The sequence below is a fragment of the Bos indicus genome, chromosome 12, assembly GCF_029378745.1.
Source record: "Bos indicus isolate NIAB-ARS_2022 breed Sahiwal x Tharparkar chromosome 12, NIAB-ARS_B.indTharparkar_mat_pri_1.0, whole genome shotgun sequence".
Classification (NCBI taxonomy): Eukaryota; Metazoa; Chordata; class Mammalia; order Artiodactyla; family Bovidae; genus Bos; species Bos indicus.
The window spans coordinates 75,328,355-75,616,712 of NC_091771.1; the positions used below are offsets into that span (position 1 = coordinate 75,328,355).

At 41.4% G+C, this 288,358-nt stretch overlaps 2 protein-coding genes and 2 long non-coding RNA genes across 5 annotated transcripts in view; 1 reads left to right on the plus strand and 3 right to left on the minus strand.

The window, feature by feature from the left end:
• The first annotated feature begins 25,404 nt into the window (after positions 1-25,404).
• LOC109567083 (ATP-binding cassette sub-family C member 4-like) lies at positions 25,405-232,349 on the plus strand. Of its 2 annotated transcripts, XM_070800397.1 has the most exons (31): positions 25,406-26,072; positions 36,089-36,199; positions 36,734-36,854; positions 49,064-49,288; positions 52,937-53,026; positions 55,344-55,507; positions 56,641-56,766; positions 58,103-58,352; positions 60,262-60,363; positions 70,408-70,497; positions 73,721-73,912; positions 87,766-87,860; positions 88,083-88,169; positions 96,958-97,054; positions 103,603-103,800; positions 105,117-105,257; positions 106,270-106,307; positions 106,976-107,070; positions 111,739-111,885; positions 116,749-116,828; positions 142,315-142,465; positions 154,484-154,603; positions 155,752-155,862; positions 156,767-156,867; positions 157,756-157,947; positions 178,035-178,190; positions 195,649-195,738; positions 200,433-200,605; positions 201,041-201,146; positions 217,000-217,134; positions 230,543-232,349. In XM_070800397.1, the coding sequence occupies exons 1-31, from the start codon at positions 25,999-26,001 to the stop codon at positions 230,561-230,563; spliced, it is 3,879 nt and encodes a 1,292-aa protein (XP_070656498.1). In that variant the 5' UTR covers positions 25,406-25,998; the 3' UTR covers positions 230,564-232,349. The 2 variants fall into 2 exon arrangements, with proteins under 2 accessions (XP_070656499.1, XP_070656498.1); XM_070800398.1 differs by lacking the exon at positions 73,721-73,912 and having other exon boundaries at positions 25,405-26,072.
• LOC139186235 (uncharacterized) lies at positions 113,901-119,661 on the minus strand. Its single transcript, XR_011569796.1, has 3 exons — positions 119,519-119,661; positions 114,579-114,726; positions 113,901-114,138 (listed from the first exon to the last, which is right to left on the minus strand). It is a non-coding gene; the product is annotated as an uncharacterized lncRNA (long non-coding RNA).
• LOC139186234 (uncharacterized) lies at positions 120,250-132,940 on the minus strand. The gene is made up of 3 exons (XR_011569795.1): positions 132,350-132,940; positions 130,843-132,010; positions 120,250-121,742 (listed from the first exon to the last, which is right to left on the minus strand). It is a non-coding gene; the product is annotated as an uncharacterized lncRNA (long non-coding RNA).
• A 54,524-nt stretch (positions 232,350-286,873) lies between the features above and the next one.
• The window catches only part of LOC109567086 (ATP-binding cassette sub-family C member 4-like), a 149,472-nt gene continuing 147,987 nt past the window's right edge, over positions 286,874-288,358 (minus strand). The window contains exon 21 of the mRNA XM_070799972.1: positions 286,874-286,924. Coding sequence (XP_070656073.1) covers positions 286,874-286,924 — 51 coding nt within the window. The remainder of the gene's footprint in view (positions 286,925-288,358) is intronic.

The following is a 288,358-nucleotide window of genomic DNA, read 5'->3' on the forward strand; positions in this document are numbered from 1 at the left end:
TAAGTCAATTTCCACCCTCTCACTAGCCTCTCCCCCTTTTCCCTGCTCACTGCTGCCTTCTAATCATTTAGGAGACCTCAGCTTGGAGGTGACTCCATCACAGACTCCCTCCCTGACCACCGAGCTATCAGCAGCCTGAGATGAGAGGCCACGTGGGGAGAGAAACCAGGCCACCCCAGGACCTCTGGCCATCCCAGCTCAGCCCACAGTGGAAGTGAGGCCCATCTGGACACTCAGTGCCAGCGGGGCCCCCGGTTGTGTGCAGGCCTGTGAGTGAGCCCAGGAGACCAGCAATAGCCTTGCCTCATCAGCCCTCACAGCTGTACTGAGTAATGAATAAGGGATCACAGCTTTAGGCTACTGATGTCTCAGGTGGTTGATGTAGTGACAGACAGCAGATTCATTCTCCCTGGTGTTCCTGACTATGCAGTAAGGAGAACTCCCTGCTACTGTGGGGAATACCCCCCTCACCTCCTGCTCTGTCCCCTTCCAAGGACTGCTGATACTGTGTGGAATTCTCCCTTTACCTCCTGCTCTGTTGTGTTCACTGGACTGTTCTCAGGACCTGAGTTTCTGAGTCACAGTCCACTTGACAGGATGACACTCTCTCCGCAGTAGATCAGTGAGTGGAAGTGGGGAGACTGTTCCCCTTTCCCATGTCACAATCCTGTCCCATCAGCCTCCCTGGAACTGCAAGTCCTGCACTGGGCAGGAATTGTCTCAGTTAACTCAACAACCAGAATACATTTAAAATATCTACTTCAGTAAGCAGGGAAATAGCTTAAGTTTTTCCAATAGTCTTTCCCCATATTCTAAAGGGAAAATCACTTAAAGAACTGAGCCTTTAGGCTTCCCTTGTGGCTCAGATGGTAGAGAATCTGCCTGCTATGTGGGAGACCCAGGTTTGACCCCTGAGTTGGGGAAGCTCCCCTGGAAAAGGAAATGGCAACCCACTCCAGTATTCTTGTCTGGAAAATCCCACAGACAGAGGAGCTTGGCAGGCTACAGTACGCGGGGTCACAAAGTTGGACAGGACTGAACAACTACACGTTCTTTCTTTTGGGGAAAATCCCCAGGGCAACACCATCCCTCTTGAACCTTTTTTTTTTTAATTGAGGGCCCCTTTCTGCTCTCTTCACATGAATCTGTACCTGCCTCCTGAAGGAGATACATCCTCATAGGAAAATCTCGTCCTTATGAAGGTCTCATCACTTGAGTCAGGCTCCATTCCCTGGCTAGTCACCAAATCTCGAGTTTAAATCCTCAGATTAGCATGACAGGGTATTTCCTGGGGCTCAGGTCAGGAAGAGTGGGGAAGTCTGAAGGAGAAAACTGTCTGAGGCTCTTGGCTTCTGGGTCTAGTGTGAGCCTGGGTCTCCCAGACAACGGATTTCCCTCAAGAATCCCACTCTGAGAGGTTCCCGCATTTCTGATTCTTTATGTCTTTAACCTGATAGGACTGGAAGGTCTATAAGTATCACCTGGCTTCTATCAGGAGGGGAGGCACGTTTCCAAGAGTAAACATCACTTTTAAAGGGAATGATGCAGACTACATGGGTATTAAGTAATAGTTTTCTAAACTAGTCTGCTGCTTCTCCTTTATCTAGGTTTCTTGGAGAATTACATTCTGTTATTGGGCAGAAGAGGGTTGGATTTCTTCCTAGTCTGTTACCCACCCTCCCACGTCAGACCCCAAGAAGTGTCCTTTGCCAGGTTTGGCTTGTTCCAATAGAACTTGCTCTGGAGCACATGCTCTCCCCTAAAAGCCCTCCACGGGGCTGCTGCTTGTGGCTCATGTGAGCGGAGAGGGTTGCGGTTCTCACTGGGTGGGCTCAGCTGTGTAGCTGTGCGCCCAGATCACAGGGCCAGGTGCATCATTTCTGTACACGGCCCCCTGGCCGCCATCTTCAATTACAGCACCCTAAGCAGCATCTTTCCACATGGCCCTCGGAGCTGAGGTGTCAGCGCAGCCATTTCTTCCCAGGAACCTGGTCTAAGTGGCTGGGAATGTGAGGCCTCTGCAGGAGGTGACCTGTGAGCAAGTGAAAGTCAACTCAGCACAAAGGGAAAGAAAAAAGGTTAAATTTTTATTTTGTGACCCAGATTCTACTTTTTGTTGTTTAGTTGCTCAGTCGTGTCCAACTCTTTTGTGAGCCCATAAACTGTAGCCTACCATGCTCCTCTGTCCTTGGGATTTCCTGGGCAAGAATACTGGAGTGGTTTGTCATTTCCTTCTTCAGTGTATCTTCCTGAACAGGGATCAAACCCGTATATCCTGTGTCTCCTGCATTGGTAGGCAGGTACTTTACCACTGAGCCACCTGGGAAGACCCAGAGTCTACTTTTACACCAGGGAATTGATGGGCTTTTCTAGTGACTGCTTTATCAGCGCCCACTCTCCTGGAATATTAAGGGCACTGCCTCACCTTTAATGACGGCTTCCTTTGTTTCCTGTGGTGATCACCCTGATGAAAAGAAAGAAATCAATGTGTTTCCTAAACCTGAAGAAAGGTAGTCATATAATCAATTTTGTTTGTTTTGTAGCTTTCTTACCCATAACGTAACTCCCTCTTGGCAGGGGCTTGATGTTGCTCCTGAAATGAGTGGAAGTCCTTGGTGTCCATCAGTTGAGGAAGACAACTGAGTATTGTTTAAATAGGGAAGGGAAGGGCCTAGGCATCAGGGTGCAAAAGAACCAGGTCTGAGCTCCTGAGAAAAGGGCTAAGATAGCCCCTTCACTATGGAAACAGTGTATCTATGCTCACAGCCTTGTCTAACTCAATGAAACTATCAGCCATGCAGTGTAGGGACACCCAAGACAGATGGGTCATGCTGGAGAGTTCTGACAAAATATGGTCCACTGGAGAAGGGAATGGCAAACCACTTCAGTATTCTTGCCTTGAATACATGAGCCCCATTTACAGTATGAAAAGGCAAAAATATAAGACACTGAAAGTTGAACTCCCCAGGTCCGTAGGTGCCCAATATGCTACTGGAGATCAGTGGAGAAATAACACCAGAAAGAATGAAGGGATGGAGCCAAAGCAAAAACAACACCCAGTTGTGGATGTGACTGGTGATGGAAGCAAAGTCTGATGCTGTAAAGAGCAATATTACATAGGATCCTGGAATGTTAAGTCTGTGAATCAAGGCAAAATGGAAGTGGTCAAACAGGAGATGGCAAGAATGAACGTCAGCATGTTAGGAATGAGCAAACTAATATGGACTGCAATGGGTGAATTTAACTCAGATGACCATTATATCTACTACTGTGAGCAAGAATCCCTTAGAAGAAATGGAGTAGCCATCACAGTCAACAAAAGAGTCAGAGATGAAGTGCTTGGATGCAATCTCAAAAACAACAGAGTGATCTCTGTTCATTTCCAAGGCAAACCATTCAATATCACTGTAATCCAAGCTTATGCCCTGGCCAGTAATGCTGAAGAAGCTGAAGTTGAACAGTTCTAGGAAAACCTGCAAGACTTTCTAGAACTAACACCAAAAAAAAGATGTCATTTTCATTTTAGGGTACAGAAATGCAAAAGTAGGAAGTCAAGAAACACCTGGAGTTACAGGCAAATTTGGCCTTGGAATACAGAATGAAGCAGGGCAAATGCTAATAGAGTTTTGCCAAGGAAACACACTGGCCATAGCAAACACCCTCTTCCAATAAAACAGGAGAAGACTGTACACATGGACATCACCAGATGGTCAGCATCAAAATCAGATTGATTATATTCTTTGCAACCAAAGATGGAGAAGCATTATACAGTGAGCAAAAACAAGACCGGGAGCTGACTGTGGCTTAGATCATGGATTCCTTATTTGAAAATTCAGTCTTAAATTGAAGAAAGTAGGGAAAACCAGTAGACCTTTGAGGTATGACCTAAATCATATCCCTTATGATTATTCGGTGGAAGTGAGAAATAGATTTAAGGGACTAGATCTGATAGAGTGCTGGATGAACTATGGATGGAGGTTCGTGAAATTGTACAGGAGACAGGGTTCAAGACCATCGCCAAGAAAAAGAAGTGCAAAAATGTAAAATGGCTGTCTGAGGAGGCTGTACAAATATCTGTGAAATGAAGAGAAGTGAAAAGCAAAGGTGAAAAGGATTTTCATTTGAATGCAGAGTCCCAAAGAATAGCAAAGAGAGATAAGAAAGCTTTGTTAGTAATCAATGCAAAGAAATACAGGAAAACAGTAAAATGGGAAAGACTAGAGATCTTTTCAAGAAAATTAGAAATACCAAGGGAACATTTCATACAAAGATGGGTACCATAAAGGACAGGAATGGAAGGACCTAACAGAAGCAGAGGACATTAAGAAGAGGTGGCAAGAATACACAGAGGAACTGTACAAAAAAGCTCTTCACAACCCAGATAATCACGATGGATGTGATCACTCACCTAGCGCCAGACATCCTGGAATGTGAAGTCAAGTGGGCCTTAGGAAACATCACTATGAACAAAGCTAGTGGAGGTGATGGAATTCCAGTTGAGCTATTTCAAATCCTAAAAGATGATGCTGTGAAAATGCTGCACTCAACATGCCAGCAAATTTAGAAAACTCAGCAGTGGCCACAGGATTGGAAAAGGTCAGTTTTCATTCCAATCCCAAAGAAAGGCAATGCCAAAGAATGCTCAAACCACTGCACAACTGCAATCATCTCATACACTGGTAAATTAATGCTCAAACTTCTCCAATCCAGGCTTCAGCAGTACGTGAACTGTGAACTTCCAGATGTTCAAGCTGGTTTTAGAAAAGGCAGAGGAACCAGAGATCAAATTGCCAACATCTGCTGGATCATCAAAAAGGCAAGAAAGTTCCAGAAAAACATCTATTTCTGCTTTATTGACTATGCCGAAGCCTTTGACTCTGTGGATCACAGTAAACAGTGGGAAACTCGGAAAGAGATGGGAATACCAGACCACCTGACCTGCCTCTTGAGAAACCTGTATGCAGGTCAGGAAGCAACAGTTAGAACTGGACATGGACCAACAGACTGGTTCCACATAGGAAAAGGAGTATGTCAAGGCTGTATATTGTCACCCTGCTTATTTAACTCATATGCAGAGTGCATCATTAGAAATGCTGGGCTGGAAGAAGCACAAGCTGGAATTAAGCTTTCCGGGAGAAAGATCAATAACCTCAGATATGCAGATGACACCACCATATGGCAGAAAGTGAAGAAGAATTAAAGAGCCTCTTGATAAAGTGAAAGAAGAGAGTGAAAAAGTTGGCTTAAAACTCAACATTCAGAAAACTAAGATCATGGCATCCAGTCCCATCACTTCAAGGCAAATAGATGGGGAAACAGTGTCAGACTTTATTTTTGGGGGCTTCAAAATCACTGCAGATGGTGACTGTAGCCCTGAAATTAAAAGACGCCTACTCCTTGGGAAAAAATTTATGACCAACCTAGACAGCATATTAAAAATTGGAGACATTACTTTGTCCACAAAGGTCCATCTAGTCAAGGCTATGATTTTTCCAGTAGTCATGTATGGATGTGAGAAGTGGACTATAATGCCAAAGAACTGACACTTTTGAACTATGATGTTGAAGAAGACTCTAGAGAGTCCCTTGGATTGCAAGGAGATCAAACCAATCCATCCTAAAGGAAATTAGTCCTGAATATGCATTGAAAGGACTTATGTTGAAGCTGAAACTCCAACAATTGTCCACCTGATGCGAAGAGATGACTCAATTGAAAATACCGTGATGCTGGGAAAGATTGAAGGCAGGAGGAGAAGGGGTCAACAGAGGATGAGATGGTTGTATGGCATTACTGACTCCATGGACATGAGTTTGAGTAAACTCCGGGGTTTGGTGATGGACAAGGAGGTCTGGCGTTTAACAGTCCATCTTTTAACAAAGATTCAGACATGACTGAGCAACTGAACTGAATGCTTTTGAGATAGGAAGAAGGGGGCACAGTTGTTAAGAGAATGAGGAGGGGGCACAGGTCAGTTCAGTTCAGTCTCTCAGTCTTGTCCTACTCTTTGCAACCCCATGAATCACAGCACGCCAGGCCTCCCTGTCCATCATCATCTCCTGTAGTTCACTCAAACTCATGTCCACCGTGTAGGTGATGCCATCCAGCCATCTTATCCTCTGTTGTCTCCTTTTCCTCATGCCCCAAATCCTTCCCAGCATCAGAGTCTTTTCTAATGAGTCAACTCTTCGCATGAGGTGGCCAAAGTACTGGAGTTTCAGCTTTAGCATCATTCCTTCCAAATAACACCTAGGGCTGATCTCCTTTAGAATGGACTGATTGGATCTCCTTGCAGTCCAAGGGACTCTCAAGAGTCTTCTCCAACACCACAGTTCAAAAGCATCAATTCTTTGGCGCTCAGCTTTCTTCACAGTCCAACTCTCACATCCATACATGACCACTGGAAAAATCATAGCCTTGACTAGACGAACCTTTATTGGCAAAGTAATGTCTCTGCTTTTGAATATGCTATCTAGGTTGGTCATAACTTTCCTTCCAAGGAGTAAGTGTCTTTTAATTTCATGGCTGCAATCACCATCAGTGATTTTGGAGCCCCGCAAAATAAAGTCTGACACTGTTTCCACTGTTTCCCCATCTATTTCCCATGAAATGATGGGACCAGATGCCATGATCTTCGTTTTCTGAATGTTGAGCTTTAAGCCAACTTTTTCACTCTCCTCTTTCACTTTCATCAAGAGGCTTTGTAGTTTCTCTTCACTTTCTGCCATAAGGGTGGTGTCATCTGCATATCTGAGCTGATTGATATTTCTTCTGGCAATCTTGATTCCAGCTTGTGCTTCTTCCAGCCCAGTGTTTCTCATGATGTACTCTGCATAGAAGTTAAATAAGCAGGGTGACAATATACAGCCTTGACGTACTCCTTTTCCTATTTGGAACCAGTCTATTGGTCCATGTCCAGTTCTAACTGTTGCTTCCTGACCTGCATACAGGTTTCTCAAGAGGCAGGTCAGGTGGTCTGGTATTCCCATCTCTTTCTGAGTTTCCCACAGTTTATTGTGATCCACAGAGTCAAAGGCTTTGGCATAGTCAATAAAGCAGAAATAGATGCTTTTCTGGAACTCTCTCTTGCTTTTTTGATGATCCAGCAGATGTTGGCAATTTGATTTCTGGTTCCTCTGCCTTTTCTAAAACCAGCTTGAACATCTGGAAGTTCATGGTTCATGTATTGCTGAAGCCTGGATTGGAGAATTTTGAGCATTAATTTACCAGTGTATGAGATGATTGCAGTTGTGCAGTGGTTTGAGTATTCTTTGGCATTGCCTTTCTTTGGGATTGGAATGAAAACTGACCTTTTCCAGTCCTGTGGCCACTGCTGAGTTTTCTAAATTTGCTGGCATGTTGAGTGCAGCATTTTCACAGCATCATCTTTTAGGATTTGAAATAGCTCAACTGGAATTCCATCACCTCCACTAGCTTTGTTCATAGTGATGCTTCCTAAGGCCCACTTGACTTCACATTCCAGGATGTCTGGCTCTAGGTGAGTGATCACACCATCGTGATTATCTGGGTTGTGAAGAGCTTTTTTGTACAGTTCCTCTGTGTATTCTTGCCACCTCTTCTTAATATCTTCTGCTTCTGTTAGGTCCATACCATTTCTGTCCTTTATTGTACCCATCTTTGTATGAAATGTTCCCTTGGTATTTCTAATTTTCTTGAAAAGATCTCTAATCTTTCCCATTCTATTGTTTTCCTCTATTTCCTTGCATCGATGGCTGAGGGAGGCTTTCTTATCTCTCCTTGCTATTCTTTGCAATTCGGCATTCAAATGGGTATATCTTTCCTTTTCTCCTTTGTTTTTCACTTCTCTTCATTTCACAGCTATTTGTAAGGCCTCCTGAGACAGCCATTTTTGTCTTTTTTTAAAAACTATATTTGGAGGCTAATTACTCTACAATATTGGAGTGTTTTTCTGGGTGATGGTCTTGATCCCTGTCTCCTGTACAATATCATGAACCTCTGTTCTTAGGTCAGGCATCCTGCCTATCAGGTCTAGTCCCTTAAATCTATTTCTCACTTCCACTGTATAATCATAAGGGATTTGATCTAGGTCATACCTGAATGATCTAGTGGTTTTCCCCACTTTCTTCAATTTACGTCTGAATTGGGCAGTAAGGTGTTCATGATCTGAGCCACAGTCTGCTCCTGGGCCTGTTTTTGCCGAGTGTATAGAACTCAATTTGAAGGAAGGATGTAGCTGGTTCTCATCCACTCCCCAGTTGGAAGACACATATTTCATCTCCCTCTATGGCATTCTCTCACTCTGGCTGTAGACTCCATAAGCCTGTTGTCTCCCTCTTTCTGAATTTTTCAGACTCCAAGTGGGAAATTGGGGTTTTTTACTTCACTCATAACACAGGTTTATGGCATGGGAGTCTCCTCTACAAAGCTGATAATGCTGCTGGCTTCTAGCAGGAGGTAAGGCATGAGCCATACTTGAAGGGGTTTCTATCATATCCTGTGTCCCCTCTACTTTGGGTTGGTCATCACTGGGGACAGGCCTCTCCAGCTTTCTGCCTCTCATTCCCAGACCTTTACTCGCCTCTGACTTAGGTTTTGATCTCTCTTCTGTGGAGGAAGTCTTGGTTGGCTGTTTTCTTGCCAACCGTGCTCTTTATAACCAGCTAAGGTTATACCTTAGCTATAACCTCAAGAATTCCATGTTCATTCCTTTTACACAAGCATTCACACCGCAGCAAGGGACAGTCAATTTAATACTCTGGTAAAATAGTTTGCTGTAATAGTTTCTACTTATTGATTTTCTCTTCTGTGCTATGAACTGCAGTAAGCACTTTCACATCAACAATAACTCCATGAAATTGATATTACTTTTCAGTACGCAATTTACAGATGAGAAATTTCATTTAGAGAATATAATTATCAACTGGAGTTTGGAAGAGTGCCCCTTTTAGGAGGTGGCCTCTCTTATTTGTCTGATAAATCTGCTGGGAACCTAAGAGTTTCCAGTTTTTGGAGGAATCAGGTAGAAAGAAAAGACATGTTTTAATTATACTTACAAAGGTCTAATTTTCCAAATTGTTTTTTGTTGTTGTTGTTTTTTAAATAAATTTATTTATTTTAATTAGAGGTTAATTACTTTACAATATTGTATTGGTTTTGCCATACATCAACATGAATCTGCCACAGGTATATACGTGTTCCCTATCCTTAACCCCCCTCCCTCATCCCTCCCCGTACCATCCCTCTGGGTTGTCTCAGTGCACAAGCCCCAAGCAACCAGTACCATGCATTGAACTTGGACTGGCAATTCATTTCATATATGATATTATACATGTTTCAATGCCTTTCTCCCAAATCACCCCACCCTCTCCCTCCCCCACAGAGTCCAAAAGACTGTTCTATACATCTGTGTCTCTTTTGCTGTCTCGCATACAGGGTTATCGTTACCATCTTTCTAAATTCCATTTATATGTGTTAGTATACTGTATTGGTGTTTTTCTGTCTGGCTTACTTCACTCAGTATAATAGGCTCCAGTTTCATCCACCTCATTAGAACTGATTCAAATGTATTCTTTTTAATGGCTGAGTAATACTCCATTGTGTATATGTACCACAGCTTTCTTATCCATTCATCTGCTGATGGACATCTAGGTTGCTTCCATGTCCTGGCTATTATAAACTGTGCTGTGATGAACATTGGGGTACACATGTCTCTTTCAATTCTGGTTTCCTTGGTGTGTATGCCCAGAAGTGGGATTTCTGGGTCATAAGGCAGTTCTATTTCCAGTTTTTTAAGGAATCTCCACACTGTTCTCCATAGTGGCTGTACTAGTTTGCATTCCCACCAACAGTGTAAGAGGGTTCCCTTTAAGTCATCATTATCTTGAAAGGAAGGGTTTCCTTATATCTGGAAAATGCTAGCTAAAACCAGTAATATTTTAGACAAAAGTCATAAAAATCATAAACATATTCACAAGTTCACTCAGCAACTAGTCCTTTTTGTTAACACTTTTATGAATCCATCAGACTTTCTGTTAGAATCACATAATTCCTTACAAAGTTTAGCAGCAAGGTCTGAAATTTATCAGAAACCTGTATTTGTCAAAAGTCCTTCCTATGAATCTTCCTGAAGATGAAGCACTTTGTAATACTGAGTACAAAAATAAGAATCTGTAAATGATAGAAGATCTTTCCATAATTGTGCATGCTATACAAGTTAATAAACTGTATTTCTCTTGTTCATCTGTCTTATATCGTTTGAATCTCTAAGGCCCCAGCCAGAGAGCCTAGAAGAGTAAAAGAAATTTTCCTCTCCCCTACACCGTAAAATATACATAATGTAAAATGAACCATTTCCACCATTTTTTTAAGTGTACTGCTCTATGGCGTTAGTTATATTCACATTGTTGTGAATCCATCTCTAGAACGTCTACATCTTCCCTTTAGATTTTATTAGGTTTGTCATAGCTTTCCTTCCAAAGAGCAAGTGTCTCTTAACATCATGACTGCAGTCACTGTCTGCAGGGATTTTGGAACCCAAGAAAATAAAATCACACTGCTTCTACTTTTTCCCCATCTATTTGCCATGAAATGATGGGACCAGACACCACGATCTTAGCTTTTTGATTGTTGAGCATTAAGCCAGAGTTTTCACTCTTGTCTTTCACCCTCATCAAGAGCCTCTTTAGTTACTCTTTGCTTTGTGCATCTACAGTGGTATCATCATCAGTTCAGTTCAGTTGCTCAGTCGTGTGTGACTCTTTGTGACCCCATGGACTGCAGCACACTAGGCTTCAACTGCATATCTGAAATTATTGATATTTCTCCTGGCAATCTTGATTCCAGTTTGTGCTTTATCTAGTCTGGCACCTTGCATGATGCTCTGCATATGAGTTAAATAAGCAGGGTGACATTATACAGCCTTGTCATACTCCTTTCCCAATTTTTGTTTGTCTGAAGAAGTATTCATTTTTCCTTTACTTTTGAAAATCATTTCACAAACTATAGAATTCTAAATTGGTGGTTTTTTTGTTTTCTCTCAACATTTAAAACTTTTTCACTCTACTCTCTCCTTGTTTTGAATGGTTTCTGAGTAGAATTGGATACAATTCTTATCTTTATTCCTTTATAGACAAAATGTTTTTCTTTAATTTGAAAATAATAAGCATAGTTGTAGGGTTTTTTCTTCTTTTCTGTTACACTGCTGTTTATTTCTAGCATCTCTTCTTTGTTCCTTCTTAGAATCTACATCTTTCTGATTCTATTGCCCATCTATTTTTGCATGCTGTATACTTTATCCTTTAGAGCCCTTGGTATATTAATCATGTTATTGTCATTGTTGTTTAGTCACTCAGTCATGTTCAACTCATTTGTGACCCCATGGACTGTAGCCCACCAGGCTTCTCTGTCTATAGGATTTCCCAGGGAAGAATACTAGAGTGGATTGCCAATTTCTTCTCCAGGGGATCTTCCTGACCAAGGGATTGAACCCAGGTCTCCTGCATTGGCAGGCAGATTCTTTACCACTGAGTCACTGGGGAAGCCAGAGTTGCTTTTATTTTTTTATTTTTAATTTTAATTGGAGGCTAATTACTCTACAATATTGTAGTTGTTTTGACATACATTGACATGAATCAGCCATGGGTGTACATGTGTTCCCCATCCTGAACTCCCCTCCTAACTCCCTCCCCATCCCATCCCTCTGGGTCATCCCAGTGCATCAGCCCTGAGCATCCTATCTCATGCATTGAACCTGGACTGGCGATCTATTTCACATATGATAATATACATGTTTCAGTGCTATTCTCTCAAATCATCCCACCCTCGCCTTCTCCCACTGAGTCCAAAAGACTGTTCTATACATCTGTGTCTCTTTTGCTATCTCGCTTTTAGGGTTATCATTACCATCTTTCTAAATTCCATATATATACGTTAGTATGCTGTATTGGTGTTTTTCTTTCTGGCTTACTTCTGGTCTGATGTTTCCAACATCCCTGCTATGTCTGGTTCCGATGATGCTTTGTCTCTTCAAAAAAAATTTTTTTTTCTTTTGCCTTTGCTGTGCCTTGTAACTTTTTCTTGAAATGTAGACATGATGTCCTGGATTAAAGGCACTGCTATAAGTGGGTTTTAGTAATGAGGAGGTGAGGTGTGAGGGCAGGCAGATCCCATGATTATGTCTCAGCTCCTCAGTGAGCCTCTTCCTCTGGACTGTAAACCTCACAAGTGTTTCTCATTTTTCTCTCCCCCACCCCTCCTCTTATATGGACAGAATAACTCAAGCCAGCTGGAACTGGGTATTCCCTTCCCCAGGTCAGTTGTCTCAGTTAATACTCTAGAGGATTAGACTCTAGTACTAGTTTTCCCCTGGGAAAGGCCTTCTTCAGAAGACTGAGTGTTCTGATTATTTCAAATTGGCTCCTCCCCATCCCCCACTCCCAGCAGGAAGGCTGAGGGGACTTTCCCTGGTATTTCCTGTAGGATCCCAGTGAAACTCCTGGAGGTAAGGTTCACAGTATTTTGAGTCCCTTCATTAGCAGGTCCCCCTGGGGTTTTTACTCTCAGATTGTTCACACGGAGCCTCCAGCAGTTTTTCAGTTATGGCTCTGGTTTCCTCTCCAAGCGCAGGCTCCCATGGTGGTTTCACCCTGAGAAGCCTCAACTTCCTCTTTTCACCTGTGGGCCTCCCCAGTCTTGGGGGTGGCAGTTTGCCTCCTCTGACAGATGCAAAAGGAAGTCTCCCTTTCCTTTTTTAATCTACACTCACCTAAGTTATCTTATCCAATACCAAGGACTGTTTTTCATTTTTTTACATTTTTGGTTTTTTTAGTTTTTTTTATTTTTGCTCCCAGGTTTATAGAAGACTGACTCCTTGGTTTTCATGTTTTGGCTGTTTCTCATCTGAGTAGCCTTCTTGACTACCCAATTAAAATCAGGGCTTGTCAGCCATCTCCACCTAGTCTCACTTCTTGTTCTTCATCAGTTCAGATTAGTCACTCAGTCGTGTCCGACTCTTTGTGACCCCATGAATCGCAGCACACCAGGCTTCCCTGTCCATCACCAACTTCCGGAGTTTACCCAAACTCATGTCCATTGAGTCGGTGATGCCATTCAACCATCTCATCCTCTGTTGTCTCCTTCTCCCCCTGCCCTCAATCTTTCCCAGCATCAGGGTTTTTTCCAATGAGTCAGCACTTCTGATACTATCTTGTTCATTCATTAACTTGTTTACTGTCTATCTCCTATGAATTCAATGTAAACACTGTGAGAAGATAAACCTTACATGTTTTGTAAGCCATTGATTCTTAGTTCTTTGAAGGGTATGTGATGTGTGATAGATGTTCAAAAGCACTTATTTAAAAATAATTCCTAATTTATTTAATCATGTTGCTGTTGCTAAACTTGGAAGTTAGGGTGTTTCTAAATTCTATTATAACTTAATAATAATCATTGCTCTGAGAAACATTTGTATATAAATAAAGTTGTGCATAAACAATTTTCTCTAAGTGACTTTTTTGCCTTCATCATCTTGTAGGTAAACATCCTATTGGGTAAAAGAAGGTGAACAATTTAAGGCTTTTAATAAATATTGTCAAATTATTAACTGAAAAGGCTATTCTAATTTATAGTTTACCAATAGTAGATTACAGTGCCTATCACACTTTTAATTAGCGTGGGATGGGCTGGATAAAGCACAAGCTAGAATCAAGATTGCCGGGAGAAATAGAGTAATGTCAGATATGCAGATGATCTTATGACAGAAAGTGAAGAAGAACTAAAGAGCCTCTTGATGAAAGTGAAAGAGGAGAGTGAAAAAGTTGGCTTAAAGCTCAACATTCAGAAAACTAAGATCATGGCATCCAGTTCCATCACTTCATGGAAAATAGATGGGGAAACTGGAAACAGTGGCTGACTTTATTTTGCTATGCTAAGTCACTTCAGTCGTGTCTGACTCTGTGCGACCCCATAGACGGCAGCCCACCAGGCTCCCCCGTCCCTGGGATTCTCCAGGCAAGAACACTGGAGTGGGTTGCCATTTCCTTCTCCAATGCATGAAAGTGAAAGTGAAATTGAAGTCGCTCAGTCGTGTCCAACTCTCAGTGGCCCCATGGACTGCAGCCTAGCAGGCTCCTCCATCCATGGGATTTTCCAGGCAAGAGTCCTGGAGTGGGGTGTCATTGCCTTCTTTATTTTGGGGGGCTCCAAAATCACTTCAGATGGTGACTACAGCCTTGAAATTAAAAGACACTTACTCCTTGAAAGGAAAGTTATGACCAAACTAGACAGTATATTAAAAATCAGAGACATTACTTTGCCAACAAATGTCCATCTACTAAAGGCTATGGTTTTTCCAGTAGTCATGTATGGATGTGAGAGTTGGACTATAAAGAAAGCTGAGCACTGAAGAACTGATGCTTTTGAACTGTGATATTTGAAAAGACTCTTGAATTCCCTTGTACCTCAAGGAGATCCAACCAGTCCATCCTAAAGGAGATCAGTCCTGAGTGTTCATTGGAAGGATTGATGTTGAAGCTGAAGCTCCAACACTTTGGCCACCTGATGTGAAGAACTGACTCATTTGAAAATACCCTGATCCTGGGAAAGATTGCAGGTGGGAGAAGGGGACAACAGAGGATGAGATGGTTGGATGGCATCAGCAACTCAGTGGACATGAGTTTGGGTAAACTCTGGGAGTTGGCGAGGGACAGGGAGGCTTGGCATGTTGCAGTCCATGGTGTCGCAAAGAGTTGGACACGACTGAGCAACTGAACTGAACTAATTCTGTTTTTTTTTTAAAATTTTATTTTATTTTTAAACTTTACATAATTGTATTAGTTAGTTCTGTTTTTTAAAAAGTATTGCTAATTTAATAGGTGAGAATGAATATATTTGTATGTTTATATTATCTTATTGCAGATGGTGATTGCAGCCATGAAATTAAAAGACGCTTACTCCTTGGAAGGAAAGTTATGACCAACTTAGACAGCATATTATAAAGCAGAGACATTACACTGCCAACAAAGGTCCATCTAGTCAAGACTATGGTTTTTCCAGTGGTCATGTATGGATGTGAGAGTTGGACGGTAAAGAAAGCTGAGTGCCGAAGAATTGATGCTTTTGAACTTTCGTATTGGAGAAGACTCTTGAGAGTCCCTTGGACTGCAAGGAGATCCAACCAGTCCATCCTAAAGGAGATCAGTCCTGGGTCTTCATTGGAAGGACTGATGTTGAAGCTGAAACTCCAATACTTTGGCTACCTCACGTGAAGAGTTGACTCATTAGAAAAGACCCTAATGCTGGGAAGGATTGGGGGTGGGATGAGAAGGGGATGACAGAGGATGAGATGGCTGGATGGCATCACTGACTTGATGGACATGGGTTTGGATAGACTCCGGGAGTTGGTGATAGGACAGGGAGGCCTGGCATGCTGCGATTCATGGGGTCTCAAAGAGTTGGACACGACTGAGCTACTGAACTGATTATCTTATTATTTGTATTACTTTGCTGTAATTTTCTTTTTACTTACTCTTTTTCTAGATTGTGAGCCTAATGAAAACAGGGATTTCATCTTTTTAGGTATATTCTTTTCTGCTGCTGCTACTGCTGCTAAGTTGCGTCAGTCGTGTCCGACTCTGTGCGACCCCATAGATGGCAGTCCACCAGGCTCCCCTGTCCCTGGGATTCTCCAGGCAAGAACACTGGAGTGGGTTGCCATCTCCTCCTCCAATGCATGAAAGTGAAAAGTGAAAGTGAAGTCGCTCAGTCGTATCCGACTCTTAGCGACCCCATGGACTGCAGCCTACCAGGCTCCTCCACCCATGGGATTTTCCAGGCAAGAGTACTGGAGTGGGGTGCCATTGCCTTCTCCAAGGACACCTTTATCAACTCTTAGCAGTTTCTGGACACTTATCTAAATAATGAACTAGTTTTCCAAAAGGCTGGAATCAAAATAACTGAAAATCCCATTTTTATTATGATATCTTAATGTGGTTTAGTCAGTCAGTCGTTCTCTTTTGTGACCCCATGGACTGTAGCCTGTCAGGCCTCTCGGCCCATGGGATTTCCCAGGCAAGAATACTGGAGTGAGTTGCTGTTTCCTTCTCCAGGGGATTTTCCCGACCCAGGTATCAAACCTGAGTCTACTGCTTGGCAAGCAGATTCTTTACCACTGAGCCCCCAGAGAAGTCATTGGCCCACATTGAGCAGTTTTGCTTCAGTTTTTACACCAGGGCTCTATATGATAGTGTAACGATGCAGATATGACTGAGGGCCAGTGGGAAGTAACACAGGTAACACATTACTAATAACAAAGTTCTGAAATGTGTGTGTGGCTTCTTTTCATGAATTAGATCACATTCAAGATTTGAATACTAACATGATACTTATTTACTTTCTTAAGTGGGAGAGAAATTTGTGGTGTTAAATTCTGTCCATTTGTTATAGCAGTGCTGTCCACAGAAATATATAGTGAGCCACATCTATAAATTTAAATTTGCAATAACCATGTGAAAAAGTTAAAAGGGACAAGTGAAAGTAATATTAGTAAGACCTTTTTGAAACTATGTGTCAAAAATACATCAGCATGTAATAAACAGGAAAAAATCATTGAGACAAAAAAGAGTTTTATGCTATCTTTGAAATCTGTGGTGTATTGTACAGTTAAAGCACACCTCAATTTGGACCAGATGCATTTAAAGTCCTCAAAATCATTATGTGAATAGTGTTACTGTATTTGACAACCCAGGGTTTATAATATTAATAAGGATTTTCATGGGTTCAATGGAGTGAATGTAGTTTTCATAATTGGAAGCATGTTCCTCATAGGTGTCATAGTTTGGGTTCCCCCAGTAGCAGACTGTGAGGCAAACATTTGCATGAAAGTGGTTTATTTGAGAAGTGATCCTAGGAAAACACATGTATGGAGTGGATAAGTGAGACAATAAAGGGAAGGAAACCAATAAAGTGTGTGTTATCAAGAAAGTTACTGCTTTTGCAACTGGGTTCCTTCCCTCAGAGTTATCCTGGGAGACAGAATTATTCCAGCTGACAGGCAAGGGCACTGGGGCATTTATCTACCCACTCCCCATCCATCACTGGTTAAGGGCTGAATCCAAGGTTTTTTACTTGCTTTGCATATGGCCCCAGTGTGGTTCCATAGCTAGAAAGAGGCCCTAAGTGGAGAATTGCAGATAAGCAGTGAGCTCCTTGGTCCTGGAGAAGAATCAGAGGACACGAGCTAGAAAGTAACAGCTTCTGCTCCAGCAGGTCACACCATCCAAGGAGGGATCCTGTTAGCCTCAAGAGCCCTAAGGACTTGATGTCACTGAGACTCTGCTTTATACCAATCCTCCTGTTCACTTATGTATCCCTAGTTCCTGGAATAGTAGGTGTTCAATAAATAGTTGTTGACTGTATGGCTTTCCCTGAGTACCTGCTTCACTCTTTCAGGCTCTCCATGTAAATAAATGGGGCACATGGTTACCAATCATGTGTCATGTCCTTAAAACTCCCTCATCAGAAAGGAAAGAGAGGTGTTCTCTTTCTAGCTCCAGCAAAAAAGAAAACAGAAATTACCCCCCGCTCAACATTCTCAAGGAAGAAATCCAGTTGGTCTGGTTAGCCATGAGGTTATCTGTGGGCCAAGGCCTTTGCATATTGACATGGCATATTATGATTGGCTAGATTTCAGTTGGGTGCCCAGCCCTGAGTTTACAGAGGTAGATATATTTATAGAAGGAGGAGTGATAGAGAGATTGTCACCATATTCAGAGCTATGGATACCCACAGGATTATGTTTAAATTGTGAATCCCATTTGTCCTGTATGTCTTGATAGAAAAATGCTTGAGGACCAACCAGCCCTGTCCCACCCGAGCCATTTTAGTTCTGTTGTTAAACCTGCTGCAGATTTAACACAGCTTTGACCATATGTCAGAGATCCTATAGACCAGTGGTCTCCAACCTTTTTGGCACTAGGGACCAGTTTCATGAAAGACAGTTTTTCCATGGACCAGGGAGGGTGGGATGGTTTTGAGATGATTCAAGCTCATTACATTTACTGTGTACTTACTTCTTTTATTATTATGTTGTGACTATATAATGAAATAATTATACAACTCACCATACTGCAGAATCAGTGGGAGCCCTGAGCTTGTTTTTCTGCAACTAGATAGTCTCATTTTGGGGTGATGGGAGAGACTGACACCTGAAGTGTGCTGTTTATGTCCAATCTACTCTGCAATCACATTTTGGTTGCTGTCACTGCAGAAAACCCTGCTTCCCAAAGAATATGGAAGCAGACTTTTCAGTGCTTTGTGGCAATCTCAGGATATTCTGTCTTTAATCTAGAACATATAGAGATTTGAAATTGTCTCAAACATACTTTTTAGATCATCATCATTTACAATCTCAAGAAGGTGATCCTCTCTTACAACAGATAAAGTCGATTCACCTGGCTTATTTGCAAATGGATCACAGATCCATTCCTTTCCAGTTCAAGACTGTTTCGTGGTTGGGAAGTAATGCTCAAACTCTTTCGAAAGCTGAAATAGGTGATCACACACCAGCCAGGATGAAGAAGGCCCTGGCTCAGTCTCTTTCAAAATCTCTGTTAATATTTGAAACATGTCAAAACCCCAGTGTTCACTTGTTACCTCCATAATTCCAGTTTGGCATTCAATGCAGCCACTTTATCTGCTGACTTAAACACAGTTGTCCTTCTCCCCCAAAGTGATAGATAGATTGAGTTCATTCAGCAGGTTGAGTATGTCACACAGGTAAGCAAGGTTTGCAATCCCTTCTGTGTCACTGAAAGGTGCTGCCAGAAATATCTGGAGCATCTCTTGTACGTCAAAAACTCTGGCCAGTGATCTACCTTTGAAAGTCTTCTCACTTTTTTGTGCATAAGAAATGTGTGTGCTTTGCATCCATCTCCTCACAGAACTGTATGAGCAGATGGGAGCTAAGGGCATGCACTGTGATGTAGTTGATCATTTAGTCACACCCTGCAAACATTGTTAAGTTCAGGTGACACTTTTCAGCTAGCCAGCATTTCTCTATGGATAACAGTGTATATTGACTCACATTTAAAAGCGATCTCTTTGAGTCAACTAGTGAAACAAGAAAGCCATCCAGTCATGGCAACCACTGTGTGCACAGACCAACACAAAATGACCAATTCAGTTTTCCTGATATGTAATTTCAAAGACTTAAATAGTTCTGTAGTTGTGGTATTGGTTGGCAACAAAAGTGCCCACAACGTATCCTCATGCACATCCTCCTGAAAATATAGCTCATAGAAGCAAGCATTGTTGTCTTTTTGTCAACATCAGTAGACTTGTTCAGTTGGATTGCATACCACGGTGACTCATTAATCTTTCCTACAATTGTATCTCAATATCCTCTGCTGTTTCACCAATTCATCTAGCTATGCTGCTACTGTTAAGTCGCTTCAGTCGTGTCTGACTCTGTGCGACCCCGTAGATGGCAGCCCACCAGGCTCTGCTGTCCCTGGGATTCTCCAGGCAAGAACACTGGAGTGGGTTGCCATTTCCTCCTCCAATGCATGAAAGTGAAAAGTGAAAGTGAAGTCACTCAGTCATGACCGACTCTTAGCGACCCCATGGACTGCAGCCCACCAGGCTCCTCCGTCCATGGGATTTTCCAGGCAAGAGTACTGGAGTGGGGTGCCATTGCCTTCTCCGTCATCTAGCTATGGTACTAGCCAAAAGAGGGAACGGTGCTACCTTTTGAACTTCAGCCTCTCCTAAAAGTTCATGAAAGTTGTCCTTAGCAACAGGCAGGATTGACTCTTCAGTAAGAGTGAAGGACTTTTTAACTTTAGCAATGATGTTCACCACTAAGAATGATGCTCTCAGTGCAGACACATTTGATGAAGTTGTGACCATCACTAATTGCTTCTGTTCTTTGTGTTCACATATTTCCTTTTGAAAAACTCCAAAGGCTTGTCTTTCAATGCAGGGTGCTTGTTTTCCATGTGAAAACAGTTGTGACGGTTTGGTGGCTTCATTGCATAACTGGTTGCAAATATATGTGTTGCACTTAACCTGTAATTGAAGTAGAACTCTTGATATTTTATCTTAATTGAAGTTTTCTTTTGTTGGCAGTCTTAGACTCTTCTGCTGTCTCATCATTGGGTCTCTCCCCCTTATCAAAGAAGCTCTGACTCTGTTTTTTACTCATTTTGGCTAAAGTTAGCTTGTGGGCTTACCTAAACTGTGACAGAGACAAGTATGCAGTGCAGGAAAGAGGCACTGATGGAAGTAATGGGCAGGCCTTGTGCACAGTAAAATTAGTGTCAGATTCTGCCTTAAAGCCTATCACGAGATGCAGCTGTGCAATTGAAGTACCAACTCATGTGCTACTGTACGGCCTGCGAACAGATGCAGCTTGTCACTTGCCACTCATTGAAAGGGTCTTGATATGAGTCTGCAAGCAACTGGCTTATTACAGACCCTCTGCTGTCAACCTCTCTGCTAATGATAATCGTACTTGCAGATGCTCCCCAGTGCTAGCGTCATCACTTCAGCTCCACCTCAGATCATAATGTATTAGATTCTCACAAGGAGTGCTCAACCTAGATCCCTCACGTGAGCAGTTCACAGTAGGGTTCATGCTTCTATGAGAATCTAATGCTGCTGCTAATCTGACAAGAGGTAGAGATCAGATGGCAATGTGAGTGATGACAAGTGGCTCTAAATACCCATTAAGCTTCTCTTCCTCGCCCATTGCTCACCTCTTGCTCTGTGGCCAGGGGTTGGGAACTCCTGCTGTAGACCATATAATAATTTATAGTTTGCACAGATACAGATTTCCCCTATGATCCCTTAGATTTATTTGGAAATGAATCATCAAGTCCAACAAGATTTAATTTCTCCTTAGATGTTGTATTGTCAATGGCTGGCTTCATTAACTCAGCATAATATATTCAATGTTCATCCATGTTGTGGCATACATACATGTATCTATCTTTACAAATAATATCCTATTGCATGTAATACCAGATTTTATTTATCCATTCATTAGGTGGTGTACACTTGCTTCCTCCCATCCCTAACACCCCTAATTATTACCTTTTCATGAATAATGGTGTTATACCATTAGTAACGAAGTTTTCATGTGGGCATATGTTTTCATTTATCCTGGATAGATAACTATGAGCAGAATTTCTGGGTTATGTGGTAACTTTGTGGTTGTACCATTTTACATTCCCACCAGCAATATATGAGAATTCCAGTTTCTGTACATCCTTTCCATCACTTGTTATTGTTCTTTTAGTTGTAGTATTGAACAATTTCAGATCAGTAAACAAGTGCAGATAGAGGTCTTATGACATCTCCCCCATGTTTGTAAGCTCTGTGTCTGGCCTAGTGGTCCTGTGCCTGAAAGGCATTCATTGAACATTGTTGCACTGAAAATAAATTCATCAGTGCCATCTCTTCAGATTCCATATATATGTGTCAGTATACAATATTTATATTCCTCTTTCTGACTTACTTCACTCTGCATAATAGGCTCTAGTTTCGTCCACCTCATTAGAACATATTCAAATCTGTTCTTTTTCATGGCTGAGTATTGGAGAAGGAAATGGCAACCCACTCCAGTGTTCTTGCCTGGAGAATCCCAGGGATGGGGGAGCCTGGTGGGCTGTCATCTCTGGGGTCGCACAGAGTTGGACACGACTGAAGCACCTTAGCAGCAGCAGCAGCACTAGTCCATTGTATATATGTGTGCCGCAGCTTCTCTATCCATTTATATGTCGATGGACATCCAGGTTGCCTGCATGTTCTCGCTATTGTAAACAGTGCTGCAATGAACATTTGGGTAAGTGTGTCTTTTTCAGTTTTTATTTCCTCCGGGTATATGCCTAGGGGTGTGATTGCTGGGTCATATGGTGGTTTTATGCCTAGCTTTTTAAAGAGTCTCCATACTGTCTTCCATAGTGACTGTATCAGTTTACATTACAAGAATGTTCCCCTCTCTCCATACCCTCTCCAGCATCCATTGTTTCTAGGCTTTTTGATGATGGGCACTCTGGTGTGAGGTGGTAACTTCTTGTAGTTTTGATTTGCATTTGTCCAATAATGAGTGATGTTGAGCATCTTTTCGTGTGCCTGTTACCCATCTGTATGTCTTCTTTGGAGAAATGTCTCGTCAGGTCCCTTTCCCACTTTTTGATTAGGTTGTTTGCTTTTCTGGTATTGAGTTGTATGAGCTGCTTGTATATTTTAGAAATGAATTCTTTATCAGTTGTTTCCTTTGCTATTATTTTCTCCCATTCTGAGGGTTGTCTTTTCACTTTGTTTGTAGTTTCCTTTGCTGTGCAAAAGCTTTTAAGTTTAATTAGGCAGTGCTTGTTTACTTTTGTTTTTATTTCCATTATTCTAGGAGGTGGGTAGGAGATCTTGCTTTGATTTATGTCATCGAGTGCTCTGCCTATGTTCTCCTCTAAGAGTTTAATAGTTTCTGGTCTTACATTTAGGTCTTTAATCCACTTTGAGTTTATCTTTGTGTATGGTTTGAGGTAGTGTTCTAATTTCATTCTTTTGCATGTAGCTGTCCAGTTTTTCCAGCACCACTTACTGAAGTGGCTGTCTTTGCCCCATTGTATATTCTTGCTCCCTTTGTCAAAAATTAGGTACCCATAGGTGGGTGGGTTCATCTCTGGGTTCTCTATCTTGTTCCATTGTTCTATATTTCTGTTTTTGTGCCAGTACCGTACTGTCTTGATTACTGTAGCTTTGCAGTTTAGTCTGAAGTCAGGAAGGTTGATTCCTCCAGCTCCATTCTTCTTTCTGAAGACTGTTTTGGATATTCAGGGTCTCTTATGTCTCCATATGAATTGCGAATTTTTTTGTTCTAGTTCTGTGAAAAGTGCCATTGGTAATTTGATCGGGATTGCATTGAATCTGTTGATTGCACTTAGTAGTATAGTCATTTCAAAACAAACAGAGTTTTATTTGTATTTGTTTTAGCTTTTACAAAATACTCTCACAAATTCTGAGGCTGACAGTAACCCTGTTGGAAGCAGGATGAGTGAAGCATCTAGAGCTCTGGTCCCTTGGCTCCAGAGCCAGTCCTCTGAACAGTGTAACATTGGATTTGAACATTTCTTCTAAATATCATAGTGGTGTATGTTCAGAAAATAATGCTAAGAAGTTTCAAAAAATCTTAATTAAAAAAAAAAATACAGCAGAAGCTGTAGGGACTGAGTGTATTTGACAGTTTGAAGACACTAATTATGGTCTTGAGACAGTTGTGGGGACCAGAGAGAACAGTCTGGGGAAGTGTGACAAGAGAAGTCAGTAGACTTCCAACTTCAGCAAGCAATTTATTCTTCTTTGAAGTAGAGGTAGTAGCTGAACATTTATAGGGATGGAGAAATGTAGAGAATTTCCAAGAGAACTGGAAATCAAGTGAGGAGTGATTATTTAGGTTGTTTGATTGCATTATCTGAGAAAGAGTTAACACCAGAAAGATGGGTAATTGGAAGTTGACAATGTTCAGCTTTGTCTTCCTTTTTTCAATAGAAAACTTCAAATATGCATGAGATATCAAAAAAAAAATAGTATAATAAACCAACAGCATGCCCATCAATACAAAATTATCAACAGTTTGCCATTCTTATATGTTTGAGTTATAAAAAACATTTGAATACATTAAGGGTTTCTTTAAAATTAATTTCTCCTTCAGCTTTATTGAGGTCTAATTGATGATCAAAAATTGTATTTATTTAGATGTACAACTTGATGACTTGACATACATATACATTGTGAAATGCTCATCATACCAAGCCAATCAATATATCTATCACTTCACATCTTAATCATTTAATTTTTTCTCTCTTGTATGTTGAGAACTCCCAAACTCTACTCTCTCAGCAAATGAAAAGGACACAGTACTGTACTGTCAACTGTAACCAAATTGCTGCACACTAGTTCTGCAGGACATATTCATCTTGCATAACTGAAGCTAAAAGTCATTATTAATAACACCATTTTAGCCAAGGTACATGGGAAATTATCAAAGAATATTGAGGTGATCTTATTATAAGCACCACAAACTTTGATCTTTCTTCATTTAGAATGAAAGGGAAGAGAAGCTGCTGAGCTGGTAAGATGACCACACAAATAACTTATCACTTATGAGTGGGAGCCCAAGATTTTATTTCAGCCCTACAGCATTGATTCATTCAGATAGCATATTCCAGACACTTTTCACACACTGACCATCCAACAGTGAGACAGTCATGCTGGACTTGGACTTGAATCCAAATCAAAATTCATCATTTACTGATTCAAAGATCTTGGAGAATGCTGTCCTTGAGCCTCATCTTTCTCATCTGTAAAACAGAGATAATACCTTCTTAAACAGGGCATTGTGGGAGTTAAAAGTGAATTAAGTTTCCCACAAATGCACATAACCTGTATTCTATAACATATTGCCACTATTACTCCACTAGGCAGGCCTGAGCTCATGATGAAAGAAATCATAAGGCAATCTTTCTGTCCCAAATTCCTCTTCAAAGAAGGCAGCAAAAAGCTCACAGAGGTCCCCCCACAATGTAACGTGTAAGATGCAAGACACCTCACATGTTGTGGCAATCTCCAATGAATTCATGTTTCGAAATCATTTGAAGTCTTCTAATCTTTTGTTACATTTGTTTAAGTCTTATAGCTCTACAAACATAATCTGTGCTAAACCCTTTTGTTGGCCATCGTCAAATGTTTGGTGCCTGGTTTGTATTGGCCAAACCAAGCCCTTGTGCCCAATGTACACTGAGGTGATATGAACTGAAATGTTGGTGTTCTGAGCAGAGAAAGGTTTATTGCAAGGGCCAAGCAAGGAGTAAGGATGCTCATGCTCAGAAGGCTGGAACTCCCCAGTGGATTTCAGGGGAGGTTTTTTAAAGGCAGTCTAGGGGAGAGAGTGGAGAGTACTTGATTTAGCTCATGCACTATTCTCTGCTTGATGTTGAGGAGCACGGTAATGCAACAGGGGTTATCATCATAAATCCTTAGGTTCAAGTTTATCATGGTCATCATGCAGTTAACTTCTTCCACCTGGTGGACTTTTTAGCATCTGCAAAACAACTCGGGAATGTGTACCAAACATATTATCTGTAGCCTTCTGGGAGGAACTAAAGATTCTGTGACTGCAGTATGGCTAATCTATTGATAAAGTTTTTTATTTTATTTTATTTTTTTTTATTACTTGTTCACATTTTTCCAGTCATTAATTCTTGAGCCAGCCTTTTGTGATTCAGATGAGGCCTGGGAGACTGAAGATTTTCTACAAACAAGAGACAGGCAGAGGGCATGGGGTTGGGGTAGGATCTATCCCAGGAAGGCCCCACTAGGTTCTGCTTCATTACAGTTGGAGAACTTCCCACAGGGCCCTTGTTTGGTTTTGATGAGGGCAGAGGGCCCAGAGAGGAGGCTTCTATCTCCTTCTGCTAGCTTTCTCCAGGTTTCCTCTGCAGCCCATGGGGAGCCTCTGAGCAGCAGAGATGGGCAGGGCCTGAGCCTCTCGTCTCCACCTTCTGGGTGAGTGCCTGGGCTCAGAGCAGGAACTTCCGCAGATTTTGCAGCCAGTTGCGTTCCTGGGAGCTGGGCTGGTTGTGCCCCGCAGTCAGCCTGCTGCCTTTATCAAAGAGCTGATAACTTTGCCTCCTACCTGCGTGAGGCTTCTGGAAGCATCTACCTGGCTGTCTCTTGGTCCTGCAGTCCCACACGTGGCACACTGTCTCTATCCTATGCCTGTGGCAACACCTGCACAGAAAGGGTGCCTCAGAGGTGGAGCCTGGAGGCTGCTCAGTCTTGGGAGGCGGACCTGGTGCACAAAGGGTGCTCCACTCTCAGAAGCAGTATGTTCTCAGGCTCCGGCCCAGTGGACCTGTGAGGCGGCCAGTCTCCAGCATCCCCGCCGGCGCCTCCAGGAGCAGCAGGAGCCCCACCGCCGCCTGAGCAGGGAGACCCTGGTCTGTGACCACCTTGGCTGGCAAGATGCTGCCTGTGTCCGCGGAGGTGAAGACCAGCCCGGTGCAGAAGGCGAACTTCTGCTCGCGCCTGTTTGTCTGGTGAGTGCCCTGTCTGAGCTGTGACATTCCACTGCGGGGCAAGCCTGACACTGTCGGCTTCTGTTGGGGACCAAGGGACAAGGCGAGGGAGCATGCCTGGGTGCCTGGGGCCGGTGGGGTTGGGACGTTGGGAGGGGTAGGGTTGGGAGGGGTACCAAGGAACCTGGTGTCAGGGGAACTGAGTCTCCCTGCCTTGCTGCTCTCCGCCTAGCCAGCCCTGGAGCCTGAGAGCTGATGCAGCAGGAGCAGAAGGCAAGGAGGTTGCTCAGGGGGAGCCACTGCCCAGCAGGAGAAGGGACTGGGCTCCCTACCTCCACCTTATTCAGTGGCCTCAGAACCATTCAGGAATTCGCTGTCAGTTCTGAAATAAGCTGCAACTCCCCCCGCCCCCCCACCCCCAAGCAAGCAGCTTGTGAACAATTTTCTTTATCTATTTAGTGCCCTGCATCTTTGCCATCTTCCAATAACGTCCCCACCTTTTCCCATGTTCCTTACACTCCCTCTTTCCCCCTGTCTATGACCATGTATTTCTTTCTGTCCCTCCTTTACTCCCTGTGTGGTCCTGTATGTCCTAGTACCTAGTTTTGGCCAATTTCATGTGTGTACAAAACACTATTGTTTTGTATGAAATGAATAGGGACTTTATTCTGGAACATGTGTTGCTTTTGCCTGGGGCACACGGCCAGGAGTAGAGTATGTATTTGACCACAGCCCCTGGCCCTATTGTGAATATCTCCACTTCTACCTTTGAGAACCAAACCCTGGGGATGGGGTCCCTGAAACCTGTGGCATCTTATCCAGATCTCTGTCCTTCAGAGAAGCAGTGCACAGTCTTGATGCAGGTGGTCCTGCCCAGGAGTCCTTTGGTCCTGAAACCACTGACAGGTCCATGAGCTGGGAGGAAACACAGAGATGAAAAGCACTGCAGAGAGTTAAAGCTCTTAATTGAAGTCTTCATCTAACAGCTGGGACTACAGATATGTAGGCCTGAACCTTTGGATTTTAATCCCACTTGGGTGATTATTAGGTCTTAAAGATAACCCATTTATCTTTTCCACAAATTCTGATACTTCTTTTATTGGACAGCCTAGGGGATCCCCAGGGGGATGGCAGCTCCTATGTTTGTTTTGATGGTGGTGTATTCATTGCATGTAGCTACATCCCTTGGCTATTTGATCACCCTTTAGGAAAGAAGGACCTAGAAGAAGGAATATGTGTGTGGTTACCATAAATAATAGCAAAGTAGACAAATGTCTCTTTAACGTCAAGTAAGGCAAGAAACTCTCAAAGCACATTCTGTTTGTTGACTTTGAAAATGTATGTGCATAGAAATGGAAGGTGAAGACTTCCAGTTTCATTGGCACCCATTTCCAGTTTTCCTGCTGGGGAGGAAGGAGCTATTACCTCTTATTTCATGCTTGAAGACTCTGAAGCATAGAGGTTGAGTAAGTTGCTTACCATCACACAGCTTGTAAGTGGTGGAGTGGGATCTCAAACCAGGAAGTCTGGTTCTGGGGTCTATGTTTCCTGTGTATGTAACTGTTGTGCTTGTCATGGAATTGGTTGCCTGGAATTGTGCCAGGGGCCTAGCCCAGGATGAGACCCCTTATCATGATGGGGAGGTTCTTTCTCCCTCAGATTCCCACAACCAATAAGTAAACTGATGGTGTGACTGGTAGAGCACAAGCTTTGCTCAGTGACCAAAGAATGGAAAAGCGGAGACTTAGTTTGCAAGTCAACCTCTCAGTCCAACTAGGTATATAGGAGGCTTGAAGTAAAAAGAAGGGAATCAGGTTAAGAGAGGGAGGAATATTCATGGCTTACCCAAAAATGCAGTGTGATTTGGACCTGAAATTAAGGTAGCACTCCTTTTTAGTCCTTGTATGAGCTCTTTGCTTTGTTGTTATAGCCATTGTCAACTTTAGTGGTCCTGGTTGGTGTGTAATTTATCATGCTTATATATTATACTGGATGCATAATGAGGCTCTGTGTCTACTAGATGTTCGAGCTTCTGCCATTTGGGTCCTACCTAGTTCTAATCAGTTCTTATTTTTTTCTTTCCTTTTGTGATTGAGCCTGAAACTCAGATAAGAGCAGTTGGTTTCCATTCGAGGGAGGGACAGGGATATATTTCTGGGTTATCAGCCTTTCCTTTTTACTGCTCCTTATTACTGAAGGACTCTGAAGGGGCAAAGGTTCATCTTCTGATCTTGCTACCTGCTAAGCATAGGCATTGTCACATACTGAGTTCAGTTCAGTTCATTTCAGTTGTTCAATGTGTCTGACTCTTTGCGATCCCATGTACTGCAGCACACCAGGTTTCCTTGTCCGTTGTGAACTCCTGGAGCTTGCTCAAACTCATGTCCATTGAGATGGTGATGCCGTTCAAATATCTCATCCTCTGTCGTCCCCTTGTCCTCCCGCCTTAAATCTTTCCCAGCATCAGGGTCTTATCCAATGACTCAGTTCTTTGCATCAGGTGGCCAAAGAATTTGTCCTTCCAATGAAAATTCAGGAAAGATTTTGTTTAGGATTGACTGGATGGATCTCCTTGCACTCCACGAGTCTTCTCCAAAATACAGTTCAAAAGCATCAATTCTTCGGTGCTCAGTTTTCTTTATAGTCCAAACCTCACATCCATTCATGACTACTGGAAAAGCCACAGCTTTGACTATACAGATGTTTGTCAGCAGAGTAATGTCTCTGCTTTTTAATATGCTGTCTAGGATGGCCATAACTTTTCTTCCAAGGATCAAGCGTCTTTTAATTCATGGCTGCAGTCACCATCTGCAGTCATTTTGGAGCCTCCAAAATAAAGTCTGTCACTGTTTCCATGTTTCCCCATCTATTTGCCATGAAAAGGAGTATGTCAAAGCTGTATATTGTCACCCTGCTTATTTAACTTATATGCAGAGTACATCATGAGAAACGCTGGACTGGAAGAAACACAAGCTGGAATCAAGATTGCCAGGAGAAATATCAATAACCTCAGATATGCAGATGACACCACCCTTATAGCAGAAAGTGAAGAGGAACTAAAAAGCCTCTTGATGAAAGTGAAAGTGGAGAGTGAAAAAGTTGGCTTAAAGCTCAACATTCAGAAAACGAAGATGATGGCATCCAGTCCCATCACTTCATGGGAAATAGATGGGGAAACAGTGGAAAGAGTGTCAGACTTTATTTTTTGGGGCTCCAAAATCACTGCAGATGGTGACTGCAGCCATGAAATTAAAAGACGCTTACTCCTTGGAAGGAAAGTTATGTCCAACCTAGATAGCATATTCAAAAGCAGAGACATCATTTTGCCAACAAAGGTCCGTCTAGTCAAGGCTATGCATAGTTTTTCCTGTGGTCATGTATGGATGTGAGAGTTGGACTGTAAAGAAGGCTGAGCACTGAAGAACTGATGTGTTTAAACCGTGGTGTTGGAGAAGACTCTTGAGAGTTCCTCGGCCTGCAAGGAGATCCAACCAGTCCATTCTGAAGGAGATCAGCCCTGGGATTTCTTTGGAAGGAATGATGCTAAAGCTGAAACTCCAGTACTTTGGCCACTTCATGTGAAGAGTTGACTCATTGGAAAATACTCTGATGCTGGGAGGGATTGGGGGCAGGAGGAGAAGGGGACGACAGAGGATGAGATGGCTGGATGGCATCACTGACTCGATGGACGTGAGTCTGAGTGAACTCAGGGAGTTGGTGATGGACAGGGAGGCCTGGCGTGCTGCGATTCATGGGGTCGCAAAGAGTCGAACATGACTGAGCAACTGAACTGAACTGAACTGAACTGTTGGGACCAGATGCGTGATCTTCATCTTTTGAATGTTAAGTTTTATGCCAGCTTTTTTCACTCTCCTCTTTCACCATCATTGAGAGGCTCTTTAGCTCTTCTTTTCTTTCTGCCATCAGTTCAGTCAGTCAGTTCAGTTGCTCAGTCATGTCCAACTCTTTGCGACACCATGAACCGCAGCACACCAGGCTGCCCTGTCCATCACCAACTCCCGGAGTTTATCCCAAACTCATGTCCATTGAGTTGGTAATGCCATCTAACCATTTCATCCTCTGTCATCCCCTTCTCCTCCTGCCTTTAATCTTTACCAACATCAGGGTCTTTTCAGATAAGTCAGCTCTTTGTATCAGGTGACCAAAATATTGGAGTTTCAGCTTCAACATCAGTCCTTCCAATGAACACCCAGGACTGATTTCCTTTAGGATGGACCTGTTGGATCTTCTTACAGTCCAAGGGACTCTCAAGAGTCTTCTCCAACACCACAGTTCAAAAACACCAATTCTTCTGCACTCAGCTTTCTTTATAGTCCAGCTACCACATCCATACATAACTACTGGAAAAACCATAGCCTTGACTAGATCAACCTTTGTTGACAAAGTAATGTCTCTGCTTTTTAATATGCTGTCTAGGTTGGTCATAACTTTGCGGCAGCAATTACGATCTGAAGTGATTTTGGAGCCAAAAAAAGTAAAGTCAGCCACTGTTTCCACTGTTTCCCCATCTATTTGTCATGAAGTGATGGGACCAGATGCCATGATCTTCGTTTTCTGAATGTTGAGCTTTAAGCCAACTCTTTCACTCTCCTCTTTCACTTTAATCAAGACACTTTTTAGTTCTTCTTCACCTTCTGCCACAAGGGTGGTGTCATCTGCATATCTGAGGTTATTGAAATTTCTCCTGGCAATCTTGATTCTGGTTTGTGCTTCATCCAGCCCAGGCTTTCTAATGATGTACTCTGCATATAAGTTAAATAAGCAGGATGACAACATACAGCCTTGACATACTCCTTTTCCTATTTGGAACCAGTCTGTTCCATGTCCAGTTCTAACTGTTGCTTCCTGAACTGCATACAGGTTTCTCAAGAGGCAGGTTAGGTGATCTGGTAGTCCCATCTCTTGAAGAATTTTCCACAATTTATTGTGATTCACACAGTCAAAGGCTTTGGCATAGTCAATAAAGCAGAAATAGATGTTTTTTTCTGGAATTCTACAAACTTGCCATACTCCTCTCTCCAATCTCTTTTTCCGTGTCCAGTTTTAACTGTTGCTTCCTGACCTGCATACAGATTTCTCAGGAGGCAGGTCAAGTTGTCTGGTATTCCTGTCTCTTGAGGAATTTTTGCACAGTTTGTTGTGATCCACACAGTCAAAGACTTAGCAATAGTCAATAAATCAGAAGTAGATGTTTTTTGTAATTCTCTGGCTTTTTCTGTGATCCAACAGATGTTGGTAATTTGATTCTGGTTCCTCTGCCTTTTCTAAATCCAGCTTTAACATCTGGAAGTTCATGGTTCACGTACTATTAGATAATTTTGAGTATTACTTTGCTAGCGTGTGAGATGAATGCAATTGTGTGGTACTTTGAACATTCTTTGGAATTGCCTCTCTTTGGGATTGATGAAAACTGAACTTTTCCAGTCCTGTGGCCACTGCTCAGTTTTCCAAATTTGCTGGCATATTGAATGTAGCAATTTAAAAGCATCACCTTTTAGGATTTGAAATACCTCAGCTAGAATTCCATCAACTCCACTACCTTTGTTCGTAGTGATGCTTCCCAAGGGCTTACTTGCCTTCATGTTCCAGGATGTCTGGCTGTTGTCCAGTGATTATGCCACCATTGTTATCTGTGTCATGAAGACCTTTTTTGTATAGTTCTTCTGTGTATTCTTGCCACCTCTTCTTAGTATCTTCTGCTTCTGTTACATTCATAACATTTCTGTCCTTTATTGTGTCCATCTTTGCATGAAATTTTCCCTTGGTTTCACTAATTTTCTTGAAGAGATCTCTAGTCTTTCCCATTCTAGTATTTTCCTCATTTCTTTGCCTTGATCACTAGGAAGGCTTTCGTATCTCTCCTTGCTATTCTTTGCAAGTCTGCATTCAGATGGGTATATCTTTGCTTTTCTCCTTTGCCTTTCTCTTATCTTCTTTTCTCAGCTATTTGTAAGCCCTCCTCAGACAACCATTTTGCCTTTTTGCATTTCTTTTTCTTGGGGATGGTCTTGATCACTGCCTCCTGTACAATGTCACTTATCTCTGTCCATAGACCTTCAGGCACTCTGCTATCAGATATAATCCCTTGAATCTATTGTCACTTCCACTCTATAATCATAAGGTATTTGATTTAGGTCATATCTGAATGGTCTAGTGCCTTTCCTTACTTTTTTCAATTTAAGACTGAATTTTTCACTAAGGAGTTCATGATCTGAACAGTTAGCTCCTGGTCTTGTTTTTGCTGACTGTATAGAGTGTCTCCATCTTCAGCTGCAAAGAATATAATCAATCTGATTTTGGTATTGACCATCTGATGATGTTCATGTGTAGTCTTTTCTTGTTTTGTTGGAAGAGGGTGTTTGCTATGACCAGTACATTCTCTTGGCAAAAATTTGTTTGCCTTTGCCCTGCTTCATTTTGTATTCCAAGGTCAAATTTGCCTGTTATTCCAGGTATCTCTTGACTTCCTACTTTTGCATTTCAGTCCCCATGATGAAAAGGATATCTTTTTTGGGGTGTTAGTTCTAGAAGGTCTTGTAGGTCTTCATAGAACCATTCAACTTGAGCTTCTTTGGCATTACTGGTTGGGGCATAGACTTGGATTACCATGATATTGAATAGTTTGCCTTGTAAACGAACAGAGAGCATTTTGTCATTTTTGAGATTGCACCCAAGTACTGCATTTTGGACTCTTTTGCTGACTATGATGGCTACTCCATTTCTTCTAAGGGATTCTTGCCCACAGTGGTAGATATAATGGTCATCTGAGTTAAATTCACCCATTTCACCCCATTTTAGTTCACTGATTCCTAAAATATCAATGTTGACTCTTGGCATCGCCTGCTTGACCACTTCCAATTTACCTTGATTCACGGACGTAACATTCCATGTTCCTATGCAATATTGTTCTTACAGCATCGAACTTTATTTTCATCACCAGTCACATCCACAACTGGGTGTTGTTTTTGCTTTGGGTTAGAGGAGCGGATTTCTCCTGATTCCACCAAAATGAATCTGATTGTCACCAGGCTAGAGTCCCAATTGCTCATAGCCTTGGGTAAAGACCATCTGCCACTTGGTTGTCTCAGTTCTCTAAGAGATAAAACTAATGAGACAATTGAAGAATCATGGGCCGAAGAGCCAGAAAAGGAGAATAAATGTAAGGGGTTCTAAGAATGGCCTTAGAAGCCCAGGGAAGCTGGGGAACCTTCTTTTGTTCCTGTCACAAATTTGTTCAGCCAGGCCCTTTCTGTTTTGAGTATTTGGCCAAGTGACCTTCTCTCTATTAAAGAAGAATTTTTATTGGAGTATAGTTGATTTACAGTGTTGTGTTAGTTTTAGGAGTACAGCAAAGTAAATCAATAGACATATATCCACTATGTTTAAAAGGTTCTTTTCTTTAAAAAAAGATAAAAGCTATTACAGAGTATTAAGTAGAGTTCCCTCTGCTACACAGTAGGTTCTTATCAGTTATGTCTTTTATATATAGTTCCCTGGTGACTCAGACTGTAAAGAATCCGCCTGCAGTGCAGGAGACCAGGCTTAGATCCCTGGGTTGGGAAGATCCAGTGAGGAGAGCATGGCAACCCACTCAGGTATTCTTGCCTGGAGAATTCCCATGGGCAGAGAAGCCTGGCGGGCTGCAGTTCATGGGGTTGCAAAGAGTTGGATACGTATGTAGTAGTTTATGTATGTCAATCCGAGTCTCTCAATTTGTCCCTTCCTCCCTCCCTCGCTGGTAACCATAAGTTCATTTTCTACATCTGTAACTCTGTTTCTCTTTGGTAGATAAGTTCATTTATACTGCTTTTTAAGATTCCGTGTATAAGTGATACCGTATGATATTTGTCTTTGTCTGCAAGCAGTTTTCTCTGGCAATTGGGATGTGCTCTTTTCTATCTAACCACAAGTGTTAACATAAAAACAGCAGGAAATGGTTGGGGCACAAATTCCCCCTTGATCAGCCAGCAGGTAGTCGAGCTTTGCAGTGATCAATTGTCATGTGGGCCAGAGGCTCTAGTGAAGATTTTGTCATTCTAAGGTTAGAACTGGGTTCTCTACTTACCTAGGCCAGTCTCTGACTTTTTTAATTTCTTTTTTTTATACTTAGGGTATTATAAATTCTTTCTCATGCTAGGCTCACCAGGGATCCTACAAGAGTGACAACTGCTATTACCAGTCCAGCTCCCCTCCTGACTAGATGAATGGCCCCCTTTGATTCACAGGTTGTGCAAGTGTAATTAAAATCTGAATGTAACCTTGATCTGGGTGTGAACCACATATAGCCCAGTGTCCCCTGGTAGTTTTCTTGGAGATGGTTGATGGCCCAACATGGGTGGCCCTTGCTACAAGGTCCTCAAGGAACAAACATCCCTCAGGGGCACACACACGGTCTTTGAATTTTATTGAGTCTTGTTTAGGCTTATGGTGGTGCCCTTCCATCCAGGGTACTTGCGCATGGCCAGGCCCCTCCATGTTTGGTATGATCCTGTCCCCAGAGCCCTTAAGCATGGTAATTATCTAGAGTCGGCCATGCCTGTAGGTGGAGGGCTCATAGTAAATGGTTGGTTGGACCCCCAGAAAACAGGGATTTGACTAACACATATGTCTTTGAAGGGGTGTGGTGGCAGTGGGGGCAACCTTGATGTCCCTGGGCAGAAACCTGGGCATGGTGGAATTAAACCGTAGTTTGGTGATATTGTCAGCTAAAGTTCCCTGAAAGTCTGGTGAGCAATATTTATTCCCCAACTGAGGCTGATGGTGACAGATCCAACAATCAGTAAAATTCCAGCCCTTTTGGATGTTTGAATGTTACTTTTAAAAATAAATGAATTTTCCCGAGAGTGATGCCGAGGAGGACCATAAGAAGAATCAATCGCATTTTAGTTGGGAAGCTATTACTTATCTTGAGGTTGTCTTCAGAAGGTTGGGTTCAGAAAGAGGCTCACATGAGTGTTCTGGCTGAGGGGAGTCTGACAGGACTGTAAGTAGTTCCGGGTCCAGAGCCTGTTAGACTCAGGGTGTTGTGTCCATAAGATAACTCCCTGTAAAAACTTCTCTGTGTTGACAACTGATCTAAGGAGACCTTGAGACCTCAAGTTTGCAACTTCTTTGAATATTACTGGTGCTAAGACACTTCAGTCATGTCCGACTGTGACCCCATGGACTGGAGCCCACCATGCTCCCCTGTCCATGGGATTTTCTAGGTTTGAACACTGAAGTGGGTCGCCATTTCCTTCTCCAGGGAATCTTCCCAACCTGGGGATCGAACCAGCATCTCTTACATCTCCTGCTTTAGCAGACGGATTCTTTACCACTAGTGCATGTAGGGGAGAAGGCAATGGCAACCCACTCCAGTACTCTTGCCTGGAAAAGCCCATGGATGGAGGGGCCTGGTGGGCTGCAGTCCATGAGGTCGCTAGGAGTCGGACATGACTGAGCGACTTCACTTTCACTTTTCACTTTCATGCATTGGAGAAGGAAATGGCAACCCACTCCAGTGTTCTTGCCTGGAGAATCCCAGGGATGGGGGAGCCTGGTGGGCTGCCTTCTATGGGGTCGCACAGAGTCGGACACGACTGAAGCGACTTAGCAGCAGCAGCAGCAGTGCATGTAGGTATCCTTCAATCTGATACATTTCAGAAGATTTAAGTCCTCAGTAATACAGGAACATATCTGCAGCCTTACCCACAATGGCCATTCGGCTCTATTCTGCATGCCTGACCCACTGTTACTTTATTTGATTTCTAAACATTTTTTTTTTCTTAATAATTAAAGCAGATGTACAATGTATGTTCAGTAGGCCACAAAGAGGCTGCTTTAATTATGTAATATATAAGCCAGCATGACTTTCCTATACCTAGAATGTATGTGTGTTTGTAAGCATATATCTAATTTTCCCCATATCTTTATATATTTAAAATGTAGACTTTTTTTTAACAATGTCCATGAATGTAGGTTTCTAATTAGAGATGTGTAATTTGGATATATGTCACTCTCCTTTTAATTTTTAACAGGTGGCTAAACCCCTTGTTTAAAATTGGTCACAAACGGAAATTAGAACCAGATGACATGTACTCGGTGCTTCCAGAAGATCGCTCCCAGCACCTCGGAGAAGAGCTGCAAGGGTGAGCACAGACATCAGGGAGAAGGGGAGAAAGAGTGAGAATTTCCACGTGGGGCTAAAGGTTTGAGGGAGGCTTTGCCTTCCTCTGGGTTCTTCTGAGACTCCTCTCCTGACATTGCACGCTCAGCCACTCAGTTGACCCTGGGCTTAGCCCACTTTGGAGGCCCGAGTTCCCTGTGCATCTGTGGGCATGGAGGGAGCCCACAGCCACGGCCCTGGAGGCCGAGCTCTATCCCCGTAGGTGGTGTCCCTGGAGGAGGGAGTCTGCCCACCTGAGCTGCTTGTGACCTGTGAATCCAGCAAATCTTGGCAGGAACTTGTTTCCAGAATCTGGAACTTTTGCCTCAAGGCCTGTTTCTCTGGTGCTTCAGAGTCTGCACTGCTTATCTTTTAGGAGCCCTGTGAGCAGTTAGCCAGCATCTATGGGGCAGCCATAGAGTGCCTTGTAGTGAAGGCTTATCTTCCCCTCTGTCCCTCTCCCATTTTCCCTTTGGTGGACACGCTGTTCTTTACTGTGCTTTGTTTTGTATCACAGGTACTGGGATCAAGAACTGAAGAGAGCCCAGAAGGATGCACAGGAGCCTTCCTTAATGAAAGCAGTCATAAAGTGTTACTGGAAATCCTATTTAATTTGGGGAATGTTTACATTTCTGGAGGTAAAAGATTTTCATACTGTGCACTGCTTTTTGGTGTATGTGTCTCTGTACTGAGGTGGAAGGGACCAGTGGGGAGACCCAGTGGTCTAAGGTCTGAGGATAAACACTCATGGAAATATGATAGAGCTCAGAGGTTGTATTCATCTCTAGAATGGCGAGAACTGGACTCCAGGGGTTACTGTTCTTTTAACTGGTTAAAGAGTGTTGTGGAAGGATGGCCTTGAAATAAAAGACATTTTATATTATGGTAGAAAGTTCCTGGTGTTCAGTATAAAGGCTGACTGATCTTTGACCAAAAGAAGATTCCAACAGCCTCAGGCAATATGTGCCCTGTGATTTAGAGGAAGGTAATTTGGACCTGAGCCCAGAATAAAGTACCTTTTATGGCACTTTGTTATAGTTTAACAAGGTAAAGATTATTACCTTGACCAGGTCACATCTGATAAATGCTTTTCTAAGAAGATATCATCGCCTTTCCTCTTCCAGGGGAACAGAACCCAGCATCTGGACAATAGCTGCCCAGAACTTCTAAGAGCACACCTTTCCCCAGGCTGCCCCCTTCCCCGTGGGCTGGAACTGTGAGCAAAGCCCCCGTGGGGAGGAGCTCCAGCTTCACCGTGAATTCTGTGCACCCTCCACGCTGCTTTCTTTCCCTGGTTGTGGGAGCAGATTCCTGGTTGAAGGGGGATCCTGGTATCCTGGCATTGGCAGAGGGTATAGGAGGGAATGTGCAGGGCAAACCAGAGGCAGAAAGCTGTGAGGTCAGTGACCCCTGTGACCCTGAAGATCCTGGGTCAAGATCCCCCAGAGGACAATCCACCTGGGGACACAGTGCCGTCAGCCGCCCTGTTCTGGCTGAGCCTGCTGGGGGTCTGCTGCAGACCCCCCTGGGGGGCTCGTGCTCTCCGTGGTCCCTTAGCTCTGCCTTAGGGACACGGGCGGCGTGTGAGTGTGTGAGAGCAGGACGGGTGGAAGATGCAGGTGCTGTGAAAGGGATGGAGGAGGTGGAGAAGGTGTGAGCTGTCCTCAGTCCATTGTGTTGGGGGTGTGGTGGGTGGGCCAGGTGGTTTACAGGTGGGAGGCGTGGCTCTTGTTTAAAGGCTGCGCTGGACTGAAGGGCACTGTGGGCAGTGGGCAGCTGGGCAGGTGAAGTCCACCCCACACAACTGGAGAGACAGAAAACCTGTCAGCTTCCAGGTGACTGGATGGCCCTGGGGGATGGAGTTCTCACTGATTTCAGAAGAGGATTGGCCATTGTGCCAGAGGGTGGGACAGGTATGTGGGGCAGGGTGCCGCCTTTGAGAGGGCACTGACCACCTAGCTACTGCAGTGCCCTGTGAAGGACAGGAGTGGGAGAGGGAGCAGGAGCCCGTCGGGCTGCCCCAGCCCTTCTTTGTCCCGTGTGCAGCTGTCCCAGTCATGGAATTTCCGCATAGTCACAGTAAGTCTGTTTGAAATACACAGGTGGCAAGCTGGTGTGGCCTGTTTGTGCAGGATTTCCTGACCTCAGACAGCAGAGCTCTCATGAATTCTTATCAGGAAACCCTGGGGCCTCAGTGTCTGCCTGTGGCTCATGCCAGGTGCCTGGTTGGATGAGTGGCCTCAGGGTTTAATGCTGGATCATATCCTGGAGCAGGTTTCTTTCTGCTGTCGCTGGTTCTCTAGTTTCTCTTTGGTACAAGATGCAAAAGAGTCTTAAAGTCAGGTGGGTTCAAAGCAGAGCCCATGTGGCTGGGTTTGAACTGAGCTACTGGTTTTTCTTGCTGTTCTGGGCTGTTAGCCCCTTGAGTGGGGTCACTAAGCCTTGGATGGATCCCATTCTAATATGAGTTCTGGGTCTTGGCTGTGGCAGCTCATGGGAGAAACAGACATAGAGAGAGAGGCCACAGGATCTGGGGTTCTTCCTGAGATGGAATCCTCCCCACTGTGGTGCTGGGAGTGTTGATTTCAAAGTTGTCCAGCCCCATTAATACTTCCTGCTGGGGTCCAGGAAGGCCAGGCCTGGGGCTGCATAACGTGCAACTGGTAGAGCCCTGGGCCCTTTCAGGAGGTTGGTCTCTGGGTGGTCATGGCGGAGAAGTGGGGAGTTTAAATTTAGGGGCTCATCTGTGTGGCAGTACTGCTAGTACTAGTAGCAGTGCTAGTTAGTTAAATAATTGATTTTATGAAGCAATTTCCCGTGTTGTGATCAATCTATACTGCTTGTTATTCTTTATATTTTAGATGGTGGAAGATCTAAACTCAGCCCAGGATTTTCTAAAACACAAACATGTTTCCTTTTTGATCTCCGGCCCTCTTTTAATCCCTCAGGTGCACAGAATGCCCTGTGGATCATCCATGATCCCAAGAAGTGCGGTCTTTCCACCCACAGCATGAGCAGGGCCTCCCAGGTACTCCTGGCAGCCCCAGTGGGAGAAAGCAGGGTGATGCCAGTCCAGAGTGAGGCTTTTAGGGTTTTAGGATTTTGAGATATGAAAATCTCTGTCTTATGAGAAGGGCTTCCCTTGTGGCTCAGCTGGTAAGGAATCTGCCTGAAATGAGGGAGACCTGGGTTTGATCCCGGGGTTGGGAACATCCCCTGGACAAGGGAAAGGCTACCCACTCCAGTTTTCTGGCCTGGAGAATTCCATGGGCTGTCCTTTGAGAACTGAGGAGTATCTCTTCCTCTCAGAGAAACAAGTACCAGGCTGTGGAGCACTTGCTGGTCACCCCTAATTAGAACAGAACAGCCGGAGAGCTCCCAGCACCCCTGGCCCCTGTGTGCACCTCCACGGGTACTGTGGGTGGAGAGGACAGGTCCCCACCTGCCCGGGGCCCTCAGTGTGGAGAGGAGGAGCCTGAAGCCTCTGCCTGGGCCTGAGTCACAGAGACCACCTCCCCAGGTCATCAGTGCTTCTCTCTGAAAGGTGAGGTCTCCATTGCTGCTGTGTAAGTGGGGTGACCTCAGAGAGCCAGAGTGGGTTCACCCAGTCCCTTCCCCTGAGAGGGGAGGTGTTGCCGGGAATTGTGTCCTTTTCCCAGGACTCTTAGAAGTGGCTCAGCCTTGTCTGGTCACTTGGCCTTTGTTTGAAGCCACTTTTGCTGATGGTCTCTGGTCCAGGTGGAGGCTGTGGGAAGCATGTGTGTGTGTAAATGTTCACTTTGGAGCTCAGCTAATGGGCAGGAAGTAAACAGAATCCTCTGCATCCCACAGTGGCCTTTGTGCCTCAACTCACGGCTGGTTCCCCAAGAGCTGAGTGATCTTTGCATTTATTTCCCAGTCCTTTCTTCCATGTGTCCCTCACTTTGCTCAACCCAGGAGTCTGGGGAGTGTCTGTTGGTGGCAAAGACACTGTGGGCTGACAGCAACCACTGAGGACCACACAGCAAGGGAGAGAAGGAGGGGGCCTTGAGCCAAGCAGAAAGAGACCTGCCGAGCAGACCTGCTGTGTGCGCCCTGCTGGTTCCTAAGAGCATAACATTAGCCATTAGCCATTCAGTTCAGTTCAGTTGAGTCGCTCAGTCGTGTCCAATTCTTTGCGACCCCATGAATCGCAGCATGCCAGGCCTCCCCGTCCATCACCAACTCCCAGAATTTTAGGTGTTAGTAATATCCACAGTGATGACCTTGAGTTATAAATTAGGGTTTTATATCCACCTTCTTTTCTTTTTCTAAGCATATGTAAATTTTTAATGTAAAATTAAAAGAATTTTTTAAAATTGAAGTATGATTGGCTTATAATGTTATATTAGTTTCTGGTATACATCATTAGTGATTTAATATTTTATACAGTACATGATAAGTGTAGTTACCAACTGTCATCATGCAAAAGTATTCCAATATTATTGAATATATTTCCTATGTTATATAATTCCATGATTTACTTATTTTTAAAAGTTTATATATTTATTTTTTGTCCCCAGTCCCCTTTTACTTATTTTATAATTTGGAGTTTGTACCTCTTAAGTTCCCTCACCTATTTCACTTGTTTCCTCCACCCCCTTCAATCCATTTTCTTTATGTAGTCAGGGAAGTAGGAGACTCTTTTTGAAAGATTGCATTCATAATGGTTAAAAATTGCAGCAATCTGGGTAGAAGTGAAACTTTATAGTCTAGAAAATTTGGTTTTACACATGACTTTTCTCAAGAGTTCTTGTTCCACTGTGGTCTCCTGTGAGGAACAATGAGTTTTCCAAGCCTTTGTGAATCCAGCCTCTGCCATTAAGAATAAATCTCTTACCAGGACTTCTAATAATAAAAGTGATGAGAAACCCTTGTTTTTATGGTGGTTTCAGAGCACTCTGAGCTGTTGTAACTCATTTAGTTGTCCCAGGAGTCCTCTGAGGGAGGCAAGGCAGGTATTTTCACAGATAAAGACCTGGGGGCCGAAGAGGGCACACGGTGGGCTTGGGGTCCTGTGACTGGCAGGTGGCCGACCTGGTCTCTGAGGCACTGTGCTCTGACTGCTAGACCCATGTTCTCTGTGTTCTGTCCTTTCCTCCCACAGCCTCCACTGAGGCTCAGAGCCAAGAGGAGCTGCTTTTCTAGAAACAGCTCTGGCCCCTCTGTCACCTGATTTCTATAGTGTTTTTTTTTTTTTCCTTTTTAATTTCCTGTAGATTTTTAAGAACATTTCAAAAATACAAAAATAGAATAGAATGAAAGGGTAACACAACGTGTCACTCCAGAATAGGGCATTCTGGCAGAAAAATTGTTGTGAGTTGGTTGTGTTTTTCAGAAATAGACACAGGAGAAACTCTGAAGACAGAGTAGAAGTTATTCTTCTGAGGGACATTTACACAGATAAAGGAAATCTCCATTTGTAAAGGTGTCTCCCTCTCTGTACCAGAAAAAGAAGGATGGCTCTAAATCACAGCAGAATCCTGTTGAAGGACAGTCTTCAAGAAGGATGAAATCTGCATAACACAGCCAACCCTGCTGTAGTTTAAGCTGCTTCTCCTGCTAACCTCTCATTGGTGCTCCATCACCTTTTCTTTTGTCTTTAGGGGGAGATGGCATTTAAAGTGGTGGCTTGGGCTATCTCAGGGAGTTACTCAGTTCTTCTTGATATTTCGCATGTATATCAGAAATATACATGTTAATAAACTTCTGTTTGATTTTCTCTTGATATTCTGTCATTTATTACAGGGATCCTCAGCTAAGAACTCAGAAGGATAAAGGGAAATAAGCCCCTATGTCACCCTAAGTCAGCTTCAATAATTGCCATAATGAGCAGTCTTGATTCATCTAAAACTCACCCTCACTTCCCAAGATTCTTTTAAAGAAGTTCCAAGACATCAAATCATTTTTACCCATAAATATTTTAGTATGTATCTTTAAAAGATGTGGAATCTCCCCCCACTAAACATATTTACATTAAACATTATTTTTATAGACTTCCCTTGTGTCTCAGACAGTAAAGCATCTGCCTACAATGTGTGAGGCCCAGGTTCAATCCCTGGGTTGGGAAGATTTCCTGGAGAAGAAAATAGCAACTCACTCCGGTATTCTTGCCTGGAAAATCCCATGGTTGGAGGAAGATGGTAGGCTACAGTCCATGGGGTCACAAAGAGTTGGACATGACTGAGCGCCTTCACTTTCACTTTATTGTTTTATGCATAAATATTAACTTTAATATCATTAGTATCTAGCCAGTGCTCACAGTTGTCTTTTTTCCCCTCTTCTGTTGGAAGCAGTATTAAATAAGGTACACTTGGCTGACACAGGTTATTCAGATTGCCTTTCTGTTCCCCTCCACCCCAAACCTCTAGGTTGTTTGACCTGTAGAGATTCCCACAGTCTGGATTTGGCTGATCGCATCTCCCACTGTCTCAATTAACTTGTTCCCCTGGCACCTTAGGTAGGTGTTTAGGTCTAGAAGTTCAATATAGCTCATTTGGATTTTCTTCACCCCTTTCGTCTATGTAGGAGGTAGGCTTGTATATCCCCCTTATAAGGTATATAACATCTTTTGTGTGTGTGTGTGTGTGTGTGTGTGTGTGTGTGATGTTGGAGCTATTCATGATCCTTGCTCAAGGTCCATTAATTTATTAAGGGTTGCAAAGTGGGGATGCTCTAAGCTCTTTAGTTAACATTGAACTATAGTGTTTATAGGGAGAGTAGGGAGAATAATTTTTTCCGTTTTTAAAACCTGTTTTCAAAATGGGGAATTGGTTCTCCTCTAGTGAGGAGAGGGACTAGTGAGTTTTCATGGTTGGTTGTTTGGTTTGGTTTTGTGAATGTCAGTTTGAGCTCATGGATTTAAGCATTTCTGATCTACTTCAGTCCATTTTATTTGTTATGCTTATGTCAATCTTGGGCCATCTTTGGGCAGTGGGAGTATATTCAGGTTGGGTCCTAAGTCTTTTGCACACACTCTAGAAGTCTTGGCTATTTTTTTTTTTTTTTTAATGTCTTTTTTTGCTTGTTTTGGTTTTTTTGTTTTTGGTGTGACAGGATGTTTCTAGTTCATTTTGTACAGCATTTGCTCAGCCCTGGAATCATCCATTTCTCCAAGCAGCCCTGTCTTCTTTTAGTGTGAAATGGTATTTAAAGACTATAATCTGGATGTTAGAGGGGATATTGCTCTTGCTTATTGTTTTTTGGCTTTTTTTCATTAGACCAAGTTAGAATACATTTTTAAGGTAAACAAATATGTTTATATGGGTGTTTCCAATCCAAATCAGATACAGGACACTAGTTTTTTACTTAATCTTATTTTGCTTACATCTGTATCTCTTTTCTCCCATCATCTATTCTCTTTGTCCCATGTCTAAGCCCAATTCTCAATGATATCAACATAATTATTTATTTGTTTTACCTTATAATGTGACTTCTGAAAACATAAAATTTATCTTTTTGCAGTTATTCTGTCTTCACATGGGTGTATCATGCAGAGAATGTGTTTTCAAATTGTTTTGTTTAAAACCACTTTTGATAGTTCTTTTTTGTATGGCTCTTTGAACCAACAGGATGGGTAGATATATAGGTAGTTTTATTTAAATTTACTCTGAAATTTTAGGAATTGCTTTTCAAAAAATTAGTTCTTTTATAATTATAATTCTGTATAATGCTTTCATGATTCCAAAATCAAGACAAGGCTACTTTTAAAGAAGGCTGATATCCTTGTTAGCTGTATTCTAATTCTCCTTCTCCTTTTAGAGATAACTTTCCAGGCTAATTTTGACTCATCTGTTTATTAATGTTTTTTAAATATGGTTTTATCTGAAATTTTAGTTTTCCTACCATGCAGAATGAAAATTTTCAATTTCAATGCTGTAATCTCTGGACTTGGGTTTATAAAGATTTTTCTGGAAGCATGAAATGTGTCATGGGACTCTGGTTAAAACTCTTTGTGATCATTGTAACTCCTTCATAGCAGGTCTGTAGCCATTCCAGGCTCAGATGCAAAGACAATGCAAGAGTGGAGGTTAGCAGATGCCTACATGGGGTTAGTTTCTGCATCCAGACTCTTCCAGGGAGAGGAATCTTCAGGCTCCACCCTAATCAGTTGAACCTAAACCAGTTTCTGGAGGCTGGACCTCGGGCATCAGAGTGCCCTTATCCCCACCCAGGTGATTCTAAGGTGCAGTCAGGATGAAGACCACTGTGTAAAAGAGGAGTGAAGGTTAGGATATCTAGAATGCTGGTGGGTATGATTTCGCAGATTCACTGCTTTTTCTCCTCATCTTTGGATTTTTCTCAACTCTACTTTAGAACTCCCGCAGTTCTTCTTTTTTTTTTAACTTTACAATATTGTATTGATTTTGCCATACATCAACATGTATCTGCCACAGGTGTACATGTGTTCCCCATCCTGAACCCTCCTCCTACCTGCCTTCCCATACCATCCATCTGGGTCATCCCAGTGCAGCAGCCCCAAGCTTCCTGTATCCTGCATCGAACCTGGACTGGCGATTCGTTTCTTATATGATATTATACATGTTTTAATGCCATTCTCCCAAATCATCCCCCCATCCCTCTCCCACAGAGTCCAAAAGACTGTTCTATACCTCTGTGTCTCTTTTGCTGTCTCACATACAGGGTTGTCATTACCATCTTTCTAAATTCCATATATATGCGTTAATATACTGTATTGGTGTTTTTCTTTCTGGCTTACTTCACTCTGTATAATAGGCTCCAGTTTTATCCACCTCATTAGAACTCCCCCAGTTCTAAAGATTAACTGCCTGTTCAATTTTTCCCTACAAGCTCACTCTTTTCTGCTTATATGTTTCACTCAAGTGTTTTTCTTTGTCAGCTTGTTTCTATTTTTGTGTGTTTATTTCCATGAATGAGATGTGAGGAAATTGGGTGAGAAATGTTTCAAGTACCTTAACTTGGAGGAGGAATTCTATCCACTGCAGAAGTTCTAGTTTCTAACTGAACCCTGCAAGAAGTTATTCTAAGAAGCAAAAGGTGGGACCCAATATCAGGTGCTTTCAGGAGGCTGAATACCAAGGACTCTGTCAAGAAATGGCTACCACCAGTTTCCCTCGCAGTCCGGTGGTTAAGACTCCATGTACCCAATGCAGATATGAGGGTTTTTGATCCCTGGACTGGGAACTAAGATTCTGCATACCACAGGGTGTGGCCAAAATAAAAAGTCTGCCTCAGAGACTCAGACTGTCAGATAATCCTGAATAATGGATGTTGCGGTATTAAATTCAGCTCTTTTAAAGATCCTTTATGATTTCAGAGCTGTGAAGAATTCTTGTGAAAGAATAAGAACTATATTCTCAATTGGTTTGTGGAAAGAATATACATGTGGTATAGATTGATGTCAGAGAGGAAAGGTTTAAGGGACAGTGTTTGACCTTGTTCCTGCTTATCAAGAAAGTTTTAATTCGGTTAGCTTCATGACTGATAATGAATATTTTCTCAGTTGTTTTATTTCTTATTAGTTGATGGTGAGAATCGGGAATGTACAGATGAGAGAATTCCTTGGTGGTGTCTGCCCACACCAGTGTACATGTGGTGGGGGCAGCTCCCGGGAATGGCTGCCACCAGTGTCTGTGTCCCCAGGGTGAGCCACAGCCACTCCTTGCCTCTCTGAGAGACTCTCCAAGGCAAGCAGAGTCTTCTGAAATTCAGTCTACCCTTGGGATTCACACCACTGTTTCATTTGGAGTTAATATTTGGACTAGAGCATTGAGCATATGCAGGAGTTAATCTGGTAGCTGGACAAACTTTTGCCTGGTTTGCCTCAGACAGTTTTACCAAATGTCAGAAATGGAAACACTCACAGATTACAAATGCTGCTGCCAGCTGTCCGGCTCTCCATCTCTAACCTTTCTTTGTGTGTGGAGGGGATGGATTTACTCAGTCTACCTTTCATGGCCTCAGTCACGTCTGCTCTGTGTGTTCCGGAAGCTTTGAAGAATCATATTTAATATGTGTCTTCTTACTCTCTATATGTACTTGGGGTTTTGTTTTCATTATTTTGTGCTATTCATTATTTTACTTTCTATTTTTTCTTTTTGAGAGAAATTACTGGAAAATTGTTTTTTACTTGCTGCTATTTTCCATATGGAGCATAATATCAATTTTCTGTTTTCCATAGTTGCAACTTATGCCAGAATGGAAATTCCTTGTATGTTATACTTTTCATCACTTCTCTGAATTGCCGTGACAGCTCCTTGCTGGAGGCAAAGTTGTGTGTGTGTGCTCAGTCACTCAGTTGTGTCTGACTCTTTGTGACCCCAGGGAATGTAACCCGCCAGGTTTCTCTGTCCATAGGGTTATCCTGGCAAGAATCCTGGAGTGGGTTGCCATTTCCTCCTCCAGAGGATCTTCTCAACTCAGGTATTCAAACTGCATTTCCTGTGACTCCTGTATTGAGATGGATTCCTTACCATTGAGCCACTGGAGAAAGTCCCAAAATAATAAATGACTCTCCCCCCAAATTGCATCAGTAACAGTTCATGTTTGAAGTCCTTTGCTATCTTTTTGAAAGATAAGAAATTTTCTATCCCAATTAAATAATAATCATTATCAAGAATAAAAAGAATTCATAGATGAGTGGAAGATATGAGCCATGAAGTGGCATTATACCTTAATGAGGCTATTTCTCCAACTGTTTTTTGGTTTTGTTTTGTTAATATTGATTTATTTGGCTGTGCCAGGTCTTAGTTTCTGCATGTGGGATCTACTTCCCTCACCAGGGGTCGAACCAAGTTTCCCTACATTGGGAGTGTAGAGTCTTAGCTAAAGAACCACCAAGGAAGTCCATTAATTAGGTTATTAAATATTGTTTCTCAGTGAAAAACTCCAGATGTGCTTAGGCAGTAATGACCTGCCTTTATTTACACTCCTGTTTGCTGGATTTATTGAATTTATCCATATTATCTTAGGTGAGTGCTATTACTCTTATTTCTCCTATAATTACAAGGATGTTGGGCTCAAATGGAGAGCTGAGTAACAGGCAACAGTGTTTCCCAAATAGAATCATAAGTTTCAGGAAAGTTTTGGATGGCAGATATTACTGCTGGGCTTCTGGTGGTTTGTGGCTCCAGCACTGGACTGCCCTTGGCAGCACCTGGGCTGGGACTGCCTGTGTGTACAGTTTGATGTTCTTGCTTCTCTGGGTGAGCCTGCACATTTCCATCTCAGGAAACTGTAAACAGTGTGTTTGACAATCCACTGTGTGAAGAACTCTTCCAAGAGCTCTCTGTGCCTCTTGGGATGGATGACAGGACATTGTGGAAATGTATCAGTTATATTTTACTCAGGTCTGATCATCTTACTTACACTTCTTCAACTAAATAGTGTTCCCTTTATCCTCTATCGTGGATGAAAATCTCCATGAGTTCATGGAGGGAGAGGCAGTTGGTGCAGCCTGTTAACATGTGTGTGTGTGCATGTGTCCATTTGTGTAGAACAAGACAGGAATGTTAAGGTTTAATGAGACCCCCATATGAGGGATGGGGACATCTTTTGATAAATATCCTGATCAAGCACTGGTTGGCTGAGCAGAAAATGCTTGTTTTTTTTTTTTTTTTTTTGGTGTTTGGTGTTATGGATTCTCCTTCCCTCCTCTTGTGTGTGGGTTCCTTAGCTTCAGACAGACAGAAGAGAGCTATCAAAGCATACTGGTCAGGTAAGCAAAGCTTACCCTGTCTGTGTTAGTAAGGCGGGATTGCCAAAAAAGGAAAAGTCCTGTTCCTGAAAGACTTCCAAACTTTTGACATTTTGTCTTTTGAGAAGTCTGTGGAGGAAATGATATTGCGGCCCAAGGCGTTTAGTTTTGGTAACTTGGATTGTTGAGTGATTTTCCTTGAAGGTGAAGAAGGGGGCCTTCAGGGGTGACTAGAGAGAGGAAGTAGGTTGTGAGGTGGAGTGGCTGTTTGGCAGGGTGGGTAGGTGTTGCCGTTCCTTTGCCTTTTTCTTTGGGAAAGAAACTTACTTTCCCTAAGTCTTACTCAGGGTGGAAGCCTCAGTGCACTCTGAGTCAATCGGTGTAGGCCTTGGGAAAGAGAGGATTGGTAACATTTCTTCCAAACCACCAACTTCAGTGGATGGTGGATCAAGAACTATGGAGACATGATTTTTTAGCTTGGCCTCCACCATGTTTAATTTTTTACTCCAAGGAACATTCCAACTTCTAGAGGGTAGAGGTGTAGTGAGGCAGTGCTCTCGGGAGCTGAGAGCCTGCAGAGCTGCCAAACCTGGTTTCTTTGTGGTATTCCAGCCAAAGCTGGTTTCCATTCCCTGGATCTACGTGTGGAGTTTGGGGTAGAAAAGGGTGGATGTGTTTGTGCCAGTGTCTCGCTTCATAAGGATTCATGAATAAGGTGATGAAAGCGTGTCTCCCATATGTGAACCACATTGACTTTCTATTGGGCTGGGACATTGAGAGTATGGGGGACAGGGGCAGGCTGCCAGCAGGCTTGTTCCTGTGGAAGCAGATTTCTTCCTCTTCTTCTGCCACCTTTTTCTTTATTCATCTTAAGGCTCAGTTGGTATTGAGCCTGTTCGTGATATTTGTTGAGCATCCATGGGGTGCTAAGCACAATGTACTAAGGCTTTACTATGTTTGAATGGAAAATTTTGCCTTAAGGTTAAACTGTTGCCTGCTTGTCTTATAGGAGATAATAAATCTGCATACTTTTAAATTAGTCACGAATGTAGCATTTTGTCAAAATGTATTTTAAATATGCTAATGATAAAAGTAAATCTTATGTAAAGAAAAACTGACATTTCTAATTAAGACTTTTTTCTTTTCTTTTAGGAAGGCACCAGAGTAGTTCAACCCATATTTTTGGGGAAAATGATTAGCTATGTTGAAAAGTACCATCTTTCCGATTCTGCCACTTTGCACGAAGCCTACGGCTATGCGGCAGGGCTGAGCGCCTGTGTGCTCGTGTGGGCCGTTCTGCACCACTTGTGCTTCTACCACATGCAGCGTGTGGGGATGAGGGTGAGAGTAGCCGTGTGCCACATGATCTACCGCAAGGTGAGTGTCGCTCGGTACCACGGTGTGTTCCTGTCTTGAGGGATCAGGAACATTTGGGGAAAGTTCTCTGTAAATTACAAATTTTGTATCTGGGATTGTTTACACCTTCCTAGAGAAGTTTGCTTTTGCATCAAGCCAAGTTTGTTGTTGTTGAAGCAAACTTTACCAATAAATAATGAAAAGTTTTCTTTTGAGATCGTGTGGGCTGTCCTTGACAACTTTTAGCCATAGGCTGTCACATAATAACCACTAAATTTGTACTGTAAAATATTAAATTAATATTCAAGAATAAGTATGAAAAGTATCAAGTTGATTTTCAATGTCTTCATGCCCAAATCCCACAGTGCTGTTTACGGAAATTTTTTGTTGTTGTTCATTAATACCTTCAGGTACATCAAATTTGTATTTAAAAGTGAGCTTCAGAGATTGTATCTATAAAACTATATCTAAGAGCAGAGAATGTATTTGATAAAGGGACTGATTCTAATTTTAAAAGACCCATCTAATTATATTCAATATAATTATGTTTGCTAGGGAAAAATATAAAGAGAATTCATGCTACATATAGACTCACTCCTTATATTTTATAGATAATTTTTGTTAATTGTATGAAAGAAGATAGGATATTTGAGATGAAACTTGAAATTTTACATTGTTTTATGAATTCTAGAGATAATTTGTTGCTCTTCATTTAAATTATTTTAATACAATATTTCCTTTTATTTTTAGTATGCATTGTAGCAGTTTTAATAAGAACTGATTTAATGTGTTTAGTGATTTTGTATTGAGGAATGCCATGAAATTATTCCATAGTTTACCCTTGTCTAAACTAGTATAAAAAGAGTGAGGCTTTCAGGTATCTTTACAAAGGTATTGCCACAGATATATCAGTGTCAAGAGCTGAAGGGCTCTGTATAAACTTGATCCTGGATATGTCTTTGCCTTAGACTGTTTTAAAAAAAATCCTTATTTAACTGTATTGTATCCTTGAAATTTTCAAAGAGAGTAGATCTTAAATGTTCTCACCACACATGTTAAATAGGATAACTATATTAGGTAGTAGATACTTTAAGTGGTTTTACTACAGTAACCATTTCCCAGTGTGTATTTATACCAAAGTATCATGTTGTAACCTTAAACATATGCAGTTTTTATTAATAAATAAACTCCTCATTGAAAGACAAAACCAAGCAGCTTAAATTGAAAATATTGCTTCTTTACCTGGCTGCTGCTTATCTAGAGCTTCTGCTTCTTCAGAATACTTTTTTCAGCAGGAAGTGAGATGTCTTCTCATTTTTCCTTGAGCAGAGTCTTGTACTTTTCAGGATTGTGTGAAACTGGGGACCTGGCATCTCACTGTCTTGTCTGACAACAGCATCTGAGCTACTTTCCTTCTGGGTGATGTGGAAATTGCAACTGTGCCTGCAAACTGCAGTCAGAGGTCTTCACTGTCATTTATCATCATCTTTGTTAATCTGTTGCGTCTTTAACCATTTAGGAGATGGATACTCAGATTTCCCCACAAATTGGCTAAATGTTTGTCTTTCCAGATCATACTTAACTCTCATAATGGTTGTGAAATTTTACCTGAACCGTGTTGTGAAAGCTTAAGTTAGGGGTAAGGTGGTGGTTTACTCAAAGCTCACTCTGCTTCACAGGTGAGCTATTGTCTACCTGTGTTTCTTCCTCTTCCCACCACACTTTGGAATCTTGCCTTTGGGAAATGTGATCTGACCTGGCACATTGGCTTATGTGAATGTAAATATCTCCCAAGAAGTTCATTTACTGCCTTGATTTTACCTAAATGTTGGCCCTATATGAAGTCAGGACTTATGGGGATTATAACATAGACATAACTTGAAATTCCAGAAACCTGGAAAAGACAAATTTCCTCACACATAGTCTTGCATCTAGAGTCCTGCTGGGGTGCAGAAACAAGACACTTCTTTTCAGGTTACAGGTGGGCTGATTCTTTAGGGCACAGCTGCTGCTGCCGAGCAGCTCTGACAGGCCCCTCTGAACTTCCATGGTTCATGCTCAGGCCCCACCTCCTGATCCCTGATCCTGGGGAGGAATCAGATTGGGCATTAGAAATGGAGTGGCTGCTAAGCCCATAGCCATAGTTTGTTCTGACCATGGATTCCCGGCTGGGGCAGGTCTCCAGGCGGTCTCTAAGGCTGCACATATTCCACGCCTAAAATGGCCCATTCAGCATTTCGTACTCTTTGCAGCTGAATTTTGAATGATTGTGAAGGAGGTATTGTATATAAAAATGACTTGCCATTTCCACAGCTTTGGTAAAATTACCTTTGGCTTTTGATCATTGTGGTGGTGGTGGTGGTAAAATACACCCAGTGTAAAGTTGACCATTTTCACTCCTTTTAAGTACAGCATTTAGTGACATTAGGTACACTCACATTGTTGTGTAGCCATTACCATTATTCATCTCTGGAACTTTTTCTTTTTCCCAAACTGAACCTCTGCATCCATTAAACACTAACTCCCCAACCCCTCTCCCCGCACCCAGCACCATTCTACTTCTTATCTCTGTGAATTTGAGTACTTCAGTACTTCATGTAAGTGGAATCATACAGCGTTTGTCATTTTATGTGAGGCTTAAGTTCTGTAGCACGATGTCTTCAAGGTTCATCCATATTGTGGCAGGTGTTAGAATTTAATTCCTTTTTAAGGCTCAATAATCTTCCACTGTAGGCCTATGCAACATGCTGTGTGTTTGCTCATCTGTCAGTTGTTTCCACCTTTTAGCTATTGTGAACATTGCTGCTGTGAATATGAGTGTACAAATTGTCTGTTCAAGGTTGTGTTTTTAGTTTTCTTGAGTGTATCCTTAGTAGTGTAATTGCTGTATTGTATGCTAATGTCATGTTTAATTTTTGAGGAACTTCCGTATTCTCTTCCATTGTGGTTATATCATTTTACCTTCTCACTTGATCATTGTTTTCTTCTTTACTTGAGGAGTAAAGAAAAAGTTTCTTATGAAGTATGACATTTTGTTTGGATCAGTGGCTCTAGTTGGTGGTCTGTTGAAGCAGCTCCTGGTATCTTTTCAGCTTCCTCAGATCTCTAGGGCATTTTTCTTACTACATAAAGGGATTGAGCAACACAGGTTGTGTATTTTGTAAAATCAGCAGACTGGCATCAAGACCACAGTTTCCTCACAGGAACGGTGTTTTGAACATCATACTTGCTCATTTGAGAATGAGGAAACTAAGCCCAAAGTGTTTAAATATTGTTACCCACAGAATGAATGATTGAATCCTAGTCTCTGAATTTCTTTCCTAAGGCAACCTCTCCAGTCTCATCCAATTTGGCTAAAAATTACTTAGTTGACTCCTAAGTCTAAACCTACACCCTTTAACCTTTAGACAGGTGCAAGTTCACTGAAACAGGGGGTGGATTTTGCTTTTACCTCCTGCTCCTCCCTTTGCTGTCCTTGTGGTTGGGGCTGCCACCACACTGAGGAGTTAGAAGCTGAAGAAGGGTCCCCAGAGCCCTGCTGTCAGGGGTCATCCTGCTCCTGCTGACACCACTCAAGACCTCTGGAACACATGCTCCATTGTGTTATGTTCTAAGATGACTTGGTATCACCTTAGGAATCCGGATCTCTGTCTCCCTCTCTCATTTCAGGCCCTTCGCCTGAGTAGCCCAGCCATGGGGAAGACCACCACAGGCCAGATAGTCAACCTGCTGTCCAATGATGTGAACAGGTTTGACCAGGTGAGCTGCCCCTGAGGGATCCTCTTCCGTTTCCTGTTTTTCTCACTGGGTTCAGCTTATTGGGATGCCAGGTGCCAGGGTTTGGTGTCAGCCAGGGTTCTGTTGAGGATGTAAGACAAAGGTTCTATTTATCCAACTTTGACTTCTCTGTGTGCAAATTCAATGTAATTATATGTATTGTTTCATAAGTGAGAGTTTTGTTTTTCTAATAACAAATGGCAGCAGTGTTCTTGCCCAGCTTGGTTAGTGTCCTAAAGGGTCCTCCTGGAGGGGCCCTTCTTGGCACGTGGTGTAGGTGTTGCTGAACTGTCTTCCTCCTCCTCTAGGTGATGAAGGCCTGGTAGTCAGGGATTGTTTTTTCCCCTGTACCCTGTTCAGTGCCTGCTGCATAGGGAGCCTTCAAGTGGGTGGTCCCCAGACACAACCTCCTCTCTGCTATCCCCACACACTCTTTTTCCATTGACCTTAAGCATAGATCACATGACCCAGAACATCATAGCTGTTGGTCAGATCTGTGTTGTAGTAGACACTTCTCTTTCCAGTATGCATTCATAAAACATGAAGTAAGGCCTCTACTCACTTTCAGGGATGAATAAAGCTTAGTTTCTGCCCTGTAGAAGCCACAATCTATCATGGAGGTGAATACACAAGTAATTACTGGAGAGAGCAGTAGGTACCATAATACAGGCTTTCCTGGGATGCTGGGGAGCCCAGGGGAGATGGGAGCTAAACTCTGGGATGAGAGCATTTGGAGAAGCCCTGAGCTCATCTGTGTTGTGGTCAAAATCCACATCTTCCTTCATTGCTGCTGGTCTGATTCTCCTGGGACATCCCTGAAGTCAGCCCTGTGCTGCCCTGAAACAGTGTCATCTGAGGTGGACACTTGGATTTCTGCTTTAGCAGGTTTAAAACCCAGTGAGGTCATTTCTATTTAGGTTTCTGTTTTTTCCTTCAGAGCATATTGTCTCTATACTCTGTCCTTAATGGCTTTTATATCATCCCAAAGAGAGGCTATACTAAAGAATGTTCAAACTACTGCACAATTGCACTCATCTCACACGCTAGTAAAGTAATGCTCAAAATTCTTCAAGCCAGGCTTCAGCAATACATGAACTGTGAAATTCCAGATGTTCAAGCTGGTTTTAGAAAAGGCATAGGACCAGAGATCAAATTGCCAACATCTGCTGGATCATCGAAAAAGCAAGAGAGTTCCAGAAAAACATCTATTTCTACTCTATTGATCTATGCCTAAGCCTTTGACTGTGTAGATCACAATAAACTGTGGAAAATTCTGAAAGAGATGCGAATACCAGACCACATGACATGCCTATTGAGAAACCTGTATGCAGGTCAGGAAGCATCAGTTAGAACTGGACATGGAACAACAGACTGGTTCCAAATAGGAAAAGGAGTACATCAAGGCTGTATATTGTCACTCTGCTTATTTAACTTATATTACATCGTGAGGAACGCTGGTCTGGAAGAAGCACAAGCTGGAATCAAGATTGCCGGGAGAAATATTAATAACCTCAGATATGCAGATGACCCCACCCTTATGGCATAAAGTGAAGAAGAAATAAAGAGCCTCTTGATGAAAGTGAAAGAGGAGAGTGAAAAAGTTGGCTTAAAGCTCAACATTCAGAAAACTAAGATCATGGTATCCAGTCCCATCACTTCATGGCAAATACAGTGGCTGATTTTATTTTTCTGGGATCCAAAATCACTGCAGATGGTGATTGGAGCTATAAAATTAAAAGACACTCCTTGGAAGGAAAGTTATGACCAACCTAGACAGCAGATTAAAAAGCAGGGACATTACTTTGTCAACAAAGGTCTGTCTAGTCAAGGCTATGGTTTTTCCAGTGGTCATGTATGGATGTGAGAGTTGGACTATAAAGAAAGCTGAGTGCCAAAGAATTGATGCTTTTGAACTGTGGTGTTAGAGAAGACTCCTGAGAGTCCCTTGGACTGCAAGGAGGTCCAACCAGTCCATCCTAAAGGAGATCAGTCCTGGGTGTTCATTGGAAGGACTGATGTTGAAGCTGAAACTCCAATACTTTGGCAACCTGATGTGAAGAGCTTACTCATTTGAAAAGACCCTGATGCTGGGAAAGATTGAAGGCAGGAGGAGAAGGGGATGACAGAGGATGAGATGGTTGGATGGCTCACCGACTTAATGGACATGAGTTTGGGTAAACCCCGAGAGTTAGTAATTTACAGGGAGGCCTGGTGTGGTGTGGTTCATGGGGTCACAAATAGTCAGACAGGACTGAGCAACTGAACCGAACTGAAGAAGGCTTTGTTTTTCTCTTTTAAGGTAACGATGTTCTTGCACTATCTGTGGGTGGGGCCACTGCAGGCTGTCGCAGTGACCGCCCTGCTCTGGATGGAAATAGGAATATCATGTCTTGCCGGGATGGCGGTTCTCATTATTACTCTGCTTTTGCAAAGCTGCTTTGGGAAGTTGTTTTCATCACTCCGGTAAGAGAAACACTTCTTTTAAAAATTGATATTACGTAATTGGTAACATCCACAGTCTGCTTGATGCTTTTGTTCAAAAACAAGACAAATGCCTTCCCTAGTCACTTCTTTGTGTGAGTTGTAGACCCTACAGGCTTAGCCAGTGGAAGCTCCAGCCTTAAACTGAAGGTTGATCCTGAAACAGGAACAGGGAAGGCATTCACTGGGTCCTCTTGGCACTGTGTCTGAAAAAATAGAGTGTCCTTCAGCAGAATTTACCCATGTCCAAGTTATTTAAATATTGTTAAATAGTAATAATCTTGTAGCCCCATTTCTCACTGCATATATTTTTGTTATGCTTGTGTTGGAGCCTTTCAGGTATTTATTCATGTTTCCATTAAGTTATAAGCACCCCAAGGGCCAGGCTGATCTCCATTGTGTCTTTATGAAGCCCCACAGTCACAGCAGCACATGTGACAGAAAAGTGGCTGGTGGTGAAGAGCCTTCTGCTGCTGAGTTAGACCTGAAGCAGGTCCCAGAGGGTTGGAGGTGGGTGGTTGTCAGGTGATGGAGATGTTGTGCTATTTGAAGGTCACTGAGTTCTTGTGTGTGTTGTGTGTGTGTAGTTCTGTGCTTGGTGTCTTTATTTGGAATTTCCTTTCCTGTCTTTGCTGGAGAGATAGATACTTCCTATCCTTCAAGGCCCTGTTCAAGTGCTACCAGGTCTCTGAAGCTCTTTTTGTTCTCCTTTCTTGGTGGAATTAACAGTCCCATCTTTTCTGCTCCCCAGAACTTCTCTCCTATTTTATTACAGCACAGACTCTGTCTTCCTGGGTGTCTTTCTGTCTCCCTACCTGACCGTGATCTCTTTGAGCAGATGGTTTGTATCTGACACATTTCGGGTCTTTCTTAGCCGATCCTGCACATTCTTAAGTTACTTCTTAAAATGGACTGAATGGTTGATTTCCTAGTTGAAGCCTTTTTCTCCATTTGTATTTTGAGTAGGACCTGCCTGTGTTCTAAGTGCAAAAGGGCTATAGCGAATAATTTTATTCCTAGCCCCGCCCCCATGCCCACTCCTGCTGCTGCTGCTGCTGCTGCTGAGTAAAGTTGGGATGTGGTCACTGAGGATCATCTCACATCTGTCCCCTCAGGAGTAAGACTGCTGCTCTCACAGACGAGAGGATAAGGACCATGAGTGAAGTCATAACTGGCATCAGAACAATAAAAATGAATGCTTGGGAAAAGTCATTTATAGACCTTATTACCAGACTGAGAAGGTAAGTTTATATATATAGATGTCACTCCATATTTTCATGCTTTATTTCCTATTCTATTGGATATTTTAGATGTCTTGCCAAAGAAGTGCTTAAGTTCATCTTCACATTAAGGTGAACTTAAATGCTAACTATTCACTGCATCGCCTACATGTTGCAGGAGGGTTAAGAATAGTGGAGATATCATTTAACCTGTTCTTTCATTTGCCATCTTTTCAAAGGAAAAATATAAATATGCTTCTTACTTATATAGAAATGAAATTCTAAGAAGTTCTTAATACCTCAAATCCCAATAAGCAATGCTTCTAACATAGTATTTGAGACAATGACATTCAAACTAAAATTGTAATTTATGGTGATGGCTAATAACCAGGAAGATTATGGAGACTTGGTATACTTGTATTGAGCCAAACTGTGTGAACCACTATTTTTCATTGTTGCTGTGCTTAGTTGCTCAGTTGGATCTGACTCCTTGTGACTCCATGGACTGTAGCTCGCCAGGCTTCTCTGGCCATGGGACTTCCCAGGCAGGAATACTGGAGTGGGTTGCCATTTCTTCCTCCAGAGGATCTTACAGACCCAGGGATTGAACCCGTGTCTCCTGCATTGGAGGTGGATTCTTTACCACCATGAAAGCTCATGAATCACTATTCATTTCAAATGGAGCTATGAAAATACTGTCCCTTTTGTTCTGCTTCATGTTTTTAAACTGTTTCTCCATCTTTCATTTAAATATCTGGTGAGCATTTCTCTGACCCCACCTTGTCACCTCTCACTTTTCACCTTTGCGGAGCCCATCTTCCTTCTACTCTGGCCTCCAAGCCTGACTCCAGCTCATCTTCAGGGTCCATGTGTGTGTGACTTGCCCTGACTCCACTGCTCCGAGTTACATATCCAAGCTCTGGGCTCCCTTGGGGGCTGTGATGACTGTCTCTGTCTGTTGTCTCCCAATTTTGTGGTTGCTAATTCTCTTTGCCCACAAGTTCATGAGCGCCTGGAGGGGAAAGGACATGTCTTTCTGTGAGGAGCCTGGCACCGACTTGTGATTATGAATGTTTGTTGAATGAATGATCAAACCCAGTATGATTGACCTGAAATGTTTGCAAGTGTGACATTAAGCCTCCTTTTACTTGAAAGAGTGAAGTGGTGATGCAGTGTGTGATCCTGGTGTTGGGCAGACCCCTGAGTGTGCACTATGCTAATGTCTCCATGATGTGACGGATGGTTTATCTCAATCTGTGTCCATTCCCTAGAAAGGGGCCACTTATACAGGGCACTGAATTCATGTCTTGTATGCTGATGCTTCTTATAAAACCTTTGTCCTACTTTCTTTTTACAGTAAGGAAATTTCCAAGATTCTGAAAAGTTCCTACCTTAGGGGCATGAATTTGGCATCATTTTTCACTGTGAGCAAAATCATGATTTTTGTCACCTTCATCACCAATGAGCTCCTTGACAACCGGATCACAGCCAGCCAAGTGTTTGTGGTGGTGACGCTATTCGAGGCTTTGCGGTTCTCGAGCACCCTCTTCTTCCCCATGGCCGTCAAGAAGGTGTCAGACGCCATCATCAGCCTCCGAAGGATAAAGGTTTGGTGACAAATACTTTTTTTTCAGTTGTAGGTGGATTTTTTGTAAAATGCCTCCTTTTGTTTGGTATCACTATATCCAGTTAAGTGATATTTAACTCTCTCAGTGCCAAAGCTGGCAATCTTTCCAGAATATTAATAGGTACTCCCTTTTCTTATTAGGTAGAGTGCATTACAGATATCATAAGACTGGTTCTCATGTAGGGGCAGTAGTATATATAAGTAGCAGTAGCATAGGGCTCTAGTGTAGTGATGTCTGCAGAGTGACTAAAGTGTCTAAAAGCAGGAGAAGCAAACAGAGTGCATCTCCTGTGCTGACTCCAGTGGCCAGGCAGTGACTGTGCACAGTCCCTGGGCCGGGAGGGAAGGAACTTGCTGAGAAGTCCTTGTTCCCTGAGGAGGAAGAGTGGCCTCAGATTCACTTAATTCTCTGTGTTCAAAATGAGTTCTTTCCTCCACAGATGTTTTGCTTGTTGGTGTCTGAGCCTGCCTTTTGTATCTGTCTTTTCATCCCTGGCCCCTTTTTATTTACTGCTTAATCCATTCTCTCTAGCTGCCTTCTTCTTTTTAAATTTGTAATTCCCACCACTATGTGAACTAAGAACTTCCAGATATACAAGCTGGATTTAGGAAAGGCAGAGGAACCAGAGATCAAAATGCCAGCACCCGCTGGATCGTAGAAAAAGCAAGAGAATTCCAGAAAAAAAAAACATCTACTTTTGCTTCACTGACTACACTAAAGCTTTTGACTGTGTGGGTCACAACAAACTGTGGAAAACTATCAAAGAGATGGGAATATCAAACCACTTTACCTGCCTCCTGAGAAACCTGTATGCAGGTCAAGAAGCAACTGTTAGAACTGGACATGGAACAATGGACTAGTTCCAAATTGAGAAAGGAGTATGTCAAGGCTGTATATTGTCACCCTGCTTATTTAACTTATATGCAAAGTACATCATGTGAAATGCTGGGCAAAGGAGAATGAAAAAGCTGGCTTAAGACTCAACATTCAAAATACTAAGATCATGGCCTCTCGTCCCATTGCTTCATGGCAATAAATAGGGAAACCATGGAAACAGTGGCAGACTTAATTTTCTCAGGCTGCAAAATCACTGTAGACAGTGACTACAACCATGAAATTAAAAAATGCTTACTCCTTGGGAGAAAGGCTATGACAAACCTAGACAGCATATTAAAAAGTAGAGACATTGCTTTATCGACAAAGGTCTATATAGTCAAAGCTATGGTTTTTCCACTCATTGTGTATGGATGTGAGAGTTGGACCATAAAGAAGGCTGAGCATGGAAGAAATGATGCTTTGAAATTGTAGTGATGGAGAAGACTCTTGAGAGTCCCTTGGGCTGCAAAGAGTTCAAACCAGCTATTCCTAAAGGAAATCAACCATGAGTATTCACTGGAAGGACTGGTGCTGAAGGGCCAATACTTTCTTTGGTCACCTGATGCCAAGAGCAGACTCATTGGAAAAGACCCTGATACTGAGAAAGATTGAAGGCAGGAGGAGAAGGGGACAACAGAGGATGAGATGGTTAGATAGTGTCCCTGACTCAATCAACATGAATTTGAGCAAACTCTTGGAGATAGTGACGGACGGGGAGCCTGGAGTGCTATATAGTCCATGGGATTGCAAAGAGTCAGACAAAACTTAGTGACTGAACAGAAACAAATACACTATATTATATGATTATATTGATATATACCATGAGATGTAATAATAGTATATATTTTTCCATATATTATTTAATAAGTTCTGATGTGAACTAATACTTTAAGTACAGTTAGCAAAACAGTATTTAGACTGTTCAAAGTTTGCAAATTCCAGGAAAGTGACTGTTTTTGTTTGTGCTTTCTTCCTGCAGTTTAACAATCTGCTTTTTTTCTCTTTTCTGTAGAATTTTTTATCACTTGATGAAATACCACAGCTCAACACTCAGCTGCCATCAGATGGTGAAATGATTGTGGACATGCAAGATTTCACTGCTTTTTGGGATGAGGTAACATATCTTTCTTTCCAAGATCCTGACTGCTAACAGACAAGTGTGATATAGATTTATTGGAGAATTTTTAGATTGTACCATGGTGTAAAATGTGACTTGCTCATTAACTAAAAGTATGTTGAATTTTTTTTCAAAATTGGCACTAAGGTTTGTATCTAATAGAGATTAAGTATAAAATCAACCTAAAATGTTTGACATGTTGCTCTCGCTGTCATTTTCAAGAGAACTTTCAAAGTATTAGCACATTTTGAACTTAAAGTCCATATATTTGTAATGTTAGAATTTATGGAATTGGACAGACAAAATGGGGCAGTGTGGAATGGGTTAACTAACAAACACACAACTGGTTGTTAAAGATTTTGGGGAATCAATGTACATTTTTGCCTTGATTATCAGGCCACTGTATTATACATAGAGTGAGGCCATGATCTGGATGTTTGCTGTGGGGTGGGGTGGGGGCTCCTGCATCCTGAGCTTCTGGATACTTTGGTGGCAGCCGGGGCAGGAGGAGACAGCAGGTGGGCATAATGAGCACCAGTGATTCCCAGTTAAAGGACTGCACTGTATGACAAGCTGACAGGGAGAACTGGTGATTCCCAACACTTGGTTTATTTGTTATGTTCAGGCAAACAGAAAAAAAACCCAGAAAAACAGGGTCTGGTCTCAAGAAGTTGTCAGCATCACACACCCATTGTGGCCCCTTTACCAACTGAAATGCTCCCCCTGCCCCCTGGTTCCCTGGTCCTCTGTGCACACCCTCCTCTATCAGTATGAATTAGTCAGTAAAACAGAACACCACAGTGGGAGAGGGAATTCCATTCAAAGAGTTAGTTACGGAGATGATAAAAGGGAGAAAAAAACAGAAAGGGCAAAATGGTTGTGTGTGAGACAACCCAGGGGTTATCAAAGGCATGAAGCTGTTCCTACTCCCAGGGCTGGAGGATCTCTGGGAGGAGGTGCCTCCACCAAGAGGGTCCACCCTCCAGAGCAGAGCCCAGGAGTCCAGCAGCTGTCAGAGTCAGGACCACAGAGCACGTGTCAACTCTGTAGACTCGTCCTGTCTTTCATGCCTGTGACTCTGTGGTGCCACCTACATCGTGTTCACCTGCTTCTGACTTAGCACCTGCTGTCCCCATCGACAGCCAATGGTTTGTTCCCAGATACATGAAACCACATCCTTGTACCTTCTGTACATGGAAACTCATACAGGGTACTTGACCTTCCCTGATGGTTTCTCCTGCCTTAATATAGTAGGTTTGCCTCCTGTTTGGTGTTTCTTGGCATAATGCTCTTGAAACATTTATAGAAAGCACCACTAAAATTCCATTATAAAGTCCACTCTATGTGAATGCTACCACATTCTTTGTATGAAACTTGTTAGCAGATTTCTTTAGTTCCCAGTAAACACGTAGATTTATTTTAAATCAGTTGGGTATATGATACAGATTGTTTCTGCAGTTTTTAATGAACTGAAATAAAAGTATATAGAACAGTATCTGCCTGTGCAACAAATGGCTGTAAGGTAGAATAAGGGATTTTAGTTGTACTACAGCCTATGTGAATAAATCAGATGAAAAATCTGAAAAGGTTTCTATATACCTTCTAGAGTAAAAAAAATCCAAATTGTTAATAACTCAATCAATGATTTTAATAAAAAATAATAATAACTCAAGATACTAAACTGCTAAAGGAAGAGGAGAAAAGGTTGTGAGTTCTGCGGTAAGGCTCTTCTTGTAAAATCTAACTAATTGCATATTATGATTCTGTTAGAGCAGTATTCAGAATTCCAGAGATGAGAGCCTTCATCAGCTACATTTTCACAAAAATAGCTACCATGTTAACATTAATGTGTGGCAAGGTTTCCTTGGAGAAGGAAATGGCAGCCCATCCAGGATTCTTGCCTGGAGAATCCCATGGACAGAAGAGCCTGGCAGGCTACAGCCCATAGGGTCACAGAGTCGGACATGCCTGAAGTGACTTAGCAAAGCAACACAAAGGTATTCCTATCTAGGTAAATGATAATTATGCTATTGCAGCTAATTTGTACCACTTTGGGGGAATGAAATTTCTAAATATTTTCAACTGAATCTTATCTTTTATGCTACTGCTAAGTCACTTCAGTCATGTCCAACTCTGTGCGACCCCATAGATGGCAGCTCACCAGGCACCCCCGTCCCTGGGATTGCACTCACTAAAAACTAACAGCCATGGTACCATAATAAAATTTTTTGTGAGGTACCTAGACTGTTACTACTGAGACACAAAAATGTGAGGTAAGCCTACCTTTTCCCAGAAATCTTTGAAGCCAGAGATATTAAACAATTAAGGCACTTGAAAACATTAGGGATATGCATAAACTTTCAAATAAAACAAACTATAGCTGTACTAGCAAGCAATGACGAAATAGTAAATCTTCATCTTATGAATGTTTAATTATCTAAATGTAAGGAATTCTGGCTTAAGAAATGGTCAAAAGCAACTTGTCATTTCTTACGGTAAAATATTGAAAACCAAGCGCTAAATTCAGCCACTATAGGATAAAGAAACTAAAACAAAAAGCCTTAAGGACCTGGAGACTTAGTGAGAAAAAGCTCATTTTAAACTGATTGAAGCCTCTGAACTAATCCTGTGTGTCAAAGGCAGGGAAGAAGGATCTCTCTAAACTTGTAAAAACTAGTGATTCATAAGGAAACTAAAGAAATGAGAGCATGCATGCTTATCAGACCACAGAAATAAAAACTGAGAAAGGATACAGAAGAAAGAAAAAGTGTGATCTGTTTACTCAGGGCAATCATCATTTAAAATCTACAGTAATTTGATCAACTAAAATTTTTCTCTGAAATTATACTGCTCCCATTTCCTGTGTCAAAACTTAAAATGACTCTCTCATTAAAGATTTAGTAAATGATTCTAAAACAGCTTCCTTCTTGCCTCATAGAGGTTCAGTTCAGTTCAGTTCAGTCGCTCAGTCATGTCCGATTCTCTGCTACCCCATGAATCGCAGGTGCCAGGCCTCCCTGTCCATCACCAACTCCTGGAGTTCACTCAGACTCACGTCCATCGAGTCAGTGATGCCATACAGCCATCTCATCCTCTGTCATCCCCTTCTCCTCCTGCCCCTAATCCCTCCCAGCATCAGAGTCTTTTCCAATGAGTCAACTCTTCGCATGAGGTGGCCAAAGTACTGGTTTCAGCTTCAACATCAGTCCTTCCAATGAACACCCATGGACTGATCTCATTTAGGATGGACTGGTTGGGTCTCCTTGCAGTCCAAGTCACTCTCAAGAGTCCTCTCCAACACCACAGTTCAAAAGCATCTATTCTTTGTTGCTCAGATTTCTTCACAGTCCAACTCTTACATCCATACATGAACAATGGAAAAACCATAGCCTTGACTAGACGAACCTTTGTTGGCAAAGTAATGTCTCTGCTTTTGAATATGCTATCTAGGTTGGTCATAACTTTCCTTCCAAGAGGTAAGCGTCTTTTAATTTCATGGCTGCAATCACCATCTGCAATGATTTTGGACCCCCCAAAAATAAAGTCTGATGCTGTTTCCACTGTTTCCCCATTCATTTTCCATGAAGTGATGGGCCCAGATGCCATGATCTTAGTTTTCTGAATGTTGAGTTTTAAGCCAACTTTTTCACTCTCCTTTTTCACTTTCATCAAGAGGCTCTTTAGTTCCTCTTTACTTTCTGCCATAAGGGTGGTGTCATCTGCATATCTGAGGATATTGATATTTCTCCCGGCAATCTTGATTCCAGCTTGTGCTTCTTCCAGCCCAGCGTTTCTCGTGATGTACTGCATATAAGCTAAATAAGCAGGGTGACAATATACAGCCTTGACGTACTCCTTTTCCTATTTGGAACCAGTCTGTTGTTCCATGTCCAGTTCTAACTTGCTTCCTGACCTGCATACAGGTTTCTCAAAAGACAGGTCAGGTGGTCTGGTATTCCCATCTCTTTCAGAATTCTTCACAGTTTATAGTGAACCACACAGAAAAGGCTTTGGCATAGTCAATAAAGCAGAAATAGATGTTTTTCTGGAACCCTCTTGTTTTTTCTTTGATCCAGAGGATGTTGGAAATTTGGTCTCTGGTTCCTCTGCCTTTTCTAAAACCAGCTTGAACATTTGGAAGTTTATGGTTCATGTATTGCTGAAGCCTGGCTTGGAGATTTTTGAGCATTACTTTACTAGCGTGTGAGATGAATGCAATTGTGTGGTACTTTGAGCATTCTTTGGCATTGCCTTTCTTAGGAATTGGAATGAAAACTGACCTTTTCCAGTCCTGTGGCCATAGCTGAGTTTTCCAAATTTGCTGGCATATTGAGTGCACCACTTTCACAGCATCACCTTTTAGGATTTTAAATAGCTCAACTCGAATTCCACCACTTCTGCTAGCTTTCTTTGTAGTGATGCTTCCTAAGGCCAACTTAACTTCACATTCCAGGATGTCTAGGTCTAGGTGAGTGTGAGTGATCACACCATAATGATTATCTGTGTTGTGAAGATCTTTTTTGTACAGTTCTTCTGTGTATTCTTGCCACCTCTTCTTAATATCTTCTGCTTCTGTTAGGTCCATGCCATTTCTGTCCTTTATTGAGCCCATCTTTGCATGGAATGTTCCCTTGGTATCTCTAATTTTCTTCAAGAGATCTCTAGTGTTTCCCATTGTACTGTTTTCCTCTATTTCTTTGCATTGATTGCTGAGGAAGTCTTTCTTACCTCTCCTTGCTGTTCTTTGTAACACTGCATTCAAATGGGTATATCTGTCCTTTTCTCCTTTGCTTTTGACTTCTCTCCTTTTCACAGCTATTTTTATGGCCTTTTCAGACAGCCATTTTGCTTTTTTTTTTTGCATTTCTTTTCCGTGGGGATGGTCTTGATCCCTGTCTCCTGTACAGTGTCACTAACCTCTGTCCATAGTTCATCACGCACTCTGTCTATCAGATGTAATGACAAAGCACTTGGTATTCTTCCTTTGAGAACCCCATGAAGAGTATGAATAGGCAAAAATAGGACACTGAAAGATGAACTCCCCAGGTCGATAAGTGCCCAATATGCTACTGGAGATCAGTGGAGAAATAACTCCAGATAGAATGAAGGGATGGAACAAAAGCAAACAAACAAAAAACACACAGTTGTGGATGTGACTGGTGATAGAAGCAAGGTCAGATATTGTAAAGAGTAACGTTACATAGGAACCTGGAATGTTAGGTCCATGCTGCTGCTGCTGCTAAGTTGCTTCAGTCATGTCTGACTCTGTGTGACCCCAGAGATGGCAGCCCACCAGGCTCCCCTGTCCCTGGGATTCTCCAGGCAAGAACACTGGAATGGGTTGCCATTTCCTTCTCCAATGCATGAAAGTGAAAAGTGAAAGTGAAGTTGCTCAGTCGTGTCCGACTCCTAGCGACCCCATGGACTGCAGCCTACCAGGCTCCTCCGTCCATGGGATTTTCCAGGCAAGAGAACTGGAGTGGGATGCCATTGCCTTCTCCAGTTAGGTCCATGAATCAAGGCAAATTGGAAGTGGTCAACAGGAGGTATCAAGAGTGAACACTGACATTCTAGGAATCAGCAAACTAAGATGGACTGGAATAGGTGAATTTAACTCAGATGACATCCTGGAATGTGAAGTTAAGTGGAACTTAGGAAGCATCACATGAACAAAGCTAGTGGAAGTGATGGAATTCCAGTTGAGCTATTTCAAATCCTAAAAGGTGATGCTGTGAAAGTGCAGCACTCAATATGCCAGCAAATTTGGAAAACTCAGCTGTGGCCACAGGACTGGAGAAGGTCAGTTTTCATTCACAATCTCAAAGAAAGGCAATGCCAAAGAACACTCAAACTACTGCACAATTGCAGTCATCTCACACGCTAGTAAAGTAATGCTCAAAATTCTCCAAGCCAGGCTTCAGCAATACATGAACTGTGAACTTCCATTGTTCAAGCTGGTTTTAGAAAAGGTAGAGGAACCAGAGATTAAATTGCCAACATCCTCTGGATCAAAGAAAAAGCAAGAGAGTTTCAGAAAAACATCGATTTCTGCTTTATTGACTATGTTAAGGTGTTTGACTGTGTGGATCACAACAAACTGTGGAAAATTCTGAAAGAGATGGGAATACCAGACCACCTGACTTGTCTCTTGAGAAACCTGTATGCAGGTCAGGAAACAACAGTTAGAACTGGACATGGAACAACAGACTGGTTCCAAATAGGAAAAGGAGTACGTCAAGGCTGTATATTGTCATCCTGCTTATTTAACTTATATTCAGAGTACATTATGAGAAACGCTGGGCTGGAGGAAGCACAAGCTGGAATCAAGATTGCCGGGAGAAATATCGATATCCTCAGATATGCAGATGACATCACCCTTATGGCAGAAAGTGAAGAACTAAAGAGCCTCTTGATGAAAATGAAAGAGGAGAGTGAAAAAGTTGGCTTAAAGCTCAACATTCAGAAAACTAAGATCTGGTCCCATCACTTTATGGGAAATGGATGGGGAAACAGTGGAAAAAGTGTCAGACTATTTATTTGGGCTCCAAAATCACTGCAGATGGTGATTGTAGCCATGAAATTAAAAGATGCTTACTCCTTGCAAGGAACGTTATGACCAACCTAGACAGTATATTAAAAAGCAGAGACATTACTTTGCCAACAAAGGTTCGTCTAGTCAAGGCTATGGTTTTTCCAGTAGTCATGTATGGATGTTAGGGTTGGAGTATAAAGAAATCTGACCGCAGAAGAATTGATGCTTTTGAACTGTGGTGTTGAAGACTCTTGAGAGTCCCTTGGCCTGCAAGGAGATCCAACCAGTGTATCCTAAAGGAGATCATTCCTGAGTGTTCATTGGAAGGACTGATGTTGAAGCTGAAACTCCAATACTTTGGCTACCTGATGCGAAGAGCTGACTCATTTGAAATGACCCTGATGCTGGGAAAGATTGAGGGCAGGAGGAGAAGAGGATGACAGAGGATGAGATGGCTGGATGGCATCACCAACTCGATGGACATGGGTTTGGGTAAACTCCGGAAGTTGGTGATGGACAGGGAGGGTTGGCGTGCTGCTGTTCATGGGGTCGCAAAGACCTGGACATGACTGAGCGACTGAACTGAACTGAGCTGATTAGAAAGAAAGTCATGCATGCAGGATAAGGACATTTCCTCTAAAGAAACCGGTTGCATCAAAGGCAGGCTTTGTCACAGGATGTGAGGTCATAGATAGAGTGGTGTTAGTTGTAGCTGAGAGTAGCTGTAGTGGGAGCTGAAGTGGGGAAAGCAGCACTGTGGTTTTCATGGTGGTTGCTATGGTGTGTCAGCTGTGTTCACCACCTGGCAGTCACTAACGCTGAATTATCTGAACAGTAGCTTTTGCCTTTCATTCAATTCAAAAGTGGGTAGTATTAGCAGCCTTAGCATCTAAATAGGAGACACAGCTGTTGTCGTTTACCTAGATTTCTGGTGCTGGAGAGGTGACCCTGAGGAGCCACGGCATTGGGGCTCTCATGGTGGTGGTCAGTAAAGCTGGGTGTGTAGTTACATTCAGGGCCACGGTGGTGCCCTGAGCCGTGGTCATTACACAGAGTATGGCCAGGCAGCCTGTGCCCAGAGCAGCAGGTGGGAGAGCCTGGACATTGCGTCCTCTATGCAGGTGTTCAAGTGGAACTGGGGCGCCCAATGCTATGTCTGTCCTTTTGTCCCCTACACACCCCCCCACATTGTGTACAGGTGTCCAATGAGTTTCTTTTGTACCAAACTATGCAGCATTTTCAAATGAACTATTTTGTTCTTTCAAGAGCTGAATATCATGTTCTCAGACTTCTTGCCCTTAGTACAGAACACCCTGTTCTGTTGTCCTGCCCTTGCCTATGAAAGGACTGTGCCCCTTGCTGGCGTCATTAGTAATTAAGGGCTGTCATAGGTCATGGGTGAGAGAGCCCTTGAAAGGGGGAGAAGAACAGACATTGGGAGTTTTGGAGAGAAGCTGAGTCTGAATGAAGCCCCTGCTGGGTTGGGAGGCAGGAGATAGACGTGAGCTCTGTAACCTTCTCACTATACAGCCAGGTGGACAGGTGGGGAAGGTCTCAGCTTTAATATAAATGGCCCCAAGGACTTCGCTAGTGGTCCAGTGGTTAAGAATCCACCTTCCAATGCAGTAGACTCGGGTTCCACCCCTGGTTGAGGAACTAAGATCTCATAACGCTCTGGAGCAACTAAGCCCACACACTGCAACAAAGACCCAGTGCAGCCAAAATAAGAAAAAAAGCAAAATAAAGGTTCTGTGGGGGCCTCCAGATCTCATGGGACAGGGGTTTGGAACTTTATCTGCACGGAGTCGGGGCTCAGCTGATGGTGTTTTGTTGAGTCAGTGTCCCCTGAGCCTGGATAACCAGTGGGGGAGGGGACCCAGTGCCTCTGAGCTGTCGAGTGCTGCCCCCTTCTGGTCATCCTAGAGCAGTGCTGGATACTGAAGCCTGAACAGGGAGGGAACTCAGGGTCTGGCCCTGACAGACTGAGGGCTGCGATGGGAAGCTGATGTTTGTAGGTAGTTCACTATTTTGTAGTCATAACTGAGTGAAAAGTAGTAAAATAGGAATCCTAAGTTTCAGGCAGGAAGAAAGAAGTGGAGAAATTTAAAAATTTTAAATTAAAAATTTAATTAATTATTAAAAATTAAAAAAATATTTCTCATGTATTAAAATCTAGCTTTTTATTGATTTTTAATTCCTAAAATCTGGACCAAGTTTTTTGGTGATGAAAAATCATTGTCAAATTTTTTTAGTATGTGAACATTTTTTAATCAGTTCAGTTCTTTCTAGAAAAAAAATTCAATTTGAAGATTATCCAGACTTTTACTTAATCATATGTAACCATTGTATGTGTGTGTGTGTGTGTGTGTTTCTTAAACATAGCCGTTACTGAGAATTCTCTTAACATTTAGATATGTAAAGATGTACAGACACCTTAAGTCTTTCAGGAATATGACCTGTGATTGGCATGATGGTACTTTTCCTTATCTGTCATATTGGACTATGCACTATCTTGTGTACATCCATGTTTTTTGTTTTCCTTGTACTAGAAGCACTTTATTGCTTCTATTTAGCCAGAACAGGTAATGCATATATCACATATAAAATTGAGGCTTTATCACTCTGACCCATGATGTCATAATTAATTTCTTTATTCTTCATTATTTTGTTGTTGGTGTTACATTAGAGCTCTTGTTAAATTAGAACTCTGACCATTACTTATAGGAGTTAATTTAGCATGAGTGACTTCATATAAAGTGCCCTTTTGCTTGCTGAGCATTACTGAGGTTTATTGTATATCAAATGAAAATGGAGAGATTAGTGATTTCAAATTATTTATTAAAAGACCAGGCATGCTAGGTACTTATGCTGCCACCTTGTGAAGATTAATGAGATAGACAGGTAAAACCAAAGCTTATGATGAAAACTTATAAATAATTAAAAACCTCCCTCTGAATATTCTAAGTACATTATATTAATAAGTTCGTGTGCATCATGCAGTTTGCATTTCAGGCAGGCACCTTGTCATCTCTACTACTTAAATTCTGTAGGTGTCTAAAGCTGTGTCTGTATGGAAATCTGATGAAATAAGGTATCTTCCTAAAGGCAAATTATAGCTGCTTCAAACACCCAAAGAGATAGGATTGGATGAAAAGGCCTTCAGGACACTGTATCTTAAAATAGGAAGGATAAAAATTGTGGGCTATATTAGCATGAAAGTGAAAGTTACTCAGTCATGTCTGACTCTTTGTGACCCCCTGGACTATACAGTCCATGAAATTCTCCAGGCCAGAATACTGGAGTGGGTAGCTATTCCCTTCTCCAGGGAATCTTCCAAACCCAGGTCTCCTACATTGCAGGCAGATTCTTTACCAGCTGAGCCACAGGGGAAGTCACCAGGGAAGATATATTAGCATATCAATGACTATTGTATTATTTTCAACTACTTTCTGAAGTAATTTGTGTTACTTTGTTGAAATTAGTGTGTTTTTATAAACTTTAATTTGCAGGAATCAGAATTACCAACCCTAAAAGGCCTTTCGTTTACTGTCAGACCGGGTGAACTGTTGACTGTGGTTGGACCTGTGGGAGCAGGAAAGGTAAGTTGTGATGCCTTTCGTCAGTTTGACGCAATGCTGCAGCTCCTGTTAAATTCTCAGAGTGGAGCCCAGAGCTGAGTGTGACAGGGTTTGAATTGGGTGTGTCTAGAACAGTGTTTCTCTAGGTGTGTTCCATAGAATGTTAGTTTTCAAGAAGGTTTCATGGCCAAATAAGTCTGGATAAACACACACTGTGTTTTCCTTCTTGATGTTTCATGTTGCACAGTTGGGAACTGCTTGTGGGGAGTTTGGCCGTTTCAGTGAAGGAAATTATTGATGTGATAGCTGTTCAGGATAGATGGAGACAGTGGGGACTTCTTCTTGTCACAATGGCCCCTCCAGGAAGTCTGGAGGTGGTGAAGGCTCTTGCCAGAAGCTCTGAGCATTTCCTCATGTGACTTTACCTGGTCCCGCCAGTGCACATGTAAGTGAATGTGCAGCCGTGTGGAAGAGCTCAAGGTACAGACGTGAGCCAGACCTGATGCCTCTGCCTTTGAGAGGCAACCAGATTCTGAGTTGAGACAGATATGCAGGCAGATTATTTCAGCCCAGTGTGGTGAGTGCTCTGATGGAGTGGACATAGACATGACGCTTCTGTGTGTTACAACAGATTTGAAGGACATGTGTATGTGCACTTAGTCTCCTGTGTTTTGCACAACAAAATACAAAAACCTAAATGTGGGATTTGTACACTAGAGGGAGATGATTACCTCTATGATGGACTTTTTAAAATATTTATTTATTTATATTTCTTTTAAAAATTTATGTATTTATTTTACATTTTAAAAATTTATTTATTTATTAATTGGACGATAATTGCTTTACAATATTGTGTCAGCTTCTGCCATACATCAGCATGAACCAGCTGTAGGTATATGCCTGTCCCCTACCTCTTGAACCTCCCTCCCACCTTGCACTCCTCTAGGTTGTTACAGAGCACTGACTTTGAGCTCCCAAGCATGATGGACTTTAACTCTTTGACCACAACAACCTCAGAATTCTCTTAATTAATAATCTTTGGATATATTCTTCACGCATTGCTTTAAGTTAAAAAAGAATATTTATTTATTCGGCTGAATTGGGTCTTAGTTGCAGTACATGGGCTCTCTAATTGTGTGTTGGCCTAGTTGCCCTGGGGCATGTGGGATCTTAGTTCCCTGACCATGTATCTAAGCAGAGCCCCTGGCAATGGAAAACAGATTCTTTTTTTTTTTTTTTTAATCTGGGTATAATTGTTAATTTTTTAAACTTTTTATTTTGTATTGGGATATAGCCAATTAACAGTGTTTTGATAGTTTCAGGTGAACAGTGAAGGGTATCTTTCAACCATACATATATATGTGTATCCATTCTCCGGCAAACTCCCCTCCCATCCAGACTGCCACAAAGCATTGAGTAGAGTTCCATGTGCTATACAGTAAGTCCTTGTTGGTTACGCATTTTAAATATAGCAGTGTGTACATGTCCATCCCAAACTCCCTATATATCCCTTCCCCACATCCTGGAAGGTGGATTCTTAACCACTGGACCACCAGGGAAAGTCCCCACATACCTTTTTAAAAACAAGTATTTGTCAAGTAACAGATATCCAGATGCAGGAACAACTGCATTAAACATCAGATACAGAAAGTAGTGCACAAACTACCGCACAATTGCACTCATCTCACACACTAGTAAAGTAATGCTTAAAATTCTCCAAGCCAGGCTTCAGCAGTACGTGAACCGTGAACTTCCAGATGTTCAAGCAGGTTTTAGAAAAGGCAGAGGAACCAAAGATCAAATTGCCAACATACACTGGATCATCGAAAAAGCAAGAGAGTTCCAGAAAAACATCTATTTCTGCTTTATTGACTATGGCAAAGCCTTTGACTATGTGGATCACAATAAACTGGAAAATTCTGAAAGAGATGGGAATACCAGACCACCTGACCTGCCTCTTGAGAAACCTGTATGCAGGTCAGGAAACAACAGTTAGAACTGGACATGGAAAAACAGACTGGTTCCAAATAGGAAAAGGAGTACGTCAAGGCTGTATATTGTCACCCTGCTTATTTAACTTATATGCAGAGTACATCATGAGAAACACTGGGCTGGAGGAAGCTCAAGCTGGAATCAAGATTGCTGGGAGAAATATCAATAACCTCAGATATATAGATGACACTACCCTTATGGCAGAAAATGAAGAAGAACTAAAGAGCTTCTTGATGAAAGTGAAAGAGGAGAGTGAAAATGTTAAAGCTCAACATTCAGAAAACTAAGATCATGACATCTGCTCCCATCACTTCATGGCAAATAGATGGGGAAACAGTGGAAACAGTGGCTGACTATTTTTCTGGGCTCCAAAATCACTGCAGATGGTGATTGCAGCCATGAAATTAAAAGACAGTTGCTCCTTGGAAGGAAAGTCATGACCAACCTAGATAGCATATTCAAAAGCAGAGATATTACTTTGCCAACAAACGTCCATCTAGTCAAGGCTATGGTTTTTCCATTGTTCATGTATGAATGTGAGAATTGGACTGTAAAGAAAGCTGAGCACAGAAGAATTGATGCTTTTGAACTGTGGTTTTGGACGAGACTCTTGAGAGGGGACTGCAAGGCGATCCAACAAGTCCATCCTAAAGGAGATCAATCCTGAGTGTTCATTGGAAGGACTGATGTTGAAGCTGAAATTCCAATACTTTGGCCACCTGATGTGAAGAGCTGACTCATTTGAAAAAACCCTGATGCTGGGAAAGATTGAGGGCAGGAGGAGAAGGGGATGACAGAGAATGTGATGGTTTGATGGCATCACCGACTCGATGGACATGGGTTTGGGTGGACTTCGGGAGTTGGTGATGGACAGGGAGGCCTGGCGTGCTGCGGTTCATGGGCTTGCAAAAAGTCGGACACGACTGAGTGACTGAACTGAACAGAAAGTACACATCCTGCTGGTCTGCTCTGCTAGAGAAGAATGTTACACATTCTTAGTCTTTGCTGAGTAGAGTGCTCTGTTTGGGGAAACTAACGCAGGGTAGATTGTTATGGTATTTATATTCCTTATCCCCCTTCAGTGTACATTGACCAATAGTGCTCTTTTCCATGTTTTTCCTTCAATATTCAGAGCTGCACTTTATCCTGTTCTGATATCCTTGATCAAGCACCAGGGTAGGGACTGTGCGGCATTCGTGTCCAGGCCTGAGTTCTCCCTGTTCACATGTGCATGTGTTGCCGTCTGTTTCAGTCGTCACTGTTACGTGCTCTGCTGGGGGAGCTGGCCCCGAGCCAGGGGAAGGTGAGCGTGCACGGGAGGATCGCATATGTTTCTCAGCAGCCCTGGCTGTTTCCAGGAACTGTGAGAAGTAACATTTTATTTGGGAAGAAATACGAAGAAGAGCGATATAAAGAAGTAATAAAGGCTTGTGCTTTGGAAGAGGTGAGTAATGACTTGTGAGCTGCATATACTTAAATTTCAATTGATAGTGTTGGCTTAAGCTATGAGGTTTGTTGAAAGTTCTTCTTTTAAAAAATTTGAAAGGTCTTTGATTGTTGCTTTAAGCTGGTCTGGGTAAACATGCAGTTGTATACGCAGTTGTTTTAATTCTGATGTGATAATCACAGAATGCCTTTATTTCATTTGGTGAAGCTTCATTCAGTTTTAGGTTCTTTTTTTAATGGACAGTTACAAAAATTTGTAAAAACAGAGAGCACACTGTAATGATCCCTCATGTACCCACCCCCAGCTCCAACCAGGATCAGCTGGTGGCCAGTCTTGCTGCATCTCCACCCCTGCCCTCTGCCAGCCCCACCCCCACCCCATTATTATTCTGGAGCAGATCCTAGACCTCAGATTAGTCAGTCCATCTGTAAACTTTTCTTCTGTTTTTGTCTAAAAGATAGGAAAGCCTTTGGAAAAAAAAAACTTACCAACATTATTTCACCTGAAAAATTACCCTAATTCCTGAATATCATCAACTTTTTCATCAGTGTTTACATGTTGCTAATCATCTCACTGAGAAATCTTGTTCACTATTGATGGAATCAGACTCCACATGAGGTCTGCCCACTGCACTTGGTTAGTGCCTCCTCAGTCTCTTTCAGTCTCCAGGTTTCCCTCTCTGTTTGGTTTTGACTTGTAATTTATTAAAGAAAATGTAATGCTTTAAAATTTCTTCTTAATCCTGCCTCATTTCATTGGGGGAGAGATTGTTTTCAGAAATTGCATTGAGTTTCACAGAAAATGGCAAGAAGAAACATTTAACTCTACCTTGAGATTTAGATGAAATTAGTAAATGAATGATGAAAACTGAACTTAATAAGAAAATGTAATTTGGCAAAAAGAAAGAAAAACATAAATACAGATTAAACAGTATTTTACGCTCTTGAGTTATAAAAATCCATGAACAATAGTGTTAAAGGGCTCCCCCTGTGGTCTGTTCAGATCTGGACATCTTTTATACTGTGAGGAAAAGGCTGGGACTGTCTTTCAAAGGTGTGGTGGTGGAGACGACAAACCTGCTTTCTGAAAAACAGTAATTTCGCTTGAGTAATGCTTGAACATCATAGATTTTTATCGGGTGAATATCAATTTTTGATGATGTGGACAAAATGGAATTGCTCACTCTTCTGTTTCTTTCTCCTGGTCTGTGGTTGGTTAATGGGAGATTGTGTTTGCAGAACCGATGCCAAGTTAGCAGTAATCAGCAAGATTTTTATTAAATAGTGTTTATACTGTGTAAGAAAAGAAGGGGAAAGCAAACATCAAACATTGAGACAATAGCTCCCATTTATTTAGAGTCTACATGCAAATTATTTCTCTTTCTCAGACATGCACCCAGAAGAGGGTATGCTGCTGCTGCTAAGTCTCTTCAGTCGTGTCCGATTCTGTGCGACCCCATAGACGGCAGCCCACCAGGCCCCGCCGTCCCTGGGATTCTCCAGGCAAGAACACCGGAGTGGGTTGCCATTTCCTCCTCCAATGTATGAAAGTGAAAAGGGAAAGTGAAGTCGCTCAGTCATGCCCGACTCTTAACGACCCCATGGACTGCAGCCTACCAGGCGCCTCCATCCATGGGATTTTTCAGGCAAGAGTACTGGAGTGGGGTGCCATTGCCTTCTCCCAGAAGAGGGTATATGAATTATTAATTCTTTATGATTATCTTCAGAGTCGGGCACGACTGAGCGACTTCACTTTCCCTTTTCACTTTCATGCATTGGAGGAGGAAATGGCAACCCACTCCAGTACTCTTGCCTGGAGAATCCCAGGGACGGGGGAGCCTGGTGGGCTGCCATCCCTGGGGTCGCACAGAGTTGGACACGACTGAAGTGACTTAGCAGCAGCAGCAGCAGCATGATTATCTTCAGTGTTACCATCTTCATTCTATAGTTGGTACAACTGAGGCTTGGAGAGAGAACTTTTTAAAAAGCAGGTGATGGATAAAGCTGGAAGGTGGGGTGTGGAATAAACAGATTTCACGTGTTTCCTCTTTACCTTAATCATGTCAACCTCCTGATGCCCAGATCAGACTCCAGAGACCCAGACCAGTATGTGGGTGTTTCTCTTATGACCTTTTCTTTCTGGTGAAGCTCAGCCTTGTCTTTCTCCCCACATTTGAGTGTCTCTGCAAAAGAGCAGGTGCTGGACAGTGGCTGATATTCAGTGTTTCCCTGGGGGCCAATGCTTTGCCGAAGCCACATGGGGTGACAGGACCAGTAATATGGGCAGTGTCCGGGGCTTCACCCATCCTTGGGAGTCTGTGCAGCACAGACTCTGGTGGGAAAGGGCCCTGCAGGACTGGGCTGCATAGCGATTCTTCTGTACATGATGTGATGTTTATAAACATGGACTGCTCTCCTGTTCTCTGCACAGTCAGGACATGCAGTCGGGCCCCTCGTGCCCATTCCCTCCTTGGCAGGAAGGGAGGCCCAGGGCAGAGAAGTCGTGAAGAGATGAGCTGTGGCTTAGTCTTGCCTGCTGTTACTTTGGGTATGTTCTGTTTCCTGCCTGGGCCTCTGACATTTCAAGAGGATATTGGGTCAGAAAGTTTCCAGGAGGTTTTGCTGCTGCTCTGAAGTGTCATCTCTACCTCTGATTAGCAGGGGTCAGCAAGGTCGTTATGATACCTGGGAACCACCTAAAAAGTAATGATCCTCTGCTCATCTCCTTTTAGAATCCATGACTCAGTGGATGGGCATCAGGTGGTCACATAATAGTAGTGTGCTGGAGGTATTTTGTCCTGTAGATACGGAGACTATATGTGCGGTAAAAAAGGCTTGGCCTTTGGAGAGAAGCAGTCCTAGGAGGTATCTCTAAGTGTTTGTCTCAGTTTCCTTTCTTATTAAAAGCAGGAGGAGTGAGGTTACTGTAAAAGCTATAGGCCATGCCTGTGAAATGCAGGCATGTCAGGGTTTCAGTAAATTGTCGCTGTCCTTTCTATTCTAACACTTTCCTCTACATCTGCCCATCCACACATCAGATCAGATCAGATCAGTCACTCAATCCTGTTCGACTCTTTTCGACCCCATGAATCGCAGCACGCCAGGCCTCCCTGTCTATCACCAACTCACAGAGTTCACTGAGACTCACGTCCATTGAGTCAGTGATGCCATCCAGCCATCTCATCCTCTGTCATCCCCTTCTCCTCCTGCCCCCAATCCCTCCCAGCATCAGAGTCTTTTCCAATGAGTCAACTCTTCACATGAGGTGGCCAAAGTACTGGAGGTTCAGATTTAGCATCATTCCTTCCAAAGAAATCCCAGGGCTGATCTCCTTCGGAATGGACTGGTTGGATCTCCTTGCAGTGCAAGGGACTCTCAAGAGTCTTCTCCAACACCACAGTTCAAAAGCATCAATTCTTCGGCATTCAGCCTTCTTCACAGTCCAACTCTCACATCCATACATGACCACAGGAAAAACCATAGCCTTGACTAGACGGACCTTTCTTGGCAAAGTAATGTCTCTGCTTTTCAATATGCTATCTAGGTTGGTCAAAACTTTCCTTCCAAGGAGTAAGCGTCTTTTAATTTCATGGCTGCAGTCACCATCTGCAGTGATTTTGGAGCCCAGAAAAATAAAGTCTGGCGCTGTTTCCATTGTTTCCCCATCTATTTCCCATGAAGTGGTGGGACCAAATGCCATGATCTTCATTTTCTGAATGTTGAGCTTTAAGCCAACTTTTTCACTCTCCTCTTTCACTTTCATCAAGAGGCTTTTGAGTTCCTCCTTACTTTCTGCCATAAGGGTGGTGTCATCCACATATCTGAGGTTATTGAGATTTCTCCTAGCAATCTTGATTCCAGCTTGTGTTTCTTCCAGTCCAGTGTTTCTCATGATGTACTCTGCATATAAGTTAAATAAGCAGGGTGACAATATACAGCCTTGACGTACTCCTTTTCCTATTTGGAACCAGTGTGTTGTTCCATGTCCAGTTCTAACTGTTTCTTCCTGACCTGCATACAAATTTCTCAAGAGGCAGGTCAGGTGGTCTGGTATTCCCATCTCTTTCAGAATTTCCCACAGTTTATTGTGATCCACACAGTCAAAGGCTTTGGCATAGTCAATAAAGCAGAAATCGATGTTTTTCTGGAACTCTCTTGCTTTTTCCATGATCCAGCAGATGTTGGCAATTTGATCTCTGGTTCCTCTGCCTTTTCTAAAACCAGCTTGAACATCAGGAAGTTCACGGTTCACATATTGCTGAAGCCTGGCTTGGAGAATTTTGAGCATTACTTTACTAGCCTGTGAGATGAGTACAGTTGTGCAGTAGTCTGAGCATTCTTTGGCATTGCCCTTCTTTGGGATTGGAATGAAAACTGACATTTTCCAGTCCTGTGGCCACTGCTGAGTTTTCCAAATTTGCTGGCATATTGAGTGCAGCACTTTCACAGCATCATCTTTCAGGATTTGGAATAGCTCAACTGGAATTCCATCACCTCCACTAGCTTTGTTTGTAGTGATGCTTCCTAAAGCCCACTTGACTTCACATTCTGGATGTCTGGCTCTAGGTGAGTGATCACACCATCGTGATTATCTGGGTCGTGAAGATCTTTTTTGTACAGTTCTTCTGTGTATTCTTGCCATCTCTTCTTAATATCTTCTGCTTCTGTTAGGTCCATACCATTTCTATCCTTTATCGAGCCCATCTTTGCATGAAATGTTCCTTTGGTATCTCTGATTTTCTTGAAGAGATCTCTAGTCTTTCCCATTCTGTTGTTTTCCTCTATTTCTTTGCATTGATCCCTGAGGAAGGCTTTCTTATCTCTTCTTGCTATTCTTTGGAACTCTGCATTCAGATTCTTATATCTTTCCTTTTCTCCTTTGCTTTTCGTTTCTCTTCTTTTCACAGCTATTTGTAAGGCCTCCCCAGACAGCCATTTTGCTTTTTTGCATTTCTTTTCCATGTGGATGGTCTTGATCCCTGTCTCCTGTACAATGTCATGAACCTCATTCTATAGTTCATTAGGCCGTCTATCTATCAGGTCTAGGCCCTTAAATCTATTTCTCACTTCCACTGTATAATCATAAGGGATATGATTTAGGTCATACCTGAATGGTCTAGTGGTTTTCCCTACTTTCTTCAATTTTAGTCTGAATTTGGCACTAAGGAGTTCATGATCTGAGCCACAGTCAGCTCCTGGTCTTGTTTTTGCTGACTATATAGAGCTTCTCCATCTTTGGCTGCAAAGAATATAATCAATCTGATTTTGGTGTTGACCATCTGGTGATGTCCATGTATAGTCTTCTCTTGTGTTGTTGGAAGAGGGTGTTTGTTATGACCAGTGCATTTTCTTGGCAAAACTCTATTAGTCTTTGCCCTGCTTCATTCCGTATTCCATGGCCAAATTTGCCTGTTACTCCAGGTGTTTCTTGACTTCCTGCTTTTGCATTCCAGTCCCCTATAATGAAAAGGACATCTTTTGGTGTGTTAGTTCTAAAAGGTCTTGTAGGTCTTCATAGAACCATTCAACTTCAGCTTCTTCAGCGTAACTGGTTGGGTCATAGACTTGGATTACCGTGATATTGAACGGTCTGCCTTGGAAACAAACAGAGATCATTCTGTCGTTTTTGAGATTGCATCCAAGTACTGCATTTCAGACTCTTTTGTTGACCATGATGGCTACTCCATTTCTTCTAAGGGATTCCTGCCTGCAGTAGTAGATATAATGGTCATCTGAGTAAAATTCACCCATTCCAGTCCATTTCAGTTTGCTGATTCCTAGAATGTCGACTTTCACTCTTGCCATCTCTTGTTTGACCACTTCCAATTTGCCTTGATTCATGGACCTGACATTCCAGGTTCCTATGCAATATTGCTCTTTACAGCATCGGACCTTGCTTCTATCAGCAGTCACATCCACAGCTGGGTATTGTTTTTGCTTTGGCTCCATCCCTTCATTCTTTCTGGAGTTATTGCTCCACTGATCTCCAGTAGCATATTGGGCACCTACTGACCTGGGGAGTTTCTCTTTCAGTATCCTATCATTTTGCCTTTTCACACTGTTCATGGGGTTCTCAAGGCAAGAATACTGAAGTGGTTTGCCATTACCTTCTCCAGTGGACCACATTCTGTCAGACTTCTCCACCATGACCTTCCCATCTTGGGTTGCCCCATGGGCATGGCTTAGTTTCATTGAGTTAGACAAGGCTGTGGTCCTACCGTGATTAGATTGACTAGTTTTCTGTGAGTATGGTTTCAGTGTGTTTGCCCTCTGATGCCCTCTTGCAACACCTACCATCTTACTTGGGTTTCTCTTATCTTGGGCGTGGGATATCTCTTCATGGCTGCTCCAGCAAAGCGCAGCCTTATTGCTCCTTACCTTGGACAAGGGGTATCTCCTCACCACCGCCCTTCCTCACCTTCAAAGTGGAATAGCACCTCTAGGCTCTCCTGTGCCCACACAGCCATGGCTCCTTGGACATGGGGTTGGTCCTCCCAGCCACTGCCCCTGGCCTCGGGATGTGGGGTAGCTCCTCTTGGCCGTTCCTGCGCCGTCGCAGTCTGGTACTCTCAGCTGCTGCCCCTGACCTCGAACGTGGGGTAACTCCTCTTGGCCGCTGCCTTCGGGCATGGGGTCCTCCTGGCTTCTTCCCCTGACTTTGGATGTGGGGTGGCTCCTCTCAGCCACGCTTAGCGCGCCAGTCGTCGCAGCCACCTGCACTTAGCGGCCATCCACACATACATTCCTATAAATATAATCAAAATTTTTTTTTTCCCCAAGGTTCTTCCTCCTCCTACATCCCCCAAATCCTAGAGGAACAAGCACTGGAAAACAGCATTTCTTAGAATGTCAATAACAACTAGATGTATTAAACTAGGTCAAATTGAAGTAAATGTTTAAGTTCATCTAGATGAAAACATTTTTCTAATAAAACATGAAGTAATCCCATTGGCAACATCAGTTCAGGCTGATGACATCAACTCCAAGGCCCAGGAGTCAGAAGACTCAGGGATTGAGTCTCAGTTTCTCTGTTTTCTAGGTATGTGGTTTTGGCTGACTGAACCTTACAAGCCTGTTTCTTCATTTGTAAAATGGAGATAATAATACTGTCAATCTTATAAGGTTGTTTCGAGAATGACATGCAATAGTGATTTTAAAGCACCTGATTGCTTAGGGACATAACAAGCACTCTATAAATGTTAGAATAATTTTGAAAATAAATTAGCCTCTAATTATAAGCTCAACCAGTTTTTGGTAAAGTCACATCCATAAAATGTGACTTGTAAGAAAGAAGGTATCTTCTTGATATATGTAACTTTCATTATTTGAGCTGATAATTTATATAGGTGCTGTACATATAGTATATTACATAAATCAACAGTAAACATATTCTGTTACCATAAGCAAGAGTGTATGTAACATTGGTCTGCATGTCATCTTTAACCATTTTTAAAAACTTTTGAGTTTTAAGTTGTTTTTTTTTAAAAAACAAGTTTTTACAAAACATTTTTAAGGCTTTTAAAAACTTTTGGGCATTACACAGTTAAAGGTATCAAGCTGATAAATTCTAGTTTGATATTTTCCCACATAGATCACTTGACCTTACAAATCCCTCTTGGATGCCTATAAGCTTGTACCTTTATCTCATATTTACCACATTCCTGCCAGCACGAACCCTTCCAGGGCCCAAAACAGGGCTCTTGTCTAACACTCAGAAATAAATTGTCCGAGGAGATACATGTGCTGACAAAGCAAGACATTTTATCTGGAAAGGGCACCCGAGTGGAGAGCAGAAGGGTAAGGGAACCCAGGAGAACAGCTTTGCCATGTGGCTCGCAGTCTTGGGTCTTATGGTGACGGGATTAGTTTCAGGGTTGTCTTTAGCCAATCATTCTGACCCAGAGTCCTTCCTGGTGGTGCCTGCGTTGTTCAGCCAAGATGGATGCCAGCGAGAAGGATTCTGGGAGGTGGTCAGACATGTGGCGTCTCCTTTTGACCTTTCCTGAACTCTTCTGGTTGGCGGTGTCTTATTAGTTCCATGTTCCTTACCAGGACCTTATGCAAATAGTTACTGTGGTGCCTGGCCAGGGTAGGCAGTTTCAGTCAGTGTGCTTCCCCTAACTTGAATATTTTCTTTTCAGATTGCGTGGAAAATCATAAGATAATAAGTTAATTGATCCTTCTATGTCTAGGCCTTCATGACTTGAGTTAGTTTAGTGTTGTCTTCATTTCAAATACACTCTTTAGTCATGACCTGGGCAGCGTGATGTGAAAGAGCAAAAGGCTCTGAACTGACATGAGCTGGTTCAGAGTCCAGCTCTTCTGTTTAACAGGTAACAGTCCTCATACCAGTAATGTGACCTCACTTAATCTCAGTTTCCTCATCTGTGAAATGGGGCCAGTACTTCCTGTGCAGCTTGTTGTGAGGCTTAGAGATAACCAGTACTATGGTCCAGCACAGTGCTTGGTGCACAGATCTTATCCCCCAGGAGCGGAGAAAAGCTGTCTGCATGTGTATAAATGATGGAGCAGGATGAGACAGGTCCTTCACAAGAGATGTAAACACAGCCTTAAGAACCCAACAAGAAGAGAGATAAATCCAGGATGGTTTCATGAGAGAGTGTGTTTGGGCTCAGCCTGGAAAGATGGGCAGGATATTAACAGGCTGTGAGAGGAGGGGCAATTTCAAATGGGAAAAAAAAAAAAAAAAAAACCTGTGAAAAAAGAGGGACTCAGACTCCCCCTGTTTGAGTCCGAAGTACAGCATTCTTCTACCAGGGCCTCATGTCTGGCCCTCATTAACCATTACTGCAGTCTTCTCCACGGTGTTTGTTGTTGTTGTTCAGTTGATACTTTTGAACTGTGATGCTGGAGAAGACTCTTGAGAGTCCCTTGGACTGCCGCAAGGAGATCAAACCAGTCAATGCAAAAGGAAATCAACCCTAAATATTCATTGGAAGGACTGATGCTGAAGCTAAACCCCCAATACTTTGGCTACCTGATGTGAAGAGCTGACTCATTAGAAAAGACCCTGATGGGAGAATTTGAGGGCAGGAGGAGAAGGTGTGACAGAGGATAAGATGGTTGGATGGCATCATCGACTCAATGGACATGAGTTTGAGCAAACTCCAGGAGATAGTGAAGGAGAGGGAAGCCTGATGAGCTGTGTCTATGGGGTCGCAAAGAGTCAGATACGACTAAGCAACTGAACAACAACAACTGAACTGCAGTGTTTGAAATCTCACCCACAGAGCCGATGTGCTACTTGGCTCCTTTTCCCAGTTCATTGTAGCTGCTGCTGCTAAGTCACTTCAGTCGTGTCCGACTCTGTGCACCCCCATAGACGGCAACCCACTAGGCTCCTCTGTCCCTGGGATTCTCCAGGCAAGAATACTGGAGTAGGTTGCCATTTCCTTCTCCAATGCATGAAAGTGAAAGTGAAGTTGCTCAGTCGGGCCCGACTCTTAGCGACCCCATGGACTGCAGCCTACCAGACTCCTCTGTCCATGGGATTTTCCAGGCAAGAGTACTGGAGTGGGTTGCCATTGCCTTCTCCTACTTATTGTAGAGAAGAAGCCAATTCTGACTCCATGTTGAAACTATTTTGTTGACTGGTTTTTTTGTTGCTTTTGTTAATATAATCATACTGAATGTCCTACCTTAGAGAATCCTGCTCCTCTGCCTGTTAAACTAAAGTGCCTTTGTTCAGAATCCTGACCACCTGTAGATGGCAGGAAGGAAGAAATTAACATATCCCATGCCTGAGTCTTGACATTCTAGGAGATTTGCAAGATTAATGGCCTTTTTACTTTGCTTCCACACCTCCCCATCTCTGATCTATAAAAGAACCTGGCATCCAGACCCCGATAAGATGGTCATTTTGAGGTGCTAGCTTGGCATCTTCTCAGTCAGCGGGCTCCCCAAATAAATTCTCTTCTTCCTGGCCTCAACCACTTGTCTCTCTGGCCTATGTGGCGAGCAGAGCGAACTTGGATTCAGTAACAAATTGAGAACCCAGATGTGCTGTGTCATGGGACTTCTCAGCATTATTTGCATCTGGATGTTGGTCAGAACCCAATTTGATGATGTACCCTCTGCTGTTTTCTATTTCTCTTTTCTTTTAATATTAGTATATTGAATAAGCTAGATAATTCTATGATAAATATTGGTATTATTTATTTGTATATAACGAGTGGCTTATTTTGTTAGCAAATCCTTTGAACCTGACATGAAAGTGAAAGCTTTCTACAAAACAGTGTTTCTACTGTAAGTCTCCACCATCGCTGAAGGGCCTTGGGTGAGCTTCTGGATGATGGCATCAAACCAGTGTCACCGTTTCCTAGTCTGCCTCTCATTTGTGTATCTATTTTTCAGTGAAAATTGGTGAAATTTAACTTAGAGGAAAATAACATGAATAAAAACACCTTCCTGTCAGTGGGAGGAATTGTAATATATGCTCAAGTCAGGCCTTTCCCTCTAATTTAATCAGAAAATGGTGACTAGGAAATTAGCCTGCCTTGGATTTTACTTCAAATCCTCTGAAATGCTTTGCCCATGTGGGGCTCATGCATGAATAATTTCAGAGTCACCAACACACTTCAAGTCCTACCACCAGAGTTGAAGAGAGCCTGTTTCTATCCCTTCATGTACTAATTAAAAGAGTGGATTTATGTGCCTTTTCTAGAGCATGGTTAAGATTTTTGTGTTATGATATGTCACTATTTTGAGAAAGAAACAAAAACAATGTAAAATCAAAGCATAAAAGCTAAGTGGAATAGTTTGCAAGGATTGTCATCAGTGAAATGGAGGCCAAGTAACTCGGGTGTGTGTGTGTGTGTGTGTGTGTGTGTATGTGTATGTATGTATGTATATATGTATAAGGCTTGGAACTTATCTTAAAATGGTTTGTTGTTGTTCATGAAAACCAAAGCAAGAGATGGTATTAATTTCTGAGCTCCAGAAAGAGAGGAAGTGACATAATGATGAATTTTCACAACAGAGCAATTGCTGCCCTTCATTGGATGCACCCAAGTTAAGCTCTGAGTGAGCAGGAAACCTGTGTGTGTCTTTATGTCTTGTGGCTGTCAGGGAGGGTTATGATGGAGACAGTCTCTATCTTTTCCTTGTGGTCGTGTGCTTTGCATATTGTGATCCACCCTGTGCGTGGGATCCCACTGTTGGTTTGAAGAGAAAATAGACATCAGTCACCAATAGCAAGTTATAATCAATTCATGTCCTTTTTCCATTTATGGAGGGTGTTCATACACTTCCTTCGATTCTCACAGCTTGAGTTTGGTGATTCTGGTTTCTGCAGCACATTATGTAGAAGAGGAAAATGAGACTTAGGGAGATCAGAGGACTTGTTTATCATGGAGACCCCAGTGTGCTAGTTTGCTTTCTCCGTAAATTTCTAAAGTAGAGACAGAAGTGAGGGTGTCATCTGCAGAAAGGTACTGCTGTGTATCTTAGGTTGATGCCTGAGGGGTTTAATAGGTAATTTGAAGTAAAGATTTCCCGTGTAATAACTGTGTAACTTAAACCTGATTGTTACCTGGTCATTTTGGGGATTTTTTTGTCATTTAAAAAAAAAATTTTCCCAGATACTCTGGGGAAAATAGACTGATTTGTCTACTTCTTAAATAATACTCAAATATAACTTATGATAGATTCCCAGATCCTCAAGCCAAAACTTCATATCCTTCTTAACTTTGAGTATTTCCTGCTTCTAAGGGCAAGGATCTACTTAGTCCAACTGATCTGCTTGGTGTCCCTCAGCATGTTGTTTCTTTCCTTTTGGTTTTCCTGCCCACCCTGCTCTTTCTGTTCCCATTTCTTATACAGACGTCGTCTGTCACACTATGACTTGCCTTAAGTGTCACTGTGAAGACTCAGGTCAGGTTTCATCCCTTCTCTGAAAATCAGAAGTGGAGACCAAGATCAGCAAAACTGGCAATTTAAGATAAAACAAGTCCCGTGTTTTCACCAGCCTGGACCACCAGTTCTCACACCTGTGTCTCTAGCACAGACGTTCACACTTGCATGTCCAGCTGCACAGTGATATCACTGAGAGGTCATTTCTGCTTGTCCACAAGAGAAGTGTCCTAAATCTGCCTCCATCATCATCTGCAACTCAATAAATGGTGACCCTGTCCTTCCGCTTCCTCACCCCAAACATCACGGTCCTCTTCTCTTACAACCCATACCCGTCCTGTCAGCAGGTTTTACAGACTCCACCTTCCAAGTATGTCTGGAGTGTGACCCTGTCTCTCCATTTCCACTGCTCCCTAAATTATTCTAGTAGCCTCCTCCCTTGTATCTGCCTTCATCATTCCCCCCACCCAAAAAAATAAACCAATCTTACTGTCTGTTTATTGCAAAGCACAGAAGTGATTCCTTAAAAACCTCGGACCAGGTCCCTCCTCCCCTTCCCCTCCCCCCTTTACTGGCAGTGACACAAGTCTCCTGCTCTGTCTCTGCCCTTACTCCCCTCATTCTTACTCTGCTCTCCTGGTCTCCTTGTCCTGAACCCCTTGGGCATCTCCCTGTGGCCCCTGCACTCGCCCCTCCCTCTGTAAGGAGCAGCCTCTCCAGGTCTGCCTGAGCCTCTGCCCCTCCCCCCCAGATCTGCTCACAGCCCCCTCTGAGCAGAGGCCTCACACCCCAGTGTGGACTCCCTCCTTCACTCTCCATCCCCCTGAGCAGCTTCCTTTTCCTTCTCATCCTCAGTACTTGCGCTCAGGTTTATTTTCCATATTGCCTCTCTCCCACCATGGAGAGGAATTCTAGGGGTTCTGTTTCCTCATGGCTGAATTCACTGTTCTCAGAACAATGGCTCATGTATAGTCAATCCTCAATAAATACCTGTTGAAATGGTTAAATGCATAAATGCTTTGAAAAAATATAGAATGAAAACAAATGAAAAGCCCTGAGAAGTTTTTTAATTTTCCTTGTTACAGTTTCAGTTCAGTTCAGTTCAATCGCTCAGTCATGTCTGACTCTTTGGGACCCCATGAGTCGCAGCACGCCAGGCCTCCCTGTCCATCACCAACTCACGGAGTTCACTCAGACTCACGTCCATCGAGTCAGTGATGCCATCCAGCCATCTCATCCTCTGTCGTCCCCTTCTCCTCCTGCCCCCAATCCCTCCCAGCATCAGAGTCTTTTCCAATGAGTCAACTCTTCACATGAGGTGGCCAACGTACTGGAGTTTCAGCTTTAGCATCATTCCTTCCAAAGAAATCCCAGGGCTGATCTCCTTCAGAATGGACTGGTTGGATCTCTTTGCAGTGCAAGGGACTCTCAAGAGTCTTCTCCAACACCACAGTTCAAAAGCATCAATTCTTCGGTGCTCAGCCTTCTTCACAGTCCAGCTCTCACATCCATACATGACCACAGGAAAAACCATAGCCTTGACTAGATGGACCTTTGTTGGCAAAGTAATGTCTCTGCTTTTGAATATGCTATTTAGGTTGGTCATAACTTTTCTTCCAAGGAGTAAGCGTCTTTTAATTTCATGGCTGCAGTCACAATCTGCAGTGATTTTGGAGCCCCCCAAAACAAAGTCTGGCACTGTTTCCATTGTTTCCCCATCTATTTCCCATGAAGTGATGGGACCGGATGCCATGATCTTCATTTTCTGAATGTTGAGCTTTAAGCCAACTTTTTCACTCTCCACTTTCACTTTCATCAAGAGGCTTTTTTAGTTCCTCTTCACTTTCTGTTTAGTCACTATGAAATAAGCCCATTGTTGTTGATTAAACACTTGTATGAAGAACTGATGCTAAAAGGTTAGGATGGCAGGAGAACACATTTTAAATCTTTTTCTTTTTTCCCTTTTCTATCTCCATACAGGATTTGCAGAATTTGAAGGAAAGAGATCTAACTGTGACAGGAGATGGAGGAACCCCACTGAGTGAAGGACAGAAAGCCCGGGTCAGCCTCGCCAGGTAAGTGGGGTTTCAGTTGCCATCCGCCCCTCCTCCTCTGCGGCTCCTAGTGGACCTGAGCACACAGACCCCGCTCACAAGGTGGGCCTGTGTGAAGCAGGGTCTTGGCCCTTTCCCTGGGCTTGTGGAAGGAACCTGGAGTTGTTAGACACCATCATGATTCAGAGATAAGACCCAGGCAATGTGAAGTGTCCTCTCCTGATGTCTCTCTATGTTTTGTAGAGCCGTGTATCAGGACGCAGACATCTACCTCCTGGATGATCCACTCAGTGCAGTGGACGCAAGAGTCAGCAGGCACTTGTTTGAACTGTGAGTTTGGTCCTATTTTCTATCATCTCTGCTTTCCAGGAACCCTGTAGAGATCAGGGAAGAGAGCTCAGGAAAACCTTTGTGCTGGAGACTCAGCTCACTCTGTCCTGGTGTCCCTCCCTTCCCTCCACAAAAGACCCATCATAGAGAAATTTTGCATCATGATGAGGTCAGGACAGGAAAATACAGCAGTTGCTTCCAGTGTGTGTAGGACAGTGGGGTCCATTCTTTAGGGAGTGAGGGATACATGACAGATTCCCCCGTTACTTGCACTTGATGGATTCAGACATTGTGGATGGATCCAAACCCCAGGGATAAGAAGGATGATGTAAAGTTTTTAAATCAGAGAGTAGGACTTGGTAACCTGGTAATGGGCTGCCAATTCTTTTCCTTTGTCATTTGCTGAAGGCACATTAGAAGTGAATTTTTCAGTACAGATATAGGGCTTCTGTGGAAAGACCCTGTTGGTTTATGCTTATGATTCTGTTGGTTTAGAAATACTTAGTAAAGTATTTACAAATGATTTAGAATTTACAGATGATTTATTCCACATCTGAGTATGGCTCAATTATTTAACATTTCTTCATGGATACTTACTAAAATTAATACTTATACCCACATGTAGGATTAACTTGAATTTGAAACTCAGTATCTTTCGGAATCTTTCTGAAGTCCTGACTCTTATTTTGTGTTTCTGGAATTTGTTGTCAGTGGCTCTTTCTTGGCCACAGAACTCCTGGAGAACAGTTCTGTTGCTTCTCTGTCCCAACACATGCTGACTGAGGCCTCTGGTGGAGTCTAGACTGACATCTTTGAAAGTCTCATGAATTTGCTTTTTCTGAAGCAGCCTCCACATCTACCCCATGGTTAGTTCCCTTGCTGTCGTTCACCTTGTTAAAGACAATGAGCCTTCCAGCTGCATATCAGCACCCTGCTGTATGCACTGAGATCGATACCCTTACAGATGTTCCTGCACAGAACCTCTTACTTTACAAGGAGGACAGTGATCCAGGAGAGGGGAAGGACCCACACTGGGCAGGATAAGGGAGACTAGGACACAGCTGTCATTCCTGCCACCAAGGAACCTGTCTCTGTGTGGAGCTTGTTAAGACAGATGCCAGGGGAAAGCTCAGCAGAGTCAAGGTTTAGAGAGTTTTGATACAGGATATAGTAAATGCTAAGTGGAAGTGGCAGCTGGAGGCTTTCACTGAAGTTGGAAAGCTCCCTGTGCCCAGGGCTGGGCGGGAAGTGCCCTGGGGGCCTGCAGGCTGGGCAGGTGTGTGGAGGCTGAGAAGAGGACCCAGTTCCTTTGCTGAAGGAAGAGTAGAAGCTCAGGTATGGAGGGAGGAGGAAGCAGGGCTGTGAGGAGAACAGCAGGTATGTCCTTGTCTGAAGGAGGTCGGGTGTTTGGCAGAGAGAAGCTATTTGGAAATTCTCACTGTCAGGTTCTGTGTTACTTTGCTGGGGCTGTCTGTCCAGGCTGCTCTCACAGGAGACCACAGCCTGGGCAGCTTATAAAAAACAAAAATTTATCCCTCAGGATTCTGGAGGCTGGAAAAGTCCAAGCTGAGGGTGCTGAGAGATTCAGTGTCTGGTGAGGGCACGATTCCCGTGTCCTCACGTGGGGAAGGGGTGAGGGAGCCCTGTGGGTCCCCTTTGTAAGGGCACTAATCTCTTTCATGTTGGCTCCACCCTCATGACCTGTCACCTCCCAATAGCTACACTTCTAGTACACAGTGGGAACTAGGTTTCAATATATGAATTTTGAGGACAAAAACATTCAGTCTATAGCAAGTTGTTACAGTTGGGGTGCTTAAAGAACAGAAATTCATTTTCTTACAGTCATTGAGGCTGGAAGTTCGCCGTGTAGGCAGGTTTGGTTTCTGATGAGAATGTTGTCCTCGGCTGCTGGTGGCGTCTACCTCGCTGTGTCCTCTTATGATCTTCTGTCCATGTGCACCCCTGTCTCTGTCCTTTAAAAAAAAATATTAAAATATAATTGATTTACGTTATTATGTTAATTTCTTTGTATGGCAAAGTTACTCAGTTATATACATACATACATTCTTTTAAATATTCTTTTCCATTATGGTTTATCTCGGATTATCAAATATAGCTCGCTACACTATACTGTAGGACCTTGTTGTTTATCCATTCTACATATAGTACTTCACATTCTGCTAACCCCAAATTCCCAGTCCATCCCTCCCCACACCCCTTCCACCCATGCAACCATAAGTCTGTTCACTATGTCTGTGAGTCTGTTTCTGTTTTGTCAATAGGTTCATTATTGCCATATTTTAGATTCTACATGTAAGTGATATCATATGATATTTGTCTTTCTCATTCTGACTTACTTCACTTAGTATGATAACCTCCAGGTCCATCCATTTTTCTGCAACTGGCATTCTTTTTCCTTTTTTTATGGCTGAGTAGTATTACATTCTCTCCATGTACCACAACCATTCGTCTGTCGGTGGACATTACGTTGTTTCCATGTTTGGCTATTGTGAATAGTGCTGCTATGAATATAGGGATACATGTCTTTTTGGTGTATGGTTTTGTGCATATATATGCCCAGGAGTGGGATTACTGGAATATAAGGTAATTCTACTTTTAGTTTTCTGAGGATCCTCCATGCTGTTTTCTACAGTGCCTGGAGCAACTTTCATTCCCAGCAGTAGTGTAGGAGGGCTCCCTTTTCTCCACACCCTCTCAGCCATTGTTATTTTAGTGTTGACCATTCTAACTGGTGTGAGGTGATGCCTCATTGTAGTTTTGATTTGCATTTCTCTGATAATTCCCAAGGGTGAGCTCCTTTACATGTGCCTATTGGCCGTCTGTATGTGTCTTTTGGAAAAGTGTCTATTTAGTCTTCTGCACATTTTTTGATCAGATTTTGTTGTTGTTCAGTTGTATGAGCTGTTTGTATATTTTAAAAATTAAGCCCTTGTTGGTCACATCATTTGCAGATATTTTTTCCCAGTCTATAGGTTGTCTCTTCATTGTGTTTATGGTTTCCTTTGCTGTGCAAAATCTTGTAAATTTGATTAGGTCCTATTTGTTTATTTTTTTAATTAAAAAAATAATTGTGGCCATACCTGGTCTTTGTTGCTGTGATGGTTTTTCTCTAGTTGTGATAAGCAGGGACTACTCTCTATTTGTGGTGTGTGGACTTCTCATTGAGATGGCTTCTCTTGTTGCAGAGTATGGGGTCCTGCATGTGTGGGCTCAGTGGTTCCAGCTCCTGGGCTCCAGAGCTCAGCAGGTGGGGTCTTCTGGGACCAGGAATGGATCCTGTGTCTCCTGCACTGGCAGGTGGATTCTTTACCACTGAGCCACCATATTTTTGTTTATATTTCTATTGCCTTAGAAGACTGACCTAAGAAAACATTGGTATAATTTATGTCGGAGAATATTTTGCCTTTAATATCTTCTAGGAGTTTTATGGTGTCACATCTAATGATAAAGTCTTTAAGCCATTTTTAGTTTATTTTGTGCATGGTGGGAGGGTGTGTTCTAACTTCACTGATTTACATGCCTGTGTTTCTGTCCTTATGTCTTAGTCTCCTCTTCATCTAAGCACACCAGTCAGATCAGATTAGGTGCAATGTATTTAAGGGTAACAATTACTTCTTTATGGTCCCTGTCACCAAATTCTAAGGTGCTAATAACTAACATGACATGTGAATTTGAGGGGGATATGATTGGTGTAGAGCAGGCCTAGAATAGCAAAGTAAAAAGACTTCAGCAGAGTCAGTAGGTATGTGAGGAGCTCTGAGCTCTGGACACAAGGATCTGGGATTCCACATCCACTAACTGCGGATTGTTAGACTTTGCTGGAAACTGCCCAAATATAAGATGTTCGTAGTGTTGGGGTGATGAAAGAGTTGTGGAGATGGATGGTAGTGATGGCTGCACAACAATGTGAATGTACTTAATGCCACTATATGGCTATATGATTAAAATGGTAAATTTCATGTTAGGTATATTGTAACACACATACACACAAACCTGCATAGTAGCACTTAATCTTTGAGAACAGGAGAGAACAGGGTGAATGACACATGGCATGGCCTCCAGCTCTGATCTGACCCCCCTTTCCCAGCCTGTCCTGCTCATGACTTGAATTTTCCCTTAGAGAAGTGTCTTGTGTCTTGTCATGAGTTCAGTGACAGGCGCTAGTGCTGTGACAGGGATTCCTCACCCCCACCCTCCTGGTGTCATGAGTATCTTAGCCGCCTTGTTCCAAGTACCCCACCCTGAACTCACAAATGCGGTTACCCCATCTTGTGAGCATCTGCACATGTTCTCCATCAATGCAGGAACAGATTCTGTTGGTCATAGCATCCATGTCACAGGGAGAGGAGAGCAAGGCATTTTGGTGCCAAGTAGAGTGTGCTGATCACAGAATTTCTCCTGAGTTCTTTTTCAAACACAGGAGATATTTATAAAATCCTCTCAAATATTTGGGTGTACCACTTTGGATATATACTTGATAGAAGCAAGCTTAAGACTGTTGTTCGTAATCAGAACCACACACTCTATCGGGAAATTTAAAGCAGAGAGTGTGAAAGCAATTTAGGAAACCACTCAGCAGCAACTGGAGAGTGTTCTCAAGTTAGAGAATCAGATGGAACAATATGCTGTGAGATATGGTGGTTGTGTGGAAACTTGGTCATGGGGAGGGTTTTGTATTAAAAGTGAATGAATTACACTTCTACTTGCTGTTAACAGTTTCCTTCAGTCATGAATTTATACCCAAGGTCATTGAGGTTCATGACTTTTACAACTTTATGCTGTGAACATGGTGGATTCTAGCACCTACAGAAGGTGAGGGGCCTTATATGAACTGATGCAGTCTCACCTGTGTCCAGCCATGGATCCCATCCTTGTTCAGCCCCATATCACCAGACCCCTGCCTCCTGCATCATCAGCTCTTGGGGTCTGTCCTAATCAGACTCCCACACTGCTGTCTACACAGCTCACCACATGTTCCAGCCCTTTATGGACACTGCCCACCCCCCACCTCCCACCCCCCACCCCGCCCCATTAAGGAAGCAGCTCCAGGTCCTCAAACAGGCTTGCTTCTTCTGCCCCCATCAGCTTTTCCAGCTCGTCCCCACACCCACTCGGTATCCAGCTGTGCTGGCTCTGTGGGGCTCCTTTCTCACCCCCGTCTGTCTGTACACACTGGTCCCTCTGTTCAGAGCCAGGGAGCAGTGCACAGGACACAGAAGGAAGGTGGAAGAAGGGACCTGCCATTCCCTCCTTCTCCTCCAGGGGCCGCCCTGCCCTTCGTCTTCCCACAGCCCTCAGTGGGTGCACTTGACGATTTATGAGTCCCCCTGCCACCTATAAACTATGAATGCAGGAAGGTGCCTTAGCCCAGCATCTTCTGTCCCAGGAACCCTGCACCTGCTGTGCCTTCTTCCAGAATGTTTCTCTAGATAGTCACAGGGCTCCCGTGTCTCCACATCTAAGACAGCAACTCCCCTTGTTTTTCCTTCAGAGCACAGGTCACAGCCCAATAGCACATTTTCTATACTTGTTCAGGGTGTCCTCTACATGGTGCAGAGTATTCTCTTCTATCTTGACCTGTGGGTGGGTCCTCAGCACTTAGGACAGTGCCTGGCTCCTCAACAAACCTCTGCTGATTGAATGAATGGAGGTGGGGACTCTCTCTGTCTTATTTGTATCACCTTCACCACGGGATGTGTCCCCTCTTAATACAGCCCTTATATAGGATTATATGTGGGATCATAGAATTAACACAGCCTTTATATAGGAATAACTGTTATTCAACTGGTTGCTGACTCAATCATTTCTATTGCATGACTTGGAAATCTTTACAAACTTGGAAAAGAGTGTATTGTTCTAGTGACTTGGATGAAAGCATTATTTAGGAAAAGTTCCAAGCCATCAACTGATCACTTCATTGTAATTATTTGTATTACCTTATCTGTGATGGAATGTTAGGAAGAAAACATCTTAAAACTTTTGGGTTGATTCATTTTGGACGTAACACCCCATCATATTTGATTAACATCCACCTTTAGGGACTATTGGCAGGCAATTATGAATTAAGGAGAAAAAATTCTGTTTGAAAACTTTAGTTCTAAGTTGAAAAGGTGTTAATCAAGAAACAGGTACAAACACTGAGCTGACGGATGTCAAAAGGTGAGAATGAATCCTTTTGGACTTAACAAAACAATGGTGTATGTTTCTACATCCAGGGGTCTTGCTTTTGATCACAGACCCAGTGTCCAGAGTGTCCCCTTAGGACTTTTCTATCCTGAGTCCAAAGCACATGACTGCTTGTGGTTATGGAGGAGTGAAGAAGGGGCCTGACCTTTACTGAGTGGATTGGTGGTTTGATTTGTCAGAATGTGTGGATGAGTTGTCATTGACCTTGTTTGAGATGAAGAAATTGAGGTTGGGTTGCTCATCTGACGTCAGTTCTGTGAGAGGAGCTGAGATGCAGTCTGCTGGCTCCAGACTCTCCATCTGACTCACTCACAGGCTGAGCTGTGGCCCAGGTTCCTGAGATTTGCTCTGTGAGGGGCTGGGGCACCCAGAGTACCTGCCTGGAGCCCTGCCTGTGGTCACCAGGGCCCCAGACTCAGCCATTTGCTTCCCTGGAGGGGTTGTGAACCCTGTGGGATGAGACTACAGCTGAGTCCCTAGAGGTCTACGTTTGAAATGTAGGAGTAGTTTTTTTTAACTGTGAAAAAAATTTAAGGTTGAAGACTGAGGGTGTCTTGACTAAGAGAACTGATGTGTCCTCTGAGCCACTGGATGATTTCCACTGTGATTTGGGCCATTTGGATTCTGTTCTTTTACTTTTATGTTTGGAAGGTGTTCAGTCCTAATGAAAGAAGACTTGCTTCCTAGATGGAACTGGGATTGTTGTAGAGAGTGACAGAGGCCATGCTGACATTTATTTTATATCTAACATTCTTTGGGAAGAAGTGTCTAACAAATGCACTCTGGCAAAGATTACCAAGAATTGATTAATTTTTTGTTGTGAATATTTACATCATTTGTCGGGGTCCAGCCTCGGCTGATCCAGGGAGTTCGAAGCGGGGACGGCATTGGCGAGGATCAGAATACAAAAACTTCAATTAGATATTAATTAAAGATGTAAAGAGTAATAGAATGAGGATAGCTCAGTAGGAAAATTCAGTGGAGAAAAGAGGCTGAGTAGCTTGGTTTACACGGGAGACCAATAAAACTTCACGACAAGAAGCTTGCACCACTTACGTAAGCTGCAGGCATCCTTCTATTCTCCCGAAGGAGAGGAGACACTGAGGCCTCCCCAGTCGGATCTTAGAAGCCCAGGCATAATTAGTAAGCATGGTGGGTTCCGCGCTCCAGATGGAGACTCAGCCAGAGTGAGAGAGAGAGCGACATGGGGAGACCAGTATTTCGAGAAACTGATCCCAATTGTTTATTTTCCATGGTCTACTTTTATACACTGAGATGTTATTCAAAAGTCACGCGGGGTCAGCAGTCCTGACTTTTATCAAAGTCAGGTGCTTCATACAAATGTATACAGAGGTCTTAGGGGTGTTACATCATCTTCTGGCCAGGGGGCCTGCTGACAATTTATGACCCTCTCCTTGTGACAGCGGTCAGTCAACCAGGACACTTATTTCTCCAGGGGTGATTATTCTTAAAACAGACTCCACCCAAATAAAGTTACATTCCTATAGGGTGAGGGTGTAGTGGGTTTTAGTTAAGGAAAGAATTTACTTAGCCTAAGGTCTAACGTGATTAATATCAAAGGTTAATACTTATTTCTTCTGTATATTCATTAATGTGTGTAAGGGCAGGGGGTATGGAGACTTAGCAACAAACATTGGCTCAACAAATGAAAAACCCTTCACCAATACAATTTCTAATCAGCCCATTATACTTATACTAATAGTTTTCTAACTTTTCTAAGGAACCTGTTTTTAGAAGGTTTAAAGCATCTCGTGCCTCTCACGGTTGGGAGGCTGTGAGCAATCACATGTGGCTGGACAAGCCTGTCAGGCAGGCTAGAGAACCTTCAGAGGAGTTTGTAGGTTAAAACACTCTTGTCACACCCAGGAGTTTTTATTAACTGGAACTCTAGGTTAACTCCTTCTCTGAAAGAGGTGGTGGGGGACAGCCCCCTGTAAAGTCAGAGGTGTAGGTGGGAGCACAAAATGATAAAGCAGGCAGGCTCTGGTTATGGGGGTAGATGCTCGAGGATTTCCAGGGGGACTCCTGAGGCTCGATCCGACCTTTGCGTATGTCGAGCCTCCTTCCTCATGACCTTTGCCACGGGTGGAGTGCCTCACGCTGGCCCCCAATAATCATTAATTATAAATAATCATCTAGAAAGCTAAGAATGTACACATTTTTAAATGACATGGCTCCCTCTTCTCCTATTCCCAAATAGTGATAAAATAGTGTTTTAGTTTAGTCAAGTTTTGAAATCTCAGTATTACTCAGTTGTTTTCCTTTATGAAACATGTAAATAATTGTTAAGCTGAGTTTTAGAGGAAAAGACTTAGCTGTTAGTGCCACCTTCACTGGACTGATTTTAAGAATTTTTTGTAGCAGTAGATTCAAATTTGCTGCTGATAAATTTAAGAACCTAGTTGGATTAATTGACTATGTTTATTTATTATTGATTTGGCATTTAAACTAAAGATCTTTGGTTGCTATGTGGTCTTTGTCTCACTGTTTTTAAAATATGTTTTCAGTTTAAGGCACTCCATTAATGTGCTTTTGATTTCTGTACCTTTTACATTTATAGGTGTGTTCGTCAGGCCTTGAAGGAGAAGATCACAATTTTAGTCACTCATCAGTTGCAATACCTAAAAGATGCAAGTCAGATTCTGATATTGAAAGATGTAAGTAATTTCTAGAAGTCTGTGGAATTGCTAGCCCTCAGATGTGTTGGGAGAAGGCAATGGCAACCCACTCCAGTACTCTTGCCTGGAAAATCCCATGAACGGAGGAGCCTAGTAGGCTGCAGTCTGTGGGGTCACAAAGAGTCAGACACGACTGAGCGACTTCACTTTCACTTTTCACTTTCATGCATTGGAGAAGGAAATGGAAACCCACTCCAGTGTTCTTGCCTGGAAAATCCCAGGGATGGAGCCTGTTTGGGCTGCCATCTATGGGGTCGCACAGAGTCGGACACAACTGAAATAACTTAGCAGCATCAGCAGAAGCAGTAACAGCAGTGTTGAAGGACAGACCTCCTTTCTGGTCACTTTCCTTGGATTCATGGTAAACACCCTCTTCTCCCTCAGTTTTTCACCCTCTTCTCAGAGCTGGTGTTCACACCTTGGAGGATGAATCTAAAGCTCTGTAGAAGTGTCACTATTACACTCTAAGCCATATAAACCCTAAAGTGTGTAAGAGTGCAACCACAGGATTATTGAATCATCCCTGCTCTAATGAAGTTTGTTAAGGATAATGATGCAGTTTTATTTAGAACTTTTTATTTTCCTCTTCCGTGACTTAAGTCAAAGTGTATTACTTACAAATTAGAGATTCTAAGATCTGATGGTATCCAAGAGATTCTCATACATAGTTTGCCTAAAGAGCATCTTCCATTAACTCCAGAAGTGAGGTTGGGTAGCTGAGCACCTGGATCAGAGATGCCCTCTCTGCTGGTGTCTCCAGTTGCTAGTCTCCCTGCCCAGGTCTCTTGTGTGTGCAGCAGGAGGACAAGGCTCTGCCTTCACGGGGCTCCTGTTCTTATGGGGACGGATGTGCCAAAGAGGGAGTGAGAGTGACATCCTAGCCTCTCTAAAACGCTGGTGCCTAATGGGGTCTGAGTGACATGAAGGTAGGGGTCACACAGTCATCTAGGGGAGGGGTCTGTGGCAGGGAATCCTGAGGAAGGAGCTGAACTGGCAGGTTGGAGGAACAGCAGGAAGACAAGTGTGTCTGAGGAGAGTGAGCAGGGGATGTGGAGGGAGCTGGTCTCTGAGCAGTGGCCAGGGGACGGGAACTGGCATGGAAGTCTTGGATGACCCAGAGCAGAGGAGCAATGTGGTCTGATATCAAATTTGAGAGATTTCTCTGATGGTCACTGGAGGGGTGACAGGAGAAGCAATTCCAGGTCTTAGTAAAGCTAAGAAGACAGAAATGTGGACTCAGGCTAGAGTATCAGCTTCTAGAGCTGCTGTAACCAAGTACTGCCAACTGGGTGACTTAAAACAGCAGAAGTTTATCGTCTCCCTGCTCTGGAGGCTACGGGTCCCAAATCCAGGTGCTGGCAGGGCTGTGTTCTCCCTGAAGGCTCCAGGGGAGAATCCTTCCTTCCAGCCTCTGGTGTTTGCCAGCCTTCCTTGTGTTCCTTGGCTTCCAACTGCAGCACTATGTTCTCTGCCTCTGATACCACTTGGCCATTGTCCCTGTGTCTGGGCCTCTTCTCATAAGATCATCAGTCATATTGGATTTAGGGTCACCCTGCACCAGTGCGACCTCATCTTAACTTGATTACATCTGGAAAGACCCTGTTTCCAAATAAGGTTATGTTCACAGATGTCACGTTTGAACTTATCTTTTTGAGGAGGCAGCACCATCCGACCCACAGCTCCTAGCATAGTTGGGAGGTGGGGTTTAGTGAGAAGTTTTCAGACTTGGTGGTAGTTTGATGCTTCACTTTTTGGCTCATTTACATCTGGTCCTCAGCATCTTTTTCTTTAGCACCTGAATGTTCCACAGAACCTTGGTCAGATACTTGACTTATGAAATAAATCTCTGCTCCAAGAAAGATTATTAAAATACAGAACCTCTGTCTCTCTGGAAGCAGTTCCATGTGTCTCCTCTAGGAATGTGACTCCTCTCCACTCCTGTAGGAATGGGGAGAGGAGCTAAGATTTTTCAAGCTTGAGAGCAGTTGACTTCATGTACAAAAGGGGCACTTCTAGTGTGTAAATCCCAGTGTTGACGGTGTTATGAGCACAGGATTCGTGGGCAGGAGAATAACCTACTTACCAGTCCCTAGATGTTTTCAGTTCAGTTCAGTCGCTCAGTTGTGTCTGACTCTTTGGGACCCCATGAATTGCAGCACGCCAGGCCTCCCTGTCCATCACCAACTCCCAGAGTTCACTGAGACTCACGTCCATCGAGTCAGTGATGCCATCCAGCAATCTCATCCTCTGTCGTCCCCTTCTCCTCTTGCCCCCAATCCCTCCCAGCATCAGAGTCTTTTCCAATGAGTCAACTCTTCGCATGAGGTGGCCAAAGTACTGGAGTTTCAGCTTTAGCATCATTCCTTCCAAAGAAATCCCAGGGTTAATCTCCTTCAGAATGGACTGGTTGGATCTCCTTGCAGTCCAAGGGACTCTCAAGAGTCTTCTCCAACACCACAGTTAAAAAGCATCAATTCTTCGGTGCTCAGCTTTCTTTATAGTCCAACTCTCACATCCATACATGACCACTGGAGGAAACCATAGCCTTGACTAGACGGACCTTTGTTGGCAAAGTAATGTCTCTGCTTTTGAATATGCTATCTAGGTTGGTCATAACTTTCCTTCCAAAGAGTAAGCGTCTTTTAATTTCATGGCTGCAGTCACCATCTGTAGTGATTTTGGAGCCCAGAAAAATAAAGCCTGACACTGTTTCCACTGTTTCCCCATCTATTTCCCATGAAGTGATGGGACCGGATGCCATAATCTTTGTTTTCTGAATGCTGAGCTTTAAGTCAACTTTTTCACTCTCCACTTTCACTTTCATCAAGAGGCTTTTGAGTTCCTCTTCACTTTCTGCCATAAGGGTGGTGTCATCTGCATATCTGAGGTTATTGATATTTCTCCTAGCAATCTTGATTCCAGCTCATGCTTCTTCCAGTCCAGCGTTTCTCATGATGTACTCTGTATATAAGTTAAATAAGCAGGGGGACAATATACAGCCTTGACGTACTCCTTTTCCTATATGGAACCAGTCTGTTGTTCCATGTCCAGTTCTAACTGTTGCTTCCTGACCTGCATAACAGGTTTCTCAAGAGGCAGGTCAGGTGGTCTGGTATTCCCATCTCTTTCAGAATTTTCCACAGTTTGTTGTGATCCACACAGTCAAAGGCTTTGGCATAGTCAATAAAGCAGAAATCGATGTTTTTCTGGAACTCTCTTGCTTTTTCCATGATCCAGCAGATGTTGGCAGTTTGATCTCTGGTTCCTCTGCCTTTTCTAAAATCAGCTTGAACATGAGGAAATTCACAGTTCACATATTGCTGAAGCTTGGCTTGGAGAATTTTGAGCATTACTTTACTAGCATGTGAGATGAGTGCAATTGTGTGGTAGTTGGAGCATTCTTTGGCATTGCATTTCTTTGGGATTGGAATGAAAACTGACCTTTTCCAGTCCTGTGGCCATTGCTGAATTTTCCAAATTTGCTGGCATATTGAGTGTAGCACTTTCACAGCATCATCTTGCAGGATTTGAAATAGCTCAACTGGAATTCCATCACCTCCACTAGCTTTGTTCGTAGTGATCTTTATAAGGCCCACTGGACTTCACATTCCAGGATGTCTGGCTCTAGGTCGATGATCACATCATTGTAATTATCTGGGTCGTGAAGATCTTTTTTGTATAGTTCTGTGTATTCTTGCCACCTCTTCTTAATATCTTCTGTTATGTCTATACCGTTTCTGTCCTTTATCAAGCCCATCTTTGTATGAAATGTTCCCTTGGTATATCTAATTTTCTTGAAGAGATCTCTAGTCTTTCCCATTCTGTTGTTTTCCTCTATTTCTTTTTATTGTTCGCTGAGGAAGGCTTTCTTATCTCTTCTTGCTATTCTTTGGAACTCTGCATTCAGATGCTTATATCTTTCCTTTTCTCCTTTGCTTTTCACTTCTCTTCTTTTCACAGCTATTTGTAAGGCCTCCCCAGACAGCCATTTTGCTTTTTTGCGTTTCTTTTCAACGGGGATGGTCTTGATTCCTGTCTACTGTACAATGTCACGAACCTCATTCCATAGTTCATCAGGCACTCTATCTATCAGATCTAGGCCCTTAAATCTATTTCTCACTTCCACTGTATAATCATAAGGGATTTGATTTAGGTCATACCTGAATGGTCTAGTGGTTTTCCCTACTTTCTTCAATTTAGGTCTGAATTTGGTAATAAGGAGTTCATGATCTGAGCCACAGTCAGCTCCCAGTCTTGTTTTTGTTGACTTTATAGAGCTTCTCCATCTTTGGGTGCAATGAACATAATAAATCTGATTTTGGTGTTGACCATCTGATGATGTCCATGTGTAGAGTCTTCTCTTGTGTTGTTGGAAGAGGGCGTTTGCTATGACCAGTGCATTTTCTTGGCAAAACTCAGTTAGTCTTTGCCCTGCTTCATTCAGTATTCCAAGGCCAAATTTACCTGTTACACCAGGTATTTCTTGACTTCCTACTTTTGCATTCCAATTCCCTATAATGAAAAGGACATCTTTTTTGGGTGTTAGTTCTAAAAGGTCTTGTAGGTCTTCATAGAACTGTTAAACTTCAGCTTCTTCAGCATTATTGGTTGAGGCATAGGCTTGGATTACTGTTATATTGAATGGTTTGCCTTGGAAACGAATGTTTTAGATGTTTTAGAGTCCCCTATCGCTTCCTTTGAGGGCACTGCCCCCAGTTTTAATACTTACAAAATAACTGTTTGTCCACTGGTGGGCACTCTTGGATGAGTTGGAGTCCATCCTCATTGTTGGGTCTCTCTCTTGTAGCAGAGGGGAGATGGCTACCCCCTTGTCCCCTCAGAATTGTCAGCACTTGGCTGCTGAGTGAAATTTCTGTCTTTATACTTCTAGTCATTTCATTGTGTATATTAGAGATATGAAGTTGTGAGTGGTGATTTTATTAAAGAGGTATGTGAATTTTTCCTGCCAAGTGGAACAAGACACAATATATCCTGCATAATTTTCTAGTTCTGCAGTATCAGATGGTACCCAGATGCTTCACTGGGTTTCTCCCAGTCGCTCACCTCAAGACATAGGGTGAGAGGGGTCCTAGCTAGGGTCCTGGGCCATCTTCTTCCACCTGACCTGCATTAACCAGAGCTGCTCTCATTTGATGAGTTTTGCATCCTGAGAATTTTTTCCCTAAAGTTTTATTTGCCACTCAATGATCACCTGAATCTTATTTCAGGGTCAGAAATAGTGAAACATCTGCACATTATTTTGACTTTATAAGGGAGGGAAACTGCAATGATGTGTCACATGTGTTCAAAGAACATGATTAGATTGGCTGTAGTTTAAGCAGCTGCCTGATTGGGGAAGCCTGGTTGGTTGCTTGTGGTCGGTTGGTGTGAAGTTTTCTCTTGCATCTGTGTGCACTGATTGTGGCTTAGGTTTTGGTTTGCAGGCGCAGACTGTCAAGGCATTAGAGCCATCCCAACCTCATGGCCTCTTTGTTTAATTATTTTAACAGATGGAATATTGAATTTTCATTTGGGAACTTTGTTGATCCTTGTGTCTCTCTAATGCACTCTAAGTCCTCCAGACAGTTGTAAGGACCATGAATATGCAGCTTATGGGTTCCCTGTTCAAGGCTGGTTCCTACATGTCCTGTCCCAGCCGGGGCACATGATACTGTGATAGTGAAGGTGGTCAGTGAAATTTAATGAGCGACTGTTACGTATGCAGATGTGCTTGTGCCCACCTCTGTGTCAGTAATTTTCTTTTCTGGAATACTCTCCCCAGGGTTTTAATTTTTTTAAAATTTTGCTTGTCACGTGAGGTTTCTCTGAGTTCTCTTGTCTCTAGAGATTGTGCTGATCCTCCCAGCAACTTCTGTACTTCTTGCTTCCCTAAGTGTCCATGGTAGTTATGTGAACAGCCTCCATTTTTAACCCACAAGCACACATTTCTTTCAAATACCCCAGCACTTAACACAGGGTTTGGCAGAGAACAGAATGCTCAGTTCTGTTTGAGTTGGCTATATTTCTCAACAAGAATTCTAGACCCAGGTATCTTTTATTTTCTTCAAAAATAATAATTTAAGACCAGATAACATTTCATGCAGAGAAGGCAATGGCACCCCACTCCAGTACTCTTGCCTGGAAAATCCCATGGATGGAGGAGCCTGGAAGGCTGCAGTCCATGAGGTCACACATAGTTGGACACGACTGAAGTGACTTAGCAGCAGCAAATTTCTTGATTAGTATTCCGGTTGGTTTAATATTATCGAGGGCTTCCCTGGTGGCTCAGATGGTAAAGAATCTGCCTGCAATGTGGGAGACCCGGCTTCAATCCCTGGGTCAGGAAAATCCTTGGAGAAGGGAATGGCAACCAACTCCAGTATTATTGCCTGGAGAATCCCATGGACAGTGGAGCCTAGCAGGCTACAGTCCATGGTGTTGAAACGAGTCAGACACAACTGAGCAGCTAACAATATTATCAAATGTAAATTAATTCCTCTCAATTTTTTTTTTTTATTTTATTTTAGGACAAAACGGTGGAAAGGGGGACTTACTCTGAGTTCCTGAAATCTGGGGTAGATATTTTTTCCCTTTTTGAGAAGAGAAATAAGCAGCCTGGATCATCTCCAGTTCTAGGAACTCCTACTCTGATCTCCGAGTCTTTGGTTCGGTCTCCATCGTCTCCCAGACCCTCCTTAAAAGATGCAGTTCCAGAAGACCAAGATGTGAGTTTCTATCCTGCAGAATGCCCGAATCTGTCTGCTTTTGGTGGCCTCATGGACCTTCAGTCTGCTCTGCTCATGACATGTTTATTTGTCCCAAAGTAGATCCTAAGGTTCCCAAAGTCTTATTCCATGGAATGGATAGAAGAACATGAAAGGAGCAAGCCTGCTTGGAGTTCCCCTTTGGGTGTAGGTTAGAGAATCTTATGGGGACCAGGAGTGGGTGCACTGCTGTGAATTTTTGGGTGCTTGTGGCTCACACTGAAATAAGAACTCTTCCATTTACCATAGTTACATCCTACTTGCTCTGGTGGCCCCTGGGTCCCCTTATGCATCCAGAGGCTTAATGTGAAGACACCCTTAGATGAGGCCTCCTGTGATCACATTAAATCAGTTTCTTTTCCTATATGTTGGAATGTCTGGCACTGCAGGTGACTGATGGTAGTATTTTGCCCTATTGTCAGAGGTAACATGTGCAAAGGACCTGACACATGGTAGACACTTTGGAGTTAGTTTCCGTCTTCATCTTTCTTACCAGTCAAGACCAACAACCACATCTTATCCACCTTGAATCCCAGTGGCCAGCATAGAGCTGTGGACATCCTAGCCTCCTGTGACTATAATGCATTTTAAGTCCTCCAGACAGAAATGCAGAAATGCCCTAGATCTCCCTTAAAAACATACACAGATATTTCTCAATATCCAAACCCAGGAGCCTGGATAATTCTGTTAAGCATTCAGATTAGTTATTCAGTTTCTAAACTCAGGAATCACTCTCTGAAGTTTAAGAACCAAATAGATTCAGATCAAAAGTCCCCCTGCTATCCAGATTTTCATGACTCTTACCCACTGTATGAACTTAGTTTATTGCATTTGTCTAGTATTTTGATCCCCAAGTACAGTTAAACTTTCCATCATTGAGTGATACAAGTCATCTAGAGAGATACATTAATTCCATATCATTTTACACATTATTTTAGAACAAGCTTCTGCATTTGTCCTTGAATCAGGTAGGCTGTACTTGTGCTGACAGTCATGGTTGACTTTAAGCAAAGTCATCCAGCAGTGCATAACCTTGTGAAAATGATGTTTCCTTATTTCTAATAGATTTCTTGTAGTGGGATAGCTGGGTAAACACCTATGTGTTTTGGCCAGATATTCCCACACCCTTCTCCATGGGAGATGGACCATCTTGTACTCTTACCAGTGTATGAAATGTGTCTGTTTTCTACAGCTTTGCAGTGAGGCCATTGTTGAACTCTTGAAATTTGGAGTTCATCATTTAAAATTTATCTCTCACTGCCATTTTCCCCTTCCAGACTGAGAATATACAAGTTACACTACCTCTAGAGGACTATTTGGAAGGAAAAGTTGGTTTTAAGACCTATAAGAATTACTTCACAGCTGGTGCTGGCTGGCCCCTCATCACCTTCCTTATTCTAGTAAACATTGCAGCTCAGGTACGTAAGGGCATTTATTTTGGTTTGTGCACTCAGATTGATAATTACATACTATTTATACTGTATTTTGGACTTCCCCGGTGGCTCAGATGGTAAAGCGTCTGTCTACAATGCAGGAGACCTGGGTTCGATCCCTGAGTCAGGAATATTCCCTGGAGAAGTAAATGGCAACCCACTCCAGTACTCTTGCCTAGAAAATCCCATGGACGGAGGAGCCTGGTGCAGGCTACTGCCCATGAGGTCGCAGAGAGTCGGACACGACTGAGCAACTTCACTTTCACTATACTGTATTTTATAATTATTTTTAGATGTGTGTATTAAGAGATTTATTTTGAAAAACCAGCTGAGGTTGTGCATTCTAGCTGGGTGAATCTGAAATCAGGAAGGCAGGTCTGCAGGCTAGAAGCTCAGGCAGGCGCTGACCCTGCTGACTTGAGGCAGAATTTCTTCCTCCCCCTGGAAGCCTCAGGTATTGCTCTTCAGGCCTCTGTCTGACTGAACAAGGATGCCACAAAAGTTATTACTCCATCTTTCAGTCTACTTGGATTTGCATTGAAATACATTAGCAAAGAGCTGACTCATTTGAAAAGACCCTGATGTTGGGAAAGATTGAAGGCAGGAGGAGAAGGGGACGACAGAGGATGAGATGGTTAGATGGCATCACCGACTCAGTGGACATGAGTTTGGGCACCCTGTTGGTGATGGACAAGGAGGCCTGGCATGCTGCGGTTCATGGGGTTACAAAGAGTCAGACATGACTGAGTGACTGAACTGACTGACATTACATGTGGGGAGCAGTGACTTCTGGGGAAAAGGGGATCTGTTTTAAAGATATTAAAATGAATCATGCCCTCCCCTGACCTATGGTCATCTGGGGTGTGGGGCTTGGTGCAGACCTGAGCCGGAAGGACCGTCTCTGTGTTCTGGAGCCTTTCTATCCCCCATGCTAGTGAGTGGTGGTTTGAGGGCTCAGTAATGTCAGTGTGTGAATGATTGCTGTTTCCTGTTCCAGGTTGCCTACGTCCTGCAGGACTGGTGGCTTGCACTCTGGTGAGTGATTCCTGGTCTGACCCAAAGTGCTGAGAAATTGGGCCGGGGTGGGGCTTGTTTAACCTCCATTTACGACCATCCAGTAATTTCCTCGAAGAAAAAGTAAGCTTCTTGTGGGTGGAGTGTGATCACCTCGTGGTCTCTCCCCATGTTCCTCTCTTTAGCAGCTTATTCACAGACAACTTGTTTTCTTTTTTTGCTTTTGAACTTTTTGTTTTGTATTGGAGTATAGCCAGTTAACAATTTTGTGATGGTTTCAGGTGAATAGCAAAGATACTCAGCCATACATATGCATGTATCCATTCTACACTGTCCCCTTCCTATCCAGGCTGCCACATAACATTCAGAGAGTTCCATGTGCTATACAATAAGTTCTTGTTGGTTATCTATTTTAAATATAGTGTGTGCATGGCCATCACAAACTCCCTAACTATCCCTTCCCCTCCAGCAACCATAAGTTCATTTTCTAAGTCTCTCTTCACAGACAGTTTTGAGAACTGAAAATCATCATTCAGATTTTTAAAAGGGAGACACACAGAGGGTCTTGTGAGCTGGGAAACACTTTCCAGCATGAAACGTGTTTCTCAAATTGAGGTAATTTTCTTTTAACATTTGTGTAAATTCTATGTTTATGTATAGTGTAATATTTTTTCTTCCCTGTTCCATAGGGCGAATTTACAAATTAACCTGTATTCTGGGGCATTAGTAAAAGAAGATGTAGATGTGATGCTCTTTCTGAACTGGTGCTTAAGAGTTTATTCAGGTAAAGTTGACTCATCTGCTCTATTATATCAGAGTTTAAGGTACTTACAATGAGTCTGTGAGCAACGAGGGCTTCCAGAGTAATTCAGTAATGTCTCAACAGATTAACTGTCTGAGTTGCATTTACTCTGAGAATTGATTAGAATAATTATTTTAAAGACCTACTAGAAGAAAAGGGGTTGAATGAAGACTCTTAATTTACTCTGCACTGGATGTTGGTGGTTAAATCAGGATTGCACATTCAGCAAGTCAGCCACTGGAAATGCGTGGCAATTGTTTATTCTAATAGGTTGTTTTAGCTAACTCTGATATTGTTATATGGATGGGCAAGGGGATTAGAAATGGATCCCCACCCTGTGGTTCAGGTTGTTCCAATTCTGTCCAAATAAGCCTTGGCTTTTATTGATCTTAGATGAAAACCTCTGGCAGCATGGGCCCCAAATAAAAGCATTATTGCCTCCCAGGTATGAATACTTCCCTTCACCACACTGCTAATCCCTAATTACTTGAGAAGCTAAGCAGGGGGAATCCAGTGTCTGGGATTAGATTCCCTCTCTTTCTTACCTTGAGATTAGTATTATGTCCTTCTCAACTGTGTGATTATTTTAACAATTGGCTTTCCATACTAATATTAACATGACTCTCTCTATTCACAAGAATGTTTAGAATATATATAGCATTAAATACTATTTAAAGCATATGTTCACCTAAAATTTTAAATATATTCTTTATCCATTCATCTGTTAATGGACATTTAGATTTCTTCCATGTCCTGGCTATCATAAATAGTGCGGCTATGAACATTGGGTTCATGTCTCTTTTTGAATTATGGATTTCTCAGGGTACCCGCGTAGTAGGATTTCTGGGTCATCAGTTCAGTTCAGTCGCTCAGTCATGTCTGACTCTTTGCGGCCCCTGGACTGCAGCATGCCAGCCCTGTTTGTCCATCATCAACTCTAGAAGTTTACCCAAAATCATGTCCATTGAGTGGGTCATGCCATCCAACCATCTCATCCTCTGTTGTCCCCTTCTCTTCCCTCCTTCAATCTTTCTCAGCATCAGGGTCTTTTCAAATGAGTCAGTTCTTTGCATAAGGTGGCCAAAGTATTGGAGTTTCAGCTTCAATATCAGTCCTTCCATGAACACTCAGGAGTGATCTCCTTTAGGATGGACTGGATCTCCTTGCAGTCCAGGAGACTCTCAAGAGTCTTCTCCAACACCACGGTTCAAAAGCATCAATTCTTCAGTGCTCAGCTTTCTTTATAGTCCAACTCTCACATTCACATATGACTAATGGAAAACCATAGCCTTAACTAGATGGACCTTTGTTGACAAAGTAATGTCTCTGCTTTTTAATATGCTGTCTAGGTTGGTCATAACGTTCTTTCCAAGAAGTAAACATCTTTTAATTTCATGGCTGCAGTCACCATCTGCAGTGATTTTGGAGCCCCCCAAAATAAAGTCAGCAACTGTTTCCACTGTTTCCCCATCTGTTTTCCATGAAGTGATGGGTCTGGATGCCATGATCTTAGTTTTCTGAATGTTGAGCTTTAAGCCAACTTTTTCACTCTCCTCTATTACTTTCATCAAGATGCTCTTTAGTTCTTCTTCACTTTCTGCCATAAGGGTGGTGTCATCTGCATATCTGGGGTTTTTGATATGTTCTCCTGGCAATCTTGATTCCAGCTTGTACTTCCTCCAGCCCAGCATTTCTCATGATGTACTCTGCATATAAGTTAAATAAGCAGGGTGACAATATACAGCCTTGATGTACTCTTTTTCATATTTAGAACCAGTCTGTTGTTTCATGTCCAGTTCTAACTGTTGCTTCCTGACCTGCATACAGATTTCTCAAGAAGGCAGGTCAGGCAGTCTGGTATTTCCATCTCTTTCAGAATTTTCCACAGTTTGCTGTGATCCACACAGTCAAAGGCTTTGGCATAGTCAGTACAGCAGAAATAGTTGTTTTTATGGAACTATCTTGCTTTTCTGATGATCCAATGGATGTTGACAATTTGATCTCTGTTTCCTCTGCCTTTTCTAAACCAGCTTGAACACCTGGAAGTTCACAATTCACGTGTTGCTAAAGCCTGGCTTGGAGAAATTCGAGCATTACTTTACTAGTGTGTGAGATGAGTGAAATTGTGTTTGGCATTGCTTTCTTTGTGATTGGAATGAAAACTGACCTTTTCCACTCCTGTGGCCACTGCTGAGTTTTCAAAATTTGCTGGCACATCGAGTGCAGCACTTTCATAGCATCATCTTTTAGGATTTGAAATAGCTCTACTGTAATTCCATTTCCTCCACTAGCTATGTTTGTAGTGATGCTTCTGAAGGCCCACTTGACTTCACATTCCAGAATGTCTGGCTCTAGGTGAGTGATCATACCATCATGATCATCTGGGTCGTGAAGATCTTTTTTGTACAGTTCTTCTGTGTATTCTTGCCACCTCTTCTTAATATCTTCTGCTTCTGTTAGGTCACTACTGTTTCTGTCCTTTATTGAGCCCATCTTTGCATGAAATGTTCCCTTGGTATCTCTAATTTTTGAAGAGATCTCTAGTCTTTCCCATTTTATTGTTTTCCTCTATTTCTTTGATCACTGAGGAAGGCTTTTTATCTCTCCTTGCTATTCTTTGGAACTCTGCATTCAAATGGGTATTTCTCCTTTTTTTCGCTTCTCTTCTTCACACAGCTGTTTGTAAGGCCTCTTCAGACAGCCGTTTTGCTTTTTTGCATTTATTTTTCTTGGGAATGGTCTTGATCCCTGTCTTCTGTACAATGTCACAAACCTCCATCCATAGTTCATCAGGCCCTCTGTCTATCAAATCTAGTCCCTTAAATCTATTTCCCACTTCCACTGTATATTCGTAAGGGATTTGATTTAGGTCATACCTGAATGGTCTAGTGGTTTTCCCTACTTTCTTCAATTTAAGTCTGAATTTGGCAATAAGGAGTTCATGATCTGAGCCATAGTTAGCTCCCCAGTCTTGTTTTTGCTGACTGTATAGAGATTCTCCATCTTTGGCTGCAAAGAATATAATCAATCTGATTTCGGGTTGACCATCTGGTGATGTCCATGTATCGAGTCTTTTCTTGTGTTGTTGGAAGAGGGTGTTTGCTATGATCACTGTATTCTCTTAGGAAAACTCTATGAGCCCTTTCCCTGCTTTATTCTGTACTCCAAGGCCAAATTTGCCTATTACTCCAGGTGTTTCTTGACTCCCTACTTTTGCATTCCAGTCCCCTATAATGAAAAGGACATCTTTTTTGGGTGTTAGTTCCAAAAGGTCTTTAGGTCTTCATAGAACCATTCAACTTCAGCTTCTTCAGCATTACTGGTTGGGGCATAGACTTGGATTACCATGATATTGAATGGTTTGCCTTGGAAATGAACAGAGATCTTTCTGTCGTTGCTGAGGTTGCATCTAAGTACTGCATTTTGGACTCTTTTGTTGACTCTAATGGCTACTCCATTTCTTCTAAGGGATTCCTGCCCACAGTAGTTGATATGATGGTCATCTGAGTTAAATTCACCCATTCCAGTCCATTATAGTTTGCTTATTCCTAAAACGTCGATGTTCACTCTTTCCATTCATTCTCCAGGGGATCTTGCCAACCTAAGGACTGAACCCAGGTCTCCCGCATTGCAGGCTGATGCTTTATTCTGAACTGAGCCCCCAAGCACTTAGTGAGAGATTAGGTACTTGTTTAGATTTACTATCTCATGTCAAAATATAATCTGTGGTTTCTTGCAATTCAGTTATTTAAGAGATTGTCCACTTGCAACTTAACATTGTCTTTTCAAGCTTTTTAAAGCTACTTGGGCATGGAAGTAGCTACATGGTTCAGGATTGGGAACATGTGTACACCCATGGCAGATGCATGTTGATGTATGGCAAAACTAATACAATATTGTAAAGTAAAAAAAAAAATAATAATAATAATAATAAATAAAAATAAAATAAATATTTTGCTTTCCAATGTTTAGTTAGTTTCTACTGTACATCAGAGTGAGCCAATTATATATAAATATCCTCTCTTTTTTGGATTTCTTTCCTATCTAGGTCACCAGAAAGCTTTGAGTAGAGCTCCTTGTGCTATACACTAGGTTCTTAAGAAGCTACTTTACATGGAAATAAATTTCCTTGTAAATTACAAGGAAGTGGTAAATCATTTCTCTTGTTCCCTGCTAACTCACATGCTGATACCAAAGCATACATCAGTTTTAGCTTATGGAACATATTGTAAATTTTGAGATTTGAAATGCAGAGAAAGGAAGATCAACTACTTTTTATAATTATCTTTCTTGTGAGTTTTTATTAGAACTTGTAATTGACTTAGGAAAGCCTAGACTGAAACTGTAGGTTACACATGATTTTTTTTTTTCCCCTCTGTGTTGTTTCTTTTAGTGAGAGGAAAACAGTGATTTTTATATTTTTCTTTATAAATGTATTTTGTGAAAGCATTAAACTCGTACAGAATCTACTTTATATATATATATATGTTCATATATATGTTTTTATTCTATATTCTGTATATGTAAATCTCTATACAAATTTTATTTATAGAATAAAATACACAGTATCTTTACAAACTGCCTACCATGCTTTAGCATCATTGAGGATAAGGCAGAGATCTTGTGCTGAGTGATGTTTCTTTATTTCAGGGTTAACTGTGTCTACTGTCCTTTTTGGCATCACAAGGTCTCTGTTGATATTCTACATCTTTGTTAATTCTTCACAAACTTTGCACAACAAAATATTGGAGTCCATTTTGAGAGCTCCCGTATCGTTCTTCAATAGCAATCCAATAGGTAAGTCAGACACCAAATTTCTCAGTGAATATGTTTTATTAACACATTTAGTGCCTAATTACATTTTCATATTTGAAAATGGAAGAGATGCTTGGAAGAAAATCACTGTGTGTGTTTATTCATTTTATACAAAAAGTTCACTGATAATTTTTCCTATCAGAGAAAATCTGAATATAGGAGCCTGTAACCTTTTATTCCAATTTATGTGTCTATAAAGATAAATGAATGTTTACTTTGCAGGATGGTTTAGGAGTCCATTTGTTGTGTGGAATATGAAACACCCAGCACAAGGTGCAAATGTGTTGACATGTTTTTGATAGGTGTTGAAACGTTGGCTGTGTTACATAGTGTTAAGCTAACTAGGTAGGACCTTCTTCCAGGAACATCTCTACAGAAGACAGGCTGTGTGTTTCTTTCTTTCATTGCCCATCCATATCTGGGACCACAGAGCTCTGGCATGTGCTCATATTTTGAGTTTTATCTAAATGGTAATGGAAACTTAATTAAAATACAGTATCAGTGAAATGTATACATCCTCTTCAATAAAATCAGGCCTCTAGTTTTACAATGGACCTTTAATTACATTTAAGAGGTTGTGGTACATAGCAGGTGGATCTTCAGTATTAGTAAGAGTGTCCCCAAAGGTTTCCCAGTGGCTGCTTCCTCCATCCTGAGGCCTTTGACCTGTCTTGCTTTGGAAGATAGCCTCCTGACCTGGGTTCCTGCAAAGAGTTAGTGCATCAGCATACATGCCCATTCTGTTCAGTTGGTTAGACTTGTGCTGAGGCCCAGGGTGGCTCTGTTTTTGCAGGTGATGATTGACAGGACCTGTCAAGTCAGGGATGTGACTGAAGGGAGGACAGGAGTAGCCTTGGCCTGGCCATCAATTAGCTGTGTGATCAAGGCCAAAGTAGGTAGATATTACTGGGCAGGCAAATCTCAAGGCAGGATGTTGTCATGGTTATAAGTATGGACTGTAGAACCAACTTCCTGGGTTTAGTCCTGGTGCTAGTTACTAATAGTAATAGCCAGTCATAGTTGTGTTAATACTTATGTGCTAGTTATTTAATTTCTCTGTGTCTTGATTTTCTTACCTGTAAAATGAGAATACTATTCACACACTTAGCAATATCTTGATGTTGTGGGCATTAAGCAGGTTAATGCATTATCACACAGCACATGGTCAGTGCCTAATGAACCTTAGTGAGGATGACCACATAGTGTCTGGGAACTTTCTCAGTGGGAATAACCACTGCCCTTCCTGTTTCACAAGACTGTTGCAAGGATTAAATAAGACTGTTTAGGGCAGCACCTTGTACAGATTTATTCAACACATGTTGTTTAGTGCAGGCACAGTGTGGAGCACAGGATGGCAAACTGCAAAGGCTCACACAATCTCATCTTATTATGAAGCTGGAGTGAGGAAGTGATTGAAAGAGTCTGTGCTATTATGGCTGTGATTTGCTCTACTTTACCTGTTAATGTGAAAACTATAGTAGTAAATTTGGGAGCATAAAGTGAGACTGCATTTCTGTTAAGACAGCCTCTGAGCTTCTGACCACAGTTGACCAGGCTGTTTATGACCTGTAGGCCTCTCCAGATGCTGATTTATTTATTATTCAAGGATTTGGAGCCATGTTTAAGTGTTCAAGGTCACTAACCCTGGAGCAGTGGGCATACCAGTGTGTATCTTTCCTCTCCCTCCTGTATCTATTATCAGAATTTCATTCCTTCAGGAAAATAGAAGCCCAAATAAAGTACTGCAAAGATAGGTCCAAAGGTTTAGGGGCATCAATTATTTACTCTTTTAGTGGTATATTAAATTGAACTCTTCCCTGTCTTTAATCTCAAAAGTAGAATTTGTAATAGATAATTTATGGTCGACTTTGTTTCTGGTATGCGATGTCATGAAGAGAGAACCACATATAGCAGTGTTACTGTTACTGAGTTCAAGCTCACTCTCCTCACCTCACAAAAGGACCAGTAAGACTCACAGAAGAGGTATTGAGGCAAGGAATAGCAACTTTATTTGGAAAGTTGGCAGACTGAGAAGAAGGCAGACTAATGTCTCAAAATAACCATATTTTTGGGGTCTGGGTGCCTTTTTTTTTTTTTTTTTGAAAAAAGAAGGAAAGGAGGTGAGGAAGTAAAGTCAAAAGGCCATTAATCTTACAAAACAGGAGGGTATTTATTAATGTCTTCTTTTCTGCAGACCATCCACAGGTGCTGAGGGTCAGAAAGTCTCCCTGTAAGCTGAAAAAAAAAACCCACTTTAGTTTAACATTCAGGCAGAGGGGCAGGGTTCCCTGACAAAAACAATGAATAGCAAAGGCTAAAGTCAAAGAAATGGATCCAACGTGGAGTCAAAATTGGTTCTTCCCTATAACAGTTCTTTTAATGGGCACCTCTGTTATCTGGGGCCATTATCCTGTGCTTTCTCATCCTGAGTCTCCTCAGGGTGCCACTCTTGCAGGAGTGGCTGCAGGGTCCTGATGGCTGCAGCATCCTTTGTTTACTGATATGGTGGATGGCATTTTTAGTTCACACCAAGTATTTACTAGAAATTAGTTCTTATCATCTAATCCTATAGCCTTCAGTATAGACTGTTGTTGTGGATTCTGAGAAGGGAAATAAAATCAATGATAAGTTACCCTTAGTCATTTAGTGATATTTGTGTTTTCCTGCCTACATACCACTGATCTTCGTAGATGCTTCTTCATAAGTCTGTACTAGTCACACTTGGTACATGTCTGAAAATAATGACTTATCCCAGTAGTAAACTCATAACTTGGAAATGGTTAGAATCCACAGTTTCCCAAAATGTGAGGTGCTGTGAACAATCTGGATGGAAAAAAGTACAGAGGGGTTATAATTATGTTAATTTAAAGAGTATCACTTGGAAACTTAATCTTGATAACTAAAGCAAAATTAGTGTAACAATTAGGATTAACTTAGATATTTTGCAACTGTTTATTTACCAGTTTAGCACTTGGAATGAGTCTTAGATGGGATGGATCTAAAAGGAGGGAGCATTCTAAATCCACCGACCCTTCTTGATACAATGACAGTATTCCCCCATTCTTTTAAAAATCTGGACTCTATTTCAACTGCCCAGACACTGCCATTTGGTGATATTTTTATTTCTCTTTAGGTATCATCCTATTGTCTCTTTCATTTTGCCACTGACACCAGCTTTTTTCATTTGAATTTGTAATATATTTGTTGTTTAATTGCTAAATCATGTCCAACTCTTTTGTGGTCCCATGGACTGTAGCCCGCCAGGCTTCTCTGTCCATGGAATTTTCCAGGCAAGAATACCGGAGTGAATGCCACTTCCTTCTCCAGGGGATCATCCCCACCCAGGGATTGAGCCCGTGTCTCTTGTGTTTCCAGCATTGGCAGGTCGATTTTTTACCACTGAGCAATGATGGGAAGGCCAATATATCAAATATTTAATATATATACTTCTTTTAGATTTATTTATTTATTTTTAGTTGCATTGGGTCCTTGTTGCTGTGCTTGGGTTTTCTCCAGTTATGACAAGCAGGGGCTCCCCTTCATTGCAGAGCTTGGGCTTCTCATGTGGTGGCCTCTCTTCTTGAGGAGCTCAGGCTCTAGGTGCAGGGGCTTCAGTAGTTGTGGCACATAGGCTTAGTTACTCTGTGGCTTGTGGGATCTTCCCGGACCAGGGATCCAACTTGTGTCCCCTGCACTAGGGACACTGTATCACAGGGAAGTTCCTAAATATATACACTTCAAAAATATGTTTTGATTTGTTTATAAATTGTTTCTTTGAAAGCTTCTATCAGGGAAAAAAATGAGTAATATCTTTTTTTTTATTAATTAATTTATTTTACTTTACAATATTGTATTGGTTTTGCCATACATTGACTTGAATCCACCATAAGTGTACATGTGTTCCCTATTCTGAACCCCCCACCCACCTCCCTCTCCATCACATCCCTCTGGATCCTCCCAGTGCACCAGCCTGGAGCACCCTGTATCATGCATCAAACCTAGACTGGCGATTCATTTCACATATGATATTTTACATGTTTCAATGCCATTTTCCCTTATCATCCCACCCTCGCCCTCTCCCACAGAGTCCAAAAGGCTATTCAATACATCTGTGCCTCTTTTGCTGTCTTGCATTCAGGGTTATCATTACCTTCTTTCTAAATTCCATATATTTGCATTCAGTTCAGTTCAGTTAAGTTCAGTCACTCAGTCGTGTCTGACTCTTTGCAAGCCCAAGCATGCCGGGCCTCCCTGTCCATCACCAACCCCGGAGTTCACCCAAACTCATGTCCATCGAGTAGGTGATGCCATCCAGCCATCTCATCCTCTGTCGTCCCCTTCTCCTGCCCCCAGTCCCTCCCAGCATCAGAGTCTTTTCCAATGAGTCAACTCTTCACATGAGGTGGCCAAAGTATTGGAGTTTCAGCTTTAGCATCAGTCCTTCCAATGAAAACCCAGGACTGATCTCCTTTAGGATGGACTGGTTGGATCTCCTTGCAGTGCAAGGGACTCTGAAGAGTCTTCTCCAACACCTCAGTTCAAAAGCATCAATTCTTCAGTGCTCAGCTTTCTTCACAGTCCAACTCTCACATCCATACATGACCAGTGGAAAAACCATAGCCTTGACTAGACGGACCTTTGTTGGCAAAGTAATGTCTCTGCTTTTGAATATGCTATCTAGGTTGGTCATAACTTTCCTTCCAAGGAGTAAGCATCTTTTTAATTTCATGGCTGAAATCACCATCTGCAGTGATTTTGGAGCCCCCAAAAATAAAGTCTGACACTGTTTAGTATACTGTATTGGTGTTTTTCTTAAATGAGTAATATCTTGTCTTATTCTTGTAGGAAGAATTTTAAATCGTTTCTCCAAAGACGTTGGGCATATGGATGACTTGCTGCCTTTGATATTTCAAGATTTCATCCAGGTAATTCACCATTCTTGTCAGAGTTCTCCCAGGAAGTAGCAGAGTGCCTGTTCCTCAAGGCCTTTTCACAGGGACTTAGGGTGGGCCTTTCAGCCTGGTGATGTATTATTACCTTCAGCAAAGGTCGTGTTTTGTAAGAGAAAGGTGCGGCTGTGATTGGGAGGCTGAGTTAACATGAGTGGCTCCACAGTCACGTCAAGGTTGGTCTGAAGCAGCGACAGGTTGGGTAAGTGGTTCTCCCTCTACGTTCCAGGTGTCTGGCTAGGATTCCCTTTACTGTGAGCACGTTTCATAACAGAAACAGTCAACTCTCATGGAAAGATAGACTAGATGAGCTAAATTATGTATCGTATTACCACAGAAGCCAAGTATTTATTGCACCTTTTTTTTTTTTTTTTGATAGGGTCAAATGTGATGGCTTAGAAAAGATTAGTAATAATAAGGTGAAAATAATACTTGATCAAGGACAATAAAGGGCAGTTATTGATACAAAGAGTTTAATCCAGTAATTTAATTAAAGGATCAAAGTTATCTCAGAAAATGTCTTCTTTGTTTTTGCAGGCAGTTTTTCTTTTCACATGTTGAAGTCTCTGTTTTAACATATGTTAAAAAAAAAAAAAAAAAACCTGGCAGAAATACCCACGGGAATGCTTCTATCCGGCCTTTGTTTGTTCTGTGAACTTGAGGTTCTAAGGAATATTGCTGGGTCATCTCAGCTCTTGTTTTCTCATTCAGTATCATTGCTCACCTGGGGTGTTTTCTCTGTTATTCCTGTCTGCTTTTCAGTGATTCAAGCTATGTGACTTTCTAAGTGTTTATTTTGTAAATGAAATGCATTTATCAAAAGCTGCACACAGAAATGGAGAAGGCAATGGCACTCCACTCCAGTACTCTTGCCTGGAAAATCCCATGGATGGAGGAGTCTGGTAGGCTTCAGTCCATGGGGTCGCTAAGAGTCAGACATGACCGGGCAACTTCACTTTCACTTTTCACTTTCATGCATTGGAGAAGGAGATGGCAACCCACTCCAGTGTTCTTGCCTGGAGAATCCCAGGGGTAGGAGAGCCAGGTGGGCTGATGTCTGTGGGGTCGCACAGAGTCGGACACGACTGAAGTGACTTAGCAGCAGCACACAGAAATGCAGCAATGAATATCTGAATGCAAACAGCACAACCTGTGGGCAAAGGCTTCCACTATTTACCAATGAGAAGTAAGCTGAGACTCAGAGGCAGAGGACTTTTACTGCAAAGATATATGTGCTTTTTTTTTTTTTTTTTTAATGGAAACTCATTTTATAAAGGTGTCCTCTTGGCTTTAGCTACATTACTTATCCCCAGAAGCAGTCTTTCAGTAAAGCAGTATCACATCTTGACAGTGATTGTTAATTACTTTAAAAAGACTTTGTGAAAGGTTCTGTTCCTTTGCTACTATAAACTAGGTCAAGGTTGGGTTTCCAAAGCTGGCTGGCTTGCTGTGTGCTTGGCACATGGTTAATTGGCCCTTATAATCAGAATCCATCACATATTTTTTGCATGACCTAAAGAGGGATAGGAACAGATGCTATCTGATTTCAGGATAAACATTCTTAGTCATGTGAGGAGAGAAAATTTCAGTCTCAGTGATTTCTAATGCCAGCTTTTCCACTTGTAGTTCTATTACCTTGAAGCCCAGGTCCTCCAGGTGGAGGCTTCCTAAAGGTCATTGAAAGTTAGAGTCTGGTATTTGAGGGAGAGACCTGGAATGGCACCAGTGTATTCTTCACTGAGAAGGTAGTAGTTAAATCTGTGAAGATGGATAAGATTGCCCAGAGAGAGTGAGGCATGTTTAGGGACCAAGATCAGAACCTTTTGGAAGCCTTGATATTTAGAAAGCTGACAGAGGAGGCAAGCAGAGGAGATACACAGTGAACAGCAAGGAATGAGAGGAGGAGACAGGGTGGAGACCTGATAAAGGACAGGTCTGCTCAATGCAAAGGAGAAGGTGAGCCCACGGAGAGTTATTGTTTGATTTGGAATCAGGAGGTGTCGGTGACCCAAGAAGCAGGTTCCAGATGTGAGGAGGCCAGAGTGCAAAAGGCTGAGAATCCAGGAGATGTGGAGGGACTTGAGGTGAAGACAGGATACTCCTGGAAGGGGTTTGAATGAAGCAGGAGAGAGGCCCATCTGGAATGTAGGGTCTGAGGAGGTGTTGCTGGCTGTTTGGGTTTGTAATTTGAGTTGGGGGTATGTGTGAGGTGGTGGGTTGTATTCTCTCTCCTTCTGTTCAACAAATAGGGATTATAGTTGAGACCCTGAGGTACAAGGGTGAGCGGGCACAAAGCCCTCTTCCAGGACCCCCAGGGGAGGGAAAACAAAGTGAAAGTCACTCATTCATGTCCAACTCTTTGTGACCCCATGAACTATACAGTCCTTGGAATTCTCCAGGCCAGAATACTGGAGTGGGCAGCCTATCCCTTCTCCAGGGGATCTTTCTTACCTAGAAATCAAACTGGGGTCTCCTGCATTGAAGGCAGATTCTTTACCAACTGAGCTACAAGAAAAGCCCAAGAATACTGGAATGGATAGCTTATCCCTTCTCCAGGGGATCTTCCCTACCCAAGAGTCAAACTGGAGTCTCCTGCATTGCAGGCAGATGCTTTACCAACTGAGCTATCAGGGAAACCCAGGGAAAGGAACCACATAGAAACTCACCTTTTGCTGCCTTTGGAATCTGAATTGTGCAAGTACCTTGGAGGAAGTCCTGAAAGGCAAACTGCATGTGGGAGCTGGAGCAGTTAGGGAGTCTGGTCCAGGAAGTGGGTGGAGTTGCTATGAAGTGACCTTTCATCCCAGAAGAAAGGAAAATGCTCCTGTGGGTGGTGGAACAGGAGGTGCTGCCAGAAGCTCAGTTCCTATGTGGGAAGCAGTATTTTCTCTCTGTCACTATTGAGAGTGGGGTCAGGAAGGGGCTTGTTCAGCTTTTTTGAAGGGGCTGTTTCAAAGGATGCAGTTAGTGTCAAGTGGGTTGGAACTCATTCCTGATTATTCTGATCAGCCTTGGTATATTTTATAAACCTTGGAAAATACTTGATTAGTTTCATGTTTATTACATCTAAAGGGTTTATTCCATATACTTTTCCTTATCTAATTCCTTCTCATTCTCTTAAATGAAATCTCAGGTAATTTGTTTAATGCCGGGGTCCAGCCCCGGTGGATCCAGGAAATTCGAAGCGGGGACGGCGTCGGCGAGGATCAGGAAACAACTGCTTAATTAAACGTTAATTAAGGATATAAAGAGTAATAGAATGAGGATAGCTCAGTGAGGAAATTCAGTGGAGAAAAGAGGCTGAAATAAGGATAGCTCAGTAGGAAAATTCAGTGAAGAAAAGAGGCTGAACAATTCAGCCAGAAGGTAAGAGAAAGAATGACATGGGGAGACCAAGTTTCGGTGAACAAGGCCCACACTTTATTTTCCAAAGTAGTTTTTATACCTTAAGTTATGCATAGAGGATAATGGGGGAAGGGGTAGAGTCCTGCAGCAAGCCAGGCTTTCTTCCTACAAACTTAGCATATGCAAAAGCTTAGGTGATTTGCATCATCTTCTGGCCCGGAGGCCTGTTAACATTTTAAGACCCTTTCTTCAGAAAACTTATTTTTCTCTAAAGGTGATTGGTCAGGAGCCACCCTCCAAAAGCATTAGATAAAGTTGCATTCCTACAGAGCAAAGGTGTGGTGGGCTATAACAAGAAAAAGAATTAACTTAAGGGTCCCAGGTTACAAACATTAAAGCTACTACTTACACCAATTATATTAATCAATACACTGCCAAGGACACAGCAGGTAAGGGATATGGAAACTTAGCAGCAAACATTGGCCCAACAAGTGAAAATCCCTTCACCACTACAATTTCTAATCAATCTTTTAACTGCTCAAAGGAATCTGTATTTAGACAGTTTAGAACATCTCATGCCTCTCACAGTTGGGAGGCTCTGAGCAATCACATGTGGTCGGAAAAACCTATTCAGGCAGGCTAGAGGACTTCCAAAGGAGTTTGTAGGTTGAAACACCGTCATACCCAGGAATTATTAACTGGAGCTGTAAGCTAACTCTTTTTTCAGAGAGAGGTAGTGGGGGACAGCCCCCCGTAAAGTCAGAGGTGTAGGTGAAAGCACAAAGCAGAAAGTAGGCAGACTCTGGTTTTGGGGGTAGATGCTCGAGAATTTCCAGGGAGACTCCTGAGGCTTGATCCCGCCTTTGCGTATGCCAAGCCTCCGTCCTCAAGACCTTTGCCAGGGGCGGAGCTCGCTCCCCGCAGTTTAATATTTTGTAGTAGTGATGGCAAGTGTGAAAACCCTGGATTCTGACTAGTGCATCCACACTTCAGGACAGTCCATCCCCTCAAGTGATGTCATTCAGAGACGACATCCCAAAAGAGGGGTGATCACAAGTTTGTACACCATTGTGTACCCTGACTCTTATAACAACAGATGTCTTGCCTGTTCAGTCACATTATAGTTATTGACAAAGGGAGCTGTTCACAATTCCAAAGGAAGAAGAAAGGTAGCATTAAAAAAAAAAAAAAATCCAATTTGTATAGTGTTCTTGGTGGCTCAGATGGTAAAGAATCCACCTGCAATGCGGGAGACCTGGATTCAATCCCTGTGTTGGGAAGATCCTCTGGAGGAGGGCATGGCAACCTGCTCCAGTATTCTTGCCTGGAGAATCCCCATGGACAGAGGAGCCTGGTGGGCTACAGTCCCTTGGGTTGCAAAGAGTCAGACATGATTGAGCGACTAAGCACAGCACTTGATAATCATTTACGATGTCAACAGTTTCAAAGTGCCCTGGAGTGAGGAAGCATGCAGTCTCCCTTTTGAAGCTTGAGTCCTGGATCACCCTCTTACCATCTCTGCCACGCAAAAACAACACGTCCTGTCTGTAAAACAAGGAAAATAATACCAACTTTATAAGGTTTATTGGGGAGACAAAACAAATTTGTTTTAATAAAATTCTTAGCACAAAAGCTAACTGCATCTTGAGCACCAAATCAGATCAATTTAGTTCAATTGCTCCATAATGTCCAACTCTTTGCAACCCCATGAACGGCAGCATGGCAGGCTTCCCTGTCCATCATCAACCCCCAGAGCTTGCTGAAACTTATGTCCATCGAGTCAGTGATTGCCATCCAACCATCTCATCCTCTGTAGTCCCCTTTTCTTCCTGCCTTCAATCTTTCCCAGCATTAGGGTCTTTTCCAATGAGTCAGTTCTTCGCATCAGGTGGCCAAAGGATTGGAGTTTCAGCTTCAGCATCAGTCCTTCCAATGAATATTCAGGACAGATTTCCTTTAGGATGGACTGCTTGGATCTCTTTATTGTCCAAGGGACTCTCAAGAGTCTTCTCCAACACCGCAGTTCAAAAGCATCAATTCTCCAGGCACTCAGCTTTCTTTATAGCCCAACTCTCACATTCATACATGACTACTGGAAAAACCACTGTTTTGACTAGATGGACCTTTGTAGGCAAAGTAATGTCTCTGGTTTTTAATATGCTGTCTATGTGGGTCCTAGCTTTTCTTCCAAGGAGCAAGCAACTTTTGATTTCATGGATACAGTCACCATCTCCAGTGATTTTGGAGCCCAAGAAAATAAAATCTCTCATTATTTCCCATATATTTGCCAGGAAGTGATGGGATCAAATGCATGATCTTAGACATCTGAATGTTGAGTTTTAAGCCAACTTTTTCACTCTCTTTTTTAACTTTCATCAAGAGGCTCTTTAGTTCTTCACATTCTGCCATAAGTCAAGGCTATATATTATCACCCTGCTTATTTAAATTACATGCCGAATACATCATGCAAAATGCCAAGGTGAATAAAGCACAAGCTGGAATCAAGATTGCCGGGAGAAATATCAATAATCTCAGATATGCAGATGTGCACTAAATAATGCATCGTTATTTTAAAACACGAAATGTATTTTTAAGTAGGAGAAATAGTCCGCTAAAGGCATGATGTTGAATTAAAATTATTCTGACACACAGTTTTCAGGCTCATAAATATTACCTCATGAGTTTGCATTACATAGATTCTAGGCTTTGCAATCCTTGAAGACTTAAATGGACACTTTTCCATGTAGACTCACAGAATAAAAATCAGCCATTCTCGAAATAGACCATTGAGCACAAAATAGTTCAAATTAATATAATTTTCATATAGTTCGCCAAAGTGCCAGATAACACTGGGAAATACTAGAGATCTCTTCAAATAATTAGAGATACCAAGGGAACATTTCATGCAAAGATGGGGATAATAAAGTACAGAATGGCAAGGACCTAACAGAAGCAGAAGATATTAAGAAGAGGTGCCAAGAATACACAGGAGAGCTACACAAAAAAGATCTTCATGACTCAGACAACCATGACGGTGTGTTCACTCACCTAGAGGCAAACATTCTGGAGTGTGAAGTCAAGTTGGTCTTAAGAAGCATTACTACATACAAAGCTAGTGAAGGTGATGGAATTCCTGTTGAGATATTTCAAGTCCTAAAAGCTGATGCTGTGAAAGTGCTGCACTCAATATGCCAGCAAACTTGGAAAACTCAGCAGTGGCTACAGGACTGGAAAAGGCCACCTTCCATTCAAATCCCAAAGAAGGGCAATGCCAAAGAATGTTCAAACTACAATGCAGTTGTACTCATTTCACTTGCCAGCAAGGTAAGGCTCAAAATCCCTCAAGCTAGGCTTTACTAGTACGTGAATGAGAACGTCCAGATGTACAAGATTTAGAAAAGGCAGTGGAACCAGAGATTAAATTGCCAACAACTGTTGAATCATAGGAAAAGCAAGGGAATTACAGAAAAACATCTACTTCTTTGTTGACTACATTAAAGCATTTGACTGTGTGGATCACAACAAAGTGTGGAAAAATTCTTAAAGAGGTGGGAATACCAGACCACTTTACCAGCCTTCTGAGAAATTTATATGCAGGTCAAGAAGCAACAGTTAGAATCAGACATGAAACAACAGACTGGTTCAAAATTGGGAAAGGGGTATGTCAAAGCTGTGTAATGTCACCCTGCTTATTTAAATTATATGCAGAGTACATCATGTGAGATGCTGGGCTGGATGAATCACAAGCTGGAATCAAGGTTGCCGGAAGTATCAACAGCCTCAGATATCCAGATGATACCACATAATGGCAGAAAGCAAAGAGGAACTAAAGAGCCTCTTGATGAAGTTGAAAGAAGAGAATGAAAAAGCTGGCTTAAAACTCAACATTCAAAAAACTAAGATCATGGTGTTTGGTCCCATCACTTCATGGCAAATAGATGGGGTAAAAGTGGTTACAGTGACAGATTTTATTTTCTTGGGTTGCAAAATCACTTGTGGCTCCTCACGCACAACATACATTTTGAGATAACATTGCCTCAAGGTGTTTTCCTGGGCCATAAAATGATTGACATGAATCTTGAAGAAAGGTAGGTTTCCAAGCAAAGACATAGTCTCATTAACATAGCTTAAGAGAATATTTGCATGAGTAAAACATACTGGTTTGTCAAGTCTGTTCTGAGTCTTAGGCAGAACTGAGTTGAAGACAGAGCCCAGGGTAAATACATAGTTCATTATCATAGCTTAAGAAAAGCATTTCCATAAGAAAAATGCATTGGTTAGCTCAAGGTTTGAGTAAAGTTCTGGTGGAACTAGATGTCTTAGTGGCAACACAGAACTTTAAAAGAAACCTCCTTTTAATTTTGTATAGGAAAAAAAAAAAAAAAAAAACTGACACTTGTAGTTTGTTTCTTCCTGCCCTTTAAGAGAGAGAGAGAGAAAAAATGTCTGACACTTAGCAGCCTATTTCCTCCCTTTGGAGACCCCTAGCCTTCCTGCCTGTTACCTTCTCATGTTTACCTTTATTGGCTCTTATGACTTATGATTTTGTATCCTAAGAAGTCTTTATCTTTAGAAGCATGAAGATATTTTCCTGTTGTTCTAGTTTTTTTTTTTTAAGAAACTGATACATTTTGCATTAATTCTTACATATCAAAGTGTATTTAGTTGTGAGGTTTATTTTTCCCAGTTATTCTAGCCAAGTTTGTTAACGACTTTTATACACTGAATTGGCACATTGATTTAAAATCATTTGTCTATATGTGAGGAAGTCTGTGTCTGGGTCTTTGTTTTGTTCCACAAATCTTTTTGGTTCAATTTATTCCTGAATATTTAATGAGTTCAGTTCAAGTGAGTTCCGTTCAGTCACTCAGTCAAGTCCGACTCTTTGTCACCCCATGGACTGAAGCATTCTAGGCTTTCCTGTCCCTAACCAACTCCCAGAGCTTGCTTAAACTCATGTGCTTTGAATCAGTGATGCCATCCAACCATCTCATTCTCTGTATTCCCCTTCTCCTCCTGCTGTCAATCTTTCCCAGCATCAGGGCCTTTTCAAACGAGTCAGTTCTTCACATCAGGTGGCCAAAGCATTGAAGTTTCAGCTGCAACATCAGTCCTTCCAATGAGTATTCAGGACTGATTTCCTTTAGGGTTGACTGATTTGATCTCCTTGCTGTCCAAGGGACTCTGAAGAGTCTTCTCCAACACCAGAGTTCAAAAGCATCCATTTGAATGCAAAGAAAAAATATCATTTTCAAATGCTCATTGCTAGTATATAGAAAGCAACTGATTTATTAGAGAATTCACTTTGCATTTCCTGGAGTTGGTGGTGTTTTCTAAAATTCTATAGGATTTTGTACATATACAATCATGTCAGCTACTTGTCTGTTGTTAACAAGAATGTAAGTAATTTGGACGCTAGAGGCAAACAGATCATATATTCAAACTTTGCTTTTGAGAGTGTTATAGTTACGTGTTCTGGAAAACAAACTCACTCAGAATGACAATGCAGATAGTGGAGTGCAGTTTATTACACTGGCGGGCCTGTTGCAGGAAGGGGGACCCCTTCCAGGGCCCGAAACTGAGCTCTTGTCTAACACTTGGAAATGAATTATCCAAGGAGACACATGTGCTGACAGAGCAAGAGATTTTACTGGGAAAGGGCACCCAGGTGGAGAGCAGTAGGGTAAGGGGACCCAGGAGAACTGCTCTGCTGTGTGGCTTACAATGTCGGGTTTTATGGTGATGGGATTAGTTTCCGGGTGGTCTTTGACCAATCATTCTAATTCAGAGTCTTTCCTGGTGGTGCACACATTGCTTAGCCAAGATGGATGCCAGTGAGAGGGATTCTGGGAAGTGGACAGACATGCGGTGTCTCGTTTAGACCTTTCCCGAGCTCTTCTGGTTGGTGGTGGCTTATTAGTTCCGTATTCCTTATCAGGATCTCCTGTCATAAAACAACTTATGCAAATGATTACTATGGTACCTGGCCAGGGTGGGCAGTTTCAATCAGTGTGCTTCCCCTAACAACTCCCCTCTGAAAGACTTCATACTCAAGATATTTCTTGGGAATTGGGGCGGAGGTCTCTTTCTTCTATAACTTCTTCCTCCTGTGCATGGGGGTAGGCCTGCCTAGCAGAACAGAAGTCTCTCTCTCTACCTGATTTAAGTTGGGGTGTTCCACATCTGAAACCAGCTTTCACCCTTGTAGTAACAGCAATTTAGTTTGAAACTGTTGGCTTCTCTCAGAGATGAAGTCTCCTTGAAGTGCCAGGTCCAGACTGGGTTTCAGGCCTATTCTTCTAAAAAGAAATGAGATTTACTTTGTTTACTAAATTCCAGTTATCACTCCTCAAACTACTTCTAATTGGGTCTGTTACACCATAATGGCAGACCAAGGGATTGAGATTTTAATTATACAAGACTCAGATCTAGAACTTGGAACTCAGAAATACTTCCAATTCAGTGTCTATACTACAAGCTGAGACAGTCCTATGCTCCATTTTGACAGGAAGTTATCATAGTCATAGTTGCCTAGTTCCCTAAATTAAAACTGAGTAGAACTCTGTGGGGCTCTGGAGTAGAGATCAGTTCTGTGTTCTCCATTTCTTGTCTGTAGGATATAGGCTTCATTCAGCCTCCTTGACCTTCCCTGAGTTCCAAAGGGTGGATTCAAACAATTGGTAATCAGGGAAGGGAGGGGATACAGAAGCAGGAGAAACAATCAAAGGTTGGTACAGCCTCCAGACAGAGTCCTGGTTCCTATTCAAAGAAATATGCATAACAATGTCTTTGAGCCCCCACACCAGGTGGAGGATGGTAACTTCAGACTGAACACAAGATTCCTGGAGCACAGCTCTATTGCCTCACCACCAACCAATCAAAAAGGGTCACAAACCCTGCAACCCTCACCCCAAATGTTGCCTTCTGTTTCCAGGGACCAGAGATGACCATCCTGTTAGGTCTCCTGTAAGTACCTGGTAAAAAAGTCCTTCCATCTAGGTTGGAGACAGTCCCTTAAATTATGTCTTTTTCCAGTCCTGGTTGCAGGTCATGAGGCATCTGATCTTCATCCAAAGATAGATTACTGAGATAAGCTTCAGAAACAAACTTAGGGTGTTCTTTAAGAATTCAATTAAACTTTACATTAATATCACATAACAGCAAATAACTATCTAAGAGATGAGTCTTACTAGATGCAGACCTCCATTAACAAACTGGGATTTAACATTTTTTTGAAATATCTTTTTCTCCCTAAAGTTACCCTCATTTTTATCAAATATAACCAAATTAAGGCTAGTTTGTTTGCAAAATAGGTCTGTTCTCCCTAATTTAGTCTGATGATTTATATGACCATAATTGATTATAGACTTTTTATTTTGCTGAAACATTTATAGAGTCTCAGACTGAACCTTTAAAATAAAACAGGGCTGGGAAACTCACACCAAAGGCTTATCACAGATTTTGCCTAACAAATCTAGGTGAATTCTTCCCTTTTTAAGGTCTCAAAAATTCCTTGAGATTTTTGTACCTGTGCAATAATTTTCCTAACTCATTTGATAAACTTACTGGAAACCTAAGAATTTCAAATTTCTGGAGGAGTCAGAGAGAAAATATAATTATTTTGTTTATAACATTTAATTTCACCAAAGTATTGTCATAATTAGTTTGAGAGGAAGGTTTTTCCTACTCACTGAAAAACTGTAATTTTTCAGATAGAAACCATAAAAGTTATAAGCATATTCAGTCCTTTTGTTAACTTTTGTGAAGTCATCAGGTTTTCCATTAGAATACCAGGACATATCAGAATGTTAAGAACTCCATATAATTTCTAGGATATCCGTATTAGTAATTTTACCATACATTATAACATGAGCGGATTTATTACTCATTTGATAATCTTTTTCATGTAATTTAACCAACCAAATAAACACAGTTTAACATCTCTCTTTGGGATGATTCAGGGGCCCTCTGAAGCACCCCAAAGTTAGCTAGAGGTCAAAGGAACTTCAAAAGCATTTATCAAAAAGATCAGTTAAAAGCGTTTAGAACATTTGGTCAGATTTAGTCGATGTTGATGGGAATATCATTTAGCTTGTTGATATGTCACAATGGGCATAAATACCAAGGCTCAAGGTCTAGTGAAAGTCAGTTCTGCCATCTTGGACCTAGTTGACTCTAAGCAGTTTTCTTATGGCTGTGTCATTTCTAACAAAATCCATTTATCTAACTAATTGTAATCCAATTTTAGAAAATCCTGATCATGCATAACTCTTTAGTATTTTTTGCACCTTTTTGTTTCTTTTTTTTTTTTAATACTGAAAACACACTTCTTACTTTCATTTAGCAACCAAGAACTAACTTTTATATTAGCATTTTATAGATTGCTGAGTATAAATACCAGTGGTAATTTCTAAAACTCTTGCTTTCTTAGAACATTTTAGGATGTCCCCAAACATTATTCATTTATAGTCCCAAATCTCTTTAGTTTCTCTGTAAAAGGAAATTAGTGTTTAATAGTAAATGTTTCAAAATCTTATTTTATTTGGAAATGACTTAACTATTCAATAGACTTCCAACACTTAGCACACTTAGCACAAACTTTTGAAATTTAAGTTATGCCAATCTGAAGAGACTATTTTAGACAGATATTTCTAAAGAATAATTATTCTTAATAGAGTTATATAAAAGCTCATATCGCATTTACATTTTTTAGAAGTTTCTTCACTCGAGGTAATTTTCTTGTTGACAAACTTGTAACATATATAATATTTAACTTATATTAAACCTAGGTACAATGAAAATATCCTACTTAATGTTAATTACTCTAAGACATGTCTATATGAGATAGGTCAACAAACAAACATTAATATCAGGTATTTAATAGTGAATATTTCCCAGTTCACATGACCTGGAATTTATTGTTTAATTTGGAATTATTTGATTTGCTGGGAGAAATATCAACAACCTCAGATATGCAGATGACACCACCCTTAGGGCAGAAAGTGAAGAGGAACTAAAAAGCCCCTTGATGAATGTGAAAGAGGAGAGTGAAAAAGTTGGCTTAAAGCTCAACATTCAGAAAACTAAGATCATGGCATCTGGTCCCACCACTTCATGGGAAATAGATGGGGAAACAGTGGAAACAGTGTCAGGCTTTATTTTTTGGGGCTCCAAAACCACTGCAGATGGTGACTGCAGCCATGAAATTAAAAGACGTTTACTCCTTGGAAGAAAAGTTATGACCAACCTAGATAGCATTTTGAAAAGCAGAGACATTACTTTGCCAACAAAGGTCCATCTAGTCAAGGCTATGGTTTTTCCAGTGGTCATGTATGGATGTGAGAGTTGGACTGTGAAGAAAGCTGAGCACTGAAGAATTGATGCTTTTGAACTGTGGTGTTGGAGAAGACTCTTGAGAGTCCCTTGGACTGCAAGGAGATCCAACCAGTCCATTCTGAAGGAGATCAGCCCTGGGTGTTCTTTGGAAGGAATGATGCTAAAGCTGAAACTCCAGTACTTTGGCCACCTCATGCAGAGTTGACTCATTGGAAAAGACTCTGATGCTGGGAGGGATTGGGGGCAGAAGGAGAAGGGGACGACAGAGGATGAGATTGCTGGATGGCATCACTGATTCAATGGACGTGAGTCTGAGTGAACTCCAGGAGTTGGTGATGGACAGGGAGGCCTGGCGTGCTGCGATTCAGGGGGTTGCAAAGAGTCAGACACGACTGAGCGACTGAACTGAACTGAACTGAACCTTTTTTTAAGCCAAATAAATAGAGGTCATTTACAAGTTAACCTCAAAAATATTACCCAGAGATAAAGACATACCATGACATATTTAAACAGACACAGTGCAAGACCTAGCTTCATTTTCTAAGTTTAGTCATGAATTAGATACTGCAATATAAAATTTACTAGTTTATAAAAAAATAGTTGAAATAAATAAAAATTTTAAAGTCTTTTCCCCCTTTTTCCTCAGTGTCAGGAGTTAGAGATGGTCTAGATAAGTGTTCCTGAGAGCCCTGGTCTCAGGCACAGGGAAAGAAAATCAAGTTCTAACAAAATGGCGGCAGGTCTAAACCAAATGGAGGCCAGACAAAGCAAAACAGCCATCAAAAATCACAACACAGAACACAGAGTTAAAACACACACATATAAACCTGGCAGTCCTCAACAGACATTCCCTTAAATACAAGAATACAGTCTCTCAGAAAACCTCCTGTAGAGACACAGAACTTCAGATCCAAGTACTAACATCAAAGATTTCAAAGGGAGGAAAGGAAGCCAGGTTGAAAGAAGAAGGGGGAGGAGGCGGGAGAGGGGGGGCCAAAGGGGTGGCCTTACAGACATCTCCTGCCACCTACAGATACCCAGGCATTATGGGACTTTACCCTGGGCCTCCAGAGAAGGGAGGACTGGATCTCGGCCCTACCAGAAATCAGACCAGGCCAGAACCAGAATTCGAGTTCTCTGCCAAGAGGAGGTGACCAGTCTCCAATCCTCAGCTCAGGCTGAGGGCCCTTCGACCAGATTCCTGTGTCCAGGACCGGGGGACTAGAAAAGTGGGGAAGGATAGGAAGGGTTAAGGAGAGGAAAGAGAGAGGGAAGGGGAGAGAGGTCAATAAAGTCTCTTGTTCCTTACCGGTCAGGGCACTCTGGGCAGTTGTCTGCATCAGGAGGAGACCAGGGACAAAAGGGTCCCAGTTGCGGCCGCTGGGTGTGGCCCATTGGCAGGCAAGCTGGCCCCTGAGTACCCCGAGTGGTCGAGATGTCAGTCTCCGCGAAGAAGAGTCCCGCCAGAGTCGCAATTTGTTGCAGGAAGGGGGACCCCTTCCAGGGCCCGAAACTGCGCTCTTGTCTAACACTCGGAAATGATTGTCCGAGGAGACACATGTGCTAACAGAGCAAGAGATTTTCTTGGGAAAGGGCACCCGGGTGGAGAGCAGTAGGGTAAGGGAACCCAGGAGAACTGCTCTGCTGTGTGGCTCACAATGTCGGGTTTTATGGTGATGGGATTAGTTTCCGGGTGGTCTTTGACCAATCATTCTAATTCAGTCTTTCCTGATGGCACACACATTGCTCAGCCAAGATGGATGCCAGTGAGAGGGATTCTGGGAAGTGGACAGACATGCAGTGTCTCCTTTAGACCTTTCCTGAACTCTTCTGGTTGGTGGTGGCTTATTAGTTCCGTATTCCTTATCAGGATCTCCTGTCATAAAACAACTCATGCAAAGGATTACTATGGTACCTAGCCAGGGTGGGCAGTTTCAATCAGTGTGCTTCCCCTAACAGGCCCAAGGCAAAGTCTCCTCTTAGCCAAAGACCCCAACCAGCATTTGTGAAAATCTTTTATACCCCATGTGTATGTGTCCGAACCCACCACCCCAATTTCCTTGAGACTTACATAAAACAAAGGAAGGGTAAATACAATCACAATAACCCCATTATTCAAGTGTTACAAGTGTTAGGTGTTCAAACAGTTAATAATCAATAAGCCTGCAGTTCCATAGATACAGAAAGAATTTATGACCTGTCCAGAGGCGGGGGTGATTAGAGTCTGTTTTCTTTTAGGTGATGAGTAACCTGGATGTGATCTTCAAGATTCCCCTGTCCAGAGGGGGTCTTATCCTTCTATTGTAGTTTACATAGGCACTAAGCACAGAGTCCAGAGTCCGTTGGAGAGGTGGCCGAGCATGATCAGCATGAACAGGCCTACAATGGGGTCCAGGTCCTATGAATTCCTTCTTCAAGAGGAATATTTTAAATCTGCAGCATTAGAATATGGTGTTCATTCTAGCAGTAGAGTCTTCCTGTGGAAATTTAGTGTTTTTACTATCACCCATATATAGATATTGAATATTTAAAATACTCAGCCTAATTTTGTGTCCTTGGGATTTATGTATTTATTAAAATTATTAGGCTTCCACCCCACCCCGCCAAAGACATTTTGTGTTCTGAGCTTAGAACTCATCTTTCTCATAAAACGTTTGTTTTTAATTTAAATAATAATTCTTAAATCAACACAAGTTTAATGATCAGTCTGCTCTGTGAGCTGAGCAGGCTGTTATTCCCTAATAAAAAGAAATCTAGAGGGGTGGGCTGGGGAGGAGATGGGAGGGAGGTTCAAACGGGAGGGGATATATGCATACCTGACTTCCCTTGTGGCTTAGATGGTAAAGCGTCTGCCTACAATGCAGGAGACCCGGGTTCGATCCCTGGGTCGGGAAGGTCCTCTAGAGAAGGAAATGGCAATCCACTCCAGTACTCTTGCCTGGAAAATCCCATGGATGGAGGAGCATGGTAGGCTACAGTCCATGGGGTCGCAAAGAGTCGGAGAGGACTGAGCGACTTCACTTTACTTCACTTCATGGCTGATTCATGTTGAGGTTAGAGAGAAAACAGCAAAATTCTGTAAAGCAATTATCCTTTGGTAAAAGATACATAAATTAAAAAAAAAAAAAAAAAAAGACACGTCAAAGGAAAACACTCAAAGATGAAAAAGAAAACAAACCTCAACATTCAAAAAACTAAGATCATGGCATCCGGTCCCATCACTTCATGGCAAATAGATGGGGAAACAATGGAAACAGTGACAGACTTTATTTTCTTGGGCTCCAAAATCACTGTGGATGGTGACTGCAGGCATGAAATTAAAAGATACTTGCTTCTTGGAAGAAAAGCTATAACCAGCCTAGACAGCATATTAAATAGCAAAGACATTACTTTGTTGACAAAGATCCATCTAGTCAAAGCTATGGCTTTTCCAGTAGTCATGTATGGATGTGAGAGAACTAAAAAGCTGAGCGTCAAAGAATTGATGCTTTTGAACTGTGGTGTTGGAGAAGACTCTTGAGAGTCTCTTAGGCTGCAAGGAGATCAAACCAGTCAATCCAAAAGGAAATCAGTCCTGAATATTCATTGGAGGGTCTGATAGGGAAGCTGAAACTCCAATACTCTAGCCACCTGAGGCGAAGAACTGACACACTAGAAAAGACCCTGAAGCTGGGAAAGACTGAAGGCAGGAGGAAAAGGGGACGACAGAAGATGAGACAGTTGGATGGCATCACCAACTCAATGGACATGAGTTTGGGCAAGCTCCTACAGTTGCTGATGGACAGGGAAGCCTGGCGTGCTGCAGTCCATGGGGTCACAAAGAGTCAGACATGACTGAACGACTGAACTGAACTGAGGCTAGGATGAAACACTATGATTACGAGTTTTATAGAATTACCCAGTTCCCCTCCCCACAAAAAAGGAGGTAAAGATTGATATATTAATAATATATCACTTAATTCAAGGCTTTTCTTCCATCGAAACATGGCACAATTAGATGCAATATATACATAGAAAGCAATAATCAAATAAATGAAAGTCAATAAGGTTTTCACTGATTATTATGTAAAGCAATACATTACCAAGGAATAAACTAATAATGCCTCGGAAAAAAAAAAAAAAAAAGAAAGAAATCTGGAAGTCATCCCTGCATGGGAGAAACCAGATACAACCCCAAGAAACCAAACAAAACTGGAAAATGTAGACAGAAGGAAATATATAATAATGGAGTATATCTGCTGCTGCTGCTACTAAGTAGCTTCAGTTGTGTCTGACTCTGTGTGACCCCATAGACTGCAGCCCACCAGGCTCCACCATTCCTGGGATTCTCCAGGCAAGAACACTGGAGTGGGTTGCCGTTTCCTTCTCTAATGCATGAAAAGTGAAAGTGAAGTCGTTCAGTTGTGTCCGACTCTTAGCAACCCCATGGACTGCTGGCCTACAAGGCTCCTCTGTCCATGGGATTTTCCAGACAAGAGTACTGGGGTGGGTTGCCATTGCCTTCTCCAGGAGTATATCTAGATATTAATTTTGAAATATTAATTTTATCTTTATTTGGGATACAGTATCAGGCAGAAACGAAAAGGACAATCTTGGGGTCAGAATGACTGAATTACCAGTGTGCTCAGTTGCTCAGTTGGGTCTGGCTCTTTGTGACCCCATGGAGTGTAGCCCGCCAGTATCCTCTGGGGAGCCCATGAGATTTTCCAGGCAGGCATAATGAAGTGGGTTGCCATTTCCTCCTCTAGGGGATCTTTCCAACCCAGGGATTGAACCCAGATCTCCATAGGCACCTGCATTCCAGGTGGGTTCTTGACTTTAGGGCAAATTGCTAAATCTCTCTGAGTATCACTTTCCAGTTTTATAAAAGGAGAGAATAATCCTTCTTACTCAGATTTGCTATGAGAGGAGGCCTGTGGAATAATTGAGAGGTGGGATACATACCAAGCCTCATGAAATGTCATCCATTGTTGGTATTTGGGCGGGCAGAATATCCATAAAGTTTTTGGTGAGAATTGTACAATTTATTCAGTATTGTGAGAAAATTTTCCCTGGGAACTAATAATAAAGCAGTTTCATAGTTTTAAAATGTTTTGATTAAACAGGTTTTTTTTTTTTTTTTTTTTTACCAGAACATCACATAAGTTTATTTCAGATGTAACAGCAATGTTAAAATCAACAAGTTTAAATCTTAGCCACACCAAGTAAACTTAGCTATTTAAGTATTTTTAAAGTTATGGGGAGGGAGGAGGGAGGAGGGTTCAGGATGGGGAACACATGTATACCTGTGGCGGATTCATTTTGATATTTGGCAAAACTAATACAATTATGTAAAGTTTAAAAAAAAAAAAAAGTTATTCCCTCCAAAAAACTGAGGGAGCTTTTCTTTTCCACCCCACATTCCACGGTTTCCCAATAGTTAGTTCTATTTTTGGAGGACTCTGAATTGACAAGTAAACTGCTTTGGGGATATTTCAGAACTTCTTTCCCTAAATGAAAACTAATCTGGACAAATTATATATTGCATAGATTTCTCAGCAGATTCTTTTCTTTAGAACCTAAATGTAATTACCATATAATTTTACCTATTTGCCCCACAGAAAAAAACTATCTTCCCCCCAAAATACGATGGGTACATCTTGTGATCTTCTAGTTAATAGAATTATTTTACCTCAATGATAATTATCGTATTTCAAAATAACCAACTCAACATGGGACATTATTTCAGTCTTTACTGACTTCTAGGCACATGAAAGTGTACCTAGCTTCTACCTCCTCTACATCCTCCTCCATAAATGGATGGAATTATTTCATGTAAGTCTGATGTAGGACAATTCACGTTTTACAAACACAATTTAGGTTAAAGTCAGTGACTAGTGTGGAGAAAGAAACACTAAAATGATAGGGAGCCTACACACTCAATTCAAAATTTTAATATTTTTTCCTCCATAAATAATATGTACTTAATTGTCATGAGGCAGCTATTCGGTTTTCATTAACCACATTTAGGGATACATTCATAGGACTGATTAGATAGTCCAGGTGAAATGGTTATAGAAATAGAGGCAGTGTCATCTCACAAAACTCATTTATATATCAAAATCTATTTTGACATCTGAAGTTTACAAAAAGACTGAATTCTTCAAACTAATCTTGCCTTCTGTAACTCAAGCATTCTTCTCTTGGCAAGAGCAAGCTGAAGCTTATCCATGAAGGTAAAGGTGCTCAATGCTAAACTTTTCTTCTAAGCTTAGATTTGGACTGCTTAAGAAACTGATACCCAAGAAATCAGCAAGGTCTTTCTACATTTTTACTATCTTAAGATTAGAACTCTATGAACTCACTCATCAACTATCTTCCTTTCCTATATTATTCATGGCACTCAACTAAGACGGTTGAAGTCTATTGTACCTTGCATTTTCACATTCTCAAATAAGAACTTAAGATTATAAGATGTGCATAAACATTGTGTAAAATAATTTTGTCATTCAATGTATTTGAAGAGATGAAACTTTTATGCCAGAATTCACACAAGAGGATAAATGTTATCAAAACAGGTTTTTAAGCAAAACTATTAACATTTTTCATAAGCATTATTTTTTCTGTTTCTTTACTGCTTTTGTATATACTTCATTAACAATTTATTTAGATGACAGCGTGGTTTGTCAATAATAATGTAGACATTTTTCTGGAATTCTCTTGCTTTTCCTATGATCCAACAGATTTTGACAATTTTATCTCCAGTTCCTCTGTATTTTCTAAATCCAGCTTGAGCATCTGGAAGTTCTCAGTTCACATACTGTCAAAGCCTAGCTTGGAGAATTTTGAGCATTATTTTGCTACCATGTGAGATAAGTACAATTGTGTGGTAGTTTGAGCATTCTTTGGCATTGTCTTTCTTTGGGATTTGAATGATAATTGACCTTTTCCAGTCGTGTGGTTACTGCTGCATTTTCCAAATTTGCTGGCATATTGAGTGCAACACTCGAACAGCATCATCTTTTAGGAATTGAAGTAGCTCAGCTGGAATTCCATCACCTCCACTAGCTTTGTTCGTAGTGATACTTCCTAAAGCCCACTTGTCTTCACATCCCAGGATGTCTGGCTCTAGGTGAGTCATCACACCATTGTGGTTATCTGGGTTACCTGCCTCCTGAGAATCTGTATGTAGGTCAAGATGCAACAATTAGAACAATAGACTGGACCCAAATTGGGAAAGAAGTACGCCAAGGCTGTATATTGTCACCATGCTTATTTAACTTATATGCAGAGTATATCATGCAAAATGCTGGGCTGGATGAAGCACAAACTGAAATCAAGATTGCCAGGAGAAATGTCTATAACTTCAGATATGCAGATGATACCACCTTTATGGCAGAAAGTGAAAAGGAACTAAAGAGCCTCTTGATGGGAGAGGGAGAGGGTGGGGAGATTTGGCAGAATAGCATTGAAACATGTATAATATCATGTATGAAACAAGTCGCCAGTCCAGGTTCGATGCACGGTACTGGATGCTTGGGGCTGGTGCACTGGGACGACCCAGAGGGAGGGTAGGGGAGGGAGGAGGGTTCAGGATGGGGAACGCGGGTATACCTGTGGCGGATTCATTTTGATATTTGGCAAAACTAATACAATATTGTAAAGTTTAAAAATAAAATAAAATTTAAAAAAAAAAAGAAAATGAAAGAGGAGAGTGAAAAAGCTGGCTAAAAACTCAAATTCAAAATATGAAGATCATGGAATATGGTCCCATTATTTCATGGCAAGTAGATGGGGAAATAGTGGAAACAATGATCAAATTCATTTTGGAGGGATCCAAAATCACTGCAGATGGTGACTGAAGCCCTGAAATTAAAAGAAGCTTGCTCCTTGGAAGAAAAGCTATGACCAGCCTCGACAGCATATTAAAAAGCAAAGACATTACTTCTTGACAAAGGTCCGTCTAGTCAAAGCTATGGTAGTCATGTAACGATGTGGGAGTTGGACTACAAACAAAGCTGAGCACTAAAGAATTGATGCTTTTGAACTGTGGTGTTGGAGAAGACTGTTGGGAGTCCCTTGAACAGCAAGGAAATGAAACCAGTCCATCATAAAGGAAATCAGTCCTGAATATTCATTGGAAGGACTGATACTGAAGCTCCAATACTTTGGCCACCTGATGCGAAAAACTGACTCATTGGAAAAGACCCTGATGCTGGGAAAGATTGAAGGTAGGAGGAGAAGGGGATGACAGAGGATGAGATGGTTGGATGGCATCACTGACTCGATGGATATGAGTTTGAGCAAGCTCCAGGAGTTGGTGATGGACAGGGAGACATGGTATGCTGCAGTCCATGGGATTGCAAAGAGTTGGACACGACTGAGTGACTGAACTTACTGTGGCTTGTCAGAAATAGCTTCACAGGACAGCATCCTTTCTGAGGATGGGAGATGGGGAGATGACTGCTTTAGTCATTCTGACATCCTAAGCAAGCTGTTTGCCTGTACCAAGAGGCTGAACTGGAGTGGACACAGTTGAATTTCCTAAGATTCAGTAGTGCACAAAATCTAGCTTTTGTACTTCCTCTGGTATCAATAGACCAGTTCATGGTACATGAAACAGAAAAAGTCAAATTGATCTTCTCTTTGGACTGAATTGAATAATTAGGTTAGTTTAGTTAATTCACAGATTCCACTTTTCCTTTAGTTTTCCTTAAATTCTCAGCAGTTTCATAACAGTAAGTTTTCTCAAAGAAGCGCAGAAGTTGAAACAAAGAGAATAAGGAATAAGAAGATAAACATCTCAAAAAATCTTGACTTGCTGCCGTAACCTTAATATGATCAATTTTTGGAAGACGTAGAATTGGGAAGAAAATACAGAGAGGACAAAAATTGTACTAAATGAGATTTATTGGTCGTATTATTTCTAAAATAACTTCTTCAAACAAAATAGACCTTAGATTCAATTTTCTCTGTGGCTAGAGAAAAGCCACAGTCACTTTGTACATCATCACCACATCTAAGAAAAGCATCACCTCCTCTGGTATATCCTTGGATAGTACTCAACTGATCCAGGGGTTAGAATGAGTGGCCTCTTAGGGTCCAACTTCATGAGATTCTTAAGGTTCTTTAAGCCCTTAAATCTGTAATACACTGTTCCCTCCTCCCCTGGCTGCTGTGATCAGAGCACATTGAAACGTGATAATAATGGACTTAGAGTTTATATTTATTATCCATAAACTGGTAAGCACATTGTGTACATAATCTCATTTAATTCCCACCACCATCCTTTTATAGTGTTGCAATATCCCAGCTTTACTAACATTAAAAGTGGGTGGGGGATCTTACCATCCCTGTTAATTTAGGGTGAGTCCTAAACCCTCTTGAAAATTAACAGTCTCAGATACCTCAATAGCTGTCTAGTGGAATTTCCCCTCCAAGTGTACGTTGTCATCTCTGCAAATTAAAGATTTGTTCTGACTTGTGAAAATTCACCATGTACTTTCAAGTGAAATACTATCCTTAAATGTGTGCATTTACTCATATGGAATGATAGACTTTTGATAGAATTCTCAAATGGTGTGCTCCAAATAGGTTATAAACATATTAAAAAATGATTTCCCTTACTTCTTGGTGCATCAGGACTTGGGTCTCTTGCTTCTGGGTCAACATGTCTCCTGCTGTGTACACATCATTGTCTCAGTGCCATTGTGAGAAATAGTTACAGAAGCACTGGCCATGGTGATGTGGGCCATCAGATGGGCCTGAAATCCAGTCAGATGGGAGGAATTGTGTGTGTAGTTTGGATTAGGTTCCTTGGAATCCTGGGAATGTGGAAGGAAGATATGAGATTGGCTTCAAGAAAGGGATGTTTATTGCACCCAGGAATATTCTATTTCCTTTGTTAGAGTGTTGACTTTTTGCTCAGATCCTATTTTTGCCTTCTACCAACTTTTGTAAAGAGTTTGAGAGAGCTGGAAATAAATAAAATATTCATAAATGTATATACACAGATACTTAAAATGTAAACCTATACATTTTGTGTGTGTGTGTATATATGTGTGTGTTTATATAATATTTAATCTACTATAAGACTGGCTATAGTATGCCCTTCAAGTAGAAAGAAAACTCTTAAAGAAGGTCTATTTGAATTGTTTCAGAATTTAGGGGCATGAAATCTGAAGGACACAACCTAACGGGGGATCTTTTGAGAGCAATTGTTACTGATCTTTAATGTGTATGCAAGGAGAAAGCATTGGCACAGCTCTCTTCATTTTGATCTTATGTCACTTCCCAGGTTATCGGCAGGCTGGGGTAGTCATTAAAGGCCCTTAACTGGGTAGAAACAGATGATTGAAACTGGTGAATATTGTCCAGTCAAATAATGTGAATTTGCTAAAACAAACAAACAAACAAAAACCGAACTGTAATTTGGATTTTTTCATGATTGATGTTTCAGCAGGTGTTTTTTTTTTTTTTTTTTTCCTAACAACCAATGATGACACCCCTAGTGACTTTACTTAAGACCAGACATGAAAGGAGCTGGAAGGATCCCACCCTGTGAACATGAAGGTTGTAGTAGTGTGGGATGCACAGTTAAGCCAGTGTTTGTTGAGAAATTGTTCATCTGTAGGTCTAATAGGTGACTCATTGGAAAAGACCCTGATGCTGGGAAAGATTGCAGGCGGGAGGAGAAGGGGACAAAAGAGGATGAGATGGTTGGATGGCATCACCAACTCGATGGACATGAGTTTGGGTAAACTCCTGGAGTTGGTGATAGACTGGCAGGCCTGGCGTGCTGCAATCCATGGGGTCGCAAACAGTCGGACACAACTGAGCAACTGAACTGAGGTCTAATAGGAGAGAGATCAGACAGGCCTATTTTCCCTCATTTATGATTATAATTTATTCCTTCAGGATTCCGTCCTCTTCATTCTGAGTTTTATATTGATACCATGGCACAGATGAGAGAAACAGGGAAAGCATGTGGATCTCCATCCAGATAATGCAGTTTGCTTTGCAAGGGCTCCTGGCCATAGAGTCACAGTTCTGGAAGATTCCTCCTCCTCCTAGGCTCCTCCTCCTGAAGCTGTGGCTCTTGAATTACCTGAGTACAAACCACTCCTGTCTTTCTCCATGACCTTCAGTCCTTCCTGGAAAAACTTAGGACAGTCACTTGCTCTCCCAGCTTCATGATTCTTATCTACTTACTTTTCTTATTCACAAGATAGTTGTAAAGATCCTCTGAGAAAACTGATCTGGAAGAGCTATGAAATGATAACCCAAGTCTCTGTGATACAGGCATTACCCACCCTAACCCATCCCTTAGAGATGTACCAGGGCCAGTTGCCCTGGGTGGCAAGGATGGGGAGGCCCTGGGTTGGAGAGCATGGGATGCAGGTGTTTGGGCTGAGAGGACCCAGAAAAGCCAGTGTTAACTCAGACAAGCATCTCAACCTTCTCCTGCCTCCTTTTTGGTCAAAATTTGCATCAGGTATGATTACTACCTGCAAATTATTCATGCCACTCTCTGTTAAACCAGCCTGTGAAATTCAGTTATCAATCTCTTCTTAGATTTCTTTTAAAAAGTGTTCATATATTCTTCCCTGTGTTTGCTCTGCCCTCTCTGCCTTGTGCAGATTGTCATGGATTTGTCTCCACCTGAGATCATAAACTTCAGAGGCCTTGACCAAGACCATGTGAATCTGCACATCCCCAGTATCAACCCCACTTCCATAGCAGGCAGACACTAAGTGTTGATTGCATTCCTATCGCCTGAAGTTGTCCATTGTGATATCACACTTTTACTTATAAAGATGGATACTTAAAGCAGCAGCATGTAATGTTTGGTTTCTATTCTTTCTGCCATCTTTTTAGACCAATGTCATTTCCCAAGGTAAAATCACATTATGGGCTGTGATGATTAAATGAGTGTTCATAGAATTCTTGGCACAGTGCCTTATATGCAGTAAACATCTGATAAATGGTATCTGTTGGTGTTTAATCATTAAACTTTGAAATGGGCATTTTACATACTTAGCATAATGATGCAAAGTTGGATGTACATTGGGGGCAAGCTTAAATGTGTCATAATAGCTCATGACATGGGCTCTCCAGGTTTGCAACTTAGGCTTTGTAGTCTTGATCAAGTTGTTTTTCTTCTCTATGTACCTCAGTGTCTCCATCTGTAAAATGAGATAATACTGTTACTACATAGGATTATTGTGAGGATTAAAGAGTTAATACATGTGAAGTGTTGAATGTGTGGCCCTGTACACAGTCAGCACTCAGTAAATATTAACTATGGATTGAAAACCAAAAAAGAGAATTCCTATTTCCAAAGATCAGCATTTGAATTTTCCCCTACTTTTCTGGACACTGAATTTATAATCAACCACTTCTGTAACCTGACATGTATAGCTGAGGCTTCTGGATTCCTCATCTGTGATACCTGCTCACTCATCTCTAGTAACACCTGTTGACTCCTGATAGTTCGGTATTCAAGTCTTTTTCCCTGGGAGTTTTAAATATTCTCTCATCTGTTAAAAGTAGTAATGCCTGCCTCATAGGGCTACTGAGTGTATCAAAGGAGCTAATACCTGAAAAATTCTCCTCATAGTGTTTGACACATGCAATAAATACCACAAGAACCACGCATTATTTTATTTCTTTGGATGGAAAAACATTCCCTATTATTCCAACACATCTTTTGGGAAGAATTTAATCCTAACAAAACATAAAAGTTCATCTTTGGAAAAAATCCTTAACAAAGACACCTCTGTATCTATTTTCACTGTTTCAGGCTTTTTTACTTGTGATTGGTGTAATAGGCGTGATGGTGGCTGTGATTCCTTGGATTGCAATACCCGTGATTCCCCTTGGCATCGCTTTCTTTTTTCTCCAGCGATATTTCTCAGAGACGTCACGAGATATTAAACACCTGGAATGTGCAAGTGAGTACGGGACTCTCAGGTTGGTTTGGCAAAGTAGGCTGGCTTTCCTTTATGCCATTTCATTAGACAGACCCCTGGAATCATGAAGACTGTCTTCTGAAATTTCTCACTAAGTTAATGTTAGCTAATTGAATATTATGGGCCCTATTCAGTGTGGCCCTTAAGGTGGCAGATTAACTGTGGCTTTGTGTTTTAGCACAAAGAGGTGAGTTTGCCCTGCCATATCCTGATTCCAGGGAACTGTTTACCTCCTGCTTCTTAGACATCCCAGATCCACTGTCTTTCTGGGTGGAATCCTTGGGAAGAGTAGATTTTGCAGGCACTTGGGGGTCATCACTGCCTTTCAAAGAAAGCTGCATCCTAATCATCAGAGACAGTCTGGCATCTCTCCATTTCACAGACAGGAAGGCTGAGGCACCAGATATCGACTTGTTCAAGGGCAGCTTCCCAGTTGGCACTAGTGGTAAAGAACCTACCTGCCAATGCAGGAGACATGAGACACAGGTTCAATCCCTGGGTCAGAAAGATCTCCTGGAGAAGGAAATGACAACCCACTACAATATTTTTGCCTGGAGAATCCCACGGACAGAGGAGCCTGATGGGCTACAGTCAATGAGGTCACACAGAGTCAGACACAACTGAGTGATTTAGCAGCAGCAGCAGGTGAATTTGAGGATAGGGACCATTTATGTTTTGTTCATGGCATACTTCCTAATAGAGCAGCCACTCTATAAATACTTTTATTAAAAATAAAATATTTCATTATACTGGAACGAATATACAAGGGAAACAGGGGAATTTTCTTACCCCAGACTTACTAGAAATGACAAGGAAAGGAAAAGATTAGGAAAATAAAAGGAGGCATCAGGAAATGTACTCATATACCAGAAATGATACCTTTGAAAAATACATTTTTTCACATACCTAAAAGGTGGCAAGTAAGTTGCAGTTGTTAAATGTTTTAAAAAGCTAAGTGCTGTTATTTTCAGGTTTACTGTTTATCATCAGCAGTATTTGGGGTGAACACACTGTTTTTGTTCTATCATCCCCAAGGTTGTTCATTAAATGATGCTGAAAATAATCCCCTTAGAAAGATTATTCAGTAGGCATGCAGTCTAGTATTCCATCTAACTTTGTAGCTTAGAATGACGGGGAACACATTTTATGACCAATCCTTCTGTTCTACAGATATTCACAGAGGATAGATTATATCAGAGCTTATCTCATGAATGCACAAACATATTTCATCAATATGTTTCATCAATATTAAAAATCATAAGAAATCATAAGGAAAGTAGAATTGTTAAATGTATTTTTTTAAAGGTATAAGGACAATAGCCAAAGAGGAAGGAAGATGTTTGTATTGATATCACAAACCGTAACCATGGATAGTTACTACTGAACTTCCCATAAACCAAGCCAAGAAGAGAAGTATATTGAGTTCCATGGTTCTTAGTATCTAGTAGATACTAAGTGGGGGAAAAAAAAAAAAAAAGAAGAAGATTTTTATTGTGGCATTTGCATGTTTTGTTTTTAATAATAAATTTTTAAGAGGCATTTATCCTAAGTATTTGCATAATACAGAGTAGTTGTTGGTTTCATAAAAACTATAGAAAAATTTTTGGTCATCAGGAGAATCAGCTAAACTCCCATGAGTTTTGATCTTAGGAGGTATTTGAATGGGATGCACAACGGTAGAGCCCAGGTATGTATGACGTCCTGCTGATGTGAGCTGGTAGGAAGGTAGGAGGCAGGGAGGCCGAAAAGGAAGTGAAGAGCTCCATCCAGGCTTCTGTAGGCAAGGCCTCACAGATTTTATGATTTGAGGCTGCTCATGAAATGGAGTTGGGCTTCCCAGGTGGCATTAGTGATAAAGAATCCTTCTGAAATGCAGGAGATGCAAGAGACACGGGTTCAGTCCCTAGGTCAGGAGGATCCCCTAGAGTGGGAAGTGGCAGCCGACTCTGGTAATCTTGCCTGGAAAATTCTATGGACAGAGGAACTTGATGGGCTACAGTCCATGGGGTCACAAAGAGTCAGACAACTGAGCACCATGAAATGGACCCATTCAACCGTCTTGTTGCAAAGCAGGTCTCTGGTACATTCAAAGAGGAGTTGTTCCAGAAGGAAACTGTGACTAATATTTATGCCTGGAGCCACTTCCCATCCATGAGAAAGAAAGATGGGAACTTCCAAAGGCTTTTTAAAGAGAAAGTACTGGATTTTCAAAATGTTTTTAGAAACCATCCCCAAGAAAGAAAAATGCAAAAAAGCAAATGGTTGTCTTAGGAGCCCTTACAAATAGCTGAGAAAAGAAGAGAAGCTAAAGGCAAAGGAGCAAAGGAAAGATATACACATCTGAATGCAGAGTTCTAAGAATAGCAAGGAGAGATAGCAAGGAGAGAACCTTCTTCATGATCAATGCTAAGGAATAGAGGAAAACAATAGAATGGAAAAGACTAGAAAGCTCTTGAAGACAATTAGAGATACCAAGGGAACATATCATGCAAAGAGGAGCACAGTAAAGGACAGAAATGGTATAGACCTAACAAAAGCAGACGACATTAAGAGATGGCACGAATACACAGAAGACTGTACAAAAAAGATCTTCATGACCCAGATAACCACGATGGTGTGATCACTCACCTACAGCCAGATATCCTGGAATGTGAAGTCAAGTGGGCCTTAGGAAGCATCACTAGAAAGAAAACTAGTGGAGGTGATGGTATTCCAGTTGAGCTATTTCAAATTCTAAAAGATGATGCTGTGAAAGTGCTGAACTCAATATACAACAAATTTGGAAAACTCAGCAGTGGCCACAGGAATGGAAAAGGTCAGTTTTCAATCCAACCCCAAAGAAAGGCAATGCCAAAGAATGTTCAAACTACTGCACAGTTGCATTCATCTCACATGCTAGCAAACTCATGCTCAAAATTCTCCAAGCCAGGCTTCAGCAATATATGAACTGTGAGCTTCCAAATGTTCAAGCTGGTTTTAGAAAAGGCAGAGGAGCCAGAGATCAAATTGCCAACATCCAGTGGATCATCAAAAAGCAAGAAAGTTTAAAAAAAATCTGCTGTATTGACTATGCCAAAACCTCTGACTGTGTAGATCACAACAAACTGTGGAAAATTCTGAAAGAGATGGGAATACCAGACCACCTTACCTGCCTCCTGAGAAATCTGTATGCAGGTCAAGAAGCAACAGTTAGAACTGGACATGGAGCAACAGACTGGTTCCAAATTGGGAAAAGTGAACGTTAAGGCTGTATATTGTCACCTTGATTATTTAACTTATATGCAGAGTATATCATACAAAATGCAGGGCTGGATGAAGCACAAGCTGGAATCAAGATTGCTGAGAGAAATATCAATAACCTCAGATATGCAGATAACACCACCCTTATGGCAGAAAGTGAAGAAGAACTAAAGAGCCTCTTGATGAAAGTGAAAGAAGAGAGTGAAAAAGTTGACTGAAAGCTCAACATTCAGAAAACTAAGATCATGGCATCTGGTCCCATCACTTCATGGCAAATAGGTGGGGAAATAATGGAAACAGTGGCTGACTTTATTTTTCTGGGCTCCAAAATCACTGCAGATGGTGACCAAAGCCATGAAATGAAGACACTTACTCCTTGGAAGAAAAGTTATGACCAACCTAGACAGCATATTAAAAAGCAAAGACATTACTTTGCCTGCAAGGTCCATTTAGTCAAGGCTATGGTTTTTCCAGTAGTCATGTATAGATGTGAGAATTGGACTATAAAGAAAGCTGAGCACTGAAGAATTGATGCTTTTGAACTGTGGTGTTCGAGAAGACTCTTGGGAGTCCCTTGGACAGCAAGGAGATGAAAGCAATCAATCCTAAAGGAAATCAACACTGAATATTCATTGGAAAGACTGATGTTGAAGCTGAAACTCCAATACTTTGATCGCCTGATGCAAAGAACTGACTCATTGGAACAGACCCTGATGCTTGAAAAGATTGAAGGCAGGAAGAGAAGGGTATGACAGAGGATGAGATGGTTGGATGGCATCACCGACTTGATGTACATGGGTTTGAGCAAGCTCCAGGAATTGGTGATGGACAGGGCAGCCTGGCATCCTGCAGTCCATGAGCTCACAAGGGATCAGACACGACTGAGTGGCTAAACATAACTACTGGATTTTCTCAGTGTTTGATCTGGAGAGTCTGAGAACTTTGGCCCCTTCCCTATGGAATATTGGTTTTTTTTTTTTTTTTTTTTTTTTTGCACCACAGTATGCTGCAAGAACATTAGATAGCAAAATATTCAATCCAGATACCCTCTCCTCCACACCCCATATAAGCAAACGTGGTGGTCAGTTAATTAGAACTCTTTATGTTCTCCCTCTAGGTGGGGGGCGGGAGGGGTCTGTGCCATGAATAATACCACTGTTTTCTTGAAACAGTAACTGATGGTATGTCTTAAGGTCACTGCTGAAGGCACTAGTAAAAACAGGGACACTTGACTGCTGTATTCAGAAGGCTTAAACTTGCTTCATCCTTGTGCTCTGATGGACTACAGACATCCTGAGATTTACTTTCAGATCCTACTGCCAAGCTGTCTCTGGAAGCTTAGGGCGACTTTTTTTTTTCCCAGCTTAATGACAAGTATATAGCTGCTTTTAATGGGTTTAATGGGTACATTTTTGCAAAAGTGAGCATAACAGCAGTCATAGAACAGTGCATAAAATCTGGATGGCATCTGGTTGCCTTTCTCTAAGCCAACTCTTTTTGTTTGTTTTTAAAACTTTAAATTTTGTATTGGGGTATAGCCAAATAACAAGCAATGTTGTGATGGTTTCAGGTGAACAGTGAAGAGACCCAGCCATACATATATTTGTATCCATTCTCCCCCAAACTCGCCTCCCATCCAGGCTGTCACATAACATTCCATGTGCTGTACAAAATAGGTCCTTGTTGGTTATTTGTTTTAAATATAACAGTATGTACATGTCTATCCCACACTCCCTAACTATCCCTTCCTCCCATCCTTCCCCCCAGAAACCATAAGTTCGTTGTCTCAGTCTGTGAGTCTCTTTCTGTTTGTAAGTAAGTTCATTTATTTCATTTTTTAGATTACACCTATAAGGGATGTCATATGATATTTCTCCCTCTCTGACATACTTAATTCAGTAAGTAATGACACTCTCTAAGTCTACCCATGTGGCTCAAAATGGCATTATTTCATTCTTTTTAATGGTTAAATAACTTTGCATTTAGCAGTGCCTGAATGATGAAGTCATATCCAAATTCTGTCTGAAAGGCTGCTGTGATCAACTAGCAATGTCTGCCACAGGCATTGCTGGCAGTAGGTTAGCACGTTTGTCATGTGTATTCAGACTATGGATCCTAATGTCTGCTGTTTTAAGTGTTCTCATACCAGATTCCTAGGGACTTTATTCAACCTCAGGTGCTTAGTAAGATGTACAGTAATGACTAAGGCTGTTGGATATTAGCTAAGGAAGATTTGGGGTTTTCTGAACATACAGTCTGGAGAAAAATGTATTTAATCACACATGGGTATTCTTAACCCTCATTATTCTCCCTCTGAGACATTGCAGTTGTGATTAAAAACAAAACCATGGGATTAAAACAGAATTGGGTCTGACACCTGCTCTACCACTTAGGTGGGTTAATTTACTTAATCCTGGGCAGGGAGTGCTCTTAATCCCTCAGTCTCTGGAAGTCTCATGAGGGCTTCTTGAGTCAGTGTTTGTCAAGTGCTTGCAGACTACTACCAAAGACCCCAGAACCTTGAACATGAAGGCATTCAGAACATAGTAACCACTAGCAGATTTCACACAGAGTGAATGATAACCCACACACAGCAGGGCTGTCAGCCAAGGGTCCTTGCATATAGTTCTCTGCCCTCCCCCTGCCAGGGAAGATCTTCAGTCTTTGTGGGGTGTGTTCTGAAGAATCTTCAGAGTTGTGGAAACACAGCTGTCAGTCATATGAAAGGTAGGGTTACACGTGTGTGTGACTGCGGGCTGATGCCATGGCTCTTAAAGGATAGTGAGCTCAGGATTTGTGGGAAAGAGGGTATTTCATTGCCCAAGATAAGACCAGAGCCTTGACATCCCCACTCCCCCTGTACCAGTTAATCTTCTGTGGACACCCTCCAGTTCACTCATCCTGGCATCCTGCTCAGCCCTAAGTGGGGTTTGAAAGAAACAGGGTAGATTTTCACTGTTCTGCATTCCCTTAGACCACTGTAACTGTTGGATATGAGGTGAGGTAGGTGATGGGGTCTTTGAGTTCCCTGGTGTTTAAACAGGGTGATACAGGCTTCTAAAGTCCACCCCACCCTCCCCATTGGAGAGAATCAGCTGCAGCTTTGATCTCCTGACGGAAGCAGGTGAGGGAGTGCCGGGGTCCAGCCCCGGCTGATCCAGGGTATTCGAAGGGGAGACGGCGTCGGCGACCTATTCAAATGGTAATTAGAGATATAAAGAGTAATAGAATGAGGATAGCTCAGTAGGAAAATTCAGTGGAGAAAAGAGACTGAGTAGCTTGGTTTACGCGGAAAATCAATATAACCCGTGACACCAGGTTAGCTCTGACCACGGAGGCCGCAGGCGCCCTCTCGAATAGCGGAAGGTGCCCCACCTTAGACACCTTCTCAAGTGGGTCTTAGAAGCCCAGGCAAATAAGTGGTCACAGAGGATATCCACGCTCCAGATGGAGACTTCAGCCGGAAGTTAAAGGAAAGAATGACATGGGGAGACCAAGCATTGGTGAGCAAGGCCCGTAGCTTTATTTTTAACAGGGGTTTTTATACCCTAAGTTACATATAGAGGATAATAGGGGATGCAAAGTCAGCAGTCTTTGATTCTTATCAAAACCAGGGTTTCTTTCCTGCAAATTTATCGTATACAAATGGTTTAGGTGATTTACATCATCTTCTGGCCAGAAGGCCTACTAACATTTTATGACTCTTGACAAGGACTTATCAACAAAGACTTATTTTCTCTAAGAGTAATTATTTTAAGGTTTGGCGCCATCTTCCGAAGATAAAATTGCATTCCTATAGGGTGGATGTGTAATGGGTTTACAACAAAGAAAAGAATTTATTACTAAGGGTCTAAAGTTACTAGCACCAAGGCCACTACTTATTTTTTCTACATACCAACTATATTAATTAATACACATTCAAGGATACAATTCAGGGGATGTGAAAACTTGGCAACAATCATTGGCTCATCAATGAAATCCTTTACTAGTTTATTCTGACAGTTTCTAACTCTCTGAGAGGCTCTAAGCTATTTGAATATGTTAAGCTTCCCGTGCCTCTTGAGGCTGGAAGACTGTAAACAATCGTATGCATAGCTGTAGGAGTCCGGGTAAACTTGTCAGGCGAGTTAGAGAGCCATCTGAGGGGTTTGGATTTAAACACTCCTAATTGCCCAGGAACTTTATTAATTGGAGCTGTAAGTTAACTCTTTGACAGAGAGAGCGAGATGGTGGTGGGGGACAGCCCCCAGTAAAGTCAGAGGTGAGAGCACAAAGCAATAAAGTAGGCAGACTCTGTTTTTTGGGGGGGAAGATACTCGAGAATATCCGGGGAGACTCCCGAGGCTCGATCCTGCCTTTGTGTATGCCGAGCCTCCTTCCTCATGACCTTTGTCACGAGCGGAATGTCTCTCGCCGGCTCCCGGCAAGGGAGGCCACGCTGAAGAGTTCACTCCAGGACTCTCCCTGGGGGAACAGCCATGTCTGCTTCCTCCTCAGAAGCTTTGTCTGTGATGAACACTGTTGACATCACAACATTTGCTGTAAAAGTGAGAGTCTAGTTCTAGTGAGTTTTCTGTGCTCTCTGGAGCGAGATAGACTCTGGCATCCTCCTGACAGGGTGATGGGCTCAGAATTCACCTGCATTATCCCTGTGAGCACCCTGCTTCTAGACTGAGTTCTGCGGGTGAGTTGGCACACCTGCTGGGGCTCCTGAAAAGGCCTGTGCGGAGCTCCCAGCCTTTCTTATTTGGAGCATGAGCTCAGTCTGTGTTCAGGTTGCTCTTAAAAGCGCAAAGTTATAGGAAGATAAAATTAAAAGTTAATAGGATGGACAGAGAGACCAATGTGGATGCTGGAATAAGATCACAGACATGTAACTATACAGTCATCAGTTCAGTTCAGTTCAGTCGCTCAGTTGTGTCCAACTCTTTGTGATGCCATGAATTGCAGCACACCAAGCCTCCCTGTCCATCACCAACTCCTGGAGTTCACTCAGACTCATGTCCATCGAGTCAGTGCTGCCATCCAGCCATCTCATCCTGTCGTCCCCTTCTCCTCCTGCCCCCAATCCCTCCCAGCGTCAGAGTCTTTTCCAATGAGTCAACTCTTCACATGAGGTGGCCAAGGTACTGGAGTTTCAGCTTCAGCACCATTCCCTCCAAAGAAATCCCAGGGCTGATCTCCTTAGAATGGACTGGTTGGATCTCCTTGCAGTGCAAGGGACTCTCAAGAATCTTCTTCAACACCACAGTTCAAAAGCATCAATTCTTCGGCGCTCAGCCTTCTTCACAGTCCAACTCTCACATCCATGCGTGACCACAGGAAAAACCATAGCCTTGACTAGACGGACCTTTCTTGGCAAAGTAATGTCTCTGCTTTTCAATATGCTATCTAGGTTGGTCAAAACTTTCCTTCCAAGGAGGAAGCGTCTTTTAATTTCATGGCTGCAGTCACCATCTGCAGTGATTTTGGAGCCCAGAAAAATGAAGTCTGACACTGTTTCCACTGTTTCCCCATCTATTTCCCATGAAGTGATGGGACCAGATGCCATGATCTTTATTTTCTGAATGTTGAGCTTTAAGCCAACTTTTTCACTCTCCACTTTCACTTTCATCAAGAGGCTTTTGAGTTCCTCTTCACTTTCTGCCATAAGGGTGGTGTCATCTGCATATCTGAGGTTATTGATATTTCTCCCGGCAATCTTGTTTCCAGCTTCTGTTTCTTCCAGTCCAGCGTTTCTCATGATGTACTCTGCATAGAAGTTATATAAGCAGGGTGATAATATACAGCCTTGATGTACTCCTTTTCCTATTTGGAATACAGTCCTAAACACCACCAAATCACTTTATGCTCTTTGCCTAAATTAAGTACAAAGGGGACATATTAGATCTTGTTCTGGTTCAGAGGTTTTTAGTTTATTTTTTTTCCATCACAGGTGAGGGACCCTAATAATTAAGGTTCCTGGTCAGATGTCCCAGGTGGAAAGATCCCAAGACTGAGTGGATGGACAGATGGCCCCCAGCCCAGACTGTCCTCCCCCAGCCCAGGGCTTCCCACCCCCTCCAAGCCCTGTGTCTCACAGGAGGAATCCTGTTCTTTCCTGCTTGTAGAATCAGGGATGCTAAGCATAAGATCTGGTTCTGTGTCTTTGCTCATTTGTACCCCAGGCCCCTCCCATACACACACAGCTGCAGTGCCCATATGCTCATCGGTACTGACTGAACTGTCTGTCACCCAGATAGGCATTTGGTTGCCAGGCTAAAGAGTCAGGTCCTGAAAATAATTTGAAGTTTCCACTTTGATTCTTTTTACTCCATCATTTAAAAATGTTTCTGTATCCTCCTGTAAGATAAGTGACCCTAACTTCCTCAAAACATCCAGGTTTTACTTACAGGTTTTCTCTAGGAGACGCATAGGTAACAAAGTGATGTCAGTATTTTCTGATGATAAAGCACAAGTTATCACTCATCCCAGACAGAGGTCACAGGCTCACTATCTGCCCCTGACAACAGCAAGTTACAGCCTTGTTCCTGGTGGGGAATGAGAACCATAAGTGTCCTTCCTTCCCAGCAGCTTGCAGCCCACCTGTTCCCTGATGGACAGGAGCCTGACCCTGGTCCTCTTGGTCAGTGTGCTCTTAGAGAAGATGACAGGAAATGAATGGTCAGTCCTGTGACACCAAGCCCCAAACCTACATGAAGTCACTCAGAAGAGAATGGACACTAAGGCCACTGTCAGATTCTCAAAGGACACCAGGACAGGTATCCAGCAGGGCAGTTATGAAAGCATCCATCAAGTTCCCAGAGCAGAAGTCAAGACCATTCAAAGACTCCTCGTCTGCCGGGTCCTGTGGGCACAAGGGTGGTGCAGTGCGGGGTGCTCCATGACCCGCACAGAGGCTCCTGGCACAGGTGCAGGGAGAGGCCCAGGACGGGGGTGGTGGCAGACTGTCTGCTCCCCTTACTTGTCTCACCCTGTCCTGGGTCTGGCTCTGCTCCAGGGTGGGGATGTACTGACTCTATCCCAGCCCTTAGGTTACTCATCTAAGGAGGAGATGGCCCACAGGTAGTTCACCAAAATTCAGGGTGGTAAGGACTCTCATGGAGAATTAAATTTTGAAATGCTACTGACTCAGAAATTAGTAGTAATTACTCAGTCATGGAAAAGAATGAAATGTTGCCACTTGTAGCAACATGGATGGACATCAGTTCAGTTCAGTGTATGGACATAGAGGGATATTCTTGGTAAAGAAAGTAAGATGAAGACAAATACTATATGGTATCTCTTCTATGTAGAATCTAAAGAATAATATAAATGAATATGTATACAAAACAGAAATAAACTCAAAGACAGAAAGCAAACTTACAGTTACCGTAGGGCAAAGAGAGACAAATTAGGAATATGGAATTAACAAATACACGCTGCTGCTGCTGATAAGTCACTTCAGTCAGGTCCAACTCTGTGCGACCCCATAGACAGCAGCCTACCAGGCTCCCCCATCCCTGGGATCTTCCAGGCAAGAACACTGGAGTGGGTTGCCATTTCCTTCTCCAATGCATGAAAGTGAAAAGCGGAAGTGAAGACACTCAGTCGTGTCTTGACTCCTAGCGACCACATGGACTGCAGCCCACCAGGCTCCTCTGTCCATGGGATTCTCCAGGCAAGAGTACTGGAGTGGGGTGCCATTGCCTTCTCTGAACAAGTACATACTGCTGCTACTGCTGCTGCTGCTGCAAAGTTGCTTCAGTCGTGTCGACTCTGTGCGACCCCATAGACAGCAGCCCACCAGGCTCCCCCATCCCTGGGATTCTCCAGGCAACAACACTCGAGTGGGTTGCCATTTCCTTCTCCAATGCATGAAGGTGAAAAGTGAAAGTGAAGTCTCTCAGTCGTGTCTGACTCTCCGCGACCCAGTGGACTGCAGCCTACCGGGCTTCTCTGTCCATGGGATTTTCCAGGTAAGAGTACTGGAGTGGGGTGCCATTGCCTTCTCCCAAGTACATACTACCATGCACCAAATAGGTAAGGAACATGAATTTACTATACAGCACAGGGAGTTTTACTTAATATCTTGTAATAACCTATCTAGGGACAGTTCTAGCCTCACTTGTGCTCGTATTTAGTTGCTCAGTCTTGGCCAACTCTTTCAACCCTATGGACCATAGCCCACCAGGCTCCACTGTCCATTGGATTCTCTAGGCAAGAATACTGGCATGGGTTTCCACTTCCTCCTCCAGGGGATCTTCTCGACCCAAGGATTGAACCCACATCTCCTGTGTTTCCTACATTGCAGGTGAATTCTTAAACTGCTGAGCAATCCTATAATGGGATATAATCAGAAAAAAAATAACCACAGCACTATGTTGTAACCTGAAACATTGTAATTCAACCATACATATATATAGACACATATGTATTTATTTAATTTGGAGGGGTGTATGCTGAGGAGGACCTTGATGAATGAGCTAGTAAAGAATTTGTTTATCTAAATCTAGCTGTGATTTGAATTTGGTTAAAAAAAATAAAAAGGATTCAAAGAGAATATTTCATTTCCAGGTTGTTAAAGTGAAGGTTAGTGTGAGCAGGAATTCAAGGGTCATCTTGAAGAGTCATCATCCTTCCTCCACCAGGCAGCCCTCCAGGAAGCCCCGGGTGTGCCCTTTGGTGGGACTTGTGACCACAGAGCATGAGAGGTTGTTGGCTTCTTCTCATCCAGCCTCCCTGACTTTCTCTGTTGTGTGTCTGTCTCTGTTTCCCCAGCACGGAGCCCGGTATTTTCCCACTTAGCATCTTCTCTCCAGGGAGTCTGGACCATCCGGACATACAAAGCTGAACAGAGTTTTCAGGAGCTGTTCGATGCACACCAGGACTTGCATTCAGGTCTGTAAGTTTCTGGAGATGATTTCAAAGGATGGGGTGTTCTGCCTTCTGAGGCCTGACCTCCCTCTCAGGTGGCCTGGCTGGCCAGCACTTTCCTGTGCTGCCCCACGTACCCCTTTGCACACCTTCCTCCCCCATTCCTTCCTCTCACCAACCCTCTGTGCGCCCCTCTTTCCTTCCATCCCCTGCTTGCCTCCCCTGACTGGCTTGTGCTGTTCTTCCATCACTGCGCCCTGTGGTTTTCTGTCTCATTAGGGCAGGAGTCAGCAAAAAGTCAGCTTTGTGTGCTGTCCTGTGTCTGTTGTAACTTCCAAGCTTCCTGTTGTAGCACAAAGGACGGCAAAGGTAATAAATACATCAGCAAACTGCTGTGCCTGTGAGCCACTAAAACTTCACTTATGAACCGGGTGCTGGCCATTCCTGGCCTCCAAGCTGTAGTTGTTAGCTCTCCTTTCAGAGCATGTCAAACCTGACTGAGGAAAATAATTTCCTGATTAGCATATTTGCTGTTCTCTTTATGTATATTATTCTTTGTATTAGTGAAGATTTGCTCTAGGTAGAAATTTCAGAATTTACTCTAAGTCTATAAAATCCTGGCCTGTATCTTCAGTCAATCTGTATTGTATTTTAAAGATGAAAAGGCATTTTAAAAGCTGCATGCAGGTCCTGTGAGCTGATGGTTATTTACACACTGGCTCTGAAGAGTAAACATTGCACAGGGCCCTGTAGGAATTGCAGAAGGTGCTGGAAACAGTGTGAGCAGTGTTCTCTGCTATCAGAGAGATGGGAATAGTCAACATGTGAGAGGGTGGTCTTCAGGTTGAGGCCCAGCACTGCAGGAAACGCACTGATGAGGCTGTTTTTCCATTTTCTTTCTTATGAGGAAATTTCTGTTTATAACCTGTGGATTGAATTTTTTAGTGCATGCTTCCCACAGAGCCTCTGGACTGATTCCTGTGTGTGTCAAATGTTGTCATGTCAAAATCTAGCTTTCTGGACTCTTTGCACTCCTTGGGTGTATAACTTTGCTTTCCTACCTGTGTAAAAATCTTCTGTTGTTCAACTGAACAGAATGTTCTTTCTCATTTGAAGCAGCCAACATGGCTGTTCTACTGATTTATTATACTTAATACGGTTCACAAATGCAGAGGCTTGGTTCCTGCTTTTGACGACGTCCCGATGGCTCGCTGTGTATCTAGATGTCATCTGTGCCATCTTCGTCACTGTTGTTGCCTTCGTGTCCCTGATTCTTGCAGATGGTGAGTATAGATGTGAGTAACTACTTATAATATGAATACAGTTTATAGTTTCATTTACATGTATTAAATAAAGCTCTTGCTGTCTTGTCTAGTATATACTGTTTGGCTCTAATGAATTAGTGTTTACAGTATAGGATTCCACCACGTGGTCTATATGAAATCATTTGTGTCTTGATGAGACCTTTTTATCTCTTTCTTTGAATGGGTTGAGGTCTATGCAATGTAGCAAGCTGACTCGCTGAACATTCCAGGTAGTGTTGGGAGGAGAAAACCAAGTTTACTATTATGTTAAGCTTTTGTCCAGTTAGCCTTAGGGATACTTGAATCTCTTAGTTGCAGGTGCCTGGTTCACTGAGGTGAGAAAGATTCTCTGTAGGAAAGAACAGTGTCCTCACTGCTGTGTGGGTACCAGATGAGCAGGTGTTGGCATCTGTGCCATGAATTCACCATCTCTATTCCATAGTAACAGCACTGAATCAAAATCTTTAATAAGGAACAAGGAGAGTAGCAGTTTAGACTTAAAAGCACTGGCTCTTAGAACCCACTGTCTTGTTTTTCGTGGTTCTAACTACAGCTGCCTTGAATGTGGAAAGTGAACTTTACACAAAGGTTCTTGGAACCCTGATGATGAAAGTCAGAATAATGACATGATTCCTCACCTTGGTAATGCTGTCAAGTGTGTCAGTCCTGCTGGGATTAATAAACTCATTTTGTAGTCTTTTTGAATTCAAATTGTTTTTTTCATTGTATCATGGTCTCAATCAAGACATAGTAAATGTGTCATATTATAATTATATACAAATGATTTAAATATTATAAAGAAGTCTTCTTCATAAAGTGACAGAAGGAGCTACGTGAGGGGTTAAGAACAGGACTGACTTTATTCTCCTTCTTTCTTATTTAGCTTTGACTCTCGGGCAGGTTGGCCTGGTCCTGTCTCTTGCCCTCACACTCATGGGGATGTTCCAGTGGTGCATCAGGCAAAGGACCGAAGTTGAGAACCTGGTGATGTTTATTTTAACCTTCTTAGCCCTTTCAAGTCTCCTTGCCATTAAATGGCATAAAAGCAATTCTTATGTAAAGTATTAAAGCTGTATTTTTTTACATCATAGCTAACAGAGTTTTTATATCCTCCTCCATCTGGTTAAAGTCAATGTAAAATAAAATCTATACATATTATTCTTAATCTTATGTATGTCACATTGGCAGGTTTTATATTCATTTAAGCCGTCTTCAAGTAAAATAAATGTCTCTTCATTATTATACTCTTTAAGTATAATGAAATTAGGGGGAAGTTTCTGAAATTCTGGAGAGAATATATGCTAATTTCTTGGGAACTTGTTTATTTTTGCTTCTTAATAGATAATTCCCATTCTTGGTAAAATGATTCAGTATTTTGAGGGTTTTTTGTTTGTTTAATTAATAGATACACCTACTTCATTTTAGCATTTATTCCTGTATTTGTTGAACCTCTGAATTTGCTAGTGTCCCTTCTTTCTGGTAGGATAAGCTGCTTCTTAGAATGGCCCTTCTGTAGCCATGTGTTACTGATTGGTGTCCATAAGTATTCTTTTCTTTAGCAAAATTCTCTTGTTTCTTTTATCTATATGTGAAAAGTAGGTAAATGAAATTTTATCATTCAGTTCTGTAATTCTTTTAGTTTCAATATGATGTTTAAGGATGAAATCCTAAACGAAAGTGTTATGAGATGATGAACAAGTTTGAAAATCATCAAAGCCCTCATCAAACTCCTATTTCTATCCTTTGGGAATGATAAGATATGAGATATTTTAAACCAATTATGTATAAAAGCAGACCATCTCATTTACAATCTCAGAACACCTATAAATTAGACCCTGTGTCCTGACACACGTGATGTGATGTGTCTTTCAGATGATTTCAGTAGAAAGAGTGACGGGATATTTAGACCTTGAGAAAGAAGCTCCCTGGGAGTACAAGGATCGTGCCCCGCCACCCTGGACTAATGAAGGAAGGATTTTGTTTCACACTGTTAACTTCAGGCACACCTTAGATGGGCCTCTGGTATTGAAGAACCTGACCGCAGTCATTGAATCAACAAAAAAGGTTTGTTTAACCCAGTTGTATCTTTAAAATCCAGCTAAAGAATTAGCACTATATTTGTTCTTGGCTTCCTTGTTGCTGTGTCATGGGACTGTTTGTTCCTCATGCATGCATGTTCGTTAAGTTGCTTCAGTTGTGTCCGAGTCTTTGCGACCCCATGGGCTGTAGCCCGTCAGGCTGCTCTGTCCATGGAATTCTCCAGGCAAGAATACTGGAGTGGGTTGCCATTTACTCCTCCAGGGGACCTTCTCAACCCAGTGATCAAACCCGCATCTCTTATGTCTCCCACATTGAACCAGGTTCTTTACCACTAGTGCCACCTGGGAAGTTGTGTAGTGACATGAGAAGTGCATCATTCCTGGAAATTGACCACGGAAGGGGGACCCCAGCATTTCTTTGTGTTGCGAGCTCCCTCATGGTGGTTGGAGGGCCCTGGGTCCTGTAGCTGGTACTTTACCTGACCTAGGATACTATATGTTTTACCGAATTATTCATAAGGAGTCTTGGAAGTCAGCCCTGGCTCCCTGTCCCTAACTCTGCTATATCTCATTTCTTGCCATCTTTTCTTCTTTGTACTTCTGGAATCTTCTCTTCCTCCTATGATGCCTTTCAGTTGCAGCCTCCCCCTCTATCCCTTGGCCCTTCCCATAGACTTGTCCTCCACTCACCCACACTGAGCTGTCACCTCCCTGCTCTCACCCCACCGGCTGCTTCTTTCTTTAGCACAGATCTGACTCTTACTGGCGTGGGTAAGATGATGCTCAAACCATAGTTCAGCCCGAGGTCCAATCAAAATAGGGACTGTTTGGCCATCAGAGAAGAGCCAGAATCGTGACTCAGTCAGGGCTAAGGAACCAAAGCCGCCCATGGAGGCAGGCCCCAGAGATTTGCTTAAAGTCGATGAAAGCAACCCAAAAGGAGCAGAGGAGGATCCATGTGGGAGATGATAGAGAGGTTTGTGTCCTGGTCCTGCCAGCATCCGTGTCTGCTGGTGACATTCCTTTCACGCTCAGCTTAGGTCCCCCAACTCAGACCAGGAGAGATGCTTGAAGACGAGACTAAACCAGAACAGGCAAAGTAGTAGGAAGCTCTTCCCCACCTACCTCAGCATCCTTGGGTCCTAATATTCCCACCCCCTCTGCACTCAGCTCCTGTGTAGATTCTCCCAAAGCAACATGCCCTCCCTGCTTCCAGTGTGCACATGCTGCCCCTTCGCTTCTGTCACGAGGCTGGTGAGAAATCTCATTTTCTGAGTGAAAGTGTTACTCACTCAGTCATGTCTGACTCTTTGTGACACCATGGACTGTGTGTCCATGGAAGTCTCCAGGCAAGATTATTGGAGTGGGTTTCCATTTGCTTCTCCAGGGCATCTTTCCCACCCAGGAATCAAACCCAGGTCTCCTGTATTGCAGCCAGATTCTTTACTGTCTGAGCCACCAGGGAAGCCCCCTCATCTTATGAGTTAATCCCAATGTATCTGCTTCTGTAAGATCCTTGATTTTTCATCAGTATTATATATATTCTTTAAAGATAGCATGTATGGTATACCTATGTTCATAGCAATATTATTCACAGTAGCCAAAAGTTGGAAGCATCCCAAGTATTAATATCTATCATCATATGAGTGGATAAACAAATCCTTACAATATAGTATATCCCTACAATAAAATATTATTATTCAACCTTAAAAAAGAAAGAAAATTCTAATCTATAGGTGAGCTTTGAGGATACCATGTTAAGTGAAATAAGCCAGAAACAAAAGGAATGAATACTATATAATTCCTTGTATGAGAATCCTAGAGCAGTCAAATTTATAAAGACAGACAATAGAATATTGGTAGCCAGGGACTGGAGTGAGAGGGATGGGGAACTGAGTTTATTGGGTACAGAATTTCAGTTTTACATGACAGGAAATATTCTGGAGATTGGTTGCAAAAAGGTGTGAATGAACTTAACACTAAACTGTCCTCTTAAAAATTGTTCAATTCAGGTCAGTCACTTAGTGGTGTCTGACTCTTTGTGACCCCATGGACTGCAGCACACCAGGCTTCCCTGTTCATCACCAACTCCTGGAGCTTGCTCAAACTCACGTCCTCAAGTTGGTGATGCCATCCAACCATCTCATCTGCTGTCGTCCCCTTCTCCTCCTGCCTTCAATCTTTCCCAGCATCAGGGTCTTTTCAAATGAGTCAGTTCTTCACATCATGAGGCCAAAGTATTGGAGTTTCAGCTTCAGCATCAGTCCTTGCAGTGAATATTCAGGACTGATTTCCTTTAGGGTTCATTCAGGACTGATTCCTGGTTGGATCTCCTTGCAGTCCAAGGGACTTTCAAGAGTCTTCTCCAATACCACAGCTCAGCAGCATCAGTTCTCTGGTGTTCAGCCTTCTTTATTGTCCAAATTTTACATCCATATATGTCTATTGGAAAAACCATAGCTTTGACTATATGGGCATTTGTTGATAAAGTAATGTCTCTGCTTTTTAATATGCTATCTAGGTTGGTCATAGGTTTTCTTCCAAGGAGAAAGCATATTTAATTTCATGGCTGCAGTCACCATCTGCAGTGATTTTGGAGCCCTGCAAGTCTGTCACTGTTTCCATTGTTTCCCCATCTATTTGTCATGAAGTGATTGGAACAGACGCCATGATCTTCATTTTTTGAATGCTGAGTTTTAAGCCAACTTTTTCACACTCCTCTTTCACTTTCATCAAGAGGCTCTTTAGTTCCTCTTCTCTTTTTGTCATAAAGGTGCTGTCATCTGCTTATCTAAGGTTTTTGATATGTTCTTCCTGCAATCTTGATTCCAGCTTGTGCTTCATCCAGCCTGTCATTTTGCATGTTATACTCTGCATATAAGTTAAATAAGCAGGGTGACAATATACAGCCTTGACAATATTGGCGTAGTCAATAAAGCAGAATTAGATGTTTTGCTGGAACTCTCTTGCTTTTTCTCTAATCCAGCGGAGGTTGACAATGTGATCTCTGGTTCCTCTGCCTTTTCTAAATTCAGCTTAAACATCTGAAAGTTCTCGGTTCATGTACTATCGAAGCCTAGCTTGGGGAATTTTGAGCATTACTTTGCTAGCATGTGAGATGAGTGCAGTTGTATGGTAGTATGAACATTCCTTAACATTGCTTTTCTTTGGGATTGGAATGAAAACTGACCTTTTCCAGTCCTGTGGCCACTGCTTTGCTGGCATATTGAATGCAGCACTTTCACAGCATCATCTTTTAGGATTTGAAATAGAAATGTTTAAGCTGGTAAATTTTAGGTTACATGTTTTACCAAAATTAAAATAAGAGGTATCATCTGTGGCATGCTTTGTAATTTTCAGAGTGAAGTAAACCAGAAAGAAAAACACCAATACAGTATACTAACGCATATATATGGAATTTAGAAAGATGCTAACAATAACCCTGTGTACAAGACAGCAAAAGAGACACTGATGTATAGAACAGTCTTACGGACTCTGTTGGAGAGGGAGAGGGTGGGAAGATTTGGGAGAATGGCATTGAAACAAGTATAATATCATGTATGAAACGAGTTGCCAGTCCAGGTTCGATGCACGATACTAGATGCTTGGGGCTGGTGCACTGGGATGACCCAGAGGGAGGGTATGGGGAGGGAGGAGGGAGGAGGGTTCAGGATAGGGAACACATGTATACCTGTGGCGGATTCATTTCGATATTTAGCAAAACTAATTTAAAAAAAAAAAAAAAGAACCCTGAGGCTTTTTAGGATCAGATAACATCTTGTTTTCATTTCTGTTCCGCAGGAAGTGGCATTCTGCAGGGCACAGTGAGAGTACTGAGGGACTGATGGCTAGGAGAGTGAGTGAGTAACATACAGGTCTGAGCAACCAGTAACCAACACACACACGTTTCTCAGGTAGCTCAGTGGTAAACAATCTGCCTGCAATGCAGCATATGTAGGTTCAATGCCTGGGTGGGGAAGATCCTCTGGAGAAGGAAATGACAACCTGCTCCATTATTCTTGCCTGGGAAATTCTGTGGACAGAGGAACCTGGTGGGCTACAGTCAATGGGGTCGCAAAGAGTTGGACACGACTTAGCGACTGAGCATGCATGCACCCTTTTAACATGAAAGAATATTCAACTTAATGCTCAAATGATAGATACAAAGAGAGAAGCTTCAGTTAATTGCAGGGCAAAAACTTCCTCCAAATTGTTTTCATTTTCATTGTAGGTCAGGGGGGAGATGAGGTTTCCTATGGCAGGAAGGCATTAACTACGTTAGCTACACTTTTTATGAAATCCTGTCCCTGAGAGCATGGTAGGTGATGTTTGCTTACTTGGAGACAATGTCTCCATCAGATTTCCTGTTGTAAACATAATTCTGTTAATTTGTACTCATCTTAAATTTCTCCCAAACCAAAAATATGAATATCTAAGAAACCTGTAGTACAACTTAAGACCATAACAGATTTGTATTCTTTTATCTTAAAATCCACAAATCCTAGGGTTATCTGAGGTTCTAAAGAATGTGAGGGAAGATTGAGTTTGAAGACTGAATTAATAATTGCAGTAACTTGACTTTTGATCCATGTTTTGGTCAACTCTCAGTATCACCGTTAGCTTCATTTCTGTGTTTGTAGGTGATACTAGCGCAGTGTGTTCATGAAGTGATTTCACTCCACTTGTGTACATCTCAGGTGTCCTCTCCTGCTCACCCGTTCCAGCCCCTGACACTCCAGGACACCTCTTTGGTGTTGGATTTGATTGAGAGGCTGCTTTGGGGGACACGGGAGTGAGCCCACCTAGCAGAAGTGGGGCTGTGTTCTCTTTCCATCATGTCCTCTGCTATCCGGATTCCTGGAAATTAGAGTCAACAGGAAAGTGTAGTAGGCACCATCAGTTCAGTTCAGTCACTCAGTCGTGTCCAACTCTTTGCAACCCCATGAATTGCAGCACGTTAGGCCTCCTTGTCCATCACCAACTCCCGAACTTCACTTAAACTCATGTCCATGGAGTCAGTGATGCCATCCAGCCATCTCATCCTGTCGTCCCCTTCTTCTCCTGCCCCCAATCCTTCCCAGCATCAGAGTCTTTTCCAATGAGTCAACTCTTCTCATGAGGTGGCCAAAGTACTGGAGTTTCAGCTTTAGCATCATTCCATCCAGGACTGATCTCCTTTAGAATGGACTGGTTGGATCTCCTTGCAGTCCCAGGGACTCTCAAGAGTCTTCTCCAACACCACAGTTCAAAAGCATCAATTCTTCGGCGCTCAGCTTTCTTCACAGTCCAACTCTCACATCCATACATGACCACTGGAAAAACCATGGCCTTGACTAGATGGACCTTTGTTGGCAAAGTAATGTCTCTGCTTTTTAGTATGCTATCTAGAGGTTTCTAATTCATGGAAGAAATAGCTAGTAAAAGTAAAGACCCAAAATGAGGTAAATAGACCCCTAGGCTTCCTGGTTAGATTCCAAACAGAGGCTGAGTTTTTCATTTAAATGATTTTGTGCTTGATTTGATCATTTTAGAGAGTACTGGGTCATTTTAAAGCATTTTCCAGCTCTTGAGGTAGATTAATTTTCATTTGTTATTTTCTTTTCTTGCTCAGAGCTATTACTTGGATAATACATTTTTACAGGTGCTTACTATACCTTGCTCTAATGTGCAAAATATTGCTGTCCTACATTTTCTCCTTTTTTAGCATATTATTTTCTCAGCAACCCCTCCTCTCACACTGATTGTCCCACTTGCCCTGCCGGCTTCCTCATTCCTTGTGACTTAGATGGTGGTGTCAGGGCCAGCAGCACCTGAGTCACCTGGAACGTCTTAGAAATGCAGAGTCTCAGGCTCACCCAGAACTCTTGACTCAACATCTTGTTTGAACAAGATCTTCCAGTAAAGTTCTTTCTCTCCCATGGGCAATTTTTGATGAGTGATAACTTGTGATTTCCAAGAACTATACTTTGACAGTATGAAATTGAGCTCATGAATCACCCAAATACCTGCTGTGTCTGAGCAGGAGGCTCTAGAATGTTCTGTGCCACTTACCCTACATATTTATTTACTTTTATATTCTGGAAATCATGCCTTTACGTTATAATCAAACTCTGTGTCATTTCAATGCATTTATTTGCATCTTTTCCAGTGAAGTTTGTCTTCATCACAGGCAGTTTTCATCTGACTCCCGCCTTCCCTACACCAGACTCCTGCAGGGACTGGAGGGATTTCCCACAGGCTCAGCCTTGCCTGGACCTAAAGTCAGACAGCCCAGTGTAGCAGTGTATGTGCGGCTCTTTAACCACCTGATGGTATCAAGAATGAGGCTTGCTGTTCCAAGCAGGGCACTAGGTCTGTTTGTCCCATTTCCCAGGAACCATTGTCCCACTCAGCTGCAGGTTTCTCTCCCAGCCCAGCTGTGGGTGTCAGTTCTTCCTGCTGACAGCCAGCCCACCTGACCTCAAGTACCCTTTTCTTCTCTGTGATGTTGGTCATCTTGTCCCACTCACCACATTTTATGCATCCATATACACATCATGCTTTAACTCTCTGGCATTAGGATTTCTATGGTAGGCCTGTTCTTTTAACAGCAACTACATAAAGAAGGCTGAGCGCCAAAGAATTGATACTTTCAAACTGGTGCTGGAGAAGACTCTTGAGAGTTTCTTAGACAGCAAGGAGATGAAATCAGTCAATCCTAATGGAAATCAACCCTGAATATTCATTGGAAAGACTGATGCTGAAGCTCCAACACTTTGGCCACCTGGTGCAAAGAGCCAACTTCTTGGAAAAGACCGTAGATGCTGGGAAAGATTGAGGGCAAGAGGTGAATGGGGTGACAGAGGATGAGATGATTAGATGGCATCATTGAGTCAATGAACATGAGTTTGAGCAGACTCTGGGAGAGAGTGAAGGACAGGGAAGTCTAGTGTGCTGCAGTTCATGGAGTCACAGAGTCAGACATGACTTAGCAACTGAACAATACACCTCTCCCCACTTTCTCTGTTTCAGCTACACAGAGGGGGCATAATATCATGTCAGTCCATTAAGGAGATAAGGAGACCATCAGCAAAATGAAAAAGAGGCTGACACACATGGATTTGAGTCCCATGCTGCAACTTAAGGGCTCTGTTATTTCAGACAAACTAATTAATTATATATACCTCAATCTCCTCATTTGCAAAATGGAACTGATCGGACTTAACATCTAATTTTGTTCTGCAACTGAAACAAAATAAGACACGTTAAACACCCAGCATGAAGACCAGCACACTGTAAATACTTGAGCAAAGGTAGATGGTTGTCATTTTCGTAGGATCTAAAATGACCTTAGGGGCTTCCCAGGTGGTGCTAGTGGTAAAGAATCCACTTGCCAATGTAGGAAACATAAAAGACAAGGTTTCGATCCCTGGATGGGGCAGATCCCCTGAAGAAGGGCTTGGCAACCCACTCCAGTATTCTTGCCTGGAGAATCCCATGGACAGAGGAGCCTAACGAGCTTCAGCCGGTAGGGTTGCAAGGTCAGACATGACTGAAGCAACTTAGCACACAGCACAAAATTACCTTAACTGCTTATGCTGCATAAATTGTTGTCTGTTCTGTGTAAATAAGGGGTTGGCCATTTGCAATCATATTTATGACTATGGGATCCATCTGCCATATCTATTTCTCTGTCCAGCTTATCCTATACCTAAATAATATAGTAAGGGATTATCCATAAATTTCTCCAGTCTGAGTTAAAAACCTTAGCTCCCTGTAAAAGCCTCTGTCTCAGGATACCACAGGTAATAAAATAAAATAAATTAATTAAAAAATAATACAAGGGCAAATTCAATACAGATCCTGATTTTAGCACATACAGTTCACTTGAAGAAATAAGAAAATGCTTGTACCAGCTTTGTAATATAGAAAGCAGTTATAATTTTTATAGGAGTTTAGACAAAATGATATAACATCAGTTAGGGTTGAGAGAAGTCCACATAAGGGAACAAGTAGAGTATTTATGAGAAATTAGGTATATGAAATACACTTAGTGACTTGCTAGGATTTCAGTAGGTGGAAACATTTGTGAAAGTCATTCCAGGAGCTGGGACCAACATTAGCAAAGGCATGTTGCCCTGATTCAGTGAATGAAGAATTAGGCATCTGCAGAGCATTCAGGGAAAAGAAGTACCAGGTGTATAACACACATATTCACACTCAACCCTCAGAACTACCCAGAAAGCCCCAAGGAGCTGACTTGTGGAGATGAAGGATGGAGAGATTAGTGAGTACAGATTTGTACAGGTGACTTCCTGGGGCACACATCAGGCATAATGCCGTCCTTTGGGAGTTTAGTTTGAGAAGTGAGTGCACATGGACCAGAGTGGGCAGATGTGGGAGGCAGAGAGCCAGTAGCTGTTTCACCTCGAGCAAGATGTCATGGGAAACTGATTCCACCTTTTGGGATCAAACTGATGTTGATTAAAACAAAGTTATAACACACGGGTTTGTGAATGTGCAAGGAAACTAGTAGGAATAGAAAATGGTATCATGTTTCTGAGAGGTAGGCTGGCAGTACTTAACAGCCGTCTCAAAAAATGTTCACACCTGGTTCTCAGCAATTCCACATCTAAGAGTTTATCTTCAGGGAATAATTAAGGTTGTTTAGAAAGATTTAGCTTCAGGGATATATAACCAGTTATTTATAACTGTAAAATATTGGAGACCACCTAAAATATCCAACAATAGGCAATTTGTTAAATAAATGATCACATATACTATAATATTATATAGCCATTAAAATAAATGTATTTTTTGAAATCTAAATAAAAACAGATTACAACAGTATGTTCATATTAATTCCATTTTGTTTCAATATATGAACTTTTATCTTTAAGAACACATATATAGAAATAACGGCTTCCTTGGTGGCTCAGTGTTAAGAATCAGCCTGCCAAGCGGGAGATGTGAATTTGATCCCTGAGTCAGGAAGATCCACTGGAGGAAGAAATGGCAACCCACTTCAGTATTCTTGCCTGAGAAATCGCATGGGCAGAGGAGCCTCGTGGACTACAATCATTGGGTTCACGAAAATCAGATATGACTTAGTTGACTAAACAACAACATAGAAATAAGAAAGGAAAAAAAGAACACCCATTGAAATCTAGAAAGAAAACACATCATCTTACAAATGGTTTTATCAGAGTGCTGGGGTGATGGCTAGTATTTATTTACTTTTCAGATTCATTTACACTGATTACGATTAAGGAAAGAGTTGTTATTTTTTTTAAGCTTTTTATTTTTTATTGGAGTATAGCCGATTAACAATGTTGTGATAGTTTCAGGTGAACAATAAAGGGACTCAGCCATACATATACATGTATCCATTCTTCCCTAAACTCCCCTCCCATCAAAGCTACCACATAACATTGAGCAGAGTTCCCTTTACTAGGCAGTAGGTCCTTGTTGGTTATCCATTTTAAATATAGCGGTGTGTACATGTAGACATGTAGATCCCAAACTCCCTAACTATCCCTTCCCCACAGCCTTCCTCTGGGCAACTGTAAGTTTCTTCTCTAAGTCTGTGAGTCTGTTTCTATTTTGTAAATAAGTTGATTTGTTTCACATGCTTTTAGATTCCCCATATAAGGGCTGTCATGGGCTTCTCTGGTGGCACAGCAGTAAAGAATCTGCCTATAATGCAAGAGATTCAGGAAATGCAGGTTTGACCCCTGGAAGAGGAAATCACAACCCACTCCGGTATTCTTGCCTGGAGAATCCCATGGACAGAAGAGCTTGGCAGGTTACAGGCCATCGGGTGGCAAAGAGTCAGACACAACTGAAGCAACTAAGCACAGCACAGGACATAAAGGATGCTGTGTGATGTTTCTGCTTCTCTGTCTGACTTTGCTCAGTATGACAATCTCTAGGTCCAGCCGTCTTGCTGCAAATGGCATTATTTCACTTTTTAATGGATGAATACTTTCCATTTTATATATTAATACATACCACACCCTTTAATCCATTCCTCTGTCAGTGGACTTATAGGTTGCTTCCATGTCTTGGCTATTATAAATAATGCTGCAGTGAACACTGGAGTGTATGTATCCTTTCAGACCATGTTTTTCTCTAGATATATGCCCAGAGAGTAGCCATATAAGACACACTTAGTGACTTGTGGTTAGGATTCCAGAAGGTGGAAATGTTTGAGAAAGGCATTCCAGGAGGTGGGACCAGCATGAAAATCTGATTCATATCTGAGTCTCAGCATTTCTGTATCTGAAAATTTATCTTAAGGAAATATCTGAGTTGTTTGCAAAGATTTAGGTTTAAGGATATATCAGTTCAGTTCAGTCGCTTAGTCTTGTCTCATTATCTGTGACCCAATGGATGGCAGTATGCCAGGCCTCCCTGTACATTACCAACTCCCAGAATTTACTCAAACTCATGTCCATTGAGTTCGTGATGCCATCCAATCATCTCAACCTCTGTCATCCACTTCTCCTCCTGCCTTCAGTCTTTCCCTGAATCAGTGTATTTTCAAGTGAGTCAGTTCTTTGCATCAGGTGGCCAAAGTATTAAAGTTTCAGCTTCAGCATCAGTCCTTCCAAAGAATATTCAGGACTGATTTCCTTTAGGATGGACTGGTTGGATCTCTTTGCAGTCCAAAGGACGTTCAAGAGTCTTCTCCAACACCACAGTTCAAAAGCATCAATTCCTCAGTGCTCAGCTTTCTTTATAGTCCAAATCTCACGTCCATACATGACCACTGGAAAAACCATAACTTTGACCTGATGGACCTTCTTTGCAAAGTAATGCCTCTGCTTTTTTAATATGCTCTCTAGGTTGGTCATAACTTTTCTTCCAAGGAGCAAGCATCTTTTAATTTCATGGCTGCACTCACCATCTGCAGTGATTTTGGAGCCACCATGAAGTCTGTCACTGTTTCCCTATTTGCCATGAAGTGATGGGACCAGATGCCATGATCTTATTTTTCTGAATGTTGAGCTTTAAGCCAACTTTTTCCCTCTCCTCTTTCACTTTCATCAAGAGGCTCTTTATTTATTCTTTGCTTTCTGCCATAAGGGTGGTGTCATCTGCATATCTGAAGTTATTGATATTTCTCCCAGCAATCTTGCTTCCAACTTGTGCTTCATCCAGTCCAGCATTTCTCATGATGTACTCTGCATATAAGTTAAATAGGCAGCATGACAATTTACAATTTTGATGTACTCCTTTCCCTATTTGGAACCAGTCTGTTGTTTCATGTCCGGTTTTAACTGTTGCTTCCTGACCTGCATACAGATTTCTCAAGAGTCAGGTCAGGTGGTATGGTATTCCCATCTCTAGGAATTTCCCACAGTTTGTTGTGATCCATGCACTCAAAGGCTTTGGCATCATCAATAAAGCAGAAATAGAAGTTTTTTTCTGGAACTCTCTTGCTTTTTTGATGATCCAATGGATGTTGGCAATTTGACCTCTGGTTTCTCTACCTTTTCTAAAACCAGCTTGATCATCTGGAAATTCACGGTTCACGTACTGTTGAAGTGTGGTTTGGAGAATTTTGTGCATTAGTTTACTAGTGTGTGAGATGAGTGCAATTGTGTAATAGTTTGAGCATTCTTTGGCATTGCCTTTCTTTGGGATTGGAATGAAAATTGATCATTTCCAGTCCTGTGACCACTGATGAGTTTTACAAATTTGTTGGTATATTAAGTGCAGCACTTTCACAGCATCATCTTTTAGGATTTGAAATAGCTCAACTGAAATTCCATCACCTCCACTAGCTTTGTTCATTGTGATGCTTCCTAAAGCCCACTTGACTTCACATTACAGGATGTCTGGCTCTAGGTCAGTGATCACACCATTGTGATTATCTGGGTCATAAAGGTCTTTTTTGTATAGTTCTTCTGTGTATTCTTGTCACCTCTTCTTAATATCTTCTCCTTCTGTTAGGTCCATACCATTTCTGTCCTTTATTGTGCCCTTCTTTGCATGAAATGTTCCCTTGGTATCTCTAATTTTCTTGAAGAGATCTCTAGTCTTTCCCATTCTGTTGTTTTCCTGTATTTCTTTCATTGTTCATTTAAAAGGGCTCTCTATCCCTCTTGCTCTTCTTTGGAACTTTGCATTCAGATGGGTATATCTTTCCTTTTCTCCTTTTCCTTTTGCTTCTCTTCTTTTCACAGCTAATTGCAAGGCTCCTCAGCAACCATTTTGCCTTTTTACATTTCTTTTTCTTGGGGATGGTCTTGATCCCTGCCTCCTGCATAATGTCACGAACCTCCATCTATAGTTCTTCAGGCACTCTATCAGATCTAATCCCTTGAATTTATTTCTCACTTCTACTGTATAGTTGTAAGGGATTTGATTTAGATCATACCTGAATGGTCTTGTGGATTTCCCTACTTTGTTCAATTTAAGTCTGAATTTGGCAATAAGGAACTCATGATCTGAGCTACAGTCAGCTCCCAGTCTTGTTTTTGCTGACTGTATAAAACAATATATATAAGGATATATAACACTGAATTATTTATAATAGCAAAATATTTGAGACCACCTAAATATTCACCAACAGGGGAACAGATTACTACAGTAACTAATCATATTAATCCCATTTTCTTTAAATATATGAACTTATATTTATAAGAACACATATGCAAAAATAAAAAGGATAAAAAAGAAAACACACTCAAATATAGAAAGAAAATGCATCAACATCTTAAGAATGGTTTTATCAGAGCGCTTGGGTGATGGCTAAATTGATTTGTACTGATTATGATGAAGAAAAAAGTTTATTTTGTTTTTGAAAAGGTAATGCAGCCTGACACTCAGGTGCTCAATGTGGACCTTAAAATGAGGGATTGTGTCATGTAACATTTCAAGAATAGAGTCTTCAGGGCTTGGCAGCATGCTGGACTCAGGGAAAGCTGGAAGTAAGGTAGACAGCTGAGTCTATGATCCTAGGAAAGAAATAATGACATTAAAGTGAGGAAATCAAAGGGAGTGGCTATTTTGTGTGGGGCACTGGATGTTGATCATATTGAGTTTGATATGTGAAGAGAGATCCAGGTGCAAATGTCTAACAAATTGGTGTACTTCTTATTTTATTGAAATTAATCAGAGGCCAGACAAGAATTTCAGGCAAGGCTTTACTGGTGCCCCTGCTGCAGCAAGAGGGACCAAAACCAAGTAATAGGTTCCCTAGTTATCTCCCCAAGGTGGTTCCTTATACGGACGGACAGTAGGGGCAGGTCCAGTGCGTGGGCTGGAGGGGTGGCTTAGGTGTTTGTTCACTTCTTTGGTGGGTGTGTGTAGGGGGCATGCACAATACCCTATTTTAACCCTCAGCTCTTCAGAAGTAGCAGTTTGGGTTTTTTTTTTTTTTTTTGGTCTTTTTTAGAATCTCCTTGTCCATAATTTGCTCCAGTTGAGCACACACAGTTATTTTCATGGGCTTCTCTGGTGGCTCAGATGGTAAATAATCTGCCTGCAATGTGGGAGAACCAGATTTGATCCCTGAGTCAGGAAGACCCCCTGGAGAAGGGAATGGCAACCACTCCAGTATTCTTGCCTGGGGAATTCCATGGACTGAGGAGCCTGGTGGGCTACAGTCTATGGGGTCACAGAGAGTTGGACACGACTGAGCGACTAACACATACACACAGTTATTTTTAGTCTCTTATAGTTTCTTTGTATTTTGTTGTTTGACGAGATGTTTGTCCGGTATAAGCACTGCAGCAAAGGGTCCCAGGTCCCATCCTGACTCAATCAGAGACCAATCCTGACTCTCTTGGAAAAACCGGCATTCGCAAACCTGCTCAAATAAGATTTTTGTGTTAGGAATGCAAGCTTGCTGATACTGATGATCTCCATAGGCAATTGGTAAAACCCACTAATGACCATGAAAGACTTTCAGACTATAGTTTTGATGACTGAATGGTAGAAATAGCCAGAGCTGGATTCTCTTTGAGTATTTTTTCTTCTTCTCCTCACTGTCGATTGAGCAACTCTCAGTGCCCCTGCATATCTCAGTCATATACACACAGTCTACAGATGTTCCAGTTTGCACACATGAATCAGTTTCACTGGAGCTGGTAGCATAGGAGTATACACATATTCTCACAGACACAGTTCTCACCTGTGTCCTGAGGTGTATCAGTTTACACATAAGAACAGCAGGAAATACAGGCATAGCTGGTTTTATTGTGCTTCACATATATTGCATTCTTTACAAATTGAATATTTGTGCCAAATCTGCAAGGAACAAATTCACTGGTGCCATTTTTCCTATCGCATTTTCTCACTTTGTGTCTCTTTGTCACATTTTGGTAATTCTCAGAATATTTCAAACTTTTTCATTATTACTATATTTTTTGTGGTGATTAGTGGTCTTCACTGTTACTAAAGTCTGCTGAACACTCTGGGGGTTAGCATTTTGTCAGTTTGGTTCAGTCGCTCAGTCATATTCAACTCTTTGCAACCCAATGGATAGCAACACACCAGGCCTCCTTGTCCATTACAAACTCCTGGAGTTTACTCAAACTCATGTATATTGAGTTAGTGATGTCATCCATATATCTCATCCTCTGTCGTCCCCTTCTCTTCCCACCTTCGATCTTTCCCAGCATCAGGGGCTTTTCAAATGAATCATTTCTTTGGAACAGGTGGCCAAAGTTGTGGAGTTTCAGCTTCAGCATCAGTCCTTCCAATGAATATTTAGGACTGATTTCCTTTAGGATGGACTGGTTGGATCTCCTTGCAGTCCAAGGGACCCTCAAGAGTCTTCTTCAACACCACAGTTCAAAAGCATCAATTCTTCAGCGTTCAGCTTTCTTCATAGTCCAACTCTCACATCCATACAGGACTACTGGGAAAACCATAGCCTTGACTAGATGTACCTTTGTTGGAAAAGTAATGTCTCTGCTTTTTAATATGCTGTCTAGGTTGGTCATAACTTTTCTTTCAAGGAGCAAGCGACTTTTTGTTTCATGGCTGCAGTAACCATCTGCAATGATTTTGGAGCCCATAAAAATGAAGTCTGTCACTGTTTCCCTGTCTACTTGCCATGAAGTGATGGGACCAGAAGCCATGATCTTTGTTTTCTGAATGTTGAGCTTTAAGCCAACTTTTTCCCTCTCCTCTTTCACTTCATCAAGAGGCTCTTTAATTCTTCTTCACTTTCTGCTGTAAGGGTGATGTCATCTGCATATCTGAAGTTATTGATATTTCTCCTGGCAATCTTGATTCCAACTTGTGCTTCCTCCAGCCCAGCATTTCTCATGATGTACTCTGCATATAAGTTAAATAAGCAGGGTGACAGTATACAGCCTTGACGTACTCCTTCCCCAATTTGGCACCAGTCTGTTGTTCTATGTCCAGTTCTAACTGTTGCTTACTGACCTGCATACAGGTTTCTCAAGAGGCAGGTCAGGTGGTCTGGTATTCCCATCTCTTTTAGAATTTTCCACAGCTTATTGTGATCCACACAGTCAAAGGCTTTGGCATAGTTAATAAAGCAGAAATAGATGTTTTTCTGGAACTCTCTTGCATTTTTCATGATCCAGCAGATGTTGGCAATTTGATCTCTGGTTCCTCTGCCTTTTGTAAAACCAGCTTGAACATCTGGAAGTTCACGGCTCACGTACTGTTGAAGTCTGGCTTGGAGAATTTTGAGCATTACTTTTCTAGTGTGTGAGATGAGTGCAATTGTGCAATAGTTGGAGCATTCTTTGACATTGCCTTTCTTTGGGATTGGAATGAAAAATGACCTTTTCCAGTCTTGTGGCCACTGCTGAATTTTCCAAATTTGTTGGCATATAGAATGCAGCACTTTTTAGCAATAAACTATTTGAAAATTAAGATATGCATCAGTACATTGTTTTTTAGACATAAGGCTATTGGACAGTTAAGCTACATTATAGTATAAAGATAACTTTACTATGCATGGAGAAACAAAAATATTTCTATGACTCACCTTATTTTGTGATGTTCACTTTACTAAAGTGGCCTGGAACCAAATCCACAATATCTTTGAAGTCTGCCCATACAAAGAACATATAAGTCACATATATACACATTAAAACCTACTTGTATGGAGAGAATGGCCCATTTAAATTACATAAATTACAGTTTACCATAAGGTACAAAGTGAAGTCAAGTGGGCCTTAGGAAGCATCACTACGAACAAAGTTAGTGGAGGTGATCAAGTACCAGTTGAGCTACTTCAAATCCTGAAAGATGATGCTGTGAAAGTGCTGCATTCAATATGCAAGCAAATTGGAAAACTCAGCAGTGGCCACAGGACTGGAAAAGGTCAGTTTTCATTCCAATCCCAAAGAAAGGCAATGTCAAAGAATGCTCAAACTACTGCACAATTGCACTCATCTATCACACTTGTAAAGTAATGTTTAAATTCTCCAAGCCAGGCTTCAGCAATACGTGAATTGCAAACTTCCTGATGTTCAAGCTGGTTTTAGAAAAGGCAGAGGAACCAGAGATCAAATTGCCAACATCTGCTAGATCATCAAAAAGGCAAGAGAGTTCCAAAAAAACATCTATTTCTGCTTTATTGACTATGCCAAACCTTTGACTATGTGGATCACAATAAACTGTGGAAAATTCTAAAAGAGATGGGAATACCAGACCACCTGACCTGCCTCTTGAGAAACCTGTATGCAGGTCAGGAAGCAACAGTCAGAACTGGACATAGAATAACAGACTGGTTCCAAATTGGGGAAGGAGTACGTCAAGGCTGTATATTGTCACCCTGCTTATTTAACTTATATGCAGAATACATCACGAGAAACGCTGGACTGCAGGAAGCACAAGCTAGAATCAAGATTGCTGGGAGAAATGTCAATAACCTCAGATATGCAGATGACACCACCCTTATGGCAGAAAGTGAAGAAGAATTAAAGAGCCTCTTGATGAAAGTGAAAGAGGAGAGGGGAAAAGTTGGCTTAAAGCTCAACATTCAGAAAACGAAGATCATGGCATCTGGTCCCATCACTTCATGGCAAATCGATGGGGAAACAGTGGAAACAATGGTTGACTTTATTTTTCTGGGTTGGAAAATCACTGCATATGGCCATGAAATTAAAAGATGCTTACTCCTTGGAAGGAAAGTTATGAGCAACCTAGACAGCGTATTAAAAAGCAGAGACATTACTTTGCCAATAAAGGTCCATGTAGTCAAGGCTATGGTTTTTTCAGTGGTCATGTATGCATATAAGAGTTGGACTATAAAGAAAGCTGAGCGCTGAAGAATTGATGGTTTTGAACTGTGATGTTGGAGAAGACTCTTGAGAGTCCCTTGGACTGCAAGGAGATCCAACCAGTCCATCCTAAAACAGATTAGTCCTCAGTCTTCATTGGAAGGACTGATGTTGAAGCTGAAACTCCAGTACTTTGGCCATCTGATGCGAAGAGCTGACTCCTTTGAAAAGACCCTGATGTTGGGAAAGATTGAGGGCAGGAGGAGAAGGGGAAGACAGAGGATAAGACGTTTGGATGGCATCACCAACTCGGACAAGGGTTTGGGTGAACTCTGGGAGTTGGTGATGGATACGGAGTCCTGGTGTGCTGCTTTTCATGGGGTTGCAAAGAGTCGGACTTGAGTGAGTAACTTAACTGAACTGATAAGGTACAAAATGGCTACCAAAATAAATCAATTGATGCCCCTATTCTTTTTTAAAAATTAATTAATTAATTAATTAATTTTATTTTACAATATTTTATTGGTTTTGCCATACATTGACTTGAATCTGCCATGAGTGTACATATGTTACCCATCCTGAACCTCCCTCCCACCTTCCTCCCCATCGCATCCCTCTGGGTCATCCCAGTGCACCAGCCCCAAGCACCCTGTATCATGCATCAAACCTGGACTGGAGATTTGTTTCACATGATATTTTACATGTTTCAATGCCATTCTCCCATATCATCCTTGCCCTCTCCCACAGATCCAAAAGACTGTTCAATACATCTGTGTCTCTTTTGCTGTCTCTCACACAGGATTATCATTACCTTCTAAATTCCATATATATGCATTAGTATACTGTATTGGTTTTTCTTTCTGGCTTACTTCACTCTGTATAATAGGCTCCAATTTCATCCACCTCATTAGAATGGATTAAATATATTCTTTTTAATGGATGAGTAATATTCCATTGTGTATATGTACCACAGCTTTCTTATCCATTCATCTGCTGATGGACATCTAGGTCGCTTCCATGTCCTGGCTATTATAAACAGTGCTGTGATGAACATTGGGGTATATGTGTCTCTTTCAATTCTGATTTCCTCAGAGTGTATGCTCAGCAGTTGGATTGCTGGCTCATATGGCAGCTCTATTTCCAGTTTTTTAAGGAATCTCCACACTGTTCTCCATAGTGGCTGTACTAGTTTGCATTCCCACCAACAGTGTAAGAGGATTCCCTTTTCTCCACACCCTCTCTAGCATTTATTGCTTGTAGACTTTTGGATAGCAGCCATTCTGACTGGCGTGAAATGGTACCTCATTGTGGTTTTGATTTGCATTTCTCTGATAATGGGTGATGTTGAGCATCTTTTTATGTGTTTGTTAGCCATCTGTATGTCTTCTTTGTAGAAATGTCTGTTTAGTTCTTTGGCCCACTTTTTGATTGGGTCGTTTATTTTTCTGGAACTGAGCTGCAGGAGTTTCTTGTACATTTTTGAGATTAATTCTTTGTCTGTTGTGAAGTGAAGCCCCTATTCTTATGTGTGTGTTTGTTAGTCCCTCAGTCGTCTGATTCCTATATTTAATCTCTATAAAGATAAATTCTGCTCTTAATGTCATTATTGATTTTACAGATTATATGTGAGATTCCCAACATATACTCTGTCCTCAGAAAGTTCTAACTTTCCTGTTTAAAGGCTTGAGTTTTTAAAATTTACTGAATTAACTTACAAATGATTGAAAGCATATCTTACATCCCTCACTGATTCCAGATTCTTAAATAGAAATGAAATTATCTCTTGGGAAGCTTCCACCAGGATTCATTAGTTGGGCAAACTCATTGATTTAAAAAAAAATTTAAAAAGCCAGTTTCTGCATGCATGCTTGAATGTAGTCAGCTAAAAGCTAGCTTTTGCAATACAGTTTCATTCCTCACCAGCATTTTACCTGCTTTCTTATATCTTGTACCTGCTTAGTCTGTCTGACTTTTTGCAACCTCATGGATCATAGTCTGCCAGGCTCCTCTGTCTATGCTTTATGTTGATCTTTGAATATACTGTTAGTTCACTTAATTTCTCTTTGTTTTGGTTTTAATAAATAGACTGACACTTCACATGTGTCTTTCTAAGATATGATTGTAGGTATCAACTGGTTTTTAAAATTCCTTTTGAAGTGCTGAGATGAAAGGTTCCATATAAATAGCAGATGTTAACTGTATTATTAATCTCATTATGTGAATTTTGCCTATTGGCTGCTGCGCATTAAGACAGTGAGACCTGCATTTTACAATTGTAAGATGTTTTATTCAAGGACAGAACATAATTAAGGTATTTAATGTTAGGAAGTGACTTAGTTTTTCTACCAAAAAAATTCCTCTCAAATAATAGAACCCTCAGAAAATGAATAGTTATTTGTGTATAACACTTCTGACTTGTTCACATTGCTGTAAAATTATCCACATAATTCTCAATGTAGAAATACCCAGCATTAGGAATAAAGATTATTTAAACTTAATTTTTATGAATCACTTAGGAAACTGCTGACTTTTCAATGCCTATAGATTGACTCTGTTATTTTTAACTCTTCTTTGAACCATGGCGTCTCAACTAGGGGACACTTTTGTCAATGTCTGACATTTTTGATTGCCACAATGTGGGGAATATTTCTGGTTTCTAGTGGTTAGGATCTGACATACTATTGAAAATCCTACAATATGCAGGATATTGGGCATATATCCAGACAAAACCAACTATAATTAATTATCCCCCAATAATGAATTATCTGGCCCCAAATTTCAACAGTTGCCATGACTGAGAAATGTTTAGACTACATTCTACATACAACTTTTAAAATTCTTCCTCAACTGGCAGGGTTTCTCCTAGGTTTGTTGCATGTTGTTAATTCTTAATCCCTTCTGGATCTCATTACAGGTTGGCATTGTGGGAAGAACGGGAGCCGGAAAAAGTTCTATTTTTTCTGCAGTTTTTCGATTGTCAGAACCCGAAGGCTCACTTTGGCTTGATGGTTGTCAGACAAGAGATGCTGGACTTCACAATTTAAGGAAGAAAATGTCAATCATATTACAGGTTTGCACATCAGAGCATTCTCATGTGTTCTTTTTATAAAGGCACCTAAGTTTGATTGATTTTAATTTGATTTTTGTTTGTTTTCAAATTGGATGAAAATGTTAATCCTTTTGCCCCCAATAGAGCATATTTTTAGCAGCAGGTATTTTCAACAGATATTCTCATCACATACAAGATTTTGTTTTAATTATTTTATATTGAAATATAGTTGATGTACAATGTTGTGTTAGTTTCTGGTGTATAGCAAACTGACTCAGTTGATTTAGTTGATATATGTGTATACATATATATACTTTTTCATATTCTTTTCCATTATGATTTATTTCAGTTTCAGTTCAGTTCAGTCATCCAGTTATGTCCAACTCTTTGCGACCCTATGGACTGCTATATGCCAGGCTTCCCTGTCCCTCACCAACTCCAAGAGCTTCGTCAAACTCATATCCATCGAGTCAGTGATGCCATCCACCCATCTCATCTTCTGTCATCCCTTCTCTTCCTGCCTTCAATCTTTCCCAGTCTCACATCCATAGATGACTACTGGAAAAGTATAGCTTTGACTATACAGAACAGACCTTTGTTGGCAAAGCAATGTCTCTGCTTTTTAATATGCTATCTAGGTTGGTCATAACTTTTCTTCAAAGCAGCAAATGTCTTTTAATTTCATGGCTGTAGTCACTATCTGCAGTGATTTTGGAGCCTAAAAAGATAAAATCTGTCACTGTTTCCATTGTTTCCCCATCTGTTTGGGGACTAGATGCCATTATCTTAGTTTTCTGAATGTTGAGTTTTAAGTCAACTTTGTCACTCTCCTCTTTCACTTTCATTGAAAGGCTCTTTAGTTCATCTTCACTTTCTGCCATAAGGGTGGTGTCATCTGCATATCTGAGGTGACTGATATTTCTCCTAGAAATCTTGATTCCAGCTTGTGCTTCATCCAGCCCTGCATTTTGCATAATGTACTCTGAATATAAGTTAAATAAGCAGGGTGACAGTATACAGCCTTGACGTACTCCTTTCCTGATTTATAACCAGTCTTTATTTTCCATGTCCACTTCTAACTGTGATAAATAGATGGGGAAACAGTGGAAACAGTGACTGACTTTATTATTTGGGGCTCCAAAATCACTGTAGATGGTGATTGCAGCCATGAAATTAAAAGATGCTTACTCCTTAGAAGGAAAGTTATGAACAACCTAGATAGCATATTAAAAAGCAGAGACATTACTTTGTCAATAAAGGTCCATACTTGTCAATACTAGTCAAGGCTATGGTTTTTCCAGTAGGCATGTATGGATGTGAGAGTTGGACTATAAAGAAAGCTGAGCACAGAAGAATTGATGCTTTTGAACTGTGGTGTTGGAGAAAACTCTTGAGAGTCCCTTGGACTGCAAGGAAATCCAACCAGTGCATCCTAAAGGAGATCAGTCCTGGGTGTTCATTGGAAGGACTGATGACCCAAAGGGATGGTATGGGGAGGGAGGTGGGAGAGGGGTTCAGGACGGGGAACACATGTACACCCATGGAGGATTCATGTTGATGTATGGCAAAACCAATACAATATTGAAAAGTAATTAGCCTCCAATTATGTAAATTTATATTAAAAAAAAAGAAACTGAAACTCCAATATTTTGGCCACCAGATGCGAAGATCTGACTCTTTTGAAAAGACCCTGATGTTCGGAAAGTTTGAAGGGAGGATGAGAAGGGGACGACAGAGGATAAGATGGTTGGAAGGCATCACCTACTCAATGGACATGAGTTTGGGTAAACTCTGGAAGTTGGTGATGGACAGGGAGGCCTGGCATGCTGCGGTTCATGGGGTCGCAAAGAGTCGCACACGAGTGAGCGACTGAATTGATACTGGGTATTAGATTCATAACTTAGTGATTATAGTAGGAAATAATAGATGATCAAAACCATGCACAGGAAAAAGAAATACAAAAAAGCAAAATGGTTGTCAGAAGAGGTCTTACAATAACTGAGAAAAGAAGAGAAGCTAAAAGCAAAGGAGAAAAGGAAAGATATACCCATTTGATTGCAGAGTTCCAGAGGATAGCAAGGAGAGATAAGAGAACCTTTTTAAGAATACAGTGCAAAGAAATAGAGGAAAACAACAGAATGAGAAAGACTAGATATCTCTTCAAGAAAATTAGAGATACCAAGGGAATATTTCATGCAAAGATAGGCACAGTAAAGGACAGAAATGGTATGGATCTAACAGAAGCAAAAGATATTAAGCAGAGGTGGCAAGAGTACACAGAAGAACTATACAAAAAAGACCTTAATGACCTGGATAATTGTGATGGTATATCACTCACCTAGAGCCAGACATACTGAAGTGTGAAGTCAAGTGGGCCTTAGGAAGAATCACTATGAAAAAAAGTAGTGGAGGTGATGGAATTCCAGCTGAGCTATACCAAAGCCTCAAAGATGATGCTGAAAAAGTGTGGCACTCAATATGCCAGCAAATTTGGAAACTCAGCAGTGGCCACAGGACTGGAAAAGGTCAGTTTTCATTCCAATCACAAAGAAGGGCAATGCCAAGAAATGTTCAAACTAATGCACAATTGTACTCGTTTTACATGCTAGCAAAATAATGCCGAAAACCCTTCAAGCTAGGCTTCAACAGTATGTGAACCAAAATCTTCTGTCCAAGCTGGATTTAGAAAAGGTGGAGTAACCAGAGATCAAATTGCTAACATCCATTGGGTCATAGAGAAAGCAAGAGAATTCCAGGGAAACGTCTGCTTCACTGACAATACTAAGGACTGTGTAGATCACAACAAACTGTGGAAAATTCTTAAGGAGATGGGAATGCCAGGCCACCTTACCTGCCACCTGAGAAACCTATATGCAGGTCCAGAAGCAACAGCTAGAACTGGACATGGAACAACAGACTGGTTCCAAATAGGAAAAGGAGTATGTCAAGGCTGTATATTGTCACCCTGCTTATTTAACTTATATACAGGGTACATCATGTGAAATACCAGACCGGATGAAGCACAAGCTGACATCAAGATTGCTAGGTTCCAAATAGGAAAAGGAGTATGTCAAGGCTGTATATTGTCACCCTGCTTATTTAACTTATATACAGGGTACATCATGTGAAATACCAGACCGGATGAAGCACAAGCTGACATCAAGATTGCTAGGAGAAATATCAATAACCTCTGATATGCAGGTGACACCACCCTTATGGTAGAAAATGAAGAGGAACTAAAGAGCCTCTTGATGAAGGCAAGAGTGAAAGTGAAAGAGGAGAGTGAAAAAGCTGACTTAAAACTCACATTCAAAAAACAAAGATCATGGCATCTGGTCCCATCACTTCATGGGAAATAGATAGGGAAACAATGGAAACAGTGACAGACTTTAGTTTTTTGGGCTCCAAAATCACTGCAGATGGTGACTGCAGCCATGAAATTAAAAGAAGTATGCTCCTTGGAAGAAAAGCTATGACTAACCTAGATAGCATATTAAAAAGCAGAGACATTACTTTGCCTACAAAGGTCTGTGTAGTCAAAGCTCTAATTTCTCCAGTAGTCATGTATGGATGTGAGAGCTGGACAGGCTGAGCACCAAATAACTAATGCCTTCCAACTGTGGAGGTGGAGAAGACTGTTGAGAATCCCTTGAACAACAAGGAGATCAAACCAGTCAATCCTAAAGCCAATCAGTCCTGAATATTCATTGGAAGGACTAATGCTGAAGCTGAAGCTACAGTACTTTGGCCACCAAATGCAAAGAGCTGACTCATTGGAAAAGACCCTGATGCTGAGAAAGATTGAAGACAGGAGGAGAAGGAGACAACAGAGGATGAGATGTTTGGATAACATCACCGACTCAGTGGAGTTTGAGCAAACTCTGGGAGATGGTGAAGGACAGGGAAAGATGGCATGCTGCAGTCCATGGGGTGGCAGAATCAGACATGACTGCATGACTTGAAGAATAACAAGAGAAGAATGAAGTTAAATTCCCAAGATTTATGTTTTGATTGTACCCATCTCTGAAATGGGCCAGATGAAATTAGTTTTAGAAATAATTAGCATGTCTGCAAATTACTTTTATGTCCATGGATGAAAGTATCTATAAATGTGCCCTGTTAACGCTTCTTGATAAGAAAAGATTGTGTGCTTGTGTAGGTAAAAGTACTCTCTATATAAAGATATAACACTGGATGATTCTTGGCTCTGCATGTAATGTTTTGGCAGTACATCTGAGCAAAGACTAAACATCCCTTGACATCACTAGGTTTTGGATTTGCTCTATCAGTTTCCATTCTACCTTTGTGCCTGCTTTGTGTACACACTCAGAGAGTTTCCTTACAGAACATTATTAAGCTTTGTATCCATGTAGATAATAATTGCCAACCATTGTAAACACAGAACATTTATTTATTTTTGTTTCACTTTATATGCACTTTATATTCACTCCAATGCACAGTATTGGTTGACTCAAGAGAAAGAATCTGAAGAGATCCTGCAATGTGTAAATGGTCCAAGGAAGTCATTCAGGAGGCAGCCAGTGATTGAATGTTTAAGAGTGGAGACCAAGTATCAACATGACCCACATTTTTATTTCTACTCTGCCCCATCTGACTATGGGTCCTTGATGAAATCATTCAGCTTCTAAGGTTCATAGTCCTGGTCCTTAAACCAGTTCTAGAAATTACTGCTGCACAGATTTGTTGTGAAGATATAACTGGATAAGAAAACAGTTGTGGCCCATTTCTAGTTCTTAGGAATCCTCAGTCAGTAGTAGCTATTACTATCCTTAAGGATCAGGGCATTGACCTTTCCAATAACTTCTAGTTAAGTAGAAAGAGTAACACATTCTGTACTGATTTTGCTGTTTAATTTCTGTTTATATTTTTGTGGTTTTGGGTGATTTTCTTTACATGTATTGTTTATAGTGTAAAGAGCATTGTTTATATAAATTTAAAGAGTGAAGGGAAAACAGATTAGCAAATTAGGAGTTTTAGGGAAAGGCAAGACAGAAAAATCTGTCTTTCCATAAGAAACAACAGGAGAGAATATCACTTCCTTTTTATCTTTTGATATCTGACTCCCGTCCCATAACTTTCTTTCCAGCCCCCCACTCTGTACCCACTCATACTTCCCAGCCCTCCATGAAGATTTCTGTTTTGCCCTCCCCACATTCTTGACTATTTTCTTCTTCTCCTTGAGGACAGGACCTCTGTGTCTCATTTCTGTTGCTCTAGTGTTTGTTGCAGGCCCTGAAAAGTTACACAAGTATTAATAATAATCCCTAACATTTGTGGAATCCTTAGCTCGGAAGTTGGTGATGGACAGGGAAGCCTGGTGTGATGCAGTCCATGGAGTCACAAAGAGTTGGACAGGACTGAGTGACTGAACTGAACTGAACTAACATGTTTTAACATGTTCCCTCGTTCATGGTTGGTAAATAATCTGGCTGCAGTGTGGGAGACCTGGGTTGTATCCCTGGGTTGGGAAGATCCCCTGGAGAAGGGAAAGGCTACTCACTCTAGTATTCTGGCCTGGAGAATTCCATGAACTGTATAGTCCATGGGGTCACAAAGAGTTGGATACAACTCAGTGATTTTCACTTTAACATGTTTTATCCTCTTACCATCTCCCACTTTTTGCTCACAAGAATTCTATGGTTATCCTCATCTTACAGATTTTAAAACTGAAGCACTCGAAACTTAACTTACCACGGGGCAAAGCCTGGACTTTAATTTAGAGAGATTCCCAACTCCACAATCCAGCAGGAGAAAATTTGATACTGTGTTTACTTGAAGTTACTTGTCTCAGAGCAGAAAACTTAGAATCCTCTTTCCCCAAACAAATAGGAAGCAGTGATGCTTGTTTTCTCAACACCTTGATTTAGGAGTCCTAGGAAGCTGAGCTCAGGCTCTGCCAAGGAGGAGCCTAGTGCTGTTTCTTTGAGTTGCCCCACTTAGGTGATCCAGGTCTGCATCATCTTCTCTGACTCCCTCTGCCCTGTGATCCTGTGATCAGCAGCAGATTTCAGGGTGGTCTCTCTCTCCCCCATCACTATGGACCCCACCATGAACAGGTCAGAAATGGGGAGATGTGATAGCAACAAGGACTTGCCTAGAAACCAGAGGCAGGGGAGTGGTGACATAGACCATCCATCCTGAAGTCCTAGGGGGAACTTTCAAAGACAAATACTACATAATCTTAGGAAGGTACTCCTCAATTTGTGTTCAAAATTTCAGGAAAAGCAAAATATGAAAGTACTTCCTAGATGATTTCCTTAAGTGGAACAGGTAGCTGAAGTCTGTGCATCCTTTGCACTAGAATGTGAAGTAGCTAGGTATATTCCCCAGAAAGAACACTAAGGTGAGATTATATTCAGGGAGTAGCTGCTTATCTGGAAGGATCTGGAAAATGAATTTCAAAACTTCTTTGGATGATACTCTACACATAGAACCCTTTATGCTGTTGGCACAAAGATGTTTTCAATTGAAAAGAGAGTGCCTGTGAATTCAATATTGATGATTGTAGCCTAAAGGTTGGCACAGATCAACAGCATCTTTATCATAGTTAAATAGATTCATTTTTATATTTGGTAGATTTTTTTTCTTTTAAATCAAAGCAAAAGCTAAGTATTTTTTACACAGCCCATTCTGCTCTTTGGTATTTCCATTCCCTGAGTTTTCTTCAGTCATTGAAGAAGGTGAACCAGAGCTGTTCTGACTTCTCTGATATATTCTTGATATACTTTAGTGGAGGGCAGTTTCTTGCTTTGGGACTGAAATGATGAGGATAAAGATTGTGCTTTATCTCCTTTATTTGTAATCACTTGTATGGTTTTTGTCTTGGTCCTGGAAAACCAGGAAAGAAAACCTGGTTTTCTTTCTGTTTTTTGTTGTTGTTAAGAACAAATCTCAAAAAGAGAAGAGGTAGATGTGCTGTTACTAGTAAAGAAATACAACTAGATTCTAGCCTAATGCAGTTTGCCCTTTGTTTCCAACACTGAAATCTTAGTTAAAAATCCCTGAAACTGTTCTCTGGAGCTCTTGAGGATTTTACAAGGCTTAAATTAGATTTCCTTTGTTAGTTAACAGTGTGCTTTTCTTCTGAATATGGATGATAACCAGTTCATTGAGAGGCTACAGGATTAAAAATGAAAGGTGGTTGGGGGAAACCAAGATTTAAAGTGATTTTAGGTTATTCTCTTTTGCTTGAAACAGAGAGATAAGCTGCTCCTTAAGAAAGGTCCCCAGATTAGAAATGAGAACATAGCCCTTAGGACTTGGGGAAACATCAGCAGTAGCTGCTCTTTGTATACTTTAGCTGAGGGCAGGTTCTTGCTTTGGGATTGAAATGATGAGGATAAAGATTGTGCTTTACCTGCCTCGTTTGTAACCACTTGTATGGTTTTTGTCTTGGTTCTGGGTCATTTTAAGCTTCAGTTAGTGGGTAGGGTTTCTTTTCAACATAGTTTATAGTCTTTCTTCCAGCAGCATATACAAAGGTCCAGTAAGACTGCAGTTTTCAGTCTGCAGTTGTGTTGAAGGTTTATCAATTTATTGCCCTAAATGCTCTGATTCAGAGTGGCTATTTTTGGGTCACACACCTAAAATGACCTTGTATTATGTTTGTAACAAAGGAAAAAATCAATACTGAATATGACACAGTGAATTACATTTTCAAAAGTATAATCTTTAAACCATGATGAAAAAATAGTTCGGAAACTAATGTTTCATTTAAATTGTTACACTGAATAAGCATGTTTTCCTGACTGTTGTGCCAGCCAACCCTTATTAATTGAGGTTTATTTGTACTTTCAGAAAAAAATATACATGGGCCAATAAATGTAGTGTATATTTACATGAAGGTTGTATGTCCTACTGTTGCAGGAAGGTGGACCCCTTCCAGGGCCTGAAACTGGGCTCTTGTCTAACACTAGGAAGTGAATTGTCTGAGGAGACACATGTGCTGAGAAAGCAAGATATTTTATTGGGAAAGGGCGTCTGAATGGAAAGCAGTAGGGTAAGGGAACCCAGGAGAACAGCTCTGCCATGTGGCTTGCAGTCTCAGGTTTTAAGGTGACACGATTAGTTTCTGGGTTGTCTTTAGGCAATCATTCTGACTCAGAGTCCTTCCTGGTGGTGCACGCCTTGTTCAGCCAAGATGGATGCCAGAGAGAAGGATTCTCGGAGGTGGTTGGAGGACATGTGGTGTCTCCTTTTAACCTTTCCCAAACTCGTCTGGTTGGTGGTGGCTAATGTTCCTTACCAGGACCTCATGCAAATGGTTACTATGGTGCCTGGCCAGGGTAGGTGGTTTCAATCAGTGTGCTTCCCCTAACACTATCATAAATCTCTATACTGTTGTGTCCTTCAGTGTAAACATTTGTACAATTATTTATGAAATTAGTTTATTTTCATGATTACTTAGAGGTAGGTACTTTAAATAATATCTGAGAAATGGCCATTGGGAATTCCCAGGTGCTCTAGTGGTTAGAACTCTGTGCTCTCACTGCTGTGGCCCTGGTTCAATCCCTGGTTGGGAAACTCGGATCCGACAAGCTGCGTGGTGCTGCCAAAAAAAAAAAAAAGATCATTAATTTGACCTTATCTGCCCTTGCAGTATGTGTATACTATGAGCAGTTACAGAGAAGGCAATGGCATCCCACTCCAGTACTCTTGCCTGGAAAATCCCATGGACGGAGGAGCCTGGAAGGCTGCAGTCCATGGGGTCGCTGGGAGTCGGACACTACTGAGCGACTTCACTTTCAATTTTCACCTTCATGCATTGGAGAAGGGAATGGCAACCCACTCCAGTGTTCTTGCCTAGAGAATCCCAGGCACGGGGGAGCCTGGTGGGCTGCCGTCTATGGGGTCGCACAGAGTCGGACATGACTGAAGTGACTTAGCAGCAGCAGCAGCAGTGAGCAGTTTTATTAGCTTTTATCTGGTGAGTGATGAAAGAAGAATGAGTAGAAACCAAAGTGAACACCACGCATAAAACACATTCACATATTCAAATAAATATTGTTCACAAATGGCCTGCTGATTTCAAGCAAAATAGAGCTTCAATCAGTTACTATTTTTATAAGCCATTATTTTCATTCAACACGTTTCATTAAAGTTTTGCTGATTTTTGGGAAATATACATTTGGCATGTCATAACAAAGAGAAATATTCTTATTTTCTAAATTATGTTCTTCCATCTAATAATGCTAAATAAGCCCGCATAATTGCCAAATAGATCCTTTTAGACTGACAGTGTAGACTTAAGTGAGAGCACATATTGCAATGGGAAAATGCTGAAACGATTTTTTTTTTCCAAAGTGTGTGCCAATCAGCAGTGGTTTGGTGATAATTAGCAGAATCTTTTTAGGGCCTACAGAGTGTCTAGGGGCTCTGTTTAAAGCTCAGCATGAAGCAGCTGCAGATGTTGGTCAGGGGCTCAGAAGTGAGGGACTTCTTCTGCTGCAAAGAATCCAATTTTAGTCTCCTAGTCTTTGATGAGCTTCGTCTGCTTCAAGGAGTTTCCTAAAGAGAAGGTGAAGTGAAGTGAAATGCAAGTCATTCAGTCATGTCTGACTCTTTGTGACCCCATAGACTATGCAGTCCATGGAATTCTCCAGGCCAGAATACTGGAGTGGACTTTCCCTTCTCCAGAAAGATAAGGTGAGGGAGGTGACAATAGAGAGGGACCCTGATTACAAAATAGACCCTGATTACAAACTAGACCCTGATTGAAATTTTTTTTAAGTCTTTATTAAATTTGTTGCTATATTGTTTCTGCTTCATATTCCTGGTTTTGGCCACAAGGCAGATGGAATCTTAACTCCCTCACCAGAGATCAAACCAGCAACCCCTGCATTGGAAGGTGAAGTCTTAACCACTGGACCACCAGGGAAGTCCCCCTGATTGAACTTTGAGTGGGGTCTTTATGCCTGTTCTCTGAAACCACCAAATGTGTTAATGTGTTGTTGTTGTTGTTCAGTCACTCAGTCATGTCCAGCTCTTTGTGACCCCATGGGCTGTAGCAGGGTAGACTCCTCTGTCCATGAGATTTCCCAAGCAAGAATACTGCCATTTCCTTCTCCAGGGGATCTTCCCAACCCAGGGATCAAATGCTCTCCTGCACTGGCAGGTGGATTCTTTACCACTGAGCAACCATCCACCTTTTAAAAACAAAGCAATTTAATTTTTTTTCATAAATTAGCATAGGTAACACCTCTGTAGAGTATACTTTGAAAACCAGATGGCACTTTATCAAACGCTAGACCTCTTATGGGATGTGAATTTGCCCTTTGAAAGGAGCCTGAAGGAAAATATGTTCAGGTCACATAAGCTATGACGGGCAAAGAAACATTCTTGTAGTTATAAGCAAAAAGGTCTGGTCTCTCTTCTCCTGGTTGGGCTCAAAGCTGGTTCCTTTAGGTGGCCTCTTTCAGTCCCTTTATCTCCTCAAACACTAGTTCTCAAAAAGTCTCTCATCTTGAGCCCAGAGCAGAATCTTGTCCATAGTTTAGATTCACGAGGGAAAGCAGAGGAGAGTCAGAGGAGAGGGATGAATATTGGGCACCAGCCTCCCCTTGCTTGGCCATGTCATTTGTGTAAACCTCATGTTAAGTAGCTAAAAGAAGAGAAATCATCTGGCTTGTTAGAATCTTAGAGTTGAAAATTAGAAAGAATAATAACTTGTTGTTGTTGTTGTTTAAATCTGAGGCAGAATGGTATTCCTCTGATCAGGAACTCTTACCATGCTTAGATGGTTGTTTATTCTTTGACCCTAAATTCAAGTTTTAAAGAAACCTTAAATTTGGTCTCAGGATTTTTCAGTTCAAGTCACTAATTTTGACATGTCACATGGCCACTGATTTTCATTGCTTTTTGGGTGGGGGTGTATCAGCCACTTAATCAACCTTCTGCAAATGAAGGTTAAAGTTAAATGTCTTTTTTTTTTAATTTTATTTTAAACTTTACATAATTGTATTAGTTTTGCCAAATATCAAAATGAATCCATCACAGGTATACATGTGCTCCCCATCCTGAACCCTCCTCCCTCCTCCCTCCCCGTACCATCCCTCTGGGTCATCCCAGTGCACTAGCCCCAAGCATCGGAGGCTAATTACTTTACAATATTGTGTTGGTTCTGCCACACATCAACATGAATCCACCATGGGCGTACACTAATTTTAGATTTTGCTTAGAGATGCATCTTTTTTTGGTGGCACACAGTGTGTTTTCTGCATCCATTTCTCTCTCACCAAACTTGAAACAAAGATAACAGGGAGGAAAGGTAGAAGAGGCTGAGTGTCATTCTTCTTCATGGCTAGGGAAAAGAAATGTCTGTCTTCTTCATGTTTCTTCTGAGGCTTTTATGAATTGAGGAGAAACAGTGCAATTTGAGGCTGGCGATTCCGAGCAGTTCTGGGCACTTGTGGAAGACTCAGATTTCCTCTTGTTCCCACATGAGTGTATCCCCATGTTCTGCACTCTTCACTGAAAGGAGCCAATTTCACTTTTTTCTGCTGTGTATATTCTGTGGCCTGGCTTATTAGAGCCTTCCAGAAGAAAACTTAAATGGCTTACATGAGCTTATGTATAAGATTCTCTCCTGAAACCCAGAAAGATATTTTATTTCCAGAGTAATTTACTTATGGCTCCTCCTAAAGTAGAGGAATAGGAAGAACTATTTAAATTAAAATAATTTTATTATGACACAGGTCACAGTAGGTTTCAAGTCATCCTGACCTTGCAGTCAGTAATGAGGTTCTGTGAGGCAGGTCATCTGACACACAGGTGAGAGAAGTGGGGACCAGCTGATGCAGACTCAAAGGTGATCTCTACATGGACAGAAGAGCCTTCACTTCAGTTCAGTCACTCAGTTGTGTCTGACTCTTTGTGACCCCATGGACTGCAGCACACCAGGCTTCCCTGTTCATCACCAACTCCCAGAGCTTGCTGAAACTCATGTCCATCGAGTTGGTGATGTCATCCAACCATCTCATCCTCTGTCATCTCATTCTCCCCTTGCCTTCAATCCTTCCCAGAATCAGGATCTTTTCCAAGGAGTCAGTTCTTTGCATCAGGTGGCAAAAGTATTGGAGTTTCAGCTTCAGCATCAGTCCTTCCAATGAATATTCAGGACTGATTTCCTTTAGGATGGACTGGTTTGATCTTGCAGTATAAGGGACTCTCAAGAGTCTCCTCTAACACTATAGTTCAAAAGCATCAATTCTTCAGCCCTAAGAGGAGCCTTGCTGCTGCTAAGTTGCTTCAGTTGTGTCTGACACTGTGCGACACCATAGACAGCAGCCCACTGTCCCTGGGATTCTCCAGGCAAGAGTACTGGAATGGGTTGTCATTTCCTTCTCCAATGCATGAAAGCGAAAAGTGAAAGTGAAGTCGATCAGTCATGTCTGACTCTTCACGACCCCATGGACTGCAGCCTACCAGGCTCCTCCGTCCATGGGATTTTTCAGGCAAGAGTACTGGAGTGGGTTGCCATTAGGCCCCAGTAATTGACATTCTCCTTGCATGTGTGGAGACGTTTCATTTACACATGTGGAAAGATTCCAGATCCTGGGAAGACAGTTTTACCAGCAGAGAAAATAGCCTGATCTTTATTCTTCAGTGCCAATGTGAAACTATTTAATAGTTCTGCTTTGAGGCACAAACCTGAAAGGTTATGGCTGTGAGCTGTGAACGTTGCCAGTATTCTTGGTCTCCAGATGAGAGAATTTCAATCCAGGACCAAAGACAACCACTTTTGACCACTCAGAGCTTTTGTGTAGCAGTATTTTTTTTAACGTAAAAGGGATACAGAAAGCTTCCAGCAAAAGGCGCTGGAAGGGCTTAGGAGAGTACCCACTTGCTAGTCTTTAGCAAGGCATTATATATTGTTCAGATGAGTTCAGTTCAGTTCAGTTGCTCAGTCCTGTCTGACGCTTTGCGACCCCATGAATTGCAGAACACCAGGCCTCCCTGTCCATCACCAACTCCCGGAGTTCACACGTTCATCGTGTCAGTGATGCCATCCAGCCATCTCATCCTCTGTCGTCCCCTTCTCCTCCTGCCCCCAGTCCCTCCAATCATCAGAGTCTTTTCCAATGAGTCAACTCTTCGCATGAGGTGGCCAAAGTACTGGAGTTTCAGATTTAGCATCATTCCTTCCAAGGAACACCCAGGACTGATCTCCTTTAGGATGGACTGGTTGGATCTCTTTGCAATCCAAGGGACTCTCAAGAGTCTTCTCCAACACCACAGTTCAAAAGCAGGAATTATTCAGTGCTCAGCTTTCTTCACAGTCCAACTTTCACATCCATACATGACAACTGGAAAAACCATAGCCTTGACTAGACAGACCTTTGTTGGCAAAGTAATGTCTCTGCTTTTGAACATGCTATCTAGGTTGGTCAAAACTTTCCTTCCAAGGAGTAAGCATCTTTTAATTTCATTGCTGCAGTCACCATCTGCAGTGATTTTTGAGCCCCCCAAAATAAAGTCTGACACTGTTTCCACTGTTTCCCCATATATTTCCCATTAAGTGATGGGAGCAGATGCCATGATCTTCATTTTCTGAATGTTGAGCTTTAAGCCAACGTTTTTCTTCTCCTCTTTCACTTTCATCAAGAGGCTTTTGAGTTCCTCTTCACTTTCTGCCATAAGGGTGGTATCATCTGCATATCTGAGGTTATTGATATTTCTCCCAGCAATCTTGATTCCAGCTTGTGCTTCCTCTAGCCCAGCATTTCTCATGATGTACTCTGCATATAAGTTAAATAAGCAGGGTGACAATGTACACCCCTGATATACTCCTGTTCCTATTTGGAACCAGTCTGTTGTTCCATGTCCAGTTCTAACTGTTGCTTCCTGACCTGCATATAGGTTTCTCAAGAGGCAGGTCAGGTGGTCTGGTATTCCCATCTCCTTCAGAATTTTCCACAGTTTATTGTGATCCACACAGTCAAAGGCTTTGGCATAGTCAATAAAGCAGAAATAGATGTTCTTCTGGAACTCTTTTGCTTTTTCCATGATCCAGCAGATGTTGGCAATTTGATCTCTGGTTCCTCTGCCTTTTCTAAAACCAGCTTGAACATCTGGAAGTTCACGGTTCATGTATTGCTGAAGCCTGGCTTGGAGAATTTTATACATTACTTTACTAACGTGTGAGATGGGTGCAATTGTGCGGTAGTTTGAGCATTCTCTGGCATTGCCTTTCTTTGGGATTGGAATGAAACCTGAGCTTTTCCAGGCCTCTGGCCACTGCTGAGTTTTCCAAATTTGCTGGCATATTGAGTGCAGCACTTTCACAGCATCATCTTTCAGGATTTGAAATAGCTCAACTGGAATTCCATCACCTCAACTAGCTTTGTTCGTCGTGATGCTTTCTAAGCCCCACTTGACTTCACATTCCAGGATGTCTGGCTCTAGGTCAGTGATCACACCATCGTGATTATCTGGGTCATGAAGATCTTTTTTGTACAGTTCTTCTGTGTATTCTTGCCTCCTCTTCTTAATATCTTCTACTTCTGTTAGGTCCATACCATTTCTGTCCTTTATCAAGCCCATCTTTGCATGAAATATTCCCTTGGTATCTCTGATTTTCTTGAAGAGATCTCTAGTCTTTCCCATTCTATTGTTTTCCTCTATTTATTTGCATTGATCTCTGAGGAAGGCTTTCTTATCTCTCTTTGCTATCTTTGGGACTCTGCATTCAGATGCTTATATCTTTCCTTTTCTCCTTTGCTTTTTTCTTCTCTGCCTTTCACAGCTGTCTGTAAGGCCTCCCCAGACAGCCATTTTGATTTTTTGCATTTCTTTTCCATGGGAATGATCTTGATCCCTGTCTCCTGTACAATGTCACGAACCTCCGTCCATAGTTCATCAGGCACTCTATCAGATCTAGTCCCTTAAATGTATTTCTCACTTCCACTGTATAATCATAAGGGATTTGATTTAGGTCACACCTGAATGGTCTAGTGGTTTTCCCTACTTTCTTCAATTTAAGTCTGAATTTGGCAATATGTGAGCTGCTAATCATAGATAAAAGAAACACCTCATGGCTGACTGAGAGAACTGTACCAGGCTCCTCTCCCATAACATATATTCTGAGATAGCATCTGCAGGAGGGGGAGCTGTCTCCCACCAAGGTGTCTCTGGGTGAGATAAATTGTATCCAAAAAGCAACTGACATCAGTTTTCAAAGAAAAGCTGGTTTCTATTATTTTATTTTTTAATATAAATTTATTTTAATTGGAGTCTAATTAGTTTACAATATTGTATTGTTTTTGCCACACATCAACATGAATCCACTATGGGTATACACGTGTTCCCCATTCTGAAGCCCCCTCCCACCTCCCTTCCCGTACCATCCCTCTGGGTCATCCCAGTGCACCAGCCCTAAGCATCCTGTGTCATGCATCGAACCTGGACTGGTGATTCGTTTCATATATGATATTATACATGTTTCAATGCCATCCTCCCAAATCATCCCACCCTCTCCCTCTCCCACAGAGTCCAAAAGACTGTTCTATACATCTGTGTCTCTTTAGCTGTCTCACATACAGGGTTATCGTTACCATTTTTCTAAATTCCATATATATGCATTAGTAGTCTGTATTGGTGTTTTTCTTTCTGGCTTACTTCACTCTGTATAATAGGCTCCAGTTTCATCCACTTCATTAGAACTGATTCAAATGTATTCTTTTTAATGGCTGAGTAATACTCCATTGTGTATATGTACCACAGCTTTCTTATCCATTCATCTGCTGATGGACATCTAGGTTGGTTCCATGCCCTGGCTATTATAAACAGTGCTGTGATGAACATTGGGGTACACATGTCTCTTTCAATTCTGGTTTCCTCGGTGTGTAAGCCCAGTAGTGGGATTGCTGGGTCATAAGGCAGTTCTATTTCCAGTTTTTAAGGAATCTCCACACTGTTCTCCATAGTGGCTGTACTAGTTTGCATTCCCACCAACAGTGTAAGAGGGTTCCCTTTTCTCCACACCCTCTCCAGCATTTATTGCTTGCAGACTTTTGGGTCACAGCCATTCTGACTGGCGTGAAATGGTACCTCATTGTGGTTTTGATTTGCATTTCTCTGATAATGAGTGATGTTGAGCATCTTTTCATGTGTTTGTTAGCCATCTGTATGTCTTCTTTGGAGAAATGTCTGTTTAGTTCTTTGGCCCATTTTTTGATTGGGTCGTTTATTTTTCTGGAATTGAGGTGCAGGAGTTGCTTGCATATTTTTGAGATTAGTTCTTTGTCTGTTTCTTCATTTGCTATTATTTTCTCGCATTCTGAAGGCTGTCTTTTCACCTGGCTTAGAGTTTCCTTTGTTGTGCAGATGTTTTTAATTTTAATTAGGTCCCATTTGTTTATTTTTGCTTTTATTTCCAATATTCTGGGAGGTGTGTCATAGAGGATCCTGCTGTGATTTACATCGGAGAGTGTTTTGCCTAAGTTCTCCTCAAGGAGTTTAATAGTTCCTAGTCTTATGTTTAGATCTTTAATCCATTTTGAGTTTATTTTTGTGTATGGTGTTAGAAAGTGTTCTAGTTTCATTCTTTTACAAGTGGTTGAGCAGTTTTCCCAGCACCACTTGTTAAAGAGATTGTCTTTTCTCCATTGCATATTCTTGCCTCCTTTGTCATTGCATTGAATCTATAGATTGCTTTGGGTAGTATACTCATTTTCAGTATATTGATTCTTCCAATCCATGAACATGGTGTATTTCTCCATCTATTAGTTTCCTCTTTGATTTCTTTCAGCAGTGTTTTATAGTTGAAAAACTGGTTTCTAAGAAAGACACATTGTTGCATTAATATTGCTTAAGATAGGATATTCCTTTGAGCAAAATATACTGTTTTGCTGAGCAGTTAATAGCTTGAGGGTTGAAAAAGTTAGTTTCAGATAGTCCCCATAGCAACACTGGATTTGAGAAACCTGCTATGCAAAGGAATGGTCCTTTTTGCCATCTCTCCATCTTTGAAGACCCTGGTTTCCCTGCCTGCCTACCTATTAACCCTTTCAAACCTCAACTAATCATGCTCTTGGTATTTCCTAGTATCACACAAGAATTGACAATTTATCTAGTGCTATTGGTGTAAAAATTTATTATTTTAAATAATAATAAATAATTATTCCTCAAATAATTATATCCCCATTTATTTTTTTATTAAGCAGGTATTACCAGTGAGGCATTGAAAAAAGTCAAATCTTCCTTTCTGTTCTTCAGATTTTTCTTAAGGTGACACAGCTCAGCCCTTTCTTTTTTTAGTATTCAATGGTCCAGAGGATATTTTGCAGCACAGTTTATACAACTGAAAATTATTTTAGAGATACTGTTTTTGTAAACAGGCATTTACAACCTTATTATTAAAGATTACATTGAATTTTTATTTTGTTCACTTTAATTCTGTATGTACTGAAATAAAATGGATAAAGTTGACTAATAACATTTACTATTTTGGGTTATTTAGGAACCTGTTTTATTCACGGGAACAATGAGGAAAAATCTGGATCCTTTTAATGAACATACAGATAAGGAACTGTGGAATGCCTTAGAAGAGGTAATTTATTAAATGTTATTAGTTTGTTAGCATCAGTATATGTGTGTGTACATTTATAGCACTGCAGGCAATTAAAGGGGAGCTTATCCATGTTACTGACTTTGATTACCTCCTAGCAAAACATTGATGACTTGTGTATTGATGATGAAAATCAAGAATATAATGCCTCATATTTCCACTGTAGCTTTTCCCCTAGAATCCAAAGCAACTAGACACATTACCTTGTCTTTGTGTTGTGTTGTGTTTAGTTCCATAGTCACATTTGACTCTTTGTGACTTCATGGACTGCAGCATGCTAGGCCTCCCTGTCCCTCACCATCTTCCAAAGTTTGCCCAAGTTCATGTCCATTGCATCAGTGATGCCATTCAGCCATTTCATCCTCTGATGCCTCTTCTGCTCTCAATTTTCCCCAGCATCAGGGACTTTTCCAATGAGTCAGCTGTTCACATCAGGTGACCAAAATACTGGAGCTTCATCTTCAGCATCAGTCCTTCCAATGAGTATTCAGGGTTGATTTCCCTTAAGATTGACTGGTTTGATCTCCTTGCTGTCCAAGGAGTCTTTTCTAGTACCACAGTTCAAAGGCATCGATTCTTTGGTGCTCTATCTTCTTTACAATCAAGTTCTCACATCCATGCGTGATGACTGGGAAGACCATAGCTTATACTATCAGATCAGATCAGATCAGTCATTCAATCATGTCCGACTCTTTGCAACCCCATGAATCGTAGCACGCCAGGCCTCCCTGTCCATCATCAACTCCCGGAGTTCACACAGACTCACGTCCATCGAGTCAGTGATGCCCTCTAGCCATCTCATCCTCTGTTGTCCCCTTCTCCTCCTGCCCCCAATCCCTCCCAGCATCAGAGTCTTTTCCAATGAGTCAAATCTTCGCATAAGGTGGCCAAAGTACTGGAGTTTCAGCTTTAGCATCATTCCTTCCAAAGAAATCCCAGGGCTGATCTCCTTCAGAATGGACTGTTTGGATTTCCTTGCAGTCCAAGGGACTCTCCAGAGTCTTCTCCAACACCACAGTTCCAAAGCATCAATTCTTCAGCGTTCAGCCTTCTTCACAGTCCAACTCTCACATCCATGCATGACCACAGGAAAAACCATAGCCTTGACTAGACAGACCTTTGTTGGCAAAGTAATGTCTCTGCTTTTGAACATGCTATCTAGGTTGGTCACAAGAAAGAGGCTGATACTCCCTGGTTTACTCAGAAAACCAATAAAGTCCTTGACACAGGACTTGCATCTCTCACGAAGGCACTGGGTGCCCTCTCTCGGGGGGTGAAGGCACAGGGTGCCTTCTCGAGAGAGTCTTAGAAGCCTGGGCAGGAGACTGAGCAAGACGAGTCTCTGTGCTCCAAGGAATCAGCCGAGGGGAGAGGGAAGGGGGGGAGGGAGGGAGAGAGAGAGGGAGGGGGAGAGGGAGGGAGAGAGAGAAAGAAGAGAAGAGAAGAGAAGAGAAAAGAAAAGACCGAAGCTCTGATGGAGCAAAGGTGCTTTAATGATTTTTCTGTGAGTATATATAGTCTGTAGTACAAGAAGTTTCTTTTGTCAATGATAAAGATCTGAAAACCAAATGTACAGTAACCAACCGTTACCAAGGGAACAAGGGATGATGATGGTCACAAGGTCAGGAGACAATCCATATCTCAAGAAAGGGGATGGAGACAAAGCAGTTTTGTCATAAAGAGAATGTTTACTAAAGGAGATTTAAGTCTATCTCACACAATGACCCCAGTTCCTGGGAGCAGCGTGCTGTTCCATTTAAAAAGAAACAAAGGACTTGTGAGAAACAGCACATAGGAATCCTGTTAAACATTCCCTGACACATGTCCATTTCCCAGGACCTTGTGTTTAGGTGAACGGGCTCCCTGCTTACTTCCTTTACTGCTGGTCCTGCTCTAGTAAAAGCTCTTCTCCATCTGTCGATTGCATTTCAGTGTCTCTTCCAGCCCACACCAGCCTTTCTTTGTGAAAAGTAGGAAGGTTCTACAAAATATGGAGACCATCTGACATCTCACAATCTCCTGTGAGGGGCATTGGCACCTGGCTAGTAGATACAGTATATGTAGTAGGTTACTCTGAAATCATGATAATAGAAGTGGTTGTCTTATAAATTCAGATTATTACTTTCAGTTTTGCTGTAGCTTATTACTTTCCCAAGCTCAAAAATAATCTCAAGCATTTTATACTGAGATTTTATAGTTTTCAATAGTATTATTCTCTCTGTTTTCCTTAAATTATACCTTTTTAAATGCCTTCCACAGTTACATTATGATGTTATTGTATCTTGAAGCCAGTTAATTGTTAGAAGAATATATATTTTTATACTTCCATTTAGTAAGAAAATAGTACTATATATAAATTATCTGTATGGATTTATTTCCTAATTTATAGGAGCAGATGTCACAAGAGAAGATGCACTTATAGCTTTATTCATACATCCAACAAATATTTATTGAGAGACCATTAGACAGGCATAGTTGCAGATTCTAGGATCATCACAGTCATCAAAATTGATAAAGCCTCTACCATTTAGCTTAAACTCTTGTGGAGAAGATGGAAAACCAGTCAATGCATGTGTAATAAAATCTCAGTGCTGATACATGTGAAGAAGAAAATAAAGCAGAACATGAAGAGAGGCCAGCTGACAGCATTATTAATAATGGGCAATATCTGTTGATTTCTTTGTACCAACCACTACAAACTCTACACATACTGATTCATTTTATACTCTGACGATGTTAGCAACTACATACCTTTATTATTTCATCTTCATGTTAGTCTCATTCTCACAGTCTCAGAAAGCAGTGTTTACTGGAAAACATTTTCACCTCACAAAAGCCTCAGTCCTTGTAGGCCGAAGTGGAAAACCTGAAGGAAAGTAAAAAAACAAAAAACAAACAAACAAAAAAACAGCTTAGTGATGAGATATCATCCAAAGTGAGAGCAAGCGTGACATTATTTCTTTAAAGTTAAGACATCAGTCTTATGAAAGACCAATTTGGTGTACAAAGATTACTAATGTCAGCTCAGAAGGAAAAGTGATAAAAGCTTTGCCGCTGTCACACCTTGGATTAGTCCCATCACTGGGTGCAGGTGTATGAATCTGTTTCATGGATAGAACACTAAGTCCTCTTCCTTGTAATGGAGGAAAGGGGGTGACTAAGCTGACATCTTCCATTTTATAATTTTCACCACAAGCACTTGCATCACAATCCAAATCTTACCCTTTAGATTCTGGAAATATCAATACCATACTTAATCCTAAATCAGAATTCCCTCTTTCTGAGCTTGAACTCCATCAGGAGCATAATTCAGGATCATGTTCATAGAACTACTCCAGCATTTAGGACACCATGAAAATGTTGCCCTTTCACCCCTAGTGTTTTGTTATTTGATGCTGTAATTCTGGGTCCCTGCTCACTGGCCATCACTCATCAATCTGTTGGTCTTTTAATCTGAAGTCTATTTACTTTTTGTTCTTTAACTTCAAGCATAGTATGGGTTTGGTTCTTATTCCATAATATTTCTCCAAAACAAATATTCATTGAAATGACTCCTACCAACCAGTGACTTTCAGATTATCTCTGGCAGTTAAAAGTTTGTTTTATTTAATCTTATGATTACAATTTTTAAAATTTTTTTATTGAAGGATAATTGCTTTACAGAATTTTGTGGTTTTCTGTCATACATCAACAAGAATCAGCCATAGGTACACTCATGTCCCCTCCCTCCCGAACCTCTCTTCCATCTCCCCCTGCAACCCACCCTTCAGCTTGATACAGAGCCCCTGTTTGAGTTCCCTGAGTTAGACAGCAAATTCCCGTTGGTTATCTATTTTACATATGGTATTGAAAATTTCCATGTTACTCTCTCCATACATCTCCCCTTCTCCTTCTTCTCCTCCCCGCCCCATGTCCATAGGTCTGTTCTCTATGTCTGTTTCTCTGAAACTGGAGCCTATTATACAGAATGATTGCAATTTTTTCAGAGTAGATTAATATAAACACCACCCATAGCCATAGTCTAGGGGAAATAAGATATTATGTTGTGTCCTGTTTTTCCTGAGTTTTCTCACTGCAAAACATTTATGACACTGAAGAAAATCCAGTTGACTGGAAAAACAGATATGGGGTTAAATTTTGGAAGGAACCAAAGCCAAAGTAGGCCCCAGGTTTAATAATATATGAGGTACAGTTTGCCATTGTTTGAATTTGTATTTTTTTAAACCTTTAGGTCTTCCAAAATGGCAAAGTACTGATAAGATTATATCTTTACACAACCATACTTCCTAAAATAATTTTGTTTAAAAAAAATTTCCCTTAGTGTACTAAGATCTAGAGAAAATATACTTTGGGAAAACTAAAGATCCTTTTAACTTTTCTGTTTAGATCAGATTGGGAGAAATAGCTTCATTTCTTGAGAGACTTCCTTAATTATCCCTGGTGGGGTTTCTGGTGGATGTCCTATGGCGGGGATAGGGGACACTGAGATCTTTCTGTCCTGAGTTGACTCCACCATCTTTCTCAGTGAATGCTCCTTGGAAGGAGCTCTCCCCATCAGGTGGCTGTACATGTAAGATACACAAGAAGTCCTGAGGATGTCAAAACTCTAGCATATTAGGCTTATCTCCTTCAACAGAAATTTGTGTAGGGAAATGTTCTTTTTTCTGTATCCACAGGTACAACTTAAAGAAACAATCGAAGGTCTTCCTGGTAAAATGGATACTGCCTTAGCAGAAACAGGATCAAATTTAAGTGTTGGACAGAGACAACTGGTGTGTCTTGCCAGAGTTATTCTCAAGACAAATCAGATATTGATTATTGACAAAGCCACATCGAATGTGGATCCAAGGTAAGGGGTTGAGGTCCATGAAACCTGGAATCTGAATTTTAAATGTGGTAAATGGAAAATGCTTGATGATGCTTAAAAATGTTTTCAAGTGTTCTCTTTGTCCCAAAGAAATATCTTGATAAGATTAATTCTATAAAACAAAGAAACTAAAGCATGTTATATGGTATTAATATTGTTATGAGACTTCCTATGAGAGCAAAATTCCTAAATGTAGCTTCTGATAATTTCAAGCTTTCAAGGGAAGAATATTTCCCATTGCTTTATGAAAAATGGTAAATTTGTAAGTAGACTTTTTATACTTAGTTTTTCAGAAACAAGATTAAGTCATAAAGCATGGATTAAAAAAAAAAAACATCATTATTATATATAATATTTTTAAGTCTTAAGTCTGGTTTTCCTGTCTTTACTAACTAAACTGAACTTCTTTGATTCCAGAACTGATGAGTTAATAAAAAAAGCAATCCATGAGAAATTTTCCCAGTGCACTGTGGTAACCATCACACACAGATTGAGCACCATTATTGACAGTGACAAGATAATGGTAAGAGCCTTACCTGTGGAATTTCAGTTATTTCCATTTTCGTTCAATTTTACAATATATCCTTCCTTGTAAAACATTATAGAAACCTCTAATAAGTTAACTTTCTCTTAATTTTTCTCCATTCCTGACAATAACTTGGGTACTTAATTATACCTTCAGAATGTACTATTAAATAATCATCCAATAATTGCATATTTTCATATTAAAAGTTTATTTACACTGTCATTTTTCTTAAAGATGGCCAACCATGAAAATATTCCAAATCCAAGATAAATCTCCATATTTCAGAGTAGTAGAACATGGTCATTTTTACTATGCCACAGTTGTTTCATTATTTTTAGATTACCATAATCAAAAACTGAGACCTTTGGGAATTCCATGCTCTCACTGCCAAGGACCAAGGATCCCTGGTTGGAGAACTAAGATCCCACAAGCCACATGGCATGGCAGATTAAAAGAAAAAAAAAATAGCCTTTTATTTAGATTACCAGGAGGCCATTGGCTAAAGTTGAAGAATTTCTTAGCTGTTGCTGTCAGAGGGAATTCCATGAGAAGAAAGGGCCTGGTGAGAAAAACAAAGTATTTTCACAGAAAGCACTTAATAAAGGAAATATGTCACATAGCAATTGGAGGGCTAGAAATGTTAGAAACATTGAGTTAATAATTTTAGCAGGCAGCTACTGTGTCCTAGGACAAATCTCCAGACCCAAGAACTCAAGAGGAGAGACCCTAATGAGTCGGTGCTCAGACCTCCATGGAGCAGTCACTGTCCAGATGCTGGTGATATTTGTGAGGGAGCAGGATGGGGCTGGTTCTCCACATGCTAATGGACCCTGGAATCTGGAGTCAGGTCCCACTGCTGAGGTGATGCTGCAGGATTAGCAGAAACTAGACACAGTCTGTTTGCTCTGTGAGTCCCTCTAGTGCTCCCTACTGGTTAGTGAGTGAAGTCGCTCAGTCGTGTCCGACTCTTTACGACCCCATGGACTGTAGCCTACCAAGCTCCTCTGTCCATGGGATTCTCCAGGCAATAGTCCTGGAGTGGATTGCCATTTCCTTCTCCAGGGGATCTTCCCAACCCAGGGCTGGAACCCGGGTCTCCTGCATTGTAGACAGATGCTTTATCTTCTGAGCCACCAGGTAACCTGGCGGCTACTGGTAGGATCTAACAAAGAGCCAGCTGGCCAAGAGTGGAAATGAAAGTCACTGGATCATGTCTGATTCTTTGTGACCCCATGGACTGTACAGTCTATAGACTTCTCTAGGTCAGAATACTGGAGGGGGTAGCTTTTCCCTTTTCCAGGGGATTTTCCCAACCCAGGATCGAGCCAAGTCTTCTGCATTGCAGGCCGATTCTTTCCAGCTGAGCCACAAGGGAAGCCCAAGAATCCTGGAATGGGTAGCCTATCCCTTCTCCAGGGGATCTTCCCGACCTAGGAATTGAACCGAGGTCTCCTGCATTGCAGGTGGATTCTTTACCAAATAAGCTGTCAGGGCAAAGTGTTTCTGAAATGTGATTTGCAAAGAGCCAGCCTCTTCATCACAAAAGTATAGAAAGAAAGTTAAGTCAGGGCTGAGAGACTGTAGATAAACAACTAGCAAGTCTCTTAAATAGTAGATCTGGACTCAGCACACAAAGCAGGCTCTAAGCTTTGGTGTTTGGATATCTGTCTAGTATCTTTCCTGTAACTTTGATTTGTTCTTTCTTCCTCAGAAATTACTATTTCCTTCCTTAGCTTTGTTTTCCTCCTTCCTCCCTCCTTTCCCCTTTTCTCTCTTTTTTCGACTTCTCTCTCTTTTTATTTTCCCTCTGTTGCTGAATTTCCATAAATCTTAGGACGTGGATTTATAAAATGACAAGGAAAACCATTCCTCAAAGAGAAAACTTTGGCTGCAAATAAGCCCTAAGGAATTCAAGTTGTTTTCAAGCGAATTCCCAGCCTGTGGAAACAAGCTAATATTATTCATTTTACAGATGCTAATTACTGTCACAAGATCCTGCAGTATCCAGTGTTGCTGATTAGAGATGAAGTAAATAGATAAGGAGAGCCTGCACAGTGCTTAAAAGGCAGCAGAGTCAACTTTTATTTCAATGGTCTATACTAAATAGGTCAGTCAGTATATACTAAACAGGTAATAATCAGTAATAAATGGTCAGTAATACTCAAACTTCCTTATGTCCAGGGATAATGGAGATGTCTCTTTTGACTTCTTGAGCAGTTCCTGGAATATCACCTCCTGCCTACTCCCCATGCATTGTCATGTGGGATCACCAGTGGGGACACTGAGTAAATACCAGACTGTCAGCCTCGAGGCTGTGCCTGTGGCCTCACTCCTGCGAGCTGGCCATACTTAGGAGTGAGTTCTGGAGAAGAAAATGACAAAAATGGGGCATCTGTAACCAAAGGGATGTTCTAGGCTCAAAGCAGTGTGTCTGGTCACCTGAACTGAAACATCTCAGTTAGAAGCAGGCCTCTCCTGCAGAGTTGTATGAGGGACCTGATGACATTCCAAGATTTTAGGACAATAACTTTGAAATGCCAACAACTTTGTTTAGCATCAAGCATCCTTAGTCCTTTGTTTTTGTTCTTGAGTGCTAGTTGGAAAAGTAACCTTTTATTTCTACTCTTTACCTGTCACTTTGTGATTCTCACATCTCAGCACTGTATTTTGCAGACTGCCCCCCAAAGGCATATTTCTTACACGAGGAATGATTGATGCTGTGAAATTTCCCTTTTGAAACCCTTTGTCAAGCTTTAGAGGCAGCAATAGAAAGATGACTTGATCTCTGGTGTGAATAAATTCTTTGTTTCTAAATGTACCCTGGAGATGTATTTTTGGGTTTTGGTATTACAGTGTTCATGGAAGCAGCTTCCTGTTACTACCTAATTCTTATACATGCTGTCACTTTGGAATGTAGCCTCTGTGGTAGCTCAGATGGTAAAGAATCTGCCTGAAAAGCAGGAGACCTGGGTTTGATCCCTGGGTCAGGAAGATTCCCTAAATAAGGGAATGGCAACCCACTCCAGTGTTCTTGCCTGGAAAATCCCATGGACAGAAGAGCCTGATGGGCTACAGTCCATGGGGTCACAAGGAGTCGGACACAAGTGAGCAACTGATACTTTCACTTTGGAATGTATGATTGGTTAAGGAAACAGTAAAAAGGACAGCATTTGGCAGACCTGTCAGTTGCTTAGTTCTAAGTCTTTATCTATCAGTACTTGATCCATAGTTGTAAATGTCTAGTTCACAAGTACCTCCTTAATCAATCATCTTTGTTGCCATTATCAAAATACGTCCATTTGTTTAATGTTTTACTTACCAGTCAGTTCAGTTCAGTTCAGTTCACTCAGTCATGTCCGACTCTTTGCCATCTCATGGACTGTAGCACGCCAGGCCTCCCTGTCCATCACCAACTCCTGGAGTTTACTCAAACTCATGTCCATTGAGTCAGTGATGTAACCTCAGATTTTTCCCTCTTTGTCAATATGTTCAACAAGTCCTTAACCTAGTTTTACAAAACAATTTACAGCCCAGCCCTCCCCCACATTTCTAGTTTTGTCCCTCTCTGCTCCCCCTCCTTCCTTCACAGCTAAAACCACACTGATGGTCTTTCAGGTCTGCAAATGCAGTCTATTACAGTGTGTGCTCTTCTCAGCTGTTGGTGGCTTAGACTAATGTCCCTGCAGTGGAAATGGTGAGATGGCTGGATTTGGGATAGTCTGTGAAGTGGAGCCAAGTGATGGACTGAACGTGGGATCTGAGGGAAGAGAAGGGAAATACAAGGGTTCTCTTTGGAGCCTGTGATGATGACCTTGTTTTCCATGGTGCCCTTGCCCTTCACTGTGGAGCTGACCTTCCTGCTTCTGTTTTGGGAGACCTTCAGTTTAAGGCTCTCTGGTCAGGTCATCAGTGATGTCACAAGGAGATCCCAGTAGGAGATGTAAATCTGGCCACTTGTTTACATCTTGGTCTGATCTGGTTGCAGCTGATGACTCCTCTGGTAGGAATAGAAACAAGAGACATGCATCCTGTAGCTTCAGGGCTGGAGAATCGTCCTCTGTTCTACACCCACCCCAGGTGTAAACCTTGTATTATTTTCTAGAGCTTTGGATTACCAGTTGACTTTCAATCAGCAAAAACACCATAAGCATTGTTCTTTCTCAAAACTTTGACTTGCAAGGCACCTATTTTTCTTGATTGAATTAGAAATACAGGAATATGGGGGATGGATAAATTAGGAATTTGGGATTAATAGATACACACTGCTGCTACTGCTACTGCTAAGTCACTTCAGTCATGTTCGACTGTGTGCGATACCATAGACAGCAGCCCACCAGGCTCCCCCATTCCTGGGATTCTCCAGGCAAGAACACTGGAGTGGGTTGCCTTTTCCTTCTCCAAAGATACACACTACTACATATAAACAACAGGACCTACTCTATAGCACAAGTAACTACTTTCAGTATCTTGTAATAACCTGTAATAGATAAAAATCTGAAAAAATATATAATCTGTCTCTCTATATATTTATATATGTACAACTGAATCACTTTGCTGTATACTTGAAACATTATAAATCAGCTATACTTCAGTTTAAAAAAAAGTAAAAAGAAATATAGGCATATCTTGTTTTACTGCACTTCACAGATATCGACTTTTTTTTTTTTTTTACACATTGGATGTTTGTCACAACCCTACATCAAGTAAGTCTATTGGTGCTATTTTTTAAAAACAACATTTGCTCACCCCAAGTCTCTGTGTCACATTTTGCTAATTCTCACAATATTTCAAAGTTTTTCACTATAATCAGTTTTTTATGGTGATCTGTGACCAGTGAACTTTAATGTTACTACTATAACTTACTGAAGGCTCAGATGATGTTTAGCATTGTTTAGCAGTAAAATATTTTAAAATTAAGGTCTGCACATTGTTTTTTCTTTCAGTCACAATGCTATTACACACTTGATAGGCTACAGTGTGGTATAAACTTAATTTCTCTATGCTCTGGGAAACCATAAAATTTATGTGACTCTTTCTTGTGATATTCACTTCACTGTGGTGTTCTTAAACTGAACCCACAATATGTCCGAGTTTCCTTTCCAGAATGCAAGTGATTATCTTTTCCAAAAGCTTTGAGGACATAAGTTAAGTTAATGAACTGTAAAGCCTAATGCTCTAGAGGGCAGGGAGCCAGCCTAGGGGAGTGACTGGGTAAGTGATAGATACTGATGAAGGGCGTAATCAACAGTGTTGTCCCTAGAGTCATATATTGCCAAATGCTTTTGTTGTTGTGCAGTCACTCAGTTGCATCTAACTGCCAGCCCATGGACTGTAGCACGCCAGGCTTCCCTGTGCTTCACTGTCTCCCACAGTTTGCTCTAACTCATGTACATCGAGTCGGTGATGCCATCCAACCATCTCATCCTCTGTCATCCCCTTCTCCTGTTGCCCTCAATCTTTTCCAGCATCAGGGTCTTTTCTAATGAGTCAGCTTTTTGCATCAGGTGGCTAAGCAGTGGAGTTTCAGCTTCAGCATCAGTCCTTCCAATGAATATTCAGGGTTGATTTCCTTTAGGATTGACTGATTGGATCTCCTTGCTGTCCAAGGGACTCTCAAGAGTCTTCTCCAGCACCACGGTTTGAAAGCATCAATTTTTGCACACTCAGTCTTCTTTATGGTCCAACTCTCACATCTGTATATGACTACTGGAAAAACCATAGATTTGACTATACAGACCTTTGTCGGCAAAGTGATGTCTCTGCTTTTGAACACACTGTCTAGATTTGTCATAACTTTTCTTCCAAGGAGCAAGCGTTTCATGGCTGCAAGTCATCATCTGCAGTGATTTTGGAGCCCCAGAATATAAAATCTGTCACTTTTTCCATTGTTTCCCCATCTATTTGCTATGAAGTGATGGGACCAGGTGCCATGATCTTAGTTTTTTGAATGTTGAGTTTTAAGCCAGTTTTTTTCATTTTCTTCTTTTACTTTCATCAAGAGGTTCTTTGGTTCCTCTTTGCTTTCTGCAATTAGGGTGGTATCATCTGCATATCTGAGATTATTGATATTTCTCCCAACAATCTTGATTCTAGCTTGAGCTTCATCCAGCCCAGCATTTCACATGATGTACTCTGCCTATTGGCTAAATAAGCAGGGTGACAATATACAACCTTGAGGTACTCCTTTCCCAATTTGGAACCAGTTTGTTGTTCCATGTCCAGTTCTGACTGTTGCTTCTTGACCTGCATACAGGTTTCTCAGGAGGCAGGTAAGGTATTCTCATTTCTTTAAGAATTTTCCACAGTTTGTTGTGATCCACACAGTCAAAAGCTTTAGTGTAGTCATTGAAGCAGAAGTAGATGTTTTTTTGGAATTCTCTTGCTTTTTCTATGATCTACTGGATATTAGCAATTTGATCTCTGGTTCCTCTGCCTTTTCTAAATCCAGCTTATATATCTTAAATTTCTTGGTTCATGTTGTGTTGAAGCCTAGCTTGGAGGATTTGGGGCATGACCTTGCTGGAATGTTAAATGAGTGCAATTGTGTGGTAGTTTGAACATTCTTTGGCATTCCCCTTCTTTGAAATTGGAATGAAAACTGACCTTTTCCAGTCTGATGGACACTGCCGAGTTGAGACATGAAAATCAAAACTACAGTGAGATCTCGTACCAGTCAGAATGATGATCATCAAAAAATCTACAAATAAATGCTAGAGAGGGTGTAGAGAAAAGGGAGCCCTCCTACGTTGTGGGTAGAATGTAAATTTGTGCAGACACTATTGAAAAACTGGAGGGATTTTCCTGGTGTCCCAGTGGTAAAGAATCTGCCTTCCAATGTAGAGGACTTGGGTTCAATCCCTAGTCAGGGAACTAAAGTCCCACATGCTCCGGGTGACTAAGCCCACATGCCACAACTACTGAGCTCGTGCATCACAATGAAGATCCCTCATGCCACAGCTAAGACCCAGCACGGCAACAAACAAACAAATGAAGAAAAGCTATGAAGGTTCCATAAGAAGCTAAAAACAGCCCCTGTGTGATCCAACAATTCCACTCCTGAGCATATACCCAGAGAAAAACATGGATACCTGCATCCCAGTGATCACCAAAACACTGTTTACAATACTCAAGACATGGAAGCAACCCAAATGTCAATTGACATATGAATGGATAAAGAAGATGTGATACATATATGCAATGGAATATTGTGCTGTGCTGTACTTAGTTGCTCAATTGTATCCGACTCTTTGTGACCTCATGGACGGTAGCCTGCCAGTCTCCTCTATCCATGGGGATTTTCCAGGCAAGAATACAGTAGTGGATTTCCATGCCCTCCTTCAGGGGATTTTTCCCAACCCAGAGATCAAACCCTGGTCTCCCGAATTGCAGCTAGATTCTTTACCGTCTGAGCTACCAGAGAAGCCCACAATGGAATATTACTTAGAGATAAAAAAGAATGAAATGATGCCATTTGCAGCAACATGGATGGACCAGGAGATGATCATATTAAATGAAGTAATTCAGACAGAGAAAAACAAATATCATATGATATCGCTTACATGCAGAATTAAAAAAATAAAATAAAATAAAAAAGTGATACAAATGAACTTATTTACAAAACAGAAACAAACTCACTAACATTGAGACCAGAGACCAAATTTATGGTTACCCAGGGGAATTGTGCAGGGAGGGATAGATTGAGAGTTTGGGACTGACATGCACATACTGCTCTATTTAAAATAGATGGCCAACAAGGACCTCCGGTATAGTATAGGAAACTCTGTTCAATGTTCTATGATGACTTGATTGGGAAAAAATTTTGAAAAAGAATGGAAACATGTATATTGATTCACTTTGCTGTAAACCTGAAACTACCACAACATTGTTAATCAACTATATTCTAATGTAATAAAAAATTAAAAGTAAATATACTCCCATATAAAGTAAAAATTAAAAAAAAGAAAATGAATCAAATTATTTTAAAATAGGTCCATTTAATTTTTATGTCTAAGACAGCTACCTAGATAAACACATCTTCATTGAGCTTATGTAACTGACTGACTTATCTCACTTAATGCATTTGTCCTTAACCAGTGGAGAGTGGCAAATGATTTGAGATTGGCATTCCTGGAGAGTTTCTTGGATCAAGGGATTATCACACTAACTTAAATGTGTGGTTCAATTTAGTTCAACTTGGGTTACAGGAAGAATGGGGAAAGAGAGAGATTATAGGAACATTTTCTTGTAGATATAAAATGTTAAAAATAATTCAAAATTGTACCTATTTTTCTGTACATAAAATTTAGAGTTGCTTTATGTTCATGTGTTCTGAAATACCTAGAATCTTTGACAAAACTGGTAAGCATAGAGGCTACATTGGTAAAATTCCATTCCTGGCCTTTTTTCAGTCTATGTTCCGGTGCAACTCTTGTGGCTCCTGGCATGAGCCTTGACCACACTGCACTCTGTTTCTGTCAGTGCCCCATCCTCTCTGACTACCCCTTTTCTTTTTCTTCGTTTCCAACATTTGACAATAAGATTCAAGCCTTTATCTTCAACACTGGCTTGTTTGTCTTTCATTTTCCCTTTCACGCTCTCTCTTGCCCACAGCCATCAGGCATGTGGTCCTCCATGTCCACATCCCTAATCCTGTCACCCCTGTATCCCACTGCCTCAGCGGCTTCCCTTGCCAGCTATATCCGTTCCCTCCTTGATCTTATCCTACAGTCTTGCCAAATTACACCATTGGGCAGTCACCCTGTCATACCCTGAATTTAGTTTCCCTTGTTTTTAACTTTTAATCAGCATGTATTATGTGCCTGATTCCTGTCATGTACAATGTCAGAGCCCTGAGATGCAAAGTGAACATGGAAAACCATATAAACCTGCTTTGGAGGAGATCCCAAGCTAGCGACCAACCCTCTTGGTCCATTTGGTTGCCTGTGTCTGGAATGACCACTGTCTGCCGACCCACCTCCAATTCTGCATGTTCAAGGCTATTCATTCTTCAAGGCCCAGCTCTGTGCTCTCTGTCGTCCTTGAAGCTTGTCCTCCAAACTTCTGGCCAGAAGTCATCTCTTCTGTTACTCAACTCCTCCTAGTCATTCATTTTTTTTCTTGCATTATAGACACTTAAGGATTTTCTTCTCTCTCTCCTTTCAGTATAGACTCCCTGACATATGTGTTTTCCTGTTCTAGAGCATCGAGTATAGTGCTATCAATACAGTTAAATATGCAGTAAATGTTTGCTGAATAAATTTAGAAACTAATGAAAATTGACTTGTTTCCTCAAATATGTTTTGACTGTGGGCCATTTCATATTTATTGATCATGAAAGTTAAATAAAACTAGCTTTCTTTTTTTTTGTGTGTGTGTGAATATATCCCAGGCACACAGTAAATAATTTGTGCCTGAGTATAATAAAATTACAGTTGAAAAGTAGACAGGATAAATGTTTATGTTTACATGCATATTTTCTTAAATTATAAACAAAGTTAACAGGTATTATCCGTTGGGAAAGATATTTTAGACTATTGAATATTAAACTTCTCATGTCTCTTATTTTACTTATGGTAAATAATTTAACAGTGTCTTTTACTTGTAACTCACATGCAGAGAAAGTAATGAAAGTTCAGTCCTAGATTCAAATCCCAGTTCTACCATCTGCTGATTCTACTGCCTTGGCCAAAGTATTTAACTGCACATCAGTCTTCATCTGTGTCTGGCCGTGAACTTCTTGATAGACTGTCTTGCTCATCTTTGAATCTCCCATTCCTAGAACAGTGCTTTGGTGATAGATATTCAGTGCTTACAGGATGGATGAATGGATAGGGAAGATGGAAGGAAAAAAGGAAGGAATAAATGGAAGAGTGAATTGATGGAAATCATGAACCTTGTTTGTCTACTCTTGAGAGACATTCTGGAGAATTAATAACGCTGATTATAAAGCATATTGCCGGGAGCCGGCGGTGAGGAGCTCCACTCGTGGCAAAGGTCATGAGGAAGGAGGCTCGGCATACCCAAAGGCAGGATCGAGCCTCAGGAGTCCCCCTGGAAATTCTCGAGCATCTACCCCCAAAACCAGAGTCTGCCTACTTTCTGCTTTGTGCTCTCACCTACACCTCTGACTTTTCTGGGGGCTGTCCCCCACTACCTCTCTATGAAAAGAGAATTAACTTACAGCTCCAGTTAATAAAGTTCCTGGATGTGATAGTGTTTCAACCTACACACTCCTTTGGAAGTCCTCTAGCCTGCCTGAATAGGTTTTTCTGGCCACATGTGATTGCTCAGAGCCTCCCAACTGTGAGAGGCATGAGATGTTCTAAACTGTCTAAATACAGATTCCTTTGAGCAGTTAAAAGATAGATTAGAAATTGTATTGGTGAAGGGTTTTTCACTTGTTGGGCCAATGTTTGCTGCTAAGTCTCCATATCCCTTGCCTGCTGTGTCCCTGGCAGTGTATTGATTAATATAATTGGTGTAAGTAGTAGCTTTAATGTTTGTAACCTGGGACCCTTGAGTTAATTCTTTTTATTGTTATAGCCCACCACACCTTTGCCCTGTAGGAATGCAACTTTAATGCTTTTGGAGGGTGGCGCCTGACTAATCACCTTTAGAGAAAAATAAGTTTTCTGAGGAAAGGGTCTTAAAATGTTAACAGGCCTCCTGGCCAGAAGATGATGCAAATCGCCTAAACTTTTGCATATGATAAGTTTGCAGGAAGAAAGCCTGGCTTACTGCATGACTCTACCCCTTCCCCCATTATCCTCTATGCATAACTTAAGGTATAAAAACTACTTTGGAAAACAAAGTGCGGGCCTTGTTCACCGAAACTTGGTCTCCCCATGTCGTTCTTTCTCTCACCTTCTGGCTGAATTATTCAGCCTCTTTTCTCCACTGAATCTCCTCACTGAGCAATCCTTATTTAACCACTCTTTATATCCTTAATTAACATTTAAATAAGCTGTTGTTTCCTGATCGCAGATGCCGTCTCCCCTTCGAATTCCCTGGATCCACCGGGGCTGGACCCCGGCAGCATATGAAACAGTAAATCATCAACTCACAGCTATTTTTATTTTCCATTCCAAATCCAAAGACTGCTATTTTAGTTATGGGATACTTTCATGGATCTGATGGTTACTGTAGCCTTTGTTACACTCCATTTATATGCGAGGGCATCCCATCTCTTAAACCTTGTGAATCTGTCCACTTGAGGCTGTATTCAAAATGCAGTTCACTTTAAGATACTGTATTTTGTTTAATGCCTATTAAAAGAGTATTAATGAAGTGTATTGTATTTGCATTTTTAAGGTGTTTAAAAAGTTAAATTTTAAGTTCTTATAAATTATCAAGCACTGCAACAAACTATCACACTTCTGTCATTCCCCCACCTAAAACTGAGAACTCCCCTTATAAAATATAATGTTAGTAATGTCAACAACAAGAAAATGCACAACGTGAGAATTGTGAGTTGTTTCATCCGGGGCAAAATGAGGACTGTGGCCTAGGAGACAGCATTCCAGATTGCTCTGAGAAACTACTCCAAAGAGTAGAGGGTCAGTGTTAGATGTGATTGTGAAGCGGGGTATGTGCAATCAAGTACACCTTTTGGCAGAGGCTTGTTGCTAATCATTAAGAGCAGATATTGCTGTTAATGATTTTAGTGCTTTTCTAGATATGAGGAGATGCAAGAATTGGGCTAGATATGAGAAGATGCAAGAATCAGGCTCACAAAAATTTTCTCCTAAAAGTATCTAAGTATCTGAAGGCGTATTCTGCCAATTTTTCCCAGGGCACAGAGTGTCTCATTCCGAGTCTCCACCCTGTACTCCTTTTAGGATGTGTTGAAGGTCAGTGGCTGAAGTGGTTTGTGATCTAGTTCTCATAGAAGTGGAAGGCAAGCGCCAATTTTTAGTAGGCACTAATACTGAAATGGCTCAAAGTATTTTGATCCAAATGATCTTTCTACCATTTATATTATTAATCCTATTGTTTTTTGAGAGCAGTAATTTTTTTTTTTTTTTTTTTTGGCTTTGAGTATTTTAGATATTAGCTAATTCTAATAACTACTCATCTCGGTGGCATTTATGTGTTTTAGACAATGTGAGAGAAATTGGAAATTTTACTATTCATTCAAATTTGAATAAAGTAGAAAGTTGGACAAGGAAAAATATTAATATTTTCATTAAAACATATAAATTCTTTATAGTCAGAGAACTCATTTTCACCAACTCTGAAGTGGTGATTTTTAAAAGTTGTTGCTTTTGCAGAATGTAAAGTTGTTCATTGTATGAAGTAATGAACCTTTTGATCTCAGGCGACTCAGCCTGCAGCAGCTTGAAGAAGGATTTTGGTTCCCTGGACAGAGATTGAAGTCAGGCTGAGGCATAGAAAGCTCTGAATCCCAAGCACCAGGCCTCAAGGGCCAGTAGCCAGTGACAAGGCCCTGGACTTCTGACTTTGTATAAGTGAATTTACACAAGCAGATGGACAGTAGTGGAACAAAGTGCTTGGTAGGAGGGAAAATGATAACATGTAGTCACATGGGCAGGCTCAGAAAAAGAGTGGTACACTTGTGATAGGTAAAATCACTTATATGGGGCATTTTTTCTGGATTTCCTTTGGACAATCATCTTGTTTTATCTGACTCGGAGTCTGTACTGGGTTTATCTCAAGGTCCTCCCATGTGTGTGCATACATCCCTTAGGCAAGATGGATCCTGGAGAAGAGGCTTATGGGGAGGTTGACATCATTTACAGTGGGGTAGTGACCCCTCCCTTTTTGACCCCCAAGGAACATTTCTGCACATGTACAGGTAGGAAGGTCTCCCTGACCTTGAGAATGAGAAAATGTGGCCTGTTTGTCTTTTATCTGGGCAGAGCTCAGCTTCTCCTCCCTCCTGCTATTGTCTTCTTGGAGTATCTGTCCAGAGAGGATAAACTCCAGCTGGGAAGCCTGGGGCCCATCTGTCTGCTTCCCCAATTTCATATTTATTTACTTAGTCTTTGGCATGAGATAGACCTGTGTTTTAAAATTGTGTGTGTGTTTTTTTTTTTTTTTTTCTTCTCCAATGTCAAGGGGAGTAGTTATATGTTCTATGTTTAAGTAAAATTGCACATTAAGGGCATCTAAATTGGCATGCCAAATTATAGGACATTTTAATAATTAGGTGGATGTGACAGATTCAATTATTCTTCAGCTCTTTTGAGAAAGATGCCTTTAGCAGTGATGCACAGTAGTTAAAAAAAGGTTACTGGGAAAATGGCCTTTATGAGACTTAATGAACAATTCCCACTAAATGACATAGGATGGATTAAGTACAATACCTAGATGTGAAACACAACCTGTGTCTTGCTTAGAGTTTCAGGGTATTTTCTTAAGATACATTTACTCTAGTAGTGGTAGTGGTAGTAGTCACTCAGTCATGCCCGATTCTTTGCAACCACATGGACTGTAGCTCACCAGGTTCCTCTGTCCATGGGATTTCTCCAGGCAAGAATACTGGAGTGGGTAGGCATTCTCTTCTCTGGGGGATCTTCCCAACCCAGGGATGGAACCTGGGTCTCCTACATTGGAAGCATTTTCTTTACTGTCTAAGCTACCAGGAAACCACTTCATGTCAAAACTGTTTTCCTGGGTACATCATTTAGGCCAATTGTTTCAGACTCTTCCTTCCCTCTGAAACTATTAAGCAAAGCCACCAACAGACAGAAAGGCAGAGTTAAGAGCCCCCTCCTCTCCCTTTCAGCATCCAATTAGTGGACATATTAATGAGCAATAAAGTGGCTGAAAAGTAGGCAGTTGGAAAAAGGAAAGAAGCAAGGAAAGATAATTTGTGACAAAAGAGATTTAGAGCCTCAGCAATTCAGACTGGGCTTCCCTGTGTGCTATGCCAGGCTGTGATCACTGGAATTTGGAGCCCAATTTCTTTCTTGCTTCTTTAGTCTTATCCAATGAGAAAACTGGATTTCTACAAATTTATTCTATGCTAAGCAGCTCTGCTAAATCTGCTTAAGTAGGAGCTCTTTTTGCCAGCCTTTCACTCGCAGAATAATAAACTACAACAACAGCCAAATTCAAGAAGCATCTTAACCTCTCTGACAAGAGATTCAGTGCTCTTTTCAGTTCAGTTCAGTCAGACTCTTTGCGATACCATGGACTACAGCACGCAGGCCTCCCTGTCCATCACCAGCTCCCGGAGTTTACTCAAATTCTTGTCCATTGAGTCAGTGATGCCATCCAACCATCCCATCCTCTGTCATCCCCTTCTAATTCCACGTTCAATCTTTCCCAGCATCAGGGTCTTTTCAAATGAGTCAGTTCTTTGCATCAGATAGCCGAAGTTCAACTTCAGCATCAGTCCTTCCAATGAATATTCAGGGCTTATTTCCTTTAGGTTGGACTTGTTGGAGCTCCTTGCAGTCCCAAGGGACTCTCAAAAGTCTCCTCCAACACCACAGTTCAAAAGCATCGATTCTTCGGCGCTCAGCCTTCTTTATAGTCCAACTCTCACATCCATACATGACTACTGGGAAAACAGTATCTTTGACTAGATGGACCTTTGTTGCAAAGTAATGTCTCTGCTTTTAAATATGCTGTCAAGATTGGCCATAACTTTTCTTCCAAGGAGCAAGTGTCTTTTAATTTCATGGCTGCAGTCACCATCTGCAGTGATTTTGGAGCCCCCCAAAATTAAGTCTGTCACAGTTTCCATTGTTTCCCCATCTATTTGCCATGAAGTGATGGGACCAGATGCTATGATCTTAGTTTTATGCATGTTGGGTTTTAAGCCAACTTTTTCACTCTTCTCATTCACTTTCATCAAGAAGTTCTTTAGGTCTTCACTTACTGCCATAAGGGTGGTGTCATCTGCATATCTGAGGTTATTGATATTTCTCCCAGCAATCTTGACAACAGCTTGTGCTTCATCCATCCCAGCATTTCTCGTGATGTATACTGCATATAAGTTAAATAAGCAGAGGCCGCTCGCCTTCTGAGATGATCCACACTCTGTCCCTTGAGTGTGTTTCTGCTATAGCCACTCTTGCCTTTTGAGATGGCCTGCAGTCTGTCTATAGAATCTGTACGTGTGTGTTCAGTCACTCAGTCATGTCCAACTCTTTGTGACCCCAAGGACTGTGGCCTGCCAGGCTCCTCTGTCCATGGGATTTTCCAGGCAAGAATACTGGAGTGGGTTGTCATTTCCTTCTCCAGGGAAACAAAACATAGTAATAGCTAAATCAGTGAATTCTTTGAAAATGAGGACTCAATTAAATTTAGCTGAAATAGAAGAATCAGTCATGAAAACACTGTAAGAAGGTAGTTTTCCTAAGATTTTGTGATTCTTGCTACAGTAAGGTGAAGAAGAAATCTGGGGACCAATATTCTAGAACATATTCTTAAGGCTTCCATACCATATAAGTACTGAGAGTGAAGTTTTTGACTAATAACTGTTTTACTGGAACACATTCTTATCAAGTATACAACAGAGATACAATAGAATATTTATCTCTCTAAATAAATCCACTTCTTCACTATCACTTTGTCTCTCACTGAATTCTTTCTGAGCTGAGACATAAAGCACCTGAACTTCAGTACGTCCAGACACCAGGTGAGTGATTCTAATTAAAATACTGTGGGTTCAAGTCTGAATCGGAGGTTGCACAGTTTCATTAGGATTTTGCCTGGTAAAACAAGTTAATCAAACCATTTACACACGACAAGGCCTACCACCTAAATAGATTCTCTCCATTTTTCTCCTCCTGTCCCTTTCTAAAATATTGTCTGAGTTACATTATGTTACTGGGATACATTGCATGCTGCTAATGGGTTTCTTTCTGCTGATTAACAGGTTTTGGATTCAGGGACAAGGAAAGAATACAGTCCACCACATGATTTGCTGCAAAACAGTAAGAGCCTATTTTACAAGATGGTGCAACAACTGGGTGGGGCTGAGGCCACTGCCCTCACTGAAAGAGCCAAACAGGTGAGGCTGCTGCAGGGAGTTGTAATTGAAGTTTGTCTCCAGGGTTCACACTCTTCACCTGATCTCCAACAGGCATCTGGTAACAAGCACTCTGTGCCCTTTTCAATCAGAAGCCTCTGGAGACTAAGCGTCATGACTGAGTCTTAATAATACTTTGCAGGCTGAATGCAGGTCTGCTGAGAATCTGCAGCAGTGCTGGGTGTGGGGTCAGAATGTGTGCAGTCATGTGTGCATGAGAGCTTTTGTATTGCAGAGTCCAGGTGGTTGAACTCTGGCTTTAGATTCTAACAGAGCATAGAACACTCTGCAGATCCTTTACATTTCATTCTGACAGGTGCTCAGTACATTTTTTCAAATTTAAATTTATTTTTAATTGGATGATAATTGCTTTACAATATTGTGTTGATTACTGCTGTATATCAACATGAATCAGGCATGGTATGCATATGTGCCCTCTCTCTTGAGTCTCCCTCCCACAACATTCCATCCTGCTAAGTTGTCACAGAGCAGCGGATCTGAGCTCCCTGCATGATACTGCAAATTTCCACTGGCTATGTCTGCATCTCCATTGCTGCTCTGCAGATAGGTTTATCAATACCATCTTTCTAGAGTCCATATATATGCACTAATATATATTTGTTTTTCTCTTTCTGACTTACTTCACTCTGTTTAATATGTTCTTGGTTCATCCACCTCATTAGAACTGAGTCAAATGCATTCCTTTTTATGGCTGAGTGATATTGTGTATTACTCACACATCATGAGAGTACATCATGAGAAACACTGGGCTGGAAGAAGCACAAACTGGAATCAAGATTGTCGGGAGAAATATCAATAACCTCAGATATACAAATGACACCACCCTTATGGCAGAAAGTGAAGAGGAACTAAAAAGCCTCTTGATGAAAGTGAAAGAGGAGAGTGATAATGTTGGCTTAAAGCTCAACATTCAGAAAACGAAGATCATGGCATCTGGTCCCATCACTTCATGGCAAATAGATGGGGAAACAGTGGAAACAGTGTCAGACTTATTTTTTGGGGCTCCAAAATCACTGAAGATGGTGATTGCAGCCATGAAATTAAAAGACACTTACTCCTTGAAAGGAAAGTTATGACCAATCTAGACAGCATATTAAAAGCAGAGACGTTACTTTGTCAACAAAGTTCCATCTAGTCAAGTCTATGGTTTTTCCAGTAGTCATGTATGGATGTGAGAGTTGGACTGTGAAGAAAGCTGAGTGCTGAAGAATTGATGCTTTTGAACTGTGATGTTGGAGAAGACTCTTGAGAGTCCCTTGGACTGCAAGGAGATCCAACCAGGCCATCCTAAAGGAGATCAGTCCTGGGTGTTCATTGGAAGGACTGATGTTTAAGTTGAAACTCCAATACTTTGGCCACCTCATGCAAAGAGTTGACTCCTTGGAAAAGACCCTGATGCTGGGAGGGATTGAGGGCAGGAGGTGAAGGGGATGACAGAGGAAGAGATGGCTGGATGGCATCACCAACTCGATGGACATGAGTTTGGGTAAACTCCTGGAGTTGGTGATGGACAGGGAGGCCTGGTGTGCTGTGGTTCATGGGGTTGCAAAGAGTCGGACATGACTGAGTGACTGAACTGAACTGAATATTGTGTGTATGTACAACAACCCCTGTATTCATTCATCTGTTGATGGACATCTAGGTTGCTTTCATGTCCTAGCTATTGTAAATAGTGCTGCAGTGCACATTCGGGTACATGTGTCTTTTTCAATGATGAAACCATACCTCAGGGTGTATAACCAGTTGTGGGATTGTTGGGTCATATGGTAGTTTATTCCTAGTTTTTGAGGAATCTCCATACTGTTCTCCATAGTGGCCACATCAGTTTATATTCCCACCAAGAGTACAAGAGAGTTCCCTTTGGTTCACACCCTACTCAGCATTTGTTTGTAGATTATTTGATGCTGGCCATTCTGGACAGTGTGATGTGATACCTGATTGTACTTTTAATTTACATTTCTCTAATAATGAGAGATGTTAAGCATCTCTTCATATCTTTATTAGCCATTTATATATCTTCTTTGGAGAAGTGTCTGTTTAGGTTTTCTGTGCAATTTTTGATTGGGTAGTTTATTTTTTTGTTATTGAGCTGAATGAGCTGCTTGTATATTTTGGAGGATAATCCTTTGTTAGTTGTTTCATTTGTTATTATTTTCTCCTATTCTGAGGATTGTCTTTTCACCTTACTTATAGTTTCCTTCACTGTGCAAAAGCTTTTAAGTAGGTGTCATTTGTTTACTTTTGCTTTTATTTCCATTACTTGAAGAGGCAGGTCATAGAGGATCTTGTCAAAGAGTGTTCTGCCTATGTTTTTCTCTAAGAGTTTTTATAGTTTCTGGTCCTACATTTAGGTCTTTAATCCAATTTGAGTTTCTTTTTAATGTATGGTGTTAGGGATTGTTCTAATTTCATTCTTTTATACGTAGATGTCCAGTTTTCCCAGAACCACTTATTCAAGAAACTGTCTTTTCTCCATTGTATGTTCTTGCCTCCTTTGTTAAAGATAAAGTGCCCACAGGTGCCTGGGTTTATCTCTGGGCTTTCCATACTCTTCCATTTGTCTGCATGTCTGTTTTTGTGCCAGTACTCTGCTGTCTGATGACTTTAGCTTTATAGACTGAAGTCAGGAAGGTTGATCCCTCCAGCTCCATTCTTCTTTCTCAAGATTGTTTTGGCTCTCAGTACATTTTGGATGTAAGTGCCATCAAGGAACAGCTAGTTGACAAGTCTAGACAGCATATGGAAAAGCAGAGACATCGTTTTGCCCACAAAAGTCCATATAGTCAAAGTGATAGCTTTTCCAATTGTCATGTATGGATGTGAGAGTTAGTCTATAAAGAAGGCTGAGCCCTAAAGAATTAATGCTTTTGAATTGTGTTGCTGGAGAAGACTTTAGAGAGCTCGTTGGCCTGCAAAGAGATTAAACCAGTCAATCCTAAAGGAGGTCAATCCTGAATATTCATTGGAAAGACTGATGTTGAAGCTGAAGCTCCAATAATTTGACCACCTGATGTGAAGATCCAACTCTTTGGAAAAGACTGATGCTGGGAAAGATTGAATGCAAAAGGAGAAGAGAGGCAGATTATGCTGGGAAAGATTGAATGCAAAAAGAGAAGAAAGGCAGATTACATGATGGTTAGATAGCATCACCAACACAATGGGTTGAGCAAACTCCAGGAGATAGTGGAGGACAGAGGAACCTGGCATGCTATAGTCCATGCGGTCACAGAGAGTCAGACATAACCTAGCAACTGAACAACAACAACACACAAATGTAGCTCACCAATAAATATTGTTAAATTAGTTGCAAGATTGTTAGGCCAGGAATCAACAAGCTTTCTAATTCTATGACCTGTGCCTCTTTCTACACGAATATTACACTTGATTTGAAACACTTACTGAAAGAACAGATTTCTAATTCTGTGTCTGCTACAAACTAGCATAACATTAATTATGTGTATAGAGCCACTATATATATGACTTTTGTGGGCAAAGTGATGTCTCTGCTTTTCCATATGCTGTCTAGGTTTGTCATATCTTTCCTTCCAGGGAGCAAGCATCTTTTAATTTCCTGGGTGTAGTCATTGTCCACAGTGATTTTGGAGCCTAAGAAAATAAAGTCTGTCACTGCTTCCACTTTTACTCTTTCTATTTGCAATGAAGTGATGGGACAGGATGCCATGATCTTAGTGTTTTAATGATGAGTGGCAATGTATATCGTTATGTATATAGGGTCACCTTCCTCTTAAGGGACTTCCTCATCTATTAAATACGGGTGTTGAAGCCAATATCTCATGTTATCTGGACCCATTTAGAATTCAATAATCTATATCTCACTATTCAATGTTTGATTGTATGTAATGAAAACATATTTTTAAATTGAGGATTTTGACACATAGTTGGGGATATATCCCTCTGATGTGAAATGCCTAAGGTCAAAAGAACAAAAGGGTTTGTGGGATTTCTGGCTGTTTTGTGACTAGGTTTACAGGGACTCACAAATGCTTGTCCTATCTTAGGAGGGAAGCTCTAAATGGGAGACACTATAGTGGATGAAAGTGCTCTGTGAATTTCAGGCATAAAAAATATAGGGCTCCACGTGCAGTTTCCCTACATTTGCATAAAATGTAAGTACTTCTGAAAAGCTCAGAACACAGTCTTTGTTGTCCCCAGTCTAGGCTTGAACAAGCCAGATTTGTCAACTCTTCCAACAACTCTGTGATCATGGACAATTTCCTACCCTCTGAACAGTGGAAAGTACAGATATTCTTCTAAGGAGAAAGAATAAGAAACAGAGGGAACTTAGGCTATTTTCTATTTATTTTTATTTTTTTAGGCTGTCACCTCAGTTATCACATTTGTACAATGAGACCTCAGTTAACACATTTGTACAATGAGTTACTATCACCTCACCTTTGCTAGAAAGATTCTACGTGACCTGAATGTTACTCTTTGAGCACCTTTCTCACATCATATACAGTGCTTAGTGCTCTCACACACCTCATCTCTGAGAAAATGCTTTGTATACCTTTAAACACCATCCAGACTATAGAATTAAGGTATTGTGAATTCATGACTTATTCTGGTGACAACTTCCATCTTCCAGAAGATACAGGAAGCATAAGGGGGTAAATGGAACTAATTATTTTTGTTGTTTTGGGAGTTGAATCTGAACTTTACTGGTGGGACACAAATTTAAAATCAGAGCAGCACATTTGAGGAACAAGTCACTGCATACAATATGAAAGAGTAGAAATGCAATTGTAGAGGCATTTCACACACAGAAAGTAATAAAGCAAAGACTGAGCAAGCAGACAGTATCATCACAGGAAAGGAGATCTCTAGAGTGCTAAATAGAGGTTTTGGTAGAGCAAACAGACCAACTCTCTAACTGGACATAATACTAAACAACAAAGACTTATGGAGAACATGATATTAGTATCATGTAGGATTTTTCTTCACAAATTAGAAAACAGAGGTGACCTACACTTACTTTTTTCCAGTAGATTTTTCTAGATCCAATGAACAATATTCCACCTTTCTCCCCTCCAACTCTCATATTTCATAGCTTTCCTTCCAAGGAGCAAGCGTCATTTAATTTCTTGACTGTAGTCATTGTCCACAGTGAATTTGAAATCCAAGAAAGTCTGTCACTGCCTCCACTGACCCTGTCTATTTGCAATGAAGTGATGGGACAAGATGTGATTATCTTATTGTTTTTAATGTTGAGTGGCAAGCCAGCTTTTCACTCTCCTTTTTCACCCTCATCAAGAGGCTCTTTTAGCTTCTCTCCACTTACTGCCATTAGAATGGTATCATCTGCCTATCTGAGGTTTTTGTTATTTCTCCCAGAATTCGTGATTCCAACTTGTGACTCACCCAACCTGGCATTTCACATGATCTACTCTGCATTATGGAGATGGCAATGGCACCCCATTCCAGTACTCTTGCCTGGAAAATCCCATGGACAGAGGAGCCTGGTAGGCTGCAGTCCATGGGGTCGCTGGGAGTTGGACACGACTGAGCGACTTCACTTTCACTTTTCACTTTCCTGCATTGGAGAAGGAAATGGCAACTCACTCCAGTGTTCTTGCCTGGAGAATCCCAGGGAAGGGGGAGCCTGGTGGCTGCAGTCTATGGGGTCGCACAGAGTTGGACACGACTGAAGCGACTTAGCAGCAGCAGCAGCACCCTGCATTAAGTTAAATAAACAGAGTGACAATATACAGCCTTGATGTACTCCTTTCCCAGTTTTGAACCAGTCCATTTTTCCATGTCTGGTTCTAACTGTTTCTTCTGGACCTGTGTACAGGTTTCTCAGGAGGAAGGTAAAGTGAACTGGTACTTCCATTTCAAAGAATTTTCTACAGTTTGTTGTGATCCACACAGCCAAAGGCTTTAGCGTAGTCAGTGAAGCAGAAGTAGATTTTTTACTGGAACTCCCTTGCTTTCTCCATGATCCAACAAATGTTGGCAATTTGATCTCTGGTTCCTCTGCCTTTTCTAAACCCATCTTGTATGTCTGTAAGGTCTTGGTTCATGTACTGCAGAAGCCTAGCTTAAAGGAATTTGAACATAACCTTGCTAGCATGGGAAATGATCGCAACTGTGCAGTAATTTGAACATTCTTTGGCATTGCTCTTCTTTGAGATTAGAATGAAAATTGACCTTTCTCAGTCTGTGGCAGCTGCTATTTTCCAAATTTGCCCTATTGAGTGCAGTACTTTAGCAGCAGTATCTTTTAAGATTTTAAATAGCTCAGCTGGAATTCCATCACCTTCACTGGTTTTGGTCATAGTAATGCTTCCTAAAACCCACCGACTTCACACTCCAGGATATCCAGTTCTAGGTGAGTGACCACATCATTGTGATTATCTGGATTGTTAAGACCTTTCTTATATAGTTCTTCTGTGTATTCTTGCCACTTCTTAATCTCTTCTGCTTCTGTTAGGTCCTTGAGTTTTCTGTCCGTTATCATGCCCATCCTTGCATGAAATGTTTCCTTGATAGCTCCAATTTTCTTCAAAGAGATCTCTAGTCTTTCGCATTCTATTCTTTTCCTCCCTTTCTTTGCATTGTTCATTTAAGAAGACGTTCTTTTCTCTCCTTGTTATCCTTTGGAAAGTCTGCATTCAGTTGTGTATATCTTTCCCTTTCTCCTTTGCCTTTTGCTTCTCTTCTTTCCTTGGCTATCTGTGAAGCCTCCTCAGACAACCACTTTGCCTTCTTGCATTTCTTTTTCTTTGGGATGGTTTTGGTCACTGCCTCCCATACACTGTTACAGACCTCCGTTCATAGTTCTTCAGATGTTCTGTCTACCAGATCTTATCCTTTGAATCTATTCATCACCTCCACTGTATAATTATAAGAGATTTGATTTAGGTCATAGCTGAATTGCCTAGTGATTTTCTCTATTTCCTTCTATTTAAGTTTGAATTTTGCAATAAGCAGCTGATGACCTGAGTCACAGTCAGCTCCAGTTCTTGTTTTGCTGACCGTGTAGAGTTTCTCCATCTTTGGCTGCAAAAAACATAATCATCTGATTTCAATTTTGACCAGCTGGTGATGTCCATGTGCACAGTCATCTGCTGGGCTATTGGAAAAGGGTGTTTGCTATAACCAATGTTCTCTTGGCAAAACTTTGTTAGCCTTTGTCCTGCTTAATTTTGTACTCCAAGGCCAAACTTGCCTATTACTTGAGGTATCTCTTGACTTCCTATCTTTGCATTCCAATCCCCTATGATGAAAAGGATATCTTTTTTTTTTTTTTTCTTAATATTAGTTCTAGGTCTTGTAGGTCTTCATAGAACCAGTCAGCTTCAGCTTCTTTGGCATCAGTGGTTGGGTCATAGACTTGGATTACATGTTGAATGGTTTGCTTTGGAAATGAACCAAGATCATTGTTATTTTTGAGATTGCACCCAAGTACTACATTTTGGACTCTTTTGTTGACCACGAGGGCTACTACATTTCTTTTAAGGGATTCTTGTCCACAGTTGTAGATATAATGGTCATCTGAGTTAGATTCACCCGTTCCTTTCCAGTTTAGTTCACTGACTTCTAAAATGTTGATATTCACTCTTGCTATCTCCTGTTTGACCACTTTGAATTTACCTTGATTTATGGGCCTAACATGCCAGGTACCTATGCAATATTGTTCTTTATAGCATCAAACTTCACTTTCCCCAGCAGATGCATCTACTACTGAGAATCGTTTCCACTTTGGCCCAGCACTTCATTCGTTCTGGAGCTATTAGCAATTGTCTTCCCCTCTTCCCCAGTAGCTTATTGGACAGCTTCCAACCTGAGGGGCTCATCTTCTGGTGTCATACTTTTTGCCTTTTCATACTGTTCATGGGGTTCTCCAGGCAAGAATACTGGAGTGGATTGCCATTTCCTTCTCCAGGAAATATACACAAACTACATTTGTGTGTTGTTGTTGTTGTTCAGTCAGTCAGTCATGTCTGACTATTTGTGTAGTTCTTTATAATTTATTTTACATAGTTCTTGCATGTATGATTTCACTTTATTCTCATGATAGTATTTTATTTTTGATCCCACATCATGGATGAGGCGATTGGGTCAAGGGTTCACTGAAGGTCAGAGAGCTGGTCCAGGGAGCACAGTATTTGTGTATTTTATAGATCCTATACTACTTTATTATTATTGTTATTCCTTCTGCTTTCCTTTGGGTTAAGTGATTTTTTTTCTAGGTCATATATTAATATTTGCAGGGCATCACTTCAAGCTAGAGGGGATTCTCTCTATTTAGTACAGAAGCTTCTTATAACCAAAAGAGAGAGAGCGACAGAGCGGATAAGCAAGCTAGGGAGAAATTGAGAATGAATATTCCCTAGCCTGCAGAGATGGGTGGTTACAATCATGCTTGCATTTCAGAATTTCTCTTCTCCAAGGTCCTTGACAGTGTATATGCTTCACACAAACATCGTGGTTTTTTATGATACCTCATTGAAATACCTTAGAATTCACCAGTTAGTTGGAGAACTGCTCACTCATGATAGCTGAGATCTGTTTCCCTTAGGTAGCCTCTGTTTGTCTTGCCACAGCTGATTGTATCCTGTTGTCTAAGGCAGCCTGTTGAGATCCTTTTGTCTTTTGAAGTTTCAAATGACTCCTGATTTCTTCAAGGATTACCCTTATTTTTATCTATCAATACCCTTGCTGTTTAGGGTCATTTCTAAGAGGATAAGCGGAGGGAAAATTCACTATTCAATTAATCAAAAAGCAGAAATCTTAACTCTCTAGTACTCTTTAACTTTGATAATATACCTGCCAATATGTACACAAAGTTGCATGCATATTAAGTTGCTTCAGTTGTGTCTAACTCTTTGTGATGCCATGGACTATAATCCACCAGGCTCCTCTGTCTATGGGATTTTCCAGGTAAGACTACTGGAGTGGATTGCCATTTCCTTCTACAGTGGAATTTTCCAGACTCAAGGATTGAACGCACATCTCCTGAGGCTCCTGCATTGGCAGGCAGATTCTTTATCATTAACGCTATCTGGGAAGACTGTGCACAAAGTTAGACTTGCTTTAAAGATGAGAAATTTAACCTAGAGTAATGGAAGCAAAAGCAAAAGTAAAAAAGTGGGACCTAAGCAACTTAAAAGCTTTTGTAGAGCAAAGGAAACCATAAACAGAGTGAAAAGACAATCTATGGAGTGGGAGAAAATAGTTGTAAACTATGAGACTGACAACAGCTTAATTTCCAAAATATATGACAAGTTCTTACAACTCATAAACAAAAAAACTCATACATAAACATACAACTCAATAGAAAAATGGGCATAAGAACTAAACAGATATTTCCTCAAAGAAGACGTACAGATGGCCAACAGCCACATGAAAAGATGCTCAACATCATTAATGATTAAGTAAATCCAGTTCAAAACTATAATGAGGTATCACCTCACATTGGTCGGAATGGACATCATTTAGAAGTCTACAAATAATAAATGATGAAGAGGGTATGGAAAAAAAGGTACCTCCTTATATTGTTGATGTGATTACAAATTGGTGCAGTCACAGTATGGAATTGCAGAACAGTATGGAAATTTCAGACTGCAGAACAGTCTGGAAATTCCAGATTGCAGAAATTCCTCAAAAAAACTAAAAATAGAGTTGCCATATTATCCAGCAATCCCATTCCTGGGAATATCCCCAGACAAGACTATAATTCAAAAAGATACATGCATCCTTCTGTTCATAGCAGCAGTACTAAGAACAGCCAAGATGTGAAAGCAACCTAAATGCCTGCTGGCAGATGAATGGGTAAAGAAGATACAGTATGTGTATATACATATATATACATCTTCTTTATTAATTCATCTAGGTTTGTGATACATACTTGTGTCTACATGCATATACTGTATATACACATACAATGGAATATTATTCAGCCATGAAAGAGAATGAAATAATGTCATTTGCAGTAACATGGATGGACCTAGAGATTATCATACTGTGTGAAGCAGAGAAAGACAAAAATCATATAGTACTTATATATGGAATTAATTAAAATAAAACACATGAACTTATTTATAAAACTCACAGAAATAGAAAACAAACTTAAGGTTAATAAAAGGGAAAGGAGAGGGAGGGATAAATTAGAAGCTTAAGATTATCGGATACATACTTTCACATATAAAATAGACTACGACCTACTGTATAGCATCAGGAACTATATTCAATATGTTGTAATAACCGACAATGGAAAAGAATCTGAAAAAGAATGTGTGTGTATAACTGAATCACTTTGCTGTACACTAGAAACTAAAACACTGTAAATCAGCTATATACTTCAATGAAATAATTATTTAGCCAATTAATTAAAAGGAGAGGAGTTTGAGGGTTATTGGGATTGAACTAGGGTCATGTAGCTCAGTAAGAATGAATGGGCAGAGTCTTGAGCCATAATTCTCTATATATTGAACCATTGATTCAGTATATTCAATATATTGATTCCTTTATCCACGCAGGAAAGCTTTTATTGCTCTACTGCTTTTAGTGATATCTAATTCCATGATAGTAGCTTTGTTTACAAGCTGGAGTATAAATACTAAATTTCAACCTGTAGTAGAGGAACTATAATGAGCTAAACCCAAGAGAAGAACTGAAAATGACTCAAGAAACCCAATATTGGGTCCTTTGTTCTGCTTGCCTTGAATTTGAACTTTTTTGACATCATCTTTTTTAATCTTCACAACCATGCTGAGCTGACAGTATTATCCTTTAGATGGAGAAACTGAGGTAGGAGAACCTAAATGACTTCTTAAAGTCCCAGGTTAGAAAGTGTTAGTAATCTTTTATCATATTAAGTGAATTAATTGTGTCTTAACTTCTACTCTGGGCTTCTGTAAAGATAAGATCAAATGATTAACAAAAGAGCTTTCCAGATGTTTTGCTTTCATCCCATAAATCATGTGATATTGCTACTTTCTGTAGACTAAGGGGCCACATCTCTGAGCAGCATTGTAATCACACCCAATGCTTAGCTCAGCCTGTTTTCAACCAGCAGTTTGTAGCCATCTCTTAGTTCCTATGAGGTAGGTCACTGTCTTGTGTCACCAATGAGGCAGCTGGTGCAGAGTGAGCTTAAGTGATCTTTCCAGGGTCAGCAGTGGTCCCAGGAGAGAGAGGTGAGACTGGGCTTCTCCATCCCAGGCTCAGCAGAGACTATGAGGTCTCTGCTAACAAGTGTTCAGTCACCTCAACTCCCTTCATAACCTGCTCTTGAAAAAGATGCCTTCTCTCACTCCTGCTGTCAGCCAGAGTGTGGTCTACACCAGGACAACAGATGGGAGAGAGGAAGGTCAAATCAAGGATTTTATACACAGGAATCTTGTTTTCATTATTTAGTTTCAAGTATTTTAGACCATGAAGTGAAGATCATTTGGGTTAAAAGTTGCTGCTAATAACATTTTTTAAAATAAAAAATTATGTTGAGAAGGGCTATAGGGAAAGGAGTCAGCTAATTTTGGGAGGACTGTCAACTGGGAGAAAATGAATTATATTTCCAAGTGTTTTTTTTTTTTCTTTTCTTTTCATGTGTTCTTTTGGCTGTTTTTAGTTTCACCAAGAGAGTACATAAATATATAACCATACAAGCATGGCTAGCTTAAAAAAAATGGAGGAGAGAGATGATATGCAATTAGCCCCCAAAAGCCTGACTTTTAAATCCTTGCATTTTGAATCAAAATAGTCTCAGATTTCACCCAGTGGAATCCAAGTACTTTTGGAGAATTTTATTTTTCTCCTTAAGTGGTCTTTTAATATATAGACCACTTAAGTGGTCTATATATAGTGGTCTTTTAATATATAATTTCATATGCAGTGCTGTTTTGAGGGTAGCAAGTATGCAAGCAAGAAGAGGAAAAGAAAGTACACTTAATATGAAGGTAGGGGTCTCAGAACTTTTGTATTTATGTATGAAGTCCATTATCTCTCATGATAACTTTGTTAACAACATCCACAAATGAACTGGGAGTCATCTTTTGTAAAATAGATCTGGAATCATATGACAAGAATGAGTCTCACATAGATGGTACATTTTCTGCTTTAAAGACAAAAGCTTTCACATTCTTCTTTGGGGAAAAATTACTTTTGAAGTCTTTTTTTCACCCAGACACTTTTAGAGATAAGAACTCACAAGTCTTGACATTATTTCATTTTGCTATGTGCATCTGTCAGGAAACTGAGATAAGATTCAGCTACTCAAAAGTGATGGTTGCTAAACAGTGAAACTTGACAGCATTTCATTTCCTTTGTGTCTGATTATACATTCATCAGAAAGCCTGTCTCTTCCAGTTCAGCTAGAAATTGGTAGAATTCAAAAAATCAAGCTGGCAAAGAACTGTCCTATTTTGGGTATCATCTTACATTTTAGAGAAGTTGTTTGGTTGAGTCATTGTTAAAGCTTTAGATTCTTCTTTCATTCTTGGGACCAATTATTCACAGATCACATTTCTATAGGCCCTCTAATAGCTTTTGCCACACAAATTAAATGCCAGGATATTTCATATATATATATCAACATATTTCATATATCAGAGAAGGAAATGGCAACACAACTGCAGTACTCTTGCCTGAAAATCCCATGGACGGAGGAGCCTGGTAGGCTGCAGTCCATGGGGTCGCTGAGTTGGACACAACTGAGCAACTTCATTTCCACTTTTCACTTTCATGCACTGGAAAAGGAAATGGCAACCCACTCCAGTGTTCTTGTTTGGAGAATCCCAGGGATGGGGGAGCCTGGTGGGCTGCCATCTATGGGGTTGCGCAGAGTCGGACACAACTGAAGTGACTCAGCAGCAGCAGCATATTTCATATATATATATATATATATATATATATATATATATCTCCAGCATTTCAATGTTTGTAAATCAGAATTTATAAAATACAGGGATTACAACTGGATACTAACATCCAGATTTATTGAGCTCATTTTATGTGTGAAAATGAGAAACCCTCGTGCAGACACTTGATTTCCTAGCGTCTTTGTCACTCTGTTTTTAATTTATCTCCAGGTTTTGAGTCAGTAAAATGATTTTGCTTTTTAATTTACTATAGTAACAAAGCATATCTCTGAATTAGAATGATCAGAACTCTAGTGAATCTACAGGTTATTTGGCATTAAGCCCAGCCCCACTGAGGATTCTAATGGGACTACTTCCTCCATAGAATAAGCACATCCCTGGTTTTTAAAATAACCAGTAGCTATATGATTGTTTAATACGAAGATGTGGACATCTTCCACATGTATTCCAAACGTGTTGCCTTAGAAAGGAGGACTTTAAAATGCATTAAACATTTTTTTTTTTAATTTGTTCTTTTTCCCCTTCAGGCACACACCAAAAAGAAATAACCAGATGTTACTCACAGTGGCCGTGTGGTTATGAATGCTTCCAATGGACAGCCCTCAGCCTTAATGATTGTTGAGTCAGCACTGTGATTCTACCATGATGTCAAGTCTATTCCAAAGGTGTTTTTCCAATAGTTTTTGTACTGCAAAAACTATATTATACTTTTTTTACACTAGTCCCAAATATTTACACATAGATGTTAGTTTATTTGGACTTCTTTTCTCCAATTTTACCCAATGGTTTCAAGCTCTAACAAAATGATTTATTATTTTTATTTATATATTATACTATTTTTTCTTATCCAAATCAGAGGTGAAGTCCACCAGTGAAAGCTGTCTACCAGATTTAGTGCCTTGAGAGACTCCAGAACCAAAACTCATTTTATGAGGTATAAAGAAAGTTGTCACAGATGTCTTTTACTGTTCCTAAAATTACATATTACTTTACAATTTTATCAGGGGTTCTATTTACTTGAAGACCATGTGAAGTCATCATTTGTTTTACCACTTTATTTAACAGTGCTAGGATCCATTACTGCACATAAATGTCTCTAATTAAAATAGATTGAAATAGAGATATACAAAAGAAAAAACAAAAATATATACTTTAGTTTATGTGAGATAGGAAAGAGAGGTATCCTCTGCCCAAATTTAAAAGACACTTGATTTAAAATATGTAAAGATAATATTTGATTATATGTTCTAAAACAGAAGGAAGAGAAAATATGCTTTCTCACAATAGGAGCCCTTCTAGGTGATCACTGTCTTCTAGATGGAGAATTGTATTGTATTCTATATTTTACACTTTTTAAGTTTATAACATAAAATTTTCTATGATAATAATTTTAACATACAATTCACTGCATTAGCCACATTCACAGTGTCATGAAACCCTCACCATCCAGTTTATTTTTAGTGATTATTTTAAACCACTCAGTATTAGACCATTATTATTTCTACAGTCATTTTTGGTTAGTTTCATTCTTTATGAATTAACCTATTTCATGTGAGTTTTCAGATTGATTGGCTTAAAATTATTCATAAAATCTTATATGTTTAATATCTAGCTATAATTGGGTTCTATTTTGCTTTTTAATTTTCTTTGAGCCTTGTTTTTTTTCTTGAATAATCTTGCTTGATTTTTTCCTATTAATTTTCAAAGAATCAAATTCTGTGCTTGATTGATTCTTTCTGATTTTATGTTTTCTAGCTCATCATATTCTTCCATTCCTTCAACTTGTCTTCATTTGAGTTTTTTCTCTAGATTCTTCAATTGGAAGCATATTAATTTTTAAACTTTTTTCCCCTATGTAAGTACATAAAACCTACTTTTTTATTCCACCTAAAGGCCCACTTTAGCTGTAGCCTACAAGTTTTGGTACTGAGCACTGATCAATAATCATAGTGTTATGTATTTTCCAATTATTAATTTGATTCATTATTATATATTTCACTCGTGAGTTATTCATCAGTGTAATGTTCTCTAAATTCCAAATACTGATAGCTATTTTTCTCTTATATTAGCCATGTAAATTGCTAACAGTCAACCTTTATTCGCTCATAAAAATAGCAGTTTCTTATGATTCGATGTAATAGTTTTCTTTTGATATTAATATATAACTTAACTTCATTTTGGTCAGAGAACATTAGAGTGAGGATTTTAAATGAAAGGTTTAAAATATTGACACACAAAGTCCTTGTTTCCACCATTTTTGTTTTCTATTTGTGGGATTTTAAAATGTTATGTGTATAACCAGAAATTTTCAAATAAAAATCCTTCTCAAATTCTGGGATATTTTTGATGTATGTTACAGATTGGTTCTTTGGGATATAGACTAAGATAGAGTTTAGTGTTGGGATGTTTATTAGGGGTGTTGTTGGAATTAGCACTCATGGAATTAAGAGTGAAGAAACTGGATAGAGCAGAGGGAAAAAACCAAGCTGGATCATGGGCCAGATGACCTTAGCTGACCCTTGAGGGCTCTGGAGTGAAGATGGCCCTTCAGGGCTGTCCTGACATGTCCACTGGCCAGGACTTTATGCCTCCACCTGGATGGGTCATTGCACACAGGCTGCCCCCTCAACCCACCCCCCCCCCACCCGCCCCAGAAGCTCTGGAGGCTGAAGATTACCCACTGGAAGCACTTCCAGCAACTAGGGGGAGAGTCCTTGAAGGGAGATCAGAACAGCACATCTCCAGGTCTTCACGGCCTGTGTCACAGGTCCAGAGATAGGTGATGAGGATGTACTGTGGGCGAAACTCTTGGTGACTGATGTGTAAGTCAGAATGATGACTTGGTGATTCTCCTCAGTGCCCTGTGGTGTGAAAAAGAGCAGGAGCCCCATGTAGGGGAGATACTTCATTCTCTAGGATCAAACCAGTTGTTATTTCTCTGGAAAGATCAGTCCTCATCCTAGCTAACTCATATTTCTCTAATACTCTCTCATAGGTGGTCTGTCTTCTTAGTAAATCATGAGCTTCTTAAGACTTGGAACTGGATCCTATTCACTTTTTAGTTACATCCTCCAGCACGGTGTCTGTCACATAAGAGGTGCTCAGTAAATGTTTTCTGAATGAATGATGACAAAGAAGAAACCTTCTTTCTAAACATTATAATTCTGAAATGTTAAGAGGTAGCCTAGGATAACACAAAACCCCACTTTTGGAGTCAGTCACACTGATCTGCATGCCAGTTCTTTCTGTGCCACATGCTAGAAATGTGAGTGCCCAAAGAATGTACTGTCCAGAGTGGGACACTTGAGAGTGAAAGGAAAGCAATAACCAGCAAGATGCCAGAACAATACACTGGTATCGTCCTTGACAAAATGGGCTACAGTCCCCTTAGTTACTTGCCTTTGTGTCTCAACCTCTGAATCTTAGCTTCTTCATCTGGAAAATGAATATAATTCCTGCCCTTGAACCGTTGGTTTGGTTGGGATGATGGATGGACTTTGGGTGTCTTTCCACCCAAAGACCCAGGGTGGAATCATTGACCTTGGTGATTCTTAAACACCAGAAGAGGAAAGCAGGATAGGCATGTATAAATTACCTGACACGAAGAGCTGACTCATTAGAAAAGACTCTGATGCTGGGAAAGATTGAAGGCAGGAGGAGAATGGGATGACAGATGAGGAGATGGTTGGATGGCATCACCGACTCAGTGAACATGACTTTGAGCAAACTCCAGGAAATGGTGAAGAACAGGGAAGCCTGTAGTTCTTCAGTCCATGGTATCACAGAGTTGGACACAACTGAGCAACTGAACAACAACAGCAACAACAACAAAGGTAGGTTGGAGACTGTAAAAGGTGTATTTGAGAAGGTCCTCATCCAATGGCCTAAACTGTTCTTCCTTCACATGTAGTTAAAATGACACAAGCACAGAGGGAGGAGTTCAAGCTCTGGAAGAACCAAGATGAAGACTTTGATACACATAGAATGTTTTACAGAAAGCTTACACTGGACAGTTCTAACTAAAATCACTCTTTCATTCAGCAACCATGCTCATAAACCAACTCAGAATTATCTACCCCGATAGGTAGAAGCTTCGGGTATTCCAAAACACTGCTTGATCCCAAAGCTAATCATATTTAATTTTGGAAGATGCTACATGAAAAACATTTTTAAAATTAAATTTTGCAGACTAGACAAAAAAAAAAAAAAAAAAGACTTAAACAGATTTTATATCTTAGCTTCCACCTATTGAGGTAGATAATTATAAGCATGGTTGCTTATCTCAGTTAAATCAGAATCTTGGGAAAGGGGAGGCAGGACTCAACATTTTTTAAGACCCCACAGGTGATTCCACCCTGCAGCCAAGTGAGAACCACTCTTGGAGGCCAAAGATCTCATTTCTTCATAAGTTTCACTTCTTTCATTGCTAGAGGCTTCCTCCAAGAAGCCCTCCTAAGTAATTACATATTCTTCTCTTCCGTCTGTCCATAGGTCTATCTGTAGCTGGGATCAGCACTTTCCATATTTGATCGTGCCTACAGGTCACCTGCTGCTGCTAAATCGCTTCAGTCATGTCCGACTCTGTGCGACCCCATAGATGGCAGCCCACCAGGCTCCCCAGACCCTGGCATTCTCCAGGCAAGAACCCTGGAGTGGGTTGCCAGTTCCTTCTCCAATGTGTGAAAGTGAAAAGTGAAAGTGAAGTCGCTCAGGCGTCTCTGACTCTTAGTGACCCCATGGACTGCAGCCTACCAGGTTCCTCCGTCCAGGGATTTTCAAGGCAAGAGTACTGGAGTGGCTTGCCATTGCCTTCTCCGAAGGTCACCTGGGGACACTGTTAACCTGCGGATTCAGACTCAGAAGGTCCATGTGGACGGAAGTCCCACATCACTAGGACGCTCCCAGGTGCTGCCCCCTGCTGGTGGGGGCCCCACGTGCAGGGTCTACAGGAGAGGCTCATCTGTTTGCGCAGGCGCATTTGTGATTGTTCTGGGGCCGTTCAGGCTCCTTTTCTGCCTTTCCTGCACAAGAGGGGAGGGCGGCTGGTCTCCAGCTCTTTCCTGTCCTGGCTCTCATCCCACTTTGTCCTCACTACACTGCCCACGGTGTGGACCCAGACCTATACACGCAGAAAGCTCCCCAATGAGTAAATGAACAAATGTGGTGAGAACCTCTATGGTGGTGTTAACATACTGAAGGTCTTAGGAAGGTCGGTAGGAGAAACTCAATGTCCAGGGAGCCCTGGGTTCCAAGCACCGTGTGCGGTGAGGTTCCACATTGTGGTTGTGGTACCGAAGTCTAAAGATTAAAACATTTTATTGAAAACAAACAAACGAAAAACCTCAGCAAAACCGAATTCATAGATACAAAGAACAGATTGGTGGTTCCAGAGGCAGGGGGTGGGTGGTGGGTGAAATTGAAGAGGGTGGTGGAAAGGTACAAACTTCCTGTTAATAAGGTCTGAGGCCAAGAGAAGCCCCTGGACTTCCCCTCACCTCTATTGAGGACTCCCCAGAGTTCTGTCTCAGAACTGAAATCTTTCTCCAGCTAACTTCCCAGCTGTTTAAAAGCTTCTCTCTTGATATTTGAGTGGCTTCACTCAGAAGGACAAAGCGGGAGGGTGAGGGTAGAAAGGGCGAGAGGGTCTAAGGTGTTGATCGGTTTCTTCTCTCGGCTTTTAAACTAGGGTGTGGGCGTGTAAAAGGCACCCAAGGTAAACATCACAGCATTTTCACCAAAACCATGTCCCTTAACAACTGTGACAGGGAAGAAAAGTTATGTTTGTCAGCCGTGACCTCTATGTGGCAGCGCCTCCCACCACTCCAGGCCTTTGGTAAATTCCTACCTCTCTCTCCTCAGAATAATTTTTAATTTCTGACTCCAGTTCTTGGGTGGAAAATTATCTCATTAGGTTAATACACAATAATGATGAAAGAGAAGGAGTGGTATCAAGATAAGATTGAATCTTTTTATCCAGATATTTCAAAGGGAAGAAATGAATCATTCCAGAAACTGTTTCCATGTAAAATTCCAAAGTGCAGTATTAAACTTATGGTTTATAATGATTTAGAAAAGGGAGCAGTGGTCACTGGGACAACCTCTTGGATTGTTAAGTAAAAAAATGTAATGCTGAATTAAATGCATATACTTATAATGACTGAGGGAACAGAAGAAAACTCTAGTGAAATCCTAATATTAAAATTTTAGCAGTCATCTGACAAAGTTTCTCAAGATGCTCTTGAGATGTAGTACTGAACGTAAGCATATGTGTGTATATATGTATACACACACACACACACACACACACACACACACACACATATATATATTAATGTTAAGGTGATTATTAAACGGAAATGGACTGTGTTTATCTTTCTCAAGTCTTTATCTCTCAGAGGTGTGTACTGGAGTATCTATGAGTGAAATTGTATGTATTTAGGAGTTGTGTTAAATGCTGGAAGCACCCCAGCTTAATGAACCAAGATGTACAACATGTTAATAATTGTGCAGATCACCCCACGAACAAAGAATTATCTAGTCCTAGATGTCAGTAGGCCTGAGGTTGAGAAAGCCTGCTTCCAGTCCCCCTGCAGCTCCTTAAATACATATCCTTGCTTAAAACCAGTCTCCAAGTCTCAAGTCTAAATCATTCTGTTGAACAAGGACCTATGGTATAGCACAGGGAACTCTGCTTCAGGCAGCCTGAATGGGAGAGGAATTTGGGGGTGAATGGATACCTGTGTATGTATGGCTACATCCTTTTGCCATGCACCTCAACTATCACAACATTGCTGATTGGCTATACTCAAATACAGAATAAAAATATAAATAAATCACTCACTTGATTTATAGGGGTGTTTCTTGCTTCCCTGGTGGCTCAGAGGTTAAAGTGTCTGCCTGCAATGCAGGAGACCTTGGTTCGATCCCTGGGTTGGGAAGATTCCCTGGAGAAGGAAATGGAAACCCACTCCAGTATTCTTGCCTGGAGAATACCATGGATAGAGAAGCCTGGCAGGCTACAGTCCATGGGGTTACAAAGAGTTGAACATAACTGAGCAATCTTGGCATAAACAGGTTGCCAAAGAAACCCAGGACAGCAGCTCCTCACCTGTGTGCCTGCTCTTCCTCTGGGAGGGTATTCTTGCTTAAATAAACTCTGTAGGAATTACAGGTAGGGTGTAGGAATTAGGGACAACTGGATGTGTGTCCTTGGCTTTGTTGACTGCCCTGAGGTCCTGGACCATTTGGGTTTCTCGCTCTCTCTTTAAAATGCTGCATTTAATAAGTCATCAAAAACCTCTGCTTTGCCAGATCCAATCATTACTGTTTCGTCTTCATCTTACCCGCCTCTCAGAAGCATGGTCTCCAGCTTCTCCTTCTAGAGACACTCTCTTCACTTCTGTGACTGCTCATTCTCTCCCACCTCAGTCTCCTTGGGTGAGTCTTTACCTGTGAATGTTGGAGGGCTTCAGGGCTCAGTCTGACTTCTCTCACTCTTGATGTTACTTCCTCTTTTTCATTTCCATAAGTCTTATTTCTTTAACAAAAATTCTTAAATAAGTAGGCAAATATCAGTATTTTATGTAATCTGCTTGGGATGTATATACTGCTAAAATATAAAAATTTGTATTTTTAGAAATCTTTAAATATTTCATATTAAAGAAAATAGAAATTTACTAACCATTTGGGGACACTATAAAACCATTAGCAAAGCAGAGCATCCGATAACAGTCACTTCTCCAGCTGTCATTCTCTGGACAGTTTCAGTCTCATAGAAGACAACTGAGACCAAGAGGCATCTTCATTTGTCAATGAAGTTGACAAAATTATATGTCCAAAGTCATCATTATTATTCCTAGTGGAGACCCTCAGATGCTTACTTTAAAGCCTTTTAAATCTTACTTTACAAACAAGTTTAAAAGTAGTAAAAGTAAAATATTATTAGAAACATGAGGAGAAGAAAATATATTTTAAAAACAGACATGAAAATTTAAAAGTTAAATCATAGCTATTAAAAGTGTGTTAGTAAATCCATAAATCCCTATATCCATGTTTTATTGGCCTCTAAGACTATTGAAAGTGAAAGTCACTCAGTAGTGTCTGAGTCTTTGCTACCCCATGGACTATGAAGTCCATGGAATTCTCCAGGCCAGAATATGGAGTGGGTAGTCTTTCCCTTCTCCAGGGGATCTTTCCAACCCAGAGATTGAACCCAGGTCTCCTGCATTGCAGGCAGAGTCTTTACCAGCTGAGCCAAAGGGAAACCTTTTGTACTAAAGGGAAGACTATTGTACTAAATGGCACAACATTGCATGTTGGCAATGATACCAAATAATATTTGTCATTATGTTCTGCAAGCTCTTAAGAATGGAGGGGCATCAGCAACACATTTTAGGAAAATGCCCATCAAAAGCGTTAACATTTTTTGTTTTAGTATTGAAACATAATGGACTTCATTTCTGTTGTCCACATTATAATAAAAGCCTTCATGAGAAGGTGTGACTCTAAGGATGGAAATTACATACTCAGTATCTGTTGTAAGTTCTGAGAGGGTAGGAAACATGCATTTCATTTAGATTCAGTTTGCTACTTTTATACCTGCAGCTTCCCTGAGAGTGCAGTTGAAAGGAGACCATCTAAAAGGAAGGAAGGGAAGTCTCTTCTCAGAAAACAAAAATACAAAAAAAATGCCTGAAGTTCTTTATGTTCAGGAACAGCACTTCAGTTTTAACCCTGAATATCATATAACATACCTATGAATATTCAAAACAGAGATTAAATGTGAAAAATATGCAATGCAAGTTAATTTTATAAATGTATTTCTTAAATTCTGCTTCTCTTAATTAAGTGGAAGCCATTTAATAAGCACAAAAATATGTTAATGAAGAAAAACTGGATTCTCTTGATGGTGATTTGCACGGGATGGAAAGAAGGTTATGATGATAACTCTGGTAGTGTTTTATAAATTACTTTTAAAAAATGACAACAGAAAGGCCAAGTCTGGCCTTCTAAGTTTCTTGATTGAGTTGAAGAAAGCTGTATTTGTATCAGATAATGAGTAAGCCTGTGAAATCCTCTATGATATCAATAGGATATACTAGTACTATAGAATCTATAACTATTAGGTCTATAACTTAGAAGAAAACCTCTATATTTCTTCTATTATAACATTTCACCATTTGGATATATAAGTAAGTAAAGTCGCTCTGTCACGTCTGACTCTTTGCAACCCCATGGACGGTAGCCTACCAGGCTCCTCTGTCCATGGGATTTTCCAGGCAAGGGTACTAGAGTAGGTTGCCATTTCCTTCTCCAGGGGATCTTCCCAATCCAGGGATCGAACCTGGGTCTCCATCATTTTCGTCAATATCTTGTCAGTATTTCATTGACTTTTTTTCTTTTATGGAGGGTTGCAATTGCAGAGGTGTCTCATATACCACCTGCCCTCACACTCCAGAGCCTCCCCACGACCAACATCCCTTCCTTTGCTACAACTGGCGAATCTAGACTGATACATCATAGTCACCCACAGTCCACAGTTTACATTAGGATTCACTCCTGGTGTGCATTCTATGAGTTTAGACAAATGTATGACATTTTTATTATCATGTATCATACAGAGTATTTCCATTGTCCTAAAAATCATCTATGCTCCACCTATTCATCCCTTACTCCTGTCTCCACTCTCTGGCAACCACTGGTCATTTTACTATCTCCATAGTTTGCCTTTTTGTCGTACAGTTAGCATTATACAGCATGTAACCTTTTCAGACTGACTACTTTCACTTAGTAATGAACATTTATGATTCTTCCATGTTGTACATTGTGTGTGTGTGTGTGTGCTGAATAATTCTCCATAGTCTGGATGAACTAGGTTAATTATCCATTCACCTATTGAAGGACATCTTGGTTGCTTCCAAGTTTTGGTAATTATGAATAAACCTGCTATATGTATTTTACAGATTTAAAAGTTTTGTTTCTCTTCCTTCAAAGTTAAACATATAACGAACCATTACTTCTAATATGCATGCAAATCAGACTGAGTAGGTACCTCCTTTCATTTCTCTATATTTACATTAGTTACATTATTTTTAATATTAACATATTCATTTTTTCCATCTTCCATTTACTTTGAACAATTCAGGGAAGTGTAATAAAACACACAAATAGATCTACAAAGAAGTGCCATCACAATACAGAGATGGTTGTTCTATGGAAACTGAAAAGTTGACTGATAGGCAGAGATGTATGGCAATACTTAATAGTCAGTTGCTGGATGAAAGTCTAAATTTGAAGTAAGAATAGTGATTTGATTGTAGCCGAGGAAAAGTTACAGTCCTATAGGACACACAGATGTGTACTAGAAATAGTCTGGCTGTTTGTCTAAACAGTAAAGATTTGTCACCTGGACATTGAAAAATGATAACTGACACACACATACTTACCACTTGGTAAAAGGGAGAAAACTTTGGCCCAGAATTTGGTCTTTGTTTACAGAGTGGAATTTCTCACAGGATACAAGCAAGTTGTACCGTATAGTTTAATTCTGAACTTTGCATGGATACACGACATGGGGTTAAATGTACCCTTGCAGATAAGCTCATTTGAAGAGGAGGCACCTCAGGCTTTCTGACCAAAACTCCCAGCTTTGGGCCAAAGGCCAGCTGCCCTTTCTCATTTGCTTCTTATCCAAAGCTACTGCCTTATCTTGCAGCCATAGAAATATGACATGAACTATAACTTAAAAATTTTGTAATAGTCATGTTAAAAAGTAAAAAGGAACAGGTGAAATGGATATTAGTAAGATATTTTTAAACCAGTATGTTCACAATAATATCATTTCAACATGTAATCAATGTGACAAATCATTAATGAGAGAAAAATATTTTTACACTGTCTTTGACATCTATTGTGTTTTGCATACATATAGCACACCTCAGTTTTGACCAGATGCATTTGAAGTCCTCAAATGTGTTGGACAACCCAAGGTTTACAGTATTATTAGTTAGGACTTCTATGGATGCAAGGGAGTGAATACATTTCTCAGTAATTAGAAGGACTGTTTTGGTAGGTGTCTTGGTTTGGGTTTCCCAGTAGCAGACCCTGAGACAAGGATTTGAGTGGAAGTAGTTTATTTTGGAAGTGATCCCAGGAAAACACATTTAGGGAGTGGAAAAGTGATATACAGAAGGAAGGAAGTCAATAAAGAGTGTGTTAACAAACAAGTTACAGCTTGGGCTACTAGATTCCTTCTTGCTGGGTCACTATGGGAGAGAGAATTGCTTCAATCGATGGGCAACGCACTGGGGCATTTATCTACCAACTCCCCATTGATCAGTGGCTGAGGGTTGAATCCAGGGGTTTTGGCTTGTCTTACATGTGGCCCCAATATGCTCTACAAGCATAGAGCTCCCAAAACAGTGAGGGAATGTCAGAGGATAGGAGCGGGAACATGACAGTTTCTGCTCCAGCAGGTCACACCGTCCAATGAGGGATCCTGCTAGTCTCAGGAGCCCTGGAGGCCTGATGCCAAGACTCTCTTTTACATCACTCATCCTACTTATGTATCCTATCCCTGGCTTCTGGATCAGTCTTGCCACACAGTAGGTGTTTAATAAATAGCTGTTCACTTTCCTTTGGGTACCAGCTTTATTCTTTTAGGCATGTGTGATCATGCTAAGTCACTTCAGTCATGTCCGACTCTTTGCGACCCTATGGACAGTTGCCTGCCAGGCTCCTCTGTCCATGGGATTCTCCAGGCAAGAATACTGAAGTGGGTTGCCATACCCTCCTCCAGGGGATCTGCTCAACCCAGGGACTGAAGTTGCATCTCTTATGTCTCCTGCATTGGCAGGTGGTTTGTTTAACACCAGCGCCATTGGGAAGCTTCTTTATTCTTTTGGGCCTCTCCATGTAAATGGGGCACATAGCTACCAGCAATCATGGGTCATGTCCTTATAACTCCCTCACTAGAAAGGAAAGTGAAGTTTTACCCTTTCTAACTCGAGGAAAAACAAAAACAAAAAAGAACAGCGACAAAAATATCCTCAAGGAAGAAAGCCAACTGGCCTAACATGGGCCTTCACTTTATCTCTGGGCCAAACCCTTTGAACAGAGACATAGCATACTATTATTGGCTAGATTTGAATGAGATGTCCATTCCTGAGGTTATGGAGGTGGATATATTAGGGGACGGTGGAGTGACAATGAAATTTTAACCATATTCAGACCATGGCTACTCACTGGAGTGTATTTAAATTGTGAATCCCTTTTGTCTTGATAGAAAAATGCTTGAAGACCAGCACTGTCTCAGCTGAACCATTTTAGTACTGCTCTTATATCTGCTGCAGATTTAATGCTTGATGCTTTGACTATTTGACAGAGATACCATAGACCATTTAATAATTTATAGTTCCATTCAGTCCAGTCGCTCAGTCGTGTTCGATTCTTTGCAACCCTATGAATCACAGCACGCCAGGCCTGCCTGTTGATCACCAATTCCTGGAGTTTACCCAAACCCACGTCCATCGAGTCAGTGATGCCATCCAGCCATCTCATCCTCTGTTGTCCCCTTCTCCTTCTGCCTCCAATCCTTCCCAGCATTAGGGTCTTTTCCAGTGAGTCAACTCTTCACATGAGGTGGCCAAAGTATTGGAGTTTCAGCTTCAACATCAGTTTTCACACAGTTATAAATTTGCATCATATGTCCCTCTGGCTTGTTTGGGAATGAATCAAGTCGGACAAGACTGAGTCCCTTATTAGATGCTGTCTCATCATTTCCACTAGAGTCAGTGGCTGGCTGCATTAACTCAGCATAATGTATTCAGTGTTCATCCATGTTATAGCATGCATCAGTATTTTATAAAATGCCAAATAATATTCCATTGCCCGTAATACCATGTTTTATTTGTCCATTTATCAGTTTATGTACCCTTGGATTGCCCTGCCTCCAATACATTTTTTCCTTTTATGAATAGTGCCACTATGACATTCATATGTAAGTTTTCATGTGTACATGGGCTTCATTTATCTGCCTAGGAGTAGAATTGCTGGATTATGTGGTAACTTTGTGGCTGTACCCCCTTACGTTCCCACTAGCAATGTATGAGAGTTCCAATTTCTCTACATCCTTTCCAACACTTATTATTGCCTTTAGTTATAGTACTGAACATTTAAGATCAGAAAACACATGCAGATATAGACCTTAATACATCTTCTCTGTTTGTAACCTCCACGCATGGCTTTGTGGTCATGTAGCTAAACATGAATGGAATGGATGGAATGTCCATTCCAGTGAATGGAAACCTTTTGGTTTGTATGTTTCTTTAAGTTTTAAAAAGTGTATTTACACATTATGAGACTCACAATAAACCTACAGGGAGTACAAAGAGTGGCAATTTCCCATTTTAGACCTTAGATGGGCTAGGTCAGAAAGGTTAAGTAATAAGTGAAGTATCTAAAGCTCTGGTCCCCTGGCTTCATATTGAGTCTTCTCTATACCGTTCAAAGCTGGATTTTAACATCTCTTCTAAGTATCATATTAATGTTCAGAAAAGAATGCTGAGAAGTTTCAAAAGATCTTAGTTAAAAGCAAAAAAGACAGCAGAAGCTGAAGGGACAGAGTGTATTTGACAGTTTGGAGATGCTAATTATGAGATAGTTGTAGGGACTGGAGAGAACAATCTGGGGAAGCCTGATAAGGGAAGTCACTAGGCTTCCAACTTCAGCAAGAGATTTAAGAGGACTGTAAATCAGGTGAAGTTGGGTTATGTAAACTGTAGATTGCATTATCTCAGAAAGAGCTAACACCAGAAAGTAGGTAATTGTTATAAATTTCAGCTCTGTTTTCATTTTTTTCTAACAGAAAATTTTAAACATGCATGGAATATCAAAAAATAGTATAGTAAATCCTCACAATGCCCACTGATAGAACATGATCAACATTCTGTCATTCTTACAAGTTGACTTATAAAAATATTTGAATACATTAAGGCTTTCTTTAATATCATTTTCCCTCCAGCTTTATTGAGGTATAAATAACAATTAAATGTAAATATTGAAAATACAACCTAATGACTTGATACACATATATGCTCAGTTGCTAAGTCACATCCAACTCTTTGCAACCCATGGACTATAGAAAATACTCAACACAGCCAAGGCAATCAACATAGCAGTCAATTCACACCTTAACCATTTTCCTTTTTTGTTTTTAATGTTGAGAACTTCCAAGATCTCTTCTCATAGAAAATTGAAATTTCACAGTACATAACTGTTGACTGGAGCCACATTTCTGTATACCAGTTCTCCAGAACTTACTTGTATTTTGTAATTGAAGCCAAAAGTCATTATTAAAAAGGGAAATTATCAAAGAATAGCAACATGATCTTGTGATAAGCTCCACAAATTTTGACCTTTCTTCATTTAGGGTGGAAGGGAAGAAAACTGCTGAGCTGGTAAGATGGCCACACAAATAGCTACATACTTATGGGTGGGAGCCCAACATTTTGTTCATTCAGTCCTGCAGTCATTCGTTCATTCCAATAACACATTCTAGGCAGTTTTGATGCACACTGTCCATCCACCAGTGAGACTGTCATGCTGGACTTGGACTTGAGTCCAAATCAGGAGTCATCATTTAACACATCTTTGAAGACTGTGGATAAGTGCTGTCCTTGAGCTTCATCTTTCTCATCCATAAAATAGGGATAATACGCTGCTGAACAGGGTGTTGTTAGAGTTAAAAGTAAGGGGAGTTCCCCAGAAATATGCATGACCTGTGTTCTGTAACATATGCCACTGTTACTTGTCTAGGCCCTAGCTCATGATGAAAAAAAAACATTAGACAGCCTCTCTCCCCTCAGATTTCCCTTTCCCAGTCTAAGAGGGCAGCAACAAGCTCACAGAGGTTCCCTGCACAATGCAGCATGTAAGATGCCAGAAAGCTGCCCCCATTAACACCATGCATTCATCTTCCAAAATCATCTGAGTTTCTCTAACTTTCTGTTACTTTTCATTAGGTCTTGCAACTCTACAAACATAATCTGTGCTAAACCCTGTTGTTGTCCGAGGTCAAAAAATCTGTTGGAGTTTGGAGGAAACAAAGGTTTATTGAAAGAGTCAAGCAAGGAGTTCATGCTCAAAAAAAATCCAAACTCCCTGATGGGTTTCAGGGGAGAGTTTTTATAGGGAAGGTGAGGGAGAAAGTGCAGTGTAGGTTTCCCTCATTATTCTTTGATTGGTTGATGATGAGGTAACAGGGTCGTGTCACGGGGTTTAACATCTTCAGTCCTCAGGCTCCAGCTGGTGTGGGGGCTCCCTGCTCGTGGTCATCATGCAGTTAACTTCTTCCATCTGGTGAGGGTTTTAGTATCTGCAGAACAACTCAGGAATGTGCATCAGACACTGTCATCTATATGATCTAAATCCTTCAGGGAAGGACTAAAGATTTTGTGATTGCTATATGGCTGATCTATTGTTTAATATTTTGTTGTTGTTGTTACTACACATTCACATTCTTTCAATCATTAATTCTTGAGCCAGCCTTCTGTGGTTCAGAGGAGACCTGGGAGATTAAAGCTTTTCTCCAAGCAAGAGGGGCTTCCCAGGTGGTTCAGTGGTAAAGAATCCACATGCCAGTGCAAAGAGAAGCAGGATGCAGGCTAGATCCATGGTTCAGGAAGATCCCCTGGAGGAGGAAATGGCAACCCACTCCAGTGTTCTTGGGTAGATAATCCCACGGACAGAGGAGTCTGGTGGGCTACAGTCCATGGGGCCACAAACAGTCGGACAGGATTGAGTGAGCACTGCATGCACAAACAAGAGGCAGGTAGAGGGCATGGGGTGGGATCTAGCCCAGGAGGGTCCCACAAGGTCCTTGCTCCATAACAGCTGGACACCCTCCTGTAGCACCCTTATTTGGTTTTGATGAGGGCAGAGTGCCCAGAGCGCAGGCTGCTATCTCCTTGTGCCAGCTTTCTCTGGGTCTTCATCACAGCTGAAGGAGCGTTTCTGATGCAGCCTGCCCCTCCCTCTCCGTCTTCTGGGTGGGGGCCCGGGCTCAGAGCGCGGCCTTTGGTAGAATTTGCAGCCCGGTGCCCAAACGTAGGCGCCTCTGTCCGGTGCCTTGGGTGCCGCAGTTTCCTTAACTGGCTCCATCAAGCGCGCCTGCAGCCTTTCCTCACACCTGCGCGGCCCCCGGCAGAGCCCGCCTGGCTGGCCCTTGGTCCTGCTGCCCCCACCGCTCCCGACTCCAGGCCCCAGGGGCAGAGGCACCAAGCGGGTGGCTCCCCCCTGTGCTCCACTCCCTGAAGCAGGTGGTTCTGTCTCCCCCAGAGAGGACCGCGCTGTGTCTGAGCCTCCAGCCTCCCCGCCGGCGCCTCCAGGAGCAGCTCCATCACCAGAGCAGCGCGACCCCGACCCGCGGCCGCCTCCACGACAAGATGCGGAAGCCCAACCCGCTGCAGGACGCGAACTTCTGCTCGCGCCTGTTTTTCTGGTGAGAGCCCGCCTGGGCTGTGACACCTCCGCCGTCGTGGGGCGGGTGCTTGACGCCGCCGCTGCGCTTTTGGGGACCGAGGAGGGGGGTGGTCGGGGCGAGGGAGCGCTTTCAGCTGGCGCCCTGGGCACCTGGGAGCTTGTAGCCCGTGGGGCCACGTGGTCCCTGGCATCTGGCGAGCCCGGGAGAGGGAACTCGTGGTGGGGCTCCCTGACTTGTAACTCGCTGCTCCACCAGCAAACTCCTTAGGCCCTAGTAGGACGGGGAAGCGGGTGAAGTAGGAGGGGCGGCGAGTGAAGCAGGAGGCAGGGAAGCTGAGACCCCAGGCTGCCCAAGGGGAGTCTCCCGCCAAGCGGGAGAAGGACTGGACCACCCCCTCCACCACCCCCCACACACCCAATACCACGCACCCACACTCCATCCTTAGCCGGCTTCCCCAGTACTGCTCAGGAATTCGCAGTTCTGAACTAAAGCGGCATCCTAATTTTTCCCCTAAGCAAGCAGTTTATGAACAGCTTCCTTTATCCAATTAGTGCCCTGCACTGTTACCATCTTCCAAGAACGTCCCCATTTCCCCCATATTCCTTAGGTGACAGCTGAGTTCCGCCTGCACCGGGCTCCCTCGTCACTGTGCCTATGACAATGTCTCCCTTCCTCCCTCCCTCTCTCCCTGTACATCTCTCACTGCATTTCCTGGTATCTATTTGTGACAAGTTTCATGTGTGTAAAAACACTTGTTTTTATTTTATTTTTTTTCTTTTTCTTTTTTTTTTTTTTTAATCCTTTATTTCTCATGTGTTCCCCATCCTGAACCCTCCTCCCTCCTCCCTCCCCATACCATCCCTCTGGGTCGTCCCAGTGCACCAGCGCCAAGCATCCAGCATCGTGCATTGAACCTGGACTGGCATCTCGTTTCATACATGACATTTCACATGTTTCAATGCCATTCTCCCAAATCTTCCCACCCTCTCCCTCTCCCACAGAGTCCATAAGCCTGTTCTATACATCAGTGTCTCTTTTGCTGTCTCGTATACAGGGTTATCGTTACCATCTTTCTAAATTCCATATATATGCGTTAGTATACTGTATTGGTGTTTTTCTTTCTGGCTTACTTCACTCTGTATAATAGGCTCCAGTTTCATCCACCTCATTAGAACTGATTCAAATGTATTCTTTTTAATGGCTGAGTAATACTCCATTGTGTATATGTACCACAGCTTGCTTATCCATTCATCTGCTGATGGACATCTAGGTTGCTTCCATGTCCTGGCTATTATAAACAGTGCTGCGATGAACATTGGGGTACACGTGTCTCTTTCCCTTCTGGTTTCCTCAGTGTGTATGCCCAGCAGTGGGATTGCTGGATCATAAGGCAGTTCTATTTCCAGTTTTTTAAGGAATCTCCACACTGTTCTCCATAGTGGCTGTACTAGTTTGCATTCCCACCAACGGTGTAAGAGGGTTCCCTTTTCTCCACACCCTCTCCAGCATTTATTATTTGTAGACTTTTGGATCGCAGCCATTCTGACTGGTGTGAAATGGTACCTCATAGTGGTTTTGATTTGCATTTCTCTGATAATGAGTGATGCTGAGCATCTTTTCATGTGTTTGTTAGCCATCTGTATGTCTTTGGAGAAATGTCTATTTAGATCTTTGGCCCATTTTTTGATTGGGTCATTTATTTTTCTGGAGTTGAGCTGTAGGAGTTGCTTGTATATTTTTGAGATTAGTTGTTTGTCAGTTGCTTCATTTGCTATTATTTTCTCCCATTCTGAAGGCTGTCTTTTCACCTTGCTAATAGTTTCCTTTGATGTGCAGAAGCTTTTAAGTTTAATTAGGTCCCATTTGTTCATTTTTGCTTTTATTTCCAATATTCTGGGAGGTGGGTCATAGAGGATCCTGCTGTGATGTATGTCAGAGAGTGTTTTGCCTATGTTCTCCTCTAGGAGTTTTATAGTTTCTGGTCTTACGTTTAGATCTTTAATCCATTTTGAGTTTATTTTTGTATATGGTGTTAGAAAGTGTTCTAGTTTCATTCTTTTACAAGTGGTTGACCAGATTTCCCAGCACCACTTGTTAAAGAGATTGTCTTTAATCCATTGTATATTCTTGCCTCCTTTGTCAAAGATAAGGTGTCCATATGTGCGTGGATTTATCTCTGGGCTTTCTATTTTGTTCCATTGATCTATATTTCTGTCTTTGTGCCAGTACCATACTGTCTTGATAACTGTGGCTTTGTAGTAGAGCCTGAAGTCAGGTAGGTTGATTCCTCCAGTTCCATTTTTCTTTCTCAGGATCGCTTTGGCTATTCGAGGTTTTTTTGTATTTCCATACAAATTGTGAAATTATTTGTTCTAGCTCTGTGAAGAATACTGTTGGTAGCTTGATAGGGATTGCATTGAATCTATAAATTGCTTAGGGTGGTATACTCATTTTCACTATATTGATTCTTCCAATCCATGAACATGGTATATTTCTCCATCTATTAGTGTCCTCTTTGATTTCTTTCACCAGTGTTTTATAGTTTTCTATATATAGGTCTTTAGTTTCTTTAGGTAGATATATTCCTAAGTGTTTTTAATGTAATGAATGGGGATACCATTCTTGAACACGTTTTGCTTTTGCCTGGGACACACAGCCAGGACTGGAGAATGTATTTGAACAGCCCCGTTCTCTGTTGTGAATATCTCCACTTCCACATTTGAGGACTAAACCTTGGGGATGTGGTCCCTGAAACCCGTGGGGTCTTATGCAGATCTTTAGCCTTCAGAGAAACAGTGCATGGTCTTGATGCAGGTGGTCCTGCCCAGGAGTCATTTGGTCCTGAAACTCCTGAAGGGTCCCTGAACTGTGAGGAAACACCAATGAAAAACACTGCAGAGAGCTGAAGCTCTTACCTGAAGTCTTCATCTAATAGCTGGGACCATTATTTTTTGGGGCTCCAAAATCACTGAAGATGGTGATTGCAGCCATGAAATTAAAAGACACTTACTCCTTGGAAGGAAAGTTATGACCAACCTAGATAGCATATTAAAAAGCAGAGACATTACTTTGCCAACAAAGGTCCATCTAGTCAAGGCTATGGTTTTTCCAGTGGTCATGTATGGATGTGAGAGTTGGACTGTGAAGAAAGCTGAGTGCCAAAGAATTGATGCTTTTGAACTGTGGTGTTGGAGAAGACTCTTGAGAGTCCCTTGGACTGCAAGGAGATACAACCAGTCCATTCTAAAGGAGATCAGTCCTGGGTGTTCATTGGAAGGACTGATGCTAAAGCTGAAACTCCAATACTTTACTTTGGCCACCTCATGAGAAGAGTTGACTCATTGGAAAAGACCCTCATGCTGGGAGGGATTGGGGGCAAGAGAGGAAGGGGATGACAAAGGATTAGATGGCTGGATGGCATCACCATCTCGATGGGCGTGAGTTTGAGTAAACTCTGGGAGTTGGTGATGGACAGGGAGGCCTGGTGTGCTGCGATTCATGAGGTCGCAAAGAGTCGGACACGACTGAGCAACTGAACTGAACTAACTAGGCAGGCCTGAACCTCTGGATTTTAATCACTCTTTGGTGATTATTAGGTCTTTTGTTTCTGGAACCTAACTCATTCATCTTTTCCACAAAGTCTGATACTTATTTTGTGGGACAGCCTAAGGGATCCCCAGGGAATGGGAGCTGCTATGCTTGTTCTGATGGTGGTGTATTCAGTGTGTAGTTACGTCTCTTGGTCATTTGGTGGCCCTTAAGGAAAGAGGGGCTTAGAAGAAGGAATGTGGGTGTGGTTACTCTAAATAATACTGAAATAGTCAAACATCTGCTTAAGGCAGGGCAAGCAACTCTCCAGGCACCTTCTGTCTGTGGATTTTCAAAATGTGTGTTTGGAAATGGGAAGATAAAGACTTTTCATTCATCTTGGTAGATACCCATTTCCAGTTTTCCTGCTGGAAGGAGAGAAGCTATTACCTCTTATTTCACACTTGAAGTTGCTGAAGCAGAGAGGTTGAGTGAGTTGTCTACCAGCACACAGCTAGAAAGTGAAAGAGTTGGACCCCAAATCAGGCAGTCTGGCTCCCTGTGTATGTAACTGCTGTATCGAGTAGGTTCTATTTGTGTACTTGTTTGTAAATGCACAGAGAAGCGGATTCCAAACACACCTTTGGTCTTATTGGCAGAAGTCTCTCAAGGCAAGTTCTTAAAGTTCTTGTTGCTGGAGATGATGCATGTGAAACATCTCTATAATCAAGCTTTAGGGCGGCTCTTCTCAGAGCTTTCAGATCTGCTCATCCTCATCACCTGGGAGTTTGTTAGAAATGCAAATCACCCCCCCCCACCCCCCGCACTCTTTCTAGACCAATTGTGTAAAGTTAGAAATTCTGGGGGTGGGGGTTAAATAAGCTCCAGGTGATTCTGATGGAAGGTTGAGACTGGCTTCTGCTTTCAGCCACCCCTCCCACTGGCATCACTACTTCAATGTTAACTTTTAAAAGGGGTCCAGACTTGGTGAAGTTAGTTGTTGAACACAATTTCCAGCCTGTATGTAAAGTCTGAGGTACCCTCGTGATTTCCTTGTGTTCCCCACTCACTGCCCTGGGGAAAGCTGACATGAGCCTAGGCAGGAAGTACTGCCCAGAGACAAAGTCCACCTTGTAGAGAAAAACTGAGTTTTCATCTTCTCATTGGGTGTTTGCTTTTCTTCTCATATTTCACCTGCTTTCTAAACTTGCAAATGATGCCAGTAACTAGCTTATTGTCTTTATACAAATGACCTCACTGGAGTTTTAGTGTTTTCACAGCACAGGTGGGACTTAGGGTCAAAGAGAAGGCATACATTATGGCTATGGGTAATTATTGTGGATTTTAGAAATTTCTGCAATAAAATTAAAGCTATAGAAGAAGAAGTGAATAAAAGTTTATTTCTATTAGCCACGTACACTCACTGATAATTTGGCTGTTTCTTAGAAGTAGAATAACTGGTGAAAGCCGAATTTTGTTCCATCAGGCTTGCCCTCTTAAAAACTGTTTGTGTGTTTATTTCATTGCTATTTGTGAGTACCTGAATTACATTTCTAATGGGACTGAGGTTAAAAATGTCAAACAGTTACTTATTTATTGTTGTTCACGCTGGGTCATCATTGCTGCTCTCGTGCTTCTCTCTAGTGCTTCTCTCTAGTTGTGTGGTGACGGGTGGCTACTCCCTAACTGTGGTGCAGGGGCTTCTCTTCTCATGGAGCACAGGCTCCAGGGTGAGTGGGCATCAGTAGTTGTGGCTCATGGGCTTAGTTGCTCCATGCCACGTGGACTCTTCCTGGACCAGGAATCACACCTGTGTTCCCTGCATTAGCGGATGGATTCTTAACTACTGGACCATCAGGGAAGTCCAATATCAGTTTTAATAAGAATTTATTTGATTTTTAGAGTTGGAACTTTATTGACTATTTGTCTTTCTTGAATTGTCTCTTCGTAGACATTTTTTCCTATGAGGCATTTTTATACTTGAATAATTTGCAATAGCGCATATAATACTTTTTCAGATTTTCCTTTGTTCTTTAGGGTTTTAAATTAGATATAATTAATTATATTGAACTTTTCTTTTTAGCTTCTCCTATTGCTTTTGTAATATGTCTTTTTAAAAATCCTAGCATCCTCTATATCTCTGTAAGCATTCTATTTTGGCTCTCTTTTCTTATTTAATTTCTAACAATAAAGACAACTATATATATATATATATATTAGTATTTGGTATAAGATAGACCTCATTTTCCCAAACAGCCCATATTCCTATCATGGTTTGTTGAATGACTCTTCCTTTTTCCCATTATTGAAAATCAGTGGCACAATTTTTGAACCATGCCCAGTCTGTTGAGACTCTCCCTGGCAATGTCCCCGCTGTCCTGCACTGCAGCCTTGGGGTTGTGCCCTGCATTTCTCCCACCACCCCCCTCATCCCAGAAGCAGCAGGTTGGAGGTTAGTGCAGGACTTATCCCCAGAGATGAGGGTGGAGCGGGGTCTTGGACCAGATGCATTTGGCCATCAGGGAATGGTTGCATCCTTACTCCACTGACACTGGCCACATCTCAGTCAGTAAACTGTCCCCTTGCAAAGGCAGTGTGGGTGTGGAAACTGCCACTAGCATCAAGTCAGACTCTCCAGAGACTTTTGTCAGAGAAGCTGACATGAGGGGGGATATGAACTGGCCTAGTGCTGAGATGGTTTAGGGAGGTTGGTGCTGTTAGGCCGTCAGTAACTAATGATTGTGAATACATAGAAATGTTTAATTTAAAGCTAGTATTCTTTGCACCATTTCCAGAATACCACTTGTTCCTCATTAACAGTGAGAGATCCACATGTTGTAGATGGAGGCTGGGTGAGCTCTGCCAGGTGCTTTTTCTGGCCTTGACCTGTTTCTTGTAAGCATTTAGTTTGTTGAGTTTTGGTAATTTTGTACAATAACTACAGTCTCAAGCAAGGTGTAGAACACCACAGAGATATGGTGTGTCCTTGTGGAAAACTAATCTGCCTAAAAATTTTATCTCTCGTAGTTTTTTCTTGATTTTTTGGGATCTTGATCGTCCTACCTCATCATCCTACCTCATCATCCTGAGAGGTGTCAATTAGAGTCCATTCAGATGTGTCAAGGGAATAAGTTGCCTGAGTCTTCCAGGTGTCCCTCATACATGTTGACCCCCTTTCTCTCTGTTGACATGAAACAAAGAGGGTATCAGATATTTCTCTGCAAAAGATAGGCTTATGGGATCAGCAGAGAATTATAGTTTGAGGTTTACAACTATGGAGAGCTACATGCAAGTCTTCAAAGGGCCAGGGAAAGAGATCACTATTATAGAGGGGAAAGGAAACTGGCAGGTCTGTTAAACAAAGATTCCATGGCGTTTCACTGACTGACTGCCAGGAAAGAAGCAGAGTCTTTGTTCTTCCTGTTGGGCTCTGTCATTGTAACTGCATCTGTCAAAGTTATCAGAGATTTTCTACTGGGGCCTAGTGGGATTACTCAGGATCTCTGTCGTGGTGACAGCTGCTCTTTTTCTGGTGAGATGTTTTCCTGTTTAGAGCAACACTGTCTTCTCAGGTGATCCCCTCAGCAGCCTTGGGAGGTGCTATCTCCACATGTTCTCCTCAGTTTCCAGAGGCCAATACTGAGATGTTGTGTGGCTAGTTTGTGGTCATTCAACCAGAAAGTGACAAAGTCTAGACTCTAACACAGGAAGACTTCTAACTGAGGTACATCATGTGCAATTTTTTTCTCATTACATTTTTTTAAATTGTGGAAAAATGCACAAAACATAAAATTTACCATCTTGACCATATTTAAGCATATGGTTTAGCATTGTTAAGGACATTCATGTAATTTTGCAAACAATTTCCAGAACTCTTTTCTTCCTGCACTAGTGTTGGGGGGAAGTGTCATCATCTGGGCACATCCCAGTGCTAATTCTGAGTGTTTTCTGTGGGGAACGACTGTAGGGTAAATGGCCTAACATGTTTCAAACCTGTTTAGTGGTAAAGCTCACTGACTTATATACTTTTGTTTTGGAAGGAAATTGAGACATAGTAAGACATAGTAAGGGTCACTGAGATGCTGACCTGGAGTGGAGAAATGGAGGAGGGGGCACAGTTGAGGCCCTGGGTCCTCAGGGCCACTGTTGGGATTAGGATCCAGTCTTCTGTCTCCTGGATTGGGGTTCTTTGGAGGTGCCAACCTACCAGAGTTTGTAAAAGCTGAAGCCCAGTTTCTCATATTGCTTCTTTAATGATTCATGGACATTCATGCATTCAATAAATAATTCTTGAGCATCAATTCTGTATACATACTGTCCTTGGAATAATGGAATAAAAGAAGTTTGATCTCTGCTTTCACTGGTTATTATTGTCTTACCTTGAAATTTTCCTTACCCTGGCAAGGTCAGGAAAATGGTGTTAATCTTTGGGCTATCTCTACATTTTATTATCATTTAAATAATGCCTAATGGATTTGAACAGGGTTTGAGGGGTATCCTGTGTATAGTTAACTGTTTTTTTCCCTTTTATAATAAGTAATTTGCAGAGAGAGAATTTGAGATTATATGGATACCGTCTTCCACATCAAACTTTCACCCACTGGTTTTAACTTCCATTGATAATTTTCTGACTCCATCACTCCTTTTGTGTTTGTTTGCCTCTGTTTGCAAGAGCATTCCTTTCTTTCCTGTTAATGTAACAACATGGATTCAGAGATCCTTTCTTTATTTAATTTGTTGTTATTCATTGCCACTTATTTGTTTTGATTCTCAATGTATCCCCGATTTGTCTAGCAAAAGTCATTCAAGCTGGCTTATCTGTCCTTTCTATACAATCTCATGACTCTTTCAGGGCTTCCTTATTTTATGGTGCAAGTTGTTCCTTCTTGGACTTTCTCAGCCTGTAGGTCTTAGGCTGTAGACAGTGAGGCTTTTGCCGGGATTGCCTGGGGCTCTGCTTACCAGGGCTTGTACTAGTTATGAGCAGCCCCCACAGAAATTCTCCTTTTGGAGCCAGTGTTGTGGCTTGACTGGCTCTTGTGGTTCTTACGATTGTGGGACACATGTCAGCAACAACCATCAGGGGACTTTGAAATGATGAGGTGTATCACTCATTCACGTGTCGTGGAGGGTACCAGACACACCTGGGGTGACACAGGCAGGTCCTGAATAGAGAGAGGGCATGTGAGTTAGTCTGGACTTGAGATTCTGCCTTTTGGGGGTTGATGGTGGGGTGTCTAGGATTTTGATGGTTCACTTTTTATTGCTAAGTATGCTAAGTCACTTCAGTCATGTCAAACTCTGTACGACCCCATAGACGGCAGCCCACCAGGCTTCCTCGTCCCTGGGATTCTCCAGGCAAGAACACTGGGGTGGGTTGCCATTTCCTTCTCCAATGCATGAAAGTGAAAAGTGAAAGTGAAGTCGCTCAGTCATGTCCGACCCTCAGCGACCCCATGGACTGCAGCCTTCCTGGCTCCTCCATCCATGGGATTTTCCAGGCAAGAGTACTGGAGTGGGGTGCCATTGCCTTCTCTGTCACTCTTTATTGGTGAATTTAAAACACAAGAGCAGGAAATAAAGTGTGAGAAGGGAGAATCAAGCAGTCAGCAAGATAGTCTTATCAAGTCAACCAGAGCTTTTTCCAAGCGGGAACTTCATGGGTGGGGTGGCCTGGCTCTTTATCTAGTTGTGTAGGTGGCACATGTTCATTGGAGGTGGCTGTCTTTGACAAGAATGTCTCCAAAGTTTAATGTCTGGCTTTTATATTATAATCAAAAAAGCTAATTATCAGGTGCTTACATAAACTGCCCCAACCTTGGAACCAGCTATTTCTTCAAGGAGCCTTGGCTCCTTTTAGAGAAGAAGGGCATCAGAAAGTTAAGATCTGCGTGAAGGGTCCTAAAAGGCACAGACTTCCAGTTATAAAATAAATAAGCTATGGAGATGTAATGTCTGGTGTGGTGACTATAGTTAGTAATACTCTATGCATATTTGAAAGCTGCTAAGAGATTAGACCTTAAAAATTCTCACCACAAGAAAGGAAATGTAATTGTGTATGTTAAAAAAAACAGAACCCCAAGATCTAAGGACTGGAATGCTCTTTGCTACCAGTATGTCATTACTCCAGGGCCTCTCATTGTATAGAATTAGGGTGTATACATATGTGTGTGTAAACACATATGTAATTATTTTTTAAATTTATTTTAGGATAATTACAATATTATAATGGTTTTTTTTTGCCATACATCAACATGAATTGGCCACAGGTATACGTGTGTCCCCCTGATCCTGAACCCACCTCCCACTTTTTTCCCCACCCTATCCCTCTGGGTTGTCCCAGAGCACTGGCTTTTGGTGCCCGGTTTCATACATCGAATTTGCACTGGCCATCTGTTTTACATATGATAGTATACATGTTTCAATGCTATTCTCTCAAGTCATCCCATCCTTGCCTTTTCCCTCTGAGTCCAAAAGTCTGTTCTTTACATCTGTGTTTCCCTTGCTTCCCAGCATGTAGGATCATTGGTACCATCTTTCTAAATTCCATATATATGTGTTAATACACAGGATTTGGCTTTCTGTTTCTGACTTACTTCACTCTGTATAATAGGCTCCAGGTTCATCTACCTCATTAGAACTGACTTAAAGGTGTTCCTTTTTATAGCTGAGTAATATTCCACTGTATATATGTACCATAACTTCCTTATCCGTTCATCTGCTGATGGAGATCTAGGTTGCCTCCATGTCCTAGCTATTGTAAACAGTGTTGCAATGAACATTGGGGTACATGTGTCTCTTTCAATTCTGATTTCCTTGAGGTGTATGCTCAGCAGTGGGATTTGCTGGGTCATATAGCAGTTTGCTGGGCTTCCCTGGTGGCTCAGAGTTTTAAAGTGTCTGCCTGCAATGCGGGAGACCTGGGTTTGATCCCTGAGTCGGGAAGATCCCCTGGAGAAGGAAATGGCAACCCACTCCAGTATTCTTGCCTGGAGAATCCCATGGATGGAGGAGCCTGGCAGGCTAGTCCATGGGGTCGCAAAGAGTCAGACATGACTAAGAAACTTCACTCAAATTAACTCACTTAAAATGGCAGTTCTATTTCCAGTTTTTAAAGGAATCTCCACACTGTTCTCCAAAAATAGTGGCTGTACCAGTTTGCATTCCCACCAACAGTGTAAGTAGGTTGCCTTTGCTCTACACCCTCTCCAGCATTTATTGTTTGTAGAATTTTAATGATGGCCTTCTGACCAGTGTGAGATGATACCTCATTGTGGTTTTGATTTGTCTTTTTCTAACAGTGAGTAATGTTGAGCATATTTTCATGTGTTTATTAACCATCTGTATGTCTTCTTTCGAGAAAAGTCTGTTTAGGTCTTTTGCTCACTTTTTGATTGGGTTAGTTTTTCTGATATTGAGCTGCATGAGCTGCTTGTATATGGTGAAGATTAATTCTTTGTCAGTTGTTTTGTTTGCTGTTATCTTCTCCTATTCTGAAGGCTGTCATTTCACCTTGCTCGTAGTTTAGTTTGTTGTGCAAAAATTTTAAAGTTTAATTAGGTCCTTTTTGTTTATTGTTGTTACTCTAGGAGGTGAGTCATAAAGGATATTGCTTTAATTTATGTCGAAGAGAGTCTATGTTTTCCTCTAAGAATTTTATACTTTCTGGTCTTGCATTTAGGTCTTTAATTCATTTTGAGTTTATTTTTATGTATGGTGTTCGATAGTGTTCTGGTTTCATTCTTTTACATGTAGTTTACCAGTTTTCCTAGCACCACTTCTTGAAGAGACTGTCTTTTCTCTATTGTATAATTTGCCTCGTTTATCAAAGATAAAGTGTCCATAGATGCATGGATTTGTCTCTTGGCTTTCTATTTTATTCCATTGATCTATATTTCTGTCTTTGTGCCAGTACCATACTGTCTTGATGACTGTAGCTTTGTAGTGTAGTATGAAGTCAGGCAGGTTGATTCCTCCAGTTCCATTCTTCTTTCTCAAGATTGATTTGGCTATTTGAGGTCTTTTGTGTTTCCATACATATTCTTGGAGAAGGCAATGGCAACCCACTCCAGTACTCTTGCCTGGAAAATCCCATGGATGGAGGAGCCTGGTAGGCTGCACTCCATGGGATTGCAAAGAGTCGGACACGACTGAGCGACTTCACTTTCACTTTTCACTTTCATGCATTGGAGAAGGAAATGGCAACCCACTCCAGTGTTCTTGCCTGGAGAATCCCAGGGATGGAGGAGCCTGGTGGGCTGCCATCTGTGGGGCCGCACAGAGTCAGACACGACTGAAGCGACTCAGTAGTAGTAGTAGTAGTATTCTGAAGTTATTTGTCCTAGTTCTGTGAAAAATACCATTGGTAGTTTAATAGGGATTGTGCTGAATCTGTGGATTGCTTTGGGTACTATACTCATTTTCACTATATTGTTCCTCTTCCATTTCTCTTTCTTCTTCTCCTTCTTTTTTTTTACAAAGCTCAAGAGTTAGAACTTAATTAGATATGTGTGATTTGTATATCTGTGACTCTCCATTTCTCTTAAATTTTAACAGTTGGCTAAACCCCTTGTTTAAAATTGGTTACAAAAGAAGATTAGAAGAAGATGACATGTACTCCGTGCTTCTGGAAGATCGCTCCCAGCACCTTGGAGAAGAACTACAAGGGTGAGCACAGGCAGCAGGGAGAAGAGGAGGAAGACAGAATTTCCACGTGTGGCTAAAGTTGTGTTGTGGGGAGCTTTGCCTTCCTCTGGGTTCTCCTGAGCCTCCTTCCCCTGACACGGCACACTTACCCACCTCAGGCTGACCCTGGGCTTAACACACTTTGGAAGCTGGGGAGCCTATATTCTCTGTGCATTTGTGGAAGTGGAGAGAACCTGCAGCCAAGACCCTGGAGGCCGAACTCTGTCCCTCGAGGTGAGGTCCCTGGAAGAGGGTGTCTGCTCTCCTGAGCTGCTCATGACCCTGTGAATCCAGCTAAGGCTTGGCAGGAACTTGTTTCCTGAGACTGAGACTTTTCCCTCAAGGCCTGTTTTTCCGGTGCTTCAGGGTCTGTACTACTCATCTTTCAGGCATCCAGTGAGCAATTAGCCAGCATTTATGGGGCATCCACAGAGTGCCCTGTAGTAAAGGTTTTTCCTCCAGTCTGCCACCTCCCTGTTTTGTCTGGTGGACACATTGTTCTTTACTGTACTTTGTTTCTCATCACAGGTACTGGGATCAAGAAGTTTTGAGAGCTGAGAAAGATGTGCGGGAGCCTTCTTTAATGAAAGCAATCTTAAAGTGTCACTGGAAATCCTATTTAGTTTTGGGAATTTTTATACTTCTTGAGGTAAAAGCTTTTATATACTGTGCATTGCTTTTTACCATATACAGGTCAGTACTGAGATGGACGGGACCTATAGGTAGAGAGGCCAGTATTTTAAGATTAGGGGATAAAATGTCTAGAAATCATGATGTAGCCCAGAAGTAGTGCTTGTCTTTAGAATGGACAGATGCTTAAAGGACTGGATCTGTGGGGATTAACTATTTTCCTTTTAACAGGTTAAAACATAGTGTTGTGGAAGGGAAAGACATTTTATATCATATACCTAGTATGGTGGAAAAGACATTTTATACCATATTAGGATATTATTGATGCTCAGTAAATAACATAAATGCTGAAAGTGATCCTTGACCAAAAAAATATACTACAAACTCAAGAAATGTGGTTTGGAGGATGTAAACTTGGACCAGAGCCCAGATAACATAAGATGTTTTAGAGGTGCTCAGCAAGTAATTGTTAAGTTGCCCAATTCACATCTGATAAATGCTTTCCTAAGAAGGGATTGTCATCTCTCCCCTTCCTGTGACACCGAACCCATGGCCCTGCATTTGGGCTGGAGCTACCAGAGCTCCCAAGAATACACCCTTCCCTGGGCTGCCTCCTTCCCTGTAGGCTGGGTCACCCAGGCCAGAGCTCCCTGTGATGAGGAGCTCCAGCTTCATCATTGAATTGCAGAGACTCCATGCACCATCCATGCTGGTTTCTGTCCCTGGATGTGGGGTGGTTTCCTGCATGAAGGGGGATCCTGGTAGCCTGGCATTGGCAGAAGGTGTAGGAGGGGATGTGGAGTAGACAACCAGAGACAGAAAGCGGTGAGGTCAGTGACCTTCATGACCCTGAAGATCCTGGGTAAAGATCCCCCAGAGAGACAGTTCCAACCTGAGGACACAGTGCCATCAGCCCATCTATTCTGGCTGAGCCTACTCAAGGTCTGCTGCAGACCCACTTGGGTGGCTCGTGCTCTCAGTGGTCCCTTAGTGCTGCCATAGGGACATGGGTGGCCTGTGAGTGTGTGAGAGCAGAAGGGATGGAAGATGCAGGTGCTGTGAAAGGGGTGGAGAAGGTGGTGAGTTGTCATAAGTCCATTGTGTTGGGGATAAAGTGGGTGGTCCAGGTAGTTTAGAGTTGGGGGGCATGGCTCTTGTTTAAAGGTTGTGTTGTACCAAATGCACTGTGGGTAGCAGGCAGCAGAGTAGGTGAAGTCTGCCCCACACAATTGGAGAGATCAGAGAATCTGTCAGCTCACAGGTGACTGAATGGTCCTGGGAGATGGAGTCTTTGATGACAAAGGTGGGTTGACCATTGTGTCAGAGAGTGGGGACAGGTATGTGGGGTGGAGTGCCACCTTTGAGAGGGCATTGACGACTGAGATACTGCAGTGCCTTGTGAGGGCAGGGTGGAGTGTTGATTTCAAAGTTGTCCAGCCCCAGTAATACTGCCTGCTGGGCATCTAGGAAGGTGCAACTGGTAGAGCCCTGGCCCCTATTTCAGGAGATTGGTTGTTGGGCACTCATGGCAAAGAAGTGGGAAGTTGAGGACCTGGTAAATGTGGGGGCTCATCTTCTGTAGTATTAGAAGTATTAGTAGCAGATAACAAGCTGGCGGAGGAGTAGGTGGACCTGGAGTACATCTCTCTCCATGATACATCAGGAATACACCTTCAGGAATACATCAGGAAGACACAGAAGTGCATGCAGAACACCAGCTGAGAGTGGACAGGAGTACCTGCCCAGTGGAGAAGAATATATAGACCCACGCAAAACTCGAGACCAAGCCCTGAGCCTTTGGAGTGGGTGCAGTGACTCCACGACCCTAGTCTACCAGAAAACTAACCCTAGGGAGTATCAAATAGTGAGAACTAACACGAAGGAAATCACTTGAATACAAGGCCCAGCATCACCCAACCACCAGTAGCACCGTGTGGAGGATGCCCCATTTAAACAACAAACAAAACAAACATACAAACCCAATCATCAGCAGACAGGATTACCACCTCACTCATCCTTGCCCATTAGAGGAAAAACAAACAAAAAAACTCAGCACAAATCTCCCCTATACAAAGCTCACACAAACCACTGGACCAAACTTAGGAGGGCAGAAAACAAAAAGAAGAAAGAATTCAGCCTTGAAGCCTGGGGAAAGGAAACCTTAAACACAATAAATTAAAAAAAAAAAGAAAGAAAAGAAAAGGCAGAGAAATGCTACAGAAATGAAGGAACAAACTAGAAAAAACAGAAGTCCAAATAAGAGAAATAGGCAAGCTACCTGAAAAAGAATTCAGAATAATGATAGTAAAGATGATCAAAAACCTTGAAAACAAAATAGAGAAACTGCAAGAATCAATTAACAAAGACCCAGAAGAATGGAAGAATAAACATACAGAGACAAACAACACAAATACTGAAATTAAAAATACTCTAGAAGGAATCAATATCTGAAGCAGAAGAATGAATCTGTGAGCTGGAAGATAAAATGGTGGAAATAACTTCTGAAGAGCAGAATAAAGTAAAAAGAATGAAAAGAACTGAGGATAGCCTCAGAGACCTCTGGTACAATATCAAACCCAGCAACATTCGAATTATAGGGGTCCCAGAAGAAGAAGAGAAAAAGAAAGGCTATGAAAATGTTTTTGAAGAAATTATAGTTGAAAATTTCCCAAACATGGAAAAGGAAACAGTCAAGTCTAAGAGTCACAAAGAGTCCCATACAGGATAAATCCAAGGAGAAACATGCCAAGGCACATATTAATCAAACAAAGACTAAACACAAAGAAAGACTATTAAAAGGAATAAGGGAGAAGCAGCAAGTAACGTACAAGGGAAACCCCATACACTTAACAGCTGATCTTTCAGCAGAAACCCTGCAGGCCAGAAGGGAATGGCAGGATATATTTAAAGTACTGAAAGAGAAAAATCTACAGGCAAGATTACTGTACCTATCAAGAATCTCATTCAAAACTGATGGAGAAATCAAATGCTTTTCAGATAAGCAAAAGTTAAGAGAATTCAGTACCATCAAACCAGCTTTACAACAAATGTTAAAGGGACTTATATAGTCAAGAAATACAAGAGAAGAAAGAAGATCTACAAAATCATCCCCATACAGTTAAGAAAATGGCAATAAGAACATACTTATCAATAATTACTTTAAATGTAAATGGATTAAATGTTCCAACCAAAAGACACAGACTGGCTGAATGGATACAAAAACAAGACCCATATATATGCTGTCTACAAGAAACCCACTTCATCCCTAAAGACACATATAGACTGAAAGTGAGAGGATGGAAAAATATGTTCCATGCAAATGAGAAGCAAAAGAAAGCTGGAGTAGCAATCCTCATATCAGACAAAATAAACCTTAAAAGGAAGATTACAAGAGATAAGGAAGGTTACTACATAATGATAAGGGGATTAATCCAAGAGGCTGCTGCTGCTGCTGTTGCTAAGTTGCTTCAGTCATGTCCGACCCTGTGCGACCCCATAAATGGCAGCCCACCAGGCTCCCCTGTCCCTGGGATTCTCCAGGCAAGAACACTGGAGTGGATTGCCATTTCCTTCTCCAATGCATGAAAGTGAAAAGTGAAAGTGAAGTCGCTCAGTCGTGTCTGACTCTTAGCGACCCCATGGAGTGCAGCCCACCAGGCTCCTCCGTCCATGGGATTTTCCAGGCAAGAGTACTGGAGTGGGGTGCCATTGCCTTCTCTGAATCCAAGAGGAAGACATAACAATTGAGAATATCTGCGCAATATTCCCAACATGGGAATACCTCAATACATAAGACAAATGTTAAAAGACATAATAGGAGAAATTGACAGTAACACAGTCATAGTAGGAGACTTTAAGCCCCCACTCACATCAATGGACAGATAATCAAAACAGAAAATTAATAAGGAAGCACAAGTCTTAAATGATACATTAGATGAGATGGATGTCATTGATATCTTCAGGACATGCCATCTGAATGCAGAAGAATACACCTTCTTCTCAAGTGCACATGGAATATTCTCCAGGATAGACCACATCTCTTGTCACAAATCAAACCTCAGTAAATTTAAGAAAATTGAAATCATATCAAGCATTTTCTCTGACCACAATGCTATGAGACTAGATATCAATTACAAGAAAAAAAAAAAAAACTCTAAGAAACACAAACATATGGAGATTAAACAATACATTTCTAAATAACCAACAGGTTACTGAAGAAATCAAAAGGGAAATCAAAAATTTCTAGAAACAAATAACAATGAAAACACAACAACTCAAAACCTATGGGATGAAGCAAAAGCAGTTCTAATAGGGAAGTTGATAGCAATATAATCGCACCTTGAGAAACATTGACTAGATAACCTAACTTTACACCTAACACAACTGGAAAAAGAAGAACAAGAAAATGCCCAAATTAGTAGAAGGAAAGAAATCATAAAGATCTGAGCAGAAATACATGAAAAAGAAATGAAAGAAACAATAGTAAAGATTAATAAAACTAAAAGCTGGTTGTTTGAGAAGATAAACAAAATTGACAAGCCTTTAGCCAGACTCATCAAGAAAAAAAGAATCAAATCAACAAAATTAGAAGTGAAAAGGGAGAGGTTACAACAGAGGATGCAGAGATACAAAGGATTATAAGAGACTATTATGAATAACTATATGGCAATAAGATGGATAACTTGGAAGAAATGGTCAGATCTTTAGAAAAGTTCAATCTTCCAAGACTGAACCAGGAAGAAATAGAAATTATGAACAACCCACTTACAAGCACTGAAATTGAAGCTGTGATAAAAAATCTCTCATAAAACAAAAGCCCAGGACCAGATGACTCCATGAGAGAATTCTATCAACATTTAGAGAAGAGCTAACGCCTATCCTTCTAAAATGCTTTTAAAAAATTACAGAGGAAGGAACACTTCCAAACTCATTCTATGAGCCCACCATCGCCCCAATACCAAAACCAGACAAAAACAAAACAGAAAAGAAAACTACAGGCCAATATCACTGATGAACATAGATGCAAAAATCCTCAACAAAATTTCAGCAAACAGAATTCAGCAACACATTAAAAAGCTCATACACCATGATCAAGTTGAGTTTATTTCAGGAATGCAAGGATTCTTCAATATATGCAAATCAATCAATGTGATACACCATATAAACGAAAACTAAAAACCATATGATCATCTCAATAGATGCAGAAAAAGCCTTTGACAAAATTCAGCACCTATTTATGATTAAAACTCTTCAAAAAATGGCATAGAAGGAAGCTACCTAAACATAGTAAATGCCATATATGATAAGCCTACAGCAAACATTATTCTCAATGGTGAAAAACTGAAAGCATTCCCCCTAAGATCAGGAAAAAGACAAAGGTGTCTTGTTATTATTATTATTCAACATATTATTATTGTCACACGAGTGTATGTTCCTCGGTTCTTTGTCTCCTTACAACAACGATTTGGAACGATGGACATTAAAGCCCTCTGTGCATCACAGCTCTCAGGTCTTGGACAAACAGTGTTATAGCTCTTAGGCAAATCAGTGTTACAGCTCTATTTTATTTAGAAGATAGCAGGAGAATCCATCCTCGAAGCGTGAGTGCATGCCAACCCAAAGACTCCAAGAGAGGAGAGTGGAGAAGCACGTGGGGTTGGAGGCGGGGGGCGGGGGGGTGGTGGGGGTGAGAGAGAGAGAGAAAGAGAGAGCGAGTGCACGCACGCGGGAGAGAAAGAGAGAAAGCGCTTTGGCTCCTCCTTTTATATATTTTTTCCTCCACCTGGGCCTGCCCTATGGAAATTGGGCTTAGCCAGGGGTGCTGTTTGTTCTACCTGAAGTCTTCATTCTGGTCCTCGGACCTTCCTTTGACCTTCCTTTGTTCTATTTTCGCGGGCTTTTCCCTTCCTTTTCTTTTAGCCACCGCCATTTTGGACTCCTTTTCCCTATTCTACCTACCTAACATTATTATTCAACATAGTTCTGGAAGTCCTAGCTACAGCAATCAGAGAAGAAAAAGAAATAAAAATAATTCAGATCAGAAAAGAAAAAGTAAAGCTCTCACTGTTTGCAGATGACATGACACTGTATAGAAAACCCTAAAGATAGTATCAGAAAATTACTAGAGCTAGTCAGTGAATTTAGCAAAGTTGCAGGATACAAAACTGATACACAGAAATCACTTGTATTTCTATATACAAACAATGAAAAATCAGAAATTACAGAATCCAATTTACCATTGCAAAAAAGATAGAAATATCTAGAAATAAATTTACCTAAGGAGACAAAAGAACTGTACACAGAAAATTATAAGACACTAATGAAATAAATCAAAGATGACTTAAACAGCTGGAGAGATATTCCATGTTTCTGGGTAGGAAGAATCAATATTGTGAAAATGACTATACTACCAAATGCAATCTACAGATTCAATGTGATCCCTATCAAATTACCAATGATATTTTTCACAGAACTAGAACAGAAATTTTCACAATTAATATGGAAACACAAAAGACCCTGAATAGCCAAAGCAGTCTTGAGAAAGAAGAAATGGAGCTGGAGGAATCCACCTTACTGACTTAATATTATCCTGGTTTTAGAATAGAGGACACTGAGTGCCAAGTACTTCCAGTGTGCCATGGTCTCACAAAGGACAGAGGGACATTATGTCTCAGGTACTCTGACTTACCATCTTGACCATCTCAATGACTTATAGCTTGCCCAGTGTCAGAAATGCTCATTTAAAAAATTATTTAAAAATTCTTTTTGTGTGGATTATGGGATCTTAGTTCTGCAACCAGGGATTTAACTTTGGCCATGGAATGAAAGCAAAGCATCTTAACCACTGAACCATCAGGGAATTCCCAGGAAGACTCATCTTGAGAGCTTTGTCTACAGGTCTCATGACACACGCATCCTGAACTTGGCCTGAAGTTAATAAATAGGATGCTAAGAACTTCCTAGAGCAGGAAGTCAGATTGGGGATTGTAATTGAGGGTAGATTCCAGGTGACCATGCACCCTGGGTGCCAGAAGTGACGAGGGTGTTGACACTAGCAGTAGCATCATGCTAAGTTCTGATGGACCAGGAGCCCTTTAAGAAACCACCTTTCCCCTCATTACCATCCCTAAGTGGCCTTTTATTTTATATGGTGGAAGATCTAAACTCAGCTCAGGATTCTCTAAAACATGAACACATTTATTTTGTGACATCCAGCCCTTTTTTAATTCCTCTGGTGCACAGGATGACTCATGGATTATCTGTGGTTCCCAGACAGTGCTCTGACCAACCACAACACAGGTATTCCTGGCAGCACCAGTGGAAAGAGGCAGGGCCATGCCAGTCCAGGGTGAGGATTTGGGGGTTAGAATTTTAAGCTATGTGAACCTCTGTCCTGTGAGAATTGAGGAGTGACTGTAATGCTTGGGGAAACAAGTACCAGGCTGATATTGAACCTGGGGCATTTACAGGTCACTTCTAATTAGAACAGGCAGCGAGTTCTCAGCATGTCTAGCCCCGCCCCTTTGTACACCTCCAAGGGGAATGTGGGTGGGGAGGACAGGTCTCCGCCTGCCCAGGGCCCTCAAGGTGGGGAGGTGGAGCCTGAAGTCTCTGCCTGGACCAGAGACACAGAGAACACCTCCCCAGGTCATCCTGGCTTCTCTCTGAGAGGTGAGGTCTCCACCTGCTGGTGTGTAAGTGGGGTGACCTCAGAGAACCAGAGTGGGTTCACCCAGTCCCTTCCCCTGAGAGGGGTGGAGTGACCAGGGTTTATGTCCTGTTCCCAGGAACATTAGAAAGGGCCTGGCCTTGTCCAGTCACTTGTTGTTTGTCCAGGGCCACTTTTGCTTATGGTTTCTGGTCTAGGTGGAGGCTGTAGGAGGCCCATGTTTGTGTAAATATTCACTTTGGAGCTCAGCTGATGGGCAGGAGGTAAACAGAATCCTCTGAGTCCCACAGTGGGTTTTGTGCCTTGACTCAGGGCTGGTTCCCCAAGAGCTGTATTGGGCTTTTGCCTTTATTTCCCAACCCTTTCTTCCAAGTGTCCCTTGAGTCTGCTCAATGCAGGAGGCTGAAAAGTGGCAAAGTGGCAAAGTGGAGGCTTTGGTGGCAAAGTTACTGTGGGCTGAGAGCAACCACCAAAGTCCACACAGCAAGGGAGAGGAGGAGAGGGCACTGAGCGAAGCAGAAGGGGACCTGCAGAGCAGACCTGCTATGTGTACCCTGTTGCATCTTGAGAGCATAGCATTAGCCATTAGTTGTTAGTGATACCCACAGTGATGACCTTGAGTCATAAATGATGGTAATGCTTTTTAATTCATTTTTTAAAAAGCATAAAAAAGGTTTTATTCCCATTAAAAATAAAAAATGAAGTATAATTGACTTATATTAGTTTTAGGTATATAGTATAGTGATTCAATATTTGTATACATTATAAAATGATCACTGCAAGTCTAGTTGCCCTCTGTCACCATACAAGATTATTCCAATATTATTGACTGTATTTCCTATGTTGTACATCACATCTCACTATTTATTTTTTTTTAACTACAAAATCGTACCTTCTAATCTCCATCATCTATTTCACTCATTCTCCCCACTCCTCCCTTATTCCATTTTCTTTTAGAACTCAGGGAAGTAGGTACCTCTTTTTTAAAGGTTGCATTCATAATGGTTAAAAAAAAAAAAAAATCTGCTTAGAAGTGAAACTTTTAATTGCTATCCAGAAATGTTGGCTTTTATAAATGACTTTTCTCGAGTTGTTCTGCATGGTGGCCTATGAGCAGCACTGAGTTTTCCAAGCCCTTTGTGAAAAAATGATCATAGCTTACACTTGTTTTTTAGTGTTGGTTTTAGAGTACTTGGGGCTTCCCTGGTGGCTCAGAGGTTAAAGCGTCTGCCTGCAATGCAGGAGACCTGGGTTCAATCCCTGGGTCAGAAAGATCCCCTGGAGAAGGAAATGGCAACCCACTCCAGTATTCTTGCCTGGAGAATCCCATGGACAGTCCTAGGGCTCGTAAAGAGTTGGACACGACTTCACTTTCACTTTAGAATACTTTGAGCTGTTGTGGCTCTTAGTTGTCCCACAATTCCAAGAGGTAAACAAAGACCTGGAGGGCAGGTGGGCACATGATGGGCTTAGGGTCATGTGACTCGCAGGTGGCCGACCTGGTTTCTGAAGCCCAGTGTTCGGACTCCCAGGCCAGTGTTCTCTGCATTCTCTCCTGAGGCTTCCTCTCCTTCCACAGCCTCCATTGAGACTCAGAGTCAAGAGATGTTTTTCTGACAACAGCTCTGTGCTCCTCTGTCACCTGCTTCCTACAGAGTTTTTTTTTTTTTTCTCTGTAGGTGTTACAAATATTTCAAAACTACAAACATTGAATATGATTGAAGGGTAGTAGAAAGTGTCACCTGAGAATGTCCATTTTTGACACAAAGATTATTTTTAGCTGATTTTTTATTTTTATTTTTTTTTTTTGAGAAATAGACACAGGAGAAACTGTAAAGACAGAGCAGAAGTTACCCTTCTGTGAGGGACATTTACATTGATGAAGGAAATTTCCATTTGTAAAGGTGTCTTCCTCCCAGTACCAAAAAGAGAAGGATGTCTCTAAATCACAGAAGAATCTTGTCAATGGGGACTACTTAAATCTCTGTAACAAACCCAGCCATTTTAATTTTAGCTGCTTTTCCTATTAACTTCTCATTGTGTCCCTACCAACCTTTCTTTAGCTGGAGATGGTATTTAAGGTGGTGGCTTGGGCCATCTAAGGGAGTTACTCAGTTTTTCCTGAAGATGGTAGAATTGGGCCAGAAACACTTCAAGTAGTGTGGAAATGTAGTGGAGAAACTATAAGTTCCCCTAAGAAGCAAGAGGTGAGCCGGAATGTCAAGTGCTTGCAGGAGATTAACTAACAAGGACTCCACCACGAGATGTCTGCCTCAGAGACTCTCATAGAACTTTGAAATGATTGTTGTGGTATTATATTGGACTGTTTTAAATATCTTTTACAGTTTCACAGTTATGCAGAATTCTTGTGAAGCAAGAAGAACTATGTTCCCAGTTGTTTTGTGGGAAGGCTATTCACTGGGTTATAGGTTGGTGTCAAAGATGAAGGCTTTATGGGAACAATTTTTGATCTTGTTCTTGCTATCCAGAAGGTTTTCATTTGGTTAGTTTCAAGTTTGCTAATGAACATTTTCTCAATTGTTTTATTTCTTACTCGTTGAGGATTAGGATCAAGAACAGACAGAGGAGGGACTTCCCTAGTGGTCAGTGGTTAAGAATTTTCCTGCCAGTGCAGTGGACATAGGTTTGATCCCTGGTCCGGGAACTCAGATCCCACATGCCTTGGGGCCCATCAACTGCAACTACGGAGCCCACTTGGTGCACCTACTGAAGCCTGTGTGCTCTAGAGCCTCCGCTCTGCAAAAAGAGGAGCCAGCAAAACCAGAAGCACGACTGCTACAACTAGAGAGTAGCCCTCACTCACAGCAACAAGAGAAGGTCCACACAGCAAGGAAGAGCCCGTGTGTGTCAACGAAGATCCAGCAGAGTCAAAGATAAATAAACAAACAAGATTTTAAAAAAGAGCAGACAGAGGAGTGGAAGCTCTGAGCCAGGACTGGCATTTGTTGTTCAGTTGCTCAGTTGTGTCGGTGTCTGCTACCCCAGGGACTGCAGCATGCCAGGCTTCCCTGTCTTTCACCACTGGCCTTACTCTTTTCTTTTATTTTTTAATTAATGTTGATTGCACTGGGTCTTCACTGCTGAGCAAGGACTTTTCTCTAGTTACAGTGTGCGGGCTTCTCACTGCAGTGGCTTCTCTTGTTGCAGAGCACAGGCTCTAGGTGTGATGGCTCCAGTAGTCAGCGTGCATGGGCTCAGTAGTTGTGGTGCACAGGCTTGGTTGCTCCACAGCATGTGGGATCTTCCCTGACCAGAGATGGAACCTGTGTCCCCTGCATTTGCAGGCAGATTCTTAACGACTGCACCACCAGGAAAGTCTATGGCATTACTCCTTAATGAGGCTATCTGCTCAACTCGGTTATTAAATACTATGTCTCAGCAGAAAAAATCCAATCAGATAGTAATGAGGTGCCTTTATTTTATACTAATTTTTGGTGAATTTGTTGCATCTATCAGTATTCTCTTTGGTGGGTGACATTACACTTACTGTAATTAGAACAGTATCAGGGTCAAAAGGAGAGCTGAGTAACAGGCAACAATGATTTCCTAAGCAAATCATAAGTTTTAGGACCGTTTGGGATGGCAGGTGTTAGTGCTGGGCTTCTGATGGAGAGCCCCAGGTTTGCAGGCTGCAGCACTGGACTGCCCTTGGCCTTACCTGGGCTGACATTCTTGTTTTTCTGTGTGAGCCTACATATTTCTATCTCAGTGCGGTCTATACAAAGTCTGTTTTACAGTGTACAGTCTGAGGGACTCTTCCATAAGCTCTTAGAACCTCTAGGGGTGAATGATAGGGCTTGCTGGAAATGTAACAGTGAAACTTTGTGTTCTTGAGAACAGATCCTCTTACTCTGATCTGATCATCCTATGCATAATTCTTTAGCTTAACAGTGATTCCTTCTCTGTAATAGATGAAGCTTTCTATTACCTTGTGGAAGGTGAGGCAGTTGGTGTAGCCTGTGAACCTGTGGGTGCAGAACAAGACAGGAGTGTTGGGGTTTAATGTTACATCCATTTGAGGAATGGGGACAACTTTCTCTATATATCCTCATCAGGCACTAGTCTGTTGAGCAGAAAATGCTTGTTAGTTTTGTTTGTGTTGGGGATTTAGCTTCTCTTCCTCTTGCATATCTTTTCCACAACTTCAGACAGACAGAAGAGTGCTATCAAGGAAAACCTGGCAGTTGCTTATCCTGTCTATATTAATAAGGAAGGATTGCTTAAAAGGAAAAGCTTGCTCCAAAGTCAAGTTCCTGAAAGATTTCCAAAGTTTTGACATTTTGACTTTTGAGAAGTCTGTGGAGGAAATGATGCTAGGGTCATGGCGTTTACTTTTGATGACTTGGATTTGTGTTGAGTGTTTGGTTTTCTTTGATGGGAGAGAAGGGGAGCTTCAAGGGGTGACTAGAGGGAAGAAGTAGGTTGTGGGGTGGAGTGGCCATTTGGCAGGGTGAGCAAGTGTTGCAGTTTTCTACCTTTAGTTTTGGGAAGGAAAATTGCTTTCCTTAAGGCTTACTCAAGGGAGAAGGCTCAGTGTCCTCCACCTCACTTGTTTAGGATTTTAACTTTTGCCTTAGGGAAGAGATGATTGGTAACATTTCTTCCAAACTAGCACCTTCAATAAGTGGCTGATGGCAAACCATGGACAAAAATTGTTTTTTAGCTTGATTCCAAGGGACAGCCCAGCTTCTAGAGGGTAGGGACATAGTGACACAGTGTCCCTCGGGGCTGAAACCCTGAGAACCTCCCCAGCCTGGTTTCTCTGTGATGTTCCAACAGAGTCTTGGCTCTGTTTTCTTGTTGTACTGATGTGTGAAGTTTGGGGTGGGTACAAGTGAATGTTTGTCTCAGGGTCTCATTTCATAAAGATTCTTAAGAAGGTGATAAGAGTGTGTCTCCCATACATGAACCATTTTGACTTTCTGTTAGGCTGAGATGTTGAAAGAACACGGGGACAGGGATAGACTGCCAGCAGAGCTTGTTCGTATGGAAGCAAATTTCTTACCCTTTTTCTGGTGCTAGTGATACAGAACCCGCCTGCCTATGCAGGAGTCATAAAGAGACACAATTTCGATCCCTGGGTGAGGAAGATTCCCTGAAGAAGGAAATGGCAACCCACTCCAGTATTCTTGCCTGGGAAATCCCATGGACAGAGGAGCCTGGTGGGCTACAGTCCACAGGGTCACAAAGAGTTGGACGTGACTGAAGCAACTTAGCACCAGCACCCTAAGAATAACTTGGTATTTTGCCAAATGCATTCTAAAGCACTGGTTGTAGTATTTATTGAACTTATAGAGTGTAGTGAGTATGAAGTACTAAGGCTTCATTTTCTTTGAATGTAAAATTTTGGCTTAAGGTTAAAACTATTGTCTGCTTGTCTAATAGGAGATAGATATTTTCTTTTCAGGTGAATCATAAATGTAGTGTTTTGCCAAAAATGCCCTTTTAATATGCTAATGGTAAAAGTAAAACTTGTGTTAAGAAAACTGGTAGAGCTTGCATTTCTAATTAAGCCTTTTTTTCCTTTTAGGAAGGCACCAGAGTCGTTCAGCCCATATTTTTGGGGAAAATGATTAGTTATGTTGAAAACTACGATCCCACCAATTCTGCCGCTTTGCACGAAGCCTACGGCTACGCAGCAGGGCTGAGCGCCAGCGTGCTGGTGTGGGCCGTTCTGCACCACTTGTACTTCTATCACATTCAGCGTTTGGGGATGAGGCTGAGAGTAGCCCTGTGCCATATGATCTACTGCAAGGTGAGTGTCACTCGGTTTCACAGTGTATACCTCCCCTGAAGCATCAGGAACATTTAGGGAAAGTTTTCTGTAAACTAAACATTTTGTAACTGGGATCATTTGTACTTTACTGGAGAAGCTTGGTGTTTGCACCAAGTCAAGTTTTTTTTTTGTTGCTTTTCCAATATATAATAAGTTTTCTACTGAGATTGGATCAGGGCTACTTTTTATGACTTTTAGCCACATAATATCCACTGTTGCATAATATCCACTAAATCTGTAATAAAATCTAATTAAAAATTAAAGTATTAAAGGTATCCCATTGATTTTCAATGTTTTTATGCCTAATTCTCATAGTGGTATTTCTGGAAATTTTGTTGTTGTTGTTCATTCAAAGCTTCAAAGCTGTATTTAAAAGTGAACTTCAGGATTGGATCCATAAAATTAAATCTTGGAGAACAGAATGGATTTGAGAAAGGGAATGATTATATTTTTCAATGGCCCATTTAATTGCATTCAGTACAATTGTGTTAACTAAAGAAAAATATAGTTTCTGGTCTTACGTTTAGATCTTTAATCCATTTTGAGTTTATTTTTGTGTATGGTGTTAGAAAGTGCTCTAATTTCATTTTTTTACAAGTGGTTGACCAGTTTTCCCAGCACCACTTGTTGAAGAAATTGTCTTTAATCCATTGTATGCTCTTGCCTCCTTTGTCAAAGATAAGGTGTCCATAGGTGCGTGGATTTATCTCTGGGCTTTCTATTTTGTTCCATTGATCTATATTTCTGTCTTCGTGCCAGTACCATACTGTCTTGATGACTGTGGCTTTGTAGTAGAGCCTGAAGTCAGGCAGGTTGATTCCTCCAGTTCCATTCTTCTTTCTCAAGATAGCTTTGGCTATTTGAGGTTTTTTGTATTTCCATACAAATTGTGAAATTATTTGTTCTAGCTCTGTGAAGAATACTGTTGGTAGCTTGATAGGGATTGCATTGAATCTATAAATTGCTTTGGGTAGTATACTCATTTTCACTATATTGATGCTTCCAATCCATGAACATGGTATATTTCTCCATCTATTAGTGTCCTCTTTGATTTCTTTCACCAGTATTTTATAGTTTTCTATATATAGGTCTTTTGGAGAAGGAAATGTCAACCCACTCCAGTGTTCTTTCCTGGAGAATCCCATGGACGGAGAAGCCTGGTAGGCTGCAGTCCATGGGGTTGCACAGAGTCGGACACAACTGAAGTGACTTGGCAGCATATATAGGTCTTTAGTTTCTTTAGGTAGATACATTCCTAAGTATTCTATTCTTTTCATTGCAATGGTGAATGGAATTGTTTCCTTAATTTCTCTTTCTATTTTCTCATTATTAGTGTATAGGAATGCAAGGGATTTCTATCAGCAGATGAATGGATAAGAAAGCTGTGGTACATATACACAATGGAGTATTACTCAGCCATTAAAAAGAATACATTTGAATCAGTTCTAATGAGGTGGATGAAACTGGAGCCTATTATACAGAGTGAAGTAAGCCAGAAAGAAAAACACCAATACAGTATACTAATGCATATATATGGAATTTAGAAAGATGGTAGCAATAACCCTGTATACGAGACAGCAAAAGAGACACTGATGTATAGAACAGGCTTTTGGACTCTGTGGGAGAGGGAGAGGGTGGGATGATTTGGGAGAATGACATTGAAATATGTATAATATCATGTATGAAACGAGTCACCAGTCCAGGTTCGATGCACGATACTGGATGCTTGGGCTGGTGCACTGGGATGACCAAGAGGGATGGTATGGGGAGGGAGGAGGGAGGAGGGAGGAGGGAGGAGGGTTCAGGATGGGGAACACATGTATACTTGTGGCAGATTCACTTTGATATATGGCAAAAACCAATACAATATTGTAAAGTTAAATAAAATAAAATTAAAAAATAAAATAAAATAAAAGGTATTAAAAAAAAGAAAAATATAAATATAACTCAGGCTAAATACAAACTCACTATATGCTATATGCTATAGTTACAATTGTTTTTTGGCATTAAAGACAATAATTGGATATTTTGGATAAAACTTGAAAATATCCATTGTCTTTAGTAATTTGGGGGAGAATTTGTTGCTGTTCTTTCAAGTTATCTTCATAATACTATATTTCCTTTTTCTTTTTAGTATGCATTATAGAAGTTTTAATAAGACCTGATTTGATGTGTTCAGTGATTTTTATATTGAGAAATGCCACACAACTACTTCGTAGCTTACCTTGATCTTAGCTAGTATAAAAGGAATTAGGATTTCAGGTGTCTTTACAAAGAAATTGACACAGATACACCATGTCAACTGCTGAAAGTCTCTGTATAAAGTTGTTTCTCAGTATTGTGTTGCCCTGGGTTATTTGCTTTAAAAAATCCTTATTTAATTGTATTATATACTTGAATTTTTCTGTGAGAGTCGATCTGAAGTGTTCTCAAGTGAAAGTGTGAAAGTGAAAATCGCTCATTTGTGTCCGACTCTTTCCGACCCCATGGACTGTGTAGTTCATGGAATTCTCCAGGCGAGAATACTGGAGTGGGTAGCCTTTCCTTCTCCAGGGGATCTTCCCAACCCAGGGATCGAACCCAGGTCTCCTGCATTGCAGGCATATTCTTTATCAGCTGAGCCAAAAGGGAAGGCCTAAGTGTTCTCAGGAGACACACAAAATGGTAACTACATAAAGTGTGAATATGTTAATTGGTTTTACTACAGAAATCATTTCCCAATGTATATTTTTAACAATAATCATGTTGTCTACCTTAATACATATAATTTTTATTAAAAGATAAAATCCTAATCAAAAGCTAAAACCAAATGATTTAAATAGAAATTATCGCTTCTTTTACCTAGTTGCTACTTATGCTGCTTATCTAGAGCTTCTGTTTCTTGGGAATGTTTTTCTTGGCAAAATGTAAAGTGTCTTCTCCTCATCTTTCTTTGACCATACTCTTGTTAATTTCAGCACTGTATGAACCCAGGGCCCCTGGCATCTCACTGTATGTATTTGGCACAAGAGCTGGTTTCCTCCTGGATGACATGGAAATGGCAGTGGTGACTGTACACTCTAGCCAGGGGTCTTCATTGTCCCTCATCATATATTTGTTATTCTCTTGCACCTTTCACTGTTTAAGAGATGAGTACTCAGATTTCTCCACAAGTTAGCTAGATGTTTGTCTTTCTAGATTGTGCTTAGCTCCCATAAGTATGTGTGAAATTTCACCAGAACTGCACTGTGAAAACCTTGTTAGGTGTGAGGTCATGGTTCAGTCAAAGCTCACTCTTTGCTGCACAGGTGAGTCATTGTCCACCTGTTTTTCTTCCTCTTCACACTAACACTTTGGAATGTCACCTTTGGGAAATTTTTGGGCTCTTTTTAGCTGAACTTTGGATGGTCTTGTGGGATGTGTCATAAATAAAATGATTTGTCATTTCTACAAATTTGGTAAAGTTACTTTTGGCTTTTGGTCATTGATTTTAAAATTATTATAAAATATGCACAACATAAAATTTGCAATTTTAACTAAATTGGGGAACATTGTTTCCCAACTAAATTAGTGACATTAGTGACATGAAGAGCTGACTCATTGGAACAGACCCTGATGTTGGGAAAGACTGAAGGCAAAAGAGACAGGGGTGGCAGATGATGAGATGTTTAGATACCTTCACTGACTCAATGGACATGAATTTGAGCAAACTTCAGGAGGCAGTGGAGGACTGAGGAGACTGCTGTGCTGCAGTCCATGGCATTGCAAAGAGTTGGGCATGACTTAGTGACTGAACAACAACAATTTAGTGACATTAGGAACATTTACATTGTTGAGGAAACAACACTGCTCTTCATCTCCAGAATTTCATCTTCGCAAAGTGATCCTCTCCATCCAATAAACACTAATTCTCCAGCCGCCCCAGCCCACCCCTACCAGCCATCACCATTCTACTTCAATATTTGAATTTGACTTGGTGTCCCATGTAAGTGGAATCGTAAAATATTTGTCATTTTGTGTCTCGTTTATGTCATATAGCATAATGTCTTAAGGGTTCACTGATGGTGGAGCAGGTGTCAAATTTAATTCCATTTTACAACTGAATAATATTCCATTATGGGTATATACAGCATTCTCTGTATCCATTCATCTGTTAGTGAACATTTGGGTTGTTTCTACCTTTTGCTATTGTGATCATTGCTGCTCTGAACACAAGTGTATCAATATCTGTTCAAGTTCATACACTCAGTTCTTTTGAGTATATTCCCAGAAGTGGAACTGCTGTATTATATGCTAATTTTGTGTTTATGTTTTTGAGGAGCAGCCATACTCTCTTCTATGGCAGCTACGTTGTTTTACATCCCCACTTTATCACTGATTTTCCTGTTTAACCTGAGGACTAAATGAAACAGTTTTATGAGCCATGAGACTGTTTGGATCTGACTGGTGGTCTTTGAAGCAGCTCATGGTGTCTGTTCAGGTTCCTCAGATCTCTAGGGCATTTTTCTTAACAAATAAAGGAATTGTGCAGCAGAGGCTGTGTTTTTTGTAAAGTCAGAAGACTGGCATTAAGAACAGAGGTTCCTCACAGGAACAGTGTTTTGAACATTATACTCACTCATTTCAGAATGAATAAACTAAGCCCAAAGTGTTTAAATGAGGTCTCGCTCAGAATTAATAATCAATTCCAGATTTATAGTCTGTCCAAGTCCTCTAATTTCTTTCTTTAAGGTAGCCTTTCCACTTTCATGCAGTTTGGCTTAAATTTATTTTGGTTTGTTCTTAAGTCTAAATCAACATCCCTTTTTCCTTCAGGCAGGTTCAAGTTCATTGAGAAGCAGGATGGGGGATTTTGCTTCTACCTCCTGCTCCTCCCTTTGTTGTTTTTATGGGCAGGGCTGCCGCCACATTGAGGAGACGAAGGATGAATGTAGGTCCCTAGAGCCCTGCTGTTCGGGGTCACTCTCTTTGTCCTAGCACTGCTCAAAACCCCACAAAAACACACTCCATTTTGCTATGTTGTAAGATTGACTTGGTATCACCTTAGCAATCCAATTCTCTTATCTTTCTCTCACTAGGTACTTCGTCTGAGTAGCTCGGCCATGGGGAAGGCCACCACAGGCCAGATCGTCAACCTGCTGTCCAACGATGTAAATAGGTTTGATCAGGTAAGCTGCTCCTGAGGGATTCTCTTCCATTTCCCATCCTTCTTACTGAATGTAGCTTATTGGGATGCCAGGTGCCAGGGTTTGGTGTCAGCCAGGGTTCTGTTGAGGACCTAAGACAAGGGTTCTTTTTATCCAACTCTCATTTCTTCTGTGTGCAACTTAGATGTAACAATGTGTGTTGTCCTGTGGATGAGAATTTTGTTTTTCTAATAATAGACAGGCAGCAGGATTCTTTCCCAGCTTGGTTAGTGTCCCTAGGGGTCCCCCTGGTGTGGCCCTTCTTGGCACATGGTGTTGGTGTTGCTGGGCTGTCTTCCTCCTCCTCTGATTGATGAAGGCCTGGTGGGCAGGGGTTGTTCTTTCCCTGTTCAGTGCCTGCTGTATAGGGAGCCTGTGAGCAATAATGCCAAGTGGGTGGTCCTTAGCCAGACACAACCTACTCTCTGCCATTCCCTCACACTCTTTTTTCCCGCTCACTTTATGAATAAATCATATTACCCATTGTAGCTGTTGGTCAGATCTGTACTGCACTAGACTGCTTCTCCTTCAAGTATTCATTCATCAAACATGAGGTAAGACTTCTACTCAGTTTCAGGGATAAATTAGGCTTAGTTTTTGTACCCCAAAAGCCACAGCCTGTCAGGGAAGTAAATACTTAAGTAATTACTGGAGAGAGTAGTAGGTACCATAATATAGGCTCTCCTGGGGAGATGGTGGCTGAATTTTGGAGCAAAGAGAGTTTGGGGAAACCCTGAGCTCATCTGTATTGTGGATAAAATTCAGATCTTCCTCCCAGTGCTGCTGGTTGGGTTCTCCGTGGCTGGTCCTGTGCTGCCTCAGAACAGTGTCATTTGGGGTGGATGTGTGGATTTCTGCTTTAGCAGGTTTAAAATCCACTGTGATCATTTCTGTTTTGGATCTTGTATCTTCTTCACAAGCATATTATTTCTATACTGTGTCCTTACTTGTGTTGTTTTTTTATAATATCCTAAGAAGGCTTATCTTTTTCTTTAAGGTAACGATGTTCTTGCACTATCTGTGGGTAGGGCCACTGCAGGCAATTGCAGTGACTGCCCTGCTCTGGATGGAAACAGGAATATCGTGTCTTGCTGGGATGGCAGTTCTCATTTTCCTTCTGCTGTTGCAAAGCTGCTTTGGGATGTGGTTTTCATCACTCCGGTAAGTGAAACACTGGTTTTAAAAATAGGTAACATATATTTTGGAGAAGGCAATGGCAACCCACTCCAGTACTCTTTCCTGGCAAATCCCATGGATGGAGGAGCCTGGTAGGCTGCAGTCCATGGGGTCGCTAGGAGTCGGACACGACTGAGCAACTTCATTTTCACTTTTCACTTTCATGCATTGGAGAAGGAAATGGCAACCCACTCCCAAGTTCTTGCCTGGAGAATCCCAGGGCCGGGCGAGTCTGGTGGGCTGCTGTCTCTAGGGTCGAGCAGAGTCAGACACAACTGAAGCGACTTAGCAGCAGCAGCAGCAACATATATTTGGTGACAACTACAATCTGTTGGATGCTTTTGTTTAAAAAATAAAATGCCTTCTCTGATCTCTTCTTTGTGTGTATTGTAGACCCTTCAGGCTTAGTTTAGCCAGTGGTGGCTCCAGCTTTAAGCTGAAGGATAATCTTGAAGCAGGAAAAGTTATAGGATTTTCCAGACCCTCCCAGCACTGTATCTGAATATGTAGAGTGTCCTTGAGCCCAATGTACCTATATTGAAGTTATTTAAACATTATTAAATAGTAATAATCCTATAGGCTCAAACTTAGCTGTGTGTATTTTTGTTATGCTTGGGTTAGAGTGATTTTTCCGATATGTATATTCATGTCTTATTTTTAATTCAATGTTTCCATTAATTTATGAGTGTCCAAGGACAAAGTCAGTTTTGATTAATTTTCTAAATCAATCTATTTAATCGGAGGCTAATTACTTTACAATATTGTGGTGATTTTTGCCATACATTGACATGAATCAGCCAAGTGTATATATGTGCCCCCCATCCTGAACACCCCTCTCACCTCCCTCCCCATGCCATCCCTCTGGGTTGTCCCAGTGCAGCAGCTTTGTGTGCCCTGTTTCATGCATCAAACTTGAACTGGTCAGATATTTCACATATGGCAATATACATGTTTCAATGCTGTTCTCTCAAATTATCCCACCCTCACCTTCTCCCACAGAGTCAAAAAGTCTGTTCTTTACATCTGTGTCTGTTTTGCTGTGTCGCATATAGGGTCATTGTACTATCTTTCTAAATTCCATATATATGCATTAATAAACTGTATTGATGTTTTTCTTTCTGACTTACTTCACTCTGTATAATAGGCTCCAGTTTCATCCACATCATTAGAACTGATTCAAATGTGTTCTTTTTAATAGCTAAGTGATATTCCATTGTGTATATGTACCACAGCTTTCTTATCCATTCATCTGCTGATGGATATCTAGGTTGCTTCTATGTCCTAGCTATTGTAAACAGTGCTGTGATAAACACTGGGCTACACATGTCTCTTTCAATTCTGGTTTCCTCAGTGTATATGCCCAGCAGTGGGATTGGAGGGTCATATGGCAGTTCTATTTCCAGTTTTTTAAGGAATCTCCATGCTGTTCTCCAGAGTGGTTGTACTAGTTTGCATTCCCACCAACAGTGTAAGAGGGTTCCCTTTTCTCCAGCATTTATTGTTTGTAGACTTTTTTTTCTTTCTTTTTTAAAAAATTTTTTTAAATTTTATTTTATTTTTAAACTTTACATAATTGTATTAGTTTTGCCAAATATAAAAATGAATCCACCACAGGTATACATGTGTTCCCCATCCTGAACCCTCCTCCCTCCTCCCTCCCCATACCATCCCTCTGGGTCGTCCCAGTGCACTAGCCCCAAGCATCCAGTATCGTGCATTGAACCTGGACTGGCATCTCATTTCATACATGATATTTTACATGTTTCAATGCCATTCTCCCAAATCTTCCCACCCTCTCCCTCTCCCACAGAGTCCATAAGACTGTTCTATACATCAGTGTCTCTTTTGCTGTCTAGTACACAGGGTTATTGTTACCATCTTTCTAAATTCCATATATATGCGTTAGTATACTGTATTGGTGTTTTTCCTTCTGGCTTGCTTCACTCTGTATAATAGGCTTGAAATAGAACTGCCTTATGATCCAGCAATCCCACTGCTGGGCATACACACAGAGGAAACCAGAAGGGAAAGAGACACATGTACCCCAGTGTTCATCGCAGCACTGTTTATAATAGCCAGGACATGGAAGCAACCTAGATGTCCATCAGCAGATGAATGGATAAGAAAGCTATGGTACATATACACAATGGAGTATTACTCAGCCATTGAAAAGAATACATTTGAATCAGTTCTAATGAGGTGGATGAAACTAGACTTTTTGATAGTAGCCATTCTGACCATCATGAGATGGTACCTTGTTGTGGTTTTGATTTGCATTTCTCTGATAATTAGTGATGTTGAGAATCTTTTCATGTGTTAGCCCTCTTTATGTCTTATTTGGAAAAATGTCTGTTTGGTTCTTTGGCCCATTTTTGGATTGGGTCATTTATTTTTTCAGTATTGAGCTGCATGAGCAGGTTGTATATTTTTAAGCTTAATTCTGTGTCAGTTGCTTTGTTTGCTACTATTTCTCCCATTCTGAAGGCTGTCTTTTCACCTTGTTTATAGTTTCCTTCATTGTAAAAGAGCTTTTAAGTTTAACTAGTTCCCATTTGTTTATTTTTGCTTTTATTTCCATTACTCTGGGAGGTGGGTCATAGAGGATCTTTCTGTGATTTATGTCAGAGTGTTTTGCCTATGTTTTCCTCTAGGAGTTTTATAGTTTCTGGTCTTACATTTAGATCTTTCCTCCATTTTGAGTTTATTTTTGTGTATGGTGTTAGAAAGTGTTCTAATTTCATTCTTTTACAGGCAGTTGACCAGTTTTCCCAGCAAAACTTGTTAAGGAGATTGTCTTTTCTCCATTGTATATTTTTGCCTCCTTTGTCAAAGATAAGGTATCCATAGATAGGTGTGTGGATTTATCTCTGGACTTTGTTTTGTTCCATTGATCTATATTTCTGTCTTTGTGCCAGTACCATACTGTCTTGATGACTGTAGCTTTGTAGTAGAGCCCTGAAGTCAGCAGGTTGATTCCTCCAGTTCCATTCTTCTTTCTCAAGATTGCTTTGGGTAGTCGAGGTTTGTTATATTTCCAACAAATTGTGAAATTATTTGTTCTAGTTCTCTGAAAAAATACTGATGGTAGCTTGATAGGGATTGCATTGAATCTATAGATTGCTTTGGTTAGTATACTCATTTTCACTATATTGAGTCTTCCAATCCCATGAACATGGTATATTTCTCCTTCTATTTATGTCATCTTTGATTTCTTTCATCAGTGTTTTATAGTTTTCTATATACAGGTCCTTTGTTTCTTTATGTAGATTTATTTCTAAGTATTTTATTCTTTTCATTACAGTGGTGAATGAAATTGTTTTCTTAATTTCTCTTTCTGTTTTCTCATTTTTAGTGTATAGGGAATGCAAGTGATTTCTGTGTATTAATTTTATAATCCTGCAACTTTACTATAATCATTGATTAACTCTTGTAATTTTTTCTGGTGGTGTCCTTGGGATTTTCTATGTAGAGGATCATGTCATCTGCAAACAGTGAGAGTTTTACTTCTTTTCCAATCTGGATTCCTTGTATTTCTTTTTCTTTTCTGATTGCTGTGGCCCAAACTTCCAAAACTATATTGAATAGTAGTGGTGAGAGTGGGCACCCTTGTCTTGTTCCTGACTTTAGGGGAAATGCTTTCAATTTTTCACCATTGAGGATAATGTTTGCTGTGGGTTTATCATATATGGCTTTTATTATGTTGAGATATATTCCTTCTATGCCTGCTTTCCGAAGCGTTTTTTTTTTTTTTTTTTTTATCATAAATGGATGTTGAATTTTGTCAAAGGCTTTCTGTACATCTATTGAGATAATCATATGGTTTTTATCTTTCAATTTGTTAATGTGGTGTATCACATTGATTGATCTGCAAATATCAATGAATCCTTGCATCCCTGGGATAAAGCCCACTTTGTCATGATGTATGATCTTTTTAATATGTTGTTGGATTCTCTTTGCTAGAATTTTGAAATTTTTACATCTATGTTCATCAGTGTATTGGTCTGTAGTTTTCTTTTTTTTTGTGGCATCCCTTTGTCTGGTTTTGGTATTAGGGTGATGGTGAGGCCTCATAGAATGAGTTTGGGAGGTTTCCCCTTCCTCTGCAATTTTCCTGGAAGAGTTTGAGTAGGATAGGTGTTAGTCTCTTAATTTTTAGGTAGAATTCACCTGTGAAAGCCATCAGGTCCTGGGCTTTTGTTTGTTGGAAGATTTTGATTACAGTTCTATTTTCATGTTTGTGATTGGTCTGTTAAGATTTTCTATTTCTTCCTTGTTCAGTTTTGGAAGGTTGTACTTTCCTAAGAATTCAATCCATTTCTTCCAAGTTGGCCATTTTATTCACATATATTTGCTGATACTAGTCTCTTATGATCTTTTGTATTTATGTGTTGTCTGTTGTGATTTCTCCATTTTCATTTCTAATTTTGTTGACTTGATTCATCTCCATTTTTTCCCTTGATGAGTCTGGCTAATGATTTGCCTATTTTATTTACCTTCTCAAGGAACCATCTTTTTCAGTTCTGTTGATTTTTGCTGTAGTCTCCTTTGTTTATTTTTCATTAATTTCCGCTCTAATTTTTATGATTTCTTTCCTTCAACTAACCTGAGGTTCTTCATTTGTTTTTTTTCCTAGTTGGTTTAGGTGTAAAGATAGGTTATTTATTTGATTTTTCTCTTGTTTCTTGATTTTTCTCTTGTATTGCTATGAACATTTGTCTTAGCCCTGCTTTTACTGAATCCCATAGGTTTTGGGTTGTTGGGTTTTCATTTTCATTTGTTTCTATGCATATTTTGATTTCCTTTTTGATTTTTTCCATTATTTGCTGGTTATTCAGAAGCGTGTTGTTTAGCCTCCATATGTTTGTATTTTTAATAGTTTTTTTTCCTCTAGTTGACATCTAATCTTACCACATTGTGATCCAAAAAGATCCTTGAAATGATTCCTTTTTTTTTTTTTGAATTTACTAAGGCTAGATTTATGGTCCAGGATGTGGTCTATCCTGGTGAATATTCCATGTGTACTTGAGAAAAAGGTGAAATCCATTGTTTTGGGTGAAATGTCCTATAAATATCAATTAGGTTTAACTGGTCCATTGTATCATTTGAAGTTTGCGTTTCCTTGCTAATTTTCTGTTTGGTTGATCTATCCATAGATGTGAGTGGGGTACTAAATTTTCCCACTATTATTGTGTTACTGTTAGTTTCCCCTTTCAAACTTGTTAGCATTTGCCTTGTGTATTGAGGTGCTCCAATGTTGGGTGTATGAAAGTGAAAGTGAAAGTCGCTCAGACGTGTCTGACTCTTTGCAACCCCATAGACTTTATAGTCTATGGAATTCTCTAGGCCAGATTACTGGAGTGGATAACCTTTCCCTTCTCCAGGAGATCTTCCCATCCCAGGGATTGAACCCAGGTCTTCCATGTTGCAGGCAGATTCTTTACCAGCTGAGCCACAAGAGAAGCCCAAGAATACTGGAGTGGGTCTCCTGTCCCTTCTCCAGTGGATCTTCCCAACCCAGGAATTGAACCGGGGTCTCCCATATTGCAGTTGGATTCTTTACCAGCTGAACCACAAGGGAAGGCCAAGAATACTGGAGTGGGTAGCCTATCCCTTCTCTAGAGGATCTTCCTGCTTCAGGAATCAAATCAGGGTTTCCTCCATTGCAGGCAGATTCTTTACAAACTGAGCTATGAGGGAAGCCCTTGTTCGGTGCATATATATTTATAATTGTTGTATCTTCTTGGATTGGTCCTTTGATCATTATGTAGTGTCCTTCTTTGTCTCTTTTCACAGCCTTTCTTTCAAAGTCTATTTTATCTGATATGAGTATTGCTACTTCTGCTTTCTTTTGGTCTCCATTTGCATGAAATACCTTTTCCAGCCCTTTACTTTCAGTCTGTATGTGTCCCTTGGTTTGAGGTGGGTCTCTTGCAGACAGCATATATAGGGGTTTGTTTTTGAATTCTTTCAGCCAGTCTTTGTCTTTTATTGGGACATTCAACCCATTTACATTTAAGGTAATTATTGATAATTGTGATCCTGTTGCCATTTATTTTGTTATTTTGGGTTTGAGTTTATAAACCTTTTCTGTGTTTCCTGTCTGGAGAAGATCCTTTAGCATTTGTTGAAGATCTGGTTTGGTGGTGCTGATTCTCTCAGCTTTTGCTTGTCTGTAAAGCTTTTGATTTCTCCTTCATATTTGAATAGATGCTGCTGGGTATAGTAATCTGGGTTGTAGGTTTTTTCTCTTTCATCACTTTAAGCAACTGGTCCTGCCCATTCCTTTCTGGCCTGAAGAGTTTCTACTTGAAAGGTCAGCTGTTACCCTTATGGGGATCTCCTTGTGGATTATTTGTTGCTTTTCCCTTGCTGCTTTAAATATTTTCTCTTTGTGTTTGATCTTTGTTAGTTTGATTAATATGTGTCTTGGGGTGTTTCACCTTGGGTTTATCCTGTTTGGCACTCTCTGGGTTTCTAGGACTTTGGTGGCTATTTCCTTCTCCACTTTAGGGAAGTTTTCAACTATTGTCTCCTCAAATTTTCTCATGCCCTTTCTTTTCATCTTCTTCTTCTGGGATTCCTATGATTTGAATGTTGGGGACATTTTACATTGTCCCAGAGGTCTCTGAGGTTGTCCTCAGTTCTTTTAATTCTTTTTTTCTTTTTTCCTCTCTGCTTCATTTATTTTTCAGCCATTCTATCTTCCATCTCACTTATCCTATCTTCTGCCTCAATTATTCTACTGTTGGTTTCCTCCAGAGGGCTTTGATCTCAGTTATTGCCATTATTCATTATTGATTGACTCTTTCTTTGTCTCTTCTAGGTCCTTGTTTAAACATTTCTTGCATCTTCTCAATCCTTGTCTCTATCTATTTATCTGTAATTCCATTTTGTTTCAAGATTTTGGATCATCTTTACTATAATTATTCTGAATTCTTTTTCAGGTAGACTCCCTATCTCCTCCTCTTTTGTTTGATTTTGTGGGCATTTATCACGTTGCTTTACCTGCTGAATATTTCTCTGCCTTTTCATTTTGTTTAGATTGCTGGGTTTGGGGTGCCCTTTTTGTTTACTGGCAGTTCATGGTTCCTCTGTATTGTGGCACCTTCTCCCTGTGGGTGAAGTTGGACTAGTGGTTTATCAAGGTTTCCTGGTTAGGGGAGCTTGTGTCTATGTTCTGGTGGGTGGAAATGGATCTCTTCTCTCTGAAGTACCATGAAGTGTCTGGTAGTGAGTTTTGGGGTATCTATGGGTTTGGCATGGCTTTGAGCAGCCTGTCTTTTAATGCTCAGGGCTGTGTTCCTGCTTTACTGGAGAATTAGCATGGTATAGCTTGCTCTGGAACTTGTTAACTCTTGGGTGGAGCTGGTTTAAGTGTAGGAATGTATCCTTTTGGGTGAGCTCTTGTCTATTAATATTCCATGGATCAGGAGTTCCCTGATGTTCTCAAGTTTTGAAGTTAAACCTTCTCCCTCTGGCTTTCAGTCTTGTTCTTACAGTAGCCTCAAGACTTCTCCATCCATATAACACAGATGATAAAACATCTAGGTTAGTGGTGAAAACAATTCTCCACAGTGAGGGGACACCCAGAGAGGTTCACAGACTTACATGGAGAAGAGGGAGAAGGGAGATAGAGGTGACCAGGGGACTCAAAAAGGGAGAGGAGCAAACTAGCCAGTAATCAATTTCCCTAAGTAGTTCTCCACAGCTCAGAACACCCAGAGGCATTCACAGAGTTAAAGTAGAGAAGAGAAAGGGGAGGGAGGAGATATAGGTGATCTGGGGGAGAAAAAAGGGAGACAGCAATAAAGCCAGCCAGCAATTTTCACACACCTAAGTGAAAATGGGTACTGAAGATTATATTCCTAAAGGTACAAAATTGAAAACAAATACCAAAAAAAGAAAGATTAAAAATCTAGAGTGGAGGTTAGATGCTCAGAATACAATATTAAAATTATAACAAAATCAATCACAAAATTATGAAAAATGTATATGTGAAGTTGCTTTAAAAATGGGGTCTTTTTTGCAAGATAATAGGTTATAAAATGAAAAAGAGAGTAAATAAGGAACTTAATTAAAAAAATAAAAAGTGATAATAGTAAAAAATATATCTAGAATTTCTCTGAAGCTGTTGTGGGCAGTGTGGGGTCAGTTCAGTTTCAGATTAGTTCCTTGTTCCAGCTTGTACTTCTTCTCAAGGTCTATCAGCTCCCTCCAATGCTTAGTCAATTTTAACTACATGGTTTTAATCTGTTGCAATCTGTCACTTCCAGAGCGGTTCCCTCTTTGCTAATTTTGGCTTCTCTGTTTGCAAGTCTCTTCAGTGTCTAATTTCCATCCTGACACAAGGGGGCAAAGGTGGTTCACTTATTTAGGCTCACTTGTTCAGTTGTTTGTGGGGAGGGGAGGGACAATGCAAACAGATTTCTCTGGCATGTGTGGGGGAATGTTCACAGTGTAGGACCACACTGGGTTTGCCAAAGCTCAAGGTGACATGTGCTTCCTGGGTCTACACTGCTCAGCGCTCCAGGGTGCTCTGCAGGGTTACTGTCCAAAGTGGGTCTTCCTTTTCGGGAACTTCCCAGGTCTAAGCTGCTCAGGTTCTTGGGTGCTCCACAAGGGCACAGAGTCGGTTGGGTGTGCATTTTGTGCCCTTCCCAGGTTCCAAGCAGCTCAGGTGACCAGGTGCTTGGCGAGTGCACTGTCCCAGGTGGTCTGTGTGTCTTAATCACCTCCCTGGTTCTGGCCGGTTGGTGCCCGGTGCGCCGCAGGAGCACCATCTCAGGTGTGCCATGTGGGAGGGTGTGTCTCCTCTGGAGAGCTGATCTCAGGCTGTGACACTCTGGCAGATGTCAACCATCCAGGATACCAGGAGAACGTGGTTAGCAACTGGGAGCCTGCTCGCAGTTTGGTGGAGGATGCCGTCCCTGGGACGGACATTGCAGCAGCCCCTTACCCTGCAGCTCTGGCTGCACACCTGCCTCTCTGCCTCTGGGGAGTGGGGGAGGGCTGGGGGGTGGCTAGCTCTTCTTTGGTGTTAGCTCAATCCTTTGTTCTGTGTGCAGGCCAGGCTGTGCGTTAGAGCCTTTTGCGGGAAAGTTCTCTCTTTTTTGTTCTCTCTGGCAATCCCACAGTTTGGGTTTCTATCTCATGTTAACTCCCTCAGATTGTCCTCAGGGCACTGAGGCCCAGTCCTTATCCTAAGCACTGATT

Coding starts and splice junctions, on each gene's coding strand:
- LOC109567083 (XM_070800397.1), top strand. CDS start 25,999: ATGCTGCCTGTGTCCGCGGAGGTGAAGACCAGCCCGGTGCAGAAGGCG. Junction 26,073..36,088: donor TGCTCGCGCCTGTTTGTCTG/GTGAGTGCCCTG, acceptor AATTTTTAACAG/GTGGCTAAACCCCTTGTTTA. Junction 56,767..58,102: donor CTTATTACCAGACTGAGAAG/GTAAGTTTATAT, acceptor TTCTTTTTACAG/TAAGGAAATTTCCAAGATTC.